Source organism: Pseudopodoces humilis, chromosome 19 (genome assembly GCF_049639895.1).
Source record: "Pseudopodoces humilis isolate 2021_Gansu_Grassland_sample_001 chromosome 19, ASM4963989v1, whole genome shotgun sequence".
In the NCBI taxonomy this organism is placed as follows: Eukaryota; Metazoa; Chordata; class Aves; order Passeriformes; family Paridae; genus Pseudopodoces; species Pseudopodoces humilis.
In genome coordinates, this window is record NC_142218.1 from 7142017 (window position 1) to 7416884 (window position 274868).

A 274868-nucleotide genomic window follows, 5' to 3' on the forward strand; every position below is an offset into this window, starting at 1 on the left:
CAAATTGGATGGGGGTTGCAGTAACCTTGTCCAGTGGAAGGTGTCCCATGTGCTCTAGGACTGCTTGGCCCCGAGCTGGCACCGTGGCTGCTGCTGGGTGCTGACATGAAAGTTCCTGTGTATGGGAGGCAGGGGGCTGGCACCTCATCCCCAGCACGCTGTTGCTAGAGCTGGAGGAGCTGAGGGAGATCAGGCGGGACCACAGCTGTCCCCTAGCTCAGGGTGAGGAGGGTGCCCAGCACAGGCAGGGTACTGCTTTCTACAGCCCCACTCAGCCCCACCTTGAGCTGTCCCTCACAATCTGGGGGTTAAACAGCACTGCCTGCCTGGACACCCGCAGGGACTGCTGCTCAATAGCAGCTCTAATAGCCCCTATCCATAATGCAGTGGAGCCAAGACAAGATGCAAGGGTCTAGGCTGGGCTGGTGCTGGCTGCTCACGGCTCTGTGCCACGCATGGCGCCTGGCTGGTGGCACGGCCACGCGTGGCGCCTGGCTGGCTGCGCGGGAAGGCGGCCTCCCAAAATGGGGATTTTATTACAGCCATACATCACAGCGGCGGCCTGATGTGGGCAGACGGCAGTGATTTTTCTTCATGGTTTACAGACAAATGAGGGGAAGGAAAATTGATGTGAACTTTGCTATAGCGAGAGGTTGGGCACGGGCAGGGAGCTGGTTATGGATGAGCCAGGGACTGCTGGGGCTGCCTGTCCCTGGGGCCCCTCCTGGCCCCCTGCTCCAGGCTGGATGGATGGGAGCACTGGCAGCAAAAGGACTGGGAGCATTGTGTCCAGCATGGAGACTGTGCTGCTGCTCCAGAGCTTTGGAAGAACAGGGGCTCCCATCCCTGTGGAGGGATGCCTGGAGCGATGCTCTGCTGCTTAGGTGGACCATGTGAGTAGAATTATTAATTCCAGCATGGTTTGGCCATGCAGTGACAGGTAGGCTGCTGTCACTGGCTGCTGGTGAGACCTTGGCTGCTCTTACCACAATTAAAGTTGCCTCCAAACATTACAGTCCTGCCCAGTGTAAGATAACAGCTAATACCCTCCAATAGCAGTTATCAGCTTCTCCATATGGTCCATAAATATTAATACAATTCTAATTAGTTCCTTTAAATACATTGCCTAAATAAAATGTGTCCAGGGCAATAAATCAGGAGCAGGTTGTCTGCTCACCCTGCTCACACCCATTGCACAGGGACCGATAAACCCCACAGTTTATCATTAACCCCTCACCTTAGATCAGGGAGAAGAGGATTCCAGGTGCAGTTTGTGAGCTGGGAACGCCCTGTAACCCTCATCAATAATTCGTTGATGTATTTCTCCAGGTGCACCTGGTTTGTATTCCCAGCAATTTGCTCAATACCAGGACTGCCCATGTCTCACCCTGGCAGACAGTGGCTCTGGATTGATGGCTCTGTGCTGGTGTGCTCCTCTGGAAGATCTGTTCCAGCTGCAGCAGTGCCACAGGTCCCCCTGGCACAAGGCAGTCCCTGACCTGTGAGGCAGGAGGGTGCCTGGGGGGCTGCTGCTCTGGTCAGATCCTGGCCTTCACCCTCACCTCTGAGTCTTCTTTCTCCTGGGAGGTGGCAGCAGTGACCATCCTGCTCAGAGCTCTCCTGTGAGCTGGAGGAGATGGGATCCCTTCAAAGGGGCTGTGTGTGGGGGTGAGTGTGTGCACAGGATGACATTGCTCACAGTGGTGTAAGGGACACAGAGTGCCAGCTGGGGCACAGCACTATGTCTGAGGGAAGCATGGCATCCATCCTTCCAGCGCTCTGGCTTTGGCAGTACTGGAAAAGAACAAATACCAAGCTCATTTGCTTGAGGAGGAATTAATATGGTGTGAAGCCTGTAGTAGATGATTTAGGAAGTGAATTTAAAATCTCAACACAAATAGATTTTTTTATAAGGTCAGAGGAAAGATTAAATGCTACAGACAAGCACAGCACTTGCCATTTCCAGCATCACTTTCACCATAAATATTTTGGGCTGGTGCTGTCCCTGCGCTGTCCACGTGGGTCTGAGGCTGCTCACCATGGCAGTGTTGGATGAGCAGGGATGTCCCCATGGAGGGCAGGATGCCTAACCATCCTTTTCCTTACCAGATTGCTGCCAGCACATGGAAGCAGCCAGTGATGCTCCATCGTGAGAAGAAGGAGAGGTGTGTGTTAATACTGGAGAAACCAGCTTTAACTGCTCCAGCTTGGGCAGGATCTCTTCCCAGACCCCTCCAGTATTCCTCAGTGGTGCAGGGGGAATCCAAACTGTGATGCTCACTGTGTTCCCAGTGCCAGTTCCTGGCTCCTCCTCCCAGTGCCTGGCAGTGACCAGGATTGATGGCAAGAGATTTGAAAGGCTCCAAATGTGGAGGTTATAGCACTGAGCCACCCCCATCCATCACTGGCCATTCATTACCAAGTAACACCCTGCACGCTGGGCTGATTTCACACCTTATCTGAACCCAGCAGCTGTGCCCTAAATCCTGAGTGCTGAGACTGTCTGGAGGAATTCGGCTGCCTGTGCTTAAAATTAGTGTTAGCATCTATCATTTCCCTACACCAAATGGCTTTTGTGTCGGCACTTGGCAGCGCTCATCCGTCACCGGGGCTCCAGGCTGCCCAGCACCATGCCCTCTCTGTCACTGTCACAGGACCCCTTGTTGGCAAAATGTCACCCAAAGGACAAGTGCAGCAGCTTGGCCTCTCCTCTCAGCTGGCCTGATGGCACTGCCAGCAGTGAGAGTGCCCTGGCAGGCACCAGCTCTGCTCTCCCCAGCCCCACTGCAGCCAGGCATCTGGCACGGGCACAGCCTGACACGTGTCCTCTGGCAGGGTGGCTCGCTGCCTCAGGTGCCACGATGCCAGCACAGCCACGGGGCCGGGCACCTCTGGCTGCAGTGCCCGCAGCCATTCCCGGTGAGGTGAGTCTCTCCTGCCAGGCTGGTGCTGCCGGAGCTGTCGGCGTGATGAAAAGCCTCCCGCAGCAATGCAGATAACATACAAGCACAGGTCAGGCGAGGCCCCTGTAGCCCATCCATCAGGCGCAGCAGCTACAGGCACTCCTGGTGCCACCATCTGATGCACGTTATCCGGCACAAATGTGTTTCTTCCCCCAAGGTTAAACGGATGAGTGAGGTTCAGGCGCTGACAGCTCCGCCTGCCCCGCGCCAGCGATAAATGAGCTGCAAGAACCAGAGGGAAAAAAAAAGGTTTGTTTTCTGTCAAATGCTGCTTTTGATGGTGCCGGCACGAGGATGGTGGCAGTGCTGAGATGAGGATGGGACCTGCTCCCGGTATGGCCTCAGGGCAGCCAGCGGTGGCACTGTCACAGCTGTGTTGGGTGACGGGCAAGAGCAAGGGCTTGGTGAGCTGCTGGAGTACTGAGTGATGCTGGCAGCAGGCACTTGGTGTGGCCCCAGCGTGCTGCCGAGCCATGCTGGGACTGGCAGGGATCGGATGGGATGGTGGCAGGCCTAATCCTTCCCAGGGTGCCTGCCTGCCCTGGGCACTGCCCCAGAGAGAATGCCAGGTGGGAGTCCCCACCATTTGCAGTGTCTCTGCCAGGCTGCTGCTGCCCTGCTCAATGTCACACTTGGAGCCTGTCAACGTGAAAAAAGGTTTGCAGGCGATAAGCGATGGGGCTGCGGCCGCGCTGTGCCGCCCGCGCGTGATTTACTGCGGCGTCGCTAACGGAGCGCAGATTTTTCTTAATCTAAATTGAAAACTACTCAAGTAGAAAAATAATTTCATTGCTTCATCCTGAAGGGGCGGGGGGAGAGGGAGGGGAAGAGCTGTGCCAGGGCAGGCAGGGCCACAGCTGCCTGCACCCCCTGCGCCACCATTCCCCATGGCCTTGGGCAGCTCCTGTGCTGGGGACATGTGGCAGCTGCTCCAGCTCGGGCAGAAACACCAGGTTGTGTGTGGTGGGGGCAGTTGTCAGGACTTAGCTCTGGGGTGACAGGGCACACCCAGTCCTGGCTGGGACGCAGCCCCTCAGTGCAGGTTGATGCTGGCACAGGTGGGGATGTGCAGCCTCACAGATAGATTGGTAATTTGGACCACGAGTGAATTCTGGGAGCATTTGCTGAGCTGGATAATAACGTGCCCAGTGAGCTGCATCCCATGCATGCTGCCAAATTAAAGAATTTTTTTTCTCCTTTAATTTAAAAGTCACCGTTGGGAAATTTCCACTGGCCGCAGCAGTGATTTCCCCTAGGCTGCCTTTCTGGAGAAATCTTTAATTTTGATTGTCACACTTTGTGGAGTTTATCTCAGGGACGTAGAGGCATAAATAAGGTGCTGCTTCAGCTCCCAGGCTCCAGCTGCACCAGGACAGTGAGTGGCACTGGTGCAGGTGGGGAGCAGAGAGAGCCTGACCACAGACACCCTGTCCCCTTGCACCTTCCTCTTCCCTCCCTCCTCCAGCCCCATCTACCCTTGGCTCCATGCCTGGCTTCTCACAGCCTGATTTCACAGGTCAGCAACCTTTAATTACCTGGGCCTGTCCCCATCCCTCCCACAAAATGATTCCCAGGTTCATGAAAATCTCATTAACCATAATACCACAGCTGGGTTCCCATGCTGGCACTGGACCCCTCCAGCTCCTGCAGTGCTGCGGGTTCAGCCAGGACTGTGCCCTGGCATCCAGCACCACGGGACCCCAGGACCAGGCATGCAGGGATCCTGGTCAGGAGCTGTGCCAGGCTCTCAGGGTGGGAAAATGGCACTGGAGAGGAAGGGCACAGGCTGTGTTTTGCTCCATGGTTACACCTTCACAGCCCCAGCTCAGCTGGTCACGGTGCTGTGGGGCTGGAACGGTGTCACGGTCAGACCGGGCAGGTGGCAGCTTCCAGGGCTTCCCCAGCACCTGCAGTGCCTCCAGCTCTGGGGATCCAGCACACAGCCCTGACAAGGGGCCTGTCCTCTCCCTCCTGGGGCTTGGGGAGGGCATCCCCCAGCAGCTTTCAAGCAATTAAAAAGTGGGAAGGGATTCAGGCAGCTCCCTTCGGCGCGGAGCCGGAACAGCAGTGCCGGGCGAGCTCAGGAAAGGTTACACCATTTGCATTTTACCCTTCAGTAATTCCAACACTTACGGGTGCAATTAAGCGGCAGCCTGGTGTTATGAAGCTATCAGGGCGGAGAGATCTGAATCCCAACGATCTCCGTGTGCGTGCCTGTCCCAGACTGTTCCATCTGTCTGCGGTGACACCGCGGCGATGCCGGCGGGTCGCAGGGATGCGCTTTGATTCCATCAGATGCCCGTTCTTCCCTTGCCGGCGGCTCAGCCCTGTCCAGGCGCTTGGTTTGATACTCGTGGAGGGTGAGCTCAGACGCCACGGAGGGGAGTGTTGGGATGGTGGAGCAGGTCTAGGCTTGTGCCATACTCGTCACCACAATCAAGCATCCAATCTGATGGTACCCTCCAAAGAACAGCCCTTGGCCTGCTTTGTTTTATGTGTGACCCCCTGATGCTGTAGAGCTGGATGGACCTAGATGTCTGTCCCAGTGCCAGTGGCACATCTCTCCTGTGAAACCTGTCTCTCCTCAATGTTTGGTGGCCCCTACCCTCTGTGGGAGGACAGGGGCTCTGTGGCCATTCTCCTTTCCTGCTTCAGGGGGACAGCAGGCTGGGAAAACCGCTGCCTTCCACTTGAAGCATCATCCCAGCTTAATTCAATGGTTTTGAGTCCTGGCTCATGATTTCTGCAGCAATTTGGGCTGAGATTTCTCTCTTTCCCTCCATTATCCACTCTGATTAACTCAGCTGGCCCTGTCAGCTCCCATTCCGGTGTGGGGAGCCCTGTGAGAGCCTGTTAAAATGCATGAGCCTGTGGCAGCCGCTGCACTGCCCAGCGAGGCTGAACCGAGGGAAGGGGCTGCAGGCAGCAGGGCTGTGGTGGGAAGCTGGGGGCTGTGGGGGTCCAGGGACAGGGTGCAGGTGCTGTGGAGAGATGCCAGTGTCCCCCCTCTGTCAGCATAGGGGTATCCTGGCAGGAGCTGAGGTGGGGGGACCCTGTGGGATGCAAGACTCAGTCACCCCCACATGCCAGGCTGTTGGGTGGCTGAATCTTCCCCCATGCAAAGGCTCATTTCCCATTCCAGCTCTGACTTGTTCCCTTTTTCTCATTTTAATAAAGACGAAAGCATCCAGAAACGCGGCTGCACCCGCCAAAGAGCGAGATCTGACATAATTAAAAAGTGGCTTCAATCAGGCTGTTTTCCTAATGGTTTGTCATATCAGCCCGCACGGCCCTGCACCCCCTGTGCTCCCAACCCCCTGAGGCATCATTTACATTTCTTAATAACCCCTCATTAATATTCATGACGTGGGGAGGGTAATAACGGCTGAGTGCACACCACTAATTCAATTTCAGCGAGCCTCAGTGTGTTTAGTTAATCACCGGGGGACCTGGGTTACTCAGTACAATTATTTATTCGGAATTAGATCTCGAGGCATCTGGGTTGAAACCTGAACTCGGAATAAAATTAAACCAGGATTCTCCTCCTCTCCTCCCCCTCTCTCCCACCTCCGCTCCCATCCATGGTTCTGAGCATCCCCTGCAGCCCTGCTTTGCTGGGATAAGGAAATGGTGTTTCTATGCTGGGACCCTTGCAGTGGCTGGGGCTTCTCCTCATCTGTGGCTGCTGCTGGGTCCTGGCTCCTCTTTCCTGTGCCCACCCAGGGAAAAGTGTCAGGAAAGGCCTGGGGACATTGTCAGCCCCGAGGGTGGCAGCCCATCCCCTGTGGAAGGTGGGTGCCTGGGAACAGGAAGCCAGGATTTCTGGAGTCCTTGTTCTCCCGACCAAGTCAAGTCCCAGGGTTTGCTCCTGCCTATCCAGAGCCCTCAGCCCCTTACCCAGCTTTGCTGCACATTCCACCTGGGAGAAGCTGCTCGTCTCCATCCTTCATTTATTTCCTTGTGAGCTTTTTTTAATACTCTGATTTTGCTCCTGGTTTCACTTTTTAATTCAATATTTCGTCCCTGTGCTCCAACTCACCTTATTGGATAAAATTTCCGTTATTGAATCCTGCCCTGTAGGACTGGATGAGAATTGGGTTTCCCAGACAGCAATGCGGTGCCTCGGTTCCTCAAATTCATGCTTTTGTTTTTTTGAGTGTTCCCCCTGGCCTTTGAGTCCTGTCAGGGAGGTGAATTGAACATTTTCTATCCCTTTGTTTAACAAAAAGCTCGAGGCGAAGGTGCTGGCCTCGCTGTGCTCAGGTTGGGGCTCTTGCCATCACTGAAGATTTTTGCCTTCCCCCAGCTCCTCCCAGAGCTGTTCCACTCAGCGGGAATGAGGTGGAGGGGAAACCTCGTGGCAGGAACAGGAATATTCTATGTGTCCGTGGATGGTCAGTTCTTGTCCCCACAGCTCTCTGTGTGTGTGTGCTACACCTGCTTGGTTGGTTATCCCTGGATGGGGGTCAAGCTTCCCAGTAGCTGCATCCTGTTCCCAGCATGTGCCAGTACCCCTCGAGGGTCTCCAGATGTGGTGGTTTCACAGCTGGGGAATTATGTGAACACTCAATACCCCAAAGCCAGATAAGCTAATAATTATCTTCTATTTATCTCATCTTTAACATGCAGATTTGTTGAGTTAATTTTGCCATGACCGATCTCCTATATTTTCTTGAAACAATGGGGGATGTGAGGGACTCCTTCAAAAACATTATATATTTTTTTAATTTTCTGAGATTTCTCAAACCAGACTCCTGCTGAGATAACTGCGTAATAGCTGCAATCATTATGAAACATTATTTTAGCTCAAAACTGTTTTTTAAAGCATAGTTGAAATAAATTCGGTAGGATTTTGGCCGAGTTGCCTCTCCCCTAATTACTCTTATTTGTTAAACTGAGAAATGCCTCAGTCTGTCTGGGGTTCTGCATCTTGTGGAATTACAGAGCGATTTGTCACGACCTCAGCAAACAGGGGCCGTCACGTCGCTGCTGCCGCTCTCAGAGCCCAGTTATTGGGCTGTTCTCAAGGTGACAGCGGTTAATGACACCGGGTATAAATAGAAATGTGTTGTCAATAAACGCTGGCAGCAGCCGCCCGCATTCCCGAGCGCGGCTCAGCCCAGGGAGCGTTTTTAGAAGGTTATGGGAAATGTGTCACGAGAAAACGCCGCTTCTCGCTGTCCCCGGGGGTGGCTGCAGGGGGGCTCTGCTGGGTGTCGCTTCCCCCGCGGGTGACAGCAGCGCCCGGCTCCCGGGGCACAGCGGGGACGGGACCCCCGCTCCCCCCTTCGCCCGTGGAACCGCCTGCTCGGGCCAAGGAGGGTTCTCTCCTCACCGGGGGTGCGGTCTCGTCCTCTCCCTGCCCTATGGCACCGGGGGACAGGCGGGAGGTCCCCGAGCCCTGCCCTGGGACCCCCGAGCTGCGGGGCAGCCCCGCCGGGGCTCGCACCGTGGGGAGGGGGTCGCCCCGCTCCGCTCCCGTTCGCGACAGCCCCGCGCTGCTTTACGGTAGCGTGGCGCTTCCCGCCTCTCCCTTTCCGGCACGGCCCCCTCGCCTCGCTTTCCGGCAGTGTGGCATCTCGCCACCCGTCCTCCGCTGCCTGCCTTACGGCAGGTGTCGCGCGACCCCGCTTGTTTGCGACAGGTTCCCGGTGGCGGGGCCCGGTGGGTGCGATGGACGTGGGGGAGCTGCTCAGCTACCAGGTGAACTCGGGAGGTTGGGCCGTGCTGGGGGTGTCGCGGTCTCCTGCGCTCCGGCCACCGGCGCGGAGGTCCTCTCGTCTGTGGCCCCGCTGCTGCCTCAGGTCCGGTGCGGCCGCGGGCCTGGGGCGGCCGCCGTGTGGGGCCTGCCCGGCCGCACTCGGTGCGCTCACACGGGGTCTGGTTAAAGTGTCGCTGAATTCTGGGGGTCTCTCCCGCTCTTCGGAACAGCGGTGCCCGGTGGGACCCGGTCACCGGGAATTTTGCTGGTGTCGTTTCGGGCACAGATGGGCAGATTTGTGCCCGCCTCTGCCTGGAGCGAAGCCTGAGCTCGTTCCATAGCTGTTCTAGCATGTATTTTTCTCCCTATTTTATGACAAAACCCATTTAATTTCACGTGTAACAAAATATTTTTAAAAAGTTTTCCTTATAAGAAAGCTCCTTACTTCCTTTGCCCTGCGGTCATTGAGTGCTCGTTGTGTGCAGGTATCGAGTGCGTTGATTTACTGTCCCAGGAGCAGATTTCAGGTGTTCCCTGTGAAACAGGGAATACGGGTGTGAACTGCAATGACATTTTGATATTTTGGCTGGGATAGTGTTGGGCTTTACTTCAGTCCCCAGCCCGGCATGCAGCCATGGGGCTTCCTTGGATGAGGAAAACACCCTGAGACATTTTCAGGCGTGTGAGTGTGCCCAGGTCTGCTCCTGAGCTGAGGGCACAGAATTCCTTGGGGAGCTCAGTGCCATCCTGGTGTGCCTCATTCTGTGGGGCACAGAGGTGAAAGGAGTGTCTTGCTGTTCACCCCATGTTTGTGCTTTGAGAATCTGTTGTTTGGAGATGCTCAGGGAAAAAGTGAAAGTTGCTATGGGTTTGAGAAGTTTCTCAGGAGTTTTCCCAAGTGTCTGGGGCATGGCTGTGGGAGGAGTATGTCTTTGAGAGCTCCACTAGATTCCTCCTTGCTCTGTCTCAAACATCCATCCACATCCTGCTGCATTCAACAGCAGAGCCTTGCTGGTCTGAGACCTACTCCACTTCTGTATTTCTCTATCTTTTTAAAATGTGATTTTTCAACATCAAATTAGAATTTTCATTTCTTACATTCCTTTGATTCTTTTGCCTTCTCCACCCCATCTGGGGGTTAGCAGTGTCATCCCTTACATGTCTGGGATGCAGGTTAAGGCACAGAGAGGTTAACCTGAATGAACTTTGACATTTTTTTTAACCAAGTTCCAGTTTGGGGTTTTGTTAATTGGTTTTTCTCTTCCTCTCAAAATGTTAACACCCCAGGATTCCCTCCACTCTGGAGGGAAGTGTCCATCCACTTTGCTTTGCTCACTTGGATTTTGTACAGCTTTCCCTTGGATGAGCTTTCAACGCGGCAAGGGGGTGATTGCTTATGACAGCGGGGACTGTATTCTGTTGAGGTAAAGAAATGCTGCTTAGCTGCAGGGTATCGAAATTTTAATTTAATTTCTTGCTGCTGAAATTATTCTTAGCTGTGGGGGAAAAGCATTCTGCAGTTTTCAGCCAATTGCTGAAATAGTTCCTGAAGGATTTGTCCTGGCTCTTGCTCTCCTGGGCTCTCACCTGAATGCAGGTGGTTCTTGTGTCACTAGCTGAGGTGATGCTTTAGTGAGCATTGGAAGTCAGTGGTGCTGAATTCAGACCTCCAGAACTGGGTACAATGATGAGTACAGGTGAAAAAAGTGGAGGAGCAGAAGGCAGGTAAATAGCTCTGGTTCTGAGAAAATGAGCATCCCTTTTGTGAGGGCATTTTTGGCTGAGAGGTGGGGAAAATTAGTTAGAAATAGCAGATTTCACTGCCTCCCATCCTGTGGGTCAAGCTCTGCCTTTGGAGAGGGTGGCCTGAAGAAGATAGCCAGGGGAGGGTGGCTTGGGAGCTCACCCAGCAGCTCCTGGCCCACTCCAGCCCTGGATTTTGAAGCTTCCATGCTCTGGGCTGAGCTTGGGCTGATGCAAGGTCTCCTTGGTTGTCCTTGTTGCAGGGATGGTACTGGCTGTCAGGTAGGTGGTGTGGTGCCTTAGCTCTCTGATTTTAATCTCTTGCTGCAAATGAGTTGGTCTTCTCAACCTCCCTCAGCACAACCCAAAATAATTGCTTTCCTCTTACACTGTTTTGAATTTTCTCCTCTAAATGTGTAATCTGTGCCCTTGCTTCAGCAAGAAGATGTTCTCCCTCGGAGCCAAACTTGGCGTGGAAGACTGCAGGCACCATGCCACCAATTCAGCACCAAGTGTCTGCCAGAACAGGAAAAGAAACCTCTTGCAACAAAAAATACAATTAAACAGCACCTGGCCGTTTATACAAAGCTCAGGAATCCATAAACTTTACGTGTTGCTGCAAAACAGTTGCAGATGGTCTAAAGTGATGATTAAATATTGCTGCTGTTTGCCCAGATCCTCTGTGTTTGGTTTCTGATTACAGAGGGTAATTAAGAGGACAAAGCCAACTCTGGGGCTATTCAGAGTCCTCTTTCAGTTGTCTTGGGAGGGAATAAGGGAGATTATTTGAATTCTCATTAAAGGCAGATTTCATCACTGTGAGTGATCATTACAAACTGCTAATTTTTTGATGGAATGTCAGTAAAATCAAATAGCAGAAGAAGCAATAACTAACGGGGTGAGATCTGACTTCACTGCGCTGGGCGATCTTCCCTTTGTCTGTCAGGGTTGAGTGTGGTGCGTATGGGGATGGATCTCCGTGTGTCCATGGGGGCACAGCATAATTTCTGCTGCTGGGACAGATAATTTGCTGTGAGTTTGCAAAGTAATGGATGCATCTGATGGTAGGGGCAGCTCAGCTGAGCTGCTTGTTGACTACTTACAACATTATCACCCTAGGAGCTCCGAGCCGACATTGGCTCAGCTGTCTGCCTCATCCTTGGCTGTGCTCCTGGGAGTACAGTCCCACGCTGTCAGAGCTGTCTTGGTGCTCTCACAATGTGGCAGGTGAATCTCTAGTTTACTTCCCAATGCATTTGGGAATGTCTTTGACCACCAAACCAGAAGGTGTCAAGAAATATCCCCGTCCTGCACCTCCCTGATGTGCTTCTTGGCTGGTTAACAAGGGACAGCACAGGGGTTCATTCCTTCTGGAATTAATAATCCATATCCATGTGGGTACAGTGTGCACCTGCCATTGCATTTGCCTCAGTTTGTGTGATTTTGGAGTTTTTGGGTCTCTCAGATTTCTGATTTTCCTGGGGTATCAGTTCCAGTTTTTAGTGCTCAGATCCTGCACCATTTAGAAGTGCTGTGTTCACGCCTCAGGAAGAAAAATCATGGAAAAGTGAGATTGATAGTAGCCTGGTTTATCAAAAACATTTGAAACAAAATTTGGAAGTCATTGAAGATTCCTCTGGAGATTAGGATCCCAAACTGACATCTGCTGTGCTGCTTTCTGAGTGGCTCTTTGGAGCAGGCTGGGAGGTGGGCACAGAAGAAGCTGCATCATTTATGAAGATTTATTTCAGATTTCATTAACAAAAAAATTCTGATCCCCACAGTAACGAGGTTACTTACAAAACAGATACGTCAGTAATATGAAACTCCTGAGTATTTCTTGAGTAATATGAAACTACTGAGATCCTTCTAAACCTTCCTCATGTTTAGCAAAGGCTGAAGCAATCAGGATTCTGAGAAATGTGTGTTCTGATTTTGTGGGGTACTTAACCCTGATATTAATGTGCAATCAGTGCTCCGAAGAAGCCCAGGGGTGCTGGCAGATTATTGTGCTTTGATTTAGGACATTGTTTCCCTGTCCCTCGTGGTACACGTGTCGTGCTGCTCCTGCTGCCCATGCTGAGGGCAGGCTTGGCCTTACCTGGCTGTGCATAGACCAGGAGCTGTGTCAGGTGTGTCTGGGGAAAATACCCAAAGGCTGGGCCCCAGGGAGTGTCAGCTCAGGGTATGTCAGCTAACAGACACAACCAGTACAGGAGGACTGCAAGAGAAAGGGAAAGATAATTCTCCCCTTCCCAATTACCAGCTTCTGTTTACTTTATCATATTTTATAAACAGTAGCTTTTTTTAAACCCTTTTGTATTCATTGGTTTTTGTGTGGTGCTATCAGTGTTAGATTTAAATGAGAATGCCTACTGAATAAATTACTGTGAATGCCCTGCATTCAACAGGAACAGAATTAGGCTTAGCTAACAAAACAATTGAAAAATGCTCTTCTTGTGCATTTTCTAATGAATTCCAACTTCTTGCCAGATTCACCTTAGCACAACTAAGTAAAAAAAAAACCACATTTTGTTTATCAAATGATTAACTTTCTCTTTGCTACCAGAAAGACAGAATTTGTGCAGATGTCTGTGAAGCTGTGGAATTGGTTAAATAAATGTGTTTGGACACAATCTGTGTGTTTGCTGAGCGAAATGCACCAGGCTCGGTGCAGCAACCTATTGGCTTAATTCTTGCTGGTTGGTAACAGTCCTTTGCAAAACACAAATGCAAACCCAAGATGAAAATCAATGAACAGAAACTAATGCCTGCCTTAAATCAGTTGTTCATGACTGTGCATCTCTTGTGGAATGAGCAGGACCCAGGTGTTCCGCTCGGGCCATGGTTTCCTGGCTTTAATAAGTGCTGGTTGGGAACGGCAGTGTTCTTAGCAAGGTTTTGCATATCATCAATAAGGAGAAGCAAAGCCTTAATGCCTGCTTAATAGCGTTTGCCCGGAATTCAATTACTGCCTATTGCCAGGCTGCTGGCAGCGTTAATGATCGCACGCGGGGCACTTCCATGATTTATCATAATGATTCTGGTATGTGTTAGAGACGCCTCTCCCAGCAATGCATAAATACAAAAAAAGGGTAAAATAATTGAGATGGAAACAAGGGTGTAAATTGTGATATTGAGGATTGTGTACTCAGAGGAAATGGGGAGAGGTTAATGATGGAGTTTTAATTTAGGTTTTGTTCTGGGATGTAGTCCCTTCCCATGGCACATTACTTTGCAGCTGACAGACCCCCAGCTTCCTTAGCCTCTAATTGCACCTCAGGGTTGCCAGGGGCTTTGGTCCTTTTTAATGTTTAGAAATAAGAGTGAGGAATGAGATTCCAATTCCAAATTAGGAACATCCATAGCAAATCTTGTTGAGATTTCGATGTAAATTTTGGGATTTATGTCACTAATTGCTGTTTCTGTGTTTGTGACATTAATCTGTCAAAGGTGGTTTAGGATGAGTAGGGTATTACCAAGGAGTGAATGGAAGGACATAGGAAGGGCAGTGCTCTTTGTGACATCAAGGACATTGAGAGAGGAGTATGGATTTACTGAAGATTTTCCTTGGATGATGTAATTTAGAACAGCACCTTTTCCTTATTTTTATGGGGTTGCTGGTTGCACAGGGAGTGTTTGAATTATTAGTTGTTGTCAACAACACATTTGTTTCCAAACGGATCTATGTTAAATTATATTTTAATGTACCTAGAAGATAAGTAATAGGAATCTGCTTAAAAAAAAAAACCCAATCCACAAAACCCTCCAAGCAAATAAATTTTTCATTTCACAGAATCTCTGGGTATGCTTCCACGTCATGGCTATTGAATTATGAGCTGAGTAACTGCTTTAAAGGTGCATGGAGGCACTTTAGAAGGGTTTTAAGTCAGGAATGTACCATCCTTAATGGAAATGGCAGGGAAGATATAGGGAGAAAGGAGACAGATAACAGAGCTTGAACAGGTCTGCCTGGGAGCGAACAGATACAGCTCTGATTTGTGCTAATGTGTTGTCTGGGAAACTTGATTCTGCATCTTCTCTAAAGTGGTGACAAGGTGGTAACCCTGAAAACAAGGTGATCCTAGCCAGCCTGCTGTCTCGCCAGCTTCTTAACTATAATTAACTCCTCATGTGCTTTTTGGGGCTGAGTGGGGGGGACTTTTATTTTTTTACATCTCCTGAAAGCAGCATTTTCTCCAGAGCATCTTGTCATTGGTACTAGGCTGTGCCAGTGGTGCAGCTCGTGGCAGAACTGGAACCACAGCTGGATTCCCTTATGAGCCTGCAAGATTTATTACCCTCTGCAACCCACAAGTTCCTAACCTGCCAGGGAGCTGGAAATTCCCGTCTTGATGCTCACACTAGTGCCAGACCTGGTGGGAGAATGGCACTGTCACTTATTTCTTCTGCACCTTTCTTTGGATCAAGCAGAAGGATCCCAGTCTCAGGTAAAAGCAGGACCTGTGTTCATCTAAGCCTGATGTGACTTTTGCCATTTTAGACAAAGGGTCCCACAGAGCAGAAGAGTAGGGGCTGCCTGCCAGGTGGTGTTTTATAAATTAAGATGGACACATGTTAGACCTAATGAGGTTACAAAATCACCTACCAGGTGATTTGAGCAGTAATGTAAAGTAAAAGTATTTTTGTTATTATTTTATTATTCTTGATACATGCACTCCTTTTAAATAGCAAAGAATTAACTTTGTTTTGCTATAGTTATAGAGCATGGAGTACTCTTGTTTCAGCTTGGTCGTCCTTCAAAAATGTGAGAGACCAAATTTAATGTCCTTGTAGTTTTTGAGGGGAAAGTTTTTCCTTCTGTTGCAAATGCTTTTATCCCTTTCTGCCTGAATGCAAACATGGGATTAGGATTAATGGATTTCTTGTCCTTGGCAAATTACCTTTAATTTTGACAATCAACTAGAAATAGTGGAATGAAATAGTAGGTTGTTCCAAGCAAACCATGATGGTTTGGGCTCTGTTTAATCCAGTGTCAAGCCCCTGCAGCAAGCTGCAGTCCTCCTTGTCCTGCCTACACTGAGTTGGGCTGATTCTGCTTTTACTTGTCAGCAAACTTCAGACAGGAAGATGGGGGTGAAATGAGATGAACACAGGAATTCAATATAATCATGTATACATTGCGGGTAAAAAATTATCTTTCCCTGCTGTCTGCTGAGCATATCAGTCTGCTGGCTGTGAAATGTGGGGTTGTCTCAGCTGAGTCAGCAGGTTGGGGTTCCTTGATGAGTAGCTGTGCCCCACTGAGCAGGGCTGTTCAGCCACTCCTTGTCTGTGCACTCCTTGTCCTTGCTGTCTATGAAGATATTTCCCCGTGAATTGTGTTCATAGATCAAAGAAGGTAGGATGTTGACACAGCTCTTGGCAGAGGCATTCATCCACTCATGTGATGTTCCACTTCACTAAATTAATTTCCTTTCCAGTTTTCAGAGTTGTTAAGTGTCGTGTAAGCAAATCTTTTAAACAACTTGTAAGAATTTCTTTGGTATGGCTTGGAATATTGGTATTCTGGTTTGCAAGGGTCACAAAACACTTGTATTCATTCACCTTTTATTTCTCTGACTTCAGCCTAACAGAGGGACAAAAAGACCCCGCGATGAAGAGGAAGAGGAAATCAAAGCACGTCGGAAACAAGCCAGTGCCCGGGAGCATGGTCGTCATAGGGAAGAGGAGTCTGCTGCCCTGGAGGAAACTGATGATGAGAAGAAGAAACTCCTTCAGATAATTGAGAGGGATGGAGAAGAGGAAGACGAGGAAGTAAGTCCTCTGGGAAAGGAGAGGCAGTGGAAATAACCAAACACCAAACCCCTTCTCTGTGATTTCCATTTCTTACCATGTAGGTGGTGAGACTTAACGTGATCTTCCTGTGCTTGTACGGCTTCAGTTTGTGGGTTTGCTTTCCTGCCCTGCAGGGTGTTCATTAATTTCATATTTCTCAAATTTATCAGCTGAAGATTCAAATCGGGGGCAAAAGCGAGAGGGCTTTCAAGTCTGATCTCTGTTTGGTCTGAGAATACCCAAATCACATTCTAAAGTATAATTTTAGGAAACAGTTTCTGTGTTCTAACCAGTTTCCTGACGATTGTTCTCATCAGTACCCCCAACCATGCAGCTTCTCCCCCTCTTTGTAGCTGTGCAGCAGCAGCAAATAAACAAACATTCTTCTGTACAAGAAAGGTCTTGGGTCAGAGGAGGGGGGTGGCAGCTGTCAAGGGTAAATGATTTCAAGCCTTGGAGACAGAAATCCAATGCTGCATTGGCCTTTCTGCCAAGGGCCAGGGAAAAGATCACTTTATAAATGTGACACATGGATTGGTATAAATCTAGAAGATACTTGCTTCCTGCTGCCCATGTCCTGTTTGATAAAAAAACCAAGTGATGTTCACCACTACAGAATCATGTAGCTTTGTAAAATATCATTGTCCTTTGTATACAGCATTGCCAACATCCGTCTTTGAGAATCTGCCTCGTGTTTTTGATGTTGAGCTATTGCCATGACAGTTGTGGCTGATAGCAGAGGAAGATAATGCAGGATTTCTGTAGCATTTCAGCTCCAGGGAGGATGGATCGAGAGAAGAATCCTCCTGACTGGCTAGAGTCTTACGGATTCCTGCAGTGTGCCAGTCCCTCATCTTTGTCAAGTGGAGTCCTCCCAGCCAGACATTTTAAAAGCTGAAAGTCCAGTCTTTCTTTAGAACTCAAATATCTTGTTTATTACTTTGGACTGCAGTTAATATAAGTGCCATTAAAATGTGCTTTGTCCCAGTAAATTTGATGGGAAGAAGCTAATCTGTAGGACACTGCAATACTGAATGCAAATTCAATACAAGATATAAAGCAGATCCTAATGGAGACATTGTGGTGATATGTGTTAGAGGAAGCAAAGAATCAAAGGGAACACAGAGCAAAACGGTGTCAGCATGTGTGGGTTGAAATCCCACTGCAAGAAGAATGTGCTTTGGGCACTGTAGTATTGATTGGCTGAATGGGGTGGTGACATGAGTGGGATGGCAATGAGACAGGATGGGCAAAGGAACGAAGGAAATCCAATAATAACTGAAGGCTGGGGCTGGTGTTGTTACTGTAATGGAGTTTGCTGAAGAAATGGAGGTTTTCTCTCTCATACCAGATTGCTGCTTAGAGTCACTGACCAAAGAATCTGCAACACCAGCAGCACCTCTTGACTTAATACTGAGCAGGGGACACGGACAAAACTTGGCTTAAGATGGGAGGGTGTCTGTTTTTTGTTTTGAGAGCTTCTCCTAAATAGTGGTTGTAAAACAGTCAAACAGAGGAGAGGGAAGAGGTTACACAGAGAAATCTATATCATCAATTTTTTAATAAAAGAAGTGCATTAAAATCATAAACTAAGGAAAATGTTTGTAGGTGTTAGGGAGGCAGCTGAGGTTGCATTGCTGCTCTACAGTAAATATACAACTCCAGCTGAGAAACACCTTCAGAGCATTTACAAAATAAAGAGAAAATACTAGACTGGAATATTGATTTATTTCTTTCTTTAGGAAAAGGCTTTAAGATAGCAGTGAAAGCTTATCCAAGTGAGGAAAATGCGGAAGAACATAAATTCAGGGCAGTTAAATGTAGACTTACAAAAAGCAATAGCACAAGGGACTTCTGCAGAGAAGCTCTTCGTGGGTAGAGGCTGTGAGTGCAGGGTTGCTCTATGTCAGAAGCAAAAAAGCATCAATATGTACTGGTGGTGCTATATAATAGCACCATATATAATAACAGTTATAACAGGTGTAAAAGAGCAGCTCGAGGTCTGAGCTGGAGTGGGTAGTGATGGTGTGTGAGGTGTTTGGCAGCTCTCTGCAGTGAGATTCCAGAGCTGGCTGGAATTCCGAGGGCCCTGGGCCTGGCTGCAATCCCACCACATTGCTGGTATTTCTCCAGCCATCCAAAGCTCACTTTTCTGCCTTTTCTGATTTGGTCAGGAGGAACCTTTGGATGAAAGTTCAGTGAAGAAGATGATTCTTACCTTTGAGAAGAGATCCTACAAAAACCAGGAGCTGAGGATCAAGTTTCCTGATAATCCAGAGAAGTAAGACTATGCTTAACTTTTTTTCCTTTGATTTTAGGTGTAAGCCTAAATCAATTGCTGGAATATAGAGGTGTTTTCAGTTACATAAGGCTTATGTAACACCAGTTATTGCCTTGTAGTTCTTCTAAATATTATTTGAAACTGACTTTGTTAATTAAAAATGGCTTTGTTGAGACTCTGGTGGGGCCCATATATGGCTGGCAGCACAAAAACCATCATAAGCAATAATTAAAGGTTTCATCTCATCATTTGTTGTGAAGGTATGTGCTTGCATACCAGCCAGAGGTCTGTGTGGGGAGGAAATAATTTTGTGTTACTCAGTGCTGTGGTGAGCAGAATGGCTGGATGGGTGCAGAAAGCCAGATGTGGTGTTCATGCTCTAGAAGCCTCTTCCTCCCTTCAAGGTGTTCTGTTATTCACATTAAAGGGATTTCTTCCTACACTTCAATACCATTATTTTTTGTCTAGTTTGCTGTCCTTTCCCTTACCCAGATAATTTTTATGGACCTCATTCAACCCACATACTAATATGTGCTAGCTAGGGAAGGTGCAGTGCTCTGCAGAATTTATTTTATAAGCAGGTTTTTTCATGTGTGGCTGCAGCATCTTGATTTTAGTTTTTTCTTGAAATTCTAGAACTGAATTACAGAATTGGAACAAATCTGATTATTTACTCTATGTAAGTTATACAGTAAAAATGTTTATGCTGCTGCAGGATTAAACTTCAAGGGGCCGGTGTAGAACAGGGAGGATAGAAATGCCAGTGCCATGTGCACCTGGGGTGACAAGTCCTACCTGGTGTCTCCTGGAAGGTAGTGGTCTCTTCTCGCCTTTTTATTACCCTTTTTTGTCTTGCCTCAGGTTTATGGAGTCGGAACTGGATTTAAATGACATCATTCAGGAAATGCATGTGATCGCGACGATGCCCGGCCTGTATCACCTGCTGGTGGAGCTGAATGCTGTGCAGTCTCTGCTTGGGCTGCTGGGACATGACAATACAGATATCCTTCAGCTGTTAAAGCAGCTCTCATGGGAGAGGCTTTCTACTGACTTTTCTGTAATCTCTCATATCCTCTTTCCCAGGCTCCTGTAGACATTTTTCTCCTCTTCCCACCACACTGAATTTATGTGTTGTTTTTTTTGTTTTTTCCCAAGGAAAGCCCTCTTTGTTCAAGTAATATTGATTCTGAATTTTTTTCAGTGTTGTTATTTTCCTTTCTTGTTTTATGACCCTTTCATCTAGTTTTGTGTGGCAGTATTAGAGTGTGAGCAGATGAGCAGCAGAGGAGAAGTGAAGGCCTGGGCTTAGCCACGATAATCTCAGACTCTGCAAACTTTGTTTTACCCCTTCTTGCTGAGCTGAGCTGTCAGTCTGTCAGCTGTTGGTCATGGATTAGCTCACCACAGGCTTCACTTTAGTTTGTAAATGTGCCCTCTTCATGTGCCCATACCTTTAGTTTGGTGTGCACAGAGCTCAAGGCTATGGGTGGCCCCTCTGGTTAAGTATGTATCCAGAGACAATTCCATTTCCATGCTCAGTGGGGTCCAGTGTCACTGACCCTGATCCCTCTGTACACCTGTACACCTGGTTCTTGTACCTCTGAACCTTTGAGGGCATCTGAGAAAGAGTTTCCCATTTAGGTAATGTTGATCAAAAACAGTGCCATTTTTTGAGTATCCTGGTGCCTTGATGCTTAGCTGTCAGCTGGGAACTGGCACTATGCCCAGCTCCGCACTGTGCAGCCTGTAAAAGCAGACCTCGGCCCGCTTTGCTTGTAAAATATTCTACAGCAGATTAATTTGAAAATTTGTTACATGACTTAGGAGATTGTGTGTCTGTGTCCTGAAAATATCAGTGAGTGGAGAGAGCAGTGAAGCCCCATGGAAAGGGCACTGGGTGTCGACTTGGGACTCAGGCAGTCCTTTTTCCATTTTTATTGATCCATGGCCTTAGGAAGGTAATTTATTCTTTGCTTCTTTATGTATAAAGCAGGAGATAACGCTTACCAGCTTTCCTGAGGTGTTTTGGAATATACAATGTGAAAAGGCCTGTTAGTGCTGCATATTGTAGTCTGATGCACAGATCTTGGTTTTCTTTTTTAGCACTTTTCTTTATAGCACCTTCTATTGAGAATTCATAATTCATTCTTTCTAAATGGGTGCAGTGATCAGAAGCTAAAACCAAAACATAAATATTTTATTGCATGCCAATTCATATTAGAGAGCACTGCTTATGTGTTTGGGTATTTTGACTTGCATCGGGTAGAACCTTGATGTGGTGAATGCTGTTCCCTGCAAAACAGTAAAGCCCACAGCTTCCCTTATCCAAGATCTGCGAGGAAATGGCTCTCAAATAACTGTTAACAATTCATGTTGTACAGGGAGAAGCTCCTCCCATGCAAATCCAATTTCGTGGTTACTGTAGTTTAATTATTTATTTTATACCAGACACCACAGACTTGTTTGTACTGTGCTCTTTTATACTGAATTTCTCATTCATAGGGAAAAAAGGAACAGTGGGAATATTGACTGGGATAGCAGAGCTATTTTCCAGACGAAGTGCGCCGGGGTACAGCTTGCTTTGTCCTGTCAGCCATGGAAAGCTTTGTGTTGGGGTCACTGCTGCTGTCAAAGACTTGTCAGAGTTTCCACAGTGAACTCTTTTTATTTGGTTTGCAACTTGCCTGTCAGTGAGTTTACGGGTAGGAATTTGGCCTGAGAACTGCAGTTTTGGGAAAAGTATATTTCTTGTTATAAAACTGCTGAAGTGTTTTGAGCTCCATTGGAAGCAGAGACTGCTGCTGCTCACATACAGGGTAGAAGCACTATTAAAGTGAAGCATCTAGACATAAAACTGAATTAATACAGCTCAGGTTTTCTAATGATATTTTGTTAAAACAAATGGGAAAATATTTTTTAAAATGAGTTCTTCAAGGAGAGAACTAAACAAATGGCTCTTCAGATGTGATTTAAATGTGGTGTCTTGAGGGACTAAATGCAAGGAGACAAAAGCAATGTCCAGGGGGAACAAATAATCTGCTGAATGATTCATACAGTTTTACACAAAACATGTGAATGAAAGATGATCACCAACAAGATTTTATTAATGAAAGACATGAATGCTTCAAGCGAGGCTTTGCTTTACCGTCTCCTAAATTTTATAGGACAGCTGATACTCTCAGTGCAAGCCTCAGCAGAAGCTTCCCAGACAGGAATGCTCTGCATGATGAACTCTGCTGAGTTCTTTGCTGTGCACTCTCAAAAGAACCTGGTTCAGTTATCTTTTGTAGCACCCCGGAGACAGCAGAAATCTTCAGCTGATTCCTCCCTGAGCTTTCTCTGCCACAAGCTGATGAAATGCCATTCCCTCAATTTGTCTTTTTCCATTATGTATTAACCCCCAGACCACCTTAGTGGTCCTCTGCCTTCCCAAGCCCAGTATGTCAAGGTCTCTCTTTTATTGCAAGTTGCCCTGTGACTGCCAAAGAGAAGACAAGAATTCCTTCTGTTGACTTGCTGGTTTTGCTCTTGCTGGTGCAGTGCAGTGTGTGATTTGCCTTTGTCACTGCAGTGGCACTCTGCTGAGGTGACACTTGGCTGAAGTGACACCCTGGTGACTTGCCTGCAGCTTGTCCAGCAGAAGGTCCAGGCTTTCTCTTGCAGAGCTCACCTCTCCAGCCAGCCCCAGCACATGGCTGAACTTCACTAGGAAAAGACAGATGAAAATACTTTTCCTGTTGCTGCTTGTGTGTCTGAGCAAATGCACAAATAGGAGACCTGGGAGCCGGTTTGTCAGCCTGGGCACTTGAGAGAGATCCATCACAGAGTGGTTATTTAGGACATGCAGAAAACCACGTCTCTTGCTCTGCCCCTGGGACGCAGGCAGGATTGATCAGTGTGTCTGAGAGAATAGGGAAGTGGGTCTAATGAGCTGGAATACGTCTTGTCGTACAAGGGAGCTGTGCAGCAGGCAGGGGAGCTGTGTGTTATGCAGCCCAGAGTTAATGAGTGAAAATTAGGCTGGCAGAAGCTCTGCTGTTCCTGTGAGGGCTGCCGTTTGAGGAGTGTGCTGCCCTAATTGGGCTGGGCAGAGTGGGGTGATGCTCCTGCTGCCGGCGGTGCCCTCGTTAGGGGTGTGTGTATCAGGTTAGCAGGGCTATCACTGAGAGCAGAATACCCAAATCACATTATTATAACTCATTTCTCTTTGCTTGTGTTTAGTCTTGACAATGTAAAACGGTGCCTCGTTAGACCAACTCCAGCATGTTTGATTTGAAAAAAATAAGTAACTACCATGAAGAAACAGTAAAATTGCCTGATACAGCAAGCACAGAATCACATTTTTTTTTAATCATTCCTAATTGTTCAGATTCCCTAATTTTAGTGCTTGTGGGGCAGGTCTGCTGCAGTAGTCTGTGTGCTCTTGTGTCTGGTATCCTGTTCCCTGCTGCTGTGATTGTAATGCATTGTATCACCTCCCTGGTAATGTATTGCCAGTTGCTTTGGTGTCGTGTCATGAGCACACTGGCCTAAGAGCCATCTGCTATTGATACTAAATGTGTTTGCCTCACTGTTGTACTTAACACCCAGCACATGTTTCCATAGCTGTGGTTGACTTGCTGCAAGAGCTGACTGATATTGATACTCTCCATGAGAGTGAAGAAGGAGCCGAAGTCCTCATTGACGCTCTTGTAAGTAGGAAACCCCAGATTATTTCAGTGCCTCAACATCTGCCTCAGCCCAGCAATGAGCACTGACCCACAGTGCTTTCTGCAGCTCTGGGTGTCTTTGCTGCCAACATCATGATGGAGATAGCCAGCAGAAGCCTGTTCTGAACCTGAGACCACAATGGCTGTTTTTGATGAAATGCTAGAGTTTGGGGAGTGGGTGGTTGCACCATTTGCACGTTGTTGCACCATTTCTTTTTTGGAAGGAACACTGTCATATTGCAAAATTTGTGTGGGCTGGGAGATTTTTTGGTGCAGGGAGGGAGAATGAAGTAATAATATTTGTGACTTGGACAGTGTCCCATTGAAAACAGGAGCTTTGTTTGCATTTCCCTTCTCTTCTGTGGAAAAGGGTGACCTGGGTTCACTCATGGAGAACTGAAGTTTGTGGCAGGGACTGTTACCCAAAGGACAGTGATGCCTCTGTGATTTTTCAGTCTCACCTCTTGCACAGGAAACTGGTTGTCTTCTACGCAGTAACTCTTGTTTCAGGCCCAAAAATCTGGGCTTGAACTGGGGCATCTGTTGGTGATGGTGTGATTTTTTCTTAACAAGTAAAAACTTGAAAGTTTTCATGTAGAAGAGCAAATGAACTTTAAAGGGTGGAGGAGGATCCAGAGGTTAAGGGTCCCTTTTGGCACAGAGAGTGAACCAACCCAGAAAGTTACCTAGGTGGGTAGGAGATGCATTTGTTGGTATTAAGTGTTTTCTGCACTGTGAACTCTCTGAGTGCCTCTTGGCCTCTGTGGGGGTGAATTTTCCCTTTTCCTGGTGTTTGTGCTGGATGCCTCCTGCTCCCTGGCTGAAGAATGGGGATACCAAACCCTCCAGAGAGGTGATGGCCAGCCAAACATGAATTTTACAGGTCTGTCCTACCTTGGAGCTGGTGAATTGGCTGCCTTTGAGGTTTACTGTGGCTGTGCCTGGTTCTGTAACTATTGTGTTGAATTTGGAAGACAGGGAATTACAAGTTTTCTTTTGTTTGCTTTGTTTGGCTGCTCTGTTTTCTCCTACAATCCTTCTTGTCCAGTCACTATAATGTTACCTTCCAAAGGTTAATGACAGTGCCCAGAGCCCAGTTCCTCCAGCTGGCCTCTGGGCTGTTGTTAATTACTCTGCCTTGGTGGGGAGATTGCTGGGTGAATGAAATGGGAGAGAGGAGCTGCTAGAGAAGATGTTTTCTATAAAATATGTGGAGAGGTAGTAAATCAAGTGAAGTTCTTTCTCTGTTTTCGTTGTCACCAGCTCACTGATAATAGCCTTGTTTAGAGGTTTCATTGTCCTGCTTGAAAGAAGCAGGTCAGGACTATCTTGGGAGAAATGTTTAGATATCTGCTTTTTAGATTACTTTTTTTTTTTAAAGAAAGTAGGTAAAAGGTTGTACAGTATCTGAAAATCGTTGCGTTGTTTTCTGCAGCAGCCCATGTATGTGTTTTTTCCACATATTTACTGGGCCCAAAACTGGTTAAGAGTGTTTGAATTGGTAATGTTATTTTGTTCAGCTGTTCCAAGCTCATGTCCACAATGGAAAGTTTGCCAGAATCAAGCTGGACTCTTTCCAATTCCAGTTTTAAAGGCATATTTCAGGTGTGAGCTCTGTGATTCAGGGAGTCCCCCCTGCCTGTCTGATTTTCTTTAACTCACTGAAGTCAACTTGGTGCAGTCGTCTTAAGAGGATTTAACTGCAGGACTTCAGTTGGTGATGGTTCAACTCTTGGGTTTGGATCTGTGGGTGTGAGCATTGTTCTGTCAGCTTTTTGTATTAGGTGGAAGGTCCAGCAGCAATGTAGGCAGGCAGCAGTGACCAGCTGGGAGCAGAGCCTTTCACAGAGCTGACAGTTCTCCTGTCTGCAGTGGTTTGTTAGCTTCATGCTTCAGAATTCTGAAGGATTATAAATCTGGTTGGTTTAGGAAATAAGAGTGTGACAAGGTGCATGTTTACCTCCTGATGCTTTTCTGTTTAATCTGAAACACAAAACTTGTTTCATTAATTAGGAAAAGCATAGTGACAGATTTACATGATGATTCCTTTGCTTTCTCTGAGATTTTACAGCAGGGTTGTTCGTGTCTTCTGATCATGTCTGGCAGGGTGTTTCCTTCATCTTCTTTTCAGTCTTGTTTCTTATCTTTTTATCTTTCCCATGACCCTGGGGATTTAGGTGGAGGGTCAGGTTGTGGCCTTGTTGGTCCAGAATTTAGAGCGCCTGGATGAAAGTGTGAAAGAGGAGGCTGATGGTGTCCACAACACCCTGGGTAAGTGGCTGCTGCACAACCCCTTGCTCCTTTCTGTGGTTTGTACCAAGAGGTGTGAGTTATCCCTTCCTTTCCTTCCTCCTCCTTTTCCCTTGGAATGCCAGCACTGCAGTACAGGATCTGGTATAGCTTTTATTCAAGCACAGCTTGGAATCACTCATCCTTGGAACCAGAGTTTGTCCTTTGTCCCATGGCTGCATGAAAGGTGCCACTTCCCAATCCAGTTGTGTTTGGAGGTGCAGATACATGGATCACTGCACTACACCAGAGGCAGTCACAGAACTGTTTCGGTTGGTAAAGCTCTCTAAGATCACTGAATCCAGTTATTAACCCAGCACTGCCAAGGCCACCACTAAACTGTGTCCCAAAGTGTCACATCTACACAGCTTTTAAAAACCTCCAGGAAGGGACTCCACTGTCCATATATTTATTATGAACATATCTGTGAGCTATACTTTGTTTCTGTCTTGACAATATATTTAACTTTCAGGTAGTGAAACATTTGCAGTTCATGGAAGGACATAACTGCCTCTGCTCCCTGATCTTTGCACAGCACAGAACCATGGCAAGGTGGTGCCACTGCTGGCAGTCAGACCATCACCCACTCCGTGCAGTCCTTCAGGATTGTAATTTCCTAGGACTGTAAGAATGAGAGAGACTGGAAACATGAAATTTGTAATTTTTGGTGGGGAAAACCATCTGTTTTCTGTGTCTTTCTTCCCAGGAATAGTGGAGAACATGGCAGAGTTCCGGCCGGAGATGTGCACAGAGGCTGCACAGCAGGGCCTCATGCAGTGGCTGCTGAAGAGGCTGAAGGTGAGCTGGTTTCTCACTTTCCTTCTACAGACCAGCTAGCACAAAAACTAGGTTAAGAAAAGCCAGTTGTGCTTGTGTATGTTGTAAAAGCTCAGTTAAGGACAAAAAGTTATAGTTCAGAGTCTATGTCCTCAGCAGTTTTAGTTTAAAGAGACACACTTTGGTCTTGTCTTTAGAAATGGAAACAATCAATAGAAATTGTCTCTTTTATCTTTTCATATGATTCATACATGTTGGATTTCCATGTATGAGATCTGTAGGACTATAAAGGCTGACCAGTGAGAGGGGACACTAATATTAACCATTTAATGGCCTTTGCTTCCCATGTTCCTAACACTTTTTTAAGTGATGTCTGTGTTTAAATGCTGCTGGAGGCAGCTTTTGCTTTGAACTCAACTAATTGCTTTTTAAATTAAAAACTGCTTTTCATATGCTGCATCCTTTGACAGTGAGTTACAGACTTTAACTGTGTCTTGTGTGAAAAGACGCCTAAACATTCACTGGAAAATACTGTAGAAAAAGAATGGATAGTTCAGCCCTCTCACAGAAATAGTGAAGGAAATACAGCAAAGAAATTCTGGCTGTTCTCTAACCTGTCAGGCATTAGTACTTCCCTACTTAAATGATTAGAAAGCCTCTGAAATTCCAGAAATTCTCCATCAGCTGTGTAAGTGCAGGTACCCCTCTGTGCATTTCACATCCTTGTTAGCAGAAGTTATCTGTAATTTCTCACTACAGGTAGTAACATAATTATGTCCTTTGCTTAAAAAGAAAAAGTGAAGTTAATTTTAATCTTGGCAGGTAGGTACTGCTGCCTGCCTTGGAATTGCTATGGTAGCTGAAAGGCTGAGAAATTTGGGAAAGCAAAATAATCCCAAGTAGGATTCCCCTGCTTGGTGCCATAGAACATGAATGCTCAATGGCATTCCAAGCTTGTGCAGGGTGTCTGTTGTGTTCCCTGTCTGTATTATCCCTAGATTTGGGATGTGGGATCAGGCAGGGCTTTTTCTTACCTGTACAGGGTTATGGGAAGCTAATGAACCCCTCTCCAGGTGTGTTGGCTCTTAGCAGCACATGGTCTTGAATCTCTAGCCCTGACAGATGTGTTTGTGACTAACCCAGGATATCAGGAGCTGTGTAGAGATACGGTGGAATGTCTGTGGGGTAAGTTTAAGATCAGGGTTCTGTCTGGGCAGTGATGAGGACATCTGGCACACAGCACAGGACATGAATTTCTGTTACCTGACAACATTTCAGGTCTTATAATTGTATTGTGACTGTCAGAGCTGCCTCAGAAAGCTCAGGTGGAGAGCTCCTAGCTCCCTTCTGCAAACACAAGCAGGGTTTGATGATGTGTGCAGTCTTGGGAGATCAGGATTTGCAGGGCAGCAGTTTGTCACCCCATGGCAGAAGCTGGCAGGGCTGTACAGCACTGAGCACCTTCCCCTCTCCTGCATGGTCTGCCTGGAGGTGTCACCTGGCTGCTGTAAATACTGTCCTGTGCAGAGTTCATTTGGAATGAAAAGCTTAATTAAAAGTCAATACTTGGTGGTGTTTGGGGTCCTCCTGCTTTCCATGTTTCTGTGTGTTGCATGGTGCTTGCACACCGTGCTCTGTTCCATGGCAGCACGGTGGGAGACTGGAGATGCTGGAGGGGGTTGTGTGTTTGGGGTGACAAATGTTATGTTTTAAGCCTAGGACTTCTGCTTTTTCCCTTCTTGAACAGTGGAGTATAAATAGCTGGTAACTGATGATTTTTAAACTTGTTTTATTTTATGAATCTCAGTAAAACAGGTTGCATTATTATCTGGTTAATGTTCAGTCTGTTTCTGTAGATGAAGCAGCTTTGGCAGCATGCAAAAACATTGGATTCAGTTCAGAATCCACTCTAGGGATTTTTTTTGGGGATTCAAATTCAGCATTTTTGTTTCATTATGACTTCTTTAGCATATTTGAGGATGGAGGGAATATCTGAAATGGAAGTTATGTGATTGTGCAGGCAAAACCCATCTCATTTTCTTTTGTCTGTGACACTCTGATCCTCTCAGGAAACTCTGGCAGTTACTATATAATGTTATTGTGATGTATGTTCTGAAATTCTGGTTTTGCTGACAGGCACGGACTTCCAGAACAGAGATAAGTGCCATGCTCCCACATAACATTGTGGAAAATATATCACAGGAAAGAGATTCTGTGTGGCAAACAACTGGAAACTGTACTTGGGAGTTTTGAGCCAACTTGGCCAAACCTACCAATGTAGGGACATGTGAAGGATCACAGTGGAGCTTCTGCATGTGTGCATAAGCCCACATGTACCTCCCATCATTCCTGAATCAGAATTGTTACTGTTTGTCACTGAAGGAAAACTGCAGAATTACTGTTGTGTTTTATTTTAAGAGCTGCTCATACATTTGGTGATTTGATTAATATGTTCTTCAAATCAGTGAGATGGCTGAGGGCTGTGCCCTGATGGGTCTCTTTTTCCTTCCCCCACAGGCTAAGATGCCTTTTGATGCCAACAAGCTGTACTGCAGTGAGGTGCTGGCAATTCTGCTCCAGAATAATGATGGTGAGCCATACCTGCCATATCTCTGTCAGTGAGGGCAGAATCCAGGCTTCTCTCAGATCACAGCAGCCCCTTTCTGCCTCCAGCTCCCCTTTGCTGGCTTAACTCTCCTCCATGTGCTCCCTTGCCTCCACCCTCTCTTTCTCTGCAGCTTTTGTGCTCTGTCAAGCTGTATTGATTTTGTTTGCTGATGTATCAGTGTTAGATGGCTGTAAAATCTGACAGTTAGCTTCATTTTTCTCTCTCTTTTCCCCCTTCCCCCCACCTCTGTCTAGACAACAGAGAATTGCTTGGGGAGCTGGATGGGATCGATGTGCTGCTTCAGCAGTTATCTGTGAGTAATTCCCACATGCCTCCTCTTCCATCGGGAGACTGCTGGGCTGGGTGGGAGGAGTGGAAAATATCTGGGGTGCAGGTGCAGCCCTAGGAGTGCTTCATATTGGGTGAGGCATATTCCTCAAATACCTTCCATGTGGTGTGTCATCCATGGTCAGTGAGACGAATCCCTTTGGTAAAGATGTTAATGCTGACGTACAGGTACACGGAAGTTAAATTACTACATTGTAATTTCATGGCAAGTTGGTGGTGGGCAGGGTTTGGAATTGGTCCATCTTCAGCATGCTCCACTCCAAGCACAGGGCTGCCTGTGTTTGAGCTGGCTGAAGGTAGTGTGTTCATAGCTCACCTATATTTCTTCAGGCAGTGTTGCCTTCAGCACCCTCAGGTATGAATTGTGTAGGAATCTCTGGTAATCAGCTTATCCACATACTTAATTTGCCCTTCCCCTTGCAGGCCCTGTGTATTATCCTTTAAATCCTGCACCAGGCTGCTGCACATTTGTGGGTGCACAGTCAGGGCAGCAAAGGGCAGCACTACAGAGGATGCAGCAGTGACCTGTGTGGTCACTTGATGACACCTGTCAGGTGCTGGATCTTTTGGGTGCAAACTCTTCACGTGTGTTCTGCAACAGCACAGCCCGACATTTGGGGATAATTTTGCTTTCTTTGTCATTCAGGTGTTTAAACGGCACAATCCAAGTACAGCAGAGGAACAGGAAATGATGGAGAACCTGTTTGACTCCCTTTGCTCCTGCCTAATGCTCAGCTCCAACCGTGATCGCTTCCTGAAGGGTGAGGGTCTGCAGCTGATGAACCTGATGCTCAGGTACCTCATTAGCATTGTGATTTCCTTCCTGCTTTTGATGTGCCAACACATGTTCTGGCTAGATATTTGTGGCTGTATTTTAAAACTTCTGTGTTAGGATATTTGTATGTCTTCTCTTTCTTTTTTTTTTTTCCAGCAGGTAAGTAAGTTGGACTTTCACAGACATGGAATCTCCACTCTCTGTCTTTAATTTTATTTCCTGAGTACTGAGGTTGCCACAATGGCTGCTGGAAAGTGGCAGATCTTTCATCTGGGTGTCAGCCACAGAGAATGCTGTAGGTCAGGTAAACCCTCTAAGGATTTAAATGACCTCTATGAGGGCAGGAGAGGACCTCTGGATGTCTCTAGGGAAAACATTTTTCCTTTTGTACCCCAGTTCAGTCTCCACTGTGTTGTGTAGCCTCTGAGCTGCTGAATTTTTGTGGATGCTGATGAAAACATTACTTTTGTGAATGGGGCATAAGTTTGCATTTCTTGTGCTGTGCTTTGTCACACCCTCAACCTCTGGGGTTTCTCTGCTCTCTCTTCACTTTGCCTTGCTGCCTGGCACTGAATTGTGTCTGCTGGGCTGTCTGGCTCCCCAGAGCTGCGGGGGGGCACAGCGGGCTCTGTCTGGCTGTCCCCAGAGTGCCAGGCTGTGTGCTGGCGGGTTAGCAAGCACCAGCCAGGAATGCTGAGCTCCTGCAGCTCAGGGCTGGGGAATGTGCAGCAGCAGGGAACCGAATAAATAACCCAACGTGGATTATTCAAATAGGAACACTGGGTTTTCTTGAGGCTAATTAAGGAAAAGCTCCAAAACTAAGAACGGGAGGGAGGCCTCCCTCTGCCTGGAGTCCTAAGCTGCTAAACCATCCTTGCAGAACTAATTAGTTGGAGTTCTTGTGCCATGTGGGTGGGATTCAGTGTTTGGATTTTTAAGAGCTTTTTACCCATTTTTTGACTCTACTGTTTAGCACTCTCTGCACCAGGATCCCAGCTGGAAAATTATGACAAGAGGAAAATTTATCCTTGGCTGCATTTTGCCCCCCACAGTAGTTGCAAAGGGGTTGGGAGGGACAGAGTGTGATGGATCTGTTAGCAGCAACTGTGTCTGGTGGACAGAGCTTCCAAGGCCTCAATCAGTGGATTCTGCAGTTTGAGTGGAATTGGTAAAGTGACAGTGGAAAAAAACTAACAATTCACAGAATTTGTTCTAGAAGCTTCTGTCACTACTGTCCACAGGCATGTACTATACTGACAGCTGATTATTTTATATTTTTTTAAACTCTTCTAATCCACTTCTAGTGCTTCAAAGCTCTCACAGGTGCTCAGTTTTTCTTGGACAGAGCAGCTGAGGTGACCACAATCTGTTGTTGTAAATAGGTAGTGGATGTGGATAGTTGTGATCTGGAGCTGTTCATCTGTATCTTCTTGATACCTTCATGATAAACAGCAGAGAGCAGACATGCCATTCAGTTGTGATTGACCACCTTGCCCACAAACAAGGCAGAGTATTTTTCTCTCTTGTTGGTGTCCTCTGAAGGCTGGGGGTAGAGATTTGTTATTTTTTGGTTTTACTTTGGAGGTGGTTAATCACTGTACCACAGCCTGTGCAGATGAAAGAACAAATAGGCAAAGTTGAAAGTGTATTGACATGATGTGAGATAGATAAGCTGTGTGAGAATAAAGATATCAGGCTTGAATCTCCATTACTGTCATAGGGAACACAGCATTCTGTGTCTGGTGCTGCCCGATCCATCCAGCGAAGTCGTTCCGTTATTGATGGTTGTGCACACAGACCTGCAGAGAGCTGCAGCAGCTTTCGATGAGTATTTAATGTGCTCATGATATTCCTACAGATAGTCATGAGAACTGGATGGTTTCTGTTGTGCTGAGCCTTAAAATGTGTGGCCAACAGCAAAAGGCAATGTTGTATCATGTGAACTTCTCCAGGTTTATGGGGGTCAGTGGTAATGCCTGAGAATGAGCCCAGTGTGGCTGATGTGCCTTATGTGCATGTCCATGGCCAGATGGGTCCTTGACTCGTGCTGTGATCTGGGACTTGCAGTTGGCCCTGAAGAATTGTGGCTTCACCAAGCAGGTACATGGGAGGTGAGCAGAGGGTCTGGGAGAAGAGCAGGTCGAGAGGGATGAAGCTGGTGACAGCAGGAGTGAAGGAGGGAGTTTGGAAGCAGAATGAGAACAGGGCTCTATATAATTATTTTACTTACATCTCTGCACCAAGGGAAGCTTGTTTATTTTATGTCACATGTTTATCAAAACCAAGGTAGTAGCCACCAGCAGAAAGTCAAGAAATGTCCCTTAGGATTAAACTACATTTTCTTTTCAGGTCAGGAAGTACTTCTTAGTGCTCAGTCCCTCAGTCTTGCCTTAGTAACCTAACTGCAGTTTAGCCAAAAGAGAGGAAAACAGGCTTGTCCTGTCAGCTCCCTGGTGCACCCTGACAGGCAGCTTACTGCTTTGGCTGTAGAGCTGTGTTGGGTTTGTGCTGCTCCCGGGGGATGTGTCAGGGAGATTTTCTGTTGCTCAGGGAAAATGACGAGTGGCTTTCCCAGCTATGAACTGAGGAGCATGTGTATGCACAGAGACAAACACAGCCCAGGGAGCTCACAGGGACCTGCATCACTTGGGCCGCAAAATGTTCTGTCCTTGCAGCTATGCTGTGACTTTCCTTGACCCTCAATAAAAGCTTTTGTCTCCTGTACAGCAAAACAAGACAACTCTATATAGCTCCCTGAAGCTTTTCTGAAGCTATTTCAGGGTATATTTTTTTATGATTATTAAAATATTTTTATGTTTTCTTGTCCTGCTGTTCCTAATGACCCCTGGAAACATAAGCTGTCTCTTTACTAAATCTTCTGGTTAATTAAACGGAACCATTTTATGCACACTTTCCCAGGAAATCTACTGTTCTGCTTTTACTGGTATTTTGGAAAGTTAAAGGCTGTGTTCTGCTAATGTGGAAAGTACAGATAATGTCAGCACCTCTTTTTTTCTTTAATAATAGATGTATCAAAAGAGTTGTCTCAGATGTACAGGTGTTAAAAGGAGGAAAACAATGGTCAGTGAATAAAGTTGTAATTCAGAGTTTCCATGAACACTGAGGCCCCTCCACGTTTGGTGATTCTCACGTTTGCTTGTCTGTGAATTAGTGTTCAGCTAAAAGTTCCCTCAATAAGCACAGATGAGACTAAGATAAACTGCTTGCCCTCTGGCAGAATAAATATTTCAAATAAAATCAACTCCAGACGGTCCAGGCAAGCAGCTATTGATCTCTAAAAGCCTGAACTTAAACCCAATGAATATTCCAGAGCTCAGCCCTGCACAGCCTTCCTAAATGCTGATCAATATGCAATTACTTCCCCTGAAAACATTTCTGGTGTCATCTGGCCTAAAGAGTACTTTATTTTTAGCTCTCTGTAGTGGTGATTTGGAGGTGCCAAACCACCCTCCTGCATAGCCCTTGGCTGGTGGGGGGAATTCAGAGTCCAGCTCCACATGCTGTCCTCCCACCACAGGGTCAGAGGTGCCTCTGGCTGCACTGGGCAGGGCCACTTTCTTTCAGGCTGGGGTGTTCATATATGGATATTTTAGTTTGCCTGTTGTTAGGGGCTCATGAGGTTGGGTCTCTGCAGGGAAGTTTTCCACAACTTTCTGGAGGCTTTCAGGAACCCCTGCCTGAGGGACATGGGGTCGTGGTGGCTCAGTCTGCAGCTGGGTAGGATCAGAGGAGATTGGCATGTGCTCGAGGTGAAAGGTGGCAAGGCTTGTGACTGTCCTGTCCTGGAGAGAATGTCCTTCTAGGCTGGCCTTTGGGGACACCGGTGGCTTATGTTCTCCAAGTTCATGTTAGCTTCTACTGATGTTCACTTGGGCTGTGTTATTGACCCGTTTTTCGGTTCAGTTTTCCCCTGGATGGATTATAAATTGCTCTGGTTTGGTTTGTGATGTACAGGACAGCTGGTGATGATTTTCAGGGTGTCCCTGTGTTATTGGTGTGGGTTACCACCATCAGCACTCTGAAGTGGCATTAAAGCAGAACAGCCCAGAGTCTGTCTGCCTCCTTCCATTGTGATTCCTGGGGATGAGGTATCATTATAACTGACCCAGCTATGCTCACCAAATTTACTCCTTTGTTAAATTAAACTATTATTAGATTGAAATCCTGATCTTTGTGGTGTGATAGTATTTGTTTTCTGTATCCAGCCCAGTCCCCCCTTCTGTTTTGTGCCAGTGTTTGTAAAGGAGTGAAAAAGTATCTTCTTCAGTAGCCAAGAAATAAGAAAATAAAACCATGACAATAAAATACATAAAATGAAATAAAAATAGGAAATAAAAAGAAATAAAAGACATTAAAAAAGAAATAACCAAGACAGTTTTGAAAAGAGTTACTGTTGATACAGTGTTTTCGCTCCTAGAAGAAAAATCTTGCTTAGAGCTTGTGCTCAGACTCTTCATCTTGTTCTTGTTGTGTTCCTTTCCCTCGTGTCTTTAAAGTAGAGTGCTCCAAAGCTCCTCATGTACAATTTAATTTGCCTCTTTTCACAGAGAGAAGAAGATTTCCCGCAGCAGTGCCCTGAAGGTGCTGGACCACGCCATGATCGGACCAGAGGGCACAGACAACTGTCACAAGTTTGTGGACATCCTTGGGCTGAGAACCATCTTCCCTCTCTTCATGAAATCACCCAAAAAGATAAAGAAAGTTGGAACAACTGAAAAAGAACACGAAGGTAGGTGTGCTTCCAGATCCTTCTTGTTGCCATGGAGGAGCTGAATGGACAGCCAGTGTCTGAAAAGTACCTGCAGGGAGGAGGGAAGGGCACAGCTCCCATCTTCTCAGGGCTCCCTCTGCAGCTTTCAGGTCTGGGTGTCCAGCCTGCTGCTCCCTGTCACAGCTGGCTGTTGAGGGCACACTTGTCGTGCTTGTTTTGGTATCAGCAGCTCCTGGCGATTCCATTTCATGTGCTGTTAATAAGTTATTTTACTCCTGTAGAGTCTGTTGTTTGAAGCTCTTACTCTGATGCAAAACTCTTTTGAAAAGAGTAATGAGGCAACTACAAATGTCACCTCAAAAGCAGTGTTTTCATGGCTCTGAGCACTGAAGTGTGACTGGATGAACATCAGGCATTGCAGAAATAAACTGCATTGCTTTTGAAGTTGGTTTCTTTTTTTTTTCCTTTTTATATTTTTTAACTCTCTACCCTGGAAGACAGCTTTAACAGAGACCTGCTCTGGAATAAAACTACAATTGCTGTGGAACCTTATACTGAGCTGAGTGGTCAGTCCTTCCTGCTCCTGGTAACAGTGCCTTCCCCATTTTGTTGTTCATGGACTGTGTCTTGGAAGAAACTTTAAATACTGCCAGTGATGCTTACGGTTTTGTGCCAGTTCATTGCTCAGCTCAGTTCTACAGAGGGTGAATACTGTCAAAAGCTGAAGAGGTGTGAGTGGGACTCACATATGCCTAGGATCCATCCTGAGCTCCTGCAGCAGCCAAGGGGAAGTGGAAAGAAATAGCAAAAACATGGGAGCTCGAAACCCAAATCTCCTGCTTTGGGACTGTCCTGGCAGCTCAGGTGGGACTCAGGTGTTCTCCCAAGGCCAGGAGGGAGATGCTGCCCCTGCAGAGCTCTCTGGGTGCTGGCTTGAGGCACTGACTGGGACTGAGCAGCTCCTTTCTGTGGCAGAGCTGCTGAGCTGGGGACAGCTGTTTGTCCTCCCTCCTGGGGACATGGAATGGCCAGTGGCATGGCTGGGCATATGTGTGGCAGTGGCTGCTTTCCTGGCACAGGTGGAGAGCAGGGGCTCACGTGTCACCCAACCCCAGAGCAATTCACACACCTGCTGGCAGCTCTGGTCACTTTATTTTCCTTGTGCTGCTTGTCTTGGGTAGATAATGGTGAGGGGGAAGTGCTGTTGTGTGGTCTGGGGGTTATTCAATGGACTTGTAGAGATAGGTTTGGTTTCTGTAGGTTATATAATTAAATTGCAGGTTTATGTAATAAAATACGCAGTTATGCTTCGATGGATTTAGGGGACGTTTTGAAGTTTTCATTTGCAGTGTGAACATGAGGTTTGCTTAATTCTTCTTATTGAAAGAAAGCTTCAGCTTTCTGGGTAGAGATCTGAGTCTGTGGCTCATGCCATTGACTTAATTTTTCAGTTTTAGAAAGTGAGCTAATCTCTGTCTCATCTGCTTCTTCTGGAGACTGCAGTCGATACCTGTGTGCAGTCCTGGCTGCTGTGAGGATTAGTCTGGAAAGCCCTGACAGGGTCAGTTCCTGACTATTTCTGTGATAGCATGAAAAGCCAATCTGGCCTCAGGAAAATGAAGTGATCCATGCAAACAGGCTTTGTATCACACCTCCGTCTCATTATCATGCTGAAGAAATGGAGAACATTAAGATGAGTCCAGAAATCAGTTCTATTAAAATAAACTCTCCCTAAAAGGCTGTGGTAGTAAGTCCAATTTTCTTTGTTTTGCATCACTGGGCAGGTGAGTTACTGAATTTCTAATGACAGGAGGTAATAGAGATGTTCAACAGGGTCCCCTGGAGCCTATCACGGCGTTGTCCTGACACGGTGTAAGCAGCACAGAGTGTGCTTTTACTCTGCTGAATGTTGCCCCAACCATGCAGTAGTTGCCCCTGGGGGGGAACATGGCTCAGGCTCCTGGGTGCCTCTGACTTTTAGGGAAATGGTGCAGGTGTGGCATGATGGAACTGGTTCCCTCTGTGCTGTTCTGGTCCTAGGAACAGGCTGCTTTTTGCTTATCTGTTTGTCTGTTCAAAAAGAACACTCCTGTTCAGTCTTCATATTTTCTCATAAAAACTTTATCCTGTGTTCAATCTGTTTTAAAAAAATTAATTAGAACAGTCTTGTATTAGGAGAGCTTTCATGTGTATGCCAAATGGAGGAAGAGATTCCTTGAAAGGATTCTTTGGAGTGGCTTTGCAGCAGTGGCATCAGTGTTTATTTAAAGCAGCTCTGAGGAGCTGGGCTGTGCTTGCGCTCTCTGCGTTGCTGCTGGGATGGTGTTGGGCTGGGCATCCCAGGCTGTGCTGTGAAACAGAAAATCCTCAGTGGGCTCTGAAACCTGGAGCCTAATTTCAGCTGCCTAAAGGCAGCTAAAATGCTGTGGGTGAGGTACCAAACAGCTCTGCTGAAGGGTTTGTCCAGCCTGTCCCTCTGTCCCTTGGTGTGCAGTGGCTGAAGGGCTACCAGGCTGGCAGTCCTGGCACCCACTGGTACATTTCAGGTACGTCACCTCTCACAGGACATCCAATGCTCAATCTCTAAAGCACCAGATTTTCTGTGTGTACCTGATGGTTGTAGGAAAATATTCCCTTGTCTTTATTTTATAGCAGTGATGCTATTTACATAAGAGATAGTCTATAAAACCATGTTTGTTTTATTGTCTCTAAGGCAGTGTTCTGAATGTGACAAAATAATAAATACCCTGGTGAAAAAAAAATCTCAATGTGACTTGCTGAGCTTTTATTTATTGCAGAAATTTATAATCCAAATTAAATTTGATAAAAGTAACTTCTCTGTAATGTATTTCTTCATTTCTAAATGCTAGCATAAAGGTGTCAGTGCTGGTTAGCTACATTTTAAACACTGTCAGTGTTTAAAAATTATTTTACTCTAGGGAGCCTGTGAACAATTTAAATCCAAACTGCACGTATTTATGCTTTATGTACACTATGTAATTAGGAAAAAAAAGAAAGGAAAAATTTCTTAACCATCTTTATGGATGATCTGAGCCCGAAGATTGGGCCTGTGGTGTCTAACTGAGTGCACATTATCTACACTTGAATTTTGCCTGTGTTTGTACAGATCATTATATTAAGATATTAGATTTGGGAGAAAAAACTCGTTGGAAGCAATTTCCCTTTTTCTGAGGCAGTGAAGCAACTCAAACCAGAAATATTTTGCTGCTGAAGACAGAAATGGAGTTTTCCTGTGTCTGTGGGGTTGCAATACTCACATGTGAGTGCCCAGCTGGGTTGGACAGCCACAAAGAGAACCAGCCTGGCTGTGTAGGAGGTGCTGTGTCGTGGATGTGTGTTGTGAGCTGATGGAAGCAGTGTCCCTTTATCGTCTGTGATTGCAGGGAATGGACAGAAATCTGTCTCTGGGTGGTTCTTGGCATAAATAGAGGATAAGATTTTAAAGAACACTTCAGTGTTGTGACTTTTGAAATGTGGGGGTTGCCATATGAACATCTGCATTCCCAAAACCTTTTTGTTGCAGAGCTGAGGGTCGGGGTGTCCCTCTGTCCATGAGGATGCAGCAGCTCTCAGCACAGTCAAGTCACAGCGTTGGATGCTGGCTTGAAATTCTTGAACAGTCTCAGAGAGCTAAAAATGGAGAAAAAACAAATTCCTCCTGAATTAGAGAGTCTGTAGTGAAGCAATCATAGCTGGCTCGACAGGCTGTATATCCTCCTGCTCTTTCTCAGGATGGTTATTTGCAGCCGAGTTTTGCTCACTTGGAGAGCATAATGAACTATAAAAGGATGTTTGTCCAATTCATCTTCATTTAAAAGCCTTCTCTTGTCTTAGATGTCAGTTTTAGTTAGGAATGCTTAATTTGATAACCTGAGAATTAGTTCAGCCAGTTTCCAAAGGAGAATTCCTATCGCTGAGGTGTTTTGCTTGTTTGCCCTCTATCAATAACGAAGCCTCTTTTGGAGATCCTCAGCTACACCCTCCCTTTAAAAACAACAAAACCCATTTCTTAGTAAATATATTCTTACTCCTTTGTGACATGCACTAAAGGCAGCAGAGCCCTTGGAATGAATGTTTGCTGCAGAGCCAGGTTCTCTGGGCATGGGGAATTGAAAAGGCAGCAGCAGAAACATGGCCTGATGAGGAGTTATGGGTGTTAACTGAGCACCCTCTGCCAGCCAGCAGAAAGTGTTTTTCTTTTGGTGGTCTTGAGGAGTGAGCACCCAGGGAAGGCATCAGTCTGTTTAAGCAGAACTTTATTATGTCAATTTGTTATTTCACCATCACCCTCCGACAGGAACCTGTGATTTGAGTGAGCCATGGTGCTGAGAACAGAGTTAAATTTATCTCAATTAAAGTGAGCGTGCTCCGCTGCAAGAACATCAGAAAAATAAACTTTCTCAGTCAACAGAAAGAATTTTGTTTTACGTTCAGCTTGATGGCTGGATCCAGCTCACCAGGGCTGTTGCGTGTGGAGCTTTTCCAACCCTCCCAGGCCCCCCTTCACCCATCCATAAAATTGGTGTTTCTTGCTTCTTCTCAGTATTTTAAGATAAGATTTTTCTTGGCAAAGTGCAGTGATACTCGGGTGGGTTACTCTTCTGAAATGTAGATTATTAACGTGAAAACAGGTTATCTGATGCTACACCACTGGAATAGCATGTTCCAGTGCCACCTGTAATACTGGGATGAGCCAGTGGCTTCATCCAGGTTTCCCAGAAGCCCTGAAGCCATCGAGTTGTGTGCCTAGGAGGGATAAAAGTATCTCAAAGAGCTGGCTTGCTTTTTTTTCTAGTATTTTCCTGCTTCTAATTAGAAGCTACAATTTATCTTAATCGTTCTTTACAGGACAGAAAGCTCTGAAATGTGTTCTGCTGGGTTCACCAGATCATCCTGCTTAGCCTCCAATGGGCTGCTGTCCCTGGCATCCAGAACTGCCTGCTGTCCCCTTCCTGCAGGATGATGCTTTCCTCCTCTTCCTCACTGTTGAGCTTCCTCCCCTGCCAGGCAGATGTCCATTCTAATGAGATGAAAAAAAGCAAAAAAAAAAAAAAAAAAAAAGCAAAAAAAAAAAAAGCAGGGGGTGGGGATAATAAAGGCAGAGGAGTGTAATGTTACAGCTTGATTTGACAGGACCTCCTGCTGTTGCAGCTGCCAGTGCCAGCCATGGAATAGATTAATCTGTATTCCAACACGCCGAGCTGAAGTCAAGATCGATCTAATTAGGGTGTTTTAAACACTGCTTGCATGCTGAAGTCTCTGTGCCTGTCTGGAGAGGGAAAGGCTCCCAAGAGCTTGAGGTGATGCTGCAGGAAGCACATGGAATATGACCTCCTAGAGGCAGGGATGTGTCTGGGATGGTGCCCTGCAGGATTGGGGTCGTGGGGAGCAGCAGGGCTTGCTGGTGAGCCAGCCATGGGGCAGCAGCAGTGCTACTGGCTGATGAGAGAGAAGCCTCCCATCTTCCCACATCCAGGAATTTAGGGGATTTTGGGATGTTTGCATGAAAAAAAGTTGTTATTGATGCATAGTAGCTGCCAGCTGGTACCTGTTATTTTTGTGAAGGCACCTTTATGGTGTTTCAGCATGGCTCAGTTTGGTGTTTCCTTCTCAAAGGAATCACATTTAGTCATTCTTTGAAATAGGGCTTGTCTGCAACCTCTGCCTCTGGCCTTGTCTGTGCCCTCCCTGGAAGCGATGCATTTTGTGCAGGTGATACGGACCTTGGCTGAGTGTTACATTCCTAAGGAGAAGCTCCCAGAATATTCTGTAGCAGGGAGAGTGCCTGTGGCTTCACCCTGGGGCAATGCACAGCTTGTGGCCTCTGTCTGTACTGAGATCAAAGCCAGGCACCTGCAGGTTCTGTGTTCTGGGGACTCAGAACAGCATCAGCTACTCACCATTTCCCGAAGGAGATCCAGCCCTGAGCAAATATTGTGATTACAGCTTTATAAATGTTGCACATGTGAGATGGAGATGGGGTCAGTCTGGTGAGATGGTGAGACGCCATCCGTGGGAACCTGCACCCCAAGGTTAGTGTTTCTCCCTTCCCATGGCTGTGCAAACACTTTAATCCACCAAATCATGAACTCAGCCTCTCATTCCATCAAGCTTTGTCCTCATTTTGGCCAGTGTCCTTGCCCATGGATGTTGGTATTTATTGGGTCAGGACTTGCGCTATGAGACATAACCTTGATTTTGGGGTGCAGCATAAAACACACTAGTGTGTTATTTTTCAGGAAGCTGATAAAAAGCCATTTTAGATCAGAAATATTTCTCTAAAATATTTCTTTGAACATTTTGACCAGGCAACTAAATATTTCCTGGATTTTCTGCAGTGATATGTTGAAAGAATAACCTTGTTCTCAAAACCTCTGTGTCAGCTCCTTTAGACTTGTCAGTAGTTTTAAAGATTCCATTGATAAAATGGATAAATATCTGCATACAACCACCAAAGCAAAAATGATGGTTAAAATGCATTTCCTAGTAAAGGAATATTGGAAAAAAGCAATGAAAATAGATCATTGGTGAGAATACTGCTCCTAAAATGCTGCATCAACACTTCCAAAAAAAGAAGCTTGGGGAAAAAAATAGTGTGACATACAGAATGCTGACTTCTTCCTAAACCACCAGAGCATATGTTGGCATATATGGGGAAAAAAAAATAAAATCTTCATTTTGTTGAATTTCTCCTTAAGAAAATGGGACCATGCAAGAACTTGAAGGTTTTTATGATGCTTTTAATGTCAACACTTAATTTGGTGTAGCTTTTTGTGGAGTAACAGTTTCTGTGCACTGACACCCCCGGAGCCATCCTTCACCCCCGTTAGCCTGTCGGAATGACGGAGCAGCCACACGGTGCGGCCACCCGATAAACCTGTTATCTGCCTGCTCCTCCTGCCGGCAGCACTCCCAATCTCCTTGGAACATGAAAAATTGACACCACCTCAGGCAGAAATCTGTTTCGAAAAGGAAGCTCCATTTATAAGCAGCTAATGAAATGGGGGGTGTGCGTGCGCCTGAGCAGCCTCTCCTCGTGCTGCCCTTGTGGAGGATGCAGATAAGCGGTGCTGCGGGGAGCACAGGCACCCCGGCCAGGCAGTCTGTGTGCCTTCACCTTCCAGGGCCCAGGCAGTTTTGGAGCAGGAGCTCCCAGCAAACATGGTGGTGTAACCCATTCTTTGTGCTGGGCTGATTGATCAGGGCTGCTCGTGGCTCTGGGCTGGGCAGCGCTGGGGAAGTGCAGGGTGTGACAGCAATGAGATGGTGATCCCTCTCCTCTGCATGCTGTTCCCTCCTCTGAAAATGTCAAATCTTGAGGCCCCATTGCTGCCCACCACCATGGGTGAGGAAGTGTTCATGGCCATTAATTTTCATCAGTCTTAATCAGCAGGATTACAGTGAGGACATCTTGGAGAAGCTAGGGTGGCTAAACCACCAGCTCTGTGTTTAATGCAGTCATGCAGGTGGGAAGTAGTACTAGACTCATTTGGAAAGCGAGATTCAAGCCCTTCTCCTCTGCTTTGCACTGCTGTGCTTGGTCTTGAGGCAAGTGGCTCAGTCACCTCTCAGAGTGGTGGGACATTGACACCAAGACAGGTGTCTCCTGTGTGCTTGCAGCCTTGACTTTTTACTTGTCTGCTTGATTTGTGCTGAAAAATATCCCCAAGTACAATTGAGAAGATTGTAAACATGTTTATTTGGTTGTTTCTGGTTTGTTGTGGCCCGTTTATATTCATTGATGGGATTTTCTGTAAATGAAAGTGGTTGGTTTGAGAATTTTTCCACTAGCTCATACCACTTCAGTCTCTGCAGAAGTGCACTTTTCTCTTTCTCCAGCTCTCTTGTTTTAGTAGCTGTCCCTGCTTGGGTGACCTGAGGGTTTGGGTGATAGTTCTGGCTTTGTCCAGGGCTCCTTTAGGCCTAAAAGAAGAGAAAGCCAGAGTGGAACTTGTATTCTATGTAAGGTGCTTTAGGTCCCTGAGGCAGAGGAGGAGGAGGCCTCACTGGCTGGGCTGGAATGAGGAGCTATCTGTGCTCTCTGCAAACATGGCTTGTGGCTCTTACTGCTGCTGTCTCCTCTCACCATGATGGGAGGGAGCCAGGGTTCTGCTTATCAACAGATACACGCTGGAGTGTTAATAGTAAATTTAATGGCATGTTACAGAGGGAAATAAGCTCCTCTTCCTGATCTCAGCATGCAATTTTCATTTTGTATTTCTAGAACATGTCTGTTCCATCCTGGCCTCCCTTCTGCGAAACCTGAGAGGGCAGCAGAGGACACGGTTACTGAATAAATTCACAGAGAATGACAGTGAGAAGGTGAGTGCTGAGTGTGTGTCTCAGTCTCTGGGCTGCCAGGTTGGGAGGGTTCTTGCTCAGGGTGCCTGGTGCGCTCACTGAGTTACGAAAAGCCATCCTTGTACCTGCCTGCAGAGACTTCTGCTGTCACAGACCTTTGTTCTCTCATTCACATCATATCTACAAACTGTAAAACTGGACATTTAGTGCATGGCCTCTACATCCCCTGTGCTCTTGTTTTTTGGTGCTCTTGCATATGGTAGTAGCAATTCTGTCCTGGGTTGTGTCTCAGCTGTAGAAGACAATCTGCAGTATTACATCATGCTCTGAGATCAGGACAGCGTGGAAAGGCACCAGTGTGTCTGGTGAAGCTCTTTTGCAGAGAGTTTAGGAGTTGCTGTGGTACACATTTAACATTCCCCCCTTCTAGATTGTTTCACTTTAGTGGTGTTTGCTCTGGGAAATTCTTCCCAAAATATTTACATGGTGGTGGATAGATCAAAGCTTTGCAGAAAAGAAATAGCTTTTGCAAACTGGGGATCCCAAGGGATTTTTTTAATTCTGCCACTGGGAAAAATACTGGTTCCTTAGTATTCCTCATTAGTGTATTTTAAAGGTGTTTTTCATAACCTGTTCTACCAATTGTAGATAATTACTAGATAGGATTTCAGTTGCCCTAACACAATTCAGAGGAGAGTGGGAGAGCTGGAACATCCAGCATGGATAGACAAGTCCACTGGGGAAACCAGGAGCCTGGAGGACCACAGCACAGAGAGTGAGCTGGGGACACATGTCTGTTTGTTGCCATTTATCTGGCACTGATGGGACTGTGTTCCCATACAGGATGACATTCAAATGCCTGCAGCCCCAGTGTGCTCATCCAGCCAGCACTTGTACCCTCCTTCTGTAACACATTCCTTCCTGGGAGGGACAGAGCTGCCTGTTGCTTTGTGAAGGCTGAAGCTGAGAGGAAAACAAAACTGCATGAAGGATTAAAGATGATTGCATTATTCTTTTTTCTTGCTTATGTCTCTCTTCTGCCTTTGCAGGTTGATAGGCTGATGGAACTGTATTTTAAGTATCTGGATGCAATGCAGGCAGCTGATAAGAAGATTGATGGGGAGAAACACGTATGTATTGCTTGAGTTTTGCCAGGTCATGTCTGTAACACCTCTGCACAGCCAAATCATCTGCACAAGACTTCTGGCCCTGCCAGTCACTATTCTCAGGTGTGCCCTCTCATACCTGTGCTGTTGCCTCTTAATTCCTATTGCCTCACTTTCCAAGTTCCAGGTAACCTCAGATAAAGTGGGCCAAGAATTTCTCTACAAATGCTTCTGGCTGACTCTTAGAGTAGATTTTACCAGAAGTACCTAAGTCTGTGCTTCAATTTGCCTTCACTTTTACCTGGCTGCAGTCCTGCTTGGTTTGGCAGATGGAGAGGAAGTGAAATGCGGAGAGACAACTACATGATAATGTGCGAGGCCTCCTACCCTGGTCTGCAGAGTTGTGATCAGCGGCGAGAAAGTGTCTGTGTTGATGAGTTGGCTGAGGTGCAGCCAAGGGCTGTGTGCTCCCTGCACACCAGCAGTGAATGTTTGAGTGACACGAGCCTTGGTACAGCACAGCACTTTCTTGGAACTGAAACTGGAACAGACCTTTCGAAAGGGAACGAGCGGCTGGAGTCAGGAAGCAGCTTGCAGAGCTGTTAGCAAGCTTGGCCAGCTTCCCACAAGATTATCTGTATCAGTGCTGGGGAGGGTGTGAGATTGATTAGCGCTGATGGAGAGCGATGGCTGCAGCTGCCGTCCCGCACGCCGCGCGCTCCGCGTGCCACGGGCAGCAGCCCCCCACCAGCCCCGACAAACAGCTGCCTGCCCTCTGCCAAGACTGCTTCTCTGGGCACTGCCAAACATTCCGAGGGCATTGGAGCACTGCTGCTGCTCAAAGAGGCACGGGAGTGAGTGATGAATGGAGCTGCTTTTCCTGCCAGTACTCAGGCTCCATATGGACAGCGGCAGCGTCACCACTGAGCGGTGGCCTGGTGGAAAACAGTGTTTACCCTTTCCTGCTTTCCTTCCGTGCTCTGTCCTTCCTCCTCAAAACAGGGCAAAAAATTATTTATTCTCTACGTTTTGGTGTTGCTGTGGGGGTTTTAGAACTCAAAATCCAGAATGGATTTTTTCAGTTGAAGCCTTGTAGTCTGTTGGAGCTGCCTGTACAGAGCCCTAAAATACCACATGCAGAGCAAGGGTATGTGCCCTTTATCCAGGAACACTCTGGAGCAGCCTGCAAACATTAACATCTGTAGCAAACAGCCAGCACAAAGCAGGAATGGAGGAAATTTGAGTGTGAAAAAGCTTTTGTGGAAGCTTTTCAATTAATAATATTAACCCATTCATGTCTACTAAATGCACAAAAGAAGTAAATCTAAGGAATGTCAGATTCTCCTCCCGTACCCAAAATAAATGAACCTAAATTCTTTACCTTCTATTAGAACTAATAATAGGATTTGGTAGAAGCATCTCATGGGTGCAACATATTGGCCACAACATGTATAAAATATGTTGAAGTTCATTCCTAGCTCGGAACACTTTTGGAGAATTTTCATTTGCTTTATTTTGTAGCATCAGATGGTCAGTGGGACATGGTGTCCTGAGATCTGAAGTGGCTCAAGCATTTTCCCCACACAGAAATAGGCAAAAGCCATCATTCTGTCTGTCACATCACAGCACTGTCTGGCTGTGACAGGATTTATGGGGCACTTTAATGTTCCTTGTTGTGGCACATGAATCACTGAGGTGGATTGTATGAACACTTTAGAAAGTGTGCTCCATCACTGGGGGGGCTTTTGACCTTCCCCTTGCAGTAGAGGACATAGTACCCCAAAAATCTAATATACAGATCCTCACCTTTCTCCTTGCCCCATGGAAAAATGGTATTTGGTGAGATTTCACAGGTTCAGGCTACACTGACGAGAGTGAGATCCGAGTTTGATGGACAGAGTATCCTGGTGTAAGTCTTGCATTACAAGGAGTGGAAAGCTGCTTACACAAGGAATGACTGAGTGCTTTATCTTTAGTAGTGCAGCTGGCATAAGAAGCTCCTGCTCTTGCAGTTCTCTTCCTTTGTATTTCTTTTAGCTTGGCTTATTGTAGTGATCTGGTATATAGCCCTGCTTTTCAGCCCATGGCAGTGATGGTGATGGAATGGCTGGGGGTGGAAGGGAGGGGAGGGATTTCTGAATCTGGCTGTTCTGAGGAGGGACAGGTGTAATAATCTGCACCCTAATCTGGACTGTGAAACAGGATGCAGTCATTGAGCTCCTTCTCAGTGTTACCCCCCTATTTGCTTCAGTGGAATCTGTTCGGAAAGGTTCAGAGGTGATAACTTGGTGATTATCCTAATTGCCATGGGAAACCCAGGAGTAAAGTCCATGAGAGCATTGTCTCCAACACCTGATGCCTATCTTAGCACTTTTCTCAGAGTTTTTAGTTAATGAAAATATCTTGTTCTCCTCTCAATTTCTTTAATTATTTCTGTAGGAAACGGTGCAACATCCTGTGGCCTTTACCTCTCTCTAAAATTAGGTATAATTATGGGTGGCAGCAATAGCCTTGATGATCTCTAAAGATGGTAGGAAATGACAAGAGATAGTTTAATATTTTTATAGTTCCAAAGAAAATTATGCTCATCAGGTTTATTCAATAAAATATTCTCACCAGACACTTTGTGCTATAATGACTTACAAATTACATGCTAATTGTGCTACAGCAGAGCCACTCCATCCTTGAAAGGAAGAGGTGGAACTCCTAGGGATGAGTGTGGTATCCACAGGTGGGGATAACAGGTGGGGATTTGTGTCAGCCCATCCTTTCAGTTTGGTATAGAAAGACTGGATTGCTTGGAGCTGTGCTGAGGGCAGGATGTGATGGCTGTGAGTGTGGCTCTTAGCCTGTGGTCTGAAGGCCTGTCCTGAGCATATCTTGCATCCCTCAGCTCTTGCCAGTGATAGAGACAGAAAGTAGTAAGGGGAGAGACTCCATCTCTCGTCTTGGTGCACAGCTATTTGGAACATGCTCATTTCTGTCCACCTGGATTGGCCTCACTGTTCTGAGTGGTGAACCCAGGATCCTGGAGGTGTTCTTTGTTCTTGATCAGTACCCATTCCTTTTGCTCTGCCCGTTTGTGCAGTGAGTGCTGGAAGGTGAGCGAAGGGTGAGGAGGGAGGAGGATGCAGAAATCTCCAGTGCCCATATGGAACAATGTGATCTTTGGTACAGCACTGGCACATCCCTTGCATCTTTAGGCTTGGAGTCTCTATTTGACACCTCGAGGCCTGTCAGTCCTGCCTCATTAGTGTGAGAGAAGCTCATTTTAGCTTCACAGAAGCCCATCTTATTGCTGTCTTCTCCCATCAGCAAGGGGCATCTCAGTACATATTGCTGGCAGATTAGAAATGGCACCTGAGCGCTCATTTGGAGGTTAGCGACTGACAGCTTTGAAAAAGAGACCAAGTGGGAAAGGGGCTGCTTGGTACTGAACTGGAGCCAGATTAGCACTGAAAGGGTGGCTGTGGTTTAAAAAAAAACAAAAAGAGGACTGTGAAAAGGCACCTTAAAACTGTACTTGTCTTCTAATTCATATCTGCTTAATTTACTGGCACAAAATAATCTTCTCTGCGAGAGGGGCTGTTAGAGCCGCCACCACTGTGTAATCAAGATCGCGGCTGCCTGGATCCAGCTCCTGTGATCGCCGTGCTCGGATCAGAATACAGAGCAGACCCAGCCTTTGTTTCTTGCTCTGGAGATTCAGAGTCCTGGCCTGTGGCTGTTTTTCTGCTCAGGAATTTAGCACTGTTGAGCAGAGCAGCCAATGAGTCTGTGTGCAGTGTGGAGTGTTAGCAGTGGTTCAGGAGTGAATGTGTTGTCTTTCTTGAATGTTTTTTTTTTTGATAATTGTCTCACTGTTCAGCTCTCTCACTAGCCAGACTCATCATTGTTTAGCTTTAGAGACCAGATTTGAGCCATTTGGCATGGATTTAGGGTGAGGGAAGTCACTCTCTGCACAAAATTGGATTTTTCTATTTACTGGCAAGAGCTCACATGCAGGCTTTGCCCAGTCATGCCTGTGCCCATGATTTTGAGAACCTGGAGTAAATGACAGTCATGCATGTGTTGGAGTCTTCAGGATGTGATGCTGAAGTGTCACATCTGAGTGTAGCCAAAGCAGCTGATTTCACAACACAAACTTGTTCTTTTACTGGCAGACTGGATTTCTAGGAGGAAAGGAATATTTCACTACCTAAGCTTTCCTCTCCCTTTCAAGGGGAAGTGAGAATCAGCTGTCTAAGCCACTCCATCAAATTTCTATCCAGGGAGCATCCATTGCTCCCCTCCAGGGAGAGTTGCACAGGACTCATTTTCCTTCTTACACCTAAAACCCTCAACTCACCATTAGGTACGAGGGCTTGGCTTGAGAGAACAGCAAAATTTGGCAGCCTCAGCCAGCTTTGGTGCTGGTGACCTTGTGTGCATGCATGCCTGGAGCACGTGTGCCCGAGGAAGCGCATCCTGTGGAGCATTGCAGGTCCGGAGCGCTCGCAGGCGATGGCTCTAATGAGGAAATATTGCTCCTCCGGCGTGCGCCCACCTGCCAGACGGCTGCGGAATAAATCACAGAGCTGCGGCGAGCTCACGGGGCTGACGAGCTGCTTCCTTTGTTTAAGGATGAAACCAGAAGACAAACCCCAAAATGCAGAAGGTGACACGTGACACGGCTGCTTGGGCCTGTCAGCCCTCCCCATGAGGATGGAGCACAGGCATGTCCTCGGGCCAGCTCAGAGGAGGCTGTTCTGAGCTCGCTGCCAGGTGGCTCTTGGCAGTGTTTTGAAAAAGATGTGCTCTCTGGACATGGGAGATGGAATGGAATGGAGTGGAATGGAATGGAATGGAATGGAATGGAATGGAATGGAATGGAATGGAATGGCATGGCCTCTTTCTTCCTCTGGCCTCCCTCTGGGCAGGTCTCTGTGAGTGAAACTCGTGTGTGCAGAGGAAGAATGGATGGTGGGTTGTCATTCCCATGGGAGTCACTGCTCTTTGATGAAAAAAGCCCGGTCCTGGGTCTGCCCTGGCAGCACCTCTTAGAAACACAGCTGGAAGAGCCTGGCTGGTCATGGGAAAGCTGTCCTTGTGCAGGATTTTCAGATGTGTTTTCTCATCTCTTGGTCAATAATGAAGCTAGAAGCCCTCTAGGTGTTAGAGTGTGCTGGAGTTGTGTTTTGCACTGCCGAACAGCACCCTCAGATGGCCAGTAAAAGAGTAGGTTTTATTCCATTCTGACAAAGGACTTGTAAATCACAGATACATGGGTCTTTCCACAGTCACACACCCTCATCTCTCAATGTAGAAATGTGATTTGTGTGTTTAAATTTTAACTTGCAGATGGACACACTTCATGACCAGCAAAGGCAAAACTTCAAAATTGAATAAAATGTTTTGTGAATTTAAGTGAATTATTAAAATACTTCTTCGGCGAGAAATACATGGCTGATAATGTTTGGGGGAACAAAACAGTTCTTAAGAAACCACAAATTCCACCAACATTTTGCCACTCCTAATGGGAAGTGCTGTGAGAGGATCCTCACACCTTTCCTTTGTGTGGCTTTACAGGACATGGTGCGTCGAGGAGAGATCATAGATGATGACATGGAAGATGAATTCTACCTCCGTCGTCTGGATGCTGGGCTCTTTGTGCTGCAGCTCATCTGTTACATCATGGCAGAGATCTGTAATGCCAATGTTCCCCAGGTAAAGCTGTGTACGAGGTTGGCAGATCATCTGTGTTGGCATTCCCAGTGCAGACAGGGCTCTAAATCCTTGCAAATGCTGCGTTGAGTAATTGTTTCTCTAATTCCCTTTTGGGGAAGAAACCTACTGTTTATTGCACATACAGCTTCATCAAGTTGTAGCAGATAGGAGGGCATTAATAGGGTCAGAAGCCAATTGTCACTAATTTGTATAATCTGTGTGAGCAAGGTCAGGGTTTGAAATGGAAAGGCCATGTTGATGCTATTGCTGAGGGAGTAGGGGAAAGGGACCAGCTCTCAGGAGGTCTCAGAAAAGCACAGATACAGCTTTTCTTGATCTGTGCAAAATGCTGCATCTCTGCGTCCTCTGAATGCATTGGGGGTTTGTGAATACATTCTGTGGCTTCTTATTTCTGTGACACGTGCCTTTCTGGGTGTTCCTGAGAAGATGCTGTGGGCTGCCAAGGCTGAGTTGGTTTTTGTGGTGCTCAGGCTGTGCATGGACTTGTGTTGAAGATCTCTTTCTTCTCTGTCCTACTCCCCATCAGATTCGTCAAAGAGTTCACCAGATCCTGAACATGAGAGGCAGCTCCATTAAAATTGTTCGACACATCCTGAAGGGTGAGTAGAGATATCTTGTGCAAGTGTCTCATCGCTACTGGGGACAGCTTGGTCATCGCTTTGCAGGATGAGCCTTCACATGTAATTCTCCTTGGCTTCCTGAGCATCTCCAGGCAGCAGCTGAGCAGTGTTCCGAGATGCTGGCAGGGCTGGAATCACCCTGATTAGTGGTGTGCTTTGCTTTGCCTCTGAGTTAGGACACTTGCTGTAGCTGCTGTCAGAGAACAGCACGTCACTCCACGCTTCCATCAGCTCCAGCCTGGCTGGAATTCACTGCTGACATCAACGTGAGAGTAAATATTTAACGGAAGTGTACATGCCTGCTAGAGGGAAGAATAGTGGAGTCTCATCTTTCATTAACATGGCCTTGCAGTTTACCATCTGCACCATATTAGTACCCATGGTGTATTTGTCTTGTTCTTAGTGTCAGATTAATATGGATTATAGCATTAAAGTATCCTCCATAGCTTTAAAATGTAGCTGTTGTGATTTGCAATCCCAGTTTTAAAGTACTGCTTGTTATTTTTAATGCTCATGGTGAATTAGAGCAATGCCTATTTGAGCTGTGGCCCTCCTCAGCAGCAGCAGCCAGTGGAACTGGGGGTGAGGAGGGCAGGACTCAGCCTCTTCCCATGGCCCCTTGGAGCTGAGAGGTTTAATGGGAGCAGCAGGGAACCAGAGCTGCCTGGAGAAGTTGCTTCCTTATGGAATGTATCTGCTCCAAAGGGGCTGTGTTGTTTTCAGTGTGGGGTTAGGAGTCTTAATTTTCTTCTGGAGGGAAAGGAAGTTTAGCAGCACTGGGCTTATGTTTCAATGTTTCTGCTTTCTTTGGGAACAACAATGTTCTCCTGGGTTTTCCTTGTCCCCACTTCAACAATGGCAGGTACACACAGCTTATTTCCTGCAGAACCTGTTGGTTTTCTCCTTTCTCATACACAAGAAAAAAAGGAATTAGAAAGCTGGCTGGTATGACAAAATTAAGAGTGATTTTCTGACAGTGTGAGATTGCCTACAGCTATAGGCAATCTCTTTGGCCCTTGTCCTTGGCCACGAAGTGCAAGCTAATGCCTGCTGGTGAGAAGGGGGGCTGCATAGGATGTCTTTTCTGATTTTAATTATGATACTTGAAAATTCCTGCCTGTAAACTGCCCCTTTCCAATGTGGAGTACGGCACACATCCATGATCAGATTCTCACATTTGCCCTGGGCCGTGTGTCCCTGAGGGAGTTGTCTGCACACCTCGCTGGATTTGCACACCTCACAGTCACGGCTCTGGCTTGTTGATTTACATACCAAGCTGAATCAGAGGGCAGCTGCATTACAATTTCATCTGATTCTTTTTTTCCCAGACAGTGACTTGCATTGTGAAACTTTCTCCACGGCTGTGTCGGGTGTTACAAGCTCAGGGTCATGCTGGGTTGGGTGCTTTCAGCAGCACCACGTTCCCTGCCTGAAGGGACACATTGGCATGTTAATAATGCAGGGATGGGTACAGAGTTTGAGCTCTGACTGCAGCTCTCCCCAGCTCTTATACCTGCCAGTTTTAGAGACTTTTAGAGACAATAGTCAAAACCAAAGTGATAAATTTCTTAGTGGGTGCTTGTGAAGTCCTCCAGTGGGACCCAAGAGGCAGGAGCAGCACTGGGCTCTGAAATTTGAGGTAGTTGCCACCTGTGTCCACATGCATAGTGAGCACAGATTCACCAGCCTGTAACAATAGCACCACCTGGGACATGCACCTGCTTCTCTGAAGGAGTCAGTTCCCTGGACACAGCTTCCAGGAAAGCAAAGGAGCTGGAACAGGGATTTGGGTGTGGACCCTGCAGTGTGATGCTGGGGCCAGCAAGGGGTTTCCAAACTTCACTGGAGTCAACTGCACATAACTCTATTACAAGTGACTGAGAGATCAGGAGCTTGAGCCTTGGCTGGAAGGTTTCCAGGCTACTTCCCAACTTGCTCTCAGGACAGATGAGGACTGGTTTATTTTTACATTTTGTTCAGTGTTTTGCTCTTGTTCAGTTTTTATTTTCTATTTTTGCATACTAATTAGGTGCTCAGTTTTTAGTTTGATTTTTATGGCCTACATATTCTCCATGTTTCTCTGGCAACCTGACAGCTGATGGATCCCTTGGGGTGGCTCAGAATTACTTACGATGCAAGCAAGGAAGCGAGACTGTTTTCTTATGGTAGAGCTTTCAAGGGGGAGGAGTGGGCAGGGAATAACGGGAGGCTCATTAATGCATTTCTGCAGGCTGACCAGTCCTCCCACACTTCCTTTTTTTGGAAGATCAAGCATTTCTTGCAACAGGACAGGTAGTTTATGCTTTGGAAGAAAGTGTGTGTGAGTGGTGTGTGCCTTGGCTTTGGAGATGTTTTTGGGGATGGAGGCTGGATTTGGGGTAGCAGCAGTGTCTGTATCTTGGGGAGGTGCCTGGTCTCCATCTGTCATTGGCAATGGAGTGAGGCACAGGCCTCTCTGAAATGATACTTGGCTCTGGAATGGCAAATCTCGCTGTTCCTTGCTGATCCAGAGGGTGTAGCCATTGATCCTGGCTCCCTTGGAAGCTCTGTCAGAGCTGCTCCTGCTGGGGCCTCTGCCCTCACACCTGGTGTCAGGTGAGTGGGCACGCTGGGAGCTGGGCATGTGGAATGGCTGCTGCACATTCCAGCCCAAACCCATTAGCACAGGTAAACACAAAGGAAGGGTCAATGTGCTGTGAGGATGGAGCTCAGTCTGGCTCATGGTGCCTCCATCTGTGCAGGCTCCAGAGCTTCCAATATCCATTACAAGCCTCAGTATTTCCCAATTGATTTTTTACTGTTCTGTAACCATTGTATTTTGTCTAATGAAGCAGAAACCAATCTTGGGCTCTTTCCCTTTCTGTAGCTACAGCAGTGTGTAAGCTCTGGTTAACTGTTGGCAGGGGCAGCTTACATTTGGGGTTTTTTTTAGCAATCTCAGTGAAGTGGTGGAATTTTAAATAAAAAAGTAAATACATAAAATCTTGGTCGGAGATTTACTTTGTTAAGCCTGGTTCTGGGGGTTTTATCTCGTGTCTTCAAGCTGCTAATGCTTCAAATGAGCATTAGCATCTGTCATAACCCAGTAAACATTCTGCCTTGGAGTCACTGAGGTTTTAGTCTTACAAAGCCTAGATGTTTAGAAGGAGAAATGCTGAGCTTTTGGACAAGATAAGAAGAATTTGTGTCTTGTTTTTGTTTGGGTGATCTCCTGGTACAAAGGAAGGGCAGTGTCATTAGTGGCACTCAGCAGCTCTCTGCTTGAGCTCTAGTCCAAGCAGTCTGGCCATCTGGGGGCAGAGCAGCTGTGCCAGGCTAGAGGACTGTGGCTGTCCCTCACCTGGGCTTGGAGAGGCCACTGCAGGTGGGAAGTGTTGCCCTTGGGCTGCAATAAACTCCAGCACTTGCATCCAGTGCAGCTGTTCCCCTGGTGGAGCGTGGAAGGGGCTGCTGGGGACAGAGCTGGCTCCTGCACCAGCTCCGGGGGCATGCTGTTGACAGAAGGCTCTGGTACTGCCTGAGGGGACAGGGGATCCTGAGCTAAGTGCCAGCCTTGGCTGGGAAGGGGATCCCATCCCTGTGCACTGGGACCATCTCCTGCCTGAGGTTTGGATCTCCAGTGCAGCCCTCAGCCAAAGCACGCACAGCGCAGCAGGGCTGGGCTGTCCCACAGCAATCAGTCCATACACAGGGAGCTACAAGGAATCCATCCTTGTAGGAGCTTTCTGCTGCTTTTAAGAGCTGTGGAGGGCAGCTCCTCCATCCAGGGAAGGTGCCCTGAGTTGGGCCCTTTGCCGGGACAGTGGGCAGCTCAGGTTCACCTGCAGCAAACCTCAGCCGTTACCACCTGCTCACGTTACAGTTACTGGAGCAGTTTATAAATATTAAAAATATTTTTCCCAGGGGCTTGGCAAAGAACTCTACTGCTTTTACATAGAGAGAGAGAGAGAGAGCCAGCATGTACACACAGGAGGGAAGACTCCCACATCAGCTAACTTCTGGCTGTCCTCACTGCTTTCAGTGCTCCTGTAACAAAGGCTTTGATGGAGCTCAGAGCAAGTAGCTGTGCTAAATGTATAAATATTAAAGCAAACTTTCTACAGCAACTTACCATTCAGTGCTGAATACAAGCTGTTCTGTTTGTTTGGAAGAAGGAAAAGAATGCAAGCAGGCAGAGGCAGGGAAGCGCTGTCTTAACCATCAGGCTGCTCCTGATTTCCTCAGATTTGTTCAGCTCCTTGCTTCCGCAGCTCAGAACCTGTTTTTCATTTTTTCTTTTTAAAACGTCTTTGAAAATGCAGGTTCTGGTTGCAGGAAGGAGGGAGCTGGTAGGGGATTAGAGCTGCCAGCTCCAAATGAATATCAGGAAGGAGAGCTACATGGGGAATGTTTAGTTCTGTAGTGTTTGGCCGTGTGCATGGATGGGCAACACCACGCTCAGGGTCTGGTATCCTCTTCCTGATGACAAGGAGTTTGGTTTGTAGTTAAATCTGAGCTGGTGGCTTTTCTTCTGTGTGGCTAAAAGCAGATGGAGATGGAGGAATTTGTGTCTCCTTGCAAAAATCCTCATTCAGGATGCTTGGACAGCAGGCAGGTTAAACCCAGGACTGGGAATGATTAACAGCTGTCACAGAGCCTGCCTGACCTTCCCTGATGACACTGAGTGTCCAAAGGGACCTAGGAAGCCGGTGATTTGCAGTGATTTATGGCACTGTTTGCATTTCTTGGGCATAGTGCCATGATTCCCATGCCAGGGAATGGGTGCTCCCGGGTGCTAGTGTCTGCTTGGGCCAGAGCAGGGAGTTCTCTGCCTCTGTCTGCCACAAAAGCTTTAATGAGTGACAGCAGGTGTTTGTTATGCAAAGCTTTAACCCTGGGGATGGGCAGGAAAACCATCAACGCTCCTTGCATTAATTCCCATTAGGCTGTTTGCAGTGGCTGTAGATTCGCTGTGGTGTCTGCAGAAGCTGTTGCCCTTGTTTGTTCCTGTTGCACTCAAAGTCGGTGTCCCTCTTCTCTCTCCCTGCAGAGTATGCGGAGAACATCGGGGATGGGAAGAACCAGGAGTTCCGGGAGAGCGAGCAGAAGCGGATCCTGGATCTGCTGGAGAATTTCTGAGGACCTGGGAGACACCTCTGTGTCTGCCCATAAGCACGTGGCACCCGTTCTCCCTCCTCCTGCCCCTCCTCCAGCCTCTATTGCACGATGAAAGTGATGTTTCTATGAAACTGCTTCTAAATGGGATTTGGGAGATATTAAAGATAGTTTGCTTTTTTTTTAGTTCCTGGTTTGTTATTTGAGCAGTGTTCTGTGAGTGGGGCTGCAGCTGCATACCCAGCACAAAGCCAGCATGAGGTTCCCATATTTTTTATCTTTTCCCCTTAAATCAAGCTGCCAAGGATCAGTGTGAAATAATACAAATGTATCTGTAGCAGGGAGGGCAGAGAGGAAGCCTGGATGGCTCGAGAGACTGTTCGCAGGTTCTTCCAGCCTGATCCATTAATGAAAATGTACAACCCTTGTTCTGACAGGAGCCAGGGAGGCTGAGGTGGTGGTGTGTGTCCAGTTCATCCCTTCTTCAGTGTCAGAAGAGATCCAGGAATTGGCCACATCAGCCATTCCTGTTAAATATTCCCGAAGGTGAGTGGGAATTGAGAGTAGGTTCTGGCACAGGCTGGTCACTGTTCCCTCCTGAAGAGGGAAAAGAAGGAATGAGTGTGTTGGGGTTTTACCCAGAGCTAAGAGTGAGGGGAGGTATGTAAGTGACATGCCCAAATTCCTCACAGTCAGCTTTGGGTCTTGGCTGTGCTTGTTCAGTAGAAAAGCAGTGTTGTGGTTCCTGGACAGGAACTCGGCTCTTGGAGCAGCAGCAAGTCCCCGAGACCAGAGGGGTGGCCCTGTGTGCCCTGGGGAAAGGGGCCACAGCTCATTCTCATCACCCTCTGCACCGTGGTGTGCTTTTGGATGGCATTGTGCCCGACTCCGGTGCTTCCCTGAGCTGGGACATCCAACTGGGATAAGAAGTAGCAGAGGATATTTTCCTGCATCCTCTTTTCTGCTGCTGAAGTTAATGACTGTCATCACAAGCCATCGTGGCTCCTGCAAGCTGGGCCGTGCCTAATTTAGAGAGATTTGCATGCTGGCAGCATTCATTTTTTATCTCCAAGAAAAATGCATTGTCAGGGAAGCTTAAAGGCTTCCTTCAATCCTCACTGCACAGGCACTGCTGGCCTGGCGCTATTGAACGCTGGTGTTCAGGGGATCAGCATGGAAGTCATGGCTTCAGCAGCCACAAAAAACGGCAAAAATACATTTCTTTTTGTGCAGAACTTGTCAAATTCCTCATTTCTTTCTTCTGTTCTCAACCTGCTTCCTTAAAGGTGTTTTTTTCCTTTAGCTTTCAGGTGTGTTTAGGTTTTTACTTGATTCCCTTTCCATACCCAGTAGAGTTGTGGTCAGAGCTGGTCTCTGGGTTCCCCTGGAAGGTGACTGGGTGTCCCCTCACACTGTGCTTGTGTTGGAGGAGCTGAGGAGAAAGGGAGGGATCTCAGAGAGTTTGAGGCAGAGCAGAAAGAGGACTTAATGAATGTGGAACAGCTTCAGCTGAGAAGTGAGGCTATGTATCTGGGGGAGAAAAGGGCAGGGAAGGTCTTGAGAAAACTTCAATAAACTGCCTAAGGGCAAAGTAAGTTTATAAATCTGAGTGTACATTTTAAACCTGATCTTGCTGTTTGCCACACCTGTGTGTATACATGTGATCATTTCTATGCACAGCTGGTGAGCTGCTGTGGGTGTGCAGTGCATGGTCCCTGCTCCAAGCTGGCTCTTCTCAGATGAGGAAAACCTCCCACAGCATCTGCTGGGAGCAAAATGTTGATCACTGCCACAGTGGGTTGTGCCAGTGAACTCACCTGGGAAGCACAGCAAGGGACAGGGGCTGGAGGAACCAAAAGTGTGGTAGTGTGTGGGTTCCCTGGATTCCCTGGGGAGCAGGAAAAGGTCCTGGCACTGCTCCAGCTGCCAGCAGTCAGTGCTGTCCTGCATCAGGAGAAGAAGAAGGCACAGTCTGTGATGGGGCCTGAGCCTCAGCAACATCCTGTGAGGTTGTGTTCCCTCTGCAGGGCTGGGGACGTGGTGCCACCTCTGCACTGTTCCTCTCAGTTCTTGGTGCTGCACCTGGGGAGCAGGAATGCCTTGCCATGAGGATTTTTGTCTTCCCCAGCTGAAAGAAGAATTTGTTGGATTAGGGAATGGCAGTGTGCCCATCCCACCCAGCCCAGCCACTGTCCCTGTGATGGATGAGGGTGCTCCAGATGTTGCTGAGGAATTTGCGCAGAGATGGTTCCTGCAAGTCAGGCCCTTTTTACAAGGTGGATGATGAATTATTCTCTTCTAATTTCCAAGCTCTTTCAGAGGGAGGAACCCCACTGCTTCAAAGGAGCCCAGTCAATTTTGATCCTGGTAATCACAGCAGACCCTACCCACTCTGGCCCCACACCTCACTGCTGGGAAACACTGGATCCTCTGCCTTGGTCCTTGGGATAGGCTGGGGGCCTACATAGGCACACTGTTATTAATTAAGGTAATTATTCGGCTTAATGTGCTGCTCCTGGCCAACTCATTTGTGCTGTCATATTGAGCAGCACAGAAAAGCCTTGGAGGTGTGAGGATGGGCACCCCGAGCCTTGGCAGTTGTGGAGAATGACGTTATTGTAATTGAGGGAGGATTAAAAGGTGGAGCTACTAGCAGATTTCCTTGAGGAAGTTCCATAGGCTGCAGACAGGGAGATCTGTGCCCTGGTTTAACCCTGCTGGTTCTGTGGCCTTGGAACAGCAGCATCACTGTTGCCTTTGGAGCTAAATAAGGGTTTTGGGAGAAGGTGCAGGAGTGGCTCAACCCCAAGCAGCACACGTGGGACTCTGAGCTGCTGGGACTGATGGCAGGGACTGGGTGGCAAGAGCCTGGTGGCCTTGGCTCCTCTGTGAGGAGTTGAGCTCGTGTTGAGCCACACTCCCGTGCCTGCTCTGCTCTCAGAGTACCGGACCAGCCTCGGCACAGGGCAGCGGAACATGCAGGGACAGAGACCCCTCTCCATTGTACCCCCCCAGGCCGTGCTTTGTCTCTGACTGTAAACAGATTTGACTAAAGAGGTAAATGAGAAGGTAATTAGAGGGAACATGATGGATGAGGCACTCTGCTGATGGGAAGCAGGAAGCTTGCCCTCCAGGAGAAAGGAGCTGGGAGGATGTTCTTCAGCAGAGCACCCGCGGTGCCTCACGCTCCCCTCTGCAGCAGGATCCTGGGATGCAGTGGTGGGAGCTCGGACCCCTGGGGATGCCCAAGGCTGCCCCAGGCTGAGAGAGCTGTGGGCAATGGAGCAGGCAGGGATGAGCCTGTCACCCAGACACCTGAACTTTGCCAGGGCACTGATCCAGGTTTGGTACCAGGTGCACAAGGCTGCCGAGCATCAGCCCAGGATTTAAAAGCAGGAAAGCAGCAAAGGATGAGGGAGATGCTGTCCTCAGTCTGTGGGGTCATCAGATTCCTCTGCTCCATGGAGGTGCTTGCCCCAGTGGGGTTTGGTTGGGCTGAGGCCAAGCTGGCCTTGGCTGGGGCTGGGGAAATCCTGGGGCAAGTCCTGGGGAAGCAGGTGTGGGAAGGGGGAGGGAGGGGGATGCTGACACCATCCATGCAGATGTGCTGGCAGTATCAGGGAGGGTGGGAGCACTGGTTTCCTCCTGCCTCAGCAGGAGCTGATGGCACTTCCCCCTGGCCACAGGAGACAGGCACTGACTGTCCTCACTGTGTGTCCAAATCCATCTTCAGCTCTGCTCCCGGCTGAGCCTCCCTAAACGGGGAGAAATGAGTGTAAATCATGGCTGAGGAACATCTCCTGATATCCCAGTGGAGGGACTGAGGCTGTGCTAAATACAGTGAGGGTCTGTCAGCACTGGGACCAAACCATCAGCTGCGAAATAACTCACTTACATTATTGATTTTGTAATTTTTTTTTTTCTTTTAAGGCCTTGCTCTCAGGGAAAGCTTTTCTCCTGGGGCAGGAAATTATTTGGAGGGGGAAGGGCTGGTTGGTTTGTGGTATTTTTGTTTGTTTTTTTACATTGAATTTTTTTGGTGTTCAATGGTTTGGAAAGAGGTAACTGTTCCACAATGACAGACACCTGTGATGGTGCTCCTCTCCATCGGGAACCTGGCAGTGGGTTCTGCAGAGGAAGGAGTTAATGGCCTGGAAACTTGAGTTCTCTGAAGAAATAATTCTTTTCAAGTCATTTTCTTCTGAATTTTATGCTTTGGAGACTTCCCTGTGCAGGGGCTGCTCTGGGCAGAGGCCTTTGAGTCTCAAAGCCCCCACGTGCTGTGGTGGGGTGGTTCCTGCTGCCTTTCCCACATTGTGCTGGGGCTCCCAGGGTGAGGGGCCAGGGACACAGGGCTGTGAACATTCCAAAACAGGCAGGGGGACAAAGACACCTCATGTCCCTGCCCAGAAATGCTCCCACTGCTCTCCCAGCCAGGTCATGCCTCTGGGAAGGGCTGTGCTGGCAGTGACACAGGGAGCCCGTGGTGGTGCTAGTGTCTTGAGCAGGGTTCCCCCTACCCAAAACCCCTCTCCTGCTCGGTCTGTTATTTTTGATGCTGTTGTGGCTGTCGTGGTGTGGGTGGCTGGGTTGTGTTTGCTCACCTGAGCTCCCACTCGCCGCCTCCCTGGCTGCTCCCTGCACCGGGGGATCCCGACAGGCGCTGCCTCCGTGGCTGGCTGCTCCCAGGATGATTTGTGGAGGAGCAGGCTCTAATGTTGCCTGGCGGGAGCATTGTTTTCCTGCAGCGCACGCAGACCTTTGCAAATAATCTAATAATGCAGGAATGTCAAACTTCAGCTGTGGAAGGAAATCCTTTTATACAGGAATTGTCAAGTCTCTAAACAAGTATCAGAAATGAGCTCAGTATCAATGTGGAGGGTGTTTATTCTGCCCGTCAGAGAGATGAACAACCCAATTCACTCTCCCAGGCAGACACAAATTTGAGTGTTGGCTCCTGGACCTCAGGAGAGCTCAGTGCCGAGCCTTGGGGTGCCCCTGCACAAACCCTTAAAGAGATGAACTTCAAAATAATGCATGAGGCAGACCCTAGTGCTTCAGCAGCTCTGGAGTTTGGGGTTTGAGGGTTTTTGTTTTTTCCTTCCAGTTGCTGGGCAGCTTTTGCTGTCAAAAAGGACTATGGGATGTTGGCATTGGAATGAGCATGAGCAGCACTCGGGAGCCAGCAGGAAGGACCAATGCTCTTGCTTTCATTCTGGGTGTCGTTGGGCAAGTCCAGGTCAGAGCTGTGTCCCTGGGGATGTTCTTTGTGCCCCTCAGGGTCTGGGGGTTTCTCTGAGGTTGATGCCTGAGGTGCTGTGGATCTGTCTGACCCCACCATCCCCTTCCAACCTCATCCAGCTCTTTTGAGTTCCACTGCACCCTCCAGCTTTTCAGGTTGCCTTTTCCTGGTGGACAGGTGTCCCAGGGAATTCACATGCAAACCCCATGGGTGCATGAGCTGTGACCATGGTGGATGTGGTGCCTCTGGGATCTCTGTAGTTTCACTGCATGGAAGTGCCCGCTGGTTTCCTCCGTGTGGTGAGTGCTCCCCCCAGCAGAACTGAGCAGTGGGCAGGAACGTGGCACTGACAGAGATAAGGAGTGTTTCATCCTCGAGAGCGAGTCCCTGGGCTGGCTCTGCTGACAGAGAAGCCCTGTGAGGGAGGTGCCGGCTGTTGAGAGCAATAACGAGTGAGCAGATAAGGGACCTCGTTAGGCAGTGGGTGCTGGCTCTGCTCTGGGAGCTGCTGGCTCTGCTCCCACCTCTGTGTGTGAGTGACCTCCCCCCAAATCCCTGTCAGACACACGGGGTTCTCTGGGGCCGCATGGCTGCACCCACAGGCAGCACCTGCCCGAGGCCTCACCACTGATGGATTAAAATTGAGGATAACCAAACATTCCTAGCACATTTAAGATGTGGGCACTGGCACTTCCCTGTCTGCTGGGCCCTGCACGGCCCTAGTACCTGTTTCTCATACACTGTGATGGCAGAAAATCTGCTGGAAATGGGACTTAATTCAGGCTCTGCCTCTGGAAGTGTTCCTGGCTCCAGGAGGAATTTATCTTCTTTGCTTCCTCCTGGCATGATTTAAATATCTCTGATGGTGCACAGGCGGGTTTCAGCCCTTGAGGTGCAGCTGCATGGCCTCAGCCTCCAGTGGGGGATGTGCTGCCCTGTGTTGGGGTGCAGGAGCTGGGCTGGAGCTGGGGATCCCTGCCTGTGCCTGGAATGTGCAGACACCACTGGCTGACATCTCCAGCTCCTGCTCTGGCTGTACACCTGTGAGTGGGTCCTTCACAAAGTGGGGTGCCAAGTCTGGGGGAGCACAGTTTGTAGCTGCCACTTCAGTGCAGGTTTGTTTTTATTCCCTTGCTGGCCAATGGCAGAGGATGGACCCTGGAGCCACAAGACTGGGCCAGCTGCCCAAAATGTGGGGCACATGAGTGCTTGGCCTTTGTTGCTTCTCCTGTTGCACCTGAGCCTGTGCATGAACCCCATCTTTCAGTACATGAACTGTGTCTTTCAGTGCAAGAACCCCCTATTTTGGGAGTTCATGAATCCCATCCTTTGGCACATGAATCCCCCTGTTTCAGTGCATAGGTTTTACCTCCACACGTGCCTCTGGGAGATCTGATGCTTTTGCTTTGTCAGGATCCAGCCCAGAGCTGCTCCTGACACTGCTGTGTTTGCTCAGCAGCTCCAGGCAGCTCTACCTCAGGACACCCAAAGTCCTTTGCCACTGCTGCTGTTGCCATCCCAGAGCGGGACCCTCTGATCCCAACCAGCCATGGAAACTTCTAAATGCAGCCAGGCATGGCCGTGACGCCCGTTTGTCTGTCCCTGCTGCTCCCTCCTCCCTCAGCTTTTAACTCCAGAGGGAGTAATGAACTTGGGCAGAGATCAATGCTCTGCTCTGAGCCAGGCTTTATTCTGACATCCAGCAAATGCTGCAGCAGGCACAACTTTTTTTTCAAACTTATTGATTAGTAACGCAGGTACGAGGCAGCACAGCTCCTGGCCAGGGACCTGCCTTGCTGGAGGGGAATGGGATGAATACCCCCACTCCTTCTGGAGCCCTGCCAAGAGAAGGCTCAGGAAATACAGTCAGTATTTTCAAATCCAATTTAAAGAATCTCTTTGCAGCCAGCATCTGTCACCTCATGGCAGAAAACACCTGAAATAATCTGATTTTTTCTGTTTATCTAGAGAGCAAATAATATCCTTTTGTTTGCTGTGTTGCATACAGATACTCTGGTATGAGTGACGCCTGCTCTGTGCCTCCCCTGGTGCTGAGGCCAGTGTTTAGGACAGGGATACGGCATCACCGGGCCCCTTGGTGGATTTTAGGCTTTTCACAAGAGGTGTATGAATGGCACAGGTGCTGGTGCTGTGGTTGTGACCTGCTGTGAGGCTCAGCTCTGGAAGTGTTGGTGCTGTCGGTGGGTTTGGCCTCAGGGTTTCTGCACCCAAAAGGACATCAGGCTCCTACGGGTTCTGTGAAATCCTGCTCATGGCAGGAGCAGGGTGCCCGCTCCAGCTCTCTCTGGTGCCACCAGCCACGCTCCAGCCGGGCGCTGAGGGTGCGTGTGAGCTCGCAACCCACTCCAGCTGCAGGTTTTCATTTCGAGACAAATCTTGCACAGCCTGGGACAGCGATCAGGGTACACGTGGGGACGCGTGTCCTTGCTCTTCCTGTAACGTTTCAAAAACCCCTCGAGCTGCCCCCAGATGGGCCCTGGCACTCGCGGTGAAGCCGGAGCACCGGGCACTGCCCCTGACACTGCATCTGCCGACTGGGGCTGTGCTGAGATGAACTGGATCGCACTGGGCTGAGCGGTGCTGGGCCGGGCCGGGCGGGTCGGGCGGAGCCGCGCTCTGCACTGGGCTCTGTCCTGGGTGCTGAAGCCTCTCCCGGCGAGACCGGCGGTGCCCGGGGTCTCGGCCCGCGGGGAGCGGAGCTGGGGCTGCCAGGGAGAAACCTCTCCCTGTGTGGGACCTGTGGGTGCGGCGGGGCTCCGGCCGTGCGGGTGGTCCCGGCAGTGCGGTGCGGAGGGTCCCAGCGAGGCGTGGGAGTCCTGGCGGGACGGGGAGCCCCGGGGGTGCCGGTAGGTCCCGGCAGTGCGGAGGAGCGGTCCGGGGGGGGAGGGGCGAGGAATTCGGGCGGTGTGGGGGGTTCCGGGGGTTGGGGGGCACCACGGGGGGCCCGGGTGGGGCGGTACCGGGGGGTCCCGGCGGGCAGCACGGAGGGGACCGGGTGGTGCCGGGGGCCCCGGCGGGCAGCACGGAGGGGTCCCGGTGGTGCTGGGGGTCCCGGGGGGGCGCGGGGGGTCCGGCCCCGCCCCGCGCAGTTTAAGAATGAACCGTGGGAAAAAACCTTGGGGGTGCGCGCGGGCCGGGATCCCTCCGCCGGGCGGGGGAGGCTCCGGGCGAGCCGCGGCACCGCCTCGGCGCGCGGCGCCCTCCGCGCGAGGGAAGAGCTCCGCAGCGCGGCGGCGCCGGGACCGCGGCGCAGCCCCGGGGACAGGGCTCGGCCCGGCGGCGCCGCCCCCCCCCGGACGGACGCGCCCGCGGCAAGATGGGCGCCCTGGCCCGGCCCCTGGGGACTTTCCCCTACCTGGGGCTCTACCTCCAGCTCGGCGCCGCCCCCCGGCACCCCCCGTGGGACGCCCCGGCGGCGGGCAGCGGTGAGGCGGCGGCTCGGGCTCGGGAAGGGGGCGACTGAGCGACGGGAGCTCCTGGGGCTCGGTGCCTCGTGGGGCTGGCGGCGGGTTGGGGCGGCTCTTGGCCGGGCAGCGGAACGAGTGAGGGGGGTCGGGGGTCTCGGTCGAGCTCCGCCACCGAGGGCAGCCCCGTGTAGCCGTCCGTCGCATCGGCGGCTCGAAGAGTGGGGGGCAGCCGGGCGAGCTGGGGTTGGGCTCCGCCGCTCCCGTCTCCGGAGCCCGGGAGGCGGCCTCTGCTTTGGCCGCTGGGCTGCCGAGTCGGGGGGCTCTGCACGTCCCGGTGCCTGCAGCCACCAGCACCCCGTCTCCGTGTGTCTCACGGTGTCGCCGCCGCCACCCGCACCCCGCGTCCGTGAGCCTCCCGGTGCGCTTCCCGGTGCCGCCGCCCGCCCCGCCGTGCGGTGCCCCACGCCCCGGCAGCGGGGCTCCCCCGCCGCCTCCCGCTCCCTCCGGTGCACGGTGGTTCGGCGGGTCGGTGCTGCCGAGCCCGATGGGATCCAGCGGGGTTGGGGAAGTGGAACCTCTTCCTGCATCCTGCACCCGCCGGTGAGGAACCTGGCGTAGGGACAGCTCCCTCGTGGGTACCGAGAAGGTGACAGGGGACCAAGCCCCCTCGGAGGAGGCTCTGAGAGCCTCCTCGTTCCCTGCGGAGCCACGCGGGCACGTTCAGTCTTAGCCCGAGGAGTGACCACGGGGACACGCTGGCTGCCCGGGTCCCAGCTCTTCCCCCCGCCCAGCTCCGGGGCCTCCCGTGTGCGGAGGAACCCACTGTGCCCCGAGGAGCCTCCAGGCACACGATGCCTCGGGCCGTGCCAGAGTGAATGGTGTGAGGTGCCCCGCAGTTTGTGGTGTCCCGCAGCAGTGCGTGGGCTGGCAGGTACCTGCCTGCCCAGGGAAGGGACGATCAGCCTCTGCATTGGGGGTTCACAGCACAAGAGTTGCCAGACCTGCCAGGCTGGCATGCCAGACGGAAAGGTGGGTGAAGAGCCTCCATTAGCCACCGCTGCTCCCCTCAGAAATTCAGCAATAGGCAAATAAATAGGGAAATGGTCGCTGCGACGGAACAGGGAGCCAAGGAGATGAAATATTCTGGGAGGGCGAGTGCACTTTGGAGCCACATTACAGCTTGGTACTCGAGCAGTTCTGCAGCAACTCACTTAATCACAACAGAAACCTTTATTAACGATACTGAAAAGCAGTGAATAAGTGGGTCATGTATAATAAGCCATTTGTGTTCAGTAGGTGAATACCAATTTGATAAAAGCTGTGTGTGCTGAAAACCTGTATAAATCGCTGTTTAGCAGATCGGAGACTGATCATTTCATTACCGGCTGGTGCAGCTTTCCCTCCACACCACGAGAGTCCAGCAGGTTGGAGACGTGGAGAGGGAGAGGGGCTGTGGCCAGCGGGATGGGTTTGGCTGTGGTTGGGGGGCACGGGCAGGTCCTGCCGGGCTCTGCCCGCATCAGGCAGCGCCCAGAGCTCGCTGCCATCTCTGCCCGGTGCTGGAGGCCTGGAGAATCCTCCACGGCACCGCGAGGCTGGCTCCGGCACAGCCCCGGAGTGCCTTCACTCTTCCTTTTAACTTGTCCACGCCGGATGCAGTGAGGGAATTGATGGGAGCAGCGTGTGCTCCGCAGGCATCGGCGAGCGGCCATGGGCACCCCTGGGGCGGCTCCCCCATCCTGACACCCCACAGTGGGCAGCAAGGCTCTGCTCGCAGAGCGGTCACGGCTGTGGGGAGGGAAAAGTCATAAAGAAAGTCCTTTACCTGCCCCCACAACAAAGGCTCTGCCTCTGGCAAGGATGGAGCCAGGATGGGCTCCAACTGCCCTGTGAGAGCATCTGAGCCGCAGGATTCTTCCCACCATCCCTTCCCTACCCACAGTGCTGCCTCTCCCCCTTCTCTCCTCTCCTCAGGCTGGTGCCTTCAATTATTCATGCCCCCCATTGCAGCCTGTGCTCGCTGGGCTGCTGCCATCGGCTTTCTCATGCGCTGGCTGGGAAGCTCCAGCCGCCTTCCCAGCCTGCTGGCTCTGGAGCGGGGCAGGGGAGCCGTGCCGTGAGGAGGAGCTGCCCGGCTCCTTGCCGGCACCGTGTACAGGCGATATCGCCTCGCCTCAGCAGAGCCGCGGCTGGAGGCTGGAGAGAGCGGTGCCCCGGCTCCCCAGGGCGCTGCCCTGCTCCGTTCCCGCACACCCCAGTGATTATTCTATCAATTACTTTCATAAACACTTTGCATTCTGCAGGATTTTTTCACACTTCCTGGTGGGAATTCTCCATGCGATGTGTTTTTCCTGCTGCTGTTCGTGCAGTCATTCAACGCAATTACATCTGACACCTCTCCTCATCAAACGTCTGGGCTTTCTCTTCCCTTGAAGCGGCTGACAGACGACGGGCCAGACACTGGGAATTATTACGTTAGGACAGTGACAGCTAATTTTAATCATAACGTTCCCTGTGAGTGAGGCAGGAATCAACCAACAGCCGGCACGGCTGCACACGGTCTGGGAGCTGTGGGCAGCACGGCAGGGCTGGAGTGAGGACCTGGAGTGGGACAGGGAGCTGGAGGCTCTGCTCTGCTGCCTCCTTCATCAGAGGCTGCTCCGGGGGCCAGATGGATGCCCAGGTGGGCAGCTGCTGAGCCCTCTCCACGGCTCCTCTGGGATTTTGGTTCATGGTGTGAGTGGGGCTTGTGCACCTCGGGACAGACTGGCCCTATCCTCCACAGCTCTGGCTCTCTCCGAGCTCCTCTGTTCCATAGCTGTTTCCCCTCCTGCACGTCTCCCTCCCTGAGGCTCCATCTGCGGTGGGTGCCCGACTGAGCAGGGGATGCTGGCCGGGCTCCGTTGTGACGGGTGCATTGCTGATTATATCGTGTGCTCCGTGTGAAGCTGGCTTGGGATGAGCTCAGCAGTGATGGGGTGGGCAGAGCCGGGCAGGGGGGTGCCGTGTCCATGAGCACCAGGCACTGCCAGCTCTGCAGGATGGTACCAGCGCCTGTGTGTGGTGAGGGCAGCTCTTGGCAGCAGCTGCCAGTGCTGGTGGCTCATGTTTTGGGTGCTGGGTGTGAGACCACTCCTGCTGAATGATTTTGGCTGAGAATCCTCCCCTGGCTGCTGGGAACCATCCCCTGGCAGAGAGCAGCACCAGAGAGAGTGGTGGCTGTGGGCTGGCTGCACTGGGGCTGGAGCCCCACTGGGAGCTGTCAAAAAAAGGCCGTTTTAGGGCTTTGCTACTTATACTATCAAATAACAGCTCTTCCTTGAGCCCCTTGGGAGGGAATTGTCTGAGAACTGCGAGTCCCCAGGAACCAGATGGGAGCAGCAAGTCCCCTTGTGTGGCAAAGCTTTTTGTAGCCAGGGCCAGACTGGAGAGACTCACCACTGACTTCTCTCTTGCTGAGGAGGTTAAATATTAGGGGAATGGGAAGCACTGGGGAAGGAGCTGGGGCAGCCCAGCACGATGGGGCACTGTTGGAAATACCTGCAGTTTTCAAGGTTAATTCCAGCTCTCTGGTGAGGTGTGTGCTGGCCTGATCACAGTCACTGAGTTAGGCGGGTTTTTTTTTGTTTTTAATTCACATGCTGCATGCAAATTCGAGCTCCTTCTGCTGCTCATATGACTGTAAAGAGGGGCAGAGCAACGGAGCTGCCATCCCCAGCGTGTGGTGAGAGCCTCCCGGCCCCAGGCACGGCCGCACCGCTCCAGCCTGACGCGTCTCGTGGGAAGGGAGATGTCTGGATGGCTGGAGGAGAGCAGCGCTCGCCCGAGTCCTCTGCCCGCTCGGCTGCCGGGGCCGGAGCCACCTGCCCTCTCTCAGCAGTGACGCGGCCGTCACGCCGTGTTTATGCAGCGGTTTGCACCGCGATGTGTTTTCAGCGCCCCGGGGTCAGCATCCCTGCTCGCAGGCTTGTCAGGAGGAGACGCATCCACAGCTGTTAGCGGCGGTGGGAAGGGGAGGGGAGGGAGGCTGCAGCCCGACCTGTGCAGCAGCCTCTGGCGGAGCCGGTGTCCCCGTGGTGGGGACAGTGTGGGTCACACAGGCACTGGGATAGTGCCCAGGCCGCTCCCGGATCCATCCGGACTCCTGTGCCTCCCGATCCGCCGGGATGGCTCTTGCTCAGGCAGGCTGTGTCAAGGGGTGGGGGTCAGGGGGGTCCATCTATCTCTGGGTCCCTGCCCAGTCCTTGTGCCGCGATGTGTCTCAGGTGCCTTTGCTGTCGGCAGGACATGGTGTCCCTGAAGCCGGGGCTGTCGCTGTCCCTCAGCCGTGGGTTCCTGGGAAGGGGAGGGTGCTGGACGGGTCATGGATGTCTGGGGAGGGGACGGTGCCGGAGGGGCTGTGGCTGCCTGGGGAGAGTGTCAGTGGTGCTGGATTCTGTTGGACACATTTGCTTTTCCTGCAGAGGTGCAGCACAAACTCAGCAGGTCAGAGCTGGCCCCACACCAGGGACGCAGGGCAGGGGCTGGATGGACACTCCAGTGGGCAGGAGCAGCAGCAGAGAGATGTTTCAGCTCCCCCAGCCCCTGTCCCGGCCCAGCGTGGGACAGAGCCAGCCCCAGCCCCACCTCCTTCTTGGTGCTTGTCACCCCACCAGCCCGGCTGGAGCTCCAGTGAGGGTCTTCAGCTCTGCTGGGCAGAGAAAGAGGCTTCTGACTCCCGGCTTAGGGAAAAAAATCCTTCCCAGAGCAGCAGCTTGGGCTGACCGGGTGATTAACAGGCGTTTGCAAATGTCCAGTGCATATTTCACTGTCCTCCGGTACCTCTTTACACAACAATTAGCCTGAGCTGGTGCCCATGGCGCTGCTCTGGAGTTGTCCTTTTGGGGCTGTGGTGGGGGCCAGGGAGGCTGGCACAGCTGTGGAATGGCAGGCAGCAGGCAGAGTCCTGGAGAGGCTCCTGGGGGCTGCAGGGCTTTCTGTGCTGGTGGGGCCTACGGATGAGGCAGGAGGACAGAGCAGGGATCTGTGGGTCATTTCCAGGTACTCAGGGCAATCAATGCACGACCTGCTCTTGCCCCAGCACAGCCCCCGCTGCCGCAGCCCCCTCCCCGTGCAGAGTGTGACCAAGGTGAGGGATGGTGCTCACCGCAGGGAGGGACCCCGTCTGTTTCTGGTTTATGAGAGCACCAAGCCGTCCCAGCAGGCGGTTTCAATTCTGTTTATCTGTGTTTCCCCATTGAGTTCATTTTATTTCCCCTGATTTTTATTTCCTGGAAGATTTATCGATCCTGGTGTTCTCAGTTTATGACAGGTAGCAGGCCATAAAGCAGACGGAGCAGCGGCCCCCGACGGCCCCCTCCCTCTGGCTGTGGGGATGTGGCTCCAGTGTCAGTGGGGGGAGAGGGATGGGGCTGGGGTGGGCAGGGGACAGGGATGCTGGAGGGACAGGGCACTGACCAGAGCTGGTCAGTGGTCACAGGAGCAGTGTCCAGGCAGCTTGACCAATCCAGTGTAGGGTCCATGCCCAGCCAGGGGGTGCCTGGGGGGACCCTGGTCCCCATTTGTGTCCCCGTGAGGGGCAGGGCTGGGGGACAGTGAGTCACCTCCGTCCAGGCAGGGCCAGGGGCTGCAGCATCCATCAGGGAGGGCACATGGTGCTGCTGGAGGACACATCTGAAAGACATGTGTCCCCAGCAAAGATCTTAAGTATCCATCTGCAGCATCTTTGCTCCTCTGGATGTGCTTGTAGGTGGCTAAGCTCTGGGGTTAATTAATACGTACGCTTCCCAATTAAAACCAGAAAGAAAGAAGGCGCTTGATTCAATCCAGCCTTTTCTCAGCTTATCTGCCAAATTCCCTTCTGTGGGAGCAGATTTTAATTGTGTTCACAGGAATTCGGACCTGGCTGGAGCCCTCAGGCCATCACCCTGCCGCTGCACTGCTGGAGCTGTGGTGTCTGGGGGGCTGGTGCAGGTTCTGTTGGGACCCACTGCCTTTGGCCATTGCTCCTGCCATCAGGAATTCTGTGGGGCAAGAGCCTGATCCTGGCTGCAGCCAGGGAATGGGTGGTGAGTGTTGGATAATGACTGGACACAACAGCCTCAGCACCACTGTAGCTTGGAGCACAGAGGAACCCTTTGTGCTGTGCCAAGAAGACCCCCTGCTCTCCCACAGCCCTCGGTCACCAGAGCTGTTCCCTTGCCTGGGGTTCCCTCCACCCCTGGCACAGAATCCATGTGGCTGCTGGCGCTGGGTTCTGCACGAACAGGATGTGGGAACAGCACTGGGAACCCCACCAGGACACCCCGCCTCGGTAAACCCCGGTGTTGGGTATTTTCCTCTGTTCCCTGCTGAGATGGATTAAAGGAAAGCAATAAGTGGATGGGATTTCCACGCATCCAGAGGGACAGGGAGATATTAGAGGTATTAACTTTTTGTCTGGCCTGATAATAATTGGTTTTCAGAGGGATCAGGGCTGGAGAGAGTGTTGCTCCCAACAGGCTGTGTGTCCCGGAGGGCTCCGGTGGCTCCGATGGGACCTGCACTGTGGCTGTGAGCCGGCAGTGCCGGCAGCACGAGGTGGTGAGTGAGGACAGGAGGCACAGGGCAGCCTCGGCAGTGCCTGGGGTGTGCAGGAGGCTGGCAGCCCTGTCCCGGTGCCCTGCCATGGAGAAGCCGCTGCACCGATCGTGGCAGCAGCGCTTGCCCGTGCCCTGCACACTGGAGCCGTCTGTAGGGAGGAACAACAGTCTCTCCAGAGGAGATGAAAAGAATTCTAATTACATCTCCGAACAATATTTGTTTTGAGTGAGGAAAGTAAACCATATGGCGTGTGGGAGCCTGTTTGGGGCCGCATTAAACGAGGATTTGTTTTTCAGTTATGTCCTGATCTGAGTGAGATGCCATCATGCTCTATTTATTTCCTTCACCTCAGAGGTGTGGCAGGTCCTGCACTCGTTCTGGGGCAGGAGTCTGAGGGATGCTGTGGGAACAGGGGGCCACAGGCTCCTGCTCCTCCCTTTCCCCCCACTGCCCTTTGCAAAGTGCTGGGGGGGCGGGGGGTGGGGGGTGCAGCTCTGCTCAGGGTGGGGAGGGGACACTGACATGGGAAAGGAGAAGCTGGGGATGGCAGGAACCTGTCTGCTCTGCCGTGGAGGCTGGGTCTTTTCAGCCAGGGAAGGATCCAGGCACTCCTGGTGACTCTGCCTGTGTGGCTGGGGGCATTGTCCTGCGCTGTGTCCCGCGGGCACCCACAGCCCTCGCTCTGTCTCCAGCAGCTCTCTTCACCGAGACCCCTCATGACATGACGGCGCAGGCGGGTGAGGATGTGGAGATGGCGTGTTCCTTCCGCGGCAGCGGCTCCCCCTCCTACTCCCTTGAGATCCAGTGGTGGTACGTCCGCAACCACAAGGACTGGACGGACAAACAGACGTGGGCTTCCAGTCAGGTAATGCCCCTCATCCTCCTCCTCCTCCACAGCAGCAGGGAAAGGCAGAGCCCTTCAGGCAGAGCCCTCACCTGCACTTTCCGTGGGGAAGGGATTTGTTTGCAGCCACTGGTGGGTTTTGGTGGGGGTCCCCAACCCGCAGCAGCATCCCCGGTGCTGACTGGACCTGCAGGGTTTCACCCTCTGCTCTGACAGAGAGCAGCCTGAGGGTCCTGTGGTGCAATTAATAGGCTGCATGGGCTGCTCAACGTCCAGCTGCACTGAGGATGCTGCGGGGCCAGTGGGCTGGGCTGTCCTGGTTGTCCTTCCCAGCCAAGGGGCTGCCTGGCCCATTGCCAGGACCTATCTGAGGCTGAGGCTTTGTTTTTGTGCTTGTGCCTTTGCCTATCTCATCACCAGCTCATCCCTCCTGGCCCTGCACCCTCCATCCCTCCCTTGTCCCCTGTTTTCCTGTGTATTGGTCCAGCAAACAGCCTCTCTTCATTTCTCTCTCTGTTCGCACAGAGATAAGGGCCAAAGAATGGGAAACAGCTTTGGGGATTTTAATGAGCCTTTATTGTAGTGTCTTTGGCAGGGCTGCTGCTGGTGTTGCCATAAATTGAGAAGCCTCAGGGCAGTGCTGCCAGGACGGGGGGAAGCACTGCCAGGGGTCGAGGGTGGACAGGGTCAAGGGTGTTGGAGACACTGGGAATGCACAGCCAGTGGCTGCTGGAGGGGAAGATTGGTGGCAACGGGGCAGGTGGTGGCAGTGATGGGGACAGGGTTCCAGAGACAGGGGTCACAGCTGCAGCAGTGATGCTACAGGGATCCATTCCTGGACTGTGGGGAGCACCTGGAGCAGTGGGACCTGTGGGTGAGCACCCCATGCTCCTTGGCTGCTGTGCTGCTGCTGGTTCTTCCCATCCTGGGTGCCCAGTGTGGCTTCATCTGCCCTGGGTGCCTGGTTTTGCTGGGGCTGGGCAGTCTCTTCTCTCTTGCCCCTTCTCCCTCTTCCTTCTTGCTTGGGGCAGCCATCCTGGCAGTGGGAAGGGGCTGGTGGGCTGAGCTGATCATTTCTCTTCCCTCTCTGGTCTCCCCCTACCCTGCTTTGTCCACAGCTGAAATCATCACCACCAGAGGAGCCGGGGAAAGAGGCGACAAAAATCAGCGTGAGTTTGGGTGATGGGTCTTTAGGGGGGCTGTACTTGGGGGCTCACCAGGACATTCTGCTGGTCCCAGTCCTGGGCTGGGAACACCAGGGTGGAGAACTGGGTCTGCCTTGGCTCAGTCCTAGGGTGACCAGGGTGAGGGGTGGCTGCCCTGCTCTCCCTGGCACCAAGAGGCACAGCTTGGACCTTGAGCCTTGTCTGGCATCTGGGTGACACATTAATGTCAGGGATAAAATAATCCAATTGACTCGGTGGATTAGCATCCCAAAGCCATTTAGGCTCATGTGAGCAGAATGAGGAGCCACTAATAAATTAAATAAAACACTCTTGGCTTTCTGCTGCCAGGTGTGTGCCCCCCTGGCTCTCCCTGCCCTCGGGAGCTCTGCATTTGGGGGTGTCACAGTCACAGAGCAGTGCTGGAAAGCTTCCCACTGTCACCTGGTAGCCCCTCCTGCCACTTCCATTTTTCCTTCACTGAGTGAGCAAGGGGGGATGGGGTTGGTCAGGCACCTGCAGCTTCTCAGATGGGTGTCCCCCACACCCAGGATCAGTCTACCCTTCCCAAGGGAGAGCACCACCTTTCAGCACCCATCTGCAGGATCAGTGCATGATTCTCTTGATGCTAACAAATCCCTCTCCAGGGGTCATGTCCCCTTTGATTAATTGGCACCCACAATCCATACCCAAACCTAAGCAGGTTCTTCCAGGATCTGTTCCTCACCAGGGTGCTGTGGCTCCGTGCCCCACAGTCAGCAAAGTTCCAGGACTGCTGCTGGAGCAGCCAGAGCCTGGGCTCTGCCAGACCCTGTCTGCTGAGCTTGGGGGGCTGCTGCTCCCCACATCCCACCCCAAGCCCTGCTCCAGGGGCAAGAGGGACTACAGTGGGTGCATGGAGCCATCCTGGGGCCAGCACTCCCTCTCAGCTCAACCAGTGCATGTTTCAGCATAATTAGGCAGTTAATTGCACGCTGGGATGGAATTGATGGGTGTGTGAGTGTAACCAGGATTTATTTTGAATCATTCGAGGTCGCTGCTGCCTCCTCCAGATCCAGCCAGCAGGGAGAGGCTGGAGCTTCAAACCTCTTTTGTTTGTTGTTATTTCAAATGTCCTTGATAATTAAGTGTTTATGGAATGGAGGAGGTAAACGAGCATGGGCGGTTCTGATGGAACTTAAGGTACAGCCACAACAGCAGGTGACTGGGAACAAACAGCAGAGTCAAACAGTGAGGGGGGGGTGTAAATCCCAAGGAGGAGCCACTGTGCCAGGCACCCCTTGGCCGTGTGCTATCCACCAAACACACCTGGTGCTGGAGATGCTTTGCAAAGATGAAGGGAAACGAAACATGATGGGTCTGGGTTTATTTTTTCCCCCTTTGAATCCAGCGGCACATCAGAGGGCTGAGCTGGGGCTGGGCACAGCAAATCTGCCCATCCTGGCCGTGCCAGGGCTCTGCCCCATTCCTGTGGGCAGTGAGAGCTGTCACTGCCCTGCCTGCGCTGGTGGAGCCACAGGAGTTACGGATGGTCATAAAATCTTCCCTCCTGAGGCTCAGTGACCTGCTGGGTAGCAGCTCCATGGCCACTGGTGGCACCAGCAAATTGGGGTTTTATTTTATTAGTTCTAAATTTCCCAGCCATTAATTTCAGTGACTTCTGGCTCTCCCAACGAAGAGGTTTTTTTTGCAGCTCCTTTCCCATGACAGTCTCAGCATCTAGGCACACTTGCACGAGGGTCTGGCAGCTCCTGCCCCTGCCTTGTCCTGTCCCCTCAAGACCCACACTTCCAGCAATGCAGGATTGGGGCTCACAGCTGCACATGGCCACTGCGAAGCCCTGAGACGCTGTTTGGGGTGGCCCTGGCTGTGACCTGTGTCACCAGCTGCCTCTCAGCATTGCACGGTGTGCAGGGCAGCTGAATGCAGCAGCCTGTGTGTGCTCATGTGTTTGTACATGCTCTGTGTACACCTGTGGGCAGGTGTCTTCATGTTCCAGCACTGGATGGCCCCAGTGAGGGGCTGAGGGGACATTGAGGGGCTGTTGTCCCCACGCTGCATCCTGTGCTGTTTGGGGTGGGTTTTGCCCCTCTCCAGAGGCGTTTCCAAACATCATAAAATCCTCAGCTAACAAATGCAGCGGCGAGTAGAAAAACGGCCTTTGCCATCCAGTGTGATTATAGGGAACAGAGCCAGGGGCCTCGGGGTGGGTTATAAATCTGATTTATTGACCCAGCCCAGAGCAGCTGCGGCTCTGGCTAGTGAGTAAGTCTTAAATTTCATTGGGTGATAAATGCTGAGAGCGAATCAATTTGGTAGAAAAGCTAATTAGCCAGCGTGGTTCCGCATCGATCTCTGAGCCCTGCGTGGCCAGGTGTGAGCCAGGGCTTCCATCATCCTGTGGGCCCAGGCTGGGGCTGGATCCCCCCACAACTCCACCAACCTTTAGCGTGTCCTCCCAGCACAAGGCTGGGCTGCGGTGGCACACGGTGGGAGGTGGCAGTGGTGACACACTGGGGGTGTCTGGGGGGCAGTGGGAGCCCTGGGGGCCCCCTGACCGCCCGTCTGCCTCGGTGCAGGTGGTGAAGGTGGTCGGCAGCAACATCTCCCACAAGCTGCGGCTGTCGCGAGTGAAGCTGGAGGACGAGGGGACGTACGAGTGCCGGGTGATCGACTCCAGCGACGGCAAGGCACGGCACCACAAGGTGAAGGCGTACCTGCGGGTGGAGGCAGCGGGGGGCCCGGGGCACCCCCAGGACACCGAGCTGCGGGAGGCCCCGCTGGCAGAGCTCGCCTCGCCGGGCTCAGCCCACGCACACCACCACCACCACCACCACAAAGCCGGGAAGGAGCTGAAGAAGCGCTCGGCAGACACCTCCTGTGTGCTGTAGGTGGGCGGTGTGAGGGGACGCAGGAGCCCCCCCCGGCCCGGACTCAGCGGAGCCATCCAGGGTCCCGCACCCCCTGCCAGAGACTGGCCCCAGCACCCCGTCCTGTCCAGCACCCCTCAGCACCTCCCTCTCTCCCCAGCCGCGGGGCACAGCGGGGCCAGGGCTCGGCCTGCTGCGGGAGCCGGACCTGTCAGTGCCATGGGGGCATCGCTGGGGCTGTGCCCGGGGCCAGGCCGTGTGCCCACCCGAGGTGGTCGCCATCTCCCCGGCCTAGTGCGGGTGGGCGCCCGCTGCCCGCTGCCACCGTGCTGCCGCGGGCTGTGCAGTGACCCGGCTCTGCCCGGGGGGGACCCTCCTGCCCACGGGACCCTCCCTGCCCTCCCCTGTGCTTCGCAGACCCAGCCGCCCGTTCCCGTAGGTTGCCCCGTTTAGTTGCTCGGTTCCAACCCCACAGTGCGTATCTAAGTTCCAGCCTCCATCCTACAGCCCGTGTGTATCCCCCCTGCCCCTGCCTGCCCCGCAGCCCCCAGCACGTCAAGGCCTGAGCTCAGCAGAGGAAGGACGGCACGGCACATTCCTGGCACCCTCCCGGCACGCTCTGGCATCGCTCAGCCAGGCAGCTGCCCGTGCTCAGTGTGTGCCTTGGAAGGTGTGCCATCGGAGCTGACCCCTTGCACCCATCACTCCTCCTCCCCTCGCATTTCACAGAGGATGGGGCTCTCAGCCGCCAGCCCCGTCTACCCTGGCCCCATCCCGCTGCCCGTGGCTCTCGGCCCCCTCTCAGTGAAGCATCCCTCCCTCCCAGGCCACAGCACCACACTGCCCCGGGCAGGGTCTGTCCCACGGGCTCTTGTGTCAGTGCAAACAGCACAGCCCATCTCTGATGCCCCCACGGTGACCACGGCCACTGGGACGGAGCTATGGGGAGGGAGAGTGGGGTCCCGGGGCACTGCTCCCCCGCTGCCCCCCAGCCTGCCACCATCAGACCTGCTGCAGCTAATAAAGCTCTTTAAAGGAAGCCTCTGTGGGTCTGTTGCTCTCTGTCTGTGGCATGGCAAGGGGGCATGGTTTTGGGTAAAAAGGGGCAGAGCTGGGGCTGCTGCACTGGTGCCACTGGGGATGGGGATGAGCCTGGGCATCAACATCATCACCTGCAGCTGAGGGCTCAGAGATTTAAAATGCTGCAGCTTGGGGAGCCCCTGCCCAGCCTGGGAGCCTTGAGGGCTGCAGGATCCAGTGAGGGATGCTCCACGCTGCGGCCATGGAATGCTGGGTCCTGTGGGGTGGCTGGGTGGGCTGCCAGGTGAAATCCTGACACTCACCTGAGTATCCAGACCAGATTTCCAGCCTGGTGGGAGGTGAAGGTCCCCAAAGCAGGCTGCTGGCTGCCCCTGGGGCCTGGCTCTGCCTCTCCAGTGGGAGAGCAACTCCGAGCACTGGCAATGCCCAGCCTAGCCCAGCTGCCTGGAGTCCTGCAGCTACTTTGCAGTTAGCTTGTTACTTCCTGGACCTCCATCATGCTCACCCCTTGCTGTGCTGATGAGAAGGAGAAAGCTGGTGGCTTTCTGTCACCAGACATATCAGCCTGTGCTGGGGCAGGAACAGGCAGAGATGGCTGGTGTCTCTGGAGCCACGATCACCTCTGCCACCTGGAGAGCTGCGCTCTTGGGGAGCAAAAGACACAGGAGAAAAACATTCAGAAGATACAGGGCAAGGAGACACTGCTGGTGCAAAATTCCACTTTGCCAAAAGTAGCAATGGTGGCTGTGCCGTAGCAATCCCTGGCAGAGCTGTGGGGCTGGGGCTATGCTCAAATTCTCCCAGCCAGGGAATGGGATTACTGGGGGAAGAAGAGAGATTGGGATGCATTGGTCACCAGTGCAGCAAAACACAGGACACAGCAGAGGAAAAGGAAGACCCAGGGACACACTAAGGGAGGGCAGGAGGCTGCAAATCACCTCAAACAGGGAGTAAACAAATTGCTGTGCAGCATAGTGATTTGTAAAACCTGGAAGTGAGCTTTAACAATAACAGATTTTATTGGAAAAGATTAATTTTGCTGTTTATAGGAAATTTTGGGAGCAGGAATCGAGGAGAGGCCCTGCTGGACCCGTGTGCATGGCTCAGCAGTGCCTGGTGCCAGGGGCTGTGCATGGGACTGTGCCCCCAGCCCCGGGTGTGGCAGTCCCCCAGGGTCCTGGCTGGGTTTGTGCATGGAGGAGACAGCTGGACATGGCTTTCTTGGCTCTCTGATCCCAGAGAGGGTGGCTGGAGCGGGGGCAGTTGGGGGTCTCCACCCCAGTGTTGAGGGCTGCTTGGTGGATGAGCATTCTGGCAGGGAAAGCCCATGGCTTGTGAAGGGGCTGAGCTTAATATGCAAGTCACTGCTGGGGAGGAACCTGCCTCATGAAAATGCCATTTCCATGCAGTCCCTCTCCCAGCTATTATCCTGCCTCAGACAAAAGCAATTTACTCAGCCTCCAATAAAGCAAGGGCGATAACGAAGCTGAGAGGAGCCGACTGTGACAGGCAGGACAGCCTCTCTGCCACCAGCACCCACCTGCTGGCTGGGGCTGAGGCTGTGGGGAGAATCTCTAGACTGCACAGTAAATCACAGGCTCTGGGTGGGGGTGTCAGCTGTGCCAGAGCCCTGGCTGGGTGATGTGGTTGGCTCCTGGGCACTGATGGGACAATGCTGCCCTTCAATCACATGCCTGTCCTGCAGGATGGCAAGCCTTGGCATGGGCAGGCTGGGTCCTTGGAGTCCCCACCATAGCACAGCTGAGCAGAGCAAGGCTGGATGCAGCATCTGCACCTAATGGATGAGTTTTGTCAAGTGCTACAACAACCTGGAAAACTGCACCAGCCCCAAGGGCGCTTGGAAACCAAAGACAGTATTTCACCTCCCTGCCTGCCCTGTCAGAGCAGCTCTGAAAGCTCCTTTGTATAGAACCCAACCAGCGTTAAGCATTGAACAGGTATTAAAAAAGAGTAAAGCTGACCTGCAGCCCTGTCCTACTGGATAAAAAGCCACTGACTTGTGTTTTCCCTGGAGAAGCAAACAGGAGGAAAGCCTGAATTAAATCAGGGAGAGAAGGGGAAGCAACTTCAGCTGAGGGATGTGGCAGCAGAGACAGTGCCCTTGGGCCCACCAGCAGAGACTTGTTTTGGATGTTCACCTAGGATCCCAACAGTGATGCACAAAGCCTGTTCCATGTAACAATCTATTTATTACTTTGGTTTTTGTATTTCTGAGCTTGCTTCCAAATTTAGTCAAGATCTGCCCTTTTGCTTCACTTGCATAGATCTTCCCCGAGTGTCAGGAGGCAGCCTGCTGCCAGGAGCTGCTCTGGGGAAGCTGAGGGATCTGGGAGCCCGTGAGGTCTGGGAGCAGCTGAGCAAAGCAGTGCCTGTGAACAATCTCTGCAGCAAGAGCCTGGGGATGTGGGAGCTGGAGACCAGGGGAGAAGCCTCTCAGCAGAGGGAGTGAGCTGACCCCAAAGACGAGTCATCCTCTGCCCACTGTACCACCTTGCACCTCCTTTGACAAACCATGGCACTGCTGGGGTGCTCACAGCCCTGGCACCGCTGGCACCGTCTGACAACAGACAGACACAGAGGCTGTTCTGGGGCACAGGCAGGTGCTTCATCTTGGGGTGATGATTAGAAATAGCCTGAGAACTGTGATCTGGGCATGGGAGATGCTGTAAATCACTCCCAGGTATAAATCAGGGCTGATTCTCTACAGAACCTCACAGAGAGCGAGATAGAGAACAGAGCACGTTTGGCCGCCTCCATCTGGTCTCAGCAAACTGCAGCTGTGAGGAGCAGCCCTGGTGCTCCTGAGAGGACACATTGTTCTTGCCAGTAACATAGGTGAGGAATTTATTGGAAATGCACTTCAACTTCTGAGATTCTGAAATTCAGAGATTAACTGCTTTTAAAGTGAACAGGTTTATAGTGCACCCAAACAAGATTCTCTTCCTGGGAAGGGTAAAGGCCAGAAAAAGCTTTTGCTTTGAGTTGTCACTATCCAGCTGAGAATGGGAGGTATCATCACAGCTGTGAAGAGATCAGAGGTGTGGGGGGTGCTAAAAGGGTACCCCCCTAAGGATCAAGGATTAGGAAGTTCTGGAAGATGACTCACTCTTCATATTGAAGAATTTGGAACAGATGTGCCATTTTCTTTGCATAGGGTTCTGGCGAGGCACAAGTCAGGAGGAGTCAGGGTCATGTACCCACCTCATCTTCAAACAATGCTTCAAGAAATAAACCTTCTGGCACAGGGAGGATGTCTCATCCAGTGCCTCAGACTGGGCAGCCCTTCCTTTGCCCCTGAACCATTTGGGTCCACAGTGAGGGTGTTATCTCAGGTGAGCCCTATCCTGGTGGTTCCTCTTTCCCATCCCAGCTGCTGCGTAGGTCTGTCAGGAAGGAGATGCCTCCTGTGTGCTGATCCTGGGACCTGTGCCCTCCTGCTGCTGCAGCCTCTGGAGCAGAAGCAGCACGTTGTCGGTGAGCTCGTTCCGTGGCCGCCCCATCCCGCTGAGCTTCACCGGCTGCAGGCTGGCGTGGGGGGGCTCGAACCCCTCGGGGCAGCACACCTCACTCAGGAGCAGCCAGGTGCTGTCAGGGTCCACGTGCATCAAATGCAGGAAAACACTTTGGAAAACAGTAGGAAGAGGGGAAAGGAGAGTAAGGACAAGGCCTTTTGGTTGGCACCCACCAGGGTTACTAAGAGCTGAGGAAAGCTCTGGTGCTGTTGGCAACTTCTGGCAGCTGCGCAAATTTGCCTCTTTACAGAGGGCAGTGCAGTGGCCCTATACCTAAGAAAGCAGCTCTGTGTCTCACAGCTACTGGCACATGGGAGAAATATTTATGATACCACACAGTCACTTACAGATATCAAACAAGCAGCTGGTGCAGAACTGACCCGGGCTTGGTGCTGGCACTGTGTGAGCTGATGCTAGCACAAGCATAAACCTGCCTGATCCACATGCTGGGGATGTGACTGTGGGTGACTGCATGCACCATGCATATCTGGGATCTTTCAGATCCTGCACAGATCTTGGGAGAAGTTGCCTGTGCTGTTCACCACACTCTCTGGTTTTTGGGGAGTGAGGGAGTTAACCCATCTGGGCTTCTCTGCCTTTTCAGAGGTGGCAAACCCAAGAGGAGTTTGTCCCCCATTTGGGTTCAGCTGCCAAGGCTGGGTCCCAAGGGAAGCTCAATGCTGTATTTGAGGGCTTTTTGCTCAAGTGAGATCTCCCACCATCCCAAGTCCTTATTAGCTGCCTCCAAATTTTTGTCATTCTGCACAGTACCTTTCACAAAGCAGGATTTTAAACCAAAACCAAACACAACCCTTATTAACACAGAATGAAGGAAAAGAGGAACCACAACTTCCTCTGCAGATTTACTGCTGTGCTGATGGTTTTCACTTTGCATTTCCATACCTCAGTAAGATGGGATTTGCCTTTCCAGTATGCCCTTCACACAGGGCTCCAGCTGTGAGCTGCTGGGACACAGCTGCTGCTGAAGAGGAGGAAGCTCAAGGAGTGAAAGAGCAAATGCTGATTTGTGTGACCTACACTTACCCACCCCCTCCTGCCAGTTCTCCCTGCAGCAACCTTTGGGCTTAGCTAGGTCTCTGTCAGAGTTTAAGGCACAGAAGGTGTACTGGATTTAACTGGTATTAAACTCCGGCTGTGCCATGAACAAAATTAGACTGGAATTTGCAAGGCCTCTTCCTGAATGGTGCTGAGTGCTCTGTGAGCACCAAAGGCACTCAGCACTCACCACACCTATGGTTCAGTTTTCCAAGATCCTAGTAAAGCCCAGCTATGTGTCTTCAGGTCTCTAGTTTTCAGTGAAATCACAGAGCTATGAGGAGAACAGCTGCCAGGTCAGATAATGGGAAGAGAAATCAAGTAGGTCTGTCTCTGCTCCCCCAAGAAGCACAGGACCGAGCTCCCTCTCTAAAAGCAAAGATCACTTGCTACAAAAGCCACACAAAATCCAGATCTGATTGCTGTCCAAATTTCTCCTGGAAGAGCTTTCATCCCTAAAGTGAGGTTGCTTCCAATGTAAAGCAGGGAGAAATCCCTTTGAGAAGCTCTCCTCTGAAAGGGAGTACAGTGCCATGGGTAACGTGAAAGAGCACAGAAATGAGATGAAGGTAGGAGAGAGCTCCCTCTCCTCTTCACAATAACCCTGTGGATGTGACTCCTTACTCATGCACAGCCAAAGTTGTTGCTTTTGCCTCTCTGCCTGTCCCTCAGTGCAGGTCTCTCAACAGCAAGAGGGGAGATGCCACCACTGAAGCTGTTGGCAGTGTCCCCTCCCAAAGGTGCTGTCAGTGCCTATCTGCCTGCTCCAGAGAAACCAGTGGGAATGTGCTCTATGGTGATAGCTGGTCTTGGCAACAACTGCCTCAGCAACACGGCCTTTTTTCTGTGGATTGGCCGTATGCAGGTGAGCTCAAAGGACTCCTCATTCCTATGGCTTTGCTCCTGCAGCTCTGCTGACTGGAAGGGGAGGACTGGCCCACCCAGTGCCAACCCAAGTGAGGGGCAGGTAGGGCCAGGGTACGGAGCTGTCACTGCTGCCATCCTGGCTCCAGCTCTCCAGACACTGCCCTGCCCTCAGCTTGGCTGTGACAGCGGGAGCACATGGCTCTGTGTGCCAGCAAACACCAGCTCCCAGTGGTTCCACCCAGTTTTCAATGGGCTGCTGCTGGTGGGCAGCTGCAGAGATAATCCTTCCTCCTTATGGCTGGGATGGGAGCAGGCAAGGACAAGGAATTGCTGTGAAGGGAACGTGGAAATGGGGAATATTGTGCAGCAGGCTGCTGATCCCCAGCACACACACAGCTGTAGCTCTTACGCTCACAGCACAGACACTCTGCTCTCCAACCTCTTCCCAATCAGTTGCTCCAGGGACAGCAACCCTCAGAGATTATTCAGACCCTGGAGAACTCACTGCCTCTGGTGCCCATAATGGCTCGAGGCTGTGATTATCCCTGATGGCCTGGAGTGCTCTGCAGCTTAAAGAACAACTTGACTTTTACATTTTCAAACTAACTCTGGGGTAGTTTCTAAGCAACCTGTTTCCATAGCAAAGAATCCTGGGGTTAATCCAAGTTTGTTTTCTGTTGTTGCCTTTTCCTTTTTTTTTTTTTTTCTTAAATATCACTTTATTGAATTGTGCCTTGAGCAGGTGGCTGTTCTGGCGTGCTTCAATCCAGCCTGGGAGTGACAGCTGACAATGAATATCCAACAAACCATACAAGCAAACCAGAAGAGGTAAGCTGCATAATCAACCTTGGTAACAAAAAAGGGTCCCAAAATAGATCATATTTGTCCCAAGTGTGTTAAACTTGTTCTACTAGCACAGAGCAATTTGGCTATTGTGTTGCCTTGTCTTTTCCCAAGCTCCAAGCAAAGCCATGGCACAGTGAACAGACTGGCAGAAGGACAAGGCTTCCTGGCTTTCCAACCCTGCTGAATGTTAAACTGGACACAGCCCACCACAGGCTTTGGAAAGATGGGGAAATCATTTTGGATTTCACAGAAAAAAAAAAAAATATCCTTCCTATCCAGACTGCTGACTGAAAGGTCATGGGCTGCAAACATTTAGTAGGAATTAAGTGTAAATTTCAAAACAGTCACTTGAAACTGAAAGAATGGAAAACTGCTTGTCAGTTTTGACAGGAGCCAGTGACAATTTCCTAATCTCTTTTCCTTCAAGGTTATTTCCCTGAGGTGAAAAGCTTGTCAGGGATGATGCAACTTCATAAATTGGCAAGAAGCTCAGATTTACATATTGTGACTTTCTGTTTCCACCACCTCCCCTGGCCTTATTCCCAGTGGTGGGGCCCCACACACCCCCACCTTGCCCAAGTCTTTCTGGGCACTTCCTCACCCTTGCACAGGCTCATCCTCAATGATGGCAAAGACTTTTCTAGTGCTCCTTGGTATTCCCAAACTCTTCTTCAGTAGATTCACCCTTTGGTGATGTTGCATTTGTTTTTTGTTTGTTGTTTGGTTTTTTAAAAAGCTTTGGATAATACTCTCCCAGAATACTCCAAGCAGTCATCTTCTAGTAAAGCCTATTGCTATTGTCCCATTTTCTCTCCCTCAGATGTGCTGGAGTTCTTTTTTTCTCAGCATCTATTTTTGCCTGTTGAGTATTGCATGGAGCTGCAGTTACAAAAATCGCTACTCCCACTGCTTCATCTAATAAAGCTACAGGGTCCCATAAATGGGATTAAGCAGACTCCTTGGGGCATGATAACATCCCTGGATGATAGCCAAACTCCCTTTTTCCTTTTCTGTGTGGCTCAAACACCTTGGCCAAAAACTCCTGCTCAGCCCTTTGCATGCCTACAGAATCCTCATGTAGTCAGTGTATGATTTTTGGAGCTACAACTGATTTTGGAAGTTCTGACCTTGCTCTTGACAGGTCACAACCCATCAGTTGAATAAGAATCCTAAGAGCTGAGCAAAGGCCAGTTAGTATAAATCACCATGGCAAGCTGATTCCAAACATCCTTTTACCTCATATGATTTCTGCAGTGATAAAGCTGAGTTATGTGACGTATGCTGGCGCTCAGGCTGGGGCTAAGATTAGTTCTGGTCTATCTGTTTTTAGAAGCATTTAAAATGCAGAATTTCTCATGTATCAGGCTGATAACACTGTCCTTGCTTAGATGGAAAGGGCCTTATGTGTGACAGCCTGTGTCAGTTTGCAGGATTGCTTTCACACACATGGAGAGCAAGAAGAGCCAGAACTTACAAGAATGTGGTGGCTCAACAGCTGGAGAACAGAAATGGAAGGGATATAAAAGTGATACAATAAACTCTGGTACATCCAGGTTCCAAGACCAGGGATTGTACAGGAATAACTGAAAAAATTAAACCCAAAAGAAACCTCCAAATGCTTCCATGTCTGTAGTGTCAGGCCAGGCACGATGCATACCTCAGTGCATACATGTGTCTGGTCAATGGAGTTAAACAGGAGACAGGGCTTCTATGAGCAGCTTAGTTCGCTGGCATATGGGATGTATGGTGTATCAAAAGCATGGGAGGAGGAGCAAAAGAAATGGCATTTTCCCCTTAAAATATAACATACAGGCGAAAAATGTTCCTTGCCCTGAACTTTGCTGCCCTTTTGCTCCAACAAGTGAGCTCACTTCACCATACAGCTTCCAACAGCGCTCATTTAATATTCCCCTATCCCTGCTGTTGGGGGGAAATTGCACAGCTTCTCAAGCTGCTTGGCTAATGATTTAAAAGCTTCAGATTCCAAATATGTAGACAAATCCTGGTGTTCTGCTTTTCATCCAGCATTCCTTGCACAGACTGAGGCATTACTGCATTAAGGGGATGCACTCCCACAGCATAGAGCCCCTCTGCAGAACAAATGCTGCCGAAGCCTGCTGTGCTGCCGTGAAAGCCTCCAAGGTAAAAATAAACCTGCTCCCACCCGCGCAGAGATACAAACAAAGGAATGCTCCAGCTCCAGAGAGCGCTGGCTCTGAACTGCTGCCCAGCCACACAAAGCCCTTCACACCCTGCACCCCCGGGAGCCTGTGCTTTGTGAAAGGGAATGGATGGGCTGCACTTCCCTTTGCTTCCCTTTCCAGCAGCCTGCCCTGGAAATCCGAAACCGCAGCGGAACCCGCTGGTTTCCCCTCCCCTCGAGGGAGGGCAGGGATGGCCACACAGGAAGGGAGTGGGGGGTGGCTTTCACCCCCATCCTTCGACAGAGGGGCTTTCTGATTTATGTCCTGTGTTCTGTATCTGGACTCGTTTTGTCTCCTGAAATCTCCGGCCTTGGTTCCAGGTGACAACATATGACAACAGTGATTTCTTATCCTGACAGCAGAACATGCTGAGCAGGATTTTGTACACCAAGCAGTAAAGTATGTCTGTCAACACTTCCTAGAGCTGGAGTGTGTTCACCTAAACTGTCTTTGCTCTTTTAGACTCACCCAGCCTTCTCAGAGCAACACTGGTGCCAAAACTGACAGCTTCCCAAACAAACTCTGGTCCACCTGGCAGAGCCTGGGTTGGAGCCCAGGGAAAATGGAAGGATAACAGAAGTAAATCCCTCAGCCTGCAAAAGGTATTAAGTGATAAAATACAAGGGAATGCCTGGCACATCCTCTTCCATAGCTGTCTTCCCTCTGCAGTTTGATGCCACCAGCAGGCCAAGAGCCTCAAGCATTTGGTTAGGAAAAGCAAGTAGTACATCTTCCCCTCTGTCCCAAATGCACTGCAAGGTCACCTCTAGTGTCTGTGCAAGCTGACAACTCACCTCTCTAACTCACTCTGGGGAGTAAATGATACTTCACCACAGAAAACTTCTATGAGAGGCCCTGCTGTACAGGACTTAAATGTGCTGGAAGGTGCAACAGGAAAGGTACAAAAGGAATGGGATCACCATGCTCCCTCTGTCACCCACTATTTGTACACCAAACACACCTGCATTTAAGAGACATTACCTCTGGGCAGCTTCTTGCAGTTTCACAGGTTGCTTGGCGCTGAGGTAAATCAGGCAGGCATCTGCCACTTTATTCAGGTCACTCTCGCCTGCAGAAATGGAACAGGAAAGAAGGGTAGGAGGTGACCTCCTCAGCAGCTGCTGCCTAATGGAATCAGTTCCAAATTGGCAGCAGAGGCTTCAGAGCCTTTGAGCTGTCTGACCCGGAGCTCTTCTGACCTTGCCTTTTAAGCATCTTGCTGCAAAGCCAGGAAAGCAATCAAGGGCACTGAGAGGAAAAGAGCAACTAGCCAGCAAACCTTCTCCCTCATCTATGTCAATTCCAGAAATTTCACTTGGGGGGAATTTCAGTTTCATTCAATAGAAGAGTGTGATGTACTGGATTTAAAGGGTCACTCAGAGATAAGCCCACAATGGAACCAGGCAAGCTAGCCAGAAGTCTTATCTGGGCTTCAGTTTGTTCAGTAAGAACGAAGTGTAGCCCAACAGGCCCTACAGCAATGCAGGGGCTCCATTCTGTACTCTCTTCTCATTCACAAGTGGGATGAGCAGTCAGATTTTGCATATGGTGGGAACCTTCTCTCCCATTTGTCTCCTGGGGAGAAAAGTGCCCAGCACCTCTTTACAGAGCTCCCACAGACAACAGATTTAGGCTGGAGAAGACCAGGAAATCAATTCCGTGGGCAGCAGGAGGAAAAGCAGCAAGTTGAAAGAGTCAAGTCTGGCAGAGATCCACACAACCTGTGCTTCCCCTGGTACTCACCCATGTCCAGCCTCTCGCAGAGAGAGCCCAGGCCCTGCAGCACAGCCAGCTGCAGTTTGAAGGCCAGTGTGTGGCTGTACACAGGCCCAGCTCTGGCACTCACTGGGGCCTGGCTGAGAAGGGAACTGGTCAGCTTGGGCAGGACATCTTTGGAGAATCTCTGCCTCAGGAAGTCCCCACATGTTTGAGCCAGGGTACACAGCACCTAAGAGAGAGACATCAGTTACAGGGGACAGTGCACACACTGTCCTGGGAGGAGCTCAGTGATCCACACCAGCCTGAGGGATTCAGACATTCTCCCCCTGGAACATTGTTTTTGCAGGCAAGAGCACTGTGACCATACCTGCCCCAGTTTCCCCATAATGAGCAGAAGGTGAATGTTTGAGAGGCTGAGTGAGCTGCACCCTGCTCTGCAGTGTCACCTGGCTGACCCCCTGGGCTGCCCTTCCCTCATTAGCACAGTAAAGGTAAGAGCAGCTGTGCAGTCTTACTCAGAATTAGCGGAGGAGTCTCTGATGAAAAATGCCATTAAATATCATTATATCCTTAAATCTCTTTTGTGGTGCAGACAACCCATCTTTCCAAGCACATCAGCAAGCAGAAAGGCCAAGTGGCCACGGAAAAGAGCACACAGCACTTCTGGTGTGTGACCAGGATCAAACTCAATTTGGGCAGAGAATGGCCCTAAATGCATGTAAAAACAAAGGAGCATCCATGTGGCCAGAACACTGATCCCTCTTTTGGAACTTCACTGAGCTCATGGTCTCAGTGTGCAAGACTGAGATGCTAGTTTCTTGTGTTTGATTTACACTGATATGACACTTCTTGTCCTGGAATTTGAGCAGCAAGACACATGGTGGGGAATTCATACAGCAAAACTGAAGCTGGGTGCATGATGACTTGGACTTTTCAAGAGTTAATTAGTTTTTGTACAGCAATCTCAGGAACAGCATCAAGGCTTTACCTGTGGACAAGCTGCAGTGAGAGTGGTACAAACCCACCCAGAGCAGAGCATGGTGACCCCATGCTCCAAACCACATTTAAACATTACTGCAGGAGCTTGGTGCTCTCTCCTGAGCTGCAGCACTGCCTGAGCCACTTCCTGCCCAAGCCCCAGCTGGAAATGCTGCTGGCAGTCACTGCCATACCTTGAAGGCTCTGAGCACTGCCAGAGGGTCGTCGTTAATCAGCCGGGTGACAAGAGCTGGCCAGACACGGTGAGCCATGGGAAGCAGATGGTTTCCATGAGGATGCAGCATGGTTACACAGAGCTCCAGCACGTCCAGGACCTAGGCAAGAAGGGAGGGAGCAGACTTGAGTGCTGCAGTGCCAGGCATTCAGGTGAATCCCAGCATCACCTCAGGAAGCCGGGAGGAGGGGGTGAACAGCAAAGGGTGCGGTTTTACCACAGCAGGAACAGGGACAAGTGAACAGTGCTTAGAGTTCAGACCTGTTTGGAAAGGGACAAGCACTGCAGTGACACAACCTGTGCTGGGTACAGAGTTGGGCTGGGAGCAGGGTAGGATTCCTGCACAGCCTGAGCTGCACACTTGGATTCCACTGTGGCTGTGGCAGCAGGATCACCTGGCAGAGCTGGGACTGCTGGGATGAGAATCTGGGTTACGCCTCATTTTTCTGTCTCACTTTGCACTTTAAAAGGAGGCCACCTTCAAAGGGTTTTCATAATTAGAAAAAAGTCAGGCTTTTAGCCCTGCTTATCATCACCCCAGCTACTTCAAAAACATTCATCAGCCTGTGCGCTGCAGCCTGAGGAAGGGGGATGGGAAGCACAGATGGGAGAAAGATGCTTCTGTTTCCTTCACCAAAGGACAAAGCACAAGACTTAACTGTCATAAGTATCAATGGAAAGTGCCCAATACAAAGCCACCCTTAAGATTCTGTTCCACCTGGCTGCCATTCCTAATCCAGAGCACTCCCAAAAAACTATCTCCCTTTCTCTTGCCAGGTTTGGAGGATCTGTCCTGCTCGAGCATATGGCAGCACAAACCTGGGGATGGCAGGGAGCCCAACGTGCGTGGCACACACGCTGACGAGCTACCAGCCCCTTCATGGGCACCATCTGTCCCCTCAGAGCCGGCGATTACCGACCTTCAGCCGCACTCGGAGGCTCCCGTCAGACAGCAAGTGAATGCACCTCTCCATCACATCCCTGGCCAGCTGAGCATGGCTTGGCATTGGAGCCTCTCCTTCTGTGTCAGTGTTGGGCTCTGGCTTAGCAAGGGGAGCATCATCTGGAAGACAAAACCATTACTGAACCATGAAAATTACTTGGAAGCTCTGGGAGATCACAGCACCCACCCACAACCACTCTGCAAATTCCTAAGTAAGGCCTTTGGCATTTTTTAATGTGCTTAGATATAACTAAGCCTATGAGTTCTGTGAGTTAGTGTCAGGTTCAGTTAAGAGTGTGGGGCTAGGGAATGTTCGCTTTCTTTACTGGACAATGCAGCTGGTTTGACATTTGCAGTCTCTTCTCACCATGGACTTATTTCCCATTGATTTTTATTAAAAATGAAAAGCCTGGGTATTTAAAGATGAAGTATTTAAAGGTCAGGATTGCAGCACAGCCCAGTGAAGACTAAAAAGTTCCCTATATGAATGTCTGCAGTGCCTACCAAGGCCAAGTGAGAAGGGAGCAGTGGCATCATTAGCCAGGAGAAAACAGTACAGATTCCCAAGGGAACACGAGGAAAATGCATAAGATCCTGGAAAGGGAAAACTTCAGGTCCTGAACTCAAATGAACTGTTACGAGGTAAGAAAAAACATAGTGTGCTTGTGTCTCTGAGCTAGAGAAGCCTTGATCTCCAAACATTTGGCTCCCCCACTCAAACAGAACAAAGCATGAACACCCTACAGCACTTTACATGAACCAAGGTCAGCCCAAAGACCTGAGACTGTCAGCCTGGTCCCAAGGTCCCCATGTGACAAAAGGACACTTCAGAGGTCACAGTCTCTCTGCAAGCTGACCATGCTCCTCTCCAGCCAGGCACAGCACTGACCTGCCTCCTCCTCCTCCAGGTCAGGAAGATCACCCTCTGCGATCTGCTTCTGGCTGACATAGTCAAGGAAGAATCGTTCCACTTCTTGACTTGTCATTGTCACCTCCTGCTGCCCCTGGGACAGAGCCCTGCTGTGCCCCTTGTCAGTCTGCCTTTGCTGGTGTTCCTCAGCGCTGGGCATTCCAAACCACTGCACTGCAAAAAAGGAACTGACATGTCACTGAGCAACCACGATCCCCTCCTGCCAGTCAGCAAGGTGCCATGGATTTCATGAGAGATGAAATGGTTCTCACACCTCATGGGATTGCACCTGATTCAGGCACCTGCTGTCACATCCCAGTCACCTCCTTGATAGTATGGGAATGTTAAAAAGGAATACATGCCATGTGCTTCTATGGAATGTTCATGGGAGCAGTGAATCCTTCCTCCCTCAGCAACTAAAGGCCATGTTCCTGTGAAAGGCTGCAGGCCAGGCAAACTGGAGAGGGAAAGCTACTAGTGATCTTTGCTTGAGTGCTGGCCCAGCAAGCAAAGCACAAGTGGCCATCACACTGCAACACCTTGGCTACCTGGAACCTCCCATGGCAAGTGGAAAAGTCCACGACAAGTACCCTTAGCGACAGCAAAGCTGAATTGCACAAAGTAAACATTGTTTTGGTACCTAGAGCAGTCATGACTGACTGGAGGACCCTGAGGAAGGTGGAAGCCTGGCTATTGTAAGACTGATCTAGTGCAGACAGGACATCTTGGATTACATCTTCTACCAGTGGCAGCAAGCTGGCATCTGAATGCCTCAGCATTGTGTCCAAGACCTGGGACGCACGTGCCTGATATGCCAGGTGGCGCAAATTCAGGGAAATCCCGTTCACCAGATAGTCAGAATTCTCATTAATCAAACACTGCACCGAGTTGTAAGCACAGGCCTCACATATGTCTGCCAGTGTCCCCAGTGCTGTCTCACTGATGAGCAGAGTCCTGTCACCAGCCTTTTCCAGCACAGGGTAGAGAGCTGACAGCAGCAGCAGCCGGAACTCCTTCCCGAGGACAGCAGCAAAGCAGCCAACGCCCTCCAGCTGGATGCAGATCTGCCAGATGTTGCTGTTTATGGTGCGGGTTGTGACTGGGGGCTCTGGAGACAGGAGAACGCTGCTGGATGTCCCTTCCGCACAGGCAGCGAGTCCCAAGTGCTGCACTGACTGCTCAGGGCTGCTTTCTTCTGTGTCATTGCTAGTGACCAAATACCAGTTCACCTGGTCCATGTACTCATCCAGAATGGACGTTATGGACCCTTTGAGATCATCCACATTCAGTGGAACTTCCCTCTCCTGCAGGAAATCCACTCCCACTCCGGCAGCTCCTGTGACCAGCTCATTGAGGATCATGGCTGCCTGCTTTCGGTACAGGCTGGACTCGCTGTACAGCCCCATGAAGTGATCCACAAGCAAGTAGAGGTTCCCGTAGTAGCCAAGTACACGACACACTTGCTGAAGGAGCTGGAAAACCTTCTCCTCTGTGAAGAAGCGGAAGTACTTCTTCTGGCACCTGCCCTTCTGCACACCCTGCTGCAAGGGGCCTGGTGGCCCAGAGCGCCGGGCCTCCACTATCTTCACATCCGTCACATCCAGCTCCAGAACCTGCACCAGTGCCTTGGACAGGCGCTGCAGGTGGGACATGGAGTTGAGGACAATGTTAATCTTGGGGCCCAGCAGCTTCAGGTAGCCAAGCAATAAGCTCAGCGTGGAAACCTTGCCCATGTCATCCTGAGAGTTCATCAGGCGGGGAAGAGCTGTGGCAAGGGAATGGAGGTTCTCAGAGAGGACATCAGCAAGAGCCCTGTTCTGTGCCACAATCCTCTGCTCTGAGATCTCTTGCAGAACTGTGTTACACCTGCTCTGGACTTCGCTGTTTTCATCATTAACCAGCCCAACCAAGGCCTTTAAGAGGTGACTGAACGAGTCCACCAGTGACTGACTGCAGTTCCTCAGTAAGTGGTGTACCAGCTCCACCAGCTCCAGTCTCACCTTCCAGTGGGGGTGAATTGAAGAAGATTCAACCACTTTATGCAAGAGAAGAGAGAGTTTTTCAGCAGTACTTTTAGTCCAGTCAGGTCCTCTGTGGATCATTAGCTCTGATATTCTGTTGTGTTCCACTGGCAACTTTTCCTTACTCTCTGGGATTCTGGCTAGCTGTTTGTCAGCCATGACCAAGCCAACGATCAGATAAAAGAGTCTGATGGCAGAAACGGTGGTTTTGTGACCTTGTTTGACGTCTCCAGCAATAACTCGAGACAGTGCAATAGAAATCCCAGGCAGAAAAGAAGCAAACAAATCCCCACATTGCTGTGACTCATCTTCATCCAGGTGTCGGTGCTCTTGGCAGTCACACTGCAGAACCAGGACCTGCAAGCACTCCAAAGCAGAGATCTTGATTTGCTTTGCTTTTTCTTGCTCTGCAAGTGTCAGAAGCAAAGACACAGCGAATCCTAAGAGCGGAAGGGTAGAAGGTTGGTACAGAGACAAGATAACATCCCCATAAGCCGAATGCATCAGGGTGTGGAGTGCCTGGATCACAGCCAGCTTCAGCTCCTCGGACAGCGGGGCGGCTTTGCCCGAGCTGGGAGGGGGAGCGAGGCAAGTACACAGCTCAGAGAAGAGCTCCTGCAGCAGCTCCTGCTTCTTCACGCACGTAGCCGCAAGCACGGAGGAGATGCACTGCACCAGGCTCTGCACCAGCCGCTCCTGCTTGGGCCCCGGCACCCGCAGGGCGAAGCGCAGCGGGAACAGCACGTACTCCTGCAGCTCCTGCAGGGCCGCGCCGCTCACCCCGGCCAGGTGCGCCTGCAGCTGCCGCACGTTCTCCACCGTCTGCACCCGCGTCAGCTGCACGCAGACGGGGCGCAGCGCCCCGAACGCCGCCTGCGGGGTGTCGAACACGGCCATGCCGGGGGACCGGGGGCCGCGGGCCCTGCCTGGTGCCGGGGGGGTCCCGCCAGGCCGGGCGGCCCTGAGGGTGCCGGAAGTGACGCCGCGGTACCAGCGCCACAAAGCTCCCGCGAAGTGCGGCGGGCACTGTGAGAAAAGTCTCTGGTGCCCGCAACACGCATGAGCCGGCGACGTGACACTGAACTAAACGGAGCTGTCAGCGCCACAAAGCTCCCGCGGGCCTGGGCAGGCGCTGTGAGAAAAATCGCGAGTTCTGGTAAGCGCGCAGGCGCTGGCGATGGTTGCGCATGCGCTGAGCCCGCTCGCTGTGCGGCCCGGCTCCCTCCGGCGCTCCGTACGATGCCGCCCCTCGCCCCGCGGCGGGGTCAGGGCGCGGGCGGCCATCTTGTGGCGGCGGCCCCGGCGGGTTGTTGTCGGTGAGGCCGCGCCGCGCCCCCCCCGCGGGCGGAGCAGCCCCGGCCCCATGTCCTCCTTCTCGGAGTCGGCGCTGGAGAAGAAGCTATCGGAGCTAAGCAATTCCCAGCAGAGCGTGCAGACGCTCTCGCTGTGGCTCATCCACCACCGCAAGCACGCGGGGCCCATCGTCGCCGTGTGGCACCGGGAGCTCCGCAAAGGTGCGCGGGGGGGTTTGTCCGGCGGGGCAGCCCCTGCCCTGAGGTACCGGAGAGCGCGGCCGGTTCCTCCTCGCGGAGCTCCGCGGGTCGGCGCCGGGAGAAGTTGGTGCCCCGGGAGTTTTTGGGAGCTGTTTACCTGCTGTTGTTGGTGTTTACTAAACTTTGGGGGGAATACCACGTGTGAGGGGTGGATTCCGGTGATATAGGCGGCGTTTTTGGGAAGGCAGAGGATGGAGGCGCAGCCAAGTGTGACATGAGAGTGAGAGGATGCTCAGCTCTGGGTGGGCGGTTTGGGTGTAAAACAAGAGATGTACGAATTAACTTCCCCTGGCTGTGCTCAGGGGAACTTGGAAGTGCTCTGGCTGTTTGACTCCGTTTTTAAATTTTGGGATTGGATTGATAGAACTCCCCCATTATAGAATTAGCGAGAGGAGATACGCAAAGAGAAAGTAGTTGTAGAAGTCTATAGGACTCTTTGGTGCTATCATCCGGAAACATTTTGTGCGTGTTTTTCTTGCAGATTAACAAAAGGTAATTTCCCAGATAACTTCATCCTGAAGTCAAGGGGGACTGCCAGTGCCTAATGGAAGGTGTTCCTGCCGATGGCAGGGGGTAGGAATAACGTGATCTTTAAGGTCCCTTCCAACCCAGACCATTCTGGGATTCTGTGTGGATGCTCTGTCCCCAGGTGCAGCTCTGAAAGCAGCCAGTGTCACCATTCCCCTGCGGGCTACAGCACTCTGAGCCCCTTGGAGCAGCTGGGATATTTACAGTTTATTTACGAGGTTTTGGAAGATCTGTGTTTGCCCTTTTGTGGAAATGAGCACCTTTGTTTTTTGCCTTCTGTGTGTTCGTGGTTGTTTTGCTGGGGCAAAACTCCCCAATTGTGGCCATATTGAAATAGAAACTGGTGATGTCAAAATAGGAAAAAATAGGATATATTGAAGAAATTTGATGTTTGGAGCATTGTTTGGAAAATTTTTGAGTCTCCACAATAGCTTTTTCCTACAGTTTCTCTCAGTTCTGAGTTACACTGTTTAATTCAAGTATATTTTCCTGAAGTTAATTAATAAAAAATAAACTATTTTTTGTATTAATTTGCTGGTGAGTTATACCAGCTTGTTTTAATTGTGTTTAAAATTTATTGGTTTTTCAGAGTTGAGGTGTCTTTGTGCACAAAAAACATTAAACTCATGTTTCTTGTATGAATTAATTAAAAAAGAGCAGAAGGCCACTTGAAAGCCCCTGATTTCCTTTGCTAACATGGAAATGTTTTGAACTTTGTTTTTAGACTGCAAAGCTGTAAACAACTTTGAAAGCCCTGTTAATGATTCTAGGTGAAAGAAATGTGAAATAAATGCAAACTCTCATTTTGCTTTTTGCTCTTTTCTTTTTTTTCCTCCTTTCTCAGCAAAATCGAGTAGGAAACTTACTTTCCTATATTTAGCGAATGATGTCATCCAGAACAGTAAGAGGAAAGGTCCTGAATTTACCAGGGAATTTGAATCTGTTCTTGTGGATGCATTTTCTCACGTTGCCAGGTATGTTGCTGTATTTCAGCTTTTCTCTCTTGGGATTTGCGTTCTTATTATTCAAAGCTTAATTCAGTCGGATTTTGTTTTTTAAATGTAGAGGTGCTTGTACCCTCTCTGTAGTAGAGATTGGATCCTGACTGCTTTGTGGTTGGGGAATGTTTAGTGTAAATGGGTAACTTTGTGTGTGAACCAGTCCTTCACAGCTTCACATCTTTGTTCTCTACGTGCAGCTCCTCTGGACTTTGTTTCAATTGTTACCTAAAGATCTGGCAGATCTGTTTATGGGCAGTGGAATTGAACAGTTGGGTGTGTTTATTAAAGCCATAATGAATGACTCTGCCCCATTGTCAAAAGACTTTAAAAGAAGTGATGTTTTGGGTCACTGGATTCTCACCAGCCTCCTGGTTTGAGCAGTTTCTTTGTATGTTACCTGATCAGTAATATCCTTGCTGGAGGAAGAAAGAATTTCATAGTTAAAAGGGAAGAAGTGATGCAGCCACTACCATATCAAAAACGCACCATTGTTTAGTTAAGGTTGTGTCTACATGGCATAATAAGTCCTGTTATCTCAGCTAAACAACATTAACGCTATGTTATCTGTTCTAGAGGGCTGTCTGACTGTCAGTGCATGCTCTGAGTGCATTTAAGTGCCTAATGATCCAATCAGCCTGCTTTTAATTGGAATGTTATTGGCTGAAACAACTGTTTAAAGTTAATACTCGGAGTTGTAATCTTGTGAGCTTCAGGACTTTTTATAAACTCTTACTGCAAATTCTGAATTGTAGCAAGTTTCTTCTTTCGCATCTTTCCTACCCTTACTTTGAGGTGGGAATGGTGAGGCACTTCCAGGCAATCTTTAGATCAAATAAAGGGGAAAATTTGCCACAAGTGTGTTTTGCACAGTTTGTCTCAGACAATATGAGGAAGATTCTCTCCAAATGTTCACATATTGCAATGTGTGCAGCTGCCAATTTGGAAGATGCTCTCTGAAAACATAAGGTGTGTTGATCAGCTGAACTGTAATGATTTCCTAATCTTTGAACAGAGAAGCAGATGAGGGCTGCAAGAAGCCCTTGGAACGATTGCTGAATATCTGGCAGGAAAGGAGTGTGTATGGCAGCGAGTTCATCCAGCAGCTCAAACTGTCTATGGAAGACTCCAACAGCCCCCAAACAAAAGGTGAATGCATACTGCTTGTCATGTGTGTTTTGTTTTTAAATTGGTGCATGTTTCACTGGAAGTACTGTGAGGACTTGAGCTCTGGGCTCGTTTGGTTGAGTTGTTGCCAGAGCCGATGATGGAGATTCTTCAGGACCGTGTTGAGAAGTCTGATTTTCATTAAACTATCAGTTCTGGTTTGCAGGTGTGCCATCTTGTGCCTTGGGGCTGGCAGTGAGCTTAACTGGGCATGATGTCTGGTGCTGCTTGTGCAGATACAGTGCTCCAGGGCTGCCTTTTGGGGTGAAAGCAAGGCAGTCATGCAGGGAACTGTTGTGTCCACCTCAAATCAAGTGTCCTGCTCTGCATCTCTGAGACTGCTCAGCTGGGTTATTAGAGTATCTTATTCATTTCTGTTAGTGCTTTCATTCTGATACTAATTGTTTTGTTTTCCATAATTACTGTATTTTATTATGGTGCAGCAAGGAGTTTTGAATAATTGAAGTCTGGAATATATGCCCAAGAAGCTTGTCTGGTCTCTTTTTCTTAACGCCAGATAATGTCATTTGGAGAAAATTCTAACTTTGCATAATTTAATATCATTAGAACATCACAGTTATAACCTTATTACTGCATGGGTCCTGGGAGAAACTGAGCATAAGCTTGTATTTACTGTGCTTTGATTTACTGCTTTGGCAGATCCTGCCTCTTCTGTAGCACTTGGAGGTGTTTCACTGGTAGTACTCCAGTGGAAAGAGGGGGAGCAGTGGGATGCCTAAAGTGTGGAAGGTGAGGATCATTAAAAATCAAGAGAGTTCTGGTTAAGGGAATATTTGTCCACCTTACAGCTGAAGGAGGTGGGTGCTCCATTCCTGGAAGTGCTCAAGTCCAGGTTGGATGGGGCCCTGTGCAAGCTGGTCTGGTGGCAGGTGTTCCAGCCCATGGCAGGGGGGCTGGAATGAGATGGCCTTTAAGGTCCCTTCTGTTAAGCCATTCTATGATTCTATGAAGTGTCAGTGTCTTCAAATGAGCTGGAATGACATTGCTGCTCTGGTCATGTTTTTTTCTATTCCCCACAGAATTCTGAAGGTGTGAGCGGGTTGGTTTGGTCTTATGGCTCTTATGCCGTTCTTAGGTGGTGAAAACAAGGCCTGATCGAGTTGGTATTTAATGTAGAATTAATATGAAGATATGAGCATGGATGAGAGCTGTATGTGAAGACATCTCTGGCTGTAGCTTTGTGCTTTTTCACACTCTGCTTTGGGCAGAACTGCTGGATGGGTGCTTTAGCAGCTCACACCAGTGCCCTGACCAAAGGGATTGTCCCATCTGGATGGAGACAGAGGGAGTCTGTGCTCTGAGCAGCAAAGGTGAACAGTCTCTGCATGAATTGGCTCATGTTTGGGTTCCACTTGTCTGGGTCCAGTGAATGAGGCACCTGTGTGTTATAAAAGGCCAAAATTTACACTCCTGATTACCCTTACCTGATTAACTGAGCATTTGAAACTTTAGTTTACCTGGGTGTTTCACATGTGTTTAACTTTGAATCTAAAGTCATTGATAATTGATACCATGTGTTATTTCGTGGTCATTTGGCAACTAGCTGTTGCTCAGTGTTCTTTACCTTTGCCTGAGGGTATCAACCACTTCTGCTACTGTTGTCTTCTCAACTTAAAAACATTTGTACAAAATCAAACTTCCTAAGAGTAACAGATCTTGGTCTGCGGGAAGCAGAGTAAAGGAATAGGAACCCTTCAAGAACTGCTGTGTGCACAGCTTCACTTGGCAAGAAACTTAGTTTTTGACTAGGTAATTAGAGATATGAATGTAGTATCTTTTATTTGAAGGAAAGTTCAGGCCTTTTCATGAGAGTGAATGTTACTGCCTTGTCAGTTCATGGTCAAAAAGAAATTTGAAAAATTCAGCAGAGTTATCCTGTGGGTTTTTTCCCTTGCTTTGACTGGTGTGTGTGCAAATTAGCTTCTTCATGATAAGAGCTATTTTCACCTGGTGGTTTTATGGATTTCTGAGATAAATTAGTGTTTGAGTTTCTGGTGAGTTGTAGAAGGCGTTTTTGTGGTTACTGTATTCCATTTTCAAACAGGTGAACATAAACAAGATGGAGATTAGGGTGTCCTGGTTTACAGATAGAACAGTTGTTTTAAATGTGGAAAACTATAGTCCAGAGCTCCTCCAAAGCCATTCTGGCTCTCTGGGTTTGTGGACTCCCAAGGTAGACAGACACAGCTGAGAAATAGGCAATGTCAGTGTTTGTAGATTGCTGCAAGCTGTGATGTTAAAATGTTGGAGCTCCTTGAGGGCATCTGGTGCTGTTGATGACACCTGGTGCTGTGATAACAACTATTCTTCAGCTCCAACAGGAGCAACAGGTCAGTGCAGGTAGTTGTCCGTTATTTTTCATACTGCAATGTCTTAAATTCCTGGTCTGGTGGGTGCTTCTCTCTGAGAAGGATGGCTCTGCTTGTCTTGAGAGCACCACTTAGAGTTGTGAGACTTGCCAAAATGCAGTGGAGTCCTGTATCAGCGAGGAAATAGATCTTTAAAGCTCATCTGTGAGTGTTTCAGTGGTACAGTTTGTTTCTTGTTTTGTGAGTAGCAAGGCCTTGGGTAATGCACAGCAGTTCAGTTGTCTGCACATGCTGAGTTCCTGCTGTGGAGCAGAGCTGATTTCCCTTCAGAGAGACAGAGGGGTAAGACAACCAGCCCTTTCTAAGCATTCTATTCCCTGGTTTGCCTGCTCAGTGGTGCAGCTGACTACCAGATTTTAGTCTTTTGGGTTCCTTGAGGAGATATGCATATGCATGGAAATGAGCTTTTGAATATTGATACATTGTTTTATCTCTAAATGTATTCATTAAGCTTGCATTTGCTTTCTCATTAATCTCGTTTTTATTAGAATGTTTCTTTTCACAAGCAATAGGGAAGAGAAAAACCACCCATTTCTCTCAAAGACTGGAAAAACTAGGTCTTAGAGGTTTGATGTGAAACCCTTCAGGCAATACAGCCGATACACCTGATGTGTTTTCTTTGTGTTGTCTTCGTAACAAGCAATTGAAGAAGGTCCTTGAATGTGCTGTGATGTAGGAGTGTGTCGCTCTTAACACAGAGCTGAGCTGCTCCCCGACTGCTTTCATTGTGTTTATGTTGCAAATTCTGGCACAGAAGGTCAGACCTGTATTAAAATATGGAGAAGAACAGAGAGGAGAGCAGGCAGGGAGGCTTCTGAGGGTAGCTGAACTAGAAGCACCTGGACACAGGGCTAGGTATGGTTTTGGAGCAGCTCAGCTCCAGTTGTGCTCACCCTAGGAGAGGCTGCCAACAAATATATATTGTAATGAGAATTTCAGCAAGCACAAGTTATCTACCCCAAAGAGGGGAGGGTATGGAACAGTTGGAGGGGGTGCTGGCTCATTAGAAGCCTGTTTACCTTTGAACAGGCATCAAGAGCTGAGAACAGAAAAATGAGCACCTGAACTGGGAAGATCCCTCAGGTGTCCAGTTGACAGGAAAAGCTCAGTTATCAGCTAGGCCTTTGACACCATAACATTCCTCAAACCAGGAGATGGTGTGTAGCATAAAAGTTGGTGCAGAAATACTTTTGCCCATGTCTGTGGACTCTGCAACAGCAATGTAACATTCTGGAGTGTCACTGCAAAACTGTTAGGAGAGCAGTTGTCTGTCATTTTGGTGAAATGGAGAGTGCTTTGCCCTTTGGAGGTTTTTCAGGAGTAGTTCAGTTTCTGTGAAGAGCACAGCAAAGCAGGAGAGCTGACTTCATTGGGGTTTCTCTGTCTTCTTTATGTCCATGTCAAGGTGGGCTCTTGATTTTCATGGAAGAAGCTGTCTGTATTCTACAAGGATATCTTGATTGTCTTGGATATGTATTACATTCTGATCAGTCCTGGATGTTCTCAGTGCTTGTTTTCATCTTCTCTGGCTGGATTTGACATGTTTTTCTACTAGTGTAGGCTGTGATGGTTAAATTACTCCTGGCAGGCAGATTTTCTAAGTTACTCAAGCAGGGTGTGCTTCTGTTCTCTTTCAGGGGTCCTTTTGCTCCGTATGCTCTTGGGTTTGCAAATAAGCGTAGGGGTTTTTGTCTATTTTGATGAAATTGAGATAGTATTTCTAGAATTGTCCAGTGACTGCTGCTTAGGTTTGCAGGTGCTCAGCGCACCGACTTCAGAGTGGTTCCAGTCAGATTCACTTGGCCTTGTTCAGGTGGAATATTCAATGAATTCTGAATCCTCTGTGTCAGAGTGGTGAGCAAGTGTAGTGCTGTGTCTTGTGGTAGACCAGTTGGCAACACAGCAGGAATAACTCTTCAGCAATTTGAATCCCATCTCTCAATTTAATTTCACTTGTGCAGTCGCTGCGGTCATGCATTCTTCTGTTGGTTTGCTCGTGTTTATCCTCTGTTGGTTAATTATTTTATGATAAGTACATACAAGTGATAAATACTGATGACCTGTTGTGTTGGGCTGGGTAATTTTAAATGCTCTTTTTGGCCACTTTATCATCTGCTCATCTCCTGTTCAACCCAACTCATGTTTCTCACAGACCTCAGTGGGCAGCAGCTGTTTTCCTTGTTGATCTGGTGCCTCACTGGCTTGTCAGTCAGATTGTCAAGCCCTCATATATCAATTGAATACATGAAATAGTTAACTGTCCTTTTTCTAGCCTAGGTAGCTTCGTTTTATTGAACATCAACAATTCCTTTGGTTTATGGTAACTTTTGTGTGCTGCTTTGCCTTCCATTGAGTGAGTCTATTCTCTTACAGATGTATTTGTGTCTGCCTTGGGAAGGTCATTCAGCTCTTTCCCCAGTGAGCAGGATGTAACAGCTCCTCTGATTTCTCTCCATTAGAATGAAGTTTATTCATATGTCCCACCTGACAAGGCAGGCAAAACTTTGCATTTAAGGCCAGACCTTTCTGTTTGGTTCCCCATTAGAACAGGACAGTCTGGTTTTGTTTTAAATTTAGTGATCTTGGATCTTCCTGTGAATCAAAGTATATACAGAGTCTGTTCTTGAACTCCATGATTATCTTGGCAAGACTTGATTCCATTGAATAGATGTTCTTAAGACTGTCCAAAGATTTCTTACAAATTACCCCATATCTTATTATCTTTGGTGGCAAGTCTGAAAAATGATCTACCTTCTTTTGACGGTTCTGTGGCTGGATCAAAGGCTTCATTAAGAGTTCTGACTCATTTAAATAAACTCTCTCTTCCCTTTCAAGCTAATGTTTTCCATGCTGAGGTTCATTTAACCAATGCTGTCTTGCTTTATGACATCCCTGTTTCTGAAGTGTTGCAGGTTACCTGCTTGGAGATCAGTTCATGCTTTGCCCATTACTGTTGTTGCTGCCACATCTTGGAGCTGTAGTTTCACAGAACTGTCCTGAAGCCCTTATTTTGATGAAGGAGTGGCAGGTTGAATAACCAGCAATTACTGGGTTGATTGTGGGACCACAGTGAGAATATAGTTGATGTAGAAAGATAACTTGAAATTCTTTTGTCCTTGTGTACCTTCACATCAGTGCTTCATTTCTACTGGTGGAAATCCTCACCTGTATGCTCAGTGTTAGCCAGAACATCTGAGCAGGGTTGAAATCTGTCATTTATTGACAAATAGCACATTTATTTGCCTTTCCTACTACCTTCATTGTAGGAGACAAAAACACATACAAAGTGCACACTGCTCGTGTATCCTCAGGCTGGCATGTACAGAGATACATTGGGAGGGGGAAATCAATCTTTTATTACTGTTTTGCATATGAGTGTTTGGAATATGATGCCAGCATTAAAGTCCAGCTGTGGTCATCCCCTAGAGGGTTTAATCATCAGAGTATCCATCTGGTGTAATTCTTTGAAGTAGAGATAGCTAAGGTGGGCAGATCTGGCATCCAAATGAGTTGTTTCTCTGTCTTCAGTTGCAGAGGAGAAGAAGTCTTTAAAGCGAACTTTCCAGCAAATACAAGAGGAGGAAGATGATGATTACCCTGGGAGCTACTCACCCCAAGACCCCAGTGCTGGGCCATTGCTGGTACGTGGAATGGGTTGAGCCTGGGAGGAGCTCTGGAAGCCATACAGCCAGCTCCCCTGTGTCCCAGCCACCTCCCTTGTGTCACAGCCACAAGGTGGAGCTGACAACAAGTGAAATGGGTTTAGTGGTGAGATGCAGTTTGGGGTTGAGAAGTCCGTGTGAAATGCAACAGATTCCTTTTTCCTACTGCAATAGTGTTTCACTTCTGAGCAATTCCAGATAATCTTACCCAAGGTCTGAGTAGTGCTGACAGGAAAGAGTCTCAGGACTGCTAGAAGCACAGGCCATATTTGAAAGTATTTTTAAAATCAACATGTAGCCTCTAAAACCTAAAGCTGTGAACAGTTAATACACAATTTTCTTTTGCAGACTATATCTTTCCATAAGTTGTTAAAAAGCACAACATTTGTTATGTTTGTATGGCGCTGGTAGGAAAACCAGCACTGAGGACTTCAGAGGTTCCATGTTACTGGTGTGGGAAAATATTTGGAATGAAATAGAAAATCATTGCGGCCATTTGAGGCTACAGAATGAACATATGTTAACCCAGAGTCTGTTTGAAGGGGATAAAAAATTACACCATCCATCTGGTAAACTGTAAACACTGAAAAATAAAAATAACAGTTGTCAAGGAAATAAGAGAAAATTCTGTTGTTGTTTTTACCTCCAGATGCCTTGCAGCTTATGGTTTCTCTTGATTATAAACATTGTTACTGTTGGAAATCATTTGCAGTTTGCAAGAAAGTAGTAAATATTAGGTAATGGACCTCTTTGTTTTTCAGATTAAGAAAATATTTATTTAAAATTTGTCAGTATTTTAATTAGCTTTTAAACTGTTGAACTGTAGTTTAAAAATCTGTGCTTGTGTTTATGGGCATAGTGTTCTGTTTCAAAAACCTCACCTACTTCAGGATTTTTAAAATAAAAAGGCAACATTTTATTCTTCCAGTACAGGGAGTTTCTCTGTTTAAATTTTTTTTTGCGCAAGGAAGAAATAAAACATGACAGGGAGGGTCTTCCTAGAGCTGTCCTCATCCATGTTCCTTTAAAGTTTGGATGCATTTTGAGTGAATTAATTCAAACTGACACATATTTCCTCAGTGCACTAAAGCCAGCTGAGAGATGAGCTGAGGGCACACCAAGGAGCCCAGTTTAGTTGCAGAAAGCTGTGTGCTTGCAGAGAGCTGAGGACAGCCATGGCTTTGCAAAATCAGGAGATTACAACATTTGCTTTATAGGAAGAGCTTTCATAATCATTGGAGTTTATAGTCAGTAACAAGTTACAGAATTCTAAACCTTGTCACAATGGAAATCTAATTCAGTTTTGTTTGGACAGATGGAAATCTGGTGTTGGGTGATTTTGCTCTGTCAGAATGCAGCTTTGGAACAGAACAAAAAGGTGCCTGTACACTCCAGGGAGGCAAAGAGACTGTCAGGGATGCTTGGGTGGAAGATTCCAGGTCCCAACTTGAGGCAGCACACAGGTCTGGTGGTTTTCTCAGACTGGTGTGGTCACGTTCTTCTCAGCTATATCTTAAATGATCACTTTTCTTAATTAGATGGAGAAGTTTCCCACTGAAGAGTCTTGAGAAGGATGACCCTGCTGTAATTATGCAGGTGGAGCTAAACACTGGAATAGTATAAACTCAATGAATGCTCCTTGTGTTAGGTTTAAAAATTACTTGAAGAAAAATGGTGCCTTTCAGAGGTGGGTGAGCTCCTCTGCAGTGACCACATCCCTGGGAAGAGGATGTGGTTAAGGTTACCTGGTTTTACTGTTGGCTCACTTGTAGACCGAGGATTTGATCAAAGCCCTGCAAGACCTGGAAAATGCAGCGTCAGGAGATGCGACAGTGCGGCAAAAAATTGCTTCCCTCCCTCAGGAAGTTCAAGATGTTTCATTACTGGAGAAAATTACAGGTATGAGACTGGAAGATGAATGAACATGGGTCCAAAGAATAACTTAGAAATCAAAGTGTGGGTTGTTTTTTTTTTAATAATCACAATGTAAGGTGGAGTGAATTCCTGCTTTTGTGTCCTTGCTTTGTAGTTGGTGTAGGGGTAATTAGCAGATAGCAATCCTGTGAAGTAACACTGAAGATTAAACTTACATAGCTGCTTCCATATTTTTGGCTTGGTCTGAGGCTTATGTACTTGGAGAGCATCATCAGGATTTTGCAAGAATATAAAGGAAATTTGGCCAGAGTTCTCAAGTGGATGTGTTTGCTTTTGAACACCTCAACTGTTAAGATATCTTGAAGTATTATCAGACTGTACTGAGTACACACATAGTCCTTGACTGATATATTTTTGTCTTCTACCAGACTACTGAGGACACACATACTCCTTGATTGCTGTGGGAAAGGCAAATTGCTACCCCCATTAATCTATCAGTCTTTTTTTAAATTAACTTTTGCAATTGCATTTGAAAAGTAATTTTAATAGAAGCATTTAGAGGTTGAACTGATTTGACTCTTGTTCCTGGAGGTAGTTTTAATTTAGAACTCATTATGAATTATCACTTATTTGGCTTTTCACAAAATATTCTTACAGTGTCCGACTGGACTGTGTGCAATTCTTAGATTTGAGTCAATCCATTTGAAATTATTCATATATAAGAGGAATTAATAAGTGCACACTGTGTCTAAGTGTAGAAATCGCCTGATTTATTTGCCTGAAGGTACTTCCTAACATTTTAATTAACCTGTTCATAGAGGCTTACTATTCAAAGATTTACATCCCTGCTTTCACTGACATCTCTGCAAGGATTAAATGCAGTCAGTTATGTCAGTGTCTAAAATACAGCCCACAAAGGGTGTATGTCCTATTTCCTGTATATCCCTGTGATAACAGCCCTTATTTTCCTGTCAAGCCAGAAGTATATTTATGAACAAGATGTTATTGTGCCTGCGGCCCGTGAATCGCAGCCCTTCTGTCAACAATTGGAAATTTTAAACTTTGTCCTCTAAATCACCCAACGCTTTGCACGCAGACAAAGAGGCCGCGGAGCGGCTGTCGAAGACGGTGGACGAGGCGTGTCTGCTGCTGGCCGAGTACAACGGGCGGCTGGCAGCCGAGCTGGAGGACCGGCGCCAGCTGGCACGGATGCTCATCGAGTACACCCAGAACCAGAAGGATGTGCTCACGGAGAAGGAGAAGAAGCTGGAGGTGAGTGCCCATTACCAGGCAAAATAATTGGCTCACCAAACACTCACCCTGGACTCCTAATCTATGGGTTTCTCCTGAGGGAGGTGATTCCAGGTGTTATCTTTATCTGATTCCATGTCTTACCTTTACATTTTATTCTAGGTATTAGCTTTACTTTTGGTTCTAGGTTCTAGTTGTCTTTACACTTGGAGTAAAATGGGTTAGAAAGCAGTGTCATAACTGGAGAGTGCAGATCTGTTCTGATGTTCAGTATAGGTGTTTCAATGCACCTGAAAACCCCAGAGCTCTATACTTCTTAAAGAAAATAGATTTTCCTATCACATACGTTAGTTTGTTATGATATGCCCTTTTAAAAAAAATTTGCCCCCCTTTGCCATAATTAGCTGAGCGCTTTTTATACTGCTTGAGTTTTTTAATTCCCTGATGGTTAGGTGGCCTTCACCTGCCTCCTGAGCCCCTGCTTGTTCAGGGGAAGAAGTTTAAGCCAGATCTTCTGCCCTACATCCTTTAACAGCCACCTACCCACAGCTTCTGTGTCTGTGGTGCAATATAAATGGGGCCCGTAATGAAAGACAGTAACTTGTGTTTCCTGTGCAACCCCTTTCAACAGAGAGGAGAGCAGGACCCTAAAACACCCTGAGGGTGAGCTGAGCCCCCCTTGCTCAGCCCAGCAGCATTCGAGGCTGTGCAGCCAGCTGTTTACAGCTGTTTATCCTAGACGTGCCTTCTCCATGGAAGTTCTTTCTGCAGCTCGTTTTGGGACTAGCGAGGAGTTTAATTAATGGCTGTGGTTGTATGTCACTCTGCCATCTGCTAAACTGCCCCTTGGCGGCACATTAAGGGCTTCTCTGCACGGTGCTGGTGATGAGCAGCTGCTGCAGGGTGGGATGGGAGGGGATGTGGAGGACAAAATCTCCTGGAAGGAGACTGAGCTGCAGCATTTGCAGACTCTGTTTACTCTCGTGGCAAACCTCGTCCTCTGACGAGGCAACATTGTTCTCAGATAAAATTAATTTTGAGTGTTTTCTTTGCCTGTGTTTATATTGGAGTTTCTCAATGCCTTGTGACTGAATTTCTTCAAGCATAGCATCAGTCTTATGACTGAGTCAGAAAAAACACTTTTGGACATGGATACAGATGATGCCATGAAACCAAATCTTGTTTGGCAGCTGATTTATTTTCTGTGGAAGTCTTGGGTCAGGTTTTGGGTTTTTTTCTTGCTTAAAGAAAGACACCCATGTGTTTGTAAAAAAATACATAAATTATAGACATACTGCTGTTTGCAGTAAATAGGTAGCAAAATGCTGCACAATAATATTTTAAAAGGCCCAGAACAATTCATAATTTTGAGTCAGTTTGAGACTGTGAAACTGAGAAATCCATGATGACAACACGGAATTAAAATTTCTAATGCATTACCTGAAATGTTGTGACAGTTGTGGAGGTTTTTTGTTTGGAAAATATCCTTTTGGTAAAGAATGTTACTTGAAAATTGTAACTTTGGCAGAGGCAGAAGTGTAACCCTGAAAATTGTTTTGCTGGCTGAGTTGCTTTGTTAATTGTAGTAATCCTGCTGATGGGAATGGGACAGGCTGCCTGCTCACTGTTATGTGTAAACACAGTTCTTCGCTGCATTAAAAGATAAAGAATGATCCTATTTAAATATTAGGCTCTTATTAAATATCTGTTTAGGTTGGCATCTTTGTCATTCTGCCAGTCAAGGTGGCCTCAGTGCTGTAGCAGTCTAAGCAGAGTTGCAGGAAATACCACTCCAACAGTGAACATGAGGCACAATTGATATTCGTGTCAGCTCTCAAACCTCAGTGAGGGATGTTGCCTGATTACAGCGTTCCATTGTTCTGCCCTTGTAGAGGGTTAATAAACAGTGGAAGATGCTGGTTACAGATAAGGCAGGCCAGATCTGCTTATCAGTTTTGTTTGAGTCTTTGATGTTCTCACAGTATTGATAAGCCTGGATTTTTCTTTGTAGTGCTAATAAGCATTTTACTAGAAGGATCTGAAACCTTTAGCAATTAAAAATGTATTAAAAAACCAAAACATTTACTCAGGCAAGGTCTGAAATGAGAAAATAACTTAAAACAATCTAGTTTTACATATCTACTCATTGTAGGCTTTGCTCTCTTGAGGTATCTTTTCCAGAATCTTTGGTACTTTGAGTTTTTCCTCTTGCGCTTAAAGTTTCCTAACTTAGATGAGAGGGTGTGTTTGGACAGAAGATGGATTCTGTCATCCTTGTCTAGCCGAGGCTGTTGGTTGGGGAGAGGGGCTTCTGATAGAAATAAGTCAGAGCTATATTTTAAGAGATGGAAATAACTAATTTGGAAATGACTCTGGATTTTTTTGTATTTTATTTACTCATAAATTCTTTTACTGTGGGAGCAATGAATGTAGCTAATCTATGTCTTTTTGAAAAGCAGCTTTTGTGGTCTAAAGAGCTGCAGTTGTTTACTAATCCTGTTAATGCTGTCCCTCATGAAACAGCAACTTGTCAAAACAGTCATAAACTCAGTGTGCTTGTGTCTAATGCTCAGAATACTCTGCATGTCAAACCCCTGTGAAACATCTCTTGTCATCAGTGGCAGTAAGGCTGTTTAAGTGAGGGACACTGCTGAGGAGCATGGCTTTGGAAAGGAATTACACATCAGCATGGATACAGCTGGCATGAGTAAGGATTGAAGCAGTGAGGGGCAAAGAAGCACTGGTGATTTGAAGGGAGAAAGCTGCAACAGAGCCTGAAGATCATAGCATATGGTCAAATTGTGGTTTTGGGGTAGCAATGGGAAAAATCAAAGTGTAATAATTATGATTCCTTTATTCTGGGAGTGTTATTGTGGTATTTTGATTGTAGTCTAAGAGCACGTAAGAAAGTAGATTGTCTTTAATTCTATCAGTCACTAAAATCAGCAGAAAATCAGCAAACTGATATTAAAGGGCCTATAAGAAGACATATATTTTCAAAGGTATGTATTCCTCATGTTAACTTCCTGAAGGGTATGGGGGATACAGTCATTCAACAGCTGAACACTGAGTTTCTATTAAAATGGTGCTTCATCTTGCTCAGCAATTGTCGGCTTGATACTGCAGCTGCTGTTTGATCTTCCATGGCTGGGATAGATCAGAGGTGGCCTGGACATTAACAATAGCAGATGACAGGAAATAAAATACACTTTCAGACAAGTGTAAAACCAGGAGCTGTTGTTTCTGTAAGAATGAGATGTGTCCTTGTATCTCACAGCAGTATTGAACTTCCAATGGAAAATTTCCGAGATGTGTTATTTTTGGCCATTGCTGCCCCATTACAATTACTGAGCACAATCAGCTGGGGAGGTTTTTTGTCCTCCAGCACCTGAGCCTGCAGCACTTCAAGGAGAATTGTCTTTTGAAGTCAGAGCACTCTTCTGGAACGCATGGCAGGCAAAGAGAAAAAATCCAGGGAATAAGTTTGTGCAAAATGGAAATGTAGTGGGGAGAACATCCCATGTTGGTGTATGAGGCACTGTAAAATGAAATCAGATAAACAGATGAGACTGGAAGAAAAAGTAGTGGAAGGAAATGGCAAATTGTGTAGAAGCTTCATGGGTACCTGAAATAATTAGTGACAGTAGGAGACCTAGAGTGAGTGGAGGAAGGGTTGTTTTAATCTGATGGGGAGAAGAGGCAGAAAAAATAGGGAGAAGATTGTGCATTCAGAATTTTTGGTTTGACGTGCAGTCAGTGAAGGCAATTCTTCCACATACCTTCTTTGTGTGTGTGTGTTGGTGAAAGGTGACATGAGGAACACTGTAGCATAGACAGTGTGTGTGGAGCAGTGTATGTGCTCAAATAAGTGTGTGTTTAAATGTCTGCAGCTATAAATCTGAAAAACATACTGTATTTAAGATCCAGTTCAGAGGAAATATTCTGACTCTTGGCTGCAGCTGAAAAATTGTCACTTAGAGTCCTGCTGAGAGCTCTGGGGGTTTTTAGATGTTTGTGGGTTTTAATATTCATGGTTTCAAGGCACCTTTAATAAGGTGTTAATGCCGTGCCCACAAAAATTTGCAAACCCTCTTTGATAATGCACCTCTGAGGGATGAAGTGCATTCTCACTTGAGGTTTTCTGGACTGCCTGGCACTACACATTTTCTTGAAATACAATTTAGTTCAGTGGGTTAATAGGCAATTTATTGCTGTGCTGCTTCCACTGCCTGGGTCTCTGTAGTGTGTCACTGTTGGCACGGCTTTGTGGCTGCTGCTTCCCTCAGACAGGAATTCTTGGGTTGTGTGGTATATTCATTTCAGTGGTTTAGACAGTGAAATAGGAGGTTAAGTTTTAGGATTCCTGCCAGGAAACAAAATTATCAGTATTTGTGTCAAAGAAGCAGGAGCAGCTGTGGGGAGCAGCAGCAGAGTGGGGTCAGCTCTGCGACCCTGGCAGGGAGATCCTGAGCTTGGAGCGCCCAGACAGTGCCAGACCTGGGTCTATAGGACCAAACTGGTGACTAATGGGGCACCAGTCCTGCCAGCTGTGAGCCACTGGTGCCTCTGGGTGTGGGGCAAGAGCCCAGGGTGCTCTGTAGGGATGTGAGCTGACAACTGCAGGGAACAGGGGTCTGTTGGGCCGTGTATGGCTCGAGGCAGCAGCTGTGTTTCTTTGCACAATGCAGTTGCAGTTCCTTCACTTTGTAGGTGCTTGTAGTTGTTTATAATTACAGTAGTGCTGCAAGTAGACCAATACTAAACAATAAAGGCAAATAAAAATAATTCAATATTAACATACAATGTTTTTTTGCAGTTCACTGAAGTGAACGAGTGTATGACCACTCTCTTGCTTAGCTAGAAAAGTCACTAAGATGCTTGGAGAGGTGAATATCTAGCTGTTGGCTTGTGCCTTGGATGTGGGTTTTTGTGGTGAGCATCAAATGCACCCCCCTCAATGTTTATTTCTCGAAGGGCATTTGGCAAATGAAATTATGATTTGTGTCTGTGATACTGTGGCAGCAGCCTGGGCTTTTTCTGAGAGCTTTTGAACACTGCAGAGGTTGATGCATTCCCAGCAGCTGGAGAAATGCTCTGTGAAGGCCTCTACTGCTGCCTCTTTGGTTGTCCTAAACAAAGAGGAGAGCAAGGAAACGAGTTACAGTTTGAGAGGGTGTAATTCTGCCATGAGCAGAAACACCATCCCTGCTGAAGTGTGATGAATGATGCTGCAGGAGAAAGAAGCCTTGTCAAATTTAAAAGAGCAAGTCTGAACAAATTTAAGGTCTGAAAATGAACTGAAGACTCTGTAAGGAAATACATCATTCAAGCTCTGATTCCTGGACTGCGTCTTTCAGATAAAACGTCAGATTTGCTGGTTTAGTGCTGCTGCAGAATGAGGAAACCTGGCTTCACCCTGGCATTTGGTTTCGCTTTTCTTTTGAGGAGGGTTCTGATGTGATGAGCTTGTGGAATGGCAGAATTTTTTCTTTCTGTTCTTTTTCTAGTGACTGTTTAAAAGTACTTTACATAGGTTAAGTGGCAAGGAGTAGAAGCTAAGGAATACCTAATCAACCTGCTGCAGGAGTGCGGTGTATTTAATGTTTTTAAAGAGAGGTTTTACCTGAACGTATAATCACATGGCTGTCACACTTCACTACATACTCTCCAAATTTCTGCTGAGCCTCTGATGCATTTTTCCCCTGGCTTGTGGTTGTCTTCTTTCCTACAGCTGCCTCAAGCTGCATCATATCAAAACTGTGCCTGACCGGCTGCTCTTCCTATTCACTTTCCAAATTCTCATTAGTGCTTAGCTGGGTGTTTTTTCAGTAGATGCAATTGCTGTGATGACTTACAGCATGTTCCTGCTTGACCCTGAGCAGGAGAGGATGTGTCCAGTGCACACTCTGAGCCAAAATAAGCTGAAATCTGTGCTGTGGAACGTGACAAGGTGAACCAGGCCACACAGCACTGCTCAGGATGAATTTCCCGTCATGTTGATTACAGTCAGTTCTATAATGTTCAGGCATGGCTGCTTTGGAATGAAACGTTCTGTCAGCTTCATTCAGCGGTGGTTAATTCTGATTTTGCATTTGTTTCAAGGATTGAGTATCTAATTCTCTTGGCCACTGAGGATGTAGAACGCCACGCACTGAAAGGAAATGTTGATTAGCAAAAGCATCCGTGTGGCACAGTGCCAGTTTTTTCCTCGTTCTGAAACTCCTGCTTATAGCACAGATCTCATTATTTTGTCTAAAAAAAAGCAAATAGCATCCAAATACTATTAATCTTAATATAAGCCTACTGAGCAGTGAGACAATTAGCTCAACACAGAGTATAAACAAAGGCCTTGGAAAGTAGCAGCTTCCTTTAACTCGACTTTGTGTTGTTCAGTTTTATGGAATGGAAGGACCTTGTGGAAAAATCTGCAAGGTGCAGTTTCCAGGCATGTCATGGGCTACATGAAAAACATGGTTTCCCATAAAACCTGCTTCCAGAGTCCTGTGTTGCAGGATATGGCCAGAACTTGTGGAAAAAGCAAAGCTCTCAAGCTGGAAGGGGGTTCCATGTCTCTACTGCTGTGTATTCTTGCAGGGAGCAGCCAGCATTCCCTGCCCCAGCTCTGGCTCATGGTCTCTCCATTCCTTGGCAGCTCTGTCAGGAGTCAGCACAGTATCTCGGGCCCAGAGGGATGGAGAGGGTTTAAGCATGGAGCAGACAGTTTTCTACCATGCTCTGTGATGTGTATCCAATCTGTTCAGTAAGTATTCATCTATTCTAGGAAATCTTAGTTTCTGGATTACTCCCTTAGTTTCCATTCCTGAATTCAGTGATGTTTCTCTGAGCCAATTTTTAGTGGTCTGGGGGCTGTTGCTGCCTTTTCCATGTGAGAAATTTTTCTCTCTTACTTTTTCAGTTTGTTTTTTAACAGGTAGGATTTAGGCCTTCAGTATTGACTAGGTAATGCTTGCATTTACTTATTAGTAAGGTGAAGTTACTTAGAATTGAAGGGAATATGGTTCTCAAGATGACTTGATGTTTATTTTTGGTCATCATATACATACAAAATTCTCTCTCCAAACTGGGAGGATATTTCTGATAACTCAGTGTTCCATGTAGCCCTCAATGTAGAGTATCCCTGAAAATAAGGACATGCTAAGAGCAATACTTTCCTAAACACTTGAAGCTGTTAACTGTGAATCTGGAAGCAGGTTAGTGCTTTCAATATGCAGAGAAATTGCTCCTAGGTCTGTGTGTTTGCCAACAGCAGAGTGGTTTGGACACATCTTGTTGGTTCTTCATTTGTCAGTGTGTTTTATGAGAACTGGGCTGTCAGGAAAGGCATTGGCAAGGTTCAGCCTCCCCTAAGTAGCTCTACTGGGGAAGGAATGTTGTTTGCATCTAATATAACTCTAATGGTCATGCAAATCATCTTCAGCTCAAAAGCCATCGCATTCCAGTCCTGACTGTCCATGAGAAGTGGTGGATCCTGGTCACCTCGCCAGTTTTGCCCTGAAAATGGGTATTAGGACATTATTATTAAAGGACATTAGTCTTTCTATGGAGGTTGTACCTGCTTTTACATAATTGTTTTATGCAGGTCCATAATTGGATCCATAAATCCAGAATTGTTTTGTGTGGATCTTGGCAATTCAAGCCATATTTGAGGTATTTTCTTGGCTTATGCCTGGAATTTGCATCTTCTTTTCATTTTTACTGCCCATTTATCAGACCTGGAGGACTTGCCAGCTGCCTTGCCCTTCTTTTTTTTTTGGTCCTATCTTTAGTGGGAATTACTACAGAAAAAAGAAACACCTGCTGATACTCACTCTTGACAGTTTGGCATTCTTGGGAAGGAAGTGCTGCTCATTCTTTCCTGGCTTGATATCCATCACTCCCTGACAGTGGTCTGAATTATGGATTTTAAAGTATTTTTAAGATGGTCTTCTGTGGATCTCCAAGTCCAGCCTCTTCCACCTTCTCTCTGACAGCATTTGGAGTATAAGAGCTCAATAGATGTTCCTGCTGTCTCTGCCATGTGTGCAGGAGCTGGTGTGCTGCTGTCTCCTGCCCCCAGCACTGGGGATGTCCCAGCTGAGCACTCTGGGCACTCTCTCTCCTTTTTCCCAGGGTTGGCTCCTATGTTCTTTTTGAGAAGAATCCCAGGTGTTGGAATGCTGTGCCTCCATGGCATCCCTTTTTATCTGCTGCTGCTCTCTTTTAATGCTAAAGAATCTGGGGGGTTTGTTTTTGTTCTCTGTCTTCATCTCATGACTTTCTCCACTTGTTTCTCTCTTTAGGAATTCCTGAAAGAGTGTGATTAGGGATGTGGGTGCATTCTTTTTTCGGTCCTGATTCTCTGCCTTTCATTAAAACAAGACAAATCCTCACAAAATTAGTGTGTGCAACTTGAGGTGTTTTGGATTTTTTTGGTTACTGTTCTCTAGGCATGAAACAGCACCCTGCAGTTCATGGAGCTGGGAGGGGTTTGTTTGGACTAGATTATTTCACTGTATATCCTGTGTATGTTAACAGAAGTGTTTGGTTATATTAACTCACTCAGCCTCATAAAGGATTTAAGTTTGAATTAGGCTGTTAGAAGACATTCCTGCTTGGTGCTGGCAGGAAATTTATGGGATACACTTACATAGCCATTGCAGGGTTATCGGGAGTTGTTGTGATTGACGGCTGCTCTCACTGTTCTAATTCCAAATAATGAAACACAGAGAGTGTAAACTCCTTGCTTGTAACCCCACAGGAACTGCTGTGCTTTGATGTTTGGAGAAGGTGAAGAGAATTTCCATCACTGAGAAGGTTAGAAAGTCTGGATTAAAGTTGTAAACTCTTCAGAAAGATGTTTTGATTAAACATATGCCTAGTTTCATTTGATCTTCAGAGATATAAACTTCTGTTCTCTTTGCCAAGTAATTAAGAAATGAAAAGTAAATTGATATTCTAGTTGGCTGTGTGGCAGTCTGTTCTGTGTATGGTTTTTTATCTTAAGTTCATTGTTTCTTGCATCCTGGAGGTGCCATGAAAAGTAGGCCACATGTAGTTGAGTAAAGACTGGCACACTCCAGGAAAAATTACATGCTACTGCAGTTTTATTCCTTCAATTGCTGTCTTCTGTGACTGTTATGTGAATGTATAAAATCACAAAACTTTGAAAATTGCATAAGTAGTCTTTAATTAATTTTCTGTATTGGATAACTTGGATGTGTACTAGGCTGTTCTTAAGTGGCCTCTCACCAGAACTGAGCAAGGTACAGTTCATTCTTTCTTCCATTTTCAGGGTCCAAACTCTTCTCTTTTTCATTATGAACACAAGTCACTGGTGTCTCTGAGACATGGGGGAATTTCTGCACATGAGAGATTTCTTACTGCACTTTTACTACTCAGTCCAGACCTCATTTGTGGAAAAACCACTTGCAAGTTTCCTCTTTGGAGATTTTTAGCTTGCTCTTTTTTCCCCTCTGTAATAAAATCCTGTAGGTGTTAGTGTCTGTATCCAGTGTGGATGTGCTTTTCCCTGGTTTACATTCAGTGGTCCTACACGTGTTTCCATGGTGTCCCCGCTGTGCCAGTCTCAGGGCACAGCTGCTGGGGTTGTGATGTGAGCTCATAAAGGAGGTCCTGCTTGACAATCAAAACTTGGGTTTGATTTAATGACTTGAAAGGGGGAAATTGGATTAATTAAGTGTTCAAAATTGATCAAGTTTGAAAGCAATGAGCATTTTGTCAGCATAGTAATACCTGTGGTGTGCCTCAGCCTGTGGCTTCTGCCAGTGGAGGGGTGTCAGAGGAACATTCTGGCAGCAGCTGGGAGTCAGTATTTGGGGAAGAACACAAGGATAAAGCAACTCTGCACTGACACTTTTCTCAAATGCTCTATCAGGCCCCAGTGTGTGCTGGTTTGGGGATATTTTACATGTAAAATTAGTAAGGCAGGGCAGGGTTGTTAGTTTAGGCATGCCAGAGCCTGTGGGCAGGCTGTGGATTTGGGGCAGATGGCAGGGTCTGCAGTCATGCCAGCAGTTGCTCAGAGCACCAGGGCCTGGCCACCTTCTGTGAGTCCTCACCTGGAAGTTACTCCTGGCTTAACTAACAGCACTGTTAATTAACCTGTGCTTAATCTTTGTTCTCTTGTCTTTCCCTCAGGAATATAAACAAAAGCTTGCTCGGGTAACCCAAGTGCGCAAGGAGCTGAAATCTCACATCCAGAGCCTTCCAGACCTGTCACTGCTGCCCAATGTCACAGGAGGTCTGGCACCTCTGCCATCTGCTGGGGACCTGTTTTCAACAGACTAGAACAAACCGTGTGCCCCAGTTTTCATTATGACCAGCAGAAGTAAGAAGACTCTGGTGTTGGCTGGAAGTCCAGTCTTCCAAGATCTGCAGTAGGAAGGAACTTGAAGACCCTGCTTTGAACCTCTTGGCTGCTCGTACTCGCCCTCTCTGTGTACACTGGCTCACTTGAGGGGAGGAAGAGGAGTGAGTTTTGTGAGCTCTAAAGGGAGCAGGGGCGGTTTGTTTAGGCAAACTTCTCTCATCTTTTCCCGTATTCTTTAGTTGCTGTTTGCTCTTAGCACTTGTTACCCCCACAAAGATCATGAATCATGTACACACATACCTGGGAAGCTTCCAGAGGAAGGTTGGCCATGCAGCATCTTTCCTCTGTACAAATATTGTATTATTTCTGAATAGGTCTCATCTGTTTTAGTTGGGTTTCTGAGCCCCATCTCTGGGAGCAGTGGAATGGCTCCTGGGCCTCGTAGGGATGTGTGTGCATGCGAGTCCTGAGCCACGGTGGCATCAGGGGAAGGCATCTGCTCAACAATGGTACAGGGAAAGATTTTTCCTAAACCTGCAGCTCCTCATAATGCTGTGGCCTGATGCGAAGGTAGTTCCCATTTGGCATGGATGTAAATTGAAGTTACAGGCAATAAAAATAAACAGCTTTTCTTTGTGAATTAGAGGTAGGACTCATAAGTTACACTGTGCTGAGCAAAGCAGAACTGGATGTTACCTAAGTGGGAGTGGAAGTAAATTTTGTTCTAGCTACCTTAGATTTATACCACATTTTTCCTCTTCATTATATCAAATTAGATGGTGATGGAAGCTTTGAATTAATGACCTGAGAGGCTGGAATGGTGTGTGGCAGTTGCTGGTGTCCCTGTGACAGGCACTGTTAGGTCTGCTCTCAGGATGGTTACATTGAAAATACAATGATATAAACTCTCTCCATAGCTTTAGTGAAGTTGTCTGATGCACAGAAGTTAAATGTGGTATAAATATTTATTTATATAGAAAATAGGCCCATATATATGCATATATCCTGTATGCACATGTACCCTGTCCATGCATGTAGATATTAGAAGGATGTACTTAATTTTGTGTCACAGATTGTGAGTTGATTTTTATAATCAGGAAAAGTGTAAAAAACAAAAAAGGTAAATTTAAAAAGCTCTTAATTCCATTATGTTGCTGGCTAGTGTTTTAGCTGCCAGGGGTGTAGTTACATTTCAGTTTGTGTGTTAGGTGTGACAAGCTGGACTCTGATCACTGAACCATTCCAATCTGGATACAATTCTGTTTAAATTTAGCACCTCTCACTGTAAAACAGGTTCTGTTTCTGGAGACACTTGATCTGGTAACACAGGTTTTGTAAGACAGAGGCTGAAGTGAGCTGAGATGCTCTCTGTGCCTCCCTGTGGTCTTGATCTGGTGTCAAAGCCAGGAGAAGAAAAGGCAGAAATGCAAAGCTCGTTCTGCTCCACATTAATTTATTTTGCAGGCTGTTCAGTAGCCCGGTCAGCATTCAGTTACAGCAAACAACGACACAACATCTTTTGATCATTCAGTTGTTCAGAAGCTCACATCCTTTTCCTACTGACACTTCCTTTTGTCCTTTTTTAACGCTCCTTGCACCCTCACTGCCCAGCCAACAGATGTTTTTTTCTCTTTAGTTTACAGGAATTTTTCCAGTGGCAGAACTATGCGTTCCCTGAGTCACTTTGACTGTGCAGCCTTTTATGGTCCAGACTTTAGAGTAAGCACTATACATTCTCTCTGCTTTTGCCAAAAATAAAAAACAAAAGAAAAAAAATAAAATAAAAAATCCCAAACCACCAAACTTCAAGAACCCAAACCAAAAGACTCTTTTCCATCCTGATTCAGCTCACAGAGTTACTCCAAGGCTGTTAAACCAAGTATTTTGAGCATTGATTGAATGTGTATCCATTATAGGACAAAAACTGTCAAAAACTGATGTAGACAAATGTGTTGGCATCTCACATTTTGTTTGTGTTTTGGGCAGATCTGTGAGAGAGTTGTCTCTCTGTTTTTTTATTTTTTAATTGAAATGTTTTGATTTTTTTTCTGAATATATGCGTGTGTTTTATTTTGCTTAATTTAAATGAAGTCTTGTGGGTTTTAATTTTATTTGTTTTACTTTTTGGGCAAAGGGCATCTGGTGAACTAGGTGACATTTTCTGAAGGTTAAACAGATTTCCCCACAGTGTGTCTTTTTTAACAAAAGCTTAAATCTGTATATTAATTGACTTAGGAATTAATTTAGACATATAGGCTGCCATTTGACAGCAGTATATTCTGAAATGTCTCATAGATATCTATTTTTGAATAAAGAGGGTGTCATTGAACAGTAGTGTCCTTACTTCTTTCCTCAATGCTCTGGCACCCTGTGGGTTTTGTTTGGGATTTTTACCCTTCTAAAGCCCAGGCAGTGACTTGGGGAGATCCTTGTGTCAGTTTTCCATGCAGAGTGGAAAATGTGGCATTTCTGTAGGACATGTCAGTTGTTACTCCGGGGAAAAATACAAATAAAAGCCAAACCTGGAATGGGAGGAAGGTGCCTCCCTGCATGAGCACCAGGAGCTGCTGTTCCAGCAGGGTCAGTGTGATTGAAGCCTCTCAGCTTTGGGGGTCTTCTCATTGCCCTGGGAGTTAATTTGGGAGGTTTTGGGGAGGCTTAGGGGTTCTTCAATTAACCAGTCTGCAGCAGCCTCTGTGGGCAAACACTGATTGTTTCATATGCCCTGGAGAGTATCTGCAAAGCGGATTATGTTTTATACTGATTTACAAATCTTCCCTTAAAGGGACTATATTTAGCACTGCTTTCACAAAGCCTTGCAGAGGCTGGGCAGTGTTGTGGGAGAAGGAGGGAACTGGTGTGGTTCTTCCTAGTAAAAACCACCTTTGTGTGGTGTTGCAGGAACTAAGGTGGAGTTTTCAAAGACATAAATGTGACAAGGTACTGGCTGTCCTTCCTTGCCTTTACAAATCGGGTTTTTGTTGTTTTTTTAAGAGCTGGAACAAACACCTCTAAAAATATTTGATTGTTAGAGAGCTGCCTTTGCAGTTCAGTACCTCAGTGCACTGTGTGCATTCCCTACTGTGTAACCAAGGAATGGTGGTTTATGCACCTGTACACGGTGAGGAGCTCAGTGCTGACTAACTACCAGGTTAACTGTGAGATCCCAGCTTGTGATGGTGATGAGGAAGGGCAGGATGAGCCTTGAAGTGACAGAGGCATCCTGCGGGGGGAGGGTGGGTGGTTCTGCTGCAGTTTTGACCCAGGCCATGCTGCTGTGGGCTTTGGTTTTCTTGAGCCAAGTTTTGATACATTCCCTGGTCAGTTCCAAACTTCATGTATATTTATCTCTAGGATTAGTTGGAAAAAGTATAAGCTGTCCCTATTGCTCTGAAAAAAAATGACCTGGTAAAACACTTGGATGAAATTTCACAGCAGACTTGGCGCCAGTCTGTTGGAGTGAGGCAGGGACACATATTTGCCACTGATTTTTGCTGGATTTCCTGATGTGCCACGGACATCCATTGCCTATTTCTCACCTCCTGGAAGGCAACAGTAGGTAGAAAACCTGTTCTTTATTTTCAGTAGTGGTTTCATGTAATGACATTTAGGAAGAAGTTTAATAAAGGCCAAGGCCCTCACAGTCTGCCATGTGTGCTGGAGCAGATGGAATCATGGTCATGCTGGTCATGTATAGGTTTTGAGGCAAAACCCAGGAACCCACAGGACCAGCCAGCGTGGGAGGGAGATATTTAAGGAAAATAAACTCTTTGAGTACAAAAATGTCCCCTGGGTGCAGAGCAGCCTGGGGGACTGGTGTTCTACAGCCCATCAAGACTGGATTCTGGACAAGACTTGCAAATCCATGTCCCAGTGTTTTCCCTTGGCACAAGGATGTGATGGGTTGCAGCTTTGCTGGTGAATGGTGGCCAAGCATTGCACTGCTGCTGACAGAGCAAATCCATGTGACAATTAATAGTAAATCATTCACAGATTTGGGGTCTTGTCCCCTCTTTCTGGGAAGAGGCAAATCTTGTTTCATCTTTCTGGGAAAAGACAAGTCTTGTCTTGTTCTGGGAAGGGACAAGCAGCAGACAGTCAGCACATCCCTCTGCTGCCAGTGCCCAGCAGCCAGTCCTTACTGGTTTGTGTGTCAGTGCAGTGTGAGGGGCAGGACATCCCTCACAGGGGATGGACAGGGGTGAGTGATCCCCTGGGAAGCTGCAGCAGGGATCAAGCAGGCACAGAGAGGCTGGTGGTATCCATGGACTGGCCACGCTGGAGGAAGTGTCTCTCCACAGTGTCTCCTGCACCTTCCATGGCTGTGGAAGAGGGGATGGTTTCCCATGAGGGTGCAGAGGGACCTCCTGCCATTGGAGGTTTATTGTCTCTTTTGCTGTTTGATGGTGCCTCAGTTGTCCCGTTGGACCAAGGAGAGGTGGAGGCTGGTGGAGGAGGAGAGAAACCTTTGGAGAGACCAGTAGCATTTGGAAATCTCAGAGTTTTGTTCTTGTGAAAGCTCTGATTTATTGGAGTTTATTCTAGTTTCGATCTATCAATGAGGGTAAGTTAAAGGTCATCAAGTCTAAAATGAGTTTACAATGAGTTCTTGGCAAGTCAGCATCTCCAGCGAGCTGAGGTATACCCAGAACCTTTCCTCCCTGAGTGCTCCTGCTTGGCTTTGGCACTAGCACTGCATTACAAACCCTCCCACGTGATGGATACTGAAAGTACTCCATTTATAATTTATTGCTTTCATGGTGAGAGTTCCAACGGGTCTGATGATCCAGGATGGGCACAGGGAGATGGATGCAGTGTGGTACCACATCGCTGATCCGGGATGGGCACAGGGAAGTCAACCTCAGCTCTGTGGATAATGGAGGAAAAAACAGCCCTGAGAGCCAGCCCCTGCCACTAAACTGTAACTGCAACGTTTGGAGTCTGTTCCCTTCTCATCGGAGCAGCCTTGCTCAGATGGATGGGAGTGACCTTCAGGAATAGCTGTTCTAATGTTTATTTTATCAGGACCCAGCTCCGAAGCAGTGGAGCTGCTGGTTATTTTTACCCAGGCCCTGAGCAGCTGGAGGCCTGGCTCAGCAGAGCCCAGTTACAAACGCTCTAAAGAGGGGCCATGCATCATTGCTGAGCTGAGGAATGTTCCTGACAGGGAAGGCAGCGCTGGTTCATGCCGTTAACTCCTTCAGGGTTCTTTGGGCCTCCATGTGCTCTTGGCACTGGTGTCTGGGGGGGTTGGTGCTGCCAGAGTTGGGGGCTGGTATGGCCCCCACCCCTTGCCCTGAATGCAGGTGAGAACCCCCATCCCTCTCCCTCCTGGAGCTCTTGCCCCATCCCTATGCCACAGCGTGGGCACTCTGTCCCTTGGGAGAGCTGCTTGTGTAACTCCTTGTCCCCCTGTGCCAGGCCCCACCTCTGTCTCCACTCTACCCCACCGGGGTCCCAGCCTCCAGCTGCCTTTTTGGGTTGTGTGGTTAAAGTTCCAAAGGATAAGGGGAGATGGACTGTGTGGATCTCCTCGGGGAGTTTGAAAGGCTTTATTGGCCAAACGATGTGCTGCTGCATGTGTTGTGTCCACTCAAGTTCCATGCTGGGAGCAGGAGCTGGAGCTAGGATGGGTCCTTGGCCTCCCATGGGGGAAGCAGAGCCAGGGTTTGGGGAGTTCTGGCCATGAACCCCAACCTGGCATGGGGAAGCAGCAGCTGTGTCTGGAGCACTGGACATGGAGATTTTACCTCATCTTAAAGATAAACACAAAGGGAAGCTGGAGAACAGGCTGTCCTTGATGGGAAACACTCCCAGCTGCCCATCCAGCCTGAGTCATGGCCGGCATGAGAGGCACCACAATGTCAGGGTGACTGGGACCAGCCAGTGTGAGTTTCTCCTGTCCCACTGACTGGCCTGTGTGTCCCCTCTGCTGGGGCTGTGGGACCCTCAGTCAGACACCACCAGCTCTCTAATGGTTTTTGTGGTGTTTGTTTATCGGAGCAGGGAGGCTCCCACACTGTTTTTGGGGAGCATGTGTGAGGGCCATTCTGGCATGGAAAGTGTTTATCTTTAGCAGAGCCTTGACCCTGGTTCCAGGTGTGAGACAAATCCCCACTCTCTTCCCACATCCCTGTGCAGGATCCAGTTGCCCTTCACGTGCCCCAGCCTGGGGGGACAGCCCTGCCCAGAGCCTGGGGGGCTTTGATTACTTTGATTGCTGTTCTCTCTCCAGTTCTCTGAGCACAGTATGGAACCATTCCTGATAGGGCAGAAATTACCTCAGAAGGTGTTTTGGGTGTAGAGCACCCTGAGAACACCAGACCAGGCTGATTTGGGGCAGAGGAGGTGGCCAATATGAGGCTAGTGTGGCTGCAGTGCCAGCCATGGCAATGACTCCCCACCTGAGTGCTGGGCTGGGAGAACTCGCCCCCCACCCACATGGATGCTGGGCAAGGAGTTGCTGGGTCCTGCTGTGGGGAGAGGAAGGGCAAGAAGAGCCAGGTCGGGCTTTTAAAGTGAAAAATAAAGTTTTTATTCAGTGTTTGCATAGTTGATTTATATCAAAGTAAGGTCCCATCCCTCCCTGCAGTGTCTGCAGTGCCAGGATGGTTATCAAAGCTAATGCCTGGCTGTACCCAAGCAGGTTATTTGCAGTATGTATTTATAGATTTGTTTTATAGGTATATGGTGCATAGACAGCTTTGTGCTCACAGTATAAAATCTCTCTCTATGGAGCTGCAGTCAGAGGATGGTGACAGCAGGGGCTGGAGGGGTCGTTCTGCTGCTGCCTCTATGGAAATGGGCTTTGTGGGCCGGGGCTGCCAGCACTGCACAGAGGAGGGGGCTGGCACGGGGGTCCTGGTGTGCCCAGTGCTGGGGACAGGCAGGACAGGGATGTTTCCACCCCACAGCAGTGAAGTGAGCAGCTGCTACAGCAGCCCCCAGACCTCACCAGCCCCTTTATCCTGTCTGTGCTCCCGAGGAGGAGTGTGGCATCACTGCTGCCATGTCGGGGTCAGGCTGGGCTCTGGCTGTCACCCTTCTGGGACCACCTTGGGCTAAAGCGGGTGGGGGGCCAGCGAGGCAGGGTTTCTGCAGCTGGGGTGGGCCGTGGTAGCTGCTCACATGGGCTGGGGTGCGATGATGACGTTGCGGTAGCCCTTGACCCCTGTCAGCTGGTCGCTCTCAAAGTCCACCATCAGCTTCTGTAGCCCTGACAGCCGCGGCATCAGGTCCATCCGGAATTTGGCCTCTGCCTGCGGCTCCACCGGCTCCTCACTGTGGGAGGGCAGGGAGTTATTGTGGCCTGTCACCCTCAGAGCCCCTGGTCACCCTCCCTTGTCACCATGGTGCCGCAGGACAGTGCTGGGACTTGGGCAAGCAAAGACCTCTGTAGGGTGGCCGAACCCCTTCCCCAGCAAGGTGTAGGGTAGGGATTACTCTGAGTCCACAGGGACCAGCATACCTGACTCCTGCTGTGCCCCATGACTGCCCTCCCTGGGGGCTCCACACACAGAAATCCACCCCCACACCCCTCCCAACATCCCAGCCAGGTGAAGGGGGAAAGCTCTTACAGCTCCTTGAGCAACTGCCCCTCGGTGAGGCCGGTGCCCTCCACCACGAACACGCAGCCGTTCAGGGGCACTGTGAGGGGGTTCACCAGGCTGATCTCTGCCACCAGCTTCCGATTCTGCATTGGCTCTCCTAAAATCTGCAAGTAGGAGACATTGGACCCCAGGCACCACTGATCCTGGAAACATGGTGCTCCCCCTGCCCTGGGGCGGAGGCAGAACCTTAGGGATGCAGGTTCCAGGGGATGCAGCCCTGCTCAGTGAAGCAGAACCTGCTGCCCAAGCCCCAGGGGTAACCCCCAGATGATCACAGCAACTCATTCCCCTCAAACCTGCCTGGGATGGGACACTGGACCCTTACCCTGATCTTGATCGGTGGATTCTCAACATAAATGTCCCTGACAGCAACAATGATGTCACCAGTCTGGTGATCTTTCAGGAGAGCCACCACCTTGATGAGGTTGTCCTGGGTCAGTTTGTCCCTGTACTCTTCATACAGGATGCTCAGGGGCACCCTCTTCTCTGGAAGGGGAAGCAGAGAGGGGTCAGCACCCATGGCATCTCCAGCCCAGAACCCACAGTCCTGCACTGACACCCAGCTGCTGCTGGCATGGTTTGGGCTCCCCAGGAGCTTCTCCAGGTGCAAGGACAGGGGATCTGGGGTTCCTGCAGGGCTGGGGTTCCAATACTGAGTGCCAGAGGAGATGTTCAGGGTGTGGGGATGGGAAGGAGCCATGTCCTAGGGCAAGACTCCAGGGTCATGCCTGCAGCAGGAGTCTGGAGTGCCAGCCCTTGGCAGCCAACACGGGCACTGGGAGGCAGTCTGGTCCCTGGCAGCTGCCCTCACTCAGCCCTCAGCGTTGTTTATCTGAAAGTCCTTCAGGGATGGGGCTGTCCAGGGGGAAGGACAGGGAAGGAGGCTGAAACCAAGCAGCTGCAGAACTGCCTGGAACAAGGAGCCCAGAGTGGTTGTGACCATGAGAAATGGAGCCTGACATTCATGAGGCAAGATTTGAAGTGCTGTAGCATCAGCTGAGACTGTGGAGAGAGGAACAAGCCTGGCTTCCCACACTGGCACAAAGTGCTGGGGTGCCCTAAAGAATGCAGACTGGGAAGTCCTGGGGTCTATATTCTGAGGCAGGAGCTGAGGGTAGAAGTTTCAGAAGCTCATAGCTAATGTTTCAGAAAAGATGTTGGATTAACTTTTGCACAGGAACGTTAAGTACCCCAAAGGCCCCAGGGCTCCTCTAGCAGGGTGAGTTCGTGTCCCCACTCCCCCATCTAGCCCTGCAAAAGGCTCCAAGTACCTGCTGGTACATGAGCATGAGCAGAGGCACATCCCTCTCCCCTCCATGGTGGCAAGAGCCAGCACATTCCTCATTCCTGTAAAGCAGCTGAACACCTGGCAGAGCACCGAGTGCTGCATTTGCAAGAGGACTGGTGAGAAGCAGGGCTTGGTGTAAACATTTGGCTGTTCCAGGACAGCAGATGAGCGGCCTTTCCAAACCCTGAAGGGTCTCTGCAAGCTCAAGTAAACCCAAACTCGTGTTTAACGACCAGATGGTGATGTTCACGTGTGACGAGGGCGAGGGATGTTCAGGAGCCGTGCAGCCCACCCAAGGAGCCACTGAGAGCTTCAGTGTTGCTGGCCAGGAAACTCAGTGCTTCTCACTTTCTCCAGCCTGGGACCACTCACTCAGAGCTGAGCTGGGCCAGTTCCACTCTCCCTGGTGTGGGAAGATCCCACCAGAGAGCCCAGTCTGGCCCAAAGACCGAGGGAAAGCAGGAGGGATGCAGGGAAGTGCCACAGAGCGCCTGGCGCCTAGGGATGGCAACCTGGGTGTACCCAGCTCACTCCCTTTGCGTAACAGCTGCAGCAGCAGTGGCTTGTCCAACTCCAAATACATTTCTAGCCTCTGCCTGAGCAATTTTGTCATCCTCTCACAAAGATTGTGATTGTCACAAACCCACAGCGGTAGTTAAGTAAGGAGGATGCCCCAAAGCGGCATTGTCTACCGAGCAGCTGCACACAGGCTGACCTGACCCCAGCCCTGGTGAAGCATCTCCTTCACCATCAGTGGGTCTCTTACCTGCCCTGGGCTCAATGTCGATGTCGACTGGGTCCGTGAGGCCGCACTGGGGCCCGAGGGTGCCGTTGTGGCTGGTGACACGGGCGCACAGCGTCACCCTGCAGACATGCTCCTCGTCTGTGTTGTTGTTGACAACGGCAAAGACATCGAAGTCGCTGCCCTTGTTTGCACCCTCTGACACCTTGATCCTGAGGTGCAGCCCCTCATCCTCCTCCCCAATGGACTTCTTCTGATGCTCTGCCTTCTCAAACACTGCCCGCTCCTCCTCAGACCCTGCGGTGCACAAAATTCCTGTGATTCCCTGGAGTGGGGGGAGGGCCTGGTCTGGGCTGTTCTGCCCTGAGCCCTGGAGCCCTCCTCTGCAGTTGTTTCCCAGCAGCAACATCCATCCCTGGACATCTCTGCCCCTGAAATGCCCCATACCCTCCGGGTATTTGTAGTTGTGGGTGATGTCCTCCCGGCTGTCCCTGCCTACGCTCTTGGTGCTGATGTACTTCCCCACATCTGAGGATCGGATGCTCTGCTTCTGCATCCCGTCGCCCTGCACCACCCAGTACACCACGTCGGCGTTCACCTCCGCGAAGATGAAGGGGATGTCGTACTTGAGCAGCATGTCGCCCTCTTTGATGGCTTTGACGGGGGCTGGCCCGCAGCAGTAAACTCCTGCACGGAGTAGAGCCACTGTCACCACTCCAGGGTTCAGCCACGAGGGGTGGCTGTGGTGGGGCGACCCAGCCGTGTCAGGGTGTGAGGTGGATGGAGCTTCCGTGTGGAGCACGTTGTACCTTCGCTCTTCTCCTGAGGCGTCGGGTCCAGCACCTGCCACCCATCATAGCCAGCTGCCAGGTCTGGGCGGGCCATCCACGACTCCACCCAGCAGTGGAAGTTCCTGCAAGGGAAACCCGCATGTAGAAGTCTGAGCCTCCCCCAGCACCTGCCAGGCTCTGGGGAAGGGGCAGAAGCAGCCCAGGGCTGGGCAGGCCAGGTCCTGCTCACCAGATCTTGTCCCAGGAGTACCTCTCCTGCTCCCCCTTCTCGTTGATGTAGCGGTCGATGGTCAGGTTGGCGTTTGTGTCGTGGGCTGAGTTGTAGTTGGTCACCACCCGGCTGGGGATTCCCAGGCACCGCATGACTGAGGGGAGCAGGGCAGGGTGAGATGGGGGCCCAGGTTTGCACTGCTCCCATCCCACAGAGCCCCAGGGCCGCACAGCTCCTGTCCCGTGGAGCTCCAGGTTTGAACAGCTCCTGCCCTTCCCTTTGCCTGTGAAAGGGGTGCCTGGGGACTGATCCCCAGGAGCAGCCACGGCGCACAGGCAAGCTGGGTGGCACCTGGCTCTGACAGCCTGACAGGTTTGATATCGCAGCAAAAAAAGACACAAAAAGCATCTGTGAGAGCTTTGGAGGTAGAGTGTGGGCAGCCGTGCTGAACCCCGGATTTCATCTCCCAGCTGTCTTTTACTGTGCAAGGAGCTCCCCGGGGAGCAGGGAGGTAGTTACAGTGCTTCAAAGGAAGGCTATAAACCTCTGCAAGTTGCTGAAAATCCACTTTAGTTTTCTGCTATTTCTCTCCTCTAAAAAGGGTCTCGTCTGTCTGTGACACATCAATGCTCTCACAGGCAGCGTTGTTCTTGGGGCAATGCTGCATGAGCATATGTGAGTGTTTCCCAGCAGTAGTTAGTCTGGAATTGTTCTCTTCTTTTTTCCCAGTCTGATTGCCCTGGTGGCCACGACATTATTTTGATCTTAGTGGATTCGTGACTTTATTGCAAACTTGGCCTTAAAGCCACTTCCCTCATCCCAGCCTGCCTCAGTTCCTCCCTCGCTGCCTGGCTGGGAAGGCAGTGCTGATTGAAAAACCAGAGCCCTTTTCTATAATTTTTTTCCCTCTATTTCCTGACAAACTAGAGTAATAGAAAGCTAATTACAAAGGAATCCTTGCAGGCTGATTGCAGCTCTTCCCTCTGGATGCAGCACTGGGAGTGGATGGAGGGTGGGGGCCAGGGTGGGAGGTGGGGGGAGGTGGGGAGACCAAAGGCATCTGCTCTCACCAGTGCAAGCCACAGCAGCAAAGACCCAGCACTGGCCATACTTGACTGGCTGGCACCCAAACTTCTTCCACCTCTTGAGAATATCCACACTCCCAATCCAGGCCATGGGGCTCATCCCGTCCTCGTAGCTGTTGTCCCACCGCCCAAACAGCACCCCTCGGTCCTCATCATTACAGTTTACCTGTGGCAGGAGAAAAGGGAAGGATGGAGGGGCAGGAACAGGCTGGGGAGGGAGGGAAAGAGTCTTTGCCTCATTCACACGAGCTGTCACCCACATTAATATTCTGTATCCACACAAGAGCTCACTGGGATGCAGGTGGACATGGTGCTAATTAGGGATGAATTTTAGAAACACATCCTCCTGCCTGGGAATTTGGGAGTGATTATCCCAAAGCTGCTCCTGGAATGGTCTATGCCCATCCCTGCTATTTGTTTCCTCTAAAAAAGCTCTTGTACATACAGGAGCAGTAGCAGGGAAAGGATGGAGGAGAGAGAGCGAACAGCCCGGAGAAGGACAATGGTGTAACTGGAGGGGGGGTGGCAGATGTTGCCTGCCACAGCTGTAGCCGCGGGGTGTTTGCACCCCAGGGAACGTGGGGTGCTGGGGACACCCTGCTGCACTCACCATGGCGCTCACCACCCTGCCAATGTACACGGGATCATTGCGGCGGGAGCAATCCTGGTTCTGATCCCGCAGGTGTTTGGGGTTTATGTCCAGCATGTTGAGGCAGATGGCCAAGATGTCATCCTCGAACTGGCAGAGAGCAGGAAGAAAATGTTGTGTGAGGTCCCCACAGGGGCTCTGCCACCTCCGTCCTCCCTCTCTGGCTCGCTGTGATGTCCCTGCCAGCAGAACTGCTGGGTACAGGGGTCACACCTCCTCAGGGTCCCCTCCCCGGCCAGCATCCGCTGAGTGACGTCCCCACTGTCCCCACTCAGCCTTTGGGTGACCTCCTGCCTTCGTACCGAGGCTGGGTCTGGTTTCCTGCCACCGCACAGGGGTCAGGGCATGGACCAGACCTCTGGGAAAATCTACTTCCCATCACGGCTGAGTCACAGCCCTTCCTTGAATTGAGGCGCGGATCCTGTGGAGGTCATGGGCACCCCCACTGCTGTGGGCCCCCAGCCCTTTGCTCAGGGAGCTCGGCTGAACCCTGTGCCCCAGGGGTGCAGCTCGGGTGTGAGCAACGCCTTATCGGCACCCCTGGCACAGCGCCCAGGAATGCGTTATCAGGCTCCTGGCACAGCAGGGCCACCCAGATTAGGGACACATGGCCATGGGGCCCCCAGGAGCCATGGAAGAACGCTCCCTTTGCTTTGCCATGCTTTGAAGTCAGCGCATTCCCTCTTGGAAACGAGATTCCGGTTTCTTTGACCCATGGCTGAACTCCAAGGTGCTGACAGCGTTGGGGTGCATGTTTGTGAGGGGCACACACATGGCACCAGTCCCTGTGTCCTGCAGCACCACAACTACATAGCCTGGGTCAGCCAGGGGTCCCAAGGGTCCTTGCCCACTCACCTGGCCAAAGTTCCAGGGGATGGAGAAGATGTAATCGCAGGTGCCCTGGTAGATAAGCCCGTGCTGGGACAGGACGTACTCGTGCCGCTCATTCTCGTCACGCAAGAAAACCGTGTCCTCTGTGGGGACAACAAGTGATGGGGACAGGGCTCTGCCCTGCACAACCAGCTTCCTGACCCCCTCCCTGTGGATGGATCCAGTGGGAAATGAGGCACCAGGGGCTGGGACTGCTCATGCTTTAAACAGCTGCTGGGGAATTTCAGCCCAGGTTGATTTAAACTGATGGGAAAATTTCAGCGGGTTTGCGGTTTGCTTTTCATTCTTTCTCATGTCTTTCTCTTTCCTCCCTTTCATTTAATGGAGATGGATCTCTTCTCAGGAGGGGAGACCTCCCTGGGGGTGCAGTGAGCAGTGGGAGTGGGTGTGCTGGCTCAGCACAGCCAAAGCCATTTCACTCACAGCAACTACTGCTGTCAAAATCAACATTTACTGGAAATGTTTGCAGAAGGAAACCCCACACATCCACCCCCAGTGCTCAGCACAGCCATGGTTGTGCAGAGCTTCCTATGGCCTCTTATCTCTGCAGATCCAGCGTGGGATGTTTGAGATCCCGGAAACCAGCCCGTCCAGGAGCAGGGGAAGGACATGGAGAGATGAAAATTCCAGGGCTGTTGAACTTTACAGCACTGAATTGAACCTCCCCTCTGGGTCTGGCTGCCCAAATTTCACCAGGACAGTGATATCCATGCCACTGAGTCCACACTCACTGGGTGCCTGGGTGAGGATGGGTGAGAATGGGCCTGGTGGGGGCAATTAGGGACAACTGGAGGCAATTAGGGACATTTAGAGGCTTTTCCCCTGTCCCCTGCCTGGCCAGGAGCTGGTGCCAGGGACTGCCCAGGGCTTCACACCAGCACCACAGTGGTGAGCTCCCATGGGCACAGCCTGGACAGCCCATTGGGTGTTTGGGGTGGTGGCAAAGGGGCTGTGTGTGTTGTAGGGCAGGGATGGTGCTCTTGGCCCTGACCTACTGCAGGGATTATGCGAAGATGGAAGCAAAGTGAGGCTTTCTGCTTAAACCTGCATTCAGACCAGGGCTTGGGACACCTGGGATCTGCACTGGGATGAGACCTGTGGGAGGTCCTGGGGAGCATCTTGTGTCTGCCTGAGCCTTGGAATCCCTGGACTCAGAGAGGTGAAAGCCTCACCTGGGTGCCAGGGGTTGAAGAGCAGGACGAAGTCCCCGATTTGGTAGCTGGAGCCCTGGTAGTCAGTGCAGGTCTCCAGGGTCATGCTGTAGCGGCCGATGCGAGCGTTGGGTGGGGAGCAGAGTGAGACAGACAGGGACTCCCCGTCCTGCTGCTGGATCACGGCACTCCAGCACGATTCCTCTGGGCAGTCAGTCAGGACAAAGTGGGAGCTGGTTCCTGATGTCTCACTGGGGCAGGGCCCTGTAAAGAAGGGGTAGGTCGGTTCTCCCAGAGCTCCAGAGCCCCTGGGAGCCCCAGGCCATTGAAGGTGCACCAAGGGGATCTGCTCCAAGCCCCCCTGCCCTGCGGCAGCTGCCCGGATCTTGGCTGTCACAGTCTAGGAACATTCACCATGTAGCTGTCAGGTACTGAGGGCACATGGCAGCCCAGCTGAAGGGAGCTCAGGCACGTCTCTCACTGCTTGGGAAGGGACAGGCTCGCCCTGTGGGGGACCAGCAGAGCACAGGGGTGCTTGCCTGGTGCTCATCCAGGGCCAGGTCTCTGTTCTCAGATGCACCCGCTCTTACCTCTCCTCCGAGCAGCGCTGCTGAGTCCCTGCACCCAAGGCAAGGGGGCTGGCAGAGCCCGGCCATGAGCCCCAGACCCATCACCGGCTGCCCCAGTCCGTGTGTGCAGCCTCAGGCGTTGCTGCAAACACCCACCCCATCCCAGGGTAAGGGATGACCTCAGCGGCCAAAGCGCCGAGCCTGGGACAGTGTGATCCTTGCTGGCCCCTGCAAGCCGCAGCCACGGCCAAGCCACCTGCACCGAGCCAGCTCCAGAGCGGCTCCCGGGAGCGGTGACGCCCAGCCCGGCCCCGCGGCTCCCTGGCCGTGCAGTGCCTGGCCGGCAGCCGAGGCAGTGGTGCCACTGCTGTCCCCTCTCCCCGCCGGAGCACAGCCCTGGCTGGTCCCCCACCAGCCCTCGCCCACAGGCCAGTCACCAAAAATACTCGTGAACTCATGGAAGTGACACAGTTTCTCCTCTCGGAGAGGCTGGGCTGAGTTCACCGTGTCCCTTGGGCAAGAGCCAGCCCGGCGATGCTGCAGGCTGGGCAGACACGAGAGCCTGCCTCCACCTCCTCCTCCTCCTCCTCCTCCACAGCCCACAACACCCCCCTGGACTCCGGGACCCGACCGGGGTTCTGACAACACGGCTACTGCAAAAACACAGCTCTATTTTCACTCTATTCTTCCTTCCCTCTTTCTTGTGGGAGGCGGCACATGACCTCGGTGTCCATCCACCCCAGGACGGAGGGACAGGTCTGGCAGTCCTTGCCTTGCCAGGTCCGGCCCCAGTGAGGAATGTGCTGGGGCCGCTGCTGGTGGGGTGGCACTGCCACGTGTCTCTGCGAGCACCAGAGCACCTTTGCCCTCTTTCTGCAACGCTGGGGCTGGGCTGCAGCTCAGAGGAGCCTCTGCCAGCCTGTGCCTTGGCCTGGGAGGCTGTGCCTGTGGCTACTTCCCCTGCAAAACCAGCCCTGGACTTTCCTGGCCAGGAAAGCCCATGTGGCTGCTAGGGCACCGAGGGAGCTGCTGGTTTAGGGTGAAGCTGGGACGTGCTGGGTTTTGTTTTGTCTTGTCATCAGAGCTTTTGGGATGGAAAAAGGAGATCTTTACTCTGCGAGGAAACTTGGGTGCAGTTTTACTTTGAATTCTGGCCGGGTTGACTCAGCATGGTGCTTCAGCCCCAAAATAACTCCTGCCTGAGAAATAGTTTCCTCTCCCTTTGCTGTGAGCTGGCAGGGCCGAGCCCCTGCCCGGCGGCTGCTCCCAGCCCTGGTTGTGAGAGCAGCAGCCCAGCCCTGTCCCAGCCCGAGGGGCTGTGCTGGGGGGGCTCTGTGGGAGCATTTCCTTTCTCCAGTGTTTGGGTTTCCTGAGCAAACCCCACTCCGGGGATGTCTGAGAGGCAGCAGGGCTGGTGTAAAGCCCATCAGCAGAAATGCTGTGATTCCTCTGGCTGAAAATTTCACTGTGCTGGTGTTTCTCAGAGGGGCAGGAGAGTTGGGCAGGATCCTGGCCACAGCCAAGGTACTTGCTGGTGAGCTGGCAGCTCTGGCATGCCCTTAGTCTGGCTCAGCCCGGGAAGGAAGATGAGGGGGAGGAGGTGATGATGCTGGTGACTTTTGGTTTTATTTCTTTATCACTTCTCTTCTGCTTTCATTGAGTTCCTACTGTTTTTTCTTGTGATATAAAAGCTGTGCAGAGCACCAGCCTCTGCCGGGTGCGGAACAAGGGCTGTGTGACATGGGGCAGGTGCCGTGGCACAGCCCCCCTGGGAGCACAGGTGAGCCCCTGAGCAGGGGCAGAGGGTGGTGACACCTCCATAGCCCTCTCTCGAGACACAAAAGCAGCGACACTCACCCGTCTCCACGTTGAAGGAGAGTTTATCCACGCCCTCCTCGTAGCCGCGGCCCGAGAAGCGCAGGGTGATGGTGAAGGGCTGTCCCCGGCGCACCACCAGCTGCTCACAGCCCATGTCTGCCGTGCGGTGCTCCTGCCCATTGCGGTCACACTGCAGGTCCCACGTCTCCAGCACCAGATCTGCAAAGGCAGTGGCAGGTACAGCTCTGGGACCCTGAGGCTCGGGAAGGAGGGGTGGCTGTAACCCATCCCGAGCCCTGGGTTGGGACCTTGGTGAGGGGTCTGAGCCTCCCCCACCCACACTGCCCGGTGCTCCCAGATGTGCTGGGCAGAGCATCTCTCCAGGAGGGCACAGTGATGATGCCAGACTCTGAGCATCCTTCCAGGAGCACTCTGAGGGCTCCCATTGTGTGCTGTGAGAGGGGCACAGCTTTGGCAGTCAAGCTCACAGTGAGTTTTTGCCCTCCTGATCCAGCACTACGCTGTGCCGTGGAGCTGCCTCCGTGGTATCACATGTGCTGCCAGAGCTGTGCCAGGCCTGTCTCACAGCACCTGGCACTGGAGCAAAGCCCAGAGCTGGGCTCTGCTCTCAGGGGACCTCTCACTGGCGCTGCTGTCGGTGTGCCCCCACCCCAAGCATGTGCTGCTGAGTGAGCCCAGCAATGTCCAGGATGTTCCTGTGCCTCAGCTGGGCCTCCAGCAGCTTCACTGTGCTGTGGCTACTGACAAATTGGTGAGAGCAAGCATAAATTTGGTGGCAGAGGGTGTCTGATGCCCCAGACATATGCAGGCTGCTCTGTTCTGCTCACAGCCCAGGCAGGGCTGTGTGCCAGCAACCACGTCCCTGCCACCCTGGGCACTGTGCTGGAGCGATGAGACATCGTTCATCATCACTTGAGGCCACTGGTCCCTGACTGCTCTGCAGTGACGTATTAATCACCAGAATAAGCAAAAGCATTCTGTGCAGGAGAGCACACAGCAAGCTCAGTGCCAGTGAGGGACTGGGTAGATCCGCCCCATGCCATGGCTTTCCTTGGCCATGCCCTTTCCAGTACCAGCTCTGGTGGTCACCAAGCCCTCCTTGGACCAGTACCAAATGGAAACAGCAGACCATGAGCTCACTGTTCCCAGAGCTAAATGCAAACACTGCTCCTGGCTCTCTGGACAAGGTGACTCTGCAGTATGGGCTCAGTGGAGGGCAGTGTCACTGTCCCCACCACAATGTGAGAGCTGCTTGAACAGTCCATACCTAAGGGCAGTTCCCCACAGCCAGTCCATGGGAACTGAGAAGTGCAGACAGAGCACAGACAAGCCCTTTTCCTCCCTGCCTCCCCTTCTGTGAGCAGCACAGCCCTGTGCTATGGAACACTGACTGTACAAGTGGAATCTCACAGCTGACATGGAGCCAAACTTGGCAACAATAGAAAGAGAGAGAACAGGATCCTGCTCAGAGAACAGGATCAGGGCTCCTCCTTGTTCCAGTCTCCCCGAGGTTCTCATCCTCAGCAAAGCACAGGTGTCTCTATCCAAACCAGTGGGTGCCAAGAGATGGGTGGGAAGGGGGCTGCGGTGCTGCAAGTGGTAGCAGTGTTAAGCTGTGCCAGGGGAAACTTAGGCTGGATATTAGGAAAAAATTCTTCACAGAAAGAGTGATTGGGCTTTAGAATGGGCTGCCCAGAGAGATGGTAGAGCTACTGTCCCTGGATGTATTTTAAAAAAGATTGGATGCAGCACTTAGTGTAAGGCTCTAGTTGATAAGGTGGTCTTAGGTCATAGGTTGAACTTGATGCTCTCCAAGGTCTTTTCCAACCTAGTTAATTCTGTGACTCTCTGTGGTTCAGCTATGTGTCTGTGTGAGTGTGTGACCCGAGAGACCTGTGTTGGTATTGCTACAGCAGTGCTGGGAGCCAGGACAGCCTGCGGCACTGGCACAGCGGAGCAGTGATGCCGTCTCACCCAGAGGGCTGTGTGCCCGTGGGAATCACACAGACCCATTTCCTGGGACTTTGGGGGCAGCTGTGAGGGAGGTGGGGGGTGTCTCCACCCTGAAGAGCCCAGCATGCAGCATTCCCGAAGCCCAGAAGCTCTTTTTCTGCCTAAGCCTCCTGAAGTCCCCTCACCCTGTCAGGACGTGGGCACAGGCTCCCGGCCCAGCTGTCCACCCTCCTCTACCGGGAAAGCTTTAAATAGCACCAAACTTCATTCTACGGTACTGGCGACACCCGGGCCCGAGCAGAGTCGGGAGGGAGGGAGGGAAGAGCCTCCAGACTTTCCCAGACCGGCGTGTTCCCCGCACGGAGCCCGCTAGGCTGTTACCGCCGTCCCGCGTTAGTCCTTCCCGCTGCCATCGCCCTTGATTTCGGCTGGGGGTCAGGGGCCGGCTCCAGCCCAGGCGAGCAGAGAGCGGTGCGGGGGCACCGGGGCGGGGGTGCGGCCGCTCGGGGCTTCCCACGGCCGGACCGAGCCCGGCACCTGCGGGCTTCACTCCGCGCTCCTACCTTCGGCCATGGTGCCGCGCTGGGCGCTGCGGGTGCGCGTCCCGGTACCTGTCCCGCTCCCGCTGCTGCCGCCGGTGCGCGTCCCGGTACCTGTCCCGCTCCGGCTGGCGGTGCCGGCGGTGCCGATATCGCTTCCTTGTCGCGGTCCGGATGCCGGGGGAGCTGCCCCTCACCACTCGCTGTCCGGCCCCACCGCCCGTCCCATTTATCCCGCCCGCCCCCCGCGCACCCCCCGCCCCCCGCGGCTGGGCCGGCGGAGAGAAGAAAGGGAAAACAAAGTTTCCAGGAAACGGGCGGTTTTAGGTCCCACCTATTGAAAATAACCACCCACAAAAAAAAAACCAAACAAACAAACAAAAAAAACCCCAAAAGCAACAAAACAAACAAACAAACAAAAAACCCAAAACAAAACAAAAACCAAAAGAGAAAAAAAAAAAAAGGGAAAGCAGCAGGCCCCGGAGCCCCCCGCCTTGGCCCCACCGGAGTCTCCCGGGACCCCACAGCCCACGGGTAGGAGATGGCCCCGCTGCCGATCAAGAGGAGGGGAGAACAAGGGGGCGGAGAGGGGCTGAGCGGCTTCCAGCGAAGTGCCAGGACTCGAGACTCTTTTCTCCTTATAAAGTTCTCTCCCTTCCTCTGGCTGCGTCCCCATCCTGGCCAGTCCTGGTGGGATGCGCTTTTCGGGAATTTCATCCCCTTCCCGTAGCTGCATCCCTGAGATGGAGTCCAGAGGGAAAATGTGCTGAAAACTTTGCTGCTGGACAGCAGATGTGATGGAATCAGCTCTGTGTTGGAATTGCTCTGGGACGTGGTAGTGTGCACATAGCAGTGACCACCACATTTCCTAGAAATCCCTGCCCCACGCACTGGCTATCCCTCTCCTGCCTTGGGGTCTTGCCATTGGTACCACCCGGGTCTGCCTGGCCTCTCCTGGCCCTCCCTGTGTGTCCTAAGGGTTACCTGACACACTAGAGACCACCTGTCAGGGACAGAGGGCTGAAACCCCACACCTTCATGTGCTCTTGGGGTTTGGGAGTGCATCGGTACCTTAACAATAGCAAGGCTTGTTATGAACAAAGTCTTGAGAAGTTTCTGGAATAACTTTGTTCAGTTACTGGTTTTCCTTCATCTGAGTTAAGCTGCCCAGGACCAGGACCCAGGATGGGGAGGTGTTCCTGGTGGAGCCCTGAATTGACCCTCCTCATCTGGCCCATGGATGGATGCAGGATGCTGCAGCCTGGGCACTGGGAACCCTCCTCAGGCTGGCAGGTCCCCTCCTGCTCCCCCAAAACCCCTTAGCCCCTACCCCTCCCAGGTCTGGTGACTGGTGCATCACTCCAAGGGGTTTTGTGGGACCTTGTTGGGATCCATCACCTGCTGCACTCAGGGTCACCTCTGTGCCCCTGGCAAAGCCCCACTGTCCTGGTGTGCCCCACTGTCCTGGTGTGCCCCAGTGCCCAGGTGTGTGGAGCAGCTGGATCAGAGGTCCTGGTCAGGGGCCCCCAGCTGCCCTGCTCAGGCACGTCAGGGCACTGCCCTGGGAGGGCCTGCAGTGAGCTGGGCTCCTCCTCCAGCTCTGCAAAGGGAGTTTTGGTACTGACAGAGCTGGTAAGGTCTAAGCATGCCAAGGGCAGAGAGCAGGAGCCCCATGTGTGTCCTGCTCTGGGGGCACAGGGCTGGTTTTACAGACACACTGCCCCACAATGCAGCCATGGCTGGGAGCGTCCCATCCTCCATCACCTTCCTTAAGGGAGGTGGGGAGGGATGTGGGAGGAGAAGCAGCAAATCCTTGCTGAGAGAAAGCTTGGGACAGCTGGTTTTAATAGAAACAATTCATGTGCTACTCCATCATGTATTTGTATGGGCTGGGGATGTGCAGGGGATGTGGGGGACCTTTGCCAAGTGCCCAACCGGTGCCTGCAGGGCCCTCCCCACCACAGCAGTGACATCTCACCACAGAAAGATCTGTACAGGAACAGCCTGACAAGTGCTGTCCTGTCACTGTGCCACTCTCACGCTGGGGTCTTGCTCTCCTGTCTCAGATTTGAGAAGAGACACTGAAAATTACACCCTCTTCCTCTTCCCAGACCATTTGGTCCTTGTGGGCAGCACTGGGTCGAGTTGTTCCCATGGATGCAGGGAGGGATCAGTGGGGGTGAGGACTGCTCCTCTCTCTGAGTGCCAGAGGAATTGCTGTCCACTGCCAGGCTGCTGTGATGCCTGGGGAGGGCTGGTGACCATGGGAGCTCACAGCTGGTGTCAGCTGCCCCGAGCTGGCCTTGCACCCAAGGCTGCTTCCTGGGCACAGGAACCTCTGCCACCGGCGCTGACAAGTGCCAGTCTGGGTTTGTGCTGCAGGGCTCAGCTCTGCCTGCACAAGCCTGCTCTTCCTCCTGTGTGTGAACTCTGGATGCACTCTGCAGCGGAGGTGCACGCTCGGGATGTGTTGTTTGCTTGAGTTAATGTGTGACAAACAGAAAAGCACCGCTGGCAGTGGAGGAATTGGAAATGGCCATTTCTCACTGGGCTTGGAAGCATGAACGGTTTGTTGCCATGAGGGGTGTAGGGGTGTGTGGGATGTGTGGGACTGGGCAAGCTGAGGTGTCTGGTGCTGGGCAGGCTGTTGGGATTACCTTCAGTCTGATTTCCTGTCCAAGCACAGAGCAGGAACGACTGACAGTACCTGTCCCTGCTCTGGCACCTCAGGCAGAAGTGGCATCAGACAAGTGCCTGGCTGCCCCTGGGGCTGTCTCCCAGGACTGTCCCTCAGGGGCTATCCGGGAAGCTCTGGGCTTGGTCCCAGCACCTCACCAAGAGGAAACCTCCCTTGTTTCCAGCTTTAGTGCCCACTTCACTCACCACCTTGTATCACGGAGGCATCTGTCATTCCAGGCACTGGAAAATGCCGCCCATGGTAAGCCAGCCACACTGCTGCTGTTATTTTTACTCTCCTTACTAAGACAAGGTTGCATTAAGAGGGTGTTTGCACTGCTGAAGCCCAGAATAACTCCTCATTTGCTCAAGGTGTTCAGTGCAGGACGGCGACTTTCCTCGCCCCCGCCCCGCCCCTGGAGTTGCTTCAAAGCGTGCCGGTCCCTGCAGCGCCGGTCCCTGCGAGTGTCCCGCACAGACAGAGCCGCTCTTTGCTCTGCTGGGTGTGTGCAGCCCCTCCAGTGCCCGCACATCCTGACTCAGTTCCTTGTGCAGGCAGATAAACAACCCGTGAAAAGGGGCAGTGTCTGCTCTGAGTCGCCCTGTTAAGTCGTCAACCGACTTGAGGAGCTCTGCCCATCTCCTGCGGTGCTTCCCGTCCCGAGTATTCCCCAAACTCAGCCCTCAGCCGAGCCGCTGCTCCTGCAGCCCCCGAAGCCGGGGCACCTGTGTGCTCCTCGGTGGGGAGCCCGGCATCGTCCCGGGGTGAGGGTCTGTGACTTGAGGACAAAGCGCTTTATGCCCGTGACCATCGGGGAGCTCTGTGTGGGCATCCTGGCACAAAAATGCAGGAACTGCCCCTCTCGCACCTCTGATCTGTGAGCGTGGGAAAGAACTTCCCGAGGCTGGGATGGAAGAGCTGCAGCTGCTCCAAACGTGGTCGGCAGAGCCGAGGGGCTCGGCAGCAGCCGCAGACAAGGGTCCATCAGGGCACGGAGGCTGGGGTGAGGGAGGATGGGGCTGGTGACCGCATCCCGCTCGGTTTGGGGCTTTGGTTGCCACAGGCGGCTCTGGCGCTGGGCCAGCGGCTGGGCAAGACGGGCTCAGTGCAGCGCGGGGCTCCCGAGGTGGTGGGCTTTAGAGCCGGCATAAAGCGGGGCTTGTTCCCAGCTGTGAGCGGCTGCCTGCCGGGCCAAGCACTGCAGACTTTCCTTTGGGAGAAGAAGCGGCTTTTTAAGGAAAAGCGGCTTGTTTTTCCACCTGGCCCCCAGGCAGGCGTGGTGCGCTCCGGTGTCCCCCTGGAGCCGCGGCGTGCGCTGCTCACGGGGCCGGCCCGGGGATGTGCCGTGGTGTCGGTCGCAGTCCGGGGCTCTGGCTCCCAGCTCACGGCACAGGCTGAGCCAGAGGCTGTTCCCGAAAAATGTGGAGCCTGAACCAGCGTGGCCTGGAAGGATCGGCCAGCAGCTGATAACCAGCTTCTCTTGGGAGTCCTGGTGCAAGGCACCCCCTCCCGCTTCCAGGGGAGGATCGGGAGGAATTCATTATGTAACTCTCCTTGTTTTTAGGCAGAGTCTGTATTTTTATTTAAAAGAAATGAGAGAAAAAACCCTGTCTAAAGTCTGCATTTATTGGGTCTGCAAGCACAGTGAGGGCAGGAAAGCTCGGGGCTTCCCTGGCAAGGCTCCCGTGCAAGCCCCTGGGAGGTGGGTCCTGTGTTGGACAGCAGCAATGCATGCAGGGGCCATGGCTTGTCCAGCTGTGTCAAACCTTTCCTTGCTGGTGGCCCCAGGATGGCCGCAATGCCAGTCCCACTGTGGCAGGGTCCCACAGCACTTGAGAGTGGGCTGCAGTGCTGCAGGATGGGCTCTCATCCCCTGCCAGGATAGTCATGAGCCAAACACAACGTTTTGCAAACTGATCTGGCTGTACCTGGTGCAAACTGAATTCCATCCTCTGCCTGTCATTTCCCTGCAGTTTGTTGGACCCCCTCCAGCCCTCCCTCCCCAGGGCACCTGTTCCCACAGGGTGCTGCTTCCCGGTAATCCCTCACCACCTGAGACAATGGCTTGCAGGCTCCAACGGGTCTGCAGGAGGAAACAGGAAGGGTCTGTGCTCCCCAGTTGGTCCATAGGGTGCCTGTGCTCCTCAGTGAGTTCACATGTCCAAATTTAATGCCTGAAGCTGGGTGGTTCCCCCAGGGCTAACACATGAGCTGTGTGTGTCCCCCATGCAGGTCACCTGTGCCCGACTGTCCTGTCATCATCTTCCCAGGGTGGGAATCCACAGGGCCCCTGAGCAAGCACTGGCAAAAGCGTTTTCCACCCATCCCTCGGGATGCAGCACAGCTGGGAGTTTGGAAAGCAGCTGGGTTGGCCTTTCCCTGGCCAGCTCAGATCAGATTGAGTTATGTCCAGCCCTTGGAGGTCTACCCTTTGGCATTACCCTTCACCCTTCCTGTTTTCCTCTGGTATCACTGGTTTCTTTGGTTTTCTGTTTCTTACTGCTATCCTGCAGCTCCCCAGAGCATCAGCAACCCCAGCTCAGTGACAGGCAAGACCTCCATTTGCTCTGCCAGAGATAATTCATTGGAGATAATAAAGCTTCTCTGGGATACCTCTTCTTGCAGCCACGTCCCAAAGCCAGGACTGAACTGGTGTCCTTGTCCCACAGCTCAGCTCCCTCTTGCACCCAGAGCTGCCTCTGTGTTTACCTGCTGAAACCAGACCCACTGCCCTGGCTGTCACCCAGGAGGACAAATCCAGGCAAGACAGTGTTCCTATTGTGGCACGGGCCAAACCCCCGACTTGTGCTTCTGAACTCTCATGGCTGTTTGTGACTGAGCCCCAGTTCCAGGGGATTCCAGGGCAGGAATGGGCCTGTGGTGGCTCTGCTGGCACCAGAGCTGCTGGGGAGCCCATCTGGGGAGCTCTGAATCTTCCCACATGCTGTTGTCACTGCATCTCTGCCTTGTCACCTATTTCCCACACTTCCTCCTTGACAGGGACAGGGCACAGCTGTGGCAGTGGCTGGGAGCGTGGGAGCCCCAGTGCTGCTTGCTCTTCCTCTTCTTTTTTTCCTCTTCCCTCTGTCTTGTCACAATTGAACGCAGCGACCATCCAGCCCCTGCTAGGGCAGAGCTTGATGGGAATCTGGTGGTGAGGAGAAGGAGGAGGATGAAGAGTGCTGTGGCTGTCTCCAGTCGGAGCTTCCTGCTCTGTACCAGCCCATGTACTGTCTGCTGTGCTGGAGCAGGGCTCAGGAACCACAGGGGGAATGGCTGACCCAGGAACTGCCATGGGGAAGAGAAGGTCATTCCCTGGAGCTGGGATCTGTGCCTGATCCACGGGCCCTCCACTTCTCTGAGCTGGTTTTGTCGTCTGCTGTATCCAACATTATAGACCTTTTTTCCTTTGGAAAAAAGTATTTCCTGGGCTCTTGTGGGAGCTTCTCTCCAAGGCTGGAGGATGCTCTGCACCCTCCAGACCACTGCCAGACCCCGACCAGACCACACTGCTGGATCCTTGCCAACCCCTGACAAATGATTTTGCCATTTCACGAGGGAAAGGAGACATTGATTAACTCCTGTACTTGCCTTTCTGGAAAGGTTATGGCTTAATTGGTCAAACTTGGGAGTAATAAATCATGTGCTAAAGGATCAGCAGAGATAAGAAAATTTTTGCAGAATGTTGCAAAACACTTTTTGGTAGGAGGGAAGGAGGGATCTGGGTGTGCCCACCCAGCTGTGGGGGCTGTCAGCTCTTCAGTGCCCAGGACTCTTCCAGGGAAACGATTCACCCTCCAGACGGGCTGGAAATTCCCTTTTCTGTGATCAGTTAAACTCAGGATTTGCAAAATATCCTCTTTTATTTTACTTATGGAAAAAGAAAACAACAGGAAAGCCACTGTTTACTTTATTCAGAAGAAGCATTAATTCCATCTGGTTTGAAAAATGACTCTCTTTCTCGCTGGAAAGTGCTACTTCTCCAACCTAAAAGCTGTAATGGGGGGATACAGCAGATCAGCTCTCAACAGAGCAGAAAATTGAGCAAGGGAACTGCCAGGCTTGGCTTGGAATGATGCTGGAGGGAGGAAAGATTTTTGGCTCTCACAGTGGGCTGGGCCCCATGCAGGTGGGCATGGCTTGCACTGGCCACATGGGATGGGGAGTGGGCACACTCAGCTGTAGGTCACGGGGATGGGGAGCAGGGATATATCATGAAGAGGTAGGAATGTCCTGGCTTGGTGACCTTGGTGCCATTCAGGACGTGGCATTACTGGAGAATGGAATGAACTCTAGGCTTGCACAGGACAGGCTGGGCTGACTTGTCTGGGTTCTCTAGGACAATGACTTTTAAACCAAAAGGAATGGGATGGAGTCAGTGACCAGGATTTCAGTGGAGCAGGGGACAGAATTGTCAGTAGGGAAACCCATGTTGAGCTGGGGAAGATGGAGGCTAAAAAAAATTGTAGGGAGAAGTAAAGAGCAGACAATTGGGTAGGACTATGAGTGGTGACAGGCAGAGGTTCTGTGACAGGGCAGGGCCGGGGTCGGTCCCATTAATGCTTCAGTAATGACCCAGACAGGGGGAGCGTGGCGCCCACGGGGGGCAGCTGGGGCTGTAAGGAGCTCAGCGGGGCTTGGCTCGAGGATCTGGCAAAAACAAGGCTGAGGGGGGTATGAGTGATGCTCAGCCAGACTGGGATGGGTGCTGCCCTTTGCCGAGGCGCAGCATCCCGCAGGGTGCGAGCCATGACCGCGCTGGGCTGGGAGGAGGAGTGTATTTTTCTGGAACGGCCTCCAAGGCAGAGATTGCTTCTCCTCTGATGTCTCTTGATTAGCTCATGCTGTGGCTGCCCAGGGGGTGGCTGGCCAGTGCCTGGCCCCGGCAGTCAGGGTCCCGCCGTCACCCGCTCCCGGATGCCCAAACGGGCAGTGCAGGGACACGCCTGCAGGGACAGGGTCTCTGGGGACCTCAGGCAGCTTTGGACTGGGATCAGCAAGGTTGCACCCAGGCCAAACGGGTCCCAAAGGCTTCAGGACAGCGCGTTCCCAAAACAGAGTGGGAAGGTTGGGCAGGATGACACCACTCTGCTCATGTACTGGGAGGGAGAACAAGAGACTGAGGCACTTAACCCTTACAAAAGGCTCCTTTGAGCAGGAACAAGGTGCTGGCAGCAAAGAGGAGCACAGCCCATGTAGGGGGCACAGGGGGCATTCTTGGTGGCACCAGCTGCCTGTGGGCACTGTGCTGGGGTGGTGGGAGCAGCTGGAACCTGGGTGAGAAGCCCAGCAGCTGGGTCTCAGTGGGACACAACTTCTCACTCTCCTCCATGAGGACCATCCAGGTACTTCTCTTCAGGTTTATTAATGTTAATGGAGTTAGTCCCGTCTTAATGAGTGCACACAAACCCAGGGCTGCTGGGGCTCAGCCAGGGATGCAGCATAGGGATGGTAAAACCATCCAGTGGAGCAGAGACACAGCCAGTGACAGGAACATCTCACAGGTCTGCACTGCCCTGGCATGCTCCAGACACAGCTTCTAATGTGGGAACCCTCCCCACTGCCTGAGACAAGGCTGGTACTGGTAGGGATAAAGGCACTTTATGGGAGGATTGCTACACATTTGGTAGATTGTGAATGAACCCTGTGAGGTGGTGATGGAATTACTGCTGACCCATGGCAGGGAGAGCACTAAGGACAGGGAGACAAAGATTCTGGGACTGAGGGTGGGGTAAGAAGTTCCAGCATCTCACCTTTGAGCACAGGAAGTCTCATCCAGTCTGTGATCGAGACTTATGCAGCTGGACAGAAACAGCCCCATGGAGGAACTGGTTACTTGGCATTTGCTTTAGCTGAACGATCAGTGTGGTGGTTCTCCATGTAAATGATCTGGTGGGCCTTTTCAGGTGAGCAGCGTGGTCTGGGACTCTGGAGGTCCCTGGGCAAAGCCAGGCTTGCTGCTGGGGCTTCTTCCACAGAGTTCTGTGAATCTGAGTCTTCAGAGGAAAAACTGCTCTGGCTGGAAATCTGGAAGTACTGGGCAGCTTCTGCCCGTGGCCCTGCTGGTGCACCAGGTGTGCTGGGATCTGAGGCAGTCCCATGGGGCACAGCAGTAGGACATGGTGGGTCAGCACCTGGAAAGCGTATCCAGGGAGGCAGGGTGAAGGGACGCCTCCGAGGGGACCGGCTGTGCTCCTGGGCGAGGTGTCCTTCCACTCCCAGGCCGACTTTGCTCTTGGGTTTGGGATGGAGGGTGTCAGCAGAGATGTGGTGATGAGAGGATTGGGCACCCTGAGGCCCCAGCCAGCAGTGGGGCTGCAGAGACCTCTGCTCCACACCCAGCGTGGAGTCAGGAGTGGTGCTGGGCTGGGACTGTTCTGGCCCCTGGGGCTGTCCTGGCCCCTCAGTGCTGGTCTCTGGCTGCTCTACCAACCCTCTGTCCCCCAACACTGCTGGCTTGGAGGAGTCTCCCTGCCCATCAGCTTGTGCTCCCCAGGCCTCCTGCAGTTCCGCCAGCATCTCCTCCAGGATCTGCCGGGTCTCCTGGTACCTGTGCTGTGCCTCTGTCCAGGCTGCCAACCCTTGGCTGCTCTGCATCCTGCACACCTGAGCCTTCATCTCCTGCAGCTTCTCCCGGGCGAACTCCACCGAGAGCTTTTGGAAGGACGTCTGCAGGCACCGCAGTGCCTGGCCCTCCCCGCGCTGCGCCCGGGCCGAGCACTGCCGGCAGTCCAGCTTCAGCCCCGCCACCTACAAGAGGTGAGAGTGGCTGGTTTTGTGGCCACCAGCAGCACCATGTTCTGCAGGGGAAGATTCCCTCCACCCACCTTGTTGGAGAACTGGATGAGCTCCTGCAGCAGCTCCCGTTCTGCCTGCCGCCGCTCCAGCTGCTTGGAGAAGCTCATCAGCTTTGACTGGAAAAGGGCTGCAGCCACTTGGAAGGCATCTGCCTCAGGGAACGTCGTGTCTTGGACCTCAGCCGCCTCCTGGCAGAGGGTCAGGCCATGCTGGTACCGAGCCTGCAGGGACAAGAGGAAGGAACAGCTCCACACTTGGGAATGGTGCTGACTTGGAACATGTGCACAGGGGGATGTGCTGCAGGTAGCACTTGACATTGCCATTACAGATGGATGGGAAACACTTCTGGGCAAGTGACAAGAAACAAAGCAATGGGATTCTCCAAATCTCTGCTCTGCCCTTGCCTTGTTCAAAATGCAGCAAATGCACTTCCCGTCCCAGGTGGGGTCACCGTGCCTCATCCTCCCTGCAGTGTCTGTGACTCAAGGGCCTACACATCCAGGGGAACCAGAAGATCCTCATCACAATGTTATTTGTTGTCTGATGGATGCTCAGGCTTTGTAGGAAAAAGGAGCTGCATGGATGGAGTGCAGCAGGGGTTGGGGATAGCAGCCCCAGCCCAGCACACATCAAGGAACAGTGCAGCCACCCCCTCACTGGAGCAGGACTGCCCGGAGTCCCCGCAATGCTGAGCTTGACAACTGCAGTGTGACTCGACAGCTTGGGGACACCCAGTTCTGTCCAGAAGCCTCTTTCCAAACCCAAGGGGTGTCTGTCACAGAAAAGCCCCTCCAGACGTACCGTGGCCTGGGTGAAGAACTCCTTGAAGTGCTCAGTGGAGCCCTGGCAGCTGTCGGGACTCCAGTCCTCGGTGCCCATCTCCTGCAGCCGAGCCGCTGCCTCCCCATCCAGCCAGGACCCCAGCTGTGAGAGAGCGGAGCAGGGATCAGGCGGGACCGGCCACGGCAGCAGCGTGTCCACAGCACCTCCCCTTCCTGCCCCTGCCGGGCATCCCAGCCCAGGCTCAGTCACACACAGTCTCCCCTAATGAAAGTCAAAGCTCAGGCAATCCTCAGCTCCAGGAATGCCTCCAGGCTTTCGTCATCATCAAAAGCAAAGGAAACGTGACCAAAACACTCAACCATGGAACACCACTGAGGGAAACTTCAACTTGTGGCACCCTAGGACACCCAGCTCACCTTGCTAAACTCAGTCTCGAGCCCCCGAACCTTGCGGAGGAACTCCAGATGCTCCAGGCAGCTGTTGGATTGGGACACGAGGTTGTGAAGTTCTTCCTCCAGCTGACTATACAGCCCCTCAGCCAACTCCATACCGGTCCTGCGGGTTGGGAGGAGAGGGGCCATCAGTGCCAGGTGTTGCCAGGTGAGCTCATGGATGCACAAGGTGGAAGAGAGCAGTTTTCTTGCTCAGCTCCTGACCCCAGCCCTTCAGGCACCTGGACATCTCCCCAACCCATGGAACAAATGGATGGCAGGGACCACGGGATAGGAAGGTGCAGGCCAGCCCCGCTGAGAGAAGGGAGCAGGAAGGAGCAGTGCTGCCTGGATGCATGGACTATGGAGCAGCGTGGCATGGCTGGACCAGTGCAGCATCACCAGATGGGTGCAGCATTACTGGCCAAGAACATCATCACTGGGTGAGAATGGACTGGCCCAATTACAGCATGGCTGGATGAGTAACAGCATGGCCAGATTACAGCATCACTGGATGAGTATGGCACAGCCAGGTGGGGGTGACATTGCTGGATGACTACAGCACAGCCATTGGAGCCATGCACAGCCGGATTATGGCATCACAGGATGAGTGTGGCGTGGCCAGACAAGTGCGACATCACTGGACGATCACGAGCACAGCACAGCTCGCCGGGTGCGGCATGGCCGGGACTTGGCCCCATCTAGTGGCTTCTCCCGAGCCCAGCCCAAAGCATTGCTGCCGGCATTACAGTGACAGATCTGGCCTGGCCTGGGACAGGAGACCCTCTCAGGCATCTGGCACTAGTGAGGATAAGGGGACTCCTGCAATGGGCTGTCCCAGACCTGTGGTCCGTGCTTCCAGAGCAGGACCAAGCATGGCAATAGCTCAGGTTCATGGGGAGCAGGCTTGTCCTGGTGGCTCTGTCAGCCAGCAGGAGCCGGGGGTCCCTGGCATTGGCACCCCTTGAGCAGCAGAACTGTCCCATCCTACCTGATGTGGTCGGAGGCGCAGAGGCGGGCGGCCTCCCTGCGCAGCCTGGCCAGCACGAACCCACCCTCGCGCTGCACCCGCACCAGCTGAGGCTCACTCAGCACCTTCTGCATCAGCTCCTGGTGCCTCCTGATGCCCGCAGCTGCATCCTGTGGAGGAAGGGAGGGTCAGACAAGTGTCTTACCTGGGGCCTCATCTGCGGTCTCAGCCAGCACAGGATGGGTACCTGGGGCTGCACCCCAGGCAGGAGCAGAGGGGACAGGGAACAGCCCCACGGCCAGGAGCAACCAGTCTGGGAGCAGTTATCACAAGTTTTGGGCAACTGGAGTGAAATGTTGCTGTGGCTGCACTGCAGATGGGCACTTTGGGAATGTCACCAACCTGTGGTGCTGCCACTCCTGTTACCTGTGTCCCTGCCAGCGTGTCGGTGTTCCGCAGCTCCTGGATGCAGCGCTGCAGCAGCTCCGATGCCCGCCTGAGGTTGGCTGTGAAGGGCTGCAGCTTCTGTGGGGGACACACACGGTGGGTCAGCGGGGGCAGCCTACCATGAGGAGGAGGAGGAGGAAGAGAAGTGCCAGGACAGAGCAGGAAATACTGTGAGGCATTGGGTTAAAGGTGATGAAGAAGGGATTGTGGAGGTGGATGGGCAGCTGCAGGCAGGAGCAGGTAGGAAGGAGCTTGACCCTCCTGTGCTCAAAGCTGTCCCTTTCATTCCCCTCTCCCAACCCTTCCTGTTGCTTTTCCAGGGACACGTGTACGGGACATGTAAGATGCAGTGGGGACAGAGAGACACGGGGGAGGTGAGGCAATGGCTCATGGTGTGGTAACAGACACCTGGAAGAATTGAACCCACTCGCCGTGGCAGTAGGGGAAGGCACCGTCCAGCTCTGGGGGCAGCTGGGAGCTGTCGACGTGGCGGCCCAGAGCCTTCAGCGATGTCAGGGTCTCCACCTGCAGGGCACAGGGCCTGTAAAGCTGCCTGGAGCAGGGAATCACCCCCATTGCACCAGCCCAGGGGACAGGGACAGGCTCACCTGCACCCCAGACAGCCTCTCACGGTGGGAGACGAGTTCCTTCTCAGCCAGGAGCAGCATGCTGTGGATGCAGCCTGGAGAGACACTCTGTGGGAGGCAGGGGAGAATCACCAGGGCAAACCCCACACGCAGCCCTCAGGTCACCCACGGCACTGCTGGGCTTTCCTGGGTTGGCTGAGGCTGGTGAGCTCATTGCAAAGGAAAAGGCTCCCACTCTCACTGGTGTGGAAGATGCAAACATGTCACTCAGGCCATGACCTTGTCCCAGCCACCAGCTCCCTGGCAAAGAGCCTTGGGAAGAGCCTCATGAGTGAACACCTTCTCTCACACCAGTGACACTTCTCCATGTGGGGAGCATCAGGACCAATGTGGGTTTTATCGGGCATGCAAAGGAAAAGGGTGCTGTGGCAGGGGGGACCCCATAGCCCCTGGGCAGCACAGGGCACTCCTGTGGCACTACCTGGACACTGGCATAAGGACTTTGCCACAAGAGTAGATTGTCACTGCAGAGCCCATTTCCTGGTGAATTCACATAGCAGGATGCTGGAGGGCTCTTGGTGACACCTGCCAGGTGATGGCAGGGCTCAGAAGGGACCTTTGGGGATTGCATGGAGAGTGGGCACAAGAGAGGCTCTGAGGGACCCCCAAAGGGTGGCAGCACTCCCTCCCAGACAGGGGCACCCCTGGCATGTCTATGGCACAAGCACACAGAGCCCAGCATACCTGGACAGAGCGGAGGGCTGAGAATAGGACGGGAGCGGGCGGCTGCTTCCTGGCATCCACCACAACCGTCAGCCCAACATCTTTCGCTTCTCGCCTCTCACCATTCTTCACTTCTTGCCTGGCGAGGGCAGACACAGCAGGAGTGGGGGTCCTTCCCTGGGGCAGGACCCTCTCAAAGCCCCCTCCCACATTCTTCACCCACAGCCACAGGCAATGGCCTCGCCCCTGTGGGATGCCCCTGCCAAAGATTCAGAGTGTGTGCCTCTGGCAGGGGCACGGCCCAGGGTCCCGGGGATGTGCCCAAACCAGAGTGTGCGGGATGCTGGGCATCCATCCCAACTTAGCCTGGGAGCTGCCTGGGAGCCCTGAGTCAGGCAGCAGTTGGGGGTCACTGGCAGGACCTGCTGGCCCTTACCTGGGGAGGGAGCAGAGGTAGAGGATGAGCCTCGTCAGCTCGGCAGCTGAGCACCATGCAGCCCGCCAGGCACTGCCGCTGGTAGTCACCAGGAGAAGGGCCCTGCCCAGCCTGTCTGAGCTCCCTGTGGGGAGAGGGTGAGTGACCCCTCTGGCAGCCACCTGCCAGATCTGAGCACCCCAAAACAGGCTGGGGTAACCATCAGTGCTGCCTCAGCTCAGGGCCCCCCATGGTGCAGCCTCTCTGGCCCTTCTGGAGGGGGAGAGCCAGCCCAGGGGGGCTCTTGGCATGAACGTCTGGAATTCCAGAGCTGCTAGGGACATTTTTCCTGAGAAAAAGATGGGTTTTGTTACTGCTTTTTGGTTCTTGGGAAAAAGAAGGAGCCAAATGTTTAGTGTTTGGCAGCTAAAGCTGAACAGCTTCACTGGAGAGGAATGGTGTGGGAGGGCTTGGGGCGGCTGGGACTGGGGCAGCTGCTCTGCACAGGCTGCCTGCATTTATGTTTTTAATGTTTTTGCCCGGCTGAAAGGAAATTTTCTGCTTGGAGTATTTCTGGCCTTCAGCAAAGCCCTGAAACCTTCCTCCAAAACACCCTTTCCAGCAGCCTGTGTTTCCATCCAGAGGCCTCTCCTGCCCATTCCCTGGGCTCGTGGTGCCAGCAGTACCTGGCAGGCAGATGATGCCTGAGCGCAGCAGCCCAGCATGCAGGTCCTGCCAGGCTGGAGGCTCCCGACCAGCAGTGCCAGTGCTGGGCACAGAGGGACCATTCTTGCAGCTGGCACTTTCCAGGGACCGTTCCTCCACGGGAGCAGCAGTGGCTGCATTTGTACCTGTGCATGGGGATAGAGGAGAGAGAAGCTGGCGACACTCAACGAGGAAGAGGAATAGCAAAGCCCCAGCAGTGCACCCAGTAAGGTGCTGCAGCCTCACAGGATGCTACCTTTCCCTGCTGCCCTGGCTCTGCTCATCCTGGGCGAATAGATGGCTGACATCTTCTTCCAGGCCCCCTCGTGCTGGCTGGTGACTCTTTCATCCTCGGAGGCTGTCCCGAGCCACGTGCCCTTCAGGAAGGAGAACCTGTGGCTGGAACTTGGGGGGAGCCGGGGGCTCCCCCGCTGCACCAATCCCCCTTGTCCCGGCACCCCGGGAGTGGCTCGGCGGGACTGGCGGGTGAGGAGCGTGGGGCTGCCAGCCCCCTTCCTCTGCTGTGCAGGGGTCTCACGGCGGGTGGCAGGGGGCAGCTCGGAGCCGGGGCTGTCTGGCTCCTCCAGGATGGCTGCCATCAGCCCAGAGCCGAAGCTCACCGGGTTCTGCAGTGCAGCCATGTAGGAGTCACGCTGGCGGCACTTTGGGCCATGTGGCCCTGGCTCCTGGCTCAGCTTCCTCCCCAGGCACGGGCTGCAGGGACTGTCCTCTGAGCTCAGTGCTCCCCCACAGGGCCAGGCGTCTGCTCCCGCTCCCCCATTCGCCTGGGGGAGCATCTCCTCGGCCCCGGCCCTTATTCTCCCTGGAGGGCAGGTGGGCAACAGGCATCTGGTCAGGACATCCAGGTCCTCCTGGGATTGCTCCAGCAGGTCCACATACTCCCCTTCCGGGTTCTGGCTGATGATTTCACTGAGGCTGGGCACAGCCAGCATGGCTGGCTTCTTCCGCAGACCTGCCTGCTCCACCTTGATCAGTCCTGGATATCGTCCCTGGCTTGACTTCCGAGAGGTGGCCTTGCAGCCTGGGATGGTGCCCATAATGTTGTTGTAGGGTGTGGGGACATTCACTGTGCCATGGGGCACAGGTGTGCCAGGTTCTGCAGGCTCAGGTGCGGTGTCAGGAGCAGGTTCCTGCCGGGCACCAGCGGGCACACTGTCAGCTCCAGCCCTGGGCTTGTCGGTGAACTCAGGGGTGGCAATCCGGCTCCACGGCAGTGGGGTGACGCCGTTCTCGGTGGCCACCAGGCAGGTGTGCAGGGGAGCTCCGGCCCAGCTGCTGTTCACCTCCTCCAGCCACGCATTGGTGAAGAGCAGTGCATGAGTGGCTTCGGGGACAAGTGTCTTCTCCACCGAGCGCAGGTCCAAGGAGAGGTGCTTGATGGTGACACGTGCTGTGTGCTCCTCACAGGGCTCTGCTTGCAGGTAGAAGTCCCCGGGGCGCAGCAGGAGGGGGTTGAGTGGTGCGAGGTGCACAACCACCTTCTCGTGCAGACATAAGGGCCAGCCTTCATGGAGAAAGATGCGGTTAAAGTAGGGAGCCTGGGAGGGAGGAAGAACACAGCGCATGAGAGAGCCCTGCCAGCTCTGTGCCTCCCAGCCACCCCCACACACTCCTGCTGCCCGGCCCTGTGCTTCCCATGATAAGGATGAAAGAGCCTGGTGACCCCATGCACATCCCTGAGCCAAACCTTTGCAGCACAGCCCTGCAAGCCCACACTGAGCAGTGGCTATTTCCCACATGTTTACAGAGGGAAAACCCCTGCTTAAGCCTCTCTAGGATCTAAGGATCAAGACAAGATGACCCCAGAATCCCCCCCGACCTTATTGCAGGGACCACATATGCTGGACAAATCCCAGGGAGCTGGGTGTGCCATTGTCCCCTCTGCAGGGAGCAGATGGGAGGAGTGGACGTTCAGGGAGTGACCCCACAGATCAGCATGCCCACGCGGGCAGGACTCCTTAGGGCAAACCCCTGGTGTCCAAGCGTGGCTCGTGGGGGCACTGCTGTGGGGCACGGGGGCTTACGCAGGCTGCCTGCCGCAGGCGCTCGAAGAGCCGCTTGGCTGGGATGAGGAACTGGAGCAGGCAGCAGAGCCCATCCCCCTGGTAGCTGGTCTCCAGCAGCCGAAACACCTGGCCCAGGACGGTGGGAGCAGTGGCTTCGAAGGGCGGGTACAGGGCCTGGAGAGCGCTTTGCACTGCCGCATCCAGCGACCCGGCATCCTGCGGGAGGGAGACAAGTGTTGCTGGTGGAACAGTGGCCCCGCAGCGGGGACACCACACCCCCTGAGCCGGTGCTCCTGCCCACCATCCCACGCTGCACTGTGCCACTGTCGGGGCCCTGGGATGCCCACACTGGCAATGCTGCTGAGCTCAGGGGCTCCAAACCCTCCTGGGCTGGAAACGGGGCGAGCCGGGAGTGCAGCACAGCAAGCACGGCATAGGCAGGGAGTGCGGCACGGTGTGTCCCGTTCCCAGCCCCGGGCTGTGGCTAAGGAGCCTGGGATAAGCCCCGAGACAGCAGCCGCCTTGCTCGGCCGCCAGCCGTGTGGAGGTGGAGGAGCCGCAGCAGCCGAGGGGTTAAGCGGAGTCAGACCAGACAGATCGTGGGGCTGTGCCGGGCTCTGCAGCTCGCTGCAGGAATGCAGCAGATGGGAGGAAGGACAAACATCTGAAGATGGATAGGGTGTTTTGGTCCAGACTCATTGCTGAATTTGCCAAACTCAAAATTATTCCTGTATTTTTCTGGGAAGCATTCTGCTGCATTGCACCTCCCTGCACTGCCCCAGAGTGGGGTGAGGACACTGGATCTGTGCCACATGTGAACCAGCAGTTCCCAGTTCATCCTCTCAGTGCTGCAGGAGCTGTCTGCTGTGTGGCACGCCTGGTACATGGAGAGAAGCCATCCCACGGCTCCCGTGATGCCCGGGCTGTGCTCCAGGGATGAGTCTGGCACAGCTGTCAAGAGGACCCCATGTGTGAGTGGGGAAGAGGAGCATCCTCCAAGCAGCTGGGTCCTTCTCCCATAAGAGCACCCAGGAAGTCTGGTGGGATTAGCTCAAGGTGAGCATTAGTTTCAGGCAGCTAATCCCTGGTCCAGGAGCCCATGCAGAGACAAAAGGGCCACGGTTAATTCAGCTTAATTAGTTTTAATGCGCTTTAGCTAAAGCACTTTGCAGTCATGCTCTGGTTAATTCTTCATGTCTTTTATTCCGTCTTAGCACAGGAATCTCCTGCCCTTGCACCTGAAAGGAGAAGCCACAGAGCTGGGCAGAAGAGGAGGCAAGCCAGTCCCTTCTCAGGGCCCTCATCTGCCACTGTTTCCTGTCCAGGCTTTTCGTCCTTGGACCTTTCTCCCCAAGCTTTGTCTTACTGTGTACAGTTCCTAGAATGGGCTGAGACCCTGGAAAATCCCTGATGAAGGGCAAAGTCCAGCACCCCATTCCATGTTGCTCCAGTGAGGCCCTGGTGCAGCCACCTGGTCCCCAGTGCTGAACCCAGGTGGGTGCCCACCACCTCCATGCCCAACACTGCCGAGCTTGACTTCATCCCCATCCCAACACTGAGGCCAGCAGCCACAACAGCACAGGAGGATCCATCCAGCTCCGAATGCTGCCATGAGAGATGAGCCAGAATCGCCTGTCTTGCCTCCAACAGTCTTTTAAATCCTCCCAGGGGTGGTGACTCCACCATTGCCTGGGCAGCCTGCGCCAGGGCTTGACAAACCCATTCAGTGAAGAAATTTTTTTCTAGTATCCAGTCTAACCCTCCCCTGGCACCACTTGAGGCTGTTTCCTGTCGCCCTATCACCCAGGACTTCATCCAGTGGCAGGGACAGCATGAGCCAAAGTCAGGAGAGAACCAGGGACTGATGGAGGCACCAGACACAGCCCAAGTTGTGCTGGGGAATATTTTGGCCTGGAATGACTGATTAAAAATGTTTTCATGGAGTCTCACAAAGCACTTCATCACTGGGGGAGGCTTTTGGGGTAACCATGGTGCAGCAGCTCTGAGTTCATAGGCGAAGCCACATCCGGGCCGGCCAGGAGCCCATCGGAATCCAAAAGCAGCCAGTTATCCCAGTCTCTCTCCACCCGCTGGGAGGGAGCCGGAACAAAGGCATTAGGGAGCATAAGGAGATTTACATGTGCAAAGCTATTTCCATTTTAATAAGCCAAAGTGCTGTTAAATAGAGATTGATATTTCTCCCCAAATACCCATATTTTTAAATTGGTTTACATCAACAAGACGGGCTGGGCTTTGGGGGTTTTGTGTGGTAAAGTCGTTTAACCCATGCCCAAAGCCACAGGGTGACTCAGCTCCCGCTCCTTTCTCCCGCCTGCTCAGGAAGGAGCGAGGTTTGAGCCTGGGACCAGTCCTGAATACCAATTCCTCTGCCTCTCCGCAGCCCTGGCTGTCCCCAGCTTTGGCAGGACACGATGCAAGCGCTCAGCCTGGCCCGGAGCGGGAGGCCGCGCTCAGCAGAGCCCGGGGCAACGGCACGTGCGGGCTGCGGTGCAATGGCTCTGCCGAGCATCCCCTGCGCTGGCACGGCTCGCACAGCAGCTCCCGCTCGCTGCACGCATCCCCCTGACAAACTTTGCAGGGAAGTTTAAGCATGGCGGGATGCAGCCCCGCACACAGCTGCCCACGCGGCCACGTCCTCCTCCACACCTGATCCCCCAACCTCGCACTGACCTCCACCTTCACATCTGTCTCTGCCTCCCCACCCCACCTCTGCCCTGACACCCACCTCCACACCCACCTCTGCCTTTGCGCCTCCTTCCACCTTCGCTCCCGACCTCCCTCTCCTCTGCTGTCGCTGCCGCTGCCCACCCCGTGCCCACCCGGTGCCCGCGGGACCGGCAGCCAGGGGAGGGGCAGCGGCAGGGAGAGGGATGCCCCAGGAATTACCATGTTTCCCAGGAAGTGGCAGAGGGGCCGGGGGCCGCGGCACAGACCGTCCCGTCCCTCCTCCTCCTCGCCGGCTCTCCCCGGCCCGGGGCTCCCGGCCGGTCCCCGTTCCGCCGCCGGCTCTTCCCGGCGCCGGCGCCTCCGGAGCCGCGGGCGGGGACGGACAGCCCCGGCCCCCCCGGCCCCCTCCGCCCGCCGCGCCTCTTCTGGGGGAAAAAAGAAGAAAAGAAAAAAAAAAAAAGTAGAAGGGAAAGAAAGAAAGAAAGAAAGAAAGAAAAGGCGAAGAAAGCGGGAGCGGGGCGGGGCGGGGCGGGAGAGGGCTGGCGGGGGTGGCCCGGAGAAAGCCGGGGGGGCGGGGGGCCGCTTTCCTGTGGCCGCCGGCGGGAGCCCCCCGTAGGCTCCCGAGGTGCGGCCCCCCCGGGGACAGTACCCTGTGTGTCCCCGCGGGCGGGGGGCGGCCCCCGGCGGGATGGGATCGGATGGGAGTAGAGGGAGAAAGAAATCCCGAACGGGTGGCAGGGGGCGGCTGTACCGGGCGTCCTCCCCCAGCCCCCGCCGTCCCTCCGGAGCAGCTCCAGGCAGAGGGTCCTGGAACACACCGGGAACACGCAGAGCTGCTTGTGCGTGTGTGTGTACGTGTGTGCAGATGTGCTCATACACGCGTTTTGTGCGGGTGCCCCTCTTTTCCAATCCACCCAGGGTCAGTGTGAGCCCCCCGCAGTGGTCCATACGATCCATCCATGGATGGATCTCGTGGCTCCTATTCCTGAGTTGCCCCAAAAGTGCAGCAGCAGGACAGTGAGCACCCCTCTGGGGACTTTGAGCTGTTCCAGGGATGGGAAGGACCTACTGAGGGGCAGGATAATGGGATTCGGCAACCAGAATAGTACAAAAACAACCAGCATAAGAGCCAAAGCCACAGATTTGGTCTCTCCTAAGGCAAAGTGCTGCTTCATACAGCCCTGCCAGTCCTGGGCACAGACACCTCTCCCAACGCCGGGCATGCTGGGCACAGCTCTCCCAGCCCCAGGCACTGTGGGCACAGCATCACCGGCTCTGCCAGCCCTGCATAACATCCAGCACTCTCAGCCTCTCTGCGCCTTGCTCAGGCTGGAGTCATTTCCACTGTTGCATTCGTGGGAATGGGCTCAAGGCCGGGGCTGGGAAAGAACCAGGGCGGGTGGGACGGCCACAGCGTGGGCTGCAGGCTGCCGGGGCAGACTCGCTAGTGAACATTTGTCCAGGGATCAGCGAGCGGCCAAAGGACACGCTGTGAAAACAAGCCGAGACGGGAGGAGGTGCAGCTGGGCTGCTGGCGTGTGGGAGGGAGGACGGCGCCAGCGAGGCCTCTGCATTTGCTTCCCATTTCCTCGGGAGCTGGTGAGAGCCCTCCCGCTGCCCGCATGGATCACGAGTATTGCAAGGGCTCAGGCATCAGAGGTCGTGCGGGTGGGCAGAGGCTTGGTCGTGGGTACCAGGCTGGGGTGCCCAGCGGAACCCACCGCAGGACTGGCCCTTGGCTCCAAGCCACCATCCCAGTGCCAGCTGGGACCAGCTGGGCAGCCCCCTATCCCAACCAGCAGCCAATTGCTCCTGTAATTGTGTTAGTTCACCTACCAGCTTCAGGTTTTTCACAGCTCCCCTGGGTGCAGGGGAAGGTGAGCTCAAGGCTGTGACCTTTTTTAATTGCATGGTCACCTCTGAAATGCACCCAAGAGTTGTGGCTCTTGCATCTCTTAATGGACACCAGGGCCAGGAGAGGGCGTTGAGGGCAGGGAGGAGGACAGTGTGACTGTGTCCTGGCATCAGCACAATGGATCAATTCCTCTGTGATACTGGTGAGCAGGAAGGGACAGATGTGGAACTGAGGCCAGAGGGACCCCACCACCCTGCACCCAGAGTAGCACCTCCTCATCTGCACCTTGAGGTGTCTCTTGCCATCTGTGCTCAGCCGAGCCAACCTGCAAAGGTAACCAGCAGGTCCAGCTTTGCATCTCCACATTCCCCAGAGCAGTTTCCCATGCCCTCCAGCCAGTCTCAGACAGCAAGAGTGGGAGTCAGGGCGCTGGGGAGAAAGTCTAGCAAAAGGCAGAGCTTCTGGAGGCCACCCGGGTGCCCCTGGGGCTCCTCACCCCATGAGCTCACCCTCCTCTGCTGCTCCTGTTCTCCATGTCCTGTTTGTCCCGAGCAGCTGCTGGGACAGGCTGCAAGGGCCTCTTGCCCTGCCCCTCTGCCGGCACAGAGCCACCATTCAGATCCCCCAAGGCTCTGCCCGAGGTCACCATTCTTGCATTTTTATTTTTACTTTTCTGCAAAATCAACCCCTCAGCTCTCTGTGTCCCCTTTTGTCTCCCATGAGGCCCCCAGACTGTCACAAGCTGGCGTGCTGCGAGAGGAGCCCGCCTGTCTGGGGGAACGCAGCCCTTGGCAGGGGGAGACACACTGAGTGCAGTGCTGCTCCCAAGGGTCCCCTGGGATGTCACTGAGATGTTGGGGTAGAGGGAGGGTGAGAGCAGTGAGCCCAGCATCAGGGTTGGTCTCTGGAGCTGGTGCTTGTGGGAACGCTGGAGGCTCCTGCCCACATCCAGGGGCCATCCCCACATCTGCTGCTGGCTGTGCCCCACGGGGCTCTGGCTGTGTGAGCTCTGGGGTCCCCTGGTGTCCCCGCTGCCTGTTGGATGAAGTGGTCAGGGCTGGCGTCAGCAGTGACCCCATGCTGGCCCAGAGCCCTCCCAGCTCCAGGAGCAGCTGAGGCTGGGTCATGCTGAGCCTGCAGCTGGAAAAACAAACGTGGAGGAGCCCCCACATGTTCTTCAGCTGTATTTTTAGTTGCTGCTGGGTCAGCGGCTGTCAGAGATGTGGAGGTGGCAGTGGACAGCATCAGGCTTTGGCACCACACGTGGTGGAGTGGGCAGGAGCCGCAGCTCCCCACACCTTGATGACAGGGTTTCTCCAAGCTCTGGTCAAGTCCCTGTTGGTCTAGGGCCAACCACAGTTGCCACTGGTCCTGACCACAGCCCAGTCCTGTGGGTGACAATAGACTTGTCCTGTGTGGAAATGGGTAAGGGATGTTTTATTTTGGGCTGACAACTTCTCTTTCCAAGTTCTCTCCAAACCCAGCCACGCTGCTCTCACTTTTCTTGCTGAGTCCATAGGTTTTCCTGGTACTTCCCCAGCACACATACACCTGCCGGTGGAAAGCTGGAGAGCCGCAGCAATCATTTCTGTGGCACTGGCACAAGCTGCCCGGGGAATTCCCAGGCTGGTAGTGCCACCAGGGAACACAGATGTGTCCGGATTTCCTTGCAGATAGCAAAAATATCTGGTGTGCTTGCTCGCAGCCCCAGTCCAGCTCCTGTTGTCCCTGGGTAGCCCCAGCACGTGGCTGCAGGGTGGCTTGAGCCATGGCATCATGAGAAACATGTGGAAAGAGCTGGGACAGGATGGGGAACTGTCCACACGTGCTGAGGAGCGTGTGGGGCCAGAGGGACTCCTGCCCTGGGGAGCAGGGGGTGGCTTACGGACAGTGGAGAGAGGGGTCTTGACCTGCAGTGCTGGGCAAAGGACAGCAACAGCACAGGACTCCTGCAAGTTCCTGTTCTCCTGGGCTCGTGGTTCCCATCTGACCATTCCCATTCCTTCTCCAGCAGCCTGGGGGAGCCAGCCTTTCCCCAGTGGAACAGACCCCACATTCCCAGAAGAGGCAGAGCAGCTCGGCAGCAGAAGCCTTTACCAGTCCAAAGGGTGGGGTCAGGCAGGGCAGGGTTTCATGTTCCATCCTCTCTGTCACCACTTGCAGGAAGCACTCCTGGGACCGGCACATATGTTGAGCTTTAGATGTGGTTTTGGCTGTTCCTTGCTAAACACGGTAGTGTTTGGTCAGAGTTCAGCTCTTTGAAGGCTTTTTTTCACTTCAAAATTTGCTCAAAGCCAGGGGCAAGACTTCCTGGTTTTGCTTCCTCTCTGCATTATTCCCTATAAAATTTCATTTCTCCTTATGGAACAGTTCTGGTTCCCCCACGCTCCTCCTGAACTTCTTGAATGTTGTTTTGACACAGGTCTTCAGAGAGATGGGATTGTCAACATGGGAGGTTTGGGAGCTCCTGCTGCAAACTGAGCCCGACCGAGCTAAGGGCTGATGATGGGTGACAGGGAGAGTCACAATACCAAGGAGGCTGTGAGTGTGGATTTGGCCTTCTGCCTTTCTCCTCTGCTCTTGGATGTTTCTTTCTGGGCAAAAGGAGCTCTGAGCAAAAGGAGCTCAGCCCATGGGCCTCTAGCTCCCAGCAATGGATTGGGTTGGCACTGATGGAGTCACAGCCTGTGGGTGGTGATGGTGGGTGCCTCTGGGACACAGCTCTGCCCTGGGTCATTTGTCCCTCTCTGCTGGCACCATCCTTGCCACATCCCTGTTTCCCAAGTCCCAGAGCTGACAGTGAATGCAGTGCCTCTTTCCAAGGCTGTAACCACTCATAAAAGCCCAGTGAGCATTTCCTCGGCATCTGCCAGGCAGCCTGCAAGTGACCCTGCTGAAAACTCGTGGGACAAAAGGCAAAGGGGAACAGAATGCCTTGATCTCTCCATCTTCAATCTCCACGTGCTGAGTTCCTCCAGTATGGACTCCATGATCTCATCCCTTGGGGTCTCCTGAGGCTGCAGCATGGAGGGATTGCTGTGCTTGAGCAACAGCAGCATTTCACAACATTTTTGTTTGGCTCAAGGACGTTGCCTCTGGCAGTCAGGACTTCCCTGGATCCTGCATGAGATCTGCCTGCATCAGCAGCTGTGGGTTTCCTGTGCCTGGACCCCAACAGGAAATGAAAGTAACTCAAGCATTTCTTCTTCCCTCACTTTTGTCCTGCGAGGAGAGACCAGCCAGCCCAGCTCTCCTGGCTGGAGGGGCTCAGGGGTGTTCTCCCCTCACACCTGCCTGGCTGCACCCAGCTCCTGCCCCTATCTCCAGCCATCGTGACAAGAGCTGTGACATATCAGGCCTCAGAAAGTGCTGTCTTTGGAGCTTGATCCTGGGCTGATGGATGTCTCCTCCTGTGCATGGTTGCTCTGTGCAAGAGCCCTATGACAGGGTCTGGAGGTGCAGGGCACCCCACTGAAGTTGCCCTGGTGCATCTGCCCAGCCCAGGCAGGTGCTCCTTTGCCAGCCCTGTTGGGTGAGGGGGTCCCTGGGGTCTGCTCACATGAGGTGACAAGCTGTGACCTGCCTTCTTTGGCCACTGCTGTGCCCCAAGGCTGCTCTGGTGCCATTGGCAGGTCTGTGGTGTGACAGAAGCAGCTCACAGAGTAGCCAGGAGAGCCATGGGACAGAGATGGAGAGCAGCAGGGCTGGGACACTGCTCCTGGGCAGCCTGGGCTGTTCCCAGCTTTTGCCAGGTACAGGCTGCAGGAATATGGCTCTGTCAGGCTCAGCTGGCAGTGCCAAACCCAGCTCTGCTCCACTGAGGATGCCACAGGCAGGGATTGCTGGCACTGACAGAGAGCTGGAAACCGGGCTGTTGCCCCCCAGTTTCCAGTGCCCCTTCCCTGCCTTTGGTGAGAGGCACCAGGTGTGCCTCTGTACTGGGCCATGCCATGGTGCCAGCAGCACAGCGGAGCAGGGCAGTGGCCAAGCAGGAAGTCCTGGGGACGCCCCCCATGGCTCCACACACCACCCTAACTTGCAGTTCCTGTTTTGGCAGGGATATAAAGGTGGTGTGGGCAGGGAGAGCCCAGCCCAGCCCAGCATTGCGGGAAGCCAGGATGGGAGTGCAGAGCCTGGCAGTGGCTTGTGGGGCACTGGCCTTGTGCCTGGCACTCACCACAGCCACCAACCCTGGCTTCGTGGTGAGGATCACCCAGGCAGGCTTGGACTACGGTGGGTTGTGCTTCTGATTTCTCTCCTCACAGATGTGCTGGTGGCAGAGGTGTGGAGCCAGGTACCCTGGGAGAAGTGCAGGGTGCCAGGGCAGGATGGGGGATCCTTGGCTGTGGGTGCCCATGTGAGGAGCACAGGGGCAGGATGGGGAAATCCTAGGACAGGGGTGCCAAATGCACCATTTTCCATGGCTTCCCCTGTTGCACCTGCATGCCCCCCACCCCACAACTTGATGGAGGATCTGCAGAGGGGTCAGCACTGTGGAGTCTCAGGGAGCTGCAGCCAGGCAGTGTTGGGGGCCGGCATAGCAGGAGAGTGCTGGTCCCACAGCACGTCCAGGCAGCTGAGCTGAGAACCCTGGAGGAGGGAGCTGCAGAGGAGAAAGGAGCTGGGGAGTTCTGGGGTGGGGCAGTGACAGAGATGGATGGGCCCCGTGCTGGTTTTATCGAAGCAGGCAGAGCCCTGGCTCCAGCAGAGCGCAGTTATGGATTGAAATACACTGTGTGAGAAACAGCTCATTTACCAGGCAGCTCTGCCAGCCGTGTGGGAGAGAACGTGACTCCCCTTCTCAGATGGAGGCAAGCGTGCAGCACCCACTGGTGCCGTGCTGCTCCCTGGGACCTTAACTCCCTCGACTTCTGCCTGCAGACAATGGGCATGGAGGGCCCAGTGCCTCGGACCTCCCACACACCTCACCCGGTTGGCAGCCTGGAGAGTGAGGACTGGGACATTCTCCTTTCTGTAGCCACCACCTTCCCCTGGGGCTGCAAGAAGGGCACCAGGCAGTATTGCCTGTGTGCTCACAGGGCTCCATGCATAGAGGTTTGCTTTAAAGCCAGCCTGGGAGGCAGCATCACCTGGATCTTTCCTTTGATCCTTCTGCTGCGTTCCCAGTGTGTGCTCCAGCTCTTGTGGCAATGGGGGTGATGCTCTCCCTGTGTCCCTGCAGCCCACGAGCACGGAATCACAGTCCTGGAGAAGCAGCTGGCCCAGCTGAAGCTGCCAGACATCTCGGGTGACTCTCGTGTCTTGCGCGTGGGGAAGGTGCACTATGAGATCTCCAGGTGAGCCCTGCCAGTGCCTTGGAGCCACCCACTGCCCCTCAACCCAGGCAAGGGGCAGGAAGGGTGGGGAGCCCCTGGAGCAGTGAGGACCATCCTGTCCCTTCCTCAGCTCCCTGAGATGTTTGCCCTGTCCTTGGTGCAGGCAGGTATGTTCCTGTTTCACTCCTTACCCATGGGGAGAAAGGGAACTGGGGTCACAGCCCCCTGAGTATGGGTGGATTGTGTGCAATCAAAGCCGGGGTAGTGGAGATAGCCTTGCCTGTGGGACCAGGGCACACGTTCCCACGTGGAGCAGGAGCCCAGCCCGTGTGGAAATGCAAGCTCCCTGCTGCCCTGGGTGCCTCTCTGCTCCTGCAGCGCAGCGTTTGGAGCTGCTGTGGGTGGCTGCAAGGGCCACATTCCCAAAGGTGCCACGTTCCCAAAGGTGCCACTCTGCTCTGTGTGTCCCTGCCAGGCATAGCTTTGCAGCAGCAGAACTGCAGCTGGGGATGCTGCCAGTGTAGTGACTCCACTCTGTCCTGTTCTCCCTCCCTCCCTAGTCTTGCACTTGGGAGCAAGGAACCACTGTAACATGACTTTTCTTTTAATTCATATATTTTTAGACTGCGCCTTCGTGATTTCCACTTGCCATACACACGGATTACCCCAATCTCCAACGTGGGCCTGCAGGTCTCCATCTCCAACGCCTTTGCCGAGCTGGATGGGGATTGGCGGGTGAAATTTCTCTTTGTGTAAGTGCTCAGGTCTTCCTCACCCTGTTCAGGCACCCACTCTGTGTCTCCCTCTCTGGATCTGGACAGGTTTTTTCTTCTCTCGCTCTCCCTTGTGTTTTGGGCAGCTGTCACTTTGCTCACCCAGATATGATGGATAAATAGGGTGGGAGGCAGGAACAAGGCACATGTTGGGGGTGCTATACATGGACCCTCAGGTCTCTCTTCCACCACCCCTACTTGCCTTCACTCCCCTCTATTTAAAGGATCCGTCTCCTAGTTAATGTGCCAGTGAAATTTGTTTCCCCTGAGTTTAAACACTTTCCCAGTCTCCTCTGGATGCACTGTACAAGGGGGAGACTGATCCACATAGATTAATCCTGAAGCTGATTTGAGGTGTCTTCACCAGGCCTCAGCATCAACAAACATCCCTTTTTTGTACCCCTCTTCCAGCAGCCGGGACCACGGGTCTTTTAACCTGAAGGTGGAAAATGTCTACATCAAAATCATCCTGAGGCTGGGCAGTGACACCACTGGGAAGCCCACCATCAGCACCTCCGACTGCAGTGCCCGCATCTCCAAAGTCCGAGTTCTTTTTTCGGGCAGGCTTGGGTATGTAACTTCACTGCAGGGTCTGGAAACTCTGTGTGTTCACCCACCTGCCATGGGAATGTGACTCTGCCATGGGAATGTGACTCTGCCATGGGAATGTGGCCCTGGTGCAAGGAGTAGGCCTTTGGCAAATCTGAGGTTGCCTGATCTTAAATCTGCCCTGAATTTCTCCTGCTGTGGCTGTACATTTAAAGGGGATGGGTGTGGTTAAGGCAGACACCAGACTTCTGTGGTTTACCAGTGAGTCTGCAAATGGAAACCCTGGGGCAAAGCCAGATGCCAAATTGGTGTGGGAATGATGTTCCCAGGGTCTTGCATCTCTAGGGTCTCCCTTTCCTGGGCACATGCTTCTGCAGTATGGATCTGAGCTAGATAGGGCTTCCCTCTGTGTCTCTCTGCAGGTGGCTTTACAACCTGTTCCACAGCGTTATTGAGTCCAAGATGCGGAAGATTTTAGAGAGCAAGGTATGTGAACAGTGGAGGGCAGGGCCCTGGGTTTTCTGGTGGTCTTTAGCCCTCACTTGTAGGTGATGTGCTAGAAGGATCAGATGTAGGGATAGACTACAGCCAGAGCACACAGCTGTGTTGCCAATTCAGTAAAAAAACCAAATGAATGGGCGTTGCAGGCTCCATAGCATAGTGTGAGTCAGACTGAATTTAAAACCTGGAGCCTTTGCCAAAGCCCAGCATAAGTGGTTCCTAATTAACAAAGACTTTTCTTTCCATGTGGTCAGTTAATTAGATCTTATGTCTCAGCCAAACTCATTGTAACCTGATCAGAGCTGTCCTTTAACCTGCCATATTCTGGAGGGCTTTGGGGAGCACTGGAGGGGAAACTCTTATTCCTGATTTTCAGACATTTGGTGTTTTGTTTTACTGTGGGGGATCAGGGAGCTGTGGTACCACTGCCTGGTACAGACACTGACATGCAGGAGACCCACAACAAGGCATGGAAACAAGCTGTTAGCAATAATTACTACAAGGATAACTGGCATGAGTTACAGCCTCTCTGGATGTGAACCTTGCTTGGGAAGGAGACAGTTGGAGAACAGGCAAATCCCATTCCTGCACTAGATCCCATCCTGCCCAGGCACTATTCCCAATTCTATGCAACAACTTTCCCAAGTCCCCTTGGGGTCTGTGGCAGCAGATGGTCTGGTGGCAGGAGCGATACCAGGGCTCAGAAGCTTTTTCTGCTGTTTTATCCCCTGGAAGGAGAACAGCTCTAGGACTGCAAAGGGACCCCACTGCCCTCTGGTCCTCCTCCAAATTCCCTCTGCCCCACACACGTTCTTCATTGTCTTTGTGGAGTGATGGTGTGAGGGGCAATGGACAGGAGAGGGCAGGGGCAGGGATTGAACACCACACTGGCCACAGCTGGGCCCCAAGCCAGGCCAGGCAGCCTGTGTCTGCCTCTTGCTGTTCCTACAATGCTTGGGAAGTTCTTGTACCCCCCCAGTTCTTGGACTCCATTCACAGGGAGATCCCAGTCACAGGGAAATGTAGGTCATGGAGAAATCCCAGTCACAAGGACAAGGGCCGCATTTTTCTGCCTGCAGTAACATCCTCACAGGCAGCGATGGGGCATTTCCAGCACAGACAGAAAAATATCACTGGGGACACCGAAGAGCTGCAACCTGCTGTCATTAAGGCCATGCCCAAAGCTCTGTTACTCCTCCTCCTCATCTCTGTCAGTGTGGTCACTGCCCCTCCGCAGCGCTGCATCTCACCATCAGCTCTGTGGGCTGCATGCCCAGTCAGACAGATGATGGACAGATCCTGCCCATGGTTGCTGTGATGTTACAGTGAAAATATTGAAAGGAGCTTGTGCAGATTTCCTTAGCCATCTGCAAGAAGGTGCCCTGCAGTAAATTTCCCAGGCTAGCGGTGAGCCTGCAACAAAATCCCCACGAATGCCAGGGCTTCACTTGTGGATGACAGAGGCAGAGGGATGCATACTTCTGTCCTGGCACACAAAGCTGTAGGAGCTCAGCAAAGCTCAGCCTCAGTGCAGCCAGTGCTCCTGCCCCTGCAGGGTGGGTTAATCCTCTCAGTTGCTCTGCTTTGGCCATGTCCTGGCTGCTCAGCATGGTTCATTCCTGCATGGGCCACATGAGATTCCTTCCAGGGGTCTTCCCAGAGCTGAACTGTGCTGAGGGGAAATTGCTGCAAGCAGATGCTTGTCGGTATAAACCCTGCTTGTATCTTGGACATTTAACGTGCTGCCTGATGAATGGAGACAATCATCACTGTGTGCTCTTTCACTTAAGCAGACTTTGTCATGGAGCAGGGAGCGGGGCTGAGGCTCTGAGCTGGGGCTGTGACCCTGCTGCCCTCGCTCATCTCTGCTGCCTTTCTGTCCCACAGGTCTGTGACAACGTGGCCAAGTCAGTACAAAACGAGCTCCAGACGTACATCCAGACCCTGCCAGGTACTGGGGAGCTGCAAGTGGCTTTAGGAGCAGCACTTCCTAGCTTTTCCCAGTCATGAGAAACATTTTACCTTGTGTCCACTCCCCATCTCCTGGTATTCAGGTACCCAAGCTGGGAGCTGGAGAGCATCTTCTCAGCAGAGACAAATCACTCTGTATCCTGTCTGGCTGTGGAGATCCCTTTGGGATCTGTGCCCAAGGACAGGCAGGGGCTCAGGCTGCTTTAGCTGGGGGATCCAGGCCATCCTCAGGTCCAGGAGATGGTTGTGAAAAAGTGAGGAGAAAAATGGAGGTTTTTGCTTTTAAACAGAAGCAAGCATAGGGGTAGTTGGTAGTGAGCTGAGGCCCAGGAATCCCAGGCATGGCACTGTCCAGACAGCAGCAGAGGCCATCTGCTCCCAGCTTTCCTGACCATGCCATTCTTATTCATCTCTCTTCCTCGTGTTTTCAGTCACAGCCAGGATAGATGCCAAGATTGGGCTTGATTATGCCTTGGTGGCACCCCCAAGAGCTACTGCCCAGTCCCTGGATGCAGGCCTGAAGGTGAGAGGTGGCCCTGCAAACACTTGATTTGGCCAATGCCCTGCCACAGGCAGGTGGGAACCAAGGTTTTGGTACCAGCTGCAAATCCTGAGTCAGCAGGTGAGTCCCACTGCTATTTGCTCCCCTTCTCCATGTCTCTTCGTCCTCCCAGGGTGAATTCTACTCCCTGGCCCATCGCTCCACTGTCCCCTTCTCACCACCGCCACTGGTCTTCCCCCCGGATCACGACCGCATGGTTTACTTTGGAGCCTCCAGCTACTTCTTCAACACAGCCTGCATTGCCTACCACAAGGCTGGGGCACTGGTCTTTGAAATCACAGAGGCCATGGTGAGTGGCACGAGCAGGACAGGGCCAGGAAAGAGGTTCCATTTGCTGAGGTGCTCCGGGAGAAGCCGCAGTGGGAGAGCTGGAGGCTGTGGGATGGGGCTGGGCTGTCAGACATGGCAGCATCTGGGGACAGGAGGGTTCACCATGGGCTCCTCTGTGCCACATTGCCCCAGTGTGACAGTCCTCTCCCTGCAGATCCCAAAGGATGTGGGATTCAAATTGGACACCTCTGTCTTCTCAGCCTTCATTCCCCAGGTGAGCAGTGTGGCCCAACCTGCCTGCCCAGAGCTCTTGCACACACAGGCTTTGCTCTGTGCCAGGTGTTCTCCCTCATGACTGGGGGGTTGTGCCATCATTCCCATCCCCTCCCTGCTCCCACACAGCTGGAGGAGATGTACCCAGACATGCCAATGAAGTTCAGGCTGTCTGCTCCCACTGCTCCATTCCTGACTATTGGACCAGGAGGAATCTCGTTCCAGCCCGTTGTGGATGCCCAGGCTTATGCCATCCTTCCCAACTCCAGCCTGGCTCCTCTCTTCCTCCTCAGCCTGGTGAGTTCAGACACAGCCTGTGGCAATGGGACAGGAGGGAGTTTGAGCTGTGCCCGGCCCTGTTGCCCAGATCCTGCCAGGGGAGGTGCCAGGTTTCTGTCCAGGCACAGTGGGAGTGTCCCCAAGTGAACAATTCCTGAGCTGGCAAATGCCAGGTTTAATACCAGGTGCAAACACACCCCTGGATGGGCAGTGGTGTGTTTCAGCTGGTCAGAGCCGTTCCCTCGGGTGTCTGCTTTGGGGTGAGGTGGGATGAGCACTGCCAGAGCTCTGTGCTCTCTCCACAGACGGGGAACGTGTCCGCTGTCGTCAACGTGAGATCCGGCCGCATAGTTGGGAGCCTGGATGTGGGCAGGTACAGAGGGGAGCAGCCATTGACTGGGCAGGGGGTGGCTGGGGGTACCTCTGTGTGGGTGCCCAGGAACAGAGAGGGGATGGCAAGGTCCTAGAGATGTGGGCTTGCTGTGGAGGGAATGAGCTGGGCCTGGAGGGAGTGGGATGTGCATGGCCATCAATGGGTGGAATTGCTCCCTCTGTTGGGACATCCTCCACTTCTGCCCCTGCACAGGATCAGGCTCTCTCTGAAGGATTCAACTGTTGGCACTTTCCAGGTAAGCTAGCCTTGATCATGACCAGAGCCCCCAGCATGGAGCTGGCAGCCTGCTGGGGGCAATTCCACACTGCTTCCCAACATGGAACCCCACATTGACCCTGCAGCCACCTCCTGCCTCAGCCTGCAAGGCAGGGAAAGGATCTGTTGCTGCTCTCACCCCAACATTTCCTGCCCTGCCAGTGCAGCCAGACAAATCTGCTGGTCTCTGGCAAAATGTGTGCCCTTCCCAGCTCCTCATCTTCTTTTCCTAATTATCTTCTAGTGCCTGCATGTCTCCTGGCCCACAGGCTAAAGCTTTTCCCCCCTTCTCCCCAATCCCCAGGTGCGAATGATGCAGTCCTTAATGAATGCCTTGACTTCCAGTACCCTGATCCCACGTCTCAATGGTGAGAATTTATTGGGGTAATGGGGGTGCTGGAGCACCCTCCACTTGGGTTGCTCCACCCAAGTGGTCCCAGCTCACTAATTAAATCCTCATTGCCAAGGCTGATCCAGGGAAAAGTGCATGCAGGAGGCGGCAGTGCAGCAGTGGGAGCCTCTTGCTGCTCTGACAGGCTCCCAGCAGCAAACACAATGGAAAAAATGAGCCCTGTGCATATTCTAATGCTTTCCAGACCCTCTCCCCAAATCCCTGCTTCTCCTGCCTCGCCAGCAGTTCAGACCAGAGCGGGGCTGGTGGCTGCAGGGGCCAAGGGGGTTCTCATGGCACAACACACAGCCCTTCTGTGGATCTTGGGGGGAGTTTCCTCTGCCTGCCCCAGGAGCAGTGGAGGAGAGGAAAGGGCTGGGGGAAGGAGGTGGCTGCCTCCTCTGTGTGCGCTGTGCTCCCTTGACTCCCATTCCCACCCCAATGTAGACACATGTGCTGTCTTTTCCAGCCCGTTTAGATGAGGGTTTCCCTCTGCCACTTCTGGACAGGATCCAGCTCTCCAATACCCTCGTGAAGTTCTACCAGGTGAGTGAGGGGGAGCACCTGGCCATGAGCTGGAGCCCATCCTGCTGTCCCTAAAGCCCTGCCTACCAGCACAGCCTCCAAATCCTGTTCCCCAAGCTGTGCTGGGAAGTGATGGATGAAAAGGTGCTCTCAGCTGCAAACCAGTGCTCTGCTTTTTCTGGCTGCATGGTGGGATTCTGGGATGGCACCACATCCTTCTCCAGTTCTTAAATGGGGGGGGTCTGAATTTCCCACGACACTTTTTATAGCAGTGTCAGCCCCAAATCCCTACTCTCCCCAGATGTCATTGCCTGGATGGATGATGTGGTGCTTGGTAGGATGCAGACCCTGCTTGTCCTGATGGAAGGAGCTGTACCACGTCTAGGGGATCCGAGAGAGTCCCTATGGTGGGGAAGCCCCATAATGGGGTCACCATGGGGATGCTGAATAGCTGTAGAGAGGTGTGGCTCTGAAATATCTCCAGAGCCAGCCATGGGGCAAAATAGGCACAGGGGTAGGCACATTTTCCCTTGAGGGAAGTGGTGGGTGCTGGGAAATGCAGCTGCCAGGGCCCATAGCAGCCTAGTGCTTTCTCTCTTTCTCCCAGAATTTCATGCTGCTTGGAGCAGATGTTCACTTCCAGCCCCAGGCATGAAAATAAGGTGATGAGAGCCCTTCAGCACAGAATATGCCCCATTCAACACTTGCCCTTCCATGCTCCCCTGCCTGAGCCAAAGACCACGAGTCCTGCCACTGCATTGCACTGCTGCCTTGGCTCAGACACTTGGATGGGGCCTCACAAGGTGCTACCATGAGCTGCGGTGCTCTGCCCTGGGCCAAGCCATCCCCACCTCCCTGTGAGCAGCAATAAAGGTGTTGGTGATGGGCTATCGTGCTGGTGTCACTATCTGCATCTCTGGCCATACAGGGCTAGATGGGAGCTGGAGCTGGGTGGGGACCACCTGGTTTGGCTGTTTCCATGGCCATGGTGAGGCACCATGGAACACCTGTGTCCCACTGGCCTGTCCCTTCACTCCAGCCTTGGAGCAGCATGGTTGGAAAGAGCACAGTGGAAAAGGCCCTGCCCTGCTGTCCAACAGCAGCTGAACATGAGCACCAGGTGGCCAAGAAGGCCAGGGGCATCCTGGCCTGTATCAACATGGCCTGTAACCAAACCAGGGAAGGGATTGTCCCCCTGGCGTGGGTGAGGCCCACATCTCAAGACTTTTGTCCAGTTCTGGGTCCCTCACTTCAAAATGGACATGGAAGTGCTGGAACATGTCCAGAGAAGGGCATGGGAACCAGGGAAGAAGCTGGAGCACCAGGAGAGGCTGAGGGAGCTGGGGGGGCTCAGCCTGGAGAAGAGGAGGCTCAGGGGGGACCTTCACACCCTCACAACTCCCTGACAGGAGGGGCAGCCAGGTGCGGGTCAGGCTCTGCTTCCAGACACAGCAATAGGACAAGGGGACATGCTGCACCAGGGGACTTTTAGGTTGGATATCAGGAAAAATTCTTTCACAGAAGGGGTCATTGGACCTTGGAATGGGCTGCCCAGGGAGGTGGTGGAGTCATGGTCCCTGAAGGTATTTAAGGGAAGACTGGACATGGCGCTCAGTGCCCTGCTGTAGTTGACAAGATGATTCTGGTCACAAGTTGAATTCGATGGTCTTCGAGGTCTTTTCCAACTGAATTAATTCCGTGATTTTGTGATTCCCGCAGCGGTGCCGCCCAGCCGCGGGGCGAGCCCGGAACGTGAGAGGGGCGGAACGCGGCGCCGAGGGGCGGAGGCAGCGGCGGGGCCGCCGAGTCCGCGGCCCGTCCTTCGCCCAAAGCGCCTCTGGGTGCTGTGGCCAAGGCAGTTTTTCTCCCCAAGAGCTTAGTCCCTGCGGTGTTTCTGTAGTGGGGATGCTCTCAGGCAAGCAAAGTGATAGCAGATAAGATAAAGTCAAGACATAATCCCCACACCACAAACGGCACTTTCAGGTGCCATTGGATTCCCTGCCTGTAGCTGAATTCTCCTCACAAAGGGCTTGGGCCGCTTAAGGCTGGGGCTGTGCTCAAGAGCAGCAGCTGGAATACCCAGTTGTCCTGGCTCCCCAGGGAGAAGGCCGAGCAGGCCATCTGGAACCGTCTGCAGCACCTCAAGGCACTGAAGGCCCGGCGGCCGCAGGCTCACGCTCCACTCCGCATCGGGATCCTGGGTACGGCCGTGCTGGGTCTCCTGTATCCCACTGGCAGCACCTGCCCTTCCCTGGGGTGAAAGCGGCTGGGAAGGGCTGCAGGAGTAACGGAGGGCAGGCCCTGCCTCATGAGGACCCTTCTCTTTTGTTATGGCCGAGAGGTTTAAGGAGGAGATTCTGCACAGGGAGAAGCTGGTTGATATCTTGGCAGGCATGCCTACCATGACCTCTCTGTGCTGAAGTCCCTGTTGGTCTAGGGCCAACCACAGTTGCCACTGGTCCTGACCACAGCCCAGTCCTGTGGGTGACAATAGACTTGTCCTGTGTGGAAATGGGTAAGGGATGTTTTATTTTGGGCTGACAACTTCTCTTTCCAAGTTCTCTCCAAACCCAGCCACGCTGCTCTCACTTTTCTTGCTGAGTCCATAGGTTTTCCCGGTACTTCCCCAGCACACATACACCTGCCGGTGGAAAGCTGGAGAGCCGCAGCAATCATTCCTGTGGCACTGGCACAAGCTGCCCGGGGAATTCCCAGGCTGGTAGTGCCACCAGGGAACACAGATGTGTCCGGATTTCCTTGCAGATAGCAAAAATATCTGGTGTGCTTGCTCGCAGCCCCAGTCCAGCTCCTGTTGTCCCTGGGTAGCCCCAGCACGTGGCTGCAGGGTGGCTTGAGCCATGGCATCATGAGAGACATGTGGAAAGAGCTGGGACAGGATGGGGAACTGTCCACACGTGCTGAGGAGCGTGTGGGGCCAGAGGGACTCCTGCCCTGGGGAGCAGGGGGTGGCTTACGGACAGTGGAGAGAGGGGTCTTGACCTGCAGTGCTGGGCAAAGGACAGCAACAGCACAGGACTCCTGCAAGTTCCTGTTCTCCTGGGCTCGTGGTTCCCATCTGACCATTCCCATTCCTTCTCCAGCAGCCTGGGGGAGCCAGCCTTTCCCCAGTGGAACAGACCCCACATTCCCAGAAGAGGCAGAGCAGCTCGGCAGCCGAAGCCTTTACCAGTCCAAAGGGTGGGGTCAGGCAGGTCAGGCTGGACCCCAAAAGGAAATGAAAGTAACTCAAGCATTTCTTCCCTCACTTTTGTCCTGCAAGGAGAGATCAGCCAGCCCAGCTCTCCTGGCTGGAGGGGCTCAGGGGTGTTCTCCCCTCACACCTGCCTGGCTGCACCCAGCTCCTGCCCCTATCTCCAGCCATCGTGACAAGAGCTGTGACATATCAGGCCTCAGAAAGTGCTGTCTTTGGAGCTTGATCCTGGGCTGATGGATGTCTCCTCCTGTGCATGGTTGCTCTGTGCAAGAGCCCTATGACAGGGTCTGGAGGTGCAGGGCACCCCACTGAAGTTGCCCTGGTGCATCTGCCCAGCCCAGGCAGGTGCTCCTTTGCCAGCCCTGCTGGGTGAGGGGGTCCCTGGGGTCTGCTCACATGAGGTGACAAGCTGTGACCTGCCTTCTTTGGCCACTGCTGTGCCCCAAGGCTGCTCTGGTGCCATTGGCAGGTCTGTGGTGTGACAGAAGCAGCTCACAGAGTAGCCAGGAGAGCCATGGGACAGAGATGGAGAGCAGCAGGGCTGGGACGCTGCTCCTGGGCAGCCTGGGCTGTTCCCAGCTTTTGCCAGGTACAGGCTGCAGGAATATGGCTCTGTCAGGCTCAGCTGGCAGTGCCAAACCCAGCTCTGCTCCACTGAGGATGCCACAGGCAGGGATTGCTGGCACTGACAGAGAGCTGGAAACCGGGCTGTTGCCCCCCAGTTTCCAGTGCCCCTTCCCTGCCTTTGGTGAGAGGCACCAGGTGTGCCTCTGTACTGGGCCATGCCATGGTGCCAGCAGCACAGCGGAGCAGGGCAGTGGCCAAGCAGGAAGTCCTGGGGCTTCCTGGCTGTGTGGCCCCCTGGGTCCACACATCACCTCTGCCCGTGGTTCCTGTTTTGGCAGGGATATAAAGGTGGTGTGGGCAGGGAGAGCCCAGCCCAGCCCAGCATTGCGGGAAGCCAGGATGGGAGTGCAGAGCCTGGCAGTGGCTTGTGGGGCACTGGCCTTGTGCCTGGCACTCACCACAGCCACCAACCCCGGCTTCGTGGTGAGGATCACCCAGGCAGGCTTGGACTACGGTGGGTTGTGCTTCTGATTTCTCTCCTCACAGATGTACTGCTGGCAGAGGTGTGGAGCCAGGTACCCTGGGAGAAGTGCAGGGTGCCAGGGCAGGATGGGGGATCCTTGGCTGTGGGTGCCCATGTGAGGAGCACAGGGGCAGGATGGGGAAATCCTAGGACAGGGGTGCCAAATGCACCATTTTCCATGGCTTCCCCTGTTGCACCTGCATGCCCCCCACCCCACAACTTGATGGAGGATCTGCAGAGGGGTCAGCACTGTGGAGTCTCAGGGAGCTGCAGCCAGGCAGTGTTGGGGGCCGGCATAGCAGGAGAGTGCTGGTCCCACAGCACGTCCAGGCAGCTGAGCTGAGAACCCTGGAGGAGGGAGCTGCAGAGAAGAAAGGAGCTGGGGAGTTCTGGGGTGGGGCAGTGACAGAGATGGATGGGCCCCGTGCTGGTTTTATCGAAGCAGGCAGAGCCCTGGCTCCAGCAGAGCGCAGTTATGGATTGAAATACACTGTGTGAGAAACACACAGCAGCCTAGTGCCTTGGACCTCCTGCAGCTCTCACAGAGTGCACTGCCTGGATGGTGAGGACTGGGACATTCTCCTTTCTGTAGCCACCACCTTCCCCTGGGGCTGCAAGCAGGGCACCAGGCAGCATTGCCTGTGTGCTCACAGGGCTCCATGCATAGAGGTTTGCTTTAAAGCCAGCCTGGGAGGCAGCATCACCTGGATCTTTCCTTTGATCCTTCTGCTCCGTTCCCAGTGTGTGCTCCAGCTCTTGTGGCAATGGGGGTGATGCTCTCCCTGTGTCCCTGCAGCTAAGCAGGAGGGGATTGCGATGATGAAGAAGGAACTGGCCCAGATGAAGCTGCCAGACATATCGGTTAAATATGGGAATAAGCACTATGAGATCTCCAGGTGAGCCCTGCCAGTGCCTTGGAGCCACCCACTGCCCCTCAACCCAGGCAAGGGGCAGGAAGGGTGGGGAGGGTGGGGAGCCCCTGGAGCAGTGAGGACCATCCTGTCCCTTCCTCAGCTCCCTGAGATGTTTGCCCTGTCCTTGGTGCAGGCAGGTATGTTCCTGTTTCACTCATTACCCATGGGGAGAAAGGGAACTGGGGTCACAGCCCCCTGAGTATGGGTGGATTGTGTGCAATCAAAGCCGGGGTAGTGGAGATAGCCTTGCCTGTGGGACCAGGGCACACGTTCCCACGTGGAGCAGGAGCCCAGCCCGTGTGGAAATGCAAGCTCCCTGCTGCCCTGGGTGCCTCTCTGCTCCTGCAGCGCAGCGTTTGGAGCTGCTGTGGGTGGCTGCAAGGGCCACATTCCCAAAGGTGCCACGTTCCCAAAGGTGCCACTCTGCTCTGTGTGTCCCTGCCAGGCATAGCTTTGCAGCAGCAGAACTGCAGCTGGGGATGCTGCCAGTGTAGTGACTCCACTCTCTCCTGTTCTCCCTCCCTCCCTAGTCTTGCACTTGGGAGCAAGGAACCACTGTAACATGACTTTTCTTTTAATTCATATATTTTTAGACTGCGCCTTCGTGATTTTCGTTTGCCAGAATCACAGATTACCCCAATCTCCAACGTGGGCCTGCAAGTCTCCATCTCCAACGCCTTTGCTGAGCTGTCTGGGGACTGGTGGGTGAAATTCCTCTTTGTGTGAGTTCCCAGCTTTTCCTCACCCTGTTCAGGCACCCACTCTGTGTCTCCCTCTCTGGATCTGGACAGGTTTTTTCTTCTCTCGCTCTCCCTTGTGTTTTGGGCAGCTGTCACTTTTGCTCACCCAGATATGATGGATAAAATAGGGTGGGAGGCAAGAACAAGGCACATGTGATGGAGGCGCTATACATGGACCCTCAGGTCTCTCTTCCACCACCCCTACTTGCCTTCACTCCTCTCTATTTAAAGGATCCGTCTCCTAGTTAATGTGCCAGTGAAATTTGTTTCCCCTGAGTTTAAACACTTTCCCAGTCTCCTCTGGATGCACTGTACAAGGGGGAGACTGATCCACATAGATTAATCCTGAAGCTGATTTGAGGTGTCTTCACCAGGCCCTGGCTTTAACAAACATCCCTTTTTCATACCTCTCTCCCTGCAGGCGGGGCCACGGATCTTTTAACCTGAAGGTGGAAAATGTCTACATCAAAATCATCCTGAGGCTGGGCAGTGACACCACTGGGAAGCCCACCATCAGCACCTCCGACTGCAGTGCCCGCATCTCCAAAATCCGAGTGCACTTTTCAGGCAGGCTTGGGTATGTAACTTCACTGCAGGGTCTGGAAACTCTGTGTGTTCACCCACCTGCCATGGGAATGTGACTCTGCCATGGGAATGTGACTCTGCCATGGGAATGTGGCCCTGGTGCAAGGAGTAGGCCGTTGGCAAATCTGAGGTTGCCTGATCTTAAATCTGCCCTGAATTTCTCCTGCTGTGGCTGCACATTTAAAGGGGATGGGTGTGGTTAAGGCAGACACCAGACTTCTGTGGTTTACCAGTGAGTCTGCAAATGGAAACCCTGGGGCAAAGCCAGATGCCAAATTGGTGTGGGAATGATGTTCCCAGGGTCTTGCATCTCTAGGGTCTCCCTTTCCTGGGCACATGCTTCTGCAGTATGGATCTGAGCTAGATAGGGCTTCCCTCTGTGTCTCTCTGCAGGTGGCTTTACAACCTGTTCCACAGCGTTATTGAGTCCAAGATGCGGAAGAATTTAGAGAGCAAGGTATGTGAACAGTGGAGAGCAGGGCCCTGGGTTTTCTGGTGGTCTTTAGCCCTCACTTGTAGGTGATGTGCTGGAAGGATCAGATGTAGGGATGTAACTACATCCAGAACACATGACTGTGGGGTGGGTTAATCCTCTCAGTTGCTCTGCTTTGGCCATGTCCTGGCTGCTCAGCATGGTTCATTCCTGCATGGGCCACATGAGATTCCTTCCAGGGGTCTTCCCAGAGCTGAACTGTGCTGAGGGGAAATTGCTGCAAGCAGATGCTTGTCGGTATAAACCCTGCTTGTATCTTGGACATTTAACGTGCTGCCTGATGAATGGAGACAATCATCACTGTGTGCTCTTTCACTTAAGCAGACTTTGTCATGGAGCAGGGAGCGGGGCTGAGGCTCTGAGCTGGGGCTGTGACCCTGCTGCCCTCGCTCATCTCTGCTGCCTTTCTGTCCCACAGGTCTGTGACAACGTGGACCAATATGTACAAAACCAAGTCCAGAAGCACATCCAGACCCTGCCAGGTACTGGGGAGCTGCAAGTGGCTTTAGGAGCAGCTCCTCCTAGCTTTTCCCAGTCATGAGAAACATTTTACCTTGTGTCCACTCCCCATCTCCTGGTATTCAGGTACCCAAGCTGGGAGCTGGAGAGCATCTTCTCAGCAGAGACAAATCACTCTGTGTCCTGTCTGGCTGTGGAGATCCCTTTGGGATCTGTGCCCAAGGACAGGCAGGGGCTCAGGCTGCTTTAGCTGGGGGATCCAGGCCATCCTCAGGTCCAGGAGATGGTTGTGAAAAAGTGAGGAGAAAAATGGAGGTTTTTGCTTTTAAACAGAAGCAAGCATAGGGGTAGTTGGTAGTGAGCTGAGGCCCAGGAATCCCAGGCATGGCACTGTCCAGACAGCAGCAGAGGCCATCTGCTCCCAGCTTTCCTGACCATGCCATTCTTATTCATCTCTCTTCCTCGTGTTTTCAGTCACAGCCAGGATAGATGCCAAGATTGGGCTTGATTATGCCTTGGTGGCACCCCCAAGAGCTACTGCCCAGTCCCTGGACCTATACCTGAAGGTGAGAGGTGGCCCTGCAAACACTTGATTTGGCCAATGCCCTGCCACAGGCAGGTGGGAACCAAGGTTTTGGTACCAGCTGCAAATCCTGAGTCAGCAGGTGAGTCCCACTGCTATTTGCTCCCCTTCTCCATGTCTCTTCGTCCTCCCAGGGTGAATTCTACTCCCTGGCCCATCGCTCCACCGTCCCCTTCTCACCACCGCCACTGGTCTTCCCCCCGGATCACGACCGCATGGTTTACTTTGGAGCCTCCAGCTACTTCTTCAACACAGCCTGCATTGCCTACCACAAGGCTGGGGCACTGGTCTTTGAAATCACAGAGGCCATGGTGAGTGGCACGAGCAGGACAGGGCCAGGAAAGAGGTTCCATTTGCTGAGGTGCTCCGGGAGAAGCCGCAGTGGGAGAGCTGGAGGCTGTGGGATGGGGCTGGGCTGTCAGACATGGCAGTATCTGGGGACAGGAGGGTTCACCATGGGCTCCTCTGTGCCACATTGCCCCAGTGTGACAGTCCTCTCCCTGCAGATCCCAAAGGATGTGGGATTCAAATTGGACACCTCTGTCTTCTCAGCCTTCATTCCCCAGGTGAGCAGTGTGGCCCAACCTGCCTGCCCAGAGCTCTTGCACACACAGGCTTTGCTCTGTGCCAGGTGTTCTCCCTCATGACTGGGGGGTTGTGCCATCATTCCCATCCCCTCCCTGCTCCCACACAGCTGGAGGAGATGTACCCAGACATGCCAATGAAGTTCAGGCTGTCTGCTCCCACTGCTCCATTCCTGACTATTGGACCAGGAGGAATCTCATTCCAGCCCATTGTGGATGCCCAGGCTTATGCCATCCTTCCCAACTCCAGCCTGGCTCCTCTCTTCCTCCTCAGCCTGGTGAGTTCAGACACAGCCTGTGGCAATGGGACAGGAGGGAGTTTGAGCTGTGCCCGGCCCTGTTGCCCAGATCCTGCCAGGGGAGGTGCCAGGTTTCTGTCCAGGCACAGTGGGAGTGTCCCCAAGTGAACAATTCCTGAGCTGGCAAATGCCAGGTTTAATACCAGGTGCAAACACACCCCTGGATGGGCAGTGGTGTGTTTCAGCTGGTCAGAGCCGTTCCCTCGGGTGTCTGCTTTGGGGTGAGGTGGGATGAGCACTGCCAGAGCTCTGTGCTCTCTCCACAGACGGGGAACGTGTCCGCTGTCGTCAACGTGAGATCCGGCCGCATAGTTGGGAGCCTGGATGTGGGCAGGTACAGAGGGGAGCAGCCATTGACTGGGCAGGGGGTGGCTGGGGGTACCTCTGTGTGGGTGCCCAGGAACAGAGAGGGGATGGCAAGGTCCTAGAGATGTGGGCTTGCTGTGGAGGGAATGAGCTGGGCCTGGAGGGAGTGGGATGTGCATGGCCATCAATGGGTGGAATTGCTCCCTCTGTTGGGACATCCTCCACTTCTGCCCCTGCACAGGATCAGGCTCTCTCTGAAGGATTCAACTGTTGGCACTTTCCAGGTAAGCTAGCCTTGATCATGACCAGAGCCCCCAGCATGGAGCTGGCAGCCTGCTGGGGGCAATTCCACACTGCTTCCCAACATGGAACCCCACATTGACCCTGCAGCCACCTCCTGCCTCAGCCTGCAAGGCAGGGAAAGGATCTGTTGCTGCTCTCACCCCAACATTTCCTGCCCTGCCAGTGCAGCCAGACAAATCTGCTGGTCTCTGGCAAAATGTGTGCCCTTCCCAGCTCCTCATCTCCTTTTCCTAATTATCTTCTAGTGCCTGCATGTCTCCTGGCCCACAGGCTAAAGCTTTTCCCCCCTTCTCCCCAATCCCTAGGTGCAACTCCTGCAGACTGTAATGAACAACTTGATTTCCAGTACCCTGATCCCACATCTCAATGGTGAGAATTTATTGGGGTAATGGGGGTGCTGGAGCACCCTCCACTTGGGTTGCTCCACCCAAGTGGTCCCAGCTCACTAATTAAATCCTCATTACCAAGGCTGATCCAGGGAAAAGTGCGTGCAGGAGGCGGCAGTGCAGCAGTGGGAGCCTCTTGCTGCTCTGACAGGCTCCCAGCAGCAAACACAATGGAAAAAATGAGCCCTGTGCATATTCTAATGCTTTCCAGACCCTCTCCCCAAATCCCTGCTTCTCCTGCCCCGCCAGCAGTTCAGACCAGAGCGGGGCTGGTGGCTGCAGGGGCCAAGGGGGTTCTCATGGCACAACACACAGCCCTTCTGTGGATCTTGGGGGGAGTTTCCTCTGCCTGCCCCAGGAGCAGTGGAGGAGAGGAAAGGGCTGGGGGAAGGAGGTGGCTGCCTCCTCTGTGTGCGCTGTGCTCCCTTGACTCCCATTCCCACCCCAATGTAGACACATGTGCTGTCTTTTCCAGCCCGTTTAGATGAGGGTTTCCCTCTGCCACTTCTGGACAGGATCCAGCTCTCCAATACCCTCGTGAAGTTCTACCAGGTGAGTGAGGGGGAGCACCTGGCCATGAGCTGGAGCCCATCCTGCTGTCCCTAAAGCCCTGCCTACCAGCACAGCCTCCAAATCCTGTTCCCCAAGCTGTGCTGGGAAGTGACAGATGGAAGGGTGCTCTTCACTGAGATCCGAGTGGCCCATCGGCAAAACAGAGCACGCATGTGCCAATCCATTCTCTGTTCAGGGATGTGGTGGGTGCTGGGAAATGCAGCTGCCTGGTCCCATAGCAGCCTAGTGCTGTCTCTTTTTCTCCCAGAATTTCCTGCTGCTTGGAGCAGATGTTCACTTCCAACCCCAGGCATGAAAATAAGGTGATGAGAGCCCTTCAGCACAAAACATGCTCCATTCTCCACTTGCCCTTCCCTGCCCTGATCCCAGTGCCAAAGATTACTGCTCCTGACAGTGCTCTGCACTGCTGCCTTGGCCTGGACCCTCATACCTCCTGCTGGGGCCTCACCTGGTGCTACCATGAGCTGGGGGTGCCCTGTCCCAAGCCACTCCCCCCCTCCTTCCTCTGAGCAGCAATAAAGGTCTTGTTGATGGGGCCTGAATGTCAGTGTCACTGTCTGTGCTTGGCGCTGCACTGGGACAGATGGGAGCTGGAGCTGGAGCTGGAGCTGGAGCTGGAGCTGGAGCTGGAGCTGGAGCTGGGTGGGGACCACCTGGTTTGGCTGTTTCCATGGCCATGGTGAGGCACCATGGAACACCTGTGTCCCACTGGCCTGTCCCTTCACTCCACCTTGGAGCAGCATGGTTGGAAAGAGCACAGTGGAAAAGGCCCTGCCCTGCTGTCCAACAGCAGCTGAACATGAGCACCAGGTGGCCAAGAAGGCCAGGGGCATCCTGGCCTGTATCAACATGGCCTGTAACCAAACCAGGGAAGGGACTGTCCCCCTGGCGTGGGTGAGGCCCACATCTCAAGACCTTTGTCCAGTTCTGGGTCCCTCACTTCAAAATGGACATGGAAGTGCTGGAACATGTCCAGAGAAGGGCATGGGAACCAGGGAAGAAGCTGGAGCACCAGGAGAGGCTGAGGGAGCTGGGGGGGCTCAGCCTGGAGAAGAGGAGGCTCAGGGGGGACCTTCACACCCTCACAACTCCCTGACAGGAGGGGCAGCCAGGTGCGGGTCAGGCTCTGCTTCCAGACACAGCAATAGGACAAGGGGACATGCTGCACCAGGGGACTTTTAGGTTGGATATCAGGAAAAATTCTTTCACAGAAGGGGTCATTGGACCTTGGAATGGGCTGCCCAGGGAGGTGGTGGAGTCATGATCCCTGAAGGTATTTAAGGGAAGACTGGACATGGCGCTCAGTGCCCTGCTGTAGTTGACATGATGATTCTGGTCACAAGTTGAATTCGATGGTCTTCGAGGTCTTTTCCAACTGAATTAATTCCGTGATTTTGTGATTCCCGCAGCGGTGCCGCCCAGCCGCGGGGCGAGCCCGGAACGTGAGAGGGGCGGAACGCGGCGCCGAGGGGCGGAGGCAGCGGCGGGGCCAGTTAGTCGGCGCACGGCGGGGCCGCCCCGTTCCGGCCGGTCTCTCCGTCCCCCAAAGCATCCCCCAGACGCGGCCATGCTGCCCGCGGCACGAGCGCTCCGGGCGGCGGGGCTGCTCCGCCCGCCTCGGGCCGCCCCCCGCTCCGGGGCCGCCCGCAGAGAGCGCTGCGGGCCGGGACAGCGGCCGCTGGGGCGCGGCGTCGCGCTGCCCGCGGGGCCCGACCTGCGGCACTTCCTGAGGGCAGCTGCTGCGGGGCAGTCGGGGCCGTCACCGGAGCTGCCGCCTGAGCCGGGCTCTACTCCAGGGGGCCCGAAAGGTCTGTGGGTCTTCGGGGCAGGAGCTGTTTGGCTCAGCAGAACCCCGCTGCTGTAGCCTCTCTGCCGGGTCAGGGGCAGCCGTAAGGCCGGTGCAGACAGTGGTGCTCCACAGCTGGAGCAGAGTGGGGGAAATGGGTTGTTTGGGAGTTTTGGGGGCCCTGAGCGGGTTTTGACGCTGAAAGGAGTTTAGTCCTTGGCTGCAAAGTCGTGTGTGTTCTTCCACCATGGAGTTGAGCAGAGAGCAGATTGCTCTGGTACCTACCCGCAGTGTGTGCTGGGCTGTCAGTGGGGCTGTGGCAGCCCCTGTGGGGCTGTGGTGCCATGGCAGGAATGGTTTTCGTGGCCATGAGTGTTTTATCTCGTAAGGACTCAGCTGCTGCTGCTCTGCAGTCACGGCCCAGCCCTGCTGTGCTGCAGAACACACAGGTTTCCCAGAGTCTGTCCTTTGGTTTATCCTCTGTGGGCTGCAGGTTCAGTCAGCTTTTGTGCTGCTTCCCTGACTCCAGTGGTGGGATTGAAGGCTTCTTCCCATAGAGCAGGGGATAGGACAGGTTGTGGGTGGGAGCTGAGCAGGCTCCTGTGTCACACGCCCTTTGTTGCAGTGTACCTGGAGACCTACGGCTGCCAGATGAATGTCAGTGACACTGAGATTGCCTGGGCCATCCTGCAGAAGAATGGCTATGCCAGGACAAAGGAGCTGGATGAGGTAAGGAAGCACCTTGGTAGCTCTCCTGGAGCACAACCCTCATGCCCTGGCTGTGCCTGCAAGTCCCAGCTTTTCTCTGGACTGGAACCCTGTGAGATGTTAGGAGTTTTGCAGTCTGAGTTCTGTGCAGTGAAGGAAACTACTTAACAAGTGCGGTAGAAAGCTGTGGGTTGTCTTTTTTCTTTAAACTACTGGGCTCAGTTGGAGAGGGATTGGACACAGCGGGATCCTCCTGTCTCATCTTTGGTAGAGGTTACTTCTACCATTTAGTGAAGACTCTGCTTGTCTTCTCTTTCTTTCTTGCAACTCTGTTTATTGAAACCTGCTGTGTACTCAGACAGGTCTTTTTCCCTGAGTTGAGTTTTATAGTCTACCTCTTCAGGTTTCCTGGGCAGGGCATGAGAACTTACTGTTCGGCTTTTACAGATTCTTCTCCTTTTGTTGCTTTTGATTTAGGCAGATGTGGTTCTTCTTGTCACCTGTTCCGTGAGGTAAGGAAATGTTTGTCACTGGTTTGGGACAGTTTTTAAGGAATTACCATTTGAAAACAAGGCAGTAAAGGTGTTGCATGAGGGAGTGTGCAGGTGTGAAAATGGCTGTTTAGTTGAGAGTAGGGCTGGATATTAATTAATTTACAACATTAATTGGGTTATGAATGGCTTATCTGGGTAGTGAAAAGTTCTTTGGTAGTGTAAGTTCTGTGTATATGTCATTGGCAGCGAGAGACCCACACAATTAATGATTTTATTTTTAAATATTCTGTCTTCTCTTGAAGTGACTCTCTAGTACAGTGTCTGTACTTTAAAAATGTGAGAAATGTGTTTAGGAGCAACTTGATATAAAGGGAATATGCTTGGTTTTTATGAATGCAGAAGACACCAAATGCTCATTGTCACTTGCAGGGTACCTTGTACTGTGGCCAAGGCAGTTTTTCTCCCCAAGAGCTTAGTCCCTGCAGTGTTTCTGTAGTGGGGATGCTCTCAAGCAAGCAAAGTGATAGCAGATAAGATAAAGTCAAGACATAATCCCCACACCACAAACGGCACTTTCAGGTGCCATTGGATTCCCTGCCTGTAGCTGAATTCTCCTCACAAAGGGCTTGGGCCGCTTAAGGCTGGGGCTGTGCTCAAGAGCAGCAGCTGGAATACCCAGTTGTCCTGGCTCCCCAGGGAGAAGGCCGAGCAGGCCATCTGGAACCGTCTGCAGCACCTGAAGGCACTGAAGGCCCGGCGGCCGCAGGCTCACGCTCCACTCCGCATCGGGATCCTGGGTACGGCCGTGCTGGGTCTCCTGTATCCCACTGGCAGCACCTGCCCTTCCCTGGGGTGAAAGCAGCTGGGAAGGGCTGCAGGAGTAACGGAGGGCAGGCCCTGCCTCATGAGGACCCTTCTTTGTTGGCAGGATGCATGGCTGAGAGGCTTAAGGAGGAGATTCTGCACTGGGAGAAGCTGGTTGATGTCGTGGCTGGCCCTGATGCCTACCGTGATCTTCCCCGGCTGCTGGCAGTGGCAGAGTCTGGCCAGCAAGCTGCCAATGTCCTGCTGTCCCTAGATGAGACTTATGCTGACATTCTGCCTGTCCAGACTAGTGCAGGTGGCACGACAGCATTTGTGTGAGTACCTTTTCCTAGTCCTTGTTTCTGCGGCTCCAGTTTGGAAATCTGCTGTGCAGAGCAGATGTGTCAGTGACAGCAGCTGCCCAGGAGATGCAGTGTCTGGCTGCATTGAGTCTCCCAGAGTGTGTGTGTGTGTATATTTGCTGCTGCTTTGCTTTGCTGTGTGACTGAACCCTGGAGAATGTGCCCTGAGCTCAGGCTGTTGTGGACTTCTCTCCCTCTCTTTTGAGAATGCTGACTCTCAGCCTGATGCTGCATTGAGTGATTTCTGTGCTACTGTCCCTTCCTGAAGTCCATACCTCTCACATCCCCTGCCTTCTGTGGTGCCGTGCCCCAGGTTCTGCTATTTATTCTTCTAATCCTCTACACATTATAATTTCTGATTGTTTAGATTTGGTGATAACATTGTCAGACATGAATCGGACTGCTCAGTGTGGCCATTGCATATGGAAGGACAGTATTGCTCTCTGCAGGAGTGGGGTGTAGAAGGATCTTTGATCAGTGCCAGGCTGCAGTGGCAGTCTGTGCCTCATTAGTTCTTTCCAGCTTTCTTGGAAATGTGCATGAAAAATCAGGAGGTGTTAGCTCAGGGCAAGCTGAATGCAGTGTGGATGGTGTGTGTGTGGAGCTGGCTGCAGGCAGCACTACTGGGCTCATCCTGGGCAGGATGCAGCATGGATGGTTCTGGAGGAGTGGGGTGTGACCCGTGCTTTACCTCTCGGCAGGTCCATCATGCGGGGCTGTGACAACATGTGCAGTTACTGCATTGTGCCCTTCACCCGAGGCCGGGAAAGGAGCCGCCCCATCGCCTCCATCCTGCAGGAAGTGAGGATGCTGTCGGATCAGGTGAGGCAGAGCCTCCTCCTGCCTGTCCCAAACCATGGGAGGAAGGGTGGTAATAATGTTTTCAGTGGTACTTGTAACCACTGTCACTGCCTTTATCTATAGAGATGAGGTTGTGGTGGGGTTCCACCAGTGGCTTTTTGATTCCCCTTGTAATACTCCATGACACAAGGGAGGGACGGCTTCTGTTGGAAACTCCTTGGAGTAAAACCATGGCCGCCTTTGCAGCTCAGCCATTCTGCCCAGGTTAGATTTCTTCTTTTCTGTTTATTTTGTAGGGAGTGAAAGAAGTGACCCTATTGGGTCAGAATGTCAACAGCTTTCGAGACCTGTCTGAGGTGCAGTTTCAGTCAGTGGCTGCCCCAGGCCTCAGCCGTGGCTTTAGCACAGTCTACAAAGCCAAACAGGGAGGTTTGCGCTTCTCACACCTGCTGGACCAGGTCTCTAGGATTGATCCAGAAATGAGGATCCGTTTCACCTCTCCACACCCTAAGGATTTTCCTGATGAGGCAAGTGTAGAATAAACACCTTGGCCTCTGCTTGCAGGCAGAGAGGCAGCTCTGAAATGTGAGGTATGGGCTGTACTGCCTTCCCAAACTGGGAACAGCAGCTCCTGGGAGTTGGATGCTGGGGCTGAAGCTGGCCCCAGTTTACTGGTTTACAGTGTGTTGGATTTTACCCAGGGAAGACTCTTCCCTTGGCACTCTGTTACAGTTAAGCTGTCTGAGACATCTCCTGATCACTTACCACAGGTCCTGCAGCTCATCCAGGAGCGACACAACATCTGCAAACAGCTGCACCTCCCAGCCCAGAGTGGGAGCACACGAGTCCTGGAGGCCATGCGGCGAGGGTGGGTCACCCCACAAGGAGCCCTGTGTCCTGCCCTCTGATTTGGGCTGCTGGTTTATCCTCACTGATGTTGTGGGTTTCCAGTTAGGAAGTCCATGTGCTGTTCATTTCAGATACACAAGAGAAGCATATTTAGAGCTCGTGCACCACGTGCGTGACTCTATTCCAGGTGTGTGTTCCTTTGGTTTGGTCTGAACTCTGCACAGCTGCATCTCACTGTCCTTTCCTGAGTGCAGAATTCCTGTCTTCAGTGAGGGAAGTGTACTGCTCTGTGTCTGTTACAGGAGTGAGCTTGAGCAGTGATTTCATCACTGGGTTCTGTGGAGAGACAGAGGAGGATCACCAGCAGACGTTGTCCTTGCTGCGGGAAGTCCGCTACAACATCGGCTTCCTGTTTGCTTACAGCATGAGACAGGTGAGTGCAGGCCCTGGTGGAGAAGACTGAAGGCTGAAGTTATCTCTGGGTGTCCCCTAGCTCCTCAGGGCTATTTCTCACAATAACACATTTTTTGTTGAAAATCATACACAAAGACTTAGCATACTGGTAGATGTTGTATTTCCCAGGCAGCACTTGTAGGGTATGTGCTTCTGCAAGGGCTGTTGTGTCTGGGCAGCTTCCAGCTTCTCTGTAGGAGTGTCAGGGTTGGTAACTGCTCAGTGACCTGGCTCTGCGGATGTTCCAGGGTCATTGCAGGGAAGAAACTGTTTCAGCAGAAGCTGCAAATACATTATTTGCTGATGAGGAATGTGCTGATGGAGCTGGGCTGGAGCCCAGCTATAGGGGTCTGTCAGTCAAGTCTGGAGGGAAGTGGTGAATTTTTGAGAAGAGTGGGTAGTTGGTAAGTCTCCATTAGAATGCTCTCCAGAGTGTATGATACTGTTGGGGAAGAGGACAGAGGACTGGGAAACATAAGGAAGCAAAGGGATTTGGATCACCATTCAGTGCATAGATTAGAAGTAGTAGAATCTGTTGCCTGTGGACAGACAGGCACATCCCACACAGGAGCTGCAAAACTGTTTCACAGCCACTGGTACTCAGTGCCCTGCATCAGACCTTCTGCCTTAAAAGGTGGAGAAGAAAGATGTGAGGAGCATGAGGATGTGGCTGGCACTGGAATAGTTCCTTTGTGATACAAACTGAAATGCTATTGGAATGTGGGAAGCTGTTGCTGGAGATGGAGGTGGCTGGGGTCAGACAAGGCTCTGGGGTCAGGCTGGGTGCTGAGGGGCTGCACTGGCTCTGTGTGTGCAGAAGACGCGGGCGCATCACCGGCTGCAGGACGATGTCCCCACAGATGTGAAGAAGCGGCGGCTGGAGCAGCTCATTGCCACCTTCCGGGAGGAGGCTGCGAGGGCCAACGCAGCGCTGGTGGGACAGGCCCAGCTGGTGCTGGTGGAAGGGGTGAGTGGGCCTGGAATGGAATTGTCCTCCTCCTTTCTTGCTGGCTCTGAGGCTGTGCACAGCAGTCACCGCTTCTGGCTTCCCTTCTCACTTTCCCCTTGTAATCCCAGGACTCCCAAGACCATTTCTTCACACTTAAAGCAGACAGCCTGACTTTCCCAGAGCACTGAGCACAGAGGATGGGATCAGTTAGGGATGCATCTCTGGCCAAGCACAGAATTTGTGCTTTGGTGTGTGAGTGTCACCCATCAGCTCTGGCCACAGTGCTCTGTTCCAGGGCTTGGTTAATGTGGGTTTAATACCATCAATAGTGCTCAATTAATTCCTGAGGCAATAAAGCCCAGCAGTGAATCAGAGCAATTGCCATGCAGGTAATGTTCCCTATCCTCTTTCCAGCCCAGCAAACGCTCTGCCTCGGAGCTGTGTGGGAGGAACGATGGCAACATCAAGGTGATCTTCCCCGACGCCGAGCTGGAGGATGCTGCCGAGTGCAGGGCTCCAGGCAGAGCCCAGCCAGGGGACTATGTGATGGTGAAGGTGACCTACCTGCAGTGCTCATTTCCTTGCACAGTGCTGTTCTCTAGGGCAGCTGCTGCTAGAAGAGCCTGAAATTAGAATAGATATTCCCCAGCCTTTCTGTGCCTGAGGACCTGTGCTGTTTCTTTCAGGTAACCTCTGCCAGCTCACAGACCCTGCGAGGAGTTCCGCTCTGCAGGACCACCCTGTCCCGTGCTGCTGCTTCTCACTGAGGGATCCCTGCTGCCCCTGGATGGAAGCAGCACATATTCTCCATGAAGAAACAAGGAAGTGTGGTCAGGTGGAGATATGGTAGAACCAGGGAGATATATATGTATATTAAAATTTATTTGTGAAATAATAAAATACATATATATTTATGCTTTGGTGCCATCTTACCCCTCATAGATGTGTGCAGGTTCAAAGGGATGTGTGAATTTTCAAAAAGGTTCAAAGCTGCATGTAAACTTTTAAAATCCAAGTACTGTGAGATTGTGTATTTTGACTTGCCTTGAGGCTTGTTCCACCCTCACAGTGCTTCAGGTCTGTCCACTGTGGTCACATCCTCTGGCACAGCCCAGCCTGAAAGATGGATGTGCAGAGCAGTTTCTTCCCAGGAAGGAACTCAGCTGAATTTAGGAGCTGCAAAAGCTGGCAGTACCTACAAAACAGCCCCAGGAGCTGCTGGAGAATGGCAGAAGTACCATCTAAGGGTAGAAAGAGCTGAAATAACAGAAGATGGATTAATTATTTCCAAACATTGGCAAAATGCTTTGAAAGGGGAGCAAACCTCCCCATCCAAACTTTGCTTGTGTGTTGGAATGTGTCACTGGACTGTGGAATGAAAAATGGTGTTTAATGTGCACCAGTTAATCTGTTGTCTGGGGCTGAAGGAATGCAGCCTTGCCCTGGTACTGGGGAGGATTGGATCTTTGGAGATTTCCTTGTTTCCAGGCCTGGGGGTCCATGGGAAGAGATGGTTGCTAGTTGAGGGTCATCTCTGGCCTCTTAAAACCTCAGGTGCAGTTTTGTAATCCAAACATTTATGGGTGTCCTTCCCTTTGCTTAATAAGAAAAGGGGTTGTATTGATTTAAATGGTCAGAAAGTGCTTCAAGTGCACCTGACAGTTCCTTGTTTTCATCAGCCTGCAGCTGACCCTGGCTGCACAGTGTCACATTCCAGCCTGCTCTGTGAAATTCAAACAAGGACCTGTGACCTGCACTTGTGAGTAAACTGAGATGTGAGAAAGGATCACCCCTTTTCATGCAGATAATAATGTCATTAAAATAAATCCTTGTAAAAGGCTCTAGCCAGTGACCAGTTTTGAAGGAACAGCTGGTAGCAGGGCAGTCACAACGTGAATTTGCAGAATTTTAAAATAAACCTCCTCTCCTGCTCAGTTCTTTCTGGGCTATAATTGTATCTCTTTGAAAACAGCATGGTTCACTGAATATTCATTAGGCTTCAAGAAACAAATACATTTTGCTTATTATCTCAGAGCTGAGTCCCTTCTCCTAGAAGTGACTGCACAGTCAGCACAGTCCGTGAGGGCTCGGAGGTGCTGATGGGCACACAGGGCTGCTCTGCCCTCCTGCTTCCACATGGGAAAGTGTCTTTGGCCCAAATTCACAAACCATGGCCTGAACCTGTGCTGCCCAGTGAGGGTGAGCCTGTGGTCCAGGGGGTATTCAGGAAGAGGCAGCAGATTGGGATGAAATCCCAAAGGAAGCAGCAGCATGTGTAAGCAACAGCCCTCAGAGGTGATGGGCGCTGAGGCCAACATGCTTGGCTTATCAAGCCCACTGGGCAGTGGCCAGATTTAACTAAATCTTTCAGCCCATGATTCCCAGGCGTTTTGGGACCAGGACTCAAGCCAGAGCACCCTGGAAAGGACTGACACCCACCTTTCCCTGCTCATTTTGACCTCCCCAAGAGCGCCTATTCCAAGTGGGAAATGCAGACCACTGTGTGTCCTCCCCCCTCCATCCTGCTTTGAGGCCAGCTGTGGCCGTTTTACAATCATTATTTTAAGAGCAGGAGACCAATGAGGAGGAGAGCTGGGTTTTACATTTTGATGAGGAGGTGATAATGCTCACTGCACGAGCTCCCGGGGGAGCCATAGCACTCACCATTTGCTTCACCTCCTTAGTTTTTATAGGCCTCGGGAATGAAGACCGAAGTTTTAAGGCAGCAAAGCATCCATTAGGAAGTGCATACGGTGACCTTGGAGGCTGTGTCAGTCCTTTGGCACTGTGTGGAAGAAGGAATGTGTTGTTTTCCTTGAGGCCTGGAGGTGGGATGCAGGTTCTGTGTCGCTTGTCAGGTTTGCTGCCTAAACCCAGCTGTTGGGAAAGATGAACTCGTACCTCGTGTTCTTTCTTGCACGTTTCAGTTCCCACCCTGAGCAGGGATGAGAGCCCTGAACCTCCCATCTCCCTGATGTACCCCTGTGCCTTCTGCAGGTCCAAGTAGTGCCCTTCCAGTCAGTCGTGCCCCAGTTACGCCCATGGGCAAACACCTAAGGAGGCGTTTGGCAGCTCAGGTTTCCCAGAACAGACCTGAAGTGCTGGGATGACATTTACTTTCCAACAGCAGCCGTGCCCTGAGGGTGTCTCCTAACACCGGAATTTCGTAACACACAGCCTGCGCTTTTCTTTCTGCTGGCAGGGTGTGTGGGCGAGGCTGGACATCACCTGCACACACAAATAGCTTCACCTGGCAGAAAGGTCGCTGTCAGGGAGAACAAGAGCCCATTTGTTCCCCGGACCCCCATCAGAGAACAAACTTGTTTGTCCTCAAGTCTTGGCTGTGCTCAGGGACTGGAGGGACAGACACCAGCAGCAGGCACTCACATGCCCTGTTCCCTGCTCCACGCTGGCTTTTATTGAACTAAGGACATCCTCAAAATTGATGCCCATCATTGCCTATTCTCACCTGCCCAAACTTGTTCCCTTCTCCAAGACTTTTGAAGCAGCTTGGGCAGAACTTTTTCCCAGTGCCAGAGCTGGCCATGGTGTATCATGTGCTCCCCCAGAACCCCTCGAGATCTGCAGTCTGTTTTCCCTCTGCATGTCATGGTGCTGGTGGAGGGAAGGATGGATGTTTTCCCTGATGGAAGCCTGTAAGCAGTTTGCTTTAGGTCAGCTGGAGCCTTGCTCTGCTGAGAGGGTGGTAGGTGACAAGGTACTGCCTCTGAGTGATGCCAGCAGCCTGACAGGCTTGCCAGGGAAAATGCTTTCCTCCTCTTTTCTCAGGGTTTTCACTCCAGCAGACAGGCTCCATGTGCCTGCCAGCCCATTCCCCCAGGCCGCCTCCTCCTTCCTGCTCTGGGACTGCTGTGGGCTGGGGGTCCAGGGAGTTTTCCTTCAGCAGCTTTTCATCACCATTTCTGAAGCCAGCTCTTTGCACAGAGCTTAGGGATTTAATGCAACATAAAGAACTTTCAAAACTGTTTTCCACTTCTGAAACCAGTTCTATCTTCAGTTCACTCCTTTCTAAAACTGGCAGTGGTTCTGGCAGGGCAGGTACAGCTGCTCCTACAGGCTCCTCTGCAGCCGATGGTGAACTCTGTGCTGTGCTGGAAATGCAACGAGCTGTCCATTGCCATTGCTTGTTGCACCCCCAGAGCAGCCCCAAGCTGCTCTGCAGCCCCCCCAGGTTGGCATTGTCTATTCCCAGCGTCCCTCCGTGTCCGTGCGCCTTCCCGGAGCACTGCTGGGCTGTGACCTGCATGGCAATGACAGAGGCACCGGTGGTGAGTGGCAGCTCCACGTTTGGGGGTTTGTGAATTCAGAGGGTATCTCACAGCCTGTCACAGGCACTGCTGCTCTCTGGGGCCCTGCAGTCCTGTGGCTTTCTCTCCTCCCTTGTGAGCAATTTATTTCCTTTACTGACAGACAGCTATTGACTTCTCATTCTCCTGAAGATGAGATGTCTTGTCTCATCAGGTTTAAATTAGTTTTATCTTTAGCCTTTCCTATAAATAAGCTCTCATCATGGTGTCATTACTTGATATCTATTTTCTGATGTTTTTCATTAATGGCTCTATATCTTCCAGATATTTTTTCAAGTATTTTTTTTCCCTGCTGCTGAGTTATTTAACAGTCAGACACAGATCAGAGACATGAAGATGGTCTGATTCTAGTCAGAAACAGCATGGAATGGACCAGCACCACTTGGTGTGTGGAGAGGGCACTGGGACTGTGATGGGGCAGCAGTGGGGCTGCACTAGGGCTGTCAGGGATGGTCATGCATTCCCTCCCTGTCTCTCTGCATCCCTCTGATCCCAGAGCTCTGACACGCCTGGGGCTCTCAGGAGCACGAGTCAATAGAGTAATTAAAATGCCTCCCATGAGGCGAAGGTGCTGCAATTCCTTTGGACAGCTGTATCTGTGAAAAACAGAGGACTACTTTCTGTGCTTCATGTGCCTGGCAGGGGCTCTTCCCCTTCAGCAGAACTTCCACTAGGAAATGTGAAAGGGAATTTTTTCACATTATTTCAAGGGGGCCCTTGCCCAGGGTCTCTGTTCCTGCTGTGTCTGAGCCACCTTCCCCAGCAGCCAGTCTGGGGCAGCTGCCACTGCCACCAGGAACATGGAGCTGGAAGTACTGCCAGCCTGGGGACAGGCAGGGTGGCCAGCCTGGGGACAGGCAGGACTGTCAGCACAGGGACATTTCTCATTATGTCTTCAAAAGTGGCAAAAGCAAAGTCCATCAGTGCTGAAAACACCCAAATCTCAACCTCACTGCCCTACATTTACTTCTTGCATTAAGGAGGAAGAGAAAGGTGTCTAATTCCTGGAGAGCAAACCCTGGGATGACGGCAGCCTGATGCACAGTGGCATGTCAAAGGGAGCTGTCAGGGTGTTCAGGGACACTGCTGGGGCTGTGTTTGCCACTACAGAGCCAGGTCACCGTGGGATCCCTCGCCCTCCCCAGCTGTGGCTCCCATGTAGGAATTAGAGAGCGGCTGCAGCACCTCCAGCAGAGGGTTTGAGGGTGATTAATATTCAGCACACTGCTGTGAAAATGAACAGCCAGAAAGGATTGTCCTCCTCCCATTCCTGCATCCATGAGGACAGTGAGGGGGGGAACAGAAATTAAATTCACTTTTGGTCAGGCTGATTATGGGGTTTTGAGACTAAACAAGGTGCTCCATTCTCTTTTGTATATTTAGTGTCTTTTAATCTGTTTCTTCTTCCTTTTTTTTTTTTTAATGTCATCTTTTTGTAATTTAATTACAGGAAGTTTAAAAAGAATAGTAGGAGGCTTTAGTTAAAGCTATCAGAACCAAACAGGAGGCAATTCCAAAACCAGTTTCCCTTTAAAAGAGGGAAACATTCTGACATTTCATTAAAGGAAAGATTCTTCCCACAATTTCTTTTCCAAACTCCATTTTGAAAAGCCTTTATACAGGTGGTGGGAAAGCTTTCCCCATCCCATGCTCAGCAGCCAGTACAGCAGAGCCTGGCAGGAGCAGTGGCAATGCTGCAGTATCCCTGGGATGCTCTGCACAGCAGATAGCTGTTGTTGGGTGCAGAACCCAGCAGGATGAGAGCAACCTCAGGAAAAACCCCATCAGTGCCCTCGCAGCCAGAGCTGGCAATCTGAGCTGTTTCAGAGTCACCTGTCCTGGCACAATGGGGCTGGGTTGTGCTGGCAGCAGGGACATCCCCCATGGCACTGTTTTTATTACTCTTGGTGGGTCAGACCAGGGCAGGTCCCCACAGAGCTCACAGGGGCCAGTGGCTGCCCACCCCTGCCTCTGTGGCAGTGGAGATGGGACCCAGCCCAATGGCACCGTGCCACCTGCAGAGGTTTGTGGTTTGGCATTTTGGCTCTAGGATTACTGAGGGAATATTTACATCTCTTTCTGCAATCATTCACAGCAAGTGAGCCTAGAATGGAGCTTGGCACGTTCCTTCATCCTCTTCCTTCTGTTTCCGTAGGAACTGGAAACTGAAGGTGCCCAATGAGGCGTTACGGATTCAATAGCTCGGGCCAAGGCACTGCCACCCATCCTGTCCTTCCCCTCTGACCACAGAGCTCTGCCACTGTCATCAGAGGGCACCTGGCATCTGCCCTTCATGCTCTGAGCACACGCAGATCATCAGCACCAAGATCCACTGGCAGAGCCCCCAGCGTGTGGGTGTTACTGCAGCCAGAGTGAGGTGCCCAGGGCCCACATCTCATTAGCCTTGTTACCTCTGCCATTAATTGGCAGGGCAGGGGTGGCATTGGCTGCTCGGGGTATGGAGAAGGTGAGGTAAAGGGAGTAAAGGAGCAGCAGGAGAGGCTGGGCTGTGGTCCTGTGGCACTGGTGACACATCAGCCACACCAGTACCTTGGGAAAAGAGCAGTGAGAACCTCCCAAGTTTTTCAGGGGAACATTTAGCCACTCAGAAGATGTGAGCAGGAGCCCTGGCAGCGTGGCACCAGGAGGATGCTGGCTGCAAACTCTCGGCTAACAGCACCAGGACTCCCCTGTACCTGTTGGGTGGGGCCCTGGGGGGACCAGAGGGACCCACACCAGACAGAGGCAGAGAAGGGTACAGGTGCTGCCCACCAGGAATGCCCAGCAGAGCCAATGTGTCCAAGAGCTTGCTGGCTACCGCCACTGCTCTCCCTGGGGTCCTGGGGGGTCCCAGACTGGGAGGGAGCTGTCTCCCTGGGGCCCCAGGGATGTGTTTGTTCATGTCAAACAGCTCCCAGCTCACTGGCAACAGGCAGAAGCAGGAATACACACTGAAAGAACCAGCAGCTCAGGGACAGGGGCAGAATAAATCTGCATAAATACAAATGAGGGGAATATTTATTTGCCACATTGACCACATTTCTGTAGCTACTTTAAACTGTGAGAGTGGGGGTCCAGCAGCCTGGGCAGGGTTTGGGCTCTATTCAGGCCTGGCTCTGGGTCTGCAGCCCCTGTGGCTCCCCGCCTTTCCAGCAGACTCACCTATTCAATATTCCTCACATGTGAGTTACTCCTGTAGCTGATGGGAGAGATAAATAACAAAACCCTTGCAAATGCAAAAATCCTTTGGCAGTTTGGAAAGGAACCAAGTCACGTGCTGAATGCAGATGAAGAAAAATCATTTTTATTGTAAGGAGTAACAGAAGGGTGTGAATCTGCCTCAAATCCACCTCACCCACAATGCAGCACATCCAAATCCACTTGGAGATTACAAGGCAGGATAGCGTTCACTCTGATCAGTTCAAAGCGTCGCTGTTTGGGAACAAATAGGCTGAGTGTGTGCCTGGATTAGGCTGGGGGCTTTTTTTGCCTCTTTTTAACAGTATGAAATCACTGGAAACAGCAAAATTCCCTTTTGAAATGGCAAGCCAATCAAGAAGCAGAGCAAAGACAAAGTGTTTACAGCTCATTGAATTCGTCCCTTTTCTCTCTTCCCTTCTCAGAAGGATTTGTGCAGTTGGTGCAAACTCATGAAATTCCAGAGGGGACCAAACCCCTGCCTGACTGCATCCAGCCCTTGGAATGTCCCCTCTGTGCTGAGCCATTACCTGGCCTAAACCCCAGTCCAAGTGAAGCTGGGGTGGGCATGAGGGAAAACCAGGACATCAAGGTCATCCCTTCATCAGTGAGTACCATAGCAAGTGGTTTGTGGCCATGAGAGCCAGGAGGGACACAGGCAAGACCTGGGGCTCCTGTCTCCACAGTCTCAGTGTCAGCAACATGGCTCATCATCAACATGACTGATCGTTGACATAGCTAATTATCAATATGGCTAATTATTGACATTGCTCACTGTTGGCACAGATTATCATTGGCACAGATAACTCCAGGCTGGACAGAGACACCAAAATCTGAGAAGGCTGAAATGTAGAGCAGAAGAAAGAGTCTTTTCTTGGTTTGGTTTCTTCATTTTCATGTCTATTCTCCATCTACTGAGTCGTTTTCCTCCCTTCCCTCCTCCTCCTTGGGAATCGCCTGCAGGGGGACCTGGAGAGATACCAGAGTTGAGATTTTAGGCAGCCCTGTGTTACCCCTGTCACCTCCCACTGCTAGGTAGCAGGGTCAGGACTCTTCTCACCCAGCCCAGGTCCTGGCACCGGCACAATCGGCAGCAGAGCTCTGAGCCAGGTCCCCAGGCAGCAAATCCTCCTTACCCCAGGGAGTTGCCAATCTCGCAGCTATGGATTGATCCCGGGATTGACACCTGCGGCTGGGGAGAGACACCCAGGTCATTGCATTCCCTCCTCCAGGTCCCCAAAGGGTCCCCAAAGCCTGACAGTCCCCTGGCATCTCCCACCACAGGGCTGGACTCAGCAGTGCCTGATGAGAGCCTCCAGCTTTATGGGCAGAGATGATTTAGTGCCCTCAGGAACACGGCTCTGGGGAAGCTGGGAAGACTTCCAACTCTTCCTTCCCTTCCCTATATATTAACTTTCCATGCATATGAAGCTGAAAGCTCTTCCAATCACCTCTGCAAATATTAATTAATCCTCGCAGCATCCTGAGGACCATTATTCACTCTTATTAAGCAAATATTATTAAATCCTTTTATAAGAGGTGAAGTGACTTTTCCAGGGCTGGGCAGGGCACAAGTAGAGTGCACAGACTTTCTCTCGCTACTGTATGCCAGACCTGCCACTGCACAGGGGCAAAGCTGCTCACATCTGAGCTGGGGGCTGTCTCTGAGGACCAGGGACCCCAACCACCCCCAGCACTGCCCTGCCCTGTGAGGTACAAGTGCTCTGGGGGACTGTTCTGAGCCACACAGCACCTGGCAGCTCTGGCTGCACCCCAGAGCCATGAGAACCCTCCCCACTCCTGGCCACCACCCAGGACTGTGTCCCCCATTGCAGCTGCCCCGTTCTGGCTCCCAGACACCAGTGGGGATCCCCATGGCAGCACTGGGGCTGCACTTACTCTGAAGGAGCCAGTCGATGAAGGTGCTTGGGAATGGAGAATTCTGCAAAGAACAAGGAGGCGTTAGAGCATGTGAATGTGGAGGGAGGGCAGCAGTGTGGGGACATGGGATGGAAAATGGGGTGGGACATGGCTCTACCTGCAGATCCAGCTCCACATAGTGCCCAGCTGTCACTGGCAGTTTGGAGAGGGCAGAGTAGATTTTCCCCAGAAGCCCAAAGGAGATGACGCCTGTGGAGAGGGAGAGGCCATCAGGGCTGGGCAGAGCTGCCTGTGGGTCACTGAGCCTGCTGGAGCCCTCTGCCCACCCAGAGCATCTGGCAGAGGCTGGGAGAGCATTGTCCTGCTCAGCAAGGAGGAAAATCTCCTTGTCCTTCCTATGGACCTCAGACTCCCTGGGGTTCAAATGTTCTCATGAAAGCTGCTGCCCTGGAGCTCCCAGGTGCAGATCCCATCACAAGGGAAATGTTGGGGATAAATGGAGATGGACAGTTCTGCTTTCAGTGAAGCAGCAATTGTGTGTGAGGTTTGACATGAACAGAGCTGGGGAGGGGAAACCCTCTGTCTCTGTGGGGCTGCACCTGAGTGTCCTGGCATAGCCAACTCTTGGCAGCAGCTTGGGTCTAGCCCTGGTTAGAAAAACACTTGTAAGAAGGGCAGGACTGTGACGTCTGGCAGCGGTGGAGAGACAGGACTGTGCCAGCCACAACAGCTTTGCCAGCGGAGAAAAGCTGCTCCTGCTCCATGTGGAGACCCCTGCTTCCACAGCCCCAGCTCTCCTGAGGACATCTGCTGCCCATGGAGGTGGCCAGGCACACAAACCCCGAGTGTCATTCTAAAACTTAATATAAGAAAGAAAATTTAATGACTTACGGTTGAGGAATTGCAGATTAATGTTGATGATGCTGACCCAGATGTTCACTAATGGGCAGAGCTGAAATGGCAACAAGTGGCACAGTCTCAGTGAGAACACTGGGGGTGCAGCAGCATGTTCCCCAGCACCACTTGAGCTTCACAGATTTAAATCAGGATGGGACAAACATCCTGATTTCATCCTAGAGCATAGTTCTTCCATGGAAATAGAGGTATATGATTTGTTCAGCCCCCTTCTCAAAATGGCACAGATTCTTCTGAACCAGGTAAAAGATCCTCTAAAAGGCCACTTCGCTCTAAATGGCTCTGTTGCTTCTGCTCACCCCCACGGGGAACAGCTGAATATAAATTACCCTGTAACATTGCATGATGAAATTGAAATTACTCCCAACAAATAAATTCTGACTGTAAGGAAGATCAAGCAATTTTGTGTAACTCACTTATGGGCTGCAGGCATGTATCTGTGCATATAAAAATATATATTGTGTATGTATGTGTGTATATATATATGCACTATATATATCTATTTATCTATATATAGATATCTATATCTATATCTCTATATATACATATATTGTCCCTGCCAAGGACAGGGGGACTGGAACTAACTAACCTTTGAGGTCCTTTCCAATCCAAACTGTTCTGTGATTCTGTGTGTGTGTGTAAATCTACCAGGCAGTTGTGGCAGGAGCACTGACTGCAGCTGAAATGCAGCTTCACAGCAAAGATATTCAGACACTCACCAGCGCAGGGACAAGGGACTTAAGAGACTTGTTCAGCAAGCCGCTCACCAGATTGGTGAGGAGCCTGGGGAGGGAAAAGACAGACAAAAAATTACCGAGAAAGTTGTCAAAACCCAGGACTTGGCATCAAGAAAATCTGAGCCCCTCTGCTTGGTTCAAAACTGAGCTCCTCTGTAGAGGAGCCCTCTCCTCTTCTCTGATAAGAGATGCTGCAAGCCCAGAGCTCCCCCAGGCTTCAGCAGGAATTACAGATGCTCAGGGCTTTGTTATCTGAATCCCAAAATCTCCTTGTTATGCTGTCAATCCGTGCCCAGATTTGAGACTGAAGTTCTGCCCCACTGCCAGCTTACAGGAGCTGACCCCCATGCTCACCCCTTCCTCATGCTGACTTTGAAGCCACCAAGGAGGTTGTTGCAATCCTTAAGCACCAACTTGAGGTCACCGGGGGAGTCCTGGGTCAGGGCGATGTGGGATGTGATGTTTGCTTCTACTGAGGATCCACTCAGAAACTGAAAAATCCTGGAAAAAAGGAAGTGGGGTGGAAGGATATGAAGGGAAAGCAGCACAGGAGAGCAGTGGAGCCATGAGCACAGCCTCGGCTGGGACAGTGATTCAGTTTTGGGACTTCTCTCAGGCTCCCTGTCCTGACCACAGACCCATAGAATTGTTCAGGTTGGAAAAGACCTCTAAGATCAAGAAGTCCAATTGAAACCAAGCACCACCTCCATGTTTGATTAACCATGTCCTCAAGAGCCATATCCACATGTTTTTTGAACACTTCCAAGGATGGTGAGTGTCTGTGGAGTGAGGACAGCTGGAAATGGTTCCAGAGAGAGTCAGCAGCACAGCTTTCTTCACCAGCCTCTTGCTCAATGTTTGGGGATGTTTGTCCAGCAGTCAGGGGTGTCCCATCCTCCCCAACGCCCTCAGGTCCCTGTGGCCTTGCTCTCCAGCCTCACTCACCCTGGAAAGCGGAGCACCAGCTTCGAGTACAGGTTCAGCACAAGCTCAGTCCCACGAAGGACCTTCCATGACACTCGGGCGTTCTCGAGGTTCAGCACCTTCAGCCTGGGGGTTGACACCAAGGCAAACCCACCTTGAGATGGCAGGATCAGCAGGAGCAGATCCTACAGTCCCATCTCTTCCTGCTCATCATTTTGACCTGTGGATATTCCCATGTAACAGTGAAGATGGGGAAGGACCAGTTCCTACTTGCAAACAGCCAATCTCTCAGCATGGTCAGGTTTCTCAAGGCTATGTCTTATGCTCTATGAGTCTCAGCCATCTCCACAGGTGGAGATTCCCTGGCTGCCCATGGCAGTGTCACACCACTCCCACGGGTAAGACTTTTCCCATTTCTGGCTGGAATTTCCCCTGTCCACAGATGCTCATGTGAGCTGCAAGCCCAGGACTGGTGGTTTGTATGAGAGGGAGGGTCTGATCCCCTGGATTTTATGGGTCACCCTGCAGTGAGCCCCACCAAGGGGCTTCTGACTCACCAGGCATAGCGTGTCATCTTCTGGGAGGCTCCACCACCCAACAGTCCTCCTGCACCCAGAAGTCCTCCTGCTCCACCCAGAAGACCATCGAGTCCAAGCAGACTTCCATTGCCTAGGAGACCTCCTTTTCCAAGCAGCCCTGTGCCAAGCAGACCCGTCTCTCCAAGAAGGCTGTTATTGCCAAGGAGGCCATTGCCGAGGAGACCACTGCTGAGGAGACCATTTCCAAGTCCTTCCCCACCAAGGAGGCCTGTGCCAAGTCCTTCCCCACCAAGGAGGCTTGTTGCAAGACCTTTCTCGCCGAGGACACCTGTGCCAAGTCCTTTCCCACCGAGGATGCCCGTGCCAAGCAGCCCACTGCTGCCAGGTTGTCCTCCTGCAACAGCCAGAACTCCATTACTCTCCTGTCCTTCACCACCCAGAAACCCTCCCCTCCCAAGCCTGCCCTGTGCCAGGTTTCCTCACCTAGGAGGCCTGTGCCAAGGGCCCCAGCTCCGCTGGGTTCATTTCCTGCACCAAGGAGACCTCCACTTTCTGCTCCACTTGGACTTCCTTGGCCCAGGAGGCCAGTGCCAAGCAGCCCACCTTCACCAAGAGCACCTGTGCCAGGCAAGCCACCCTTTCCACCGATGAGACCAGTCCCAAGCAGGCCTGCACCAAGAGAGTCCCAGTTACTGACTGGACTTCCACTCTTGGGATGATTTCATTGACAGGGAAGGTTGGTTTGGCCACGTTAGGGTGCTCTGCTGGTGAGGTCTCACAGGGACCCCTGAGCATCCTTGAACAAAGCTGGGCTCCCCATGGAGATGGAGCTGCCAGGAGGCAGCTCCCTGATGAGCAGAGGGACACAGCCATGAGCCCAAAATGGCACAGGACTGTGCCATGACTCTCCCCTGGAAACACAGAAACGATCTGAACTCACCACCACTGGCTTGTGCTGGGTTCAGCAGGTTGAGGAGGCCCTGGGAGGGGGGCAGGAGGCCCCCGAGAAAGATGAGACACCAGAAGGGCGGCATGTCCTGGCACAGCACCTGTGGAAAGACCCACATCAGCCCGAGCATCAGTTCCACATGGGCACTGACAGCCCAGCACTGGTCCTGCTCTCCATCCTTCGTGTGTACTGCCCTGGGGTGGTGGGGAGATTCCTCCTGGACATACAGACTCCACATCCCATGGCCCCTCATCCCAGGAGGTCAGCCCAGACCTGCAGCCCCTGTTGCTATTTCTGCTTATCAGGGAGCAGCTGAAGCCCAGTGCCACTCTGCTCCAGAGCCATCGATGTCTCCATGCCTGGGCTCCCCCACTGCAGAGCTGCATACCTGACACTGCAGGGAAGTGAAAATGCCATTTTAAGAGAGGAAGAGGGATGGAGATGAGGCAGGAGGACCTTGTACTGAGAGAGACGGATGGCTTCCAACCACTCTGAAATGGCCCTGAAAGAGGAACACTCACAGGAGCTCAGCTGAATAAAAAATGACGAGTGTCACAGTCGTGTCCTTCTGCCCACTGTGAAGAGCACCCTGTGTTATTAAAGCTCAAAGCACGGCCGGAATCAGACTCACTTTCCCGTGGGCAGGTTGTTTGTTTTTCTCATCTTGTTCCACTCAAGCTGTGAAAAAGAGTCCGTTTTTCCTGTGTTTGATCTGCCCCCAGCTAAAAGAAAGTACTTTCAAGGACCTTCTGTTCCTGCCCGAGCTGGGCTTCTCAGGGTGACAACGCAGGCTGGGGAGTGTTTGTTTATGCACAGAAAGGTGTTTGCAAAGAAATGAGAAAATGGTCTCTCTGCAGCACTGCCAGGGGTCCCAGCTCTAAGAACATTTTCATGGACAGCCCGTGTCCTGGACAGACACCTCAGCTTGTCCCTTCTGAGAAAAACAATGTACAGGGTGCAGATTGCAGAGGTTCAGCACTGAGAAATAACATTATTTAGGTCAGACTGAACAACTTCTTTATCTCTTCCAGATACTTTAAAAAAATCCCTCTATGACAGTTCTCGGCACAATTAAATTAGACTTTAATTCACTCGACTGTCTTTTACATTTTCCCTTTGATCAGCACGTAATGATGCACAGCTCCTGTAGCTGCGATTATTGAACAGGGGAGAAGGAGAGAGGCTCGAGCAGCTTCTATTGAAAATCGTGTCAAATAAAATCAGTGGGATTTGTTGGAGGGGCTCTGAAAGACGTGTGCAGCATTGCAAAAGGGTACCAAAATGGATGTCAGGGCTCTCAGAAGAGCTCTTAGAAAGAATACGTGACCATGCAGGCACCTATCTCTGCAGTTATTAACAATATCTACCAGGGTGCTGCTCCTCGGTCACACACATTTCAGTGAGCCGAGCATCTTGCACAAGCAAAAGGCATGTCTGGCTTTGCAGATAAACACTTATTTTACACCAGCTGAGATGAGGTCTGGAGAGCTGAAAATTGCTCTGAAATCTGGTCACCAAGATCATGAAAAAACTCCCAGTCCTTTCTGCCAGCTTAGTCATTATCACAAACTTAACAACAACAGGAATAAATGTGGAATTTAACAAGCAAGAGCTCTGCTAGCTTTAAAAATTAATTTTCATAAATGATTAAATGCTGCTACAGAAATCAAAGGAAAGCATCATTAAAATTCCTGCTTTTCAAGCTGAGTTAGGCTGTGCTGTAGGTCGCCTGATGGAGCGGGCACGGTGGCCACGGTCCTTCAGTGCCACTTACCTGGACCCTTTGATGTCGAGGTGGAGCTCCCCATGGTCACGGCTGATGGCAGCTGCTTTTATATACCCGAGCTGCAGGAATGAGGAAAGCCAAGGAGAGGATGGAGCAGGGACAGTTCTCTTTTGCTGGCTGTGAAGTGTGACCCCTGCACCAGCCTGACCCTGAACACCACACGTTGCTGTGGCCAGCAGCATCCAGCCAGCCCAGAGCTCACCCCTCACCCTGGGTGTGGTGCCCACCAGCTCTGGGGAGTGTTCCAGGGCTGGTTCAGGAGAGCTCTGCACCATCATATGGAGCAGAATGAGTCCAAGGACAGCGAGAGGTGAGTAATTACCTCCCAAGGAGTTAATTACATACAGAAACCTCACAAATTGCAAAACAAATGCAAGAGTGTGTGGGTTTGTGGCACACCCTCTGCTCTGAGAAAACTGCCTGTGCCCCAGAGGCAAGCAGGAGCTGGCTGTGTGTCCAAGAAAGATCTCCACAGTTTAAAGGAAGCTTGAGAGACAAAAGATAAAAGAAAACAGGGAAATAAATAGAGGGGAAAGGAACATCAAAGATGAAGAAAAATCTAATTCTGATGTTCATGTGTGTTTCAGGGTGGATCGGGGCTGGACCAGGGCAGGACAGGCTCACAAGCAGTGATGCTGCAGCTGTCCCAGCTACTCCCTCTCGTCTCAGGAGCAACAGGTGGCTTTAGAGCCTTAAATTAGCAGAAGTTTAATGTGGTTCATGCAGAGTTCATGGGCACTGCTGAGTGATTTTCCCCCCCAAGTCCCTAAGTGCTCCCAGAACAAAGCCCCAGTGAAGCCCAGGGCAAGTGAGGGTGTGTGATGGTGCTCAACATGAACAAGGCACCCCACAGCTTTGGGCCCAGGCCCTGAAGAGTCTGACATGTTTGGGTCTGAGACAGCATTTGCTGGCAGAGCTCTACACCCCCTGAGCTGGGGGTGGACAGAGGGGGCTGCAGCTCTCCCACCTGAGGTCTGTCCTGGGCCCAGGGGTTTCACCAGAGCTGGCCATCCCCACAGGCTTGAACACCAGCTGTGGCTGCAGAGAGGGCTGGACTTTATTGAACCTGAGCACAAGAATGCAAAGTACACCCACACCCTTCCGAGCACCCACAAAAGAGTCCAAAACACAATGTATCTCATCTGGAGAAGTTCATCAAGAGGCCCAGTGGGAGGAGCTGGTGTCCAGTGTGGGTGGCAGGGGTGACATGGGGACCCGTGGGGGACTGGAGACAGTCTCTGGCTTTCCCAGGGATAGTGGAGTCCACCAGGCCTCCAGCCACACGCCCAGTGACAGTCTGGAGTCACAGGGGAAGGAAACACAAGTCAAAATGTTTGCAATATTTGCCTTTACGGTCAACTTCATGTTCCCTCGCTGTGAAATGGCTGCACGCACGGCCTCACCAAGTCAGGGCCCGTGACACTTCCTTCTCCAAAAGTTTGTGAAACCTAAACCCTGCTGTCCTCTCCCATGACAGAGGGGAAAACAAAGTGTGAAGCCAGGCCCTCTGCCAGCTTCCACAGCCCCCTGCCCAGCTGTACATGGCTGAAGGAGACCATGATGAACCTAAGGGAAATATCCCAAGCCCTGTGCACAGATGGAAGGAGAAGATGCAGGACTCACATTCAAGTCCACCTTGAGAACTGGCCAGTGGCCAGGGGAAGGCTGGACATGGTGTACTGGATGCTGCCCAGCAAATCCAGAGGCACCAGTGCTGGGGGCAGAGGAAGGAGCCAGCGATTCCTTGTTAGACTCAGCTGCAAATCCCCTTCCCCTACCTGAAATTCCTTTTCATCCAGAAGAGCCTGGCTTTCGGGTGGTTCTGGGCAGGGAGCTCCTGGGGATCCCTGCTCCTGGCAGATCTGGGGCCAGGGTGGAGCAGAGGAGGGAAAGGTGTCCCAGTCCTCACTCAGCAGGAGTGGGTGACACAAGGAGGGACAGGGCGTGGGACCCACTGTGTGCTCACAGTTCTGGACTCCCAGCTGGCCACTGACGAGTCCCAGGGCGATGTCAAGCACTGGGCAGAGCTGCAAGAGTTGGGGAAGGTCGGTGAGAACCCACATTCAGAGCCAGGGAAGGACACACAGCCCTGCTTGGCTCTGCCAGGCTTTCCCTGGGCATGGGAGCACTGGGCACCTGGAATGGGAGGCCTGCTGGTGACTCCACCAGCTCTGGGTCTGGACACCTTCCTCAAAGATGTGGGGACACCAAGGAGCCCGTGGGGGATGGCTAGAAACACCTTGGAGCTTTCAGGAGGAGGAGAGATTTCATGAGTCCATAGCACAGGGAGGGAGGGAGGGAGGGAGGGAGGGAAGGAGGGAAGGAGGGAAGGAAGGAGGGAAGGAAGGAAGGAAGATGATGGAGACATGGAATGTGTCTCCCACTAATCCCAAGGTACTGGGTGGATGCAGCAGCCCTGGGACAGTGGCTCTGCTTCTGCTCAAGGCACCAGCAATGCCTCAGGGAGCTGCACCACATCTTTTCAGACTCATTGCTCCACCTCAGAATGTTTTATTTTTCCGACTTACCAGATTAGGAAGCAGTCTGTTCAGGACACTTGCCAATAAATTATCTGCAATTGGGAGCAGGCTGTGGAAAAATAAAGGAGCACCATGAAAACAACCTGCTGCAAAGTAAATGGGTCTTGTTAAACAATTCCCTGTGAATAGTGTGGAGCACAGACCTCCCGGAGCAAGGCAATTGCAGCAGCAGAGTGAATCGTTTCTGCTTGGATTTTGCATGAGATAACTGTAATTTGCATCCCAAAATAGCCGATGGGAAATTTATTGCTGCCTTTTATCTGCTAGTGTATAGTCTCCTTAAATGAGCAGAGAAAATCTCAGGCTGAGTGGTTCCTACACTACGTGCTCACGTCTCAGAAGACCCGCACACCACGTCCACTAAAATAACCTCTGAAGGTGGCACATGGGACAGAATTGTGCCCCGAGATCTCTGGGACAGCACATCACTCACTGTGGCTGTGTGAGGGGTGCACAGAGACCAGCAGCACCGGCCCTGTGACATGGCCGGTGGGTGGCTGTCACCTGCAGGGATGGTGGGAGGGAACAGGGAAATGCCCTCATACATTTGCCGTTCGCAGGGTGTGGGTTGGAGTTGGCAGAACCTGATGGCGAGGTGGCTCATGCCAGCAGGGGAGGAAACCTCCATCACTCACCCTCTCAGAAGTCTGATTTTAATGCCACAGAACAACCCCAGCCCCAGCCCGGCTCACCTCTTGCCATTGAGGGCACTCGGGTGTAGGGGTTGAGGTAAGTGCCCATGCCAGGCTGCAGGACACCCTGGGGAGCGTCAGCTCCACCATCCTCAGCCTGCAGGGACGGCGAGAGGGACACTGCGGGTGACAGTGACAATGACAGTGACAGTGACAGCTCCAAACCCAGCCGGGCTCCGCCGCTCGCACACAGCCGTGCTCAGGGGCGGGGGGATAGTCAGAGCCCAGTCAGACCAGAAATGGCAAAAAGACACCGAATTTTCTCATTTATTTTCCTGTTTAAGTTACTTTCCAGTTTTATCAGAGGGCTTGATGCTTTTGCCTTGTTTATTCTGCTTCTGCCGGGCTCGCAGGCGGAGCCGGGCGGGAGCTGCGGCTCGGCTCGGGCACCCTCTGCGGGCAAAGGTCCGTGCCCTGCTTCTCCTCCGCCCTGCCCCGGCCGGCTCAGGAGCCTCTTCTGCCCCGAAAACCTGCGGCACCTCCAGGTCCCACACAGAGCTTGCTCCTTCCCAGAGGTGAAACTCTAATTGCATAAACAAAACTACTCCAGGCTCACTTTGGAGGGGGAGGTTTGCTCTCGAGCATCGTGCTCTTCCGCTTCCACAGGCAATTCTTCTCCCTTTCCTGGCTGATCACGGGTGCTGGAATGAGGGTGGCAATCCCAAAAATCCACTGGTTCCTGTCTTCCAGAGTGGTACTGGTGACCCTCATCACTCAAAACTCCTTTCCTTTTCTCCTTTACAGCCCAAACTGAGCCCACCTCACCCTGAGGTGAGTTGTGCAAACTAAGGCTGAAATTGTATCAGTGACTCACACTGGCCTTTCTTATTAAAATGGCCCATTTTAACCTTATAATGATAAAAATAACCAGAACCTCAAAAGTATATCACTACACAAAGCCTCCTTAAACTTTCATGTTAAATGGATTTTCAGAAAAGGGTTTTCATTTTGCTATAACAACCTCTTTTCTGATTTTTCAGACTAGCCACTAAATATAAACTAGAATTACTCACCTTCATTCCTACTATTGTTGGATTTATTCCTGTGTTTTTTCTTGGCTCACCAGAATATATCATAAGGTTTGGGGATAAAACAGAGGCTCTGTGACTTCCCTACAAACTCACATTACCTTGAACTTTTTCTCTTCCTGACCTTATCCTGAATTTCAAATCAGGCCTTGGGCACCTCTGCTTTAACCCACACAGTGATGGTGCTGCAGGACAGTATAAAGGTGTTTAAATTTTCAAAGCTGGCTGGTGGATTGAGGGTGTAAAGCACCATTTGTGAGTTTCATGTATTCCACTATAAATAAGGACTCGTAAACCAGGGAAAAGCATTGAGCAGCAATGGACAGCCAGTACCAGGCACTGTTACCCAAGAGCCCAGGGCAAAAGGGAAGGAAAAGGTGTCTGGGGCTCTGTGGCTGCAGCACGTGAGGCTGCACTGACCTTGGAGCCGTGCTGGGAAATCAGCCTCTTCCACAGAAACCCCTGCTGACACTTCCACACAGGCTGGCACACACACGCTACCGGATCAGGGGGAATTTTTTAAGTTTCCAGCAAGTGCATGGGGAGGCTTTGGAATAGTGCCAGGAGATTTTTGTCTCCTTTAGTGCTCGAGGAACCTCGAGAAGTGGTTCCTGAGGCTTGTCCCACCCATCCTGCAGCTGCCAGCTCCTTCCCAGCAAACGGTGTTTCCTCCAAAAAACCCCTGTGCTGGGACACCTCCACGGCCACTCCTGGCCATAAGGGCACTTTTGTTCTGGTGCCCTCAACACTTAATACCTTTGTGAGATCAAATGTGCTTTTTTTGGTAACCTGGTGAGTCTTACACAACAAGGGGATAACACACACCTAAATAAATCCCTAAGGAGTGTGTGCTCACATTATCTGTGCCTGGCTCTGGACAGAGCCTTGCACAACCAGCACCAGCAGGCTCCATGTGGGACCTGCTGCCAGCAGGAGCTGCTCCAAAGGGCTCCAAAGGAGAGGGAGATACCAGCAAGGTCTGTGCCAGCACTGCATCCCCTCTGCCCCCCACCAGTCAGGCATGAGAGATGGGCTGCAGCAGGGCACCCACGTGCACCCAACCCAGTGCCCCTGTGAGAGGCTGTTTCACACCTGGTGCCACAGGCTGAGCTTCAGAAATGCTCTCTCCAGGTACCAGTTTGTCCTCTGAAGGCACAGCCTCCCCACCCATCTGTGCCCCACGTGGCACAGGGGCATGGAGCAGGCAAACAGGTGTGGGGAGCCAGAAACACATATAAATAAATATCCAGAGAGGAAAATACTGTGACAGTGAGAGATTTTATTGAAAGAGCAATATGGGGGCAACCTTTGTGCCCATGAGCTCTGCTTCCTGGCTCTGGATGTTAAAAGTGGCCACAGGAACCCCCAAACATCCTCAGCCAAGCAGGTTTCCCACCCTGATGCTGGCCAGAGGCTGCTGCCTGTCCTGCTCAGGCCACAGCCAGAGCACAGGGCAGAGCTGGAGAGAAAGGAAGAGGGAGAAAGTGGAGCAGAGCAGGGTTTGGGGTGTATGTGCTGCCTCAGAAAGGGAACAGCATCGAGGCTCCTCCCGAGCAGGATCTCGGTAGAGTGCTCTGGCCGGAAAACTCGTCCACCTGGAAGAAGCAGAACAAAATCTATTCAGTTTTCTCGTTCAGACTTTCACCAGCCTTTTTCTGTATCCCAGGTGTGGTTTTCCTGTGGGTCTACACCATCAGAGGGGAAACTGGGAGCAGCCCATGGGAAATGAGGTTGGCCAGGGTTGTGCAGGGCTGTGGGATCTGCATGTCCCAGCCCTGGGTGGGCACATTCCCGTTCCCCAGGACACAGCACAGTGGAAAAACTCAATCCTTACATCAGTGATGTCAACTTCAGCGTTCCTGAGGCTGGTGTTGAGGACGTTGGGCAGTGGGACTGACACATGGAAGGCATCTGCAAAAAGAGGTGTAAGAATCTCATCACAGGGATGAAACCCGGAATGAAGGCAGCAAGGGGAGGGAGAGAGCCCTAAATCCAGCAGAATCTGAGGTGAGAGGGGACCCTTGACCCCCCCTACCTTTAAGAGAAGGTACATATACAGCTGTGAGGATCTTCTTGAGCCATTCTGTGAGCGAGGAGGCCTGCAGGGAAGAGGATGTGTCAGTAGCAGAAGAGAGCAATGGTTTTTGGGCCATGCCAGGGTTATCGCTTGAGTTCTACTCAGTTTGCTATTAAATACAAGAACTAGGAAGCTTCCTTCAGTGAAACACTCCCAGGACTGAGGGTGCATATGCTCTTTGGGTAATTTCTTTTTAATTATTCCTCCCCCATTCCCAGCACCCCCATTGTGCTGCCAACAAGTGAGGAGAGACACCCAGGTGTCACTGTGGTAGGGCATGGGGGATCTGCAGGGCAGAGGGCAATTGTTTTCTGCCAAGACAAGTAGAAGGGTGAAAACTGAAGAATTAGCTTTTGTTTTTTTACACAGAGCCTCTGGCCACTGCATCACTCACTGCAGCACCTCGACCCAGTGCATGCACTTACGGTGGGAGCGTCGAGACTCGGGGGGAAACGTGTCAGGTTGATGCTACAAAAGATAAAAACAAGGAAGAGTTGGGGTGTGCAGCCTCCTCCAGGCCATTTCTTGGTCTGGAAGTTTTCTCGCCCTCATAAAGATACAGGATTTTAAAATAAGAACAACATTTTACAACTCTCACATGATGTTAACTGTGCAGCTGGTCTGAGGTTGTGGCAGGAAGGAGACAGAAAGGCTCCAGGAGCCCTTGACGTCTTTACCATGTCTACATCAGCTTTATCATGTCCCCTACCAGCCCCATTTGTCCTCAGGCAGAGCCCCTCTACCCACAGAGCTGGGCTTCACCTGTCAAGAGCCAGGGAGGTTTGCAGTTTGCCATCAGAGACTGATGGAGTGATGTTCAGAACGATGTCCTGGAAATGGAACAATGAAAGAAATGAGGTTATTCCCCTGCACAGCTCCCAAGACTGAAAAGCGTATTTGTAAATTACCCATTCTGAGAAAAAACACTTGTCTGTGCCGAGAAGCCACATTTTTGTGACAGATGGCACCATGTATCTCTCTCCCCAGGGTTCACCTTCCTGTCTTTATTTTGTGTTATTCCTGAAACATTTCACTTACGCTTTATGCCTGGTTATGAGCTTGTTTAAAGGACTGGGCATCACCATTTTGATGATGCAGTAAATACAAAAGTACAAATGCTGCAGGGCCAAGGCTAGGACAAGCCAAGGGGATGCCAGCAGTCAGCCAGCCTCAGCCATTGCTCTGTTACAGGCATCTCATCCCCTGGGAGCTCACTCACCACATCGAGGGAGAACAGGAGCCCCTGGGGGCTCTGCAGGGCAGGACTGATGAAGTCGATAGTGGCCTTGAGGGTGACGGTGGCTCTTCCATCCCTCACAGTCACCACTGGCTCGTTGCTTACTCGGACACGCAGCTCCAGTGGCAGAGAGCCAGGGAGCACCCGGGTGAGCTGCAGGGGCAGAGGAGGTCAGGGTGGGGTGGGTGGTGGGGTTGGAATCAATGCACATGGAGAAGGTGACTGACCTGGGGGATGAGCGGGAAAAGGGCAGACATGGTCAGCAAGCTGCTCTCGGTAACCTGTGGGAACAGCACCGGTGTCATCGCTGCCCGGGAGGGGCTGTGCAAAGCCCACAAACACAAACAGGCAACAGTGGGTGCCCTTGGATCACCCAAGGGCAAGCAGGACACTGACCTGGCCTTGCAGAGGGGAACTGCTACCCATCAAGCTGGTGATGCTGAGGTTGAGGGCTCCCTGCTCCTGGACCTGCTCCAGCAGGGCGCTGAGGGTGTCCTGGGAGAGGCTGAGCCGGGGCGGGCGGCCGGTGGCCAGCTGCAGGCTGGCAGTGAGTGGCGGTCCCTGCACGGGGGTCATCACACCAGCCCTGGCATTCTCAGAGAGGAGCTACAGGGGACAGAGCAGGGGGGACATTGGTGGGGCTCAGAGGATGGCACTGGGCACCCCGCCTGCCTGTGGGCCTCGTGGAGAGGCTCACACGAGGTTTGTCAACACTTAAATGATGACAGGGCTGCTCCAGGCTGCTCTGGCACAGGCAAGGGCTGCATCTGCTACACCCTCCCCACTGAAACACTGACAAATATCCTGATTGGAAAGACACATTGCTGATATTTTATGCATGATTCTGGTCCCTGTCAATTACCAAACTTTGACAAACCACTTATAAACAGAACGTGGCTGCAAGCAGTGACTGCTGCTCCTGAATGAAATTAAACATTTCTGATTAAAAATTATGAGAGTGCTACAATTATGCTTAATTAAGTAGCATCAAGCCACTCTTGCTCATGCCATCATCAAGGATTAACAGGCAAAAAATAAAGCAGAGACCCAGCAGTGGCAATAGCAGGGGCGCGGCCGGAGCAGACCCATCAGAACTTTCCAGGGAACACGTGCCTGAAGGCAGCTGAAATCCGAGTAGCCTCTAACAGCCACCGTGTTCCAATGAATCCCCCAAAGTCAGAGGTTTTGGTCTGGTCAGAACCAGGGAACACAGAGGCACTTACATTCAGGTCCATCTGGATGGCATCACCACTGAGGATGGAGAAGGAGGGTAGGTCCCCCAGAGCACCGAGTGGGAGCACCTCTGTGAACACAGGGAAGAAAGCTCTGCAGCTGCAGTGGCAGGGGATTCTCCCAAATCCCATGGTCCCAAGAGTTACTGGAACCAGCTGCAGCTCACAGCATTCCCAGCTAGAAAAGACACTAGAAAGCAATATTTTGCAGCAAAAATGTTTCTAAAAGCAACTATTCCTGTGGTGTGTTTCTGCAGGAAGAGCTGGCTGCTGCTGGTGGGGCAGGGAAACTGAATGTTTGGTTTGAGCTGGGAGTTGTGGTTTTAGAAAACAGCTAATATATTTGTATTTACCTAATGTAAAAAGCCAAGCAATGCTGAGGGCAAGATGTCACAAGGGAGGAGGGGAATAGGTGTCAACACTTACGGTTCCTGGAGCCAAGCAGGGAGCTCAACACCTTGAGCTTGGCGTTGATGATGTTGCAGCCCTGGGGAAGCAGAGAGTGAGAGGGTCCTGGGACCCGCTGCACCAGTGGGTGACGTGGCACCAACACAGCCAGTGGCAGGGGGCTCTGCTGGGCTGCACATGTGGGCAGAGCTGCTGCAGGCAGTGCTGGGGGGCACATCCCATCACACAGGACTCAGCATTGCATGAGTGAGCGGCCCCTCTGAGCCAGCGTGGGTCTCACCTGGGTTAGTGGCTGCTAAACCAGCACCTGGCTCAGAAATCTGCCAGCAGAGCCTGGCACAGGTGATGGTGCTGGTGCCTTTCAGCAGGACAGGCTGACCGCCCCGCTGAGCTCACAGCTGTGCAAATATCCACATCCATGGGGCAGCCTGGCCTGCTGCCTGCCCTGCCTGTGCTGCCTGCCCACCCAGCACTGTGCTGGGGGGTCACACAACGGTGGCTCTGCAGACTCACCAGATCCTGCAGGACACCGCTAAGGAGGCGTTTCAAAGGCTCATCCAGAACTGGCACTCTGGGTCTGGTAACAGGAAAATAGGAAATAGCAAGTGACAAAGATTAATACTGGAAAATAAGAGGACTTCACACAAGAGAAATGCGAGGCCTCATTTGCATTATCCATACTCAGTGCTGAAATATTATCATTCCTGAGCCCTCTGAATCCTGCCCAGTGTTAGGTTCCCCACACTCAGAAATGTTCTTTTTTTAGCCCAAATTTTAGTAAAAGGTCTACTGTTTCCCTCTGAGATGAACAGCTGGATCACCTTCAAGGCACCAGGGAGGAACGTGCTGCCATCAATGACCAACAGCACCAAGGTGTCCCAGTGCCACAAGAGCACGGGCAGGCCATGGGCCACCTGCTCACACAGATTCATACCTCACATAGGTGTTTATGTCAACAGTCTTGCAGTTCAGAGCGTTCTGGTGAGCCGTCCACGTGTCCTGGACCAGCATCCTTGCATCTACCTCCACCCGCTCGCAGAGTGGCTGGCCTGGCACACTGCCCAGGGGAAGCACAGCAGGCAGCTCAGGACACTTGCTGACTGTCTTCTTTCCAAAGAGATGGTGACACCCTGCCCCAAGCCATGCCCCTGATGGACATGCCGTACCTGCTCTCTACCAGCAGCTGCGTGTTGAAGTCCACCTGGTGCCCGAAGCCCGGCAGGGAACGCAGACTGATTTTGGGGAGGGTGTTGTTCACAATTCTCAGTCTGGATGGTTGAAACAAGGAAAAGGCAGTGAACAGCACATTGGCACAGCCCTGTCCCCTCAGCGCCCAGTGCTGCAGCCATGCTCCTGGGGTCCTCTTCCCCCTGAGGCATCAGGCACCCTCACCAGCCAGGAGCAGCTTGTGGCACATAGAAGGCACAGGCAGAAACTCCCAGCAGATGAAACCCCACTTATGAGCCCACCCCAGGAGCGGAGGGAGGGGCCCTGTGTGTGCAGGCTCCAGAACAGGGCCTCCTTTCCCCAGCATGGCTCAGACACACCGGGCTGCTCAGGCTCTCCCACTCTCACTCACCCTATGAGTTCTTCACCATTTCTACCAAGAAGGCTGCCAACGAGACCATTTTTGCCAAGGAGACCATTTTTGCCAATGAGAAGCTCAAGGACGGTGTCAAGGAGAGTATCAACAAGGCCATCTTTGCCAAGGAGACCGTCAACGACACCACCTTTGCCAAGGAGACCACCAAGGACACCATCTTGGTCAAGGAGAGCACCAACTACACTGTCTTTGCCAAGAAGGCCACCTAGGAGACCATCTCCACCAAGGAGACCTCCAACAGCACCATCTCCACCAAGGAGGCCACCAAGGAGACCATCTCCACCAAGGAGACCTCCAACAGCACCATCTCCACCAAGGAGGCCACCAAGGAGACCATCTCCACCAAGGAGACCTCCAACAGCACCATCTCCTCCAAGGAGGCCACCAAGGAGACCATCTCCACCAAGGAGACCACCAACAGGTCCATCTTTGCCAAGGAGACTGCCAACAGGTCCATCTCCACCAAGAAGACTGCCTACAGGTCCATCTTTGCCAAGGAGACTGCCAACAGGTCCATCTCCACCAAGAAGACTGCCTACAGGACCATCTTTGCCAAGGAGACTGCCAACAGGTCCATCTTTGCCAAGGAGACTGCCAACAGGTCCATCTTTGCCAAGGAGACTGCCAACAGGTCCATCTTTGCCAAGGAGACTGCCAACAGGTCCATCTTTGCCAAGGAGACTGCCTACAGGTCCATCTTTGCCAAGGAGACTGCCAACAGGTCCGTCTTTGCCAAGAAGACTGCCTACAGGACCATCTTTGCCAAGGAGACCCCCAACAGGACCATCTTTGCCAAGGAGACCCCCAACAGGACCATCTTTGCCAAGGAGACCCCCAACAACTCCATTCTTGCCAAGGAGACCGCCGAGCAGATTGCCACCAAGGAGACCATGTGGAGCTCTCTGGGGAACACCTTTGGCTGGTGAATCTCTGAAACCTGAAGAACAGGATGAGAGGTCACTGTGAGCTACATGGACTCAGCACACAAGGTGTGCCGGCCTGGCTCTTCCTTCCCCTCCCCTGTCCCTCATACAAATACAAATGAGGTGGTGGCACCAGCCACTGTGAAGTGTCTGAAGTGCCATCTCCAAAGTGCTTTATAAATGCAAATTACCAGCATTGCCACTACTTCTGGGCATATCTGAACTATCTTCTGATTTTCTGAGCATGGCCAAGAGACAAAGAGAGAAGAACTGGCCTCAGAAGAGGGATAAATCCTGTTTACAAGATTGTGTTTATACAGACTTACCATTCGTTTCAGCTCTGGCAACCAGGAATGGGATTCCAAGTCCTTGTGAAGGGATCAGCAGGCTGTTGAGGAGGACAACAGTCCACAACACCAACATCTTTGGTCCTGATAACTGTGGGAAAGGATTGCCATGAGTGCAGTGCTGGGAGAGCAATCACCAACCCATGGAGGGAGGAAAGAGAAGGGAGGAGAAAGGAGGGAGGAAGGAGAAAGAAGGAATGCCTGTAAGGGAAGTCAAAATCAGGGACAAGGCTTGCTGGCACCTCTCCTGCCTCCTCATCACACTGGTGATGATGGACAGTAACCCTCCTGGTGGCACTTTCCTGCAGCCAGAACCAGAATGTCAGCACCAGTTACCCCAAAAACCAATGGCCAGAGCAGCCAAGGGGAAAGCAAAGGGTTGTTGGGATGTTCCTGCTGTGACCCCCCTGTGCTGGTGAACAATGGCATGGCTGAGCTGCATGATCAGGGGTGCATCCATTCTGGATGGAGATTTCCCCAAGAAATAAATCCTGCATGCCACAGAATGGGAAAACAAGACATTTCTGACAACAGGGTTGTCTTTAGGAGAAAAGCAACAACATCTACAAATGCACCAATATATCTAGCAAGGAAAGAACCTCCAGGGTGAATGTCACGATTTCTTCACAAACATCAGAATCTGGCGCTTCCCTCTGCATGGAATTGTAAGAAAGAGAAAGTAAAGTTTAACATTTCAGTGTCATTGAAATATTTCTGTGGGACCTAGCTAGAAAAAGAAGTAGCTTCGTTTTCTTTTTTAAAGAACCAAAATTAACTTCATTGCTCCAAATCTATTTAAATGTAAATAACTCATCAAAAAGGGATCAAAACAAGTGTGAGAGGTCTAATACACCTTAGCTGGAAATCTATGGCAGATAATCGAGTTATACCAAAGATAATTTAAGTGATAATTGTTTATTAAAACTCTGAAATACCCTTTCTTCTGCAAGGACTGCAAATCCAATGAACACGCACATCTCTTCTGGAGAAACTTGCACTGAAAGGCACCATTTACTTCTCAGAGCATAATTCAGGCAGGCAGCAGGCAAGAATAACAATTTTTGTTAAAAGATCAACACTCTCAAAGGAACACTGAGGGTTTGCAGAAGCAGAAGCAAGGAGCACACTTTTTGAGGAGTAAATTTGCTCTTACCTGACCAAGCTCTCTCTCCAGCCAATGTCTCTGTCTTCTGAAGATCACCGGGATCCAGGATCTTCATATATAGAGCTTCTCAGCAGGAAAAAGGCAGGTGATGTCATTTGGGACATCCAAAATAATTGGTGGGGAGCAAAACAAACAAGGTCTTGTTTCTGGTGACTTCTACTGCAAATATTTCCTTGGAGATATTAGGAGTTAGGTAAATCATTGAGCAACGACCTGTAGGTGCAGACTCAGCCAGCTCTGGGTGCCTGGTTTGGTACATCATCCTTTCAGCCTGTCAAGATGTGGATGTGGCTGAGATGTCATGCCCTGATAAAATGCCTTTCTTTCTTACTTTTTTCTAAATAAAATTGATGTTCTGACTAAAAAATGTGTCAAAACACTGGCCACCCCTGGTTGCTCATACTTCTACGGTTCTCAGGGCTTCAGTACTGAGCAGTAAGCCCTTGTGTGGGGATGTGCCACATGCTATGATAAATGAAGGACTTTTTCCTGTGTACAGACAGACTGTGGAGATAGAAATAGAGCCTGGATAGGTGTTCCCTATCCAGGCCACCAGGACATGCCCAGCATTCCCATCCAACTTGCCTGCAGCCTGATCAGATGTCACGGCCTAACAGATACCCTGAGCTGACAGACTCTTGGGAGAGACACCACCTGACTGGGAAATGCTGTCCTTATCTAACCAGCATGGAATTGCTTCCAAGTCCAGCACCTCTGCTTGGAGTGCTCCAGAGGGCTGGAGGTGGGATGTGTTTTAACAGGAAGACACTGTGGAGACACTGATGCCATTGACCTGGCAGCTCCCAGGCCAGAGCATGTTGGTTTGGTGTCTTTTTGAAGTTCTGGAAGGACTGTTGATCCCACTGGGGGATGACACCTTCCTGTCAGGGCCCTGCCCTTATTGCTGCCCAGGAGACAGAGAGACACCGCAGCAGCTCTTTGGGGCAGGGAAAATAAACCTTCCTCCATGGGCCCCAGACCAAATGTGGTCCCCATGCATGGAGCGCATCCCAACAAGCACAGCAAAAGCTGTGCTGAGGGGAGAATGCACCAGCTGGGAGGGCTGGGGTGAACTCTTCACTCCCTGATGTCCTCACTGACAACAGGCGTGGATGGCAATGGCTGCTCCCCAGCTCTGCTGAAAAATAATCCAGAAAAATTGCTTGCACAGTCTTAATACTTTCTGTAAACTTGGAAATAAATATTTCCAGCAGATTAGCCAGCTTTGGACACACATTATTTCCAGCTTTGAAAAAATATCTTAGTTAAAGGCCAAGGAAGGAGTGGCAAAGATGTCAAGCACTGAAGGAGTTGTCACTTTCCTTGCAACCTGATCAGCCAGGACCTCTAGAGCACAAAGCCCGGCTGTCATGGTGAGATCATGACCTTTGATAAGATGGACGAGGGTGTTAACAAGATGGTATTAAGTTATCATCCATCCTGAATGGCTTCATACTCCAGCAGCCACTGTCCAAAACCTGAATTACCATGAAGACAGCCTCGATACTGGTCAGTGCACAGGGAAGGGGCAGGGTGGCAGCTCTGGGAATAGCTCCTGCGCAGTGACCTTTCAGCCATGACAGCAACTTGGCCTCTCCCCAGCAGCTGCTGAATGCAGAGGTCTCTGACCATCGGATATTTTGGAAAAACCAAAGCAGATTCCCATAAAGAGAATGACGTGGTGATGTCCAGGTCTCGCTAAAGTGACTCTCAAAGCCCCAAGAGCACAAAGCCAAATTGCTGAGTGTGGATGGAAACATGGAGTAAACCAGAACGGATTTGGTCAATGGGAGAAGAATAGGACTGGTGTGAACAGACGTGTTTGCGTCAGTTCTCTGTGCTTGGATCACCTGAAATGAAGCTGTCAGACAAACAGTAAGGGGCACATATTCCCAAGAAGAGTCTGAGACCTTGGCATTAGCAGGCTTCAGTCAAAGCAGGGAAATGTCCCAGCTATGGTAGGAAAATGAGGTGGATCTGCTCTGCTCTCCCATTGATGGCATCATTCAGACATGGCCTGTCTGCCTGAGGAAACCAAGGTTTGCCCTGCCATCCCTCTGGGACCACTGAGAGACTGGTACATCCCTGCTGCTGAGGGATCAGGGCTTCTGGGTCTGTGTAGGGCTCCAGGGAGCAGCGCTGGACAAGGCTGCACATCCACCCCAGCTCAGCAGTACCAGTGACATGATAGAGCGGCTTGGCAGCAGAGCTGCTTCATGAAAAATTAACTAGGTGCTCCCTGAGATTCACAGCCTTGAATTCTCCAGGAAAGCTGTGGACAGATATTTGGATTCATTTTTTTTTTGCTCTGCTCTAAGGATTGAGACTCAAACCATTTAATTTGTTTGTTAGCTAAAAACAATAAGGGAAATCTGACCCATACTTTCAGTGACATGAAGAGAGGCATCACAAACCCCAGTTTTCATGGGGAGCTGGTTTTACAGTTCCTTCCTCACTGTTGAGAACTCCCAGGGAGAATGATTCCTTACACATGATGCAGAACAAATCTCTGGTGAACAGCCAGGGTTCTCAGAGCCTGCCTCCCCAGCAGATTTTCCTGGGAGTAATTTCCTAAAAACACAACAGTCTTTCCAAAGATGTCCTTGATTCAGCGCCAGTTTCCTGTCACCAGGAAAAGATGTTCAAATCATGTCAGCTCAATGAAGTCAGGATCAAAGCTGTTTATTGACTTACTAATGACAAGAAATTATCCAGGAGTCAGTGAGTTACACGCTCAGGATCAATATCAGTGAAGCAGCTGATAAATACCAACACCAGCCCAAACCTAACTCCTTCTGGGGTCCTAATCCCTGGGCACACTCCCCACCCCTCACAGCATGTGCACCCTGGGAGCAGGGGGTCACTTTCTTGAGCCTCTGTCTTGTGGGAGGTGTGGATGCTGCATCCTGACAATGCAAATGCGATTTATTTAGGGATCAGCTCTTTCAGGACACACAGCATCTGCCCAGCCATGGATCTGACAGTGCTCGGCAGGGCAGTCTCACTATGGGGTCATGAGGTCTTTCTATTTCAGTTTGTGGAGCCAAATTCTTGCAAGCCAAAGACAGGAAGAGACACCCTAAGAAGCCCAGCACCCTGCTGCTCCCTCTCCCCCCATTCCCACTGAGTCCTGGCCACAGTGGGGATTGGGGACTGCAGCCACAGAATCCCCATTCCTCAGGTCTCAGCGACAGGCATGTCCAGCACCAGCATGTTCTGTGCATTTAACAGCAAAAAGCACCTGGGTGGGATTTAACAGCTGATTCTGTGTTTGTGTGTGATGGACTAATGGCACAAAGTCCAGGGGGGGCCTAGAGTATGGCAAAGCCACCACAGCAGTGTCCCTACCTTGTCCCCACTGATGTTGTAGGTCAGACAGGATCCTTGCACACAGCACCCCTGAAATGAGTAGGAGACACTGACAGAGGCACCTCAGCCGTGGTGGGCACTGCTGGCACCTCCAGCATTTCCCTCCCTACCAAAGGATTTTGGGAATACTCAGAGGGAAAATCGACAGGGTAGGAATTCTTGGGTTTGTGTATTTTTGTTTAGTCTCTGTTTTTGGCATACTTCCCACATGAGTTAAGTAAATAAATAGATGCTACAAAGTGGGGAATTTTACTGCCATTTCAGCTGGGTTTAGGCATGGTTAAGGGAGATGTGTTGATTTTTGGAGATTTCAGAAAGGCAAAGAACTGTGATAGCAAGGGGGTTTGATTCTGAGGACAGGAACAATGTTCCAAGAGGCTTCAGAGAAGCTGTCTGCATCCTTTGAGTGGCTCTGTGCATGCAGGGAGAGCCCTCCTGCCTCTGAAGGACTGGGCAGACAGAGCCTGACTGGGGGCACTGCCCAACACTTCCCCCCTCCAGGTCCATTGCAATGGAAGGGCTGGCAAGTGACTGTCCTGGCAGAGCCCCTGACAGTCCTGGGGACAGGAGGAATGTGCCAGGTTCCCACCCCACAGGTGCCACACCAGGGAGAGTTACTGGTGGCCAGAACACTCCCACGAGTGTGCATTGTCCATTGGGAGCAGGGATCACTTCTGAGCATTTGTGCCTGTGGGAAAATGGTCTAGGAGGCTAATTTATCATTTGTTACTCCTTGAAATTATTCCTTGAAACAACATTTTCATTTTCAGGATACACTGGTGGGAGCAGAGCTTTGAGGCTGCCAGACCAGTGCAGATTCTACCCACAAACATCAGGAGCCTGTGCTGTTGGTAACACAAACCAGGGCTTGCCTCAGTTTTCTCTGGTCCTGGCTGAACTGGGTTATTCTGGATTATATCTGCCTTAAACTGAGCAAAGAGCAGGGCCAGACCCCACAGGTATCTGACTAAAATGGAATGACTTTATGACATGTTAGGGGGTTGCAGGTGTGCCCTTTGACAAGCCTTTGGGAATCAGGTGCTCATCCCCAAGGGCAGCTCTGTCTGAACATCACATCCCTACCCACCAGGCTGGGACAAGGAGGCTTCCAGCAGCACCAGTGCATTAGCTGCACAAAGCCAGGAATGGCTGGAAATGCTGCTTTTCACCAGTCTGAAAGCTCCTTTGTGTGGCAAAACTGTGAAATCTGCTACAGTGCACTGAGAAGGGGGAGGCAAAGGAGGTGGAGGAGAGGGAGGAGGAGATGATCTCTGGGAAACAAGGATGGGAGGAGGATGGGACTTACCAGAGCTGGCAGCACTTTCTGAAGGGTGCTGTGAAGGACCTTGCTCATGTCTGGGGTTGTACACTGGGCAGGGAGAACATGTCACCCTCATGCACCCAGCAACAATTATTTATGGAAGATCAAAAGGTGGGAAAGTCACTTGCTAAAGAAATTGATCTGGTAAGGATTAGGGGAAAATTTGCCTCATGTCTAATAAAATGTGTTTTCTCTCTTTGCAAACCTTTTCTCAAGAATGCCATCTTCTGGTTTTAAATTAAGCTGAAGGTTTTCATCCCTAAAAGAAGCTCTGACAGTCTCAGAGTACAAAGCAGACAAATATGCACATTGCGTGGAATAGCACAACTAGAGCTGGCCTGAATTTGTCCATAAAACCTTTGTTTAGAAGAAAAAAAGAACTGCAAAAAGCATTTGTGTGCTGTAGAAATCCAAACCTGAAGGCTGAAACATCTAGCAGTGCTGTTACCAGCCCCTGAGGAATTGTCAATCCCAGGAAAACAGCGACGTGTCCTTTGGGACTTACCTGCTGGGGGAACTGGGCCTAACACTGGCAGAGGTGATGTGGGAGCTCCTGGGGCTGAACCTTGGAGTGTCCCTGGTGTCCTGCCCCAGCCACCCTCTGACCTTCAGGTTTGCAACCAGTCTGATTTCCATGTGTCCTTCTGTAAAGCTGCTCAGAGCAAAGTTTGGTCAGCACAGGATGAACCCCAGTCAGCCCCCCCAGATCCCCCAGCCATGCTCCCTTTGGGCACTGGCTCCCATTGACCTTTTCCCAGTGATTCTCATTTGTCAGGAAGAGCCCCGAGCCAGAGGAGAACACCAGAAAGATCACCAGGAAACAGAAACTTTTCTCCTTCAGCCTGAAAGAAAGACAGAGGAAAAGAGCTGAGTAAAGGGGAACAGTCAGAGCCCAGGATTTCATGCTTACAGCAAAGTCACCTCTTGCTGATATTCTCATTACCTTTTTCTTCTCCTTCTTGTTCAAACCTTCCATTTAAATCTACCTTTAAATTTAGAAACATGTTTCTTCCCAATGAAAAATCACATGGTCTAATTTTGAAAAAAAAATCAGGAAAAAATTGTTTTGTCATTCAAAACATCTCCATGCTCCCATCCAGCATGGATCTGGGGGATGGAGGGCTGGCTCTGATCCCCCAGAAGTTCGGGGGTTTCATTGGGGCATCATGGACAAAAGCTGGGCGTCCCCCCACACTGCAGAGCTATGGCACCTGCCCTGGCGGGTGCTGAGGCAGGAGCTGCTGTGCTTTGTTGCCTTTAAGTTACAGTTTCTCCGTGTGTTTGTAGACACAACCATGCAGAAAATCACCAGCTTTAATATCCCACTTGTTAGTGGGGAGTGATTCGTGGCTGCCTCTGGGCTGACACTTCCCAACCTCCCACTTTCATTTGCTTGTCCCCGGCTCCGGGCTCGCGGCGCGAGGCTGCGGCTCATCGCTCACCCCGAGATGCCTTTCATGGGTTTGGTGCTGGGCCTTTTTTTCACAGCTTTCTCTGCCATTTTCTGCAGAACATCACTCCCATTGAGAGCAGCTGAGACTGCTGAGGAATTTGCAGAATATGAGGAGTTCAGCACAAAGCCCCCAGGGAGGAGCCTGTGCTGGAGGGCGAGGGGTTGCAGCGCTACCACTGTGTCATATAAAACATCTTTATTAACGTATCCCATCCCAACACACCCAGGACCCCTGCTGATCTTCTGCAGAGAGGGAAGGAACAGTCAGTCTATAAAACCTGACTGAGAAAGAGGAGAACCAGAAGAATTAAAGGGCTGGGTGATACTGCTGTGTGTGTGAGCTGGTCCCTGTGGGTTTCTGACATCTGCCAATACAAATCATTCAACTGATAAATCTGAAAGGCTGGGTAAGCTCTCAGCCTTGGGTTCCAGATGAGAGCTCCCAGCCAACTTGTGCACCAAGTCTGAAGGAATGCCCTAATCTGCTTAATTACAACAGAAATGGGAACAAGAAGAAACCCAAGATGGGCACTGGTAAATTCTGCTCTTGGGGGCACACATGTAATTGTGACTCTTGGAGGAGCAGCTCCCCAAAGGTTCATGGGGTTGTGCAAACACTGGGGAAGGACATGGGCTCAGCTGGGGGATAACCCAGTGAAAATTGTGATATCTCAATAATATTCTTACTGATTTCAGGCAGGGTTAGAGTGAGAATGAGAGGAACATTCACCCACCCAGAGAATGGGTTCCTCAGCCCCAACCCTGTCCTAATTCTACATGGGAGATCCACACATGCCACCAGACTGCAAACAGGCTGCACAGAACCCTCCTCCAGGCTGCTGGTGTCCCTTTGGCTGCCCCTTAGACTTGTGGCCACCACTGTGTCCTCCCCCATTCCCTCCTGGGTACCCCACCCAGCAGAACCCAGCTCTGGGAGCTCAGCCCACTGAGGTAAAGCAGCACAAAGTAATTTATTTCCTCTCTTCATTTCTGTATAAAACTTGTCATGAGGTTTAATCCGTCATTACCTCCCTCCCAGAGCTGTGCTCGGTGGCCCGCTGCTAAGCCCAGACAAGGAGATTTACATCTTATCTAACAGGAGTGTAAGATTTATGGATAACTCCCGACAAGGAGCACATCATGCCAGAAAGACACTTTTGTGCTAGTAACTTGATCAGTCATTATGCTGTGAGTTGACATCTAATTAAGCCTCCACAGGCATCATCAGGTCCAGAACAGCTCTTCTAGGAGGAGAAAATCCACCTCTAAGCACCGTGGTGGCAGCTTATCCCCAACCCTTGCACTGCTGGAAGAGATAATAACGCTCCCCAGAAAATCCCCTGTCTCAGGGAGAGCTGGCAGTATCACCTGCACTGGAAAAAGGAATCACAGGGGCAAATTCCCAACTGCTGCTCTAAAACACAGCAAAGTCTCATCTCTCAGAGTCTTCCCTAGGTTGTGTCCATGTCCCTACCAAAGTCAGACCCCACAAAACACCTCCCCTGGATGCAGTGGACTCATCTGAGGGTTACAACCTTCTCAATGGATTTACTTTCCTGAACACATTTCTTGCCTCTCAATGGGCTGCCTACATCAGCGTGTACATCAGAAGTGTAAATCCTGCTCTCCCTTGGCAGGCTGCTCGATCTTCATATTTTCTCTTGACGCTGCTTCCAGGATGCCTTCGGTGGAAATGCACAGCGTGGCTGGAATGCTGCCTTTCTTGGCATTTCCCTGTCATGCTGAGCAGGGAAGTAACAGTGCTGGGGAGAGCCAAGGGCTCTGAACGTGTCAAGATGCACCTGGAACCAGTGGCCGCTACCTCGCGTCACCGATGCACGAAGGACAATGGCTGCAGGTGTTTCAACAAGCCCTGAACACCTCACCCCCCTGCCAAGGCAGTCACACCAAAATGGGCAACACAACCCTCTCTGGGAGACTGGTCATGCTGAGGTCACAAGACTGGGGAGGGCTGAGGGGAAGTCAGAACACAAAGGGGAGCTGGAAAGGCCGTGCATGATGTGGGTACATGGTGTCTGCAGGTGGTCCATGCTCTGTCCTCCAGGCCAAAAGGAAGCCAGAAGAACATGATGGACATCAAGCACAGGAAGGAGGGGAGCTCCTATTCCTTCCCATGAAGGGTTTCACTCCTTGTAGAGATATTATCAAAGAGTGTGGATGCCACTGACTGTATTTTCAGCCAATTGTAATAAATATTGCCAGTGGCTTTTGATAGGGAATAGGTTTAAGAGAGGAAGGGGTTATTGCACATGAGCCTTTTCAGATCTAAAACTCACTGAACCCAATAGAAACTCTTCTGTTACCTTCAAAAGATTTACCCAGCCCTGATGGAACCAGAGAATGTCCTTAATAAATTGCCAGGATCTCCTTCAGGTCATGTCCTCATCTCATCCCTTCTGGTGTGAGCTGCCCAGCCGGGAGAGTGACACAAACCACAGCAGCCTCTCATAGAATCCTGGAAGAGTCTGGGTTGTGAGGGACCTTAAAGCTCATCCAGTTCCACATTCCTGCCATGGGCAAGGACACCATCCTCCAGACTTTTCCAAGTCCCATCCAGCCTGATCTTGAACACTTCCAGGGACGGGGCAGCCACAGCTTCTCTGGGCAACCTGTACTCAGAGAGGTGGTGGCCTCACCACCCTGACAGGGAAGAATTTATTCCTAATCTCTAACATAACCCTGCACTCTGTCAGTTTAAAGCCATTGCCACTTATCCTGTCATTCCATGGCCTAGTCACAAGTCCTTCTGCAGCTCTCTTGGAGCCCCTTTAGGCACTGGAAGGGGCTCAAAGGTCTCCCTGGAGCATTCTCTTCTCCAGGCTGAACAACCCAAGCTGTCCATAGCAGAGGTGGACACGGAGGTGCTGTCCCTGTGGTGTTCAGAAGAAAGGGTGGCTGCAGAGCAAAGAAATTCACATTTGTGTTCTAACAGTGCTTGATTTCTTGGCACCCTCCACCCAGAGGCCTTTCTTTGTGCTCCTCAGGTACACCACAAGACAAGCTGCCCCAGCACCTGCTGTTCAATCCTTCACCTCGCCAGGTCAGCGGCCAAAGTAATCAATTCTATGGGGAAACAATAAAAATGGTACAGAAAACAAAGCCTCCCCCCAGTGTCCTGGTTCCCAGCCACCTTTGCCAGTTCCTGCCCCATCAGCTTTGGCTGGGAGGACATATAAAACCAGCAGAATTTATCAGTGTGGCCACAGCAAGATACAGACTGAGTTAGAAGAACGGGAAGACCAGCCAGGAGAGGTAAAGATGCTTTTGCAAACTGAATAACTTAATACAGGCATTGCTCCTACTTTTGTGTGTCTCCACAAGGGTCAGCACTCACCAGAAGTGATGCTTTCTGCAAAGACTGAGATAAATATTATGTTTTCTGCAGGTTAAACTTTCTGAATTACTTATTTTCACAACATTGTAAGAGCATTACAGACATTATAAACAATTCCTAAATGTTTTTCAGAGATGGATAACACTTTCACCTTTTCATTTGACTTTATAACTCCTCCATAACTTCCATTCCTTCCTCTATTAATTTTAGCTACTGTTTATTTGCTGTTTTTATACCAGTTGTGGCCATTCTGTGCTCCTCAGTAAATGAGATATTGCTGCAGGCACTGTTCTACCTCACAAGATTGCAGAGGCTCTTCAAGGCTGAGCCTTCTGTCAGTGCTTTTAAGACACCGCACGAGAGCTGTGGGCTGTTATTGCACCAAAGCTGACAAGCTCCACACCACAGCCCCAATCAAGGAGCAGATCTGTGGCTCTGTGCCTCAGTGGCCAGGCAAGGGCCATGTTGCTCTGACCAGGCTGCTGTGGGTGCCCTCCTCCACCCTCTCCTCCTCTTCCTCTTCTTTTTCCTCCTCCAGGTGCTGGCATGGCAATGCTCCGCACCCTGAGCATCCTCCTGAGCCTCCTGGTCCCAGCTCTCACCACCAGGTCCCCCGACTGTGGCGGCATCCTCACCCCCTCTGGGCTGAGATACCGTAAGTGCAGACCCACATCTCGCACGGCAGCAGGGAGAGGAGGCAGTGACACCTTCCACTCTGCTGGTGAAACACCAAACGCTGGCACCAGAATCTCATGCCACCACTCAGCTTACCTGCCCCATCCCCTGCCCATTGCCAGCAGCAGGGGCTAGTAAGGGATGGAAATGGGTTTCAGTCTGTCCGTCAGGACACAAGCTCTGCAGGCTCTCATAAAACATCTGTGCTCTTTCACAGTTGCTGAAGTTTCAAAGCCACATGCAGAGTCAGTCCTCAGGAGGGACCTCCTGTCCTCGCGAGCCCCAGACCCATCTCCTGCCTCCTCAAGTAGGTGAGTTGCCCTCTCTTGCCCAGGCTTTGCTGCCATAGCCCTGCTTCACACTGGTGTTTGAATATTGTCAGAAGGCACTTTGCCAGCCAGAACAAAAATCCTCCTGCAGACCAGGAGGTTTAGAAATGAGGTGCTGGCTCCTTTGCTGGTGTCCAGTGGTAGCAGAACCCATGCTGCTCTCAAGGCACGGATTTATCTGTGCAGATCTCATGAATTTTTGGGGTTTCTCAGGGTCTGTGCTGGTCTCCCAACATCTTCCTTTCTGCTCCAGAAGGAACCAAATTGTATCTGTCAAAGTTGACAAGTTTTCCCTGACGCTGATCCCCGACACCGGGATGCGGCTGAGCATCGAGGTGGACCTTGGCGTCACATCTGCCCCGTGAGTGCCAGGGCTGCCAGGCTGGAACCAGCCCCAGCTCCTGGCTGAAGTGACAAGGCACCTGCAGGAGTAAGGGTGGCCTGGGGGGAGGGTGGCCAGGAGCACCCCCCAGCTCCAGCCTCCTCCTCTCCTCCCCGGCACAGCTCAACCACCAAGGAGATGAGGCTGTCCATCCTGGCAGACCTCCACGTGGAGATGAACCCCGAAGAGAACCTGGAGCTGGTGACCTCTGACTGCAAACCCACCCTGGAGGAGGTGCAGAGCACCGAGGAGATGGAAAGGTCAGCCCCACAGTTTTATTCCTTGTGGGATTTGGGTAATGGGTGAAAGAAGAAACTGAGGCACAAGTGATTCTAGGCAGGAGGGTGATTGGATTGAGACTTGCTCACTGCCCTCACAGCCAAAAAAGGCCAAGACTAAAGCTTTATCTTCATGGGAGGAACTTTGCTCTGTTTTGGGGTGGTTTCCCCATTTTCAGAGAGTTTCAGTCTGTCAGAAGGGAGTGGTTCCTTTACAGTTGTGCAGCTGAAATGCTTTTAATGAAAGTCCAGTGGCAATTCTCCAGTGGTTTGGGATTCTGAATTGTAACCATAGCTTAATAGATGATAGAAAACAATGATAATTCTGTCTCTGGATGCCTTTTGGGTCAGATAAAAGACCCTCACCCACCTTTGGCTGATCTGATTTTCTCCTAACTTCTGTTCTGTTCTGTTTTTACCCAGCAAGTCCTCGGGATCCGACTTGGACAAGCAGATCAACGTAGAAAAAGTAAGATAAAGTTTGTAAAGGCATAAGACAGCATTGTACAGGTCTGTAAGGATTAGAGCACCTTTAAGTCTACCTGGTGCTTTTCCAGATTTCCCCCGCAGCTCCGTGCTCACTGGACCCTGCCATCTTCCCCTGGCTCCTGCTCCCAGCTCCCACCTCAGAGGCTTTCTGGGGACACCCAATGCCAACAGACCCCCATGTTCATCTATCCCCTCTCTTTTTGTTCTTTATTCCATAGATTTGCCTGGAAGTGGCCAAATTGCTGCTTTTCCCAAACGAACGGCTGATGTCTCTGGCAGGTGGGCAGCTGGCTTTCAGTCCCATTATGGACTGAGGGTTTCAAGGAGCATTTTGGAGCAGATTATGAGGTGGGACAAATTCCTACCCTGCAGCAGCAGAGGCTCTGATGCCATCATCTCCTCAGGGACCTGTTCCCTCTGCCCAGCTCTTTCCCTGTCTTTTTTACTCTGGAAACCCAGCCACTTCCCAGGGCCTGTCACTCCTTCCCTCCTCTTCCTGAGCACTCCTCTGCTCTATTTGCAGCTCCATTCCCCATCACACCAAACTGCCAAGTCCAGTACCTGCCCCTGGCTGCCCCCATGTACTCTGAGCAGGGAATTATCATCTCTTTGCAAGTAAGTCCTCACTTTCCAGCTCTTACAGCCCAGCTGCAGTCCTTGGAAAAGCTGCTTCCACCAAGTGCTACAGCCCTCAGACACTTGAAATTAATTTTCTCTTTGCCTGTGGCTCTGCAGACAACGTTCCAAGTGGCAGGGACAGTGATCCCTCTGCCAGTCAGCCCTGTGCCTTTCAGCATGCCCGAGCCAGCGAGTTCCAGCCCTTCCCACCTCATCCTGGCTTTCTCTGAGCACTTCTACACCAGCTTATTCTCTGCCTTGGAAGAGTCTGGAGCCCTCAACGTGAGTCTCCTGGTGAGTGGAACAAGAGAGGAAGGAAGGAATGGGAGATACACACTTGGAGGGACAGCCCTGGCCTGGGGATGTCTTGCAGGAACCACAAGCCCTACACAGAAATGTGAGCGTGTCCAAGCACCTGCCCCTCACACCCAAGCTCCTAAAAATCCCTGGTCTAATGGAGCATGGAGAGTTTGCCATGAGGAGTAACCTGCACACTGCTCCTGGCATGGGCTGATGTGAGGAGGGCTCCTGCACGTTCCCAGGGCTGGGATGGTGCTCATCAGAGGGGCTGCATGGCCACGCTGGACACAAGCCCTTGAGCAGCAGCCCCAGGCGACCACAGGTCTGATCATGAGCTGTGCTTTGTGTTTCAGAGCTCGCTGACCACGGCCACCTTGGCTGAGAGGATCACTCAGGTGTGTTGCTGCGACTGGAACCCCAAGAGACACAATCCTGACTCAGGCAGTGTCCCCCAGCTGCCCTGGGGGCTCAGGGATGGCTGTCATGCCCAGAAACAGCCCCGCTCCCCCGGCAGATGGGCTCCCTCTTCCAAGAGGACCTACCAGTGGTGCTTCGAGCCGTGACCCGGAGCTCACCTCACGTGGTGCTGGAGGAAGACAAAGCCATCGTGGAGCTTTTCCTTACTGCCCAGATTGGAGCAGGATCATCCCTTTTCCAGAGCTTCCTGAGTGTGAACGTGGTGAGTGTGGAAGCATGCCGAGCTTGGGAAGCGTGTGCTGCGAGTGTGTCCCTGCTGCCCACAGGCACTGCCCTTTACTCTGAGCCCTGGCCCCACTGCAGGGGCCAGTTCAGCCTTTCCCATCACAGTGCTCCTGCTCTCCAGGGGCGTTTGCCCGTGTGGCACCAAGCAGGATGCAGGGAGCACATCGCAGGAGGCGGCACACGGGTTCTTGCACCCCACAAAGCCAAAGTGGGGCTGTTTCCTCACTGATCCTGCCCTCTGTTCCCCTCACAGGATGTGACTGCCAGGCTCCACCTCAGCGTTGCCGACACCAGGATGATCATCTCTGTGGCAGCCATAGAGTAATGAGCCCATCTGCACCGCAGGAGCCCAAAGGGACACGTCCCTGTCACAGCGGGGAAAGGAGAGACTGGGGAGGGTTACAGCTTTTAGAGTTTGGGCATTGCAGACCTAGCTTCTTCCCCAGGGAGACAGTGAAATTCCAGAAACGTGGCTAGGGAGAAAAGTGGGAACTGCAGGTTCCACATTGCCACAAAGGCCTTGAGCCCAGATGGGGAATTTGGGGACACGGGGGAAACAGCTGAGCACCAGCGGCTCCTCTGCTGCTCTTTGTTTTCCAGGGATATCGAGCTCAGCCTGGCCACCTCTGATGTGGGTCCTATACTGGTAGGTACCTCCAGCTGTGGCCACTCCTGATGCCATCCTCTAAGAGCCTGGTCCCTCTCAGCTGCCCCAGCCATCCTGGGCAGTGGGTGCCAGCAGGGAAATATGGAAATACTGACTTTGGGTGCTTGCTGCACCTGGTGGGAGGGACAGCTGAGTTCTTGTGGGGTGGGAAGAGGTGCAGTGAACATCAGGACCCTCTCACGGGTCTCTGTCCCTCTCCTCCTGCTTTAGCCCCACACCATGAGCTGACCCTGACTTTCCCCCACAGGCTGCCCTGCTGGAGGAGTTGTTCGTGCCCACAATCCGTGAGGAGGTGCCAGCCCAGATAAACGGTGAGGAGATGGGAGCTCTGTGGGTGCTGCCATGCAGGATGCTCCCCATGGACCCAGGCAGCACCCAGCTGGCAACTTTGCCTCTTTCTTTTTCTCAGGGGTCCTGAGACAAGGTGTTTTCCTGCCCCACATTGCCAGTTTCACTTACACTGATGTCAACATCACAATTCACAAGGTAAGAAATAAGACATTTACATTGCCCCCTGTTGTGCTTGATTTAAAGGAAGCCTGAGAGCAATGCTGACCTCCCAGCTCCAGAATAAATCAGAGCCTGATCATCCAGCCCTGGTAACCTGCAGGAACAAGTTCCATTGCCTTAAATAGGCTGAGCCCCTCTTTAGCCCCATGGGCACAGGCAGTGGCTGGGGCTGTGGGTGGTGATGGTGACGCTCTCTGTGGGCTGATGGAGCCACACAGGCACCATTCTCAGTCCTCCTTCCTTCCTTCCTTGCTCAGGATTATGTCTTGATCCCCTGCAACCTCCAGCTAGAGGCAAGGACTAGAGAGGCAAGCACCTGGCAGTGAAGTCCAGTGTCTGGAGTAAAACAGTGGCAGAATCATTCGGTTGACTCTCACATCACACTCCGTGGTTTGCCACTGCTTGAAATGTTGAAAATCTTCTTTCTTGACTTACTAAAACATCATGGTTTTATATTCTGGATAATAAAGGTGTTGCACTAGCAACTTTCTCATCCAGCCCTGCTCCTGGTAGTTTTGTTGCACCGAGAATGGATTGTAACAACGTTCCATGCTTTAATTAAACATTTCTCTTTAATCCTGCATTTGCTGGTGTGACTATTGACATTTTTCCCCCACAACAATTTTTACCTGAAAACAGATAAATTTTGCCCATCAAGTCCCGACTCTATATTTAATTAATTCCATTCATTTACAAGGATGCAAAAACAGACTCATGCCTCTCAGCTGCAGAGCAACATAGCCCTACAATGAGAGATCTTTCATCTGCTTTTCCTCCATGTCTTGTGTTACTATGGGAACATTACAGCTGGTGAGTTTCCTGGGTCAGAAAGAAGAGGAGGGGGAGGAAATCAGTCTGCAAAATGGTTTCTAATTTTAGACCTGAAGGCAGTTATATTTTCAACACTTTTCTTCTGAGAAAGCTCATCACAGAGAAAACGCTGAATGAGAGGTGACTGCAGACGTCAGACTGCACCGGCGCTGTGGTCGTTGGCATTGGGATGCTCTTTCCTACTGGCCAAACACATCTCCCAGTTGTTCAGGAACATAAAGGGGGTAAAACACACCCACAACAGACACAGGCATCCAAAAAGGGGAGGGTGGGTGGCAACAGAGCTTCAAAAGCTGCCCTGGTCACTCAGTCACTGGGTACTGTTGGCATCTACATCAGAGAGGGTGAACATGTGGCTGTGCTGATGCCCAGGAGGAGAAGCCTTGTCCCTGACCACGCAGCCCAGGTGGAGCATCCTCATCCCTGACTGTGCAGCCCAGGAGGAGAATCCTTATCCCTGATCATGCAGCTCCCACCTCAGCTCTCCCATGGTGATTCTTCACGTAACACCCCAGCCATGAAACCTTGTTAATTACACCTACATCTGCTTTCACTTGCTACAACTATACCCATCATTTCTAGCCTCTGATGCTGCTGAAAAACACTTCAAAACCTTGTGTTTGTATTTCAAAGGTTCAGAAATAGGAAAGCAAACAAAATAAGCCAGGTTGATTTACTGCAAGGAGTGAAGAACCCTGAAGGTTTATATGCCCAGAGAGAGGACCTGACTAATGATGTTAATGCCCAAGGTTGGCCATAGCAGGAACAGCTCCTAATAAAAAGTTTCCTGGTAGAGCTGCAACCATTATACTTTGACTAATATATGTTAAACCAGTTTCCCAATGGGAATAAGCTACAGTAGTAAAAAGATGCATTTCTTTGGCAGGGAATATTATGGCTCCAAGCTTCACTGCATGAAGTGAAGCCCCTCCAGAGCATGGCTGGAATCTCAGGAGCTGCACCTGCAGCTGCCAGCCTCACCTGGGAACAGCCACAGGCTTAGAGCAAAGCTGGCTCATGTTGGAGAATGAGGGTCTTCTGCTTCTCCCTCCAGGCACCCCATTTACTGAGACCCTCAGCACAGCCAGGGAAAAGGAATGCTGAAAAAATCTTTTGCATCAGCCCCAATGACAGGCCCTTTCCTGGGCAGGAAGAGCTGCCTGGTGACCCCCAGCTTCCCTCACTACTGGCACATGGAGCAGCATGCACCAGCCAGGAGGTTCAAACCCTGGAGCAGGGGGAACAAGCCACTTCTCCAGCCCCCAAAAAACAGCAGAGGGATGAAGGTTTTGCCAGGGATGTTGCTGGAGCAAGAGCCAGAGAACTCCAACAAACCCACAAACCACTGACAGCACAGCCAGTCCCTGGGAAATCCTCCTGCTACTCACCCAGAAAAAAGATTTTTCCAGCCTGTCAAGGTCCCAGTGTAAAAAAAACTTTGCTGAACAGGATTATCCCAGCCCTTAAGGGTCCTGGATTGAAGTTTGATGCTCTGGATATACTCCTGAACCCACTAGACATTTAGAGCATTAGATATACAAGTTGCAGAAGTGACAAGTAACACTGAGAAGATGCTGCCCTTTCCTTTGGAAAGGCTCCTCTGCTGCTTCCCTCTCAGTCTCATGTGATGAACAGCATAATGAAGGCCAGACCCCAAGAGGAACAGCCTTTTCCAGGGGCACAAGATGACTTTTCCCTCTTCTGTGACCCTGGTCTTGCTGTGCCAGCGCTCCACGCAGCAGCAAGCTCTCATCACATGTTCTCAACATGTTTTGTTTTCATTCTCAGCACAAGCAGAGGCTGGGACAGTGCCAGATCACAGAGCCCATAATGGCACATAATGTGCCAGAGAGATGAATGCTCCCAATAGAGCAGAATACACACAGAAGTGATGGGCAAACGGGAATGAAAAGAGGGCCTAAACTTTACTTAATGTCTGGAAGGTGTTTGCTCAGAAACCAGAACAAGACCTTGAATCAACACAGACTGTTCTGCCAACCTGTGGGCAAAAAGGATGGATGGAGACACCAAGTCCCAGCAGTGCAGGAGCCCTGAAGTGGCACAAAGCAGATGCCAGCACAGGTTGCTGGGGAGTTGTCACTCATCCCATCCTCCAGGTAAAAGGGTCACACAGACCCCCCAAACCCTGCTCTGCCAGCTCCAAGGGCATGCAGGTGTCAGAGAACATGAGCAATGGGATCTGAGCTCCCTGCTCCTGGCTCCTGAGCAGGTTCCAATGCCCCACAGTGTTCACTCTTGTGGGCACCTCACTCCACAGGGTGATGGAGCTGTGCCCAGCCCCCTGCTTCAGTGCAGCACCCTGTCACTACACAGGAGCACCACTTCTGCCCAGGGACAGGCCAAGGCTTGTGTCACAGCAGCTGCAGTCTCTGGGGAGCACAGTCCCACAGGCAGCATCAGCCTGCGCCATGCTGGGAACCAAAAGAGCTGTTTCTACTCACCAGAACACCCTTCTTCCATGTTACCATGGACTTTAACCCCCCAAAACCTTTCTGCTGGACACAAGGCAGGCTGGCCCATGTGGTGACAGTGTGTTACACCAGGTTTGTGTTTGGCACAGCTCAGGAGAGCTCTGGCCAGTTCACACAAAGAGGGACCCCAACAGGTCCAGCACCTTCTCTCACTGTGTTCAGTGATTCCTCTGCATCATCTCACAGCGATGCTGGGAGCTCATGCAGCAGCCACAGGTCTGGGCCCCACAGATCCTGAGCTATTCCTACCTTCAGGCAGAAATGTAGAGTGGAATACTGCCCCATCCCTGGCCTGGTCAGTGCCAGAGTGCCACAACCTCTGGGGACACAAGGAGTAAGTAACACACTCATAATAACATCCAGTGCTGGGAAAAACTGGTGCTGGAGAGGCCATTTAAAACCTGAGATTTGTCATTTTTTTTTAACCCAGAATAATATGGGTTTTTTAAAATCCAAAATGCTGGGATTCTTGTCACTGTGACATGCAGAGACCAAAAGGCTGTGACATCAGCCTAAGAAGACATGGCTCTGGCAGACAGACAGTGTTCTCCAGGGCTATCAGACCTCTCAGTCCTCTGGTAAGCAAGTTTTCCCTCCAGATTCTATTAGGAAATGCTTCATGATCTTTGGAAATTCAATTTAATTTTGATTTCTTCTTGTGGATTAGCATTTGGTCAGCAGGTTATCAGGCCAGGAGGAGCCACTGAAAGTTCAGGTTTTTTCCTCAGGAAGTTCAAGTGGGAAGAGATTTCAAACCCAAACTCAAAATATGGATTTGTCACAAAGGAACAAGATCCCAGAGTGGGATCAGCTCGCCCTGAGAAGCATCAGAAACCAGAACTTCATTCCAAGCACTAAAAAAGTAGGAACATTTATTAAAAGAGTTACATGAGAAATGCATTCTGAGTTCCCACTCAGCACTTCACACCCTCCTGGACAAGGATAGGGAGCTCCACTTCAGTAGCCACATACTACAAATTCACTTTTTCATTCTATCAGGAAAAGTTTTACCTCAGAACAAATTTCCCAATTCCACTGCAGCACCACACGCACCTGCTGTGACTGTGACCCCAAAATCACACCAACTTCTCTAAATAAATATTTGTACACAAAGCTGCCAGTCAGGTTTGGCTTATGCAAGTGTCAAGCTGTACTCACACAAGCCAATTCACTTTAAAGTGTCTTAAATATTATCAAGAATCTTGAATCAAGTTTAGTAAAGAAAAGCAGATAATGCTGGTCGTGGCATTCCATCCTCGCTGCTCTCTTCCTCTCTGTCCCCACAGTCCTCTCCATGCCTCAGGCTCCAGAGCTCACACCAGAAACACCATCAGGCCCTGAAGGAGAGCAGGGAGAAACACAAACACATTATCTCCTGTCAAGGGATGTTGGTTCACAACACACAGCAAAGACAGAACCCTCCTGCAAAGGTCCTCATGTCCAGTTTTCAATAAGGAGGGCGCAGAACTCTTTGGGAGGTGTTGGGGAATATCCTGGCTCCTCAAGGGCCCCTCCAGACTGAACAGGGCTGGAACTTGGGACAACTCAAGACTTTGAATGGTGCCACTGGAGAGGCCTTGTCTGAATGCCTGGATCCCCATCAGAGCTGCTCCCAGTGAATTCTCCAGAAAGAAAAGAGGATCTAGACAGGGAACTGGGACCTGCCCCGGTGCCTGAGCACTGCTCCTGATGCAGCTGGGTCCACACCACGTGTGGGCATCACATCCTCAGGCAGCATTCCCCAACCTGAGGGAGGTCAGAAAGAGCAGCCCTTCCAGTCTCTTAAGGATTAAAGTCTACAGCTCTTACACACACAGCCACCACTGGCAGGCTCCTGTGAACAGCCCTGGTGCCTTGCAGGAGGGAACAGCCCATGCGAGCACTCACCGTCTTTATCTGAAATTCCACATTCACCAAGGGGATGCGCAGCACCTTTGGCAGAGGGATCCCGATGCTCAGGGCACCTGCAGGGGACAGACAGGTCCTCACATGCTGAGCCAGCTCACACCCCATGACAGAGCTGCTCCAGGGAGGGCACAGGGAGCAGAGCTTCTCAGGGCCACCGCTGTGTGCTTGGCTTCCCTTGGGTTCTCCATCACTGACTGTTGCCAGAGCTGATGCTGGGCTGGGACGGTGCAAATATAAGGTTGGACTTTTAACTACATCCTCAAATTGGGGACTTCAGGGTTTTAATGGCTCCAGCACACCTAGTACATCTTCCAAACACACACACACGCACGCACAGAGACATGACCCCCTCTTCCCTCCTTGCCCAGAACTCAGAGTGCTCCCAACCTTACAGACATCCAGGTCACCTTACCATTGATCACAGGCACGAATGTTTCCACAAGCAAACTGCTGCAGTGGGGCTTCAGGCTGGAGATCTGAATTAGAGAAAAACCATGTGAGCAGCACCACCTGGCCCATGCCAGCAGCAAGCAGGACCCTTGGGACTGCGAGCCACTGCCCACTGACACAGCAAAAGAACAGTCCCTCTTCTCTTTAAAGTGAATCTACTTTTCTTCTTCAATTTGTATTCAGTCCTTCCTTTAGAAAAACTTCTGCCTCGTGATGCTTCTGCTGCAGCTCGATGTGAGCTTTGCCCAAGCAGAGGTGAATAAACAAACAGATTTCAGCTTTACATTTTCTTTATTAGAGAAGGCAGAAGGGAAAAAAGAAACCCCAGCAACAGAGGAATTGCTACAACCTACATCTCAGAGCAGCTAACAGCTCTGACCATCAGCAGGGGTAATTCATCACAGCATCCCACAGGCACTGCCTGGCTCCCTCCCTCCCTCCCCAAGAGCCACAGGGCATCACGCCTGGCTGCTCTCCCTGCCCAGTAAAGCCCAGAGTTAGAGACTTACATTACTGATGCCAACATCAGAAGACTCCAAGGAGAGGGAAGTGCTGCAGGGAAAGGAGAGCAAACAGCAGGTCAGACACAAGGCAGCGGCCAGAGCTCACAGACAGAGCCCGGCCACCTCCAAGCACACTCAGCCCATGGGCAGAGACCCACAAAGGGACACCTGAATTGTAACACAAAAAACAGGGACTGGCACACTTGCAAGAGAGAAAATAAAATAGGAAAATAAAAGCTTAACCTAATTTTAATTTGCTTGTCAATGATGCAGCACTGCAGCAGGGCACACACAGCTCCTGGCTGCACCTTCCCTCTCCGTGCCCAGATTATTCACTTTCAGGAAGGAGGCGGCTCCTGGCCAGCTGAGAGCAGAGGTTCTGGAACCCCATGGCAGGGGGGAAGGAACTGGATGATCTTTAAGATCCCTTCCTATTCTATGATTCTACATAAAAGCACAGAGTCTGGATTTAAGGACCTGGTGGATTTGCTATAGCTCCTCATCTATCACTGCAACCGTATGACTATCCATACCTAAAATGGATGCTTTATTTCCACTTTCAATTTCTCTTTTCTACTTCTATCAAATCTTGTCGTACCCTTGTCTATTGAATTAAAAGCCTTTTGACACATTTCTATCCCCTATATCGCTGCATACAAGCTATGCCAATTTTGCTTCTAAATCCAGCTCTTTGACAAGCTAAATGGCCCCAAATCCTCAAACCTCCCGCTATAAGGAATGCTCTCCAATCTTTAATCATACCTTGACTGGCATTAATGACAGCACTTTCCTTTAGTGCTTTATCATTCATGTCCAATATCAGGCATTTCTAACCACTGCCCAGGATCAAAGTCAAGCTGACAGTCTTACAATTATTCAGGTTACCTCATTCCTCCTTGTTATAAAACTGACACACTTTTCCTCCAGCCTCTTAAAACTTTCCAACTGCTGTAATCCTTCCTGAACTACCCCATCCACCTTATGCCATCAGTCAGGTATGAAATTCTCACATTCAGGAGCTGAAATGTCTGGTTTACAGACACGGAAAACATCTCAAGTCAGGAGCCCCAGAGCCAACACTGCAGCCCACAGAATGTCCCCAGCTGTGTGAGGGGACAGCTCACCTGCCCAAGGCCAGCTGCAGCACCAGCCTGCCCCCAACAATCGACACACGGACGTTTAGAGCAAGGTCCTGCAAGCAGAGAGGGAAGGGATCAGCCCATGGAAACATTCCCATCCCAGCCAGCCTGCTGCACCCCTCACAGGCAGCCCCATCCACACTTACTGCCTTCAGCAGCAGGAAGTTGAGGATGGATCCATCCAAGTTGTTACCAAACAGCTGAATCAGGACTGAAAGCTTGACACTGGCTCTGTTTTCTTCCAAGAGGATGAGTGGGTTCCCTCTCAACATCAGTTTGATGCTCAGAGGACTGGTCCCACTGCAGGCAGAGCACTGTGGGAATTGGGGGGGCATGGAGGTGGCTGCTGGCACCTCACACACCAGCCAGGCAGGGCACTGGCAGTCCTTGGGCAGACCCTCACAGCCCCATAGCTCCACAGGGCCTCCCCAAGGTCACACACACCCTGGACAAGCTAAATTCATGGAGCAAATAGGTCCAGCAGCACAGATCAGCTCTCCATGCTGAGGGCACAAGAGGCTGAGGAAGGAAAAGGGGACACAGAGGGGGCTGTGGGTGTCAGAGGGTGCCCAAGAAATGGGATATACCAGATAAGGACACAGGAGATATTTATCAGCTTTCCATGTCAATGGCTACAAGCTGAGAAGGCTTTCCCCTGTTCAGGGAGCAGGAGAAGGCAGGAACAGACAAGGGCACACAGGACAGGAGGTACTGGGCAGGGGCTCTGCAATCCCCCTGTCCCTTCTCCCACTCCCATCAGCTGGTCAGGCAGCAGGACAGGCTCAGGCCATGCTGGTGCAAGAGGAGCAGAGCAGAAGACTGGGGACCTTTGGCAGGGGCATGATGGCACATCCAGGTGTGTCCTGGAGAGATTTACACAAACCCTTGTGCCAGAACAAGTTCCTCACCCCAGCAGGAGAGATGGCCCACACGGCCTCACGCAGGCGGCTGGCACCGGAGAACTGTGGGAACGGAAGCACCAGCAGCCCCCATGAGCCCTCCAGCTGATTTCAACACCACCAACCCTGCCAGAGCCACCCCATTACACAGCACCCTGAGCCCCCCACCCTCTCCATTGCTCCCCAGCTGTCTGGGTGACTCCTGATGGTTGTTAAGGTGATAGCACCTGGCTGTGGAAGGTGATGTCCCCCAGAGGCTTTTGACACCTGGCAGTGCGTGGACCCCTAACATTTCCCATTGGAAGTGCAGATTAGAGGCAAGGGAAATGCAAACAGCCAGGGAATGGCACTGCAGACATGCAATGTCCTCTCTCAGTGGCACTTAGCAGACTCCTTGAGACAGATCACAGCCTGCAGGAGTCCATGGCACAACCAGCACACAGCTGGTCTCTGCTGGTGTCCCCAGGGGTGTCCTTACACTCAGGAGCACAGCTGGCCAGTGCAGGAGGAGTGCTGGGGTCAAGCCCTGCCAGGGAGCACGCACAATGCCCAAACCTCCCTGAGCAGGCTGATGCCTGTCCCTTGTCACTGGCTCCAGCAGGAAAGCCAGGCCCTGCTGTACTCACAACATCTGGCGTGCAGGGGAAGGTCTGTGGCGACAGCTGGAGCAGGAGGGACAGGACTGCATTGAGGAAGCTCTGGCGCATCACCAAGAGCAGGAGTTTGTCCATCAGAGGAGGCAAAGCAGAGGGGGATGAGTCGTGGGGGATGGTGCTGCCTCCCACCTGCTTCACCACGCCCTGCAAGAGAGGTGACACAGACATCAGTCCTCAAAGCTCAAAGTCCTCAAAGCTTCGAGGCAGATCCTCACAGGAGTGTGGGGCAGCTGAACCTCCCTCCTCTCCTCAGAGCTTCGGGACAGCACCAGACTCGGGGCAGTTCACTGTCTCATAGTTGGTAGGAGCTGATGAAGCTGAGCCTGCCTAACTGAGGTGATATCAGCTAATAAAACACTTTGTCCAAATCACAAACCACTGCTGCACTTCATCCCTGAGGTCTCACTCCAAGCACCGACGGGTGACGGTGCTGCACGCAGTGAAACCCAGACCTTCCCCCAGCCACCCTCCAGCTCCACAGAGACACACATTGACACCAAGTGTTTGCTAAGGAAACTGATTCTGACCATCCAGGGGGCTTGGGGAGCAAAGGCTTCTCTCGATGAAGTCACTGCACCAAAGCCAATGCAGCAGCATGGGTTTCACAGGCTGCAGTGTTTGTTATCAGCCCCTGCTCCTCTTTAGTGCACATGTCCCTCTTGCTTCTCTCCAGCTGCTTGCTTTTTTTAAGCTCTCCTCTTTGCAAGTAGTTTGCTTTTTTGCTGCTTCCCCCCTCCCCACCCCGCAGTGAGACAGAAATAAAAAATAAATCCGTTAGCCTGTTTTAGCATTCACCCATCACAGAGACTGAACAGCAAAGGCAAAAAGCACCAATGCCAGGTCTGCAGGGCAAGAGAGACCAGGAAAACTGCTCATCCCACAAGAAGAACTGCTCATCCCAGCAGCTACATCCAAGACACAGCCTCAGGCAGACTCAGGGTAATCTGGCATACAGAGCAGAAGAAGAAATGCATGCACAGTCGCTTAGTGGTGATTTGGATAGAGATCTAAGCACTTAGGAGCTGCATTTCCAGGACAAGCCATTAGCCCAGCTTCTTGAGGGATTCTACAGCTCCCATGGGATGAGGTGAGCACACTGAAAGCCAAAGCATAGCCATGCTCCCAGGGTCCTGCTGCCCAGCATTGACTTACGTCTAAATCCAGCCCAAGGAACTTGCCAGAGGTGTAGGGGATGCTGGCCAGCTGGTAGTGGATTGTTCCTGCTGTGCCCACCGGGATCACGGCTACACACAGGAAAAGGACCATTCCAGCACCAGGAAACCAGCAGCAACACAACCACCCCTGACCCCAATGGCCACCAGCCCCCACAAACAGGTCCAAGCACTCAGGGCTGAGGGGTGCTTGCCGCTATTCCAAAAGCCAGAACACCCCCAAATTCAGCTTGGGATCTGCCTTTAGGATATAGCACAAAAAGAGCATCTAATACGATAAGAAAAATCCAAAGGTGATGCATAAAAATGGAATAAGGAGGGCCAAGGTGGGAGCAGTTCATTGGAATGCTGGGGTGTGAATTCTGGACTCAACAAGAGCCCTGCAGAAGTGCTGGACTTCTGTTGATGCACTGAGGGACTTGAGGTGGGAAATGGGATTTGTTCCCACTGTGGGAAACACAGGGAAGCAGTGCCTCACCCTCCACAAGCAACCCACCATTGAGAGTGCTCAGGAGATGGATGTTCACAAGGTTCATCACGATATCGACCACGGGACACAGCTGCAACACAAAGAAATGCAACTGCTCAACCCCCCTGGCCACCATCACCCACAGCCTGCCCAGGCTCCCTCCTTTCCCCTCCAGGGACAAAGTTGCATGGCACTAGACACAGCTGGGATGCTGTGAAAGACCTGGGGCAGTGGAGCATCCCTGGAGCTGTGGGACCACACTGAAGGGGGATGTTTTGACCTGGGGAACATCTGAGGCATCGCCCTACAAGCAGCAGCCCTGTGGACACCCTAGAGCCATGGCCCATGCCAGTGACGTGGGAGAGCAGCACAGAGAGACAGTGGATCTTGCTGTGGCCTCGTAACCAGTTTTTCCCAGTATTTCTGTGTTTCAGCTGTGAAAGGAGGACAATCCTCAGCCGTACCAAAGCGGGCAGAGTTGCTGTCAGCTGGCGAAGCACCAGCTCATTCACTGACAGGGTGAGTAAGCTGGAAAAGAAAGAAAAAGACCCTCCAAATCAGCACAAACAAAGCTCCAGGACAGGAGACAAAAAGATCTCCAGCCTTCATTTTACATTCTCTTACACCCTCAGTCATCCCTTCAGGGCTGCAGCTGATGCTTACCAGAGGAGGGGCTGGAGATACAAAAGAGCCACTTACCCCACTGAGGGGATAATTTAACTCATTGCTGAGACTCACAAAATTACTAAGGTTGGAAAAGACATCTAAAATTGTCAAGTCCAACCATCATGTTCACCACTAAACCACGTCAAGTGCCATAGCCACATTTTTTTAGCACTTCCAGGGGTGGTGTCTCTACCACTTCCCTGGGCAGTCTGTTCCAATGCTTGGCAGCCCCTTCTGCGAAGAAATTCTTCCTTCAGCTCTCAGGGAGCTTTCACTGCATGAAAGGAGTGAGCCTCTCACAGTCTAACCTTGTGTTTGGTGTCTCCCTCTGGTATTTAAATCAGTGCTGTAGTTAAGGGAAGAGGGAGCTGTTAAGAAATATCTTCATGTTAGTTTCTGGGAACAAACAATTTGCATCTGGAATAACAAGAGGAGAAATCTGCTGTGTGACATTTCCACGCTGCTGCTGAACAACTCGCTCAGGATGTGCGATGCCTGCAGCAGCACAGAGGCAGTTTTGTCTGATAATCAATATATTTCTGGACTGTTGAGTTGGCAAGGCACAGACAGCAGGAATTCATAGAGCACCTGTTATTTATGCCCAAATTCTGCCTACAAATGCACCTGAGGAGCTGCCATTAAGTCATTTGTGTGTATCTACACTCCCCTTGCCCCCCCAGGAGTGTGCTTCCTGCAAACCATCACTTTAATCCTGCTCAAAATTAAAACATGACCCCCAGAGCAGGTGAGTCGTGTTCCTCTGTTCACTCACACAACATTTTTCAAAGCAGCTGCTGCATTGATTGAAATATAATGCATAATGCAAAAATTAATTAGGAGAATTTTGATGAACCTGAAGAGTGAGTAATTCAAAAGCAAGAGAAGAAAATATTTCCCATGATCAATTGACTCCTGCGTTCATCAATATATGAAGTCAGCAAATCCTTGCTGTCAAGAATTTAATAAGACTGAGCAAGAGATGGGACATTTGCATGGAATTACACACAACCACAGCAGTCAGAGGGAAACTTCACTTGCCCAGCATTCTCCTGGGACAGCAGCCAAAGAGTACAAAACCAGGGAAAGTAATGGTCCTGTTTTCCTGGAATTTTCCCAGCCCTATTACTCCTACCCTTTGGATATCAATTCTCTAGCTAACTCTAGAGAAAGTGTGTTGGGAAAGGTACCAAACATCATGCTTCAGACCATAAAATTTCCACAGAAAACAGGGGAAATTAACCCTCATTCCACCGGAGCAACTGCATTGGCAACAGGAAAGAAATTCCATCCCTGAGGCCTGGCTCTGTATCAGCTGAGCACCGTCTGTGGCCTGGCAGACTGTCCATGCTGTTGGAAAAGAGGAGAGGATTGCACATAACAGAAAGATAAACTCACAGGCACTTACCCAGAAAGGACCTTGATCTTTACAGCCCCAAGAATGCAGAGGCAGTCTTCAGTGACAACCTGGAACGTGCCAGACTCAAAATTCGTGCATTTAATGTTCGCAGTAATGTTCACCTCCACGAAGATATCAATGAGTTCTGAGAGCAGGCCAACCAAGCTGTGAAAAAGCAAATGGGATTATTCCATCTCTCAGCCTGTACCCAGAGAAACTCACCAAAGCCAGGAGAAAAAGCCTTCTCCTCCATCTCTGGCTGACCATCACCAATGCCACAGGTCGTCTCTTGGTGCCTGCTTTGCTCTGTGACTTTATTATAGGTAAGAAACACCTCAAAATCCTTAAGAGATGCAAAACATGTCAAGGTAGGGGTTTCTCTCAACATCCATCCTGAATGCCCCACTCACCAGTTGCCTCTGAGCTGCAGCTTTGCCCCGATGGTCAGCTGGACCCCGATCCCTGGCAGCAGCATCACCGACAGCCTGGGCACCCGGACCTTGATGAGGTGCAGGCTGTGAACAACAGCAAAGGCTGGCACAAATCAAAAACACCTTCCAGCAGCTGAGCAGCTGTACCCAGGGAGGAACCTACAGCACCCACAGCACCCCAGCCACCTCTGCTGGAGGCACAAGGATAAGAGACAGCTGACTAAAAGAAGGCAACCTAGAAGCAGACTGGGGTGGAAGCTGATTTTGGAGAGCTGTCTGCTTTTTCCCTCTGTGGTCCCTTTTCCCTCTCTCAGTGCTGTGAGGCATTAACAGCACCACCAGGGCTGTCATTCATTCTGTACCTGCACCCAAAACCTGCAGTGTCCCTTGCCACCCACACTGCAACCCCACAAACAACATTATTCAGGTCAGAATTTCAGTACCTCAATAAAACAAGGATAAGAGCCCAGGCCAATCACGCCAGGGGCAGCTCAGCTCATCTTGTTCAGAACTGATGCTGAAGGTGCACTTACTCCGTGATGCTGGTGGGAGAGTTCAGCTGACTCCCTTCACCCATGATGTTGGGAACCACGAGACCCTGCAGGTGCTGGTGGATGAGCCCATTATGAATTATGGCATCTGAGAGAACTGGAAAACATCTGTGCATGAGGACCAGCACGGGCAGCAGTGACCTCTCCCCACTTCAGCAGATCCATCCACAGCAAAGCCCCTCCACTCCCCAAAAGTCCTCATGGAGACATCAGCTGTCTCCATGCAGCCAAATAACACAGGGATGGTATTTTACAGTTTTGGTGCAATAAACCAAAGTTGCCCTCGGTGAAGTAAACAGGAAGAGAAGAAGTAGAAAGCATCCCAGACTCCAATTCAATCATCAGTTTGGCTGTGCACTCCCAGGAACACCAGTGACCCCACTCAGAGGCTGGGCTTCCACTCACAACTCATTTCCCCTTTGTCAAAGGGTTGTTATTTGCCTGTTTATTTTTGCTTTTGGCTTTTGGATTTTTTTAGTAGAAGCAACTTGAAACAAGCCTGAACATTGCAAATATGATTATGTCTGCTACTTCACAGCAGCTGTTTGTCAAATATCAGCTGCTCCAATATGGAAATGAGAAACTGAGACAAAAAGAGGAAATAACCCAGATCTAGCCCTGAAATTCTGTGTGGCTGCTTGGAGCTGAAACATGCCCCAGTTCTGGAGCAGAGATTTCCCTGACCCGTGAATCTGGTGATGGCTCTCAGGGGCTCTGAGCAAAGTCTGCAGCCCCGAGGAGTTATGAAATAAAGATGAAGACACTCAGGAATTTTACTCCCCATCACAGTCCCACAGAGCTTTCAAAGCAAACACAATGCATGGCTTTTGTAGTTACCGTTCTGCATCGCCCGCGGGCTGACAGCACAGGACAGCCCAGACAAAACCTCCTGCGAGGGTGAGAGGAGGCCACAGAAAAAGATGATTCCAAAAAGCTTCAAAACCGTCATCTCCAGAAGACTCCCCTGCTGACAAGGGAGACATCAGAGGGGACAGTGAAGAAAAAGACTCTCAGAAGTGACCCCACTGTCTTTATGAGGAAAGAAGTCAAGAAAGGAATTCCTCCTTTACTCGTTATCCGGATCAAAGGAGACTCAGCTCAAGCCCAGAGCAACAGAACCTTCTTCATGTCCACACACATGGACAGGCTCCACGTGTGGGTCAATAAAAGCCCTTTCCTCACCCCTTGTGACCGGCCAAAAATGTTCACACAAATAAAGCCAAACTTGATGTTTAAGTTATTTCTGTATCCCTGCAATGCAAAGTTACATTATGTTATGGTGAGGGGCTCTGCCAAGGGAAGCATCTGAGGATTATCTGTGTTCTTTCTACCTTTCAAAAGCAATAAACGAAAGCACAAGTGATTAAAATAAGCTAGATAGAAGTTATAACTTTATAATTACTAATATAAATTTAATTATGACAGAGCAGACACAGCGAGGTGATCAGGAGCTTGGTGCCCAGCTCCAGTCTCCAACCAAAGCAGTCAAGCACTTCCAGAGTGAGGTCCCTGCCACCACTCAACCAGCACACAGAGGATGTTACCTGACTCAGCTGCAGCCAGCTGGGATGGGCTCTTGGCTCTGCTCAGGCTCCTCTGGACTCCTCGAGACTCTGCAATGTCCCTTTTTCCCCCCCAGAGCCGAGATGAAAGAAGTGGCCCTTATATAAAAGCTGAGCCAAGCAGACACACCTTTTCCACTCAGGTCCCTGGCCCAAGAGCAGCCATCCCTTTGCTCCTGCTCCTTGCAAGCAACACCCAGCTGCCACCTCTCTTGATTTATACAAGGCAACGTCACTCCTGACTTGACCGGCTGCCATTCCCCTCTGTGGCCTGGATCACTCAGATGCTGCTTTTCCCCCCACCCCCAGTCTGTCTTAAAAAGGATGCCCTGCAATGGTGGATCCATTTGGGATCCCTATGCTTTGAGGAAAACAACTTTTTTAGGAAATTGTGAGAGCTGCTGGAGCATCTGAACCTGGCAGAAGGCTGATGGGGCTGCCCATGCAGGGAGGCAGCACACAGAGCACAGGAACATGGGTTCAAGGAGAATTAGAGTAGGAAACTATCTACTTGTGCCCATCCCTGAGGAGGTGTGAGACTTAAAAGACTCATTCCTATTTCAAGTGGAGTCCTGGGAAAAGATTTTCTTGGCAAAAAGCAATGTGGAGGGTTGCTGAGATCTTATAAAGGCTGGCATTTAGATTGATTTCAGATGGATCTGTAAAGTGTCACGAATCCACAGTAAAAAATGAAGTTGTATTGAAATGCACAAAGCCAACGATAAACATGGCTTTGAATAAGCAACACTGAACACTGGTAGCAGCAACATGGATCTCAAAGGAAAGTCTCATCCTGCAGGAATGAGGCTCTCAGCCCTCAGCAGATGCCTTGGCTGGGCATAGCAGAAGTTTCCATTGTGCAGGGCCCCAGGAAGATCTTATCTGGGCACTTTGTTTGGGTCTGGTCACCCGTGTTCCGCTGGTTTGGAGGTGGGGGGAAGCTGGGCAGCAAAGGGCTGCTGAGAGAGCTGGGGAGGAGGAGAGGGGCGCTGTGCTCAGCCTCATGGAACATGGAGCAGCAGAGATACAATCATTCTCCACAAACATGGGAGAGGAGAGAGGGAGGAGAGCTGCCTGGGCTCAGGGACACGGTTGGCACAGGAACAAACACCAGCTGATACATTCAGGTTGAAGTTAGGAGAAAGCTGCTATCACCACAGTGAGTTTAGGGCTAGTTGTCCCCTGGGAATACAGAAGGCAGAAAAATATACTCAGGATGCTCTTCAATACTGCACAAGGTGTGTTCTTGCACTGGGTCCCTCAGCATGTGCTGCCTTGGGCTCAGGCTCAATGGACCAGACTTTTGCTTGCCACAGAAACTTATTTTATTTAACATTCAACCAGGACAGTATTTGATGTGCTGGTGACAGTCTAGTCCCAAAGCCAGGGGTTGAACTAGATGATCTTAATGGGCAACCTATCCATGCTGCTCCTTTTTTGTCCCCTTTCAAAGATCCAAATGCCCCAGGCTGAGCAGTCACCAAGAACACACCCACAGTGAAGTGCTGATGAGACTGCTCCAGCCGAGTACAGGCTGCAGGAATATCACTGCTGGCAAAAGCCAGCTGCTGAGCAGGAACAAATGTGGATTTCCAGCCGGTTTCAGAGTGCCCCTGTGTGTGTAAAGAGCACCCAAGTCGCCGTGTACGTGCACAGAGCAGAGCCACGCGCTCCCATCGGAGCCTCTCGCTGTTCCATGGCCAGAGGCAGAGATCCGTGTCCATGCACACACGTCCTGAACCACACCTGAACCACGGCAGTGACAGCAGCTCTGAGGAACGTGGCCCATTTCATACACCTTGTCCATATTTCTTCTTGCTCTGTGACTTTTTCCTCCTCAGTCACATCCCCTGTCTCCCCTCTCATGCGCCCATATTTCATCCTCTCCTTGCAGCAGTGATTTAGATATCACTTACCAGGAGGCTGGATTCAGTCCTGCAGTGACAAGGGAAGATATATTAAAATAAAGCATTGCAAGAAATTGTAGAAGAGATTGTCTCAACACAACTCTTGGAAAGCAGAAGGGCTCAAGGAAAGACCAACACCCACAGAGAAGAAATGCTCCAGAGCAGCCTCTGGCATCCTGCACTGCCCCAGGCTTGGGGTTCTGCAAGAAGGCAGGTTAAACAGCAACAGGATCTTTAGAAGAGTAATATTAAAGTAATTAAATGTAATAATTTATTAAGTATGATTACATTAACTGACTTTTTTTCTCTAATATTCAGAGCCATGAAAGCCTAGGGAAAACCTAGGAGAATTGCACCATACAGGTCAAATTAAAGTGCTGAGCAATGCTGAAAATGAAATAAAATCAGAATTTTTGCACTATATTTTAATGACAGATGGTGGTTTTGAGACATTCCAGAGGTTTGCAGGCTACAGGAGCACAGCTTCCCTTCACTGTTATGTGACAAATAAAAAAATGAAAATTAAACTAAAAGGAGTAACCTCAGAGTGTTAAAAGTCTTTAATGGGCAAATAGCAACTCCTTATTAAGAGTATTTATCCTTATTAAGAGTATACATAAACTGAATCCTCTCTCTTGAGGTGAAAAGCATAAAATTGGTGGCAGGACTTGCAGCCTCTGATGGTGTACAGATGTTCAGCCTTCTCCCTCTCAGGGACACCTGTGAGTCTGTGACTGCTTCCAAACAGATCCTGAACATTAATGAACTGCTCAGCCAAGATGTCGATGGAAGGAACTCCCTGAAGCCAAAAAGAAGTCGGCAGCTCAAGGGGAAGGAGGAAGCACTCGGGGAGGAAAATGACACAGCAAACTGCTGTGCTGGAGCAGAAACTGAGAAAGGGCCAGGGGGGAACAAAATAAGTTTTAAGTGCTGACTGCAGCTGGGCTGTGAACTCCCAGCCTGATCTCTGAAATGCTGAAGTTCAGGTGATGTTGTTTTCCCCACTGTGCATTTTACTGGGGAATATGGCAACATAGCAGAGCTGCCCTGGGAGGGGGTCAGGCACCTTGGCCAGGGGCAGCTCAGTCCAGAGCCTGGAAAACAGGCACATGGAAAAGTGTCACTCACTGCTCTGTTTCTTCTGCCTCACTGCAAGCTGGCTTGCTCAGGGGAGATTTTTCCCCAATCCTGTTAATGAAATTGCTCAGGGAAGTGGAAGGAAGGAGCTGTCTGTGAGCTCCCCAATGCAGTGTAACACGCTGAATTCAGCATCAGAAACACGGCATTAGTGCAGCACTGTCTCTATAGAGTCACCTGTGTTCTGGTTGGTTTGGGATGGATTAATCCTCCCAGAGCCAGGCTCCAAAACTAATTTCTAGCAATAGGATTTAAACAAAATAGGATTTAAACAAAACATAAACTAGAGTCTCCTAGAAAGGACCTGGAAAGTTTTAGTAAGAACTGAAGAACTCAAACCCTCCTAAAGTTTTTTGACTCGACTTGAGCCCAGGATTGACAGAAACCCACAATCCCCAGGGCCAGATTTACAGCTGGTTTAGCAGCTCCCATTGTCAGCAGCCCAGGAGGGCAGAGAAGTTTAATTAATACCCATCACTCCTGTAGCACAGCCAGCCTTGCCAAGCTCACGCTGACCCGGGGCTGCTGCTCCATGCACAAACCCCGGAGCTGTGGCAGGGTGTGCGTGGGCAGACGTCAGAACCCTCCTTTGCAGCTGTACCCGTGTCTGATCACCCAGCCGTGCAGTTTCCTACACGGGGAACTGCAGAAGCACGAACATAATCTCAGGCAAGGGCCACACAGAGAGGCCAAGCAAGGAGAACAGGGAGAAGGACGCAGAGGCACGGGGGAGCAGCTCCCAGGAGCTGCCTGTCAGGAGGAGGCAGATCAGCAGCATTGATTTCTGGAAGCATCTGCAATGCCGAGCATAAACAGCAAAGCCGAGTAAAATCACTGCCATGAAATAAGAACAAATCGATGTCTCCAGGAATTTTATAGACAGGAAATTTTCTTCTTCTGAGACACAAACAGGAGGAAGAGAAGCGTAATGTTATCAGCCCCCAAAAAGGGACAAACTGCATTAGTCAGATGCAGCACAGCGAGATGGAAAAGAAATGCACTGAAAGTGTCACTCACTGGACACTCTGCAGCACAGACACTTCTGCAGACCTGTGTTCAGAGCTCCCCAGCACCACACTGACAGCAACACAGGCTGGAGGGCTCACAGGGACACCCAGGGAAGCCTGGGCAGCCTTGTAAATCCCTTCCCAGCTTCACCAAGTTTTGCAATTTTTTTTATCAGTATCTGTCCTTGCAAAGAACGAGGTGCAGCCAAAGTGCTGCCCTGAGCACCTTTCTGGGTGGGTGTTTTGCATCTGGACTTTGAGGTTTCACCCATTCCAGGTTTCCCTGGGGCATCCATTCTCAGCTGTCCCCCACAAGGCACACTTGGTGAGCAGAAGAGGTTGTGACCTTCCTGAAGGACTGCCAGGAGCCTCCAGTGATGGACCCCGGGGCACACATCAGCTGTGTCTGCCCTGTGTTTGGGGTGCATGGCCAGAGCCATCCCTGCTTTCTGCAGTAGCTGACCTACACCAGCATCTCTCTCTCCCTCCACCCCTCCCTTCCTGCTGCTGCACAGCACACCCCCGGCACAGCCATGGTTCCTCAGTGATGCAACGTGCAGCTCAAAGTCAATTCCAGTTCTGTGTTTTAAGCAAATGAATCCCTCTCCTGCTTTCTTCCCATCACTTCCAATCACTCGCACTGCGAGTGCTGCCTCAATTCCTCCTCACTCTTCATTCTTCCAATTTACTTTTTCCCTTCCTCTCAGGCTGGAAAATGGATTTCTGTCCATTTTGTTGTCTCAGAAAGTGTTGGCACTGTGGTGCCAGCAAAGACTTTTTAAATAAAGACAGCTAATTCTGTTTGACTGAAGGATAGCGACACAGACTCAAAGTCATGTTTCTGCCTTGCCTGAGGTTTGGGGAAGCTTTCCTCTACAAAAAGAAAAGCAGTATTGAGTGAAATTGTCCTTGATAGTCTCCATTAATCCCTGGGAAGAATTAGCAGCAGCTTTATATTACATTCATACATCTTCTAGAAGTAAAGATTTCAGGCTTTCTGTCTTAGTCACAGTTTTTAATAGAGACTTGACATAGTCTCTTCGGACACATCATCAGCACAGGTGGCAGAATTAGTGCCCTGCTTTGTCCAGATGCTCCTCAGGGGATAAATTACAGCCCTGCAGGCAGGCAGGGTTTGGAGTCAGCGTTATGGAAATAAATGCTTATATCCAGGAAGACACCGACTGCTCTAAAGAAATTGCAGCTGAAACCAGAGAGTGAGTTCATGTTAAACAAACCTTGCTGATGAGTTAATTAGCCTGACGAGCATGGATGAGGTCTAACTCACCCAGGGACCATTTCCCTTCCATCAGTTTGGTGGTGGTGTGTCGATCCTGTCTCAAGCATCAAAGCAACCGATGCGGTTCTGAAAAGAGGAGACAAAAAGGCATTAAAGGACAAAGGGGCATTAAAATCCCGAGCAGGCTGGAGGGCAAAGAACGGGGTCACACCAAAGAGGCTGTGCTGCCTCTGACCCCGCGGGGCTCAGCATCCGCGTTCACACTGGCGCTGCTATTTGTGAGCACCCATCGCGTGTCCTAGCACCGAGGAGATGCCACCTATCTCACACGTCCTCCCCGGGTCCCCACGCTTCCACACCGAAGCGTTCCAATGCAAAGGGCGGGCGAGGACCTCGGCTCTCGGAGAGGGAAAGCAGAGACCGGAGTGAGGAGCAGCGCAGCGGGTGCTAACCTGGGGACACGTCTGGAGGTCTCCGCCCGCAGGCTGGTGAAATACACCCACGGAGCGCAGAGGAGCACCAGGGAGAGGCGGCGGAGCACACTCCGGGAGCAGGGAGCGCGGCCCGCACACCCCGCGCGGGGCTGGAACCCGCGGGACTCGAACCCGCGGTCCCCGGAGCTCAGGGCGGCTCCCTTGGGCTGCAGCGCCCCCTGCTGGCAGGGACGGGCGGGGAGCCGGAGCCCGCCCCGGGGCAGCGGGCAGTGCAGGGCGGCGGGGGGTGATGGAACGCTGGGGTTTTGGAGCTGGGACGGAAAATGCGCTGCTTGTTCCACAGAAAATGGTTGATGAAGGGTGTAAAGCTCCTAAAAGCGACTCCTTGTGCGGGCAGATCGATTCCTGCGCACCAAACGCAATAAAGACAACACAGAGAGAGAACGTTTAATTCCCCTTTCACTTAGAAGAGCAATTTGACATCGACTTGACACATGGCCAGGAGTGCAATGCCAGCCCTGGGCACAGACACTTGGGGCACATGCCAGGGCCAGGTAACTCAGACTGCAGCATCACAGATACACACTCAGAATGATGAAAACAGATATTTTATTAGGGCCTGTTCCCTAAGAGAGGGAAGAGCTAGACTAGAGATAAGGATGAAGATTTTTACAGTGAGGCTGGTAAGACACAAGGACAGAGGAGCTGTGGCTGCCCCATCCCCGGGACTGCTCAAGGTCAGGTTGAAGCAACCTGGTCTAGTGGAAGATGTCCCTGCCCGTGGTAGGGGGGTTGGACTAGATGACTTTGGAAGGTCCCTTTCAACCCAATCATTCTATGATTCTAAGTTTCAAAAACAACGTGGCTCAAGGCTGATTTCACCCACATAGTAAAAGCAAAATTTTGATGGCACAGATTGATCTGTTAACAACATCCATTAAGAAGCTCCACAGCAGAGCTCCTCACGTGCACAAAGGGACGCTCTCATTGGCACAGCCATGCCAAAGGCCACAGCCACCCCACATTCTGTGGGAAAGAACCATGTGTCCCTCACCTGCACAGCAGCAAGGAAGGTGTCATGGTTCAAAACTCACTGCAATACTAATCAAAACCTAAATAAGCTTCCACAATTGCTTTTAGCCTCCCATCACTGAGCAAGGAACACCCTTTGTAAACATTTGGGGGCACAGGTGCTTACAACTGGAATTTGTGTGTGAAATCACCACGTGCTCCACCAAGGTGCTTCAGCTGGATCACCCTGATACCCAAACACTGAACCACAGCGTGCAGCCCTCCAAACTGTCTTCAAAATGAAGAACAGGATTTCTCACAGCATCACCGGGATCTGGTAATTTCCAAGAGCCTCTCCTGACTGCAGATGCTCAGACCGTAAATAATCACTACACGTTTCGAATCTGCCACTGATATTTTCTCGCCCGAGGCAGCAGCTCGCCAGCCTGCCTTCAAGATAAGGCTGGGGAGCTTCACAGGGTTTGGGCACTTTGAGTGGAATCTTCTCAACATCAAAGTCCCAGTAGGGTTTTTAGTGAGGCTTTAGAACCAAGTTAAGGATTTTTAATGTGCCATACAGCACCCAGCATCAAAGGGACAGCGTCTGCAGGGGCCTGCTGTTAACAAAGTCACCGATAGCACGGAAATACAGCTGAACTAAACAGCTCCATCACCACTATTTTGAGCAACTTTTATGTATAGGAGATGAGCACTCTGGAGGTTTACTTGGAGCAGAGAGTCTGAATAAAAAAACCTGACTCCCTTATATGCCATGTGAAATTAGTCAGATGGAAATGAGGAGTTGGGAATCTTTGAGCTTGTGCCGTGCAGCTCAGTATAAATATTCTCATTGAATTATGACACTTTGCAGGCCTCACACACAGAATCAAGGTCAGCAGCAGCAGTTGGCAAGAGAGCTCTGCTCCTCCAGCTTTGCTATTTCAGGATGCAATTGTTTTTTTCTCTTCCAGCAGAAGTTATTGTAAGCAGGGGCTAGCTGGTCTGTCAGGGGACAGCTGTGTCATGGCCATGGGCACGTGAAATATGCTGCATGTGAAACTCTGGTAACACCAGCACCCTGCAAATCCTTCCCTCCAGTTGTCCATTTCTTCCCAGGAACCACGAGCATCCAGTCACTCACACTGAATTCCCCACAGGGCCTTCCAGAGCCACTGGTGAAGAGGCTCCTGAGGAAACCCCAGGACTGAGGGGTGACGGTGCTGCCTTGACCAAGCGACAGCGAGGGCAGCCCTGCACCTCCACCCCAGTGAAGGGCATGGGTTTGGCAGCCAAGCACAGCTCACACACAGGAATCCAGCCCTGCTCCTGCACTGTGAGCTGGAACACTCTCAGAAACACAAGCTGTTTTTCTGGGAGCTGGAGCAAACACACATTTTCCACAAGTTGCCTCTGTTTTTTAGAGAATAAGGCAAGCAAGGGCAAAGCAACACCCCAGAGGGCAGAGCAGGATGCAAGGCTCCCCTCTGCAGCATGCCACACCAAACAAAGGTGAAACACCTGCTGCCTCACCCAGGTGAGTGGGCATTAAGGACACAACACAGCAAACACCATGGCAGTGGACGTTTGTCTCGCTGTAATACAGTGGCAATATCAGAGCCACAGGATTCTCCCTTGTTTTCACCAAGCCCTGATGAAAGGAGGACATAAGACATCTTGAGACTCAATTTTTTTATTCTTTTTAAAGTAACAGTCTCCAGCATCTTCTCAGACCAGTGGAAACCATCCCTACAGATGCCATGGCCCCATTACTGAGCATGACACTGATTGCTTTTGTGCAAAGCAGCAGGTCTGAATTCAGAGGCATTGGACAGCACCTCCCCAGCCCTTCTGCTTGGCCAGCAGCAGGTATCTGCTGTGCACCACTGCTTGGAGGTTTCAGGGCTCCCAGCTGCCACACAGCTGAGAAAATCAAACTAATATTATTAAGTTAACGCCAGCCCTGGGTGCCTCCACCAGCGATCAAAGCCACCTTCAGCTTCACCGACACGCAGTGACTTGTAAAAGGCTGAGCTGAAACGGTATTTCACGGCTTGAATTGCTTCAAATCCCCCAGGAACAAGTGTCAGGGCTTTCAATAGCTATAGTGCTAATAATAAAACAAGGACCTCTTCCAGTATCACAGCACAAACAGTAGTTATTTCTCTCTCAAAGCTTTGATTCCTAAAACCTTTCTTACATTCAGCTTGACATCAAAACACCCATCTCATTCACTCAGGCTGTCACAGGAGAGTTGTGTGCTGCTATTAGAAATAGCCCTGAGGTGAATTAAGAACAGTCTGTAATGATGTTCCACTACAGCAACTTTATTTCTACCAAACCGAATAAATGAGCAATATTTTATCTGATGTGCCTTTGCTCAGCAGAGAACGGCAGCTGCTCCCCTTATGATTTATTGAATGGATGTTTTCTAAATAGCCAAAGCTGGTCTCTGAAGCCAGCCACAAAATCTCCCATTCCTAACAGCCCAGCAGAAATAGGAGAGGGATGTTCAGGTTCTGGATAGTGGCAAGTCTGGACATGAACTCTTTTATTTTCAATTTCCCCCTATTAAAAAAATGCACAAACAAGAAGTTTTATTTTTTAAAAAAAGTCTATAAATATTGATGTTCAACAGCTGGCAGCAGATACAGGGCACAGACAAAGCTCTTCCTGTACAGCTGCAGAAGCAACAGAGTCCAGCACAGTCAGGGGAGCTTTGGGTGTTCTGGGTGGGAAGGGGGAAAGGAAAGGTGGAGGGGCCATGGAAAGATGGAACTTGGAATGCCTTTGGGAATGGTACAGGCAGCACATCCCAGCACTGCAGACTCCCCAGGGTGTGGTGGGTCCATCACCCCAGAGCAGCAGCCCCAGCACCACGGTGAGGTGAGCAGGAAGAGAAGCAAAATAAAACAATCACAGAGGCACCGGCCCTCCAGCAAACAGAACTGCAGCAGACGCAGCTGAAGTGGGATTTGGGGCTTCTGGAAAACTGGCAGGAGAAAATGGATGTTCACATCAGCAATTAAAACGTGGGGTATTCTGCCAGAGGACATCTCCCAAGCCAAGAAGTTGATGAGATGCAAAACAGGTCCGGACATTCACACGGACACTAAGGACACAGGGAAGCATTGCAGGAGCAGTGACACATTTCATGGATATCACACTTCATGGATATCACTCTGCAGTGGGCTCTGGCTCCCAGGACAGTGAGGGGAGGCAGGTGGGTGTTTGAACACGTGCTGCAAAAGTGCTGGTGCCTCTGAAGGGCCTGACAGCAAGAGCTGCCAGCGAGGAGCGACAGTCCCGAGGGACAGAGATGATCCACTTGGGGTGTTTTAATTCTTTTAATGCCAGAGCAAAGGGAAAGCTGATGAGGGCAGAGCAAAATCCCGAGCAGGCAACAAGTGCCCAGTGTGGGCACCACTGGGATTCCTGCCCTGAGAGAGGAAAAAACGCCCCAATAGCCTGAGGAATGCCAAGCACTTCATTCCACTCACTGGTTGAATGTTTGCTCCAGAAGCAGAACCAGGAGCAGTGGTCTCTGGGGAGAAGGGAGTGAAGGACCTCCAGACTATACTGGGAAGACACCAGTCCCAGGAGTTCCCATCTGTGGAATTACTGATTAAACACACCCAGGCTGGGGGAAAGCTCCAGAGCGCTGCTTTGTTAGTGTTAGTCAGCACATCAGTCCTGTCTCATGAAACAGGGAAGCCTTAAGGGAAAACAGCTTAAAACCTTCCCGAAAAGCTCACAAAGGCTTGTCCTGATGCCAGTTCAAGTCCCTGTCAGCAGATTCCCAAACCAAAGCAGCCTTTGATGCCAGCTGGGCACACATTCCCCACAATATTTCACTCGAAGGCTATAAAAACAACAACAAAAAGAATTTCTCTGATACTTTGCCCTTGACTAATGTGCACTTACTGAAATAAATAACCACCTGGTCTTGCCATTGAAGAGCAGCACAAACATTGCCGCAAGCAGATTATTGACCAGAAATACAGAAGCCAAGTTATAAACAGGTTCGTAATTCAATAAACAGAACTGTAAAGCATTTCCAAACAGACCATACAAACCTCACTCTACCTGCCTTCAACAAAGGAAGTCAAATATCTATTTATGAGATTCTAACTCCCTATTTTCTATGCCATTCAGCACAAAGAAGAAAAAAGAATCAAGATAAAGAGAGGGCATATTTTAGCTGTACAGGATTTATTCATTCAATTTACATTTGAATCAATTATCCAGGCAAAGCTCGAACACTGCCAACATGATTTAGGTGGCTGAACACACATCATAAATAGTGCAGCATTCAAGTCATATAATCTGTGCCTGCCGTTCCTGGATCGCTCCGTAAGCGGGAAGAATATCCCGACTCGCAGCGTGCCATTATTTCCAAGTCGGAGTGTGCTTGGCTACAGCTCAGAACAGAGCCTCTGAAACCTCTCAGACAAAGTCCTGGCTAACATCCAGCCCAGTGGATTAGGGATAAACCCCTGGAAGGCTGGGCCAAGCCCCCAGTTGGGCAGGACCCACCTGGCTGGGCTGGACATTTGTCACTTAAGGGTGGGAGAGCCCTGGATCTGCTGTGCCCACAGCAAATGACACAGAGCTGCCTCTTGCAGGTTGTGGCAGCTCACTCTCCACCTCAGGATTCCCTTTTTCTGGCTGTAGTTATGGCACACAATGCATCTCTCTGAGAAAAACAGATGAGAAAATTCATGTCACAACCAGAGAGCAGAGCCTCTCCTCTGCTCAGCTTTTCTCCAGCAGAACATTTCTGCCCTGCAATAGACTTTAGCTTTGCACAAACTCAAGAAAGAAGACAAAGAATTATGAAGCCATGTATCCCATTAGCATCCAAATGCAGCTGTGGAGGCAAGGGGTTTTTTTGGAGATAAGGTGTTTTTGAAACAGTTCTAGGAGGAGGAAAAAATTCTTTTATGAAACACATTTTTCACAGACCTGAAATCCACAGCGCATTATAAAACTGAATTTGTTGCTGTTGTTTTTATTTTACAGCATTAATCACTAAAGGCTTGCTCAGGTGGGCAGGAAAAATCCATTTCCCATTGTATTAATTTCACACAATTTAAGGAGCCTTTCAAAGCCCACATAAATGCAAGTAAACGCTCCCAAGTCTGGCTGGTCCTGCACTGGCCGGGCACACAGAAGCTGGAAGCACAGCTGGGCTTGCCAGACATTCCAGAGGTGGAGAACACTTAAATCCCAGAGCCCCACCACCCATCACTTGATTTAAAGTCTGTAGGAAATGAGCTTTCCCAGAATACCATTTCCTCTGGGATAGAGAATGCAGGGAGTCACCCTCTATCCCAGAGGATTCCCTGTGCCGGGGAGGCAGCAAATACCCTTAGATCCTGAGTGCTGGGATCTTTCCACCTTTGAGGTTCTGTGAGTTTACAAACACAAAGACTTCACTCATCTGGCCTCCCCAGTCTCACATTAAGATTTCATGAGAACAAGTGCACAGGGTGAAGGGAAAAGCCAGAAAGGTTCACTGAAGATATTTCACAAAATTCTTTTGTATTTGCTAAAGCAGATGTGCAGTTCCGACAGAACTGTTACCCCAGCGACAATAGACTGCCTTTAGTCAATTCTTAGTAAAATTATCTTATTTCAATGTGGAGAAACAGATGGATTTGGTGCATCATCTGGAGATAAACAGACCCGGGTCAGGTGTAGGCAGAAACACACATCAGAGCTTTGGAATTTTACTGCTCACTCCCCCAGACAACTACATTTTCATACAATATACATAAACATTGTTTTGGCACATGAACAGCATAGCCTAAGAACCAAAATGATGGTTGTAAATATGCAAGGTTTGTAATGCCCAGCTTGACTTTTAGGAATCAACACAAATACAATATGCAATTGCTCCAGCAAAGAACAGGCACTTGGACTGCTCCAAAAGGGGAATTTAAAAGAGAAAAACAACAACAAAAAAAAAAAAAAAACAAAAACAAAAAAAACCCAAGTAAAATAAAGACCCTCTTGGCTTATATAATTTCAGTTTTGTATAAGGAGCAATCAGGGAAGAAAACATCCTTGGGGACTTGCAATTGATTTCCAGAACAAAAGCTCCCAAGGGATGTTGAAGGAGGTTCATCTGAAAAACAAAAGATGACCTTCTAGGCCAGTCACAAGAGCACCTCGCTGCCATCCTCCCCCGTGTCATCCATCGGGAGGGAGGGCTGCTGGAGAAAGGCTTTGCACACCACTGCCACGTTAGCAGCAGCTGGTGTGAAAGAGTTCTGGCAGCGTCACACTTTGTCCCCCGCCTGCCCCAGCCCCGGAGAGCTGCTCTCACACAGTGGCTCCCAGAAAATGTCAGGAAATTGTTGTGAAACTTCAGACACCGAGCTTACACTTACCTCCCCAGGCATTTCAGAGCAGTAATTATGGGTGGCTTGGGCACACATGTGCTTTCCCCTTTCTGAAACGCAATTACAGCTGCAGAGAAACAGAGGGAGATTTATGGAGGGAACACCAGAAGAATCAATACATCAGCCCAGGTGGAAGACCATGATTTTGAGCTGCTGCTGAACTACACTAAACCACCTAAATTAACTTAATTAGGTGTCAAAACACGTTTACTTGATATATAAGAGATATTTGTTTAAAAAACCTCTCAGTCCAGTTTAAAAAAGCAAGCTTGGCTCTCAATCAACACAGCCCCTCCAATCAACTTTTAAAGACTGCATGTACCATGAGACACGGACATTTTATAGCTGATCTCAAAGTTATATTTAGATAACAGAGATTCAGCAATTTACAGACAAAATCAAATCAGAAATATCAGCCAACTGATTCAAGAGAAAATAAGGAGGCAGATTAGGATGAATGCGAACCTTTACATGCCTAAGCTTCAGTACTGCCACAATTAGCTGTTCACATATCTGGATGGTGACAGCCACTTCGGGGGGTATTTTATGGATATATGTGTGTGTGTATATATAATATGAATGTATATATATATATATATTATATATGTAATATTATATATAATGCGTAATTTATAGTATAGATATTGTTTATACATTATATATTATATAGCTATAATATATATTATAATATAATATATTATATATCATCTAAAATAATAAGATAAAATACATTATATAATATTTGTATAATATATATTTTATCTGTATATATATGTGGGTGGGGGGGTGTGTGTATAAAGAACTTAGTCCATTCCCTCCTTCCTCCTTTCCCATAAGTTTTTCACTTTAGGGCAGCATTTCAAAACACAGTAAACTTGTCTAAACAATTAGTGTTCAGTAATTGGATTGGTGTTCACTCCACCGTGGCACGCTCCTGGAGCTGCTGGCAGGTGTGAGTGCAGCTGGAACAGGCACATTGCAAACGGGGTGCCCACAGCATTGCAGCCCACAACAAACACCCCGACAGATCAGGCAAGCACCAGGGACACAAGGACACCTGAAAAGAAGCAGCATTTACAATTTCTATGGTTCAGCAGCTCCTATGTCCAATGGAGAAGCAGCTGGAAACATGAGAATGTTATTGCATTTCAGGCTCAGAGATTTAAGTGTAAGTCAGGAAGAAGGCCAGGCCTAATTGTTTTCCTTTTCGAGGTGGCAAGGTCTCACCTGGGCTGTCACACTTGGTTTCAGAGAGGCTGCTATTCATTAGCAGCACAGACAGAGCACAGATCTGCTGCTGCAGAGCTGGGCCAAAGAGGGGAACACGCTGCTCGAACACGGGGAGGGTTCGGGGTGTGCAGAGCTCCCACAGGTGACATTCTCACAGCCAGGGAGACAAACCAGGGCCTTTGTCCAGTCCTCTGGCTGTCTCACTGGAGGCTTTGTGAAAGGTGTTTCAGGAGCAGATGCTCCATGGATGCATCACGGAGCTGAGTGAGAGAAATCCCTCTTCTCCTGGTCTTGGCTCCAGGGGATGTCATCAGAAACGAGCTGTGCTCACTTTGTAACTTAAACGGGATGTTGATGCTTAACCTGCTCCCACTCTCGTATCAACACTGCTGCAGACAAAGAGAAACTTCTGTGGAACAAAACAAACCATTAGCAGACAAGAGCAATTAGAGAAATCGTCAGGAGACGACTGGAGCCCAATTCAGTGTTTTTAGGCGCTGCCTCAGGAGAATGCAGCCTCAGCAAGCAGATGGACCCTGTTCCTCTCCCCCAGAGCACAGAGCACACCGGGCTCGGGTTCAGGAACCTCGTGCCCGGCCAAGGTCACAGCCAAAAATCTGCACCAAATCCTTGCCCAGATCCAGGGCTTGGATCCAGGGAGATCCCAGCTGCCAGCCCCACCACCAGCACTGCCAGGGTTGTGTTCCCTAAGGTCCTGGGCTGAATCCCAGCTTTGCTCTGGAGTAACCCACCCAACATCCGTGATTTCAGGGACTGAAATAGTTTACAAGGCCACTCTGGGTTGCTATTTGAGGTACATGTTTAAGTAACATGAGTCTCTATTTTTACTTCAAAAATAGACACATGAATCTCTGTTTTTACTCAAGGCGCTCCAGTCTGTGCAGGGAACACTCCCTTATGCAGGGAGAAGGCCAGAGGTCCTACCCTGAGACACCTCCTCCAAAATCCAGCTCTGGCAGGAGCTGCTCCCAGAGCAGCCACCCAAACTGACACTCCGGGTGTGCCTTGTGAAACCCAGCCCATCCTGCTGCTCTGTGCAGGTGTTACATCATGTGCTGTTATGATTCTCAACTCCCCAAATCATCAAGGAAAGATCATTATGTACAAAACATTCATAATAATATAGTTACCATTATAGGATATTACAGACCTCGCCCCTGTTGCTTTATTCTTACCTCTAAGGATGAGAAAAGTGTGTTTAGTGCTGGGAAGAAGAGTGATAAGATCTGCATACAAACAGCCCCCACAGTGCAAAAGCTGAGGAACATAAAAAGATCAGAAAAATGCCCTAAAATGTTAGAAGAAGTAGAATGTAAGTCCCATGAACAAATGCACCTTCCCAGAGGCACCTCTTGGGCCCCTCTTCCTCCAGGCAAAGGCCAAGGTCACCTGCAGACCTCCCCAGCTGAACCTGCAAGCCAAAGTCCTGTCCTCTCCCACTAGAATGAGCCAATAAACATGAAATAATAAAAAGCCAAGGCACAGTACACAGCATTGTTCCACCACTGATGTTTACCTTTGTGCTCAACACAAGTAAAGCTTGGGCTTAGATTAGAAAAAGCAATATGAATTTCTTGTTAAAAACATTTACAGGCATCCCTTTATTTCCTTACAACCATGGAGATGATTTGGGCTCCCAGGGTGACCACCTGCCCCCCCAAAAGCTGCCCCTCTGTGCCTTGCTGGGGGAGCTGCTCCCCCTTCCCTTGGGCTGCCCCTTTTTTAGCTGCAATCCAAGCCTTGCTGGTGCCCACAGAAATGATGAAGTGGGAGCTGACACATGTTTAAGCTTTCCTAATTGTCCCCTACGGTCTACTAAGTATAATCACCAAATAATGCCTAGGAACACAACTGCATCCTTGGCAATTAGGGTGATGGCACAGAAGGGCCACCAGCCCTCCCATCATCTTCTGCTGCAGGTCCCTGGCCAGCCACCTCATCCCAGAGCCTCAGCATCCCACGGGCATCAGCAGAACAGCACCCAACATTCCACCTTCCTCTAAGCAGAGAGGCTGCTGGGGATTTTAGGCCATAAAAATAACAAACTGCCAGCATTCTAAGGATCAATGCTCAGAGGAAGGATGATGAGCCTGTACAAATGGTTTATTTGCACTTCACACCAGCTGCTCCCCTGTACAAATGCGTCTGGCCAGGTCTGCTCCCCACTGCCCTGATTTCACCTCTGGGTCTCATCCCTCAGATCCTGTGGCCCCATCCTGCTCCAGAGCCATGAGATGTGGCAGACAACCACCCTCAACACCCACAATGCCACAGAACCAAAATGAAGAAGGGCACAAAGCCAGAGAGGACTGCAGAGATGTTTTAGCCACTGGTAAAAATAACAACACTCATTCATCCTTTTCTTACTCTCAGATCTCTGCTAGTTCCAGCAATCCTGTACCTGCCCTCAACAGAATTCCTTCTCAGACAAGAGGCAGTGTCATGTCTGCACAGCTCGTCAGCTCTGAGCAACCTGCTCAGCCAGTTCTCAATGAGTTTTGGTTCTAAATCACCTATTTTGAGAAATGTCTTTGCTTTCACTGGGAGGATGGAACACCCACACCAGGCACCCAAAAACCCTGCCAGGACTGGGCAAGGCTGCAGTGGCTCCTGCCCAATGGTGTCATCTGGGAATGGTCTTTATAGCTGCAATGATTGTAAACATGAAGATTGGCTGTAAGTCTTCCTGGTCATAAATTATAGTGTGAGCTGACAAGAACTGAGGCATTTTCACACTGATTTTAATTGTATTTTGGCAATTCTGGAGTTAATTTATATTTGCTATAACTCCAAAATGTGTCTGCCTCTAAATTGAGGCTGAACCCAGATTTGTTTGTTCATGAGCACAGATCTTTGCAATATCTTAGGTGATCAAAAGCTAGAGACCAAAATAACTAATTCTTTGGGGACAAAGCAATTAAAAATAAGCAGAGATAAATATTTATGGTTTTGGTTGTTTTTTTTTTTAACCTACTGTAAGGTCTGTCAAAGACCCTTAAGGGCCACAGGTTGCTCTGTCCCTGCCGCACTTCAGCTCTTTCAGTGTCTGCACAAGCCCTGGGCCTGCTGGCACCTCAGCTGGGCTCCAGTCCTGCTCCTGAATTCCCACCACTGAACCAAGAGCACCATTTGGTAGGAGCCAGGCATCCTCCCACACTTTCAAATAAGAATATACAGAGTACAGACAAATCACAAGTTAATTATAAACCCGGTCATAGCAGCTAAGGAAACACTGGAAGGTAAATATCTGCTCAGGTGAGATAATTCTGCCACAGAACCAATGTTCTACTCCACAAAAGACCAGCTCCTATTAACAGGTGAGTATTCCATGGGGTTGTATCTGCTTCTCTCCCCAGGAGCTTCAACCTCCTGACATCACAGCTGCTGCTGAAGTAACGATAAGCCTGAGACTTTTTATATACAAAATGTGGGATATGTTCTTCAGGTGACCCTCCAGGATCTCAGGAGCTCTGAAGGGATGAAATCCAACCACTGGCAATCTGCTAGACAGATAAAATAAAATTAATTCATTAAGACTTTCTCTAAGGACAAGCTCAACAATTTATGGGGGTTCTTGACAGTTTACCCTTTGCAACTTTAAGAAACAGCAAGAAAGTGATCTGCAGGGAGGAAAAAAAATTAAAATAAAAAGGAGGACTTTGATCACTTCAGCAGTGGACAGCAATATCAAATGATTGTAATTCACAGCACATATTAGACCAAGAATATTAGATCTCCTCCTTCCCCCTCCACTGATGGAGCAGGACCACAGCCTTCCTCAGTGCTGACGATGAGGATGGTCATGCCAGGATTTGCTCACATGTCTTTTGTAAAATCACCTGGAAGGGAGGACACAGTGACTCATGTACTGTCTGCTCTCCTTCCTCTGTGCCCAGCAGGTGGGCTGAAGCACAGAACCAACACTTCCCACCTTTTGTACAGCTGCTACTTCACTCCTCAGACTTTTCTGCCAGTTTTCCTCATTTTGTTTTTGTTACAACTTAAAATTTTAGCAGCAGCTCTCTTGGTCTTGAGAGAATCTGCTCTTATCTTGACATTTTCACCTTCTGCTGGTGGGGTTGTCTGCAAATGTCAGAAGCATCATCACATTCCTAAAGCTCCTACACTTCAAATCCCACCTCATGGACCATCACAGTCCTGCTTTTATCTGAGGTACATTCAACATGTTTGAAGTCTGCTGACAGCACTTCTTGAGGGGCATTACTTCTTTTCAAGGTTTTCGAGCATAAGAGAATGTCATGCAAAGACAGATTCTGCAGGAACTTTACAGGGATATAAAATAACCAGAATTAGAATGTTATACTGCTGTCCAAGACAAGGCAGAGAGAGAAGCAAGGACACCAGGAGGTGATGCTTCCTCACTTCTGAAAAAGTGTGTTGCTTTGGAGCAGGATTCATGGAGAAGCAGCAATAGTGCTGGGACACTGAGCAGGGTTTGGATTGAGCCTGTCTTGGCTCCCTCCAGCTCTTACCAAAGCCCAGAACCACGCTGGGAAATGCCTTTTGGCCTGGGCAGTGTCCTCCTTTGGGCTTTTCATGGCAAGGAAAGGCAAGTGTCTGAGAAGGAAAACAGGAAATGGGAGTCTGGCTGTGAGAGCCCACCCAGCACGTGTTCATCCCAGAGCACTTGCAGCTCACACAAAAACTTTCTGTTTCTTTTGAATATTTCTGATGGATTCCTCTGGATTCTCAGTAACTGTATGAGCACTGGAAATCAGTTGTGTTTCATCATGAAAGCCTCTATTGTTTTTTTCTACTATTTTTAAGTATGCTGCATTTAATACCACCCATTGGCTCCAAGAGCACTAAGAGAAACAGAATCCACTACTAAAAGCACTCAGAAAAGTCAAATCTCTTGTTTAGGGACATGTGTGGCAGGATGGCTGCAGCATTTCCATTGGAGTCAGCTTCTAATGGCTCCACAGGGAGCAGAACAGAGCCATCAGCTCAGCACAGGACAAGCCCTACATCCAAACAATATTCACTAAAATACCAAGAATATGAACTGCCCCCCCTACTTCCCTCAAAATCAACTGTTTGGGGAAATGTATGGCAAACAGCATCTTGCATTTGCAAACAACAGCCCCACTCAGGTGCTGGCAATGCCTCTGGAAGCTGGAAGAGATTCTGAACATGTACATCAGAGCACTGAGTCATGATCAGAGCTTTAATCTAAATTTGTTCCATTGATGTGGCAGGAGATTTGTTCCACACCAAGCTGTTTATGTTTTGATGTGCAAGTGAGTAGATTTAACTCAAGTTTCAGCCTTCTGGAAGTCAAAATATTTCTTAGAAACACGGCCCATTTATTCTGCTTGTTCTTTGCTGCTGGAACACTATTAACATGCATGCTGCTTTTATTTGGATACCTTCCTATCACTCTTCAGCTCTAGTTTCTAGTGGGCACTTCTCCAAAACCATAATCCCCCATACAGCCAATTCACTTAAGAGCTGGACTCGATGATCCTTGTGGGTCCAAATATTCTGTGATTCTGTAATACCTCTACAAATATTCTCTGTGGTCCCAGCCCAGAGAAGGCCAGAGACAGCCTGGACTGCAAAACAGTGATAAAGCATAACACAGCAAACATCATCTCCATGTGTTAATCAGCACTGATGAAAACCAAATTTAACATTTTTCAAATCCCTTAGGTGTTGATGAGCTGGACAATGTGTGACTGGAGTGTCTGAATCAAGCAGACAGAGCTGGTGATGTCACTCAGGAGGGAGGGAGGGAGCAGGCACCTGTGCCATCAGGACTGGAGCGATGTCACCGCAGACCTGATCCCATCAGGAGATCAGCTCATGCTTCCAGTGCTGGAAAACCTGCACCTTGCACTGCTCATCCAGGGCTGACAAAGGATGCCTTGTCATCCCTGACAGCTCAGGTGGCTCAGGTGAGCCATCCCCAGGAGTAGGGAGCTCATCCAGATCCCATCAGCTACACACCAACCCTTTATAAGGTACGACCTCAGAACTATTCATTAGACAAATCCATTAATGTACAAAAAGAGCCAACCCATTACTGGCTCTTGCTGGAGACAGGCTGTGATAGCCATCAGACAGGTGCAGGGGCACGATAACTGGATTAGGAGACCCATAAATGCAGCTTGTTGGGACTGGAAGCTCTGTAACAATTTTAAAGGAGAAAGGAAGGAATGCCCCAAGGCCATCTGTGGTGTCTGTGAGAAGAAAAAGATCCTCAAAGCCCAGCACATACAGAAATCCTGCTCATGCAGAGTCTAAATCATTATCTCCTTGCAGGCACACTGGGGATTTCTCCTCTCACCCCTGTCCCTCTCCCACCGGGAAGGTGGGGCACATGAAATTGCTCACTGCACTGGAACCAGCATCAACAACAGCGATCCAACATATTCCTGCCAGGAATTATTTGCAGACAAAAGTGATCCATCAAGTACAGCCCAGGAAAAACCACATTAACATGCTACAAACATCCTGAGGCCAAAAAGACAAGGAATCGGGAGGCAGAAAAACTAATTGCATGGAGGCTGCTTAATTATTTTTAAGGTTATAAGAGAAGACTGACAGAATATGGGCTCAATATAGCAGACACTGCAGAAATTTCTATCAATCTTATCACAATTCTGCCCTCCTACTAGAGCAGTACAGCCATGAATGCTGACCAGCATCAACTGACTGATTAAGACACAAATCTCAATATTACTAATAAAACAGCAAGTGCCAGAAATAATAGGCACTATGAGCATGTTCAGTTTCAGCTGCAGAATGGAGAAAAAAGAACTTTTATGGTGTCTTGCCAATAAATTCATCTCTGGGGAACCATCAAAACAGAGGATGCCTTTCTGTAAAGCAATCACTGATGGCCTATGAGCAGAGAAAATATCCAGCTCTGCATGACAATGACAGCAGGGCATGAGCCAAGGAGCAGATCCTCAGCCAAGCCCGTGTGGGACAGGTCCCTGTGTCTGACAGGCTGCATGGAGGACAGGAATTCCAGGGCAAATAAAGAGGGCACAATAGGGAAAATGATAGAAAATCGGAGAATATTAAAGAGGAGAGGTTAGATTAAAAAAAAAAAAGGCAAGGCAAAGAAAGGAATAGAGGAGAGGAATTTATAAAAATATCCAAACTTTGAATCTCTGCAGTGGTCACAGACAAATTCCTGACCCAAAAAGATTTAGACTGTGAAGCTCAATCAATTAGATTCAGGTCTAGGTTAAACAAGATTTCAGAGAGCAAGGGCCATTCCTGGCCTTCTTTCCATCCAAATGCTGTGCAAATCTCTGCTTCCAGAAGGAAGACCAGAGAAACCTGGCACAGAGCTGGCACTCTTTTCTGAGGAATATGGGAGGAAGAGGAAATCTCCTGTTGCAGTGGGAGGCAGTAGAATTTTGGGAGCTGTTAAAAACTGCAACAAGAAGGAAAAACAAAGATACATGATTCCATAATCCATACAGAAAAGGCAGCAGAGAAACAAGATTTGGAAAGGGTCACTCTGGAGAAGGATGCACCATGTAATCCTCCTGCAAGCAGGAAAAACTGGGAAGCAGAAGTCAAATGCAGCTGCTCTTCATGCAATCCCTTGGACAGGACAGCAGCCAGGCCTGGGCTCTGGCAAGTCAGTGATTTACAACCTAAAATCAGAGAGTCCTAATAGAAAAATAACAGCCTGTCAGTGTAAGTGATGGTGCTTGCAGAGGCCTGCCAGCCTCGTGGAGCAGCTGCTCACCACAACCTGCCAAGGAATGGGAATAACCAGGAGAAAACAGGCTGTTTGCCAGGAGGGATGGGGGATTCCTCTGGTTTACAGGTCCTGGACAACCTCCTGAGCAGGATGCTCAGACACCCAGCAGTGCTCTCAAGATCAGCAGCACCTGGCACTCTAATAGAAGAAGCACAGTTTCTGCTAAAAACAAGTGAAAAATGAAGAGAATGCTGTAAGCACAGGTGAAAAAGGCAGCACAGGGACAACTGATTAAAACCCAAGATCAAATTTTGGCTTTGAGAAGACGCAAGAAGCTCACACCTTAGCCATGTACCAAAACACCTGGAAATTAGTGCCTCCTTGCACTAGAGAAAACTGCTTTGAAAACAGAAAAGGCATTTCTAAGAGGCACCTCTTTTGACCTTTGCTCCATTCCTTTGCCATGGAGCACAAAGTGGGGGTGGCTGAGGAGCAGCTCTGGCCCTGCAGCACCCTTCCAGGTTTGCTCTGCTCCTAAAAAACCCAAAATGACCTGTGGTTTGAAAGGATCCAGGAGTACATATTAACAGCAGCAACAGGGGTCCAAAGAAACAATATAAACAGCCAAATTATAAATATTTGTGAGTAGTCAAGAATTTGCAAGCCACTCATGGGCTGAAATTCTCCCATATGCAAAGCTTATGTGCAAATAACAAAACAAACCCAAAAAAATCCGCAGAGATGACCTGGGTTAATCCCACCATATAATCCCATTTCCCAGCTCCTTCACTGAAAGCTTTACACAAACCTCAGGCTGGTCAGAGCACAAACCAAAGCCCAACATTACCACCTGGTGGAAATCCTCTTCTGCTACAGCCACAAGCAGAAAAAATCATTAAATTCATTTGTCAGAGTAAAAGAAGCCAGGTTTAGACAGTGGCAGTGTTACACCAACATCGAGCTCAGTCCTGCACACCAAGGGGCCACCAGGGGCTGTGGGTTAAAAAACACAAGGTTGGCAGCACAGAAAAACTACTTTTTCAGAGAGAAAGGCAACAAGCCCACATGCAAAGCAGCCTCCACATGCCCATGTCATTTCCCTGGAGTCCATCCATCCAGATGCCAGAGAAGATCCACAAGGATTTTTTAAGTAAGATAACACAAAATTTACTGATAAATAAACCATGAAAGCCACAGAAGACTCAACATTACCCTTATCCACCAGCATCAAACCCAGCCATTTAGGAGCCGGCAACCAGGATTTTGGACTCTTGGAAGCAGTGATTTTACATTCACATCTTTTGTTATTGCAAAACTGTTTGGACAGGAGAAACTCCTGCTGCAGAGACCCCCGGTTCCCAGGCACACATTGTTCAGCCTGTGTTGCTGAACAGCAGAGCCCAGAGAGGGAAAACAGAGAGGAAACAGCAAGGAAAACTGCACAAACAACACAGCCTCCCAACTTTATGGCAGCCCAGATCCAGAACCCTGTTTGGGCAGTTTCCAGCATCTTAAACAGCAACCATGGGGCTGCCTCCTTGCTGGACCTCATCAGCTTTTGGGAGCTGGCTGAAAACAGCACAGAAGGGGAATGGGAAAATGCAGAGCCAGAAAGGGAAAAAGTAAGAAACAGGAATGAGATGCAAATAAAGAGAGACAAAATCAAGGCATTTGGATTTTTTTTTTTTTTTAAAAGAAAAGGAGGTGGGAAAAAATGGAAAAGGGAAATTCAAATGGCGGGAAAGTTTGGTATGAGAATGTTTAACTTGGATGTTAAAATCCCAGCAGCATGGCCTGGTTCCATTGAGCAGTGGAGAAACCCCAGATCTGAAACACAGATCCTGTCCTGCAGGAGCCTGCCTGTGATTTGAATGGGAGCAAAGGAAGCTCCACGGATTTTATCAGTGGCTGAGCAGGAGACAAGGCCGAGCTGAGGAATGAACTTTATCTGGCGGCACCAGTTCCCAAGGTGTAAAAGAGGAAGGATCACACAGAACAATGTTGTGGTTGGAGCCTCAGTGCCTGTCAATGCCTTGCTTTTGGGGCAGGATGTGGCAGGGGAGGCCATTTGGTTTAGTCCACTGCTTCTGCTTCTTCAGGAGAGTCCAGCAGGACATAAACAGTACCAGGTGAGTCTGAGGGAAAGCAGAGAGCAGGAGGGAATGGAGGGGAATGACCACTGAAAGGAAAAACAGAATAAAAAGCCAAAGGGGAATAGAGGAGTTACAGCATTTCTGTGCATACAGAGGTTTGGGACAGACAGAAGCTGAAGGTGCGTCCCTGGCACTGAAGAAAGCCACGAGAGCAGCAACATTCCCCCAGGATTCCCCACTACACCCCGGAGAACAAAGGTTGTGTGAGGATCCACGAGCCTCCAGGGACAGTGCCAAGACTGGGTAGAGCCCAGAGCTACAGAAGGATCACGACCAAGGCCCTGCTCTCCAGAGAGCTGGCCTGGGGTGCAGCCACCATCTCCCAGGGACAGGAGCAGGTGCAGGAGCATCAGCAGCAAAGTACAATTCCCATTTTGATATGGGAAGGCACAAGGCAAGGAGAGCAGTAGGAGTACCACTGATCCACTGCTATCCATATTTATGGTATGCCAGTATCTTATGAGCAATAAAAATATCCAAGGACAATTTTATAGAGCAGATTCACAGCCCATTTGAGACACAGCCGCAATAACAGTTTGCTACATTGTCTTACATGAGGCCTTCAAAGTCCAGAGCTCTTGGAGAGAATCTGTGAAAGACTGATTCCTGGCCAGAGATAAATGCATAGCTGTAAGCCTGGAAGAAAGCTACAAATGATTGATAAACGTAATTTTTGCATAAAATAAATATATTTTAGATATATTTAATTGTCTCCACATATAATTTTGGAGAAAATAATAAAGAATTAAATAAACTTATAACCTGCAAAGCACAGATGAGAAATGAGTGGTGACCTGAAATACTCCATAAGAAATTTGCAGAGTTCTCAGGAGCTGCCAGAATTGGTTTACACCAGGGAATGCTCCCTCAGGGAACCCTTTCCAGAAGGGAGGCACAGACTCCCAAAGCCCTGGTGTAAAGGAGGCATTTACCCCTTTGGAGCAGCATCCCACCCATAATCCAAGGCCCTGGCACAGCTGTCCCTCCAGCAAGGGAGGAGATCCTGACACATTTGTTGTCACAGATATCGAAGAATTTGGTGCCAAGTCTGCAGAGGGAGACCCTGTGACACAGGAGTAACACCACAGTGGCTTCACACACTTTTAACCTCAGGCACCCACAGCCATTTTCACAGCACGCAGGGTATTGGATGTGCTGGTAACATCCCTAAATCACAAACCAGCTGACAAAGGCAACATTCCTTTGACTTCCAAGAAAAGGACACTGCATGTCCACTCAGAACAGAAATTTTTGTAAATATCACAGAATTACTGTCGGGTTTGGGTTGGAAGGAACCTTAAACCTCAGCTAGTTTCATGGTCAGGGACACCTACCAGACCAAGTTGCTCTAAACCCCATCCAACCTGGCCTTGAGCACTTCCAGGAATGGGGCAGCCACAGCTTCTCTGGGCAATAGTTTCCTGACATTGCTCAGACCCACTTTTTTTGATGTAGCCCTTGATTAATGTCCCCAGGATGCAGAGAACAAACAGGTTGTTTTCAGAATTCAGGCAAAGCTGCCACCATCTGCCTCTCTAGACTTCACTGTCACCTCAAGTGACAAACAGGTTTCCTCGTGCCTCTGCTCTTGGATGAGCTCTGTCCCAAAAGAGCCGTATGTCAAATGCTTTTCAGCCACAATAACCTTTAGAGACAAACTAAAAGTTCAAGAAAAACTCCATAAAGAATGTTAGGTTGAAGCTCACTGATGCCAAAAAGGAAAGAAACAGGAATCAAGGGTCCAATTGCATCTCTCCAGAATCCAACCTTGTGACCTTGTGCTCAGCCTAGAACTTCACTCAGCCAGCAGGAACCTAAGTGAGGATGAGATGATTCTGTTTAAACAGAACCTCCTAGGAAATTAATGAAAAATTGTTTTTTCTCCATTTCAGTTCCTAAAGGGCAGCAATGCAAAGGAAAAGTATTGCTCTCAGACATATCCAATCCATGCACACTCCCACCTTGTGACAATGCTATCTCAGCACCCAGGTGTGCAAACCCTGAAATCTCCTCAGAATCCCACTCTGGATGAAGAAGAGAGAGGTACAAGGAAAAAGCTGGGAATGGAATGAAGTAGAAGGGCTATCTCATATCATCATATTTCACCTCACTGAAAGCCTTTATAATCCCTAAAGAATCAGAAATGTTTAGTTTTTAAGCACAGAATCAAGAATGGATTCTCTCTCAGCAGCAGAGGGGGGGATGGAATCCAACACCTACTTATGGTGGAGTTGGAATCTTTATCCTTCTGCTAAATGTCTATCAACTTTTGCACTTTCCTTAGAAATTCTTGCTCTAGTCCTGCCCTGACTTTAGTAAGGGAAAAAATAAGTGTTCAATGCGGAATTTAATTCCATGAGTTCATTTCACCATGGACATAGACTGTTTTTACAAGAGGCTCTCACAACTTTAGTCTCCTCCTGCAGCCCCAGTGCAGTCTTTCTCCAGGTTGGATTAACCTCAGTTCTTTCAATCTTCCTGAATAGGCCATTTTACCTCGAAATCCACACCCCATGAAGGAGAATAGCTGTCATAACTTATACCCTGATTTGCCTTTGTAACAGGTACAATCTTCTACATTCATGGTCTCACATACAATAGCCTAACCAGACTGGTTAAACCCAAAAGAGAACCCATTTGAAGGAGTCATTTATCACCCAATCTATTACTTCATAAGAGACATTCTTAAATGAAGAACTGGTTTATTAAGCCAGTTCCATCAGGGAGGATGCTCATGTTTTCTATTTGATGGAGAAATGAATGCTTAAGGAGCAGACACATTTCCTGGCAGCACAAGAGAACCAGTTAAAGTGGAAGACAAATCCCAGCAGTTCTGAATGCAGGGCTGGGCCTCAGAATGAGTCAGAATGGCTTTCCAGCATGAGATCCCTGCTTCTGAATTTGGGTTGCACATAGCCCAGACCCTTCCTGCTGGACAGACAGTGACATGATGTGCACAGTACCAAAGGGAGCAGAATTAGTTACTGAGGTTCTGTGGTGCTCACAGGAGGAACTGTGGAAGAATGGCCATGAAAAAAAAAAACAAACCACTGCCTACCACCGGTAAAAAATGGTGCTCCTTTTCTTTCTTTTTTTCTTTTTTTTTTCTTTTTTTTTTTAATACATCAGGAAATTACTTTTGCAACTGCTACTCCTTCAGCTTCATCTTTCATCTCAGAGGACAATGTCATTAGCCAGGCTGTGAAGCATCACAGCCAGTGTCAGCCTTCAGAAAGTGCCATCAATGTCTCTATTGTTAATATGATCTATAATTTCTTTCATTGCCTGCAGAACCCATTCAAACCTGTGAAAACAAGCATTGTAAATTCAGACCTAGACTTAACCAGGTAATTCATAACTGAGGAAAAAAGATCATAAACATGGCAGGCTGTAACAGAAGTACCAAAAGTGAACCCCAAAAGAACCCTGCGGCACACTTCCAGAGTTTCCAAACCATTTGTTAGAAGCCTGAATGGTGCAGTTCATGGCCATTACACACCTAGACAGGTATGACAAACAGTTATTTTTAAATTGACTGTTTGGACACGATGCTTTCCAGTTTGCAAACATATCTACAGTGATCTTGCACATAGAACAAACTACTATGTAACTCTGAAGTATTAAATTTGCATTGTGATTACCACTCACTAATCTAAACTTACCTAAATTGGTTGAAAAGGAATCACAGGTTGCAGCTGTTATCTTGCTTTACTACTGGAAGCCTCATTCTAAATGCTATTGCCTTTAAATATTGAATGTTTGAAGGAGGAAGCAAAGGAACGTTTTTCATAAGCATACCATAAATTAGGAGGAGAGGAAATTCATTTCCTCAAGTATTTCCAGCGATGTTTCCCAGTCAGTTTGTTGTTTACTGTAAGTGATCAGAAATAGCATTTTCCTCGTGTTGAGCATGAGAGGTATCTGTGAAAGGCAGTCATTGACCTCTGTCAGAGTTTCCTTGACTAAAAAACAGTCTGATTCCTGAATTGATCACGTGGGGTTTGACAGCACAGGGAATCTCATCACTGTATCCTGCAGAAAGGAAGGGACAGGGACAGTACAGTAAATGTGCTGGAAATGACTTCTAATTGTGCCAGGGGAGGTTTAGGTTGGGTATTAGGGGAAATTTCTTCCCTGACAAGGTGGCCCAGGGCAGTGGTGGAGTCCCATCCTTGGAGGAACTACAAAGCTGTGTGGATGTAGCACGTGGGGACATGGTTTAAGTGGTGGCCTTGGCAGTACTGTGGAACTCAATAGTCCTGGAGGGCTTTTTAAACCCAAACAATTCAGTGATTTTTACAAGGTCACTCATTCTGCCACTCTGCTTGCAAAGTTTTACTGCCCCAGGTAAGTCCTCACAGCTCCTGGCAGTGTGAAGATGCTTTACACAAATCAGCCTTACCTGAAACAGAGGGAAACCAGTTACCACCAGCTCATGGTGTCCCACGTTGCAGCACTGCGTGGGATGGCTGTCACTTGCTGTGGTGCCACTCACCCTTGCAGCAGCACATTCCATCTGCTCCCACCTCCCTGTGCATCCTCAGCTCACAGAGAGAAGCTCCAGGGTGGCTGCCCCAGCTCCCACCACTGCTGTGGGGCTTCCCCTCATCCTGACAGCCACTGTCACAAACCTCTCCTGCCATTTCCCTCCCTGCTCTCCCAGAAAACCCTTCCTTGAGTGAAAAGACAAGATTAAACACAGGTTTTTTCTTCAGGTATTGGAAACGGACCCACCTCCACCATCCCTCATTTTAATCTCATCTGCTCATCACTCCATAAATATCAACCTGCAGAGCTTTGGACATGTTAAGATTTATATCCATGCTGTCCCCTGAGATTTAATGCCTCCTGAATGTCCATTCATCCTTATGCATACCCTGGGGACAAAATCAGAGTCAGAGAAGATTGACAGGCAACCATTTTATGAAATATTTTCGAGAGGAAAATGTCCACAAAACATCTGTTGGACTTGAACACAAAAATTACACCAGTTCCTGTGTCCTCCAGCTTTGACAGACAAAAGAATTTTTCATATATAAATGTATATATATATTTATATATAAATAATAGAAATGTATATAACATAGCTATATATAATATCTAATAATATTGTATGTTGTCATACTGTTTCAATATTTATATATTGTTTAAATAAATATTTACATCTATAATAGTATATATCAAAGTTAAATATATATTATTTGAAGGCCACAGTTCACAAAGCCAGACAGCTGTGTTGAAAAAGAGAAGAATCATTTTTACAGAGAGCAGCCTTTGCCTCCTCAAAGCTGGGGTTGCCTTCTGAAAACTTTCTTTTTGGTCTTAGGAGTTTCAGTTTAGTTTAACTTTGTTCCTTCCCTATTAAAAAGAAAAGGAAAAGATTAAGTGGATAATAAAGATTGTCTTATTGACAATCTTTATTATGTCTGAAGAGCCTCAAGACCATTGTCTTCCAGAGAGCCTGATTCTTCAGCTTAACAGGTGTTACTCCAGAGAGAAACCCCATTTGCTTTGCCTCTCTTTGGCTGGACTTTGCCAGTATCAAACCCAGCTCCCTCCCTGTGGCACAGCAGGACCACGCTGTCCTGCCCAGAGCTTGTGCAGCCATCCCTCCTCTCTAACCACAGAACACAGCACTCTTCCTTCCTTCCCTCCCCTAGAGCTGTTTGCCCACACCAGACACCTTTGCAGTATTCCCTGTGCCACTCCACAGCACGATTTTGTTCTGACACAGATTTATCCTCTTCCCTCATCACTTCTCGAATTTCTACTCCCATATACACCCACCATGTTCTCTGGTCACACCTTTAATATCCCTCTTTCCACTGACTCCAGGCCCATTACCTCTCCAAACAGAATTCCTGTGAGGAACCAACCTGCCCAGGCACATCTCACCCCCAGTGATCTCACTCAGGAGGTCGTTCAGGTCTCCTTCCTGCAGATCGTGCTTTGGATTCACTCTCTGCATTCAGAGCATCACCAGGGCAGCGCTGCACTCACTCCACCCACTGCCATTTCACTGCAATTAACCAGAGGTGGTTATTATGAATTGGCCATGGCTCTGTCTCACCTCACTTTCTCCACAATAGAAGATCAGTAATTCCTCAGATGTCTTGACACAAATTCCCTCTCCTCTGCCAGTAACCTGCAATGACAGCTCATGTTATTATCCCCTTTTTCTTGTACTAGTACAGGATTAGAGGCACAGGATGTGGTCTCTGCATCAGACTGGCCTGAAATCTATGATACAGCCCCTTGAGTTTACACTCCCTCTTGCAAAAACTACCTTTCCCTTGTGAGCAGCAATTCCAGCCTTATCCTTGACAAGATGCCCTCAACTCCCACCCCTGAGCCTGTTCCTGTGAAAGGACATTCCACCAGACAGCCTATGAGATGACTGAGTGCTCAAGCAGCCACATCAAACTGTGATATGATATGACAACAAGAAAGTTTCTGGCCTTTATTTGAAGGCTTTTTACCAGTTACAGTAAGAATTGTCATTGCAAACCAGGAATTTTTTTAAAAAATGAATAATAAAAGTTAAAAA

General features: G+C 50.9%; 13 protein-coding genes across 20 annotated transcripts; 7 read left to right on the forward strand and 6 right to left on the reverse strand.

The window, feature by feature from the left end:
- The first annotated feature begins 8544 nt into the window (after positions 1 to 8544).
- Positions 8545 to 55780, forward strand: CTNNBL1 (catenin beta like 1). 2 transcript variants are annotated; one of them, XM_005524714.3, is made up of 16 exons: positions 8545 to 8666; positions 15997 to 16185; positions 18381 to 18487; positions 19349 to 19488; positions 23081 to 23178; positions 25374 to 25467; positions 26192 to 26283; positions 28780 to 28852; positions 29125 to 29183; positions 29865 to 30013; positions 34562 to 34743; positions 42971 to 43068; positions 44097 to 44177; positions 49722 to 49859; positions 50407 to 50479; positions 55530 to 55780. In XM_005524714.3, exons 1-16 carry the CDS (start codon positions 8637 to 8639, stop codon positions 55616 to 55618), a joined length of 1692 nt encoding a protein of 563 aa, XP_005524771.1. In that variant the 5' UTR covers positions 8545 to 8636; the 3' UTR covers positions 55619 to 55780. The 2 variants fall into 2 exon arrangements, with proteins under 2 accessions (XP_005524771.1, XP_014109706.1); XM_014254231.2 differs by lacking the exon at positions 8545 to 8666 and adding an exon at positions 14277 to 14858.
- An 8377-nt stretch (positions 55781 to 64157) lies between these two features.
- Positions 64158 to 76729, forward strand: VSTM2L (V-set and transmembrane domain containing 2 like). The gene is made up of 4 exons (XM_005524920.3): positions 64158 to 64282; positions 71542 to 71711; positions 72809 to 72859; positions 75433 to 76729. The coding sequence occupies exons 1-4, from the start codon at positions 64174 to 64176 to the stop codon at positions 75742 to 75744; spliced, it is 642 nt and encodes a 213-aa protein (XP_005524977.2). The 5' UTR covers positions 64158 to 64173; the 3' UTR covers positions 75745 to 76729.
- Positions 76730 to 77759: 1030 nt separating this feature from the next.
- TTI1 (TELO2 interacting protein 1) lies at positions 77760 to 93253 on the reverse strand. Of its 2 annotated transcripts, XM_005524715.3 has the most exons (7): positions 90696 to 93252; positions 90035 to 90229; positions 89123 to 89265; positions 88162 to 88302; positions 87014 to 87218; positions 86252 to 86339; positions 77760 to 80406 (listed from the first exon to the last, which is right to left on the reverse strand). In XM_005524715.3, exons 1-7 carry the CDS (start codon positions 92971 to 92973, stop codon positions 80172 to 80174), a joined length of 3285 nt encoding a protein of 1094 aa, XP_005524772.2. In that variant the 5' UTR covers positions 92974 to 93252; the 3' UTR covers positions 77760 to 80171. The 2 variants fall into 2 exon arrangements, with proteins under 2 accessions (XP_005524772.2, XP_014109708.2); XM_014254233.2 differs by lacking the exon at positions 90035 to 90229 and having other exon boundaries at positions 90696 to 93253.
- Positions 93254 to 93345: 92 nt separating this feature from the next.
- On the forward strand, positions 93346 to 118159 carry RPRD1B (regulation of nuclear pre-mRNA domain containing 1B). Of its 2 annotated transcripts, XM_088064770.1 has the most exons (8): positions 93346 to 93590; positions 95002 to 95131; positions 96171 to 96304; positions 102241 to 102353; positions 104147 to 104273; positions 105346 to 105521; positions 114259 to 114314; positions 115659 to 115780. In XM_088064770.1, the coding sequence occupies exons 1-7, from the start codon at positions 93440 to 93442 to the stop codon at positions 114289 to 114291; spliced, it is 864 nt and encodes a 287-aa protein (XP_087920896.1). In that variant the 5' UTR covers positions 93346 to 93439; the 3' UTR covers positions 114292 to 114314; positions 115659 to 115780. The 2 variants fall into 2 exon arrangements, with proteins under 2 accessions (XP_087920896.1, XP_005524773.1); XM_005524716.2 differs by lacking the exon at positions 114259 to 114314 and having other exon boundaries at positions 93349 to 93590; positions 115659 to 118159.
- Positions 118160 to 122341: 4182 nt separating this feature from the next.
- Positions 122342 to 135387, reverse strand: TGM2 (transglutaminase 2). 2 transcript variants are annotated; one of them, XM_088064496.1, is made up of 14 exons: positions 135263 to 135387; positions 135173 to 135220; positions 132675 to 132854; positions 130270 to 130512; positions 129062 to 129180; positions 128168 to 128296; positions 127543 to 127723; positions 126491 to 126626; positions 126280 to 126383; positions 125918 to 126157; positions 125495 to 125767; positions 123766 to 123926; positions 123408 to 123544; positions 122342 to 123111 (listed from the first exon to the last, which is right to left on the reverse strand). In XM_088064496.1, exons 2-14 carry the CDS (start codon positions 135180 to 135182, stop codon positions 122955 to 122957), a joined length of 2070 nt encoding a protein of 689 aa, XP_087920622.1. In that variant the 5' UTR covers positions 135183 to 135220; positions 135263 to 135387; the 3' UTR covers positions 122342 to 122954. The 2 variants fall into 2 exon arrangements, with proteins under 2 accessions (XP_087920622.1, XP_005524775.1); XM_005524718.3 differs by having other exon boundaries at positions 135173 to 135365.
- Positions 135388 to 141729: 6342 nt separating this feature from the next.
- On the reverse strand, positions 141730 to 155274 carry KIAA1755 (KIAA1755 ortholog). The gene is made up of 15 exons (XM_088064758.1): positions 155151 to 155274; positions 154619 to 154824; positions 151730 to 151927; positions 149941 to 151243; positions 149666 to 149830; positions 149001 to 149124; positions 148586 to 148703; positions 147863 to 147949; positions 147663 to 147779; positions 147234 to 147332; positions 146829 to 146977; positions 145823 to 145961; positions 145425 to 145547; positions 144653 to 144844; positions 141730 to 144575 (listed from the first exon to the last, which is right to left on the reverse strand). The coding sequence occupies exons 1-15, from the start codon at positions 155272 to 155274 to the stop codon at positions 143658 to 143660; spliced, it is 4062 nt and encodes a 1353-aa protein (XP_087920884.1). The 3' UTR covers positions 141730 to 143657.
- Positions 155275 to 160351: 5077 nt separating this feature from the next.
- LOC102103314 (bactericidal permeability-increasing protein-like) lies at positions 160352 to 169161 on the forward strand. Of its 2 annotated transcripts, none has more exons than XM_014254095.2 (15): positions 160352 to 160487; positions 161437 to 161551; positions 162154 to 162282; positions 162715 to 162873; positions 163275 to 163338; positions 165241 to 165304; positions 165756 to 165847; positions 165999 to 166175; positions 166371 to 166430; positions 166559 to 166726; positions 167014 to 167081; positions 167295 to 167337; positions 167662 to 167725; positions 168218 to 168294; positions 168881 to 169161. In XM_014254095.2, the coding sequence occupies exons 1-15, from the start codon at positions 160373 to 160375 to the stop codon at positions 168926 to 168928; spliced, it is 1443 nt and encodes a 480-aa protein (XP_014109570.2). In that variant the 5' UTR covers positions 160352 to 160372; the 3' UTR covers positions 168929 to 169161. The 2 variants fall into 2 exon arrangements, with proteins under 2 accessions (XP_014109570.2, XP_005524979.2); XM_005524922.3 differs by having other exon boundaries at positions 160358 to 160487; positions 162718 to 162873.
- A 3277-nt stretch (positions 169162 to 172438) lies between these two features.
- Positions 172439 to 179344, forward strand: LOC102103496 (bactericidal permeability-increasing protein-like). The gene is made up of 15 exons (XM_088064575.1): positions 172439 to 172568; positions 173374 to 173473; positions 174085 to 174192; positions 174653 to 174808; positions 175210 to 175273; positions 175728 to 175791; positions 176243 to 176334; positions 176486 to 176662; positions 176858 to 176917; positions 177046 to 177213; positions 177501 to 177568; positions 177782 to 177824; positions 178149 to 178212; positions 178705 to 178781; positions 179050 to 179344. The coding sequence occupies exons 1-15, from the start codon at positions 172454 to 172456 to the stop codon at positions 179095 to 179097; spliced, it is 1404 nt and encodes a 467-aa protein (XP_087920701.1). The 5' UTR covers positions 172439 to 172453; the 3' UTR covers positions 179098 to 179344.
- Positions 179345 to 180369: 1025 nt separating this feature from the next.
- Positions 180370 to 186922, forward strand: CDK5RAP1 (CDK5RAP1 mitochondrial tRNA methylthiotransferase). The gene is made up of 13 exons (XM_005524719.3): positions 180370 to 180610; positions 181214 to 181317; positions 181774 to 181808; positions 182487 to 182587; positions 182719 to 182929; positions 183658 to 183778; positions 184054 to 184284; positions 184528 to 184625; positions 184738 to 184793; positions 184909 to 185039; positions 185877 to 186026; positions 186423 to 186563; positions 186695 to 186922. The coding sequence occupies exons 1-13, from the start codon at positions 180370 to 180372 to the stop codon at positions 186773 to 186775; spliced, it is 1701 nt and encodes a 566-aa protein (XP_005524776.2). The 3' UTR covers positions 186776 to 186922.
- Positions 186923 to 193618: 6696 nt separating this feature from the next.
- LOC106628266 (uncharacterized) lies at positions 193619 to 201282 on the reverse strand. Its single transcript, XM_014254092.2, has 12 exons — positions 201254 to 201282; positions 199471 to 199579; positions 199014 to 199199; positions 198549 to 198924; positions 198013 to 198117; positions 197422 to 197568; positions 197050 to 197113; positions 196307 to 196367; positions 195573 to 195664; positions 195434 to 195476; positions 194671 to 194726; positions 193619 to 194503 (listed from the first exon to the last, which is right to left on the reverse strand). The coding sequence occupies exons 2-11, from the start codon at positions 199562 to 199564 to the stop codon at positions 194695 to 194697; spliced, it is 1200 nt and encodes a 399-aa protein (XP_014109567.2). The 5' UTR covers positions 199565 to 199579; positions 201254 to 201282; the 3' UTR covers positions 193619 to 194503; positions 194671 to 194694.
- Positions 201283 to 206983: 5701 nt separating this feature from the next.
- Positions 206984 to 210844, reverse strand: LOC148182810 (BPI fold-containing family B member 3-like). Of its 3 annotated transcripts, XM_088064676.1 has the most exons (11): positions 210760 to 210844; positions 210498 to 210558; positions 210063 to 210142; positions 209236 to 209445; positions 209067 to 209120; positions 208822 to 208992; positions 208365 to 208432; positions 208028 to 208070; positions 207561 to 207624; positions 207360 to 207436; positions 206984 to 207120 (listed from the first exon to the last, which is right to left on the reverse strand). In XM_088064676.1, exons 3-11 carry the CDS (start codon positions 210072 to 210074, stop codon positions 207046 to 207048), a joined length of 774 nt encoding a protein of 257 aa, XP_087920802.1. In that variant the 5' UTR covers positions 210075 to 210142; positions 210498 to 210558; positions 210760 to 210844; the 3' UTR covers positions 206984 to 207045. The 3 variants fall into 3 exon arrangements, with proteins under 3 accessions (XP_087920802.1, XP_087920800.1, XP_087920801.1); XM_088064674.1 differs by having other exon boundaries at positions 210498 to 210794; XM_088064675.1 differs by lacking the exon at positions 208822 to 208992 and having other exon boundaries at positions 210498 to 210794.
- Positions 210845 to 223920: 13076 nt separating this feature from the next.
- Positions 223921 to 229291, forward strand: LOC102103679 (protein TENP). Its single transcript, XM_088064493.1, has 16 exons — positions 223921 to 223933; positions 224554 to 224670; positions 224908 to 225001; positions 225276 to 225380; positions 225524 to 225661; positions 226103 to 226148; positions 226387 to 226447; positions 226692 to 226783; positions 226904 to 227080; positions 227440 to 227481; positions 227601 to 227765; positions 228042 to 228109; positions 228389 to 228434; positions 228703 to 228766; positions 228865 to 228941; positions 229223 to 229291. Exons 2-16 carry the CDS (start codon positions 224562 to 224564, stop codon positions 229289 to 229291), a joined length of 1353 nt encoding a protein of 450 aa, XP_087920619.1. The 5' UTR covers positions 223921 to 223933; positions 224554 to 224561.
- Positions 229292 to 233601: 4310 nt separating this feature from the next.
- Positions 233602 to 258558, reverse strand: LOC102103864 (BPI fold-containing family B member 4-like). Its single transcript, XM_005524925.2, has 18 exons — positions 258458 to 258558; positions 257219 to 257297; positions 249430 to 249507; positions 243366 to 243495; positions 242511 to 242625; positions 241957 to 242061; positions 241556 to 241711; positions 239949 to 240012; positions 239512 to 239575; positions 238996 to 239087; positions 237814 to 237987; positions 237197 to 237250; positions 236435 to 236602; positions 236274 to 236341; positions 235156 to 235198; positions 234609 to 234672; positions 234176 to 234252; positions 233602 to 233625 (listed from the first exon to the last, which is right to left on the reverse strand). Exons 4-18 carry the CDS (start codon positions 243475 to 243477, stop codon positions 233602 to 233604), a joined length of 1380 nt encoding a protein of 459 aa, XP_005524982.1. The 5' UTR covers positions 243478 to 243495; positions 249430 to 249507; positions 257219 to 257297; positions 258458 to 258558.
- Between the last annotated feature and the right edge of the window lie 16310 nt (positions 258559 to 274868).

Bases quoted from the DNA above. Each gene is read 5' to 3' on its own strand.
- LOC102103496 (XM_088064575.1), top strand. From the start codon at position 172,454: ATGGGAGTGCAGAGCCTGGCAGTGGCTTGTGGGGCACTGGCCTTGTGC. The intron at 176,663-176,857 runs GTGAGTGGCACG...CTCTCCCTGCAG, and splicing joins TTGAAATCACAGAGGCCATG to ATCCCAAAGGATGTGGGATT. The intron at 178,782-179,049 runs GTGAGTGAGGGG...TTTTTCTCCCAG, and splicing joins CCCTCGTGAAGTTCTACCAG to AATTTCCTGCTGCTTGGAGC.
- LOC102103679 (XM_088064493.1), top strand. From the start codon at position 224,562: ATGGCAATGCTCCGCACCCTGAGCATCCTCCTGAGCCTCCTGGTCCCA. The intron at 226,784-226,903 runs GTAAGTCCTCAC...GTGGCTCTGCAG, and splicing joins GAATTATCATCTCTTTGCAA to ACAACGTTCCAAGTGGCAGG. The intron at 227,766-228,041 runs GTGAGTGTGGAA...TTCCCCTCACAG, and splicing joins GCTTCCTGAGTGTGAACGTG to GATGTGACTGCCAGGCTCCA.
- CDK5RAP1 (XM_005524719.3), top strand. From the start codon at position 180,370: ATGCTGCCCGCGGCACGAGCGCTCCGGGCGGCGGGGCTGCTCCGCCCG. The intron at 183,779-184,053 runs GTGAGGCAGAGC...TTTATTTTGTAG, and splicing joins TGAGGATGCTGTCGGATCAG to GGAGTGAAAGAAGTGACCCT. The intron at 185,040-185,876 runs GTGAGTGCAGGC...CTGTGTGTGCAG, and splicing joins TTGCTTACAGCATGAGACAG to AAGACGCGGGCGCATCACCG.
- KIAA1755 (XM_088064758.1), bottom strand. From the start codon at position 155,274: ATGAGCACATCTGCACACACGTACACACACACGCACAAGCAGCTCTGC. The intron at 154,825-155,150 runs GTACAGCCGCCC...TTTTTCCCCCAG, and splicing joins GGGCTGGGGGAGGACGCCCG to AAGAGGCGCGGCGGGCGGAG. The intron at 147,333-147,662 runs GTGTCTGTTACC...TGTCCCCCACAG, and splicing joins AGTGGGTTCAATTCTTCCAG to AAGCTGCAGCCCTTCACAGC.
- CTNNBL1 (XM_014254231.2), top strand. From the start codon at position 14,763: ATGCTCACACTAGTGCCAGACCTGGTGGGAGAATGGCACTGTCACTTA. The intron at 18,488-19,348 runs GTAAGACTATGC...GTCTTGCCTCAG, and splicing joins TTTCCTGATAATCCAGAGAA to GTTTATGGAGTCGGAACTGG. The intron at 25,468-26,191 runs GTAAGTGGCTGC...CTTTCTTCCCAG, and splicing joins TGGTGTCCACAACACCCTGG to GAATAGTGGAGAACATGGCA.
- RPRD1B (XM_005524716.2), top strand. From the start codon at position 93,440: ATGTCCTCCTTCTCGGAGTCGGCGCTGGAGAAGAAGCTATCGGAGCTA. The intron at 95,132-96,170 runs GTATGTTGCTGT...ATCTTTGAACAG, and splicing joins GCATTTTCTCACGTTGCCAG to AGAAGCAGATGAGGGCTGCA. The intron at 96,305-102,240 runs GTGAATGCATAC...CTCTGTCTTCAG, and splicing joins CAACAGCCCCCAAACAAAAG to TTGCAGAGGAGAAGAAGTCT.
- VSTM2L (XM_005524920.3), top strand. From the start codon at position 64,174: ATGGGCGCCCTGGCCCGGCCCCTGGGGACTTTCCCCTACCTGGGGCTC. The intron at 71,712-72,808 runs GTAATGCCCCTC...CTTTGTCCACAG, and splicing joins AGACGTGGGCTTCCAGTCAG to CTGAAATCATCACCACCAGA. The intron at 72,860-75,432 runs GTGAGTTTGGGT...GCCTCGGTGCAG, and splicing joins AAGAGGCGACAAAAATCAGC to GTGGTGAAGGTGGTCGGCAG.
- LOC102103314 (XM_014254095.2), top strand. From the start codon at position 160,373: ATGGGAGTGCAGAGCCTGGCAGTGGCTTGTGGGGCACTGGCCTTGTGC. The intron at 166,176-166,370 runs GTGAGTGGCACG...CTCTCCCTGCAG, and splicing joins TTGAAATCACAGAGGCCATG to ATCCCAAAGGATGTGGGATT. The intron at 167,338-167,661 runs GTAAGCTAGCCT...CCCAATCCCCAG, and splicing joins CAACTGTTGGCACTTTCCAG to GTGCGAATGATGCAGTCCTT.
- LOC148182810 (XM_088064674.1), bottom strand. From the start codon at position 210,696: ATGTGCCCCCCAGCACTGCCTGCAGCAGCTCTGCCCACATGTGCAGCC. The intron at 209,121-209,235 runs GTCAGTGTCCTG...CTGTTCCCACAG, and splicing joins GTTCCCCTCTGCAAGGCCAG to GTTACCGAGAGCAGCTTGCT. The intron at 208,993-209,066 runs GTCAGTCACCTT...CTGCCCCTGCAG, and splicing joins TTTTCCCGCTCATCCCCCAG to CTCACCCGGGTGCTCCCTGG.
- LOC106628266 (XM_014254092.2), bottom strand. From the start codon at position 199,564: ATGCCGCCCTTCTGGTGTCTCATCTTTCTCGGGGGCCTCCTGCCCCCC. The intron at 198,118-198,548 runs GTGAGTCAGAAG...GTCAACCCCCAG, and splicing joins AAGATGACACGCTATGCCTG to GCTGAAGGTGCTGAACCTCG. The intron at 194,727-195,433 runs GTAAGTGCAGCC...GTCTCTCCCCAG, and splicing joins CATCGACTGGCTCCTTCAGA to CCGCAGGTGTCAATCCCGGG.
- TGM2 (XM_088064496.1), bottom strand. The intron at 127,724-128,167 runs GTGAGTGCAGCA...CTCCTGCCACAG, and splicing joins GCAGGGTGGTGAGCGCCATG to GTAAACTGTAATGATGAGGA. The intron at 123,545-123,765 runs GTAAGGGTCCAG...TCCTACTTGCAG, and splicing joins ATCCACCGATCAAGATCAGG to ATTTTAGGAGAGCCAATGCA.
- LOC102103864 (XM_005524925.2), bottom strand. From the start codon at position 243,477: ATGACGGTTTTGAAGCTTTTTGGAATCATCTTTTTCTGTGGCCTCCTC. The intron at 241,712-241,956 runs GTGAGTGGGGCA...GCTTTTTCACAG, and splicing joins CTGCAGCTCAGAGGCAACTG to CTTGGTTGGCCTGCTCTCAG. The intron at 236,603-237,196 runs GTGAGGAACTTG...CAATTCCCACAG, and splicing joins GGGCCATCTCTCCTGCTGGG to TGCTCTGCCTGCAGTGGGAC.
- TTI1 (XM_005524715.3), bottom strand. From the start codon at position 92,973: ATGGCCGTGTTCGACACCCCGCAGGCGGCGTTCGGGGCGCTGCGCCCC. The intron at 89,266-90,034 runs GTCAGTGCTGTG...TTTGTCTTCCAG, and splicing joins CCTGGAGGAGGAGGAGGCAG to ATGATGCTCCCCTTGCTAAG. The intron at 87,219-88,161 runs GTATGGCAGTGA...TCTCTCTCTTAG, and splicing joins CAGTGCTCAGAGCCTTCAAG to GTGCTGTGTACCCTGGCTCA.